The sequence below is a fragment of the Schistocerca serialis genome, unplaced genomic scaffold (assembly GCF_023864345.2).
Source record: "Schistocerca serialis cubense isolate TAMUIC-IGC-003099 unplaced genomic scaffold, iqSchSeri2.2 HiC_scaffold_1420, whole genome shotgun sequence".
NCBI classification, from domain to species: domain Eukaryota; kingdom Metazoa; phylum Arthropoda; class Insecta; order Orthoptera; family Acrididae; genus Schistocerca; species Schistocerca serialis.
The window spans coordinates 3,579,237-3,867,594 of record NW_026047648.1 but is presented as its reverse complement, the minus strand read 5'-3'; the positions used below and the strand labels follow the sequence as shown (position 1 = coordinate 3,867,594).

Here is a 288,358-nt window from a genome sequence, read left to right as displayed (position 1 = left end):
GTTAAGAAGAGTATTTTGTTTTTTTGTTATAAAAATAGTATTTGTACATAGTAGAAAGTATTAATGTACATAGATATGTCAAGAGCCGCGCGGGATTAGCCGAGCGGTCTTAGGCGCTGCAGTCACGGACTGTGCGGCTGGTCCCGGCGGAGGTTCGAGTCCTCCCTCGGGAATGGGTGTGTGTGTTTGTCCTTAGGATAATTTCGGTTAAGTAGTGTGTAAGCTTAGGGACTGATGACCTTAGCAGTTAAGTCCCATAAAATTTCACACACATTTGAACAGATATGTTAAGAGGAGATGGAATGAAAGTCAAAAGAGGTATCAGAGTTGGAAAATAATTGGATAACAGATTCTATGGTAAAGAGGAAATGCTAATGGATTCCAAAAGTGTTATTCAATGGAATGAAGAATTGATTAACGATTTGTAAACATTTTTCTTACAAACATAATTTCGTGTGTGTGTGTGTGTGTGTGTGTGTGTGTGTGTGTGTGTGTGTGTGTGCGCGCGCGCGTGTAGTGGGTACAAGAAAGGAAAAGGACAGGACTTGATAAGAAGGAACACGTGTGTGGAAAAGGAGCAGGAGACCGTCATCGTCGAGAAGATGGCCTGCAGCAGGCCACATCAGAGAAATCATAGTCAATTCGAGTAAATCTGAACACGAGGTATATTGAAATAACTTTATGACTATTATCGCGAAATAATCATCAGTAAGGTACAAAATGGGAGGACGAACATCGTGTGAACACGAAAATGATGGAAACACTAGAATGGTTCACGAAAGTGAGTTAGAAACAACGGCATATAGGAAAGGATTTTAATATAAAATGAAAGAGAGTGATGACACAATGTAAAAATGACTTGTAAGCATAAACACAATAAATATACTCATTGCATCTATGAAGGATTAACCAACTGAACATTGAAGAGAACTCACAACAGATTCATAGAATGTACCACACGATAGTGAATTCTGTATTCAACAATGAACAAATGGAGTATGTAAACGAGCACCAGTGCTAAGACGTATTAATACTGATAATATCTATTATTAAATAAAAGCTGGAAATCATTCGCCACATAATTGTAGATGAAAGCTGGAACAGATTACGTTACCACATGCAACGACATGTTGATAATCATGAAATGTCAAGGATACAATACTGACACAAAAGAAAATCGAAAGACTCACTATAGAGCAACATACATGGCCTATTAAATAAGCTGGCAGTGTGAGCGGACTGTTTAAAGTCTGGAATCGCCGAGCGACGAGCAGCAGCAGTATCGGGATCGTCGAACGACGAAGAGCCAAAGAAGATGGCCGAGCTGTCTTTAGCGGCCTGAACAGCTCGGTGGCAGCCGCTGCTTCGGTCATTTTTCCATCGGAACTGGCTGTAATCCCTGCTTTGTGCAGTCAGTTAAAGAAGGGCTTCTCAACTAATAGTGTTGTGAAGTTAGTGCAGTGAAGTAAAAATGTAATATTTGTGCGAAAAAGTGCTTAAAAATGTAGACAAATATTATGACGTTTGTGGTTTATTTAATGGGTAAATCCAGTTAGGCCCCACATTTAATCAATGTTGTAAAGATCGATGTACGATGTTCAGAACTTGTAGTATGAGTCCGGAAATGACTGGTTCAAACAGTACACAACACCATATTGCCATCGTTCAGATGAACCTCTAATATCTGTGGCCTTTCAAATATATTAGGGTTTGGGGGGCGATGTAGGTTTACATGAGTATATCCAATATAGTCAGATCTACTTTACGTCACGTGAGTGTAGGGGCGTGGAAACAAGTAGTGACTTCTGACGTATCAGCTTGAGATTTTGTTTTATACATATAATTCATTTCTAAATTTTATTGATTATTTGCAGAGTAAAAAATTTAATTATGTACAACATTTAATAGGTAATGAGGTTTAATGAGATAGATATAAATATATTTTGACATAGCAAATCACCTCGTTGTATTACGTATGATATCTTTACTCTTCGTAAGAACAAAAAACTTCCGTGTTGCTCGAGAGCGCAATCAAGTAGTCGAGTGCGGATTTTCTGTAACTGTCATGAATGGGCATAGAATTGTTAATTTACAACTCGGAGTTGATTTAAAACCACTGCCCTACTTTGTTGCAAACAAATCGCGCGAATTCTCAAATGTCGGCGCTGAGTTGAAGATAGCGGCTGGGCATTGGGCGTGTGTGTTTCAGTAACATAACCGCAATTTACGGACATTAGCTTGATAATAACTGTCAAAGACTTATATGAGCGGCATAGTAATCGTCATGATGCTTAAAGCAAGCGAGAAGCGATTTACTGTCGGGATACGACTAATATTAATCATTGCAGAATCAGCTTGTTGATACGTTGCTTAGCAACTCATAAACGGACAGTGATAGAATTACTGAAACGATCTTTTAAGTTTCGATGACCACTACACACACATCAGAAACTAATTACTCTAACTGTGAGTGACTTCTGGATTGGATGAGGGTTTTTTTTTTTATTTCAGCTAATTGGTATTAATAAACTTATTTCTAGGTTGACACTTCTTCAATGGTGTCTCGATCATTCAGTTTTGTAGAACAGTAGATAGTACTGTCTACGCTAATATTTATAGTTTTAAAAGAAAAGACAGCACATACCTGTTTTTCTTTTGAGAAATGTTCGTACTTCAGTCGTCAGTCTTCTCAAACCAGAGGCACGAGTGATGCTCCCTCACAGCACTACTGTACGATATCGTGAACCACCACACGCACACGCGTGTGCCCCCTTCTCACTACATTTCTGCATTGGAAACTCTGATATACAGCCGCGGTACGACGAAGGAAGAAAGGAGAGGAAACATCAATGAAAAAGAACGGAGCAAAAAGAGAAGGGGAGGTCACACCAGTTCAAAAAACAAACACAACATTAGAAGTTATAAATATAGGATTAAAGAAATCATCTTGAAGCAAGTACGAGGGTTGGAACTTAAATAGTGGCAATTGTTTATTCACAACCGATACAAAAGAGTTACATGTTTGCACCTGTTGCTGTCATCAAAGTAGTCGCCAGCGTTGTGTAGAACGCGTTGCCGGCGATGTGGAAGGCGTGGTACGCCGTTAGCAGAGCCTGTTCTGTTGGTGAAGCAAATGGAGCGGTTTACTGCCTGTCGAATCTCTGGAACAGTTCTGAAGCGAATGCCACAGAGTGGTTCCTTCATCTTCGGAATCAAATCAAAGTCACAAGTACCTAAGTCGTATTACTGTTCCTTTTTGGAGCATCAGCTGCGACCAGCTTTGCGAAAGAAACGGCGACACTTTCTGTGCAATCCACCCATCATCTTGTTCGACAATGTGCGGGCGCATACAGCGCAAGCTGTGGCTGCTCTGTTCGGTCGATGGGACTGGGAAGTACTGTACCATCCACCGTACTCCCCGGACTTAAGTCCTCGTGACTTTGATTTGATTCCGAAGATGAAGGAACCACTCTGTGGCATTCGCTTCAGAACTGTTCCAGAGATTCGACAGGCAGTAAACCGCTCCATTTGCTTCACCAACAGAACAGGCTCTGCTAACGGTATACCACGCCTTCCACATCGCTGGCAATGGGTCTTACACAATGCTGGTGACTACTTTGAAGGACAGTAACAGGTGCAAACATATAACTCTTTTGTATCGGTTGTGAATGAATAGTTGCCACTATTTAAGTTCCAACCCTCGTGCATTTCCATAGCAGGCATAAGAAAGTGACTTGGGTATGACCTACCTTCAATAACTTAATGGAAATAAAAATGTCACATAGTATCTTAAGAAACCATAGAGAAGTAATTGCAACATGACATATACCTTTCGAATCTACATCTGTACTGCGCAAACCACCGTGAAGTGCACAACAGAAAGTATGTTCTATTGTTCCAATTACAAAGGTTTCTTCCCACTTCATCCACGTACAGAATGCAGCAAGAATGATGCTTCGAATCACTGTGCGTGCTGCAATTAACCTGCTCTCGTCCTCACGGTCCCTATGTGAACAATACGTAGGGGGTTGTCGTATATTCGTTGAGTCATCTTTTAAGGTCAGTTCTCGGATCTTTGTGAGCAGGCATCCTCAGGATAGTTCCCCTCTACCTTCAAGATTCTGCCAATGCAGTTACTTCAGCATTTCTGTGACACTCTCCTTCGGATCAAACAATATAACATGGCATTAAAAGACAACTAAAACTAAACATGCAATGGACAAGAATTTGAGTATTGTGAAGACATAACAGTTTTCGGCGAACGAGGGGCCGTTTTTTACTGAGTGCAATTGGCAATTTTGCCACTATCTATAATGCTAAATAACCAACCCCTTGCAAAGTAAAAGTCACACGTCGCCTATCGAACTACTTCCATCGGCGACAAAAATTTTATTTTCAGTATTCGATATGGTTATTGAGCAAATTTAAATGCTGCCATAATCTACTCACTGAAAGCCACAAACTTCTGTTAAAGGCTCGACACAATTATTTGAGTATTCAAGTCAGATAATGGACACTTGTCTCAAAGCAGTGTTGTTCACAGGGCAGAAATTCCCCGGGCTCTGTTAGTCTAGCACTTGACTGTGGGAGCACTTAACACTTCTGACAAACAATTTCAAACATTGACACATTTTCTCATTCACACATCTCACAAAATGATGAAATGAAAAAAGTTTGTCGCTTACTACAGTTCCGCTGTTCGTGTAGTAAAACTGCCGCCTAAGGTGTCCTGTATTATTTTAATCCGTCACTTATTTACTACTAACGCCATTCGTAAGACTTTTGCATGCGGTGTGTCACATATACCACTGAATGCGCGCTAAATTACATTATTGTACAAAAGATAGTTTGGGAGATACGACTTTTATACACAGAAGTTCAGTTCTCTAAAGAATTAGGCTTGGAGGTTTCGCGGTCTCAGCTCAGCAACTCGCAGTACACTCTGTTGGCTTAGCCTGCTCACACAGTGAATGTCTGCACCATTATGTGAAGATTGTGATAGTAGCATATACAGAATACGTTGAATGTCCCAAGAACAGGGCATATTGATACAGCTCTTCAGTTCTGTGTGGTTAGATAATTCTCTTTGGTAAAATATACTAGATATAAAACAGTCTCCCATTCGAATCTTCAGGATGGAACTTCTCAGGAAGAGTCGTCTTCAGGAAAAACAAAACTGTCGTTTACCAGATCAAAATGTGGAAAGTGTGAACTGTTGAGTGGGTAGGTAGGTTAATGGATCTGACAAGAGAGGGGGGTGGGTTGAAATTAGATGCAGTGGAGAATGCCGAAGTACAGAGCTTCTGGTCCGGCCCTGTAGTTAGCGACACTCGGTCTAAATGAGGTAATGCAGAAGTAGGTCTAATAATGAATGAGGAAGTAAGAATGTGGGTAAGCTACTATAATTATCATAGTGAATGCATTATTGTGAACAGATCGACTCGACACCGAAATCCGTCTAAATCTGCATCTATATTCCGCAAAACACTGTTAAGTGTACAGCACAGCGTACGTTCTGCTGTACCAGTTATTAGGGTTCCTTCCCGTTCCTTTCACATGTGGAGTGTGGAACGGAAAATTGTTCGACTGTCTCTCTAACCTCATTCTTACGATCCTTTGTAAGCTATGTGTAGGGATTGTGGTATATTCCTAGAGTCAGCATTTCAAACCAGTTCTTGAAACTTTGTTAATAGACTTTCTCGGGATAGTTCGTGTGTATCTTCGAGAGTCTTCCAGTTCAGCTTCGTCACCATCTCGGTAACACTCTTCCACGGGTCAAGAAACCTGTGACCATTCGTGCTACCCTCCTCTGTACACGTTCAGTATCCCCTGTAAGTCCTATTTGGTACAGGTCGCACACACTTGAGCAATATTCTAGAATGGGTCGCACGAATGATTTGTAAGCACTCTCTTTTGTAGACTGATTAAACTTCACTACTTTTCTTCCAATAAACAGAAGTATACCGCCTGCTTTATCCACGGCTGAGCCTGTGTGATCATTCCATTTCATATCGCTACAGAGTGTTACACCCAGGTATTTATACGATATTATAATCATATGACATTACATTTTTTTCGTTTTGTGATTTGCACAATTTTACATTTTTGAACATTCAGAGCAAGTTGCCATCTTTGCACAACTTTGAAATCGTATCGAGACCTGACTGAATATTTGTGCAGCTTCTTTCAGGCAGTGCTTCATTGTACATAACTGCATCATCTGCAAAACGTCTGAGGTTACTATTAATATTGCCTGCAAGCTCATTGATATACAATATGAACAGCAAGTCTGCCAACGCATTTCCTGAGGGCACACCTGAAGTTACTTCTACATCTGATAATGACGCTCCATCCACGATGACATGGTGTGTCCCAGTAACAAAACGTCCTCAATCCTGTCACAAATTTCACTTGATTTTTGACAATAAGTGTAGGAGTGGTACTGAGTCAAATGCTTTTTGGAAATTAAGAAATACTGCATCTACCTGATTGCCCCGATCCAAAGCTTTCAGTGAGAAAAGTGCAAGTCGGGTTTCACTCGATCGATGTTTACGAAATCCTTGCTGGCTGACACTGAGGAGGTCATTCTGTTCAAGAAACCTCGTTGTGTTTGAGCTCAGAATATGTTGTAAGACTCTACAACAAATCGATGTCAAGGATACTGGACAGTAGCTTTGTGGATCACTCCTACTGCCCTTCTTGTAGGTGGGTCCGACCTCCGCTTTCTTCCAAATACTGGGCATGGTTTTTTGTTCGTGTGATCTATGATAGATTATAGTTAGCAAAAAGGCTAACTCAGCTGCAAATTCAGTACAGAATTTGATAGGGATTCCACAGTTCCTGGGGCTTTGTTCAGTTTTAACAATTTCTGCTGTTTCTCAACACCACTGACACTCATACTTATTTCACTCATCTTTTTAGTGGTACAGGCATCAAAGAGGAGCAGTTCTCCTGTGTTGGTGCCAGTAACAGCCTTTACATATGATCATAATTTCTTTGGGTTTTACGGAACATCACTCGACAATATTCCTCTACCGTAGTCATCGAAGGCATCACGCACTGCTCTATTGACAGCCAAATGCGTTTCATCCGGCATCTCTCTCTCTCTCTATAGCCCTGCACTTTGTTTCACATCTGTCATGCAGTAACCTCTGTTTCCTCAGAAGTTTCTTTACAGTGACTGTGTACTATGGAGCAGAGGTTCCCAAACTTTTGTTTGTCACACCCCCCTTCTGCCGAAAAGAAAACTTCCGTGCCCCCCTCCCCCACTAAAAAAAATATAGAGATTTTTATTAATTATCAAGATACTATTGAAAAATTTGTGATGGTGACCTCATGTAACATGGTGGGCTGTTAATGTATCGAGTCGCAGTTATTACTTCATCAGTCTAGTCTAGTGATTATAAGCCACTCCTAAAGTAAAGAAAGTCCTTGGTAAACAAGGAAAAATATTTGCGACCTTTGCAGATTAGTGGATGCAGGCCATTATTTTAAGTTTAGTGTAGCTTATTACTTTCACTCTTTATCAAACAGTCACGGTGTTAACGAGCATCACTGATTTGTACACCTATAGCGCTCCCCATTGTCATTGCGCATAGGTTGGCATTTATGTCAACGACGACAGTTACTAAACGGCGACAAACGCCCAGTTCTCAGAACCAGACAAAAAAAAAAGTTTTACGAAATAATTTTGCAGACTACACAGAACTTTAAAAAATATGAATAAAACAATTTCCTTACCTTGATTACATCCCACTGCTGCACACCATTTCTTCGCCAGTATGCGATTTTAGGACTACTCTTCGCTTGCCATATCTAGGATAAACTTTTGCTGTGTCTTCATCCAGAAGAAATACTATTATTGATTGAAATAACATACCACACGTAACATCAGAATCCACAGGGATCACACGCAGTATTTATATTTAAATCAGATTCACTATGTTTATTTTATATTGTTTCCTCGAAATAGTTTTTTTATAATTTTACAGTATTATCTACATGAAAGAATAGTTAGGATAAAAATAACAAATTCTCTTATAATGTGACGTATCTACACTCCTGGAAATGGAAAAAAGAACACATTGACACCGGTGTGTCAGACCCACCATACTTGCTCCGGACACTGCGAGAGGGCCGTACAAGCAATGATCACACGCACGGCACAGCGGACACACCAGGAACCCCGGTGTTGGCCGCCGAATGGCGCTAGCTGCGCAGCATTTGTGCACCGCCGCCGTCAGTGTCAGCCAGTTTGCCGTGGCATACGGAGCTCCATCGCAGTCTTTAACACTGGTAGCATGCCGCGACAGCGTGGACGTGAACCGTATGTGCAGTTGACGGACTTTGAGCGAGGCCGTATAGTGGGCATGCGGGAGGCAGGGTGGACGTACCGCCGAATTGCTCAACACGTGGGGCGTGAGGTCTCCACAGTACATCGATGTTGTCGCCAGTGGTCGGCGGAAGGTGCACGTGCCCGTCGACCTGGGACCGGACCGCAGCGACGCACGGATGCACGCCAAGACCGAAGGATCCTACGCAGTGCCGTAGGGGACCGCACCGCCACTTCCCAGCAAATTAGGGACACTGTTGCTCCTGGGGTATCGGCGAGGATCATTCGCAACCGTCTCCATGAAGCTGGGCTACGGTCCCGCACACCGTTAGGCCGTCTTCCGCTCACGCCCCAACATCGTGCAGCCCGCCTCCAGTGGTGTCGCGACAGGCGTGAATGGAGGGACGAATGGAGACGTGTCGTCTTCAGCGATGAGAGTCGCTTCTGCCTTGGTGCCAATGATGGTCGTATGCGTGTTTGGCGCCGTGCAGGTGAGCGCCACAATCAGGACTGCATACGACCGAGGCACACAGGGCCAACAGCCGGCATCATGGTGTGGGGAGCGATCTCCTACACTGGCCGTACACCACTGGTGATCGTCGAGGGGACACTGAATAGTGCACGGTACATCCAAACCGTCATCTAACCCATCGTTCTACCATTCCTAGACCGGCAAGGGAACTTGCTGTTCCAACAGGACAATGCACGTCCGCATGTATCCCCTGACGCCCAACGTGCTCTAGAAGGTGTAAGTCAACTACCCTGGCCAGCAAGATCTCCGGATCTGTCCCCCATTGAGCATGTTTGGGACTGGATGAAGCGTCGTCTCACGCGGTCTGCACGTCCAGCACGAACGCTGGTCCAACTGAGGCGCCAGGTGGAAATGGCATGGCAAGCCGTTCCACAGGACTACATCCAGCATCTCCACGATCGTCTCCATGGGAGAATAGCAGCCTGCATTGCTGCGAAAGGTGGATATACACTGTACTAGTGCCGACATTGTGCATGCTCTGTTGCCTGTGTCTATGTGCCTGTGGTTCTGTCAGTGTGATCATGTGATGTATCTGACCCCAGGAATGTGTCAATAAAGTTTCCCCTTCCTGGGACAATGAATTCGCGGTGTTCTTATTTCAATTTCCAGGAGTGTATTATAAAAAAATTATTTCCACACACATATGGTAAGAAACAAACAAATAAATCAATGTAAAGGATGAGCTTGCATATTTTTTACAAGATTTTGAATTCTTGGCTGAATAATAGAAACTGCGCAACGTAAATCATTGGCAATACTGAGTTTGCTTCTAAGCTTATTTTTTATCGCCACTTCCGCTGAAGATGCTCTTTCGCACAAATAAGTGCTTGTAAATGGTAAATACAGTGTCAGTGCTTGTTCTGCTGTGCTGGGACACACTGTGAGATATTTCACCCGAAATAAAGGCTTATCCATCTTGTCAAAGTCATACTTCGCTGTAGAATCATTTTTAATTTCCAAGACTTCCTCTTGTAGTCTGTCTGGCAACACATCCACGTCAATGTGAAACGGATCCGTCGCTAACCTATAACAAATTTTATCATCACTACTGTTAGGGAAGTATCGTTCGGATTCATCAATGAGGTGCTGCAAATGGTTTGATATTTTACTCTTAGTATCAGTATCCTTAAAATCGTTGTGAAATCGGGCTTCTTCCAGGATTCCAAACAATCTGGGAAAGCAGGAATAACTGCAGGCTAAAATTTTACGTTTCCATAGTTGCAACTTATCAGTAAATACTTTGATGGCATCCCAATGAAAAATTATGTTTGACTCTCCACCTTGTAATTTCAAATTCAATGTGTTTAAAGATTCGAAAATATCTGACAGATAAGCCAATGCAATGTGAACACCGGGCTTTCTAAATTCCACATACAATTCAGTTTGTTTGTTATTTTCCAAAAACTGCATCACTTTGTCTCGAAGTTCAAATAATCTTCCTAGCTTATTTCCTTTTGAGAGCCAGCGTACTTCTGTATGAAATAAAAGTGTTTTATACTCTGCTCCCAAGTCTTCACAAAGAGCTGTAAATAACCTGGAATTTAACGCACTCTTTTTAATATGATTCACGATTTTGATGCACAAATTAAAGACATCATTGAGTTCCTTTGGAAGTGTCTTAGCTGCCAATGCTTGACGGTGTATTACACAGCGGATAACAGTAACACTAGGGTTTTTTTCTCTGACTATCTGCACGAATCCTGAGCGACATCCAAGCATAGATGGGGCGCCGTCTGTGCATACGCCTATCAGTTTCTGCCATGATAACTCATTTTTACAAAAGAATTCAGAGACGGCTGCCGTTATATGAATTGCTTTTGAAGTTGTCTTTAACTCTGTAGAAAACAGCAACTCTTCTTTAATTGCTTCATTTCCTATATAGCGAATGAAAGCTAGCAGTTGGCAACAATTCGCAACGTCGGTACTCTTGTCTAACTGCACTGCGAAAAACTGCGATTGTTAGATGGCCGTAACTAATTGATTTTGTATGTCTTCAGCCATATCATCAATCCGACGTTTCACAGTATTGTCAGAAAACGGTATTTGTGAAAGTTTTTGTTTACTTTCTGACCCAAGAGCAATATCAGCAGCTTTCAACAAACAGGGTTTGACTAGTGTCTCTCCGATAATATGACTTTTCTTGGTCCTTGAAATAAGTAGCGATAATTCATACGAGGCTTCCAGTACCTTTTCTGATGTCTGAGCTAAGGATTTAGCAGTGTCCAACTTCATCCGTTTCAAATTATCACATTTTGCAGCAGAAAATTCCTTCGGCTTCTCTTTCAATGCACCATGCTTTGCCCACTAATGGCGTTCCAGACGAGAAGGTCTCATTGAATCATTGCTCAATAACGCATAGAAAATAACACATTGCGGCTGGTCAACACCATTCTTTTGTATAGAAGCAAAACCGTATTTGATATGATCATCATTATGTTTACGTTTTTTCACGACACTCATGGTGAAGGAAAAAGAAAGCAAGAAGTTAACAGTATAATTTCGCACTGACACTGATTTTACTGAGGCACAACTGTGAAAGATTCACCGCGATTTCAGCAAAATCCAATTCATCAGATGTGTCAACAACTGCAAGCAACCAACTGAAATAAAGGAAAGCTACTGTCGTGTGTCGGCACCTCAGATGACTGCCTGTGAGGAGTGGGGCGAAGAACGGGGAAGCCCAGCCACAGCGCAGGTAGCCAGCGCACTGTCTGTCTGCGACCTGTTGGCCGAGCAGGGCTCCTGCCTGTGAGGAGTGGGGCGAAGAACGGGGAAGCCCAGCCACAGCGCAGGTAGTCAGTGTACTGTCTGTCTGCGACCTGTTGGCCGAGCAGGGCTCCTGCCTGTGAGGAGTGGGGCGAAGAACGGGGAAGCCCAGCCACAGCGCAGGTAGTCAGTGTACTGTCTGTCTGCGACCTGTTGGCCGAGCAGGGCTCCTGCCTGTGAGGAGTGGGGCGAAGAACGGGGAAGCCCAGCCACAGCGCAGGTAGTCAGTGTACTGTCTGTCTGCGACCTGTTGGCCGAGCAGGGCTCCTGCCTGTGAGGAGTGGGGCGAAGAACGGGGAAGCCCAGCCACAGCGCAGGTAGTCAGTGTACTGTCTGTCTGCGACCTGTTGGCCGAGCAGGGCTCTTGCTGGTTAGAAACGGGCTTTTCCCGGATTAGGGCGGAAACAGCCCACAGGCACCCTAAGAATTTGATACCTGTTCTGCGGTGCTGTTCTGAGCAGTGCAGGTTGGGGTTTTATGCGAAAATCGTTTTCGTGCCCCTGTCTTTCGTTACTTATAAACGAAACGTTATAAGTTTTGAGATAACATCAATGAATTGGTTGTCAAATGTCACAGTAATTAAGTAAGTGCACAGTGCCAGGCAGTGCACTTTTCTACAGAAACTACAAAATGTAAATCTCATGTTGCTAACTTAACTTATAAAGGTTACTATTTAGTGTCAATAGAAGTCATCTCATTTATAAAATATTCTCTCTATTTAACAAGATTTAACATTCTTTCAAGTAATATAAATAGAAGGTTGTATTTTAGACTTAAACCATTTTGCAGCACTGCCGGTGATACCGTAATATTCTAACCTACTTTAGAGAGCACTGTGATTCACATATTCACAGTCTTTTGACATGCCACAGAAAATGCCAGTAGCCTCTAATTCTTTATCTAATGAATTAAGTACATTCTCATCATATGTGTAAATAGCTTTCTCTATATCAGAACCCTCAATGAACACAACCTTTTCAACTATTTTTGAAAAAACTCTCAAAAGTGAAATTGGTCAATAGTTTGATGGTGTCTCTTTATCCCTATGCTTATAAGAGGCTTAACTTCAGTATATTTTAGCAATTCTAGGAATTTTCCGCTGATAGGAGATTAATTATACTAATAACTTAACTCGCATGAGCACTCTTTCATTAACTTCGATGATATGTTACCATACTCACTAGAATACTTAGATTTTACGGATTTTATGATGGAAGGTACTTCTTTGTAAAACATGAGTGTCAATTCCATTTTGCTGAAGTTATTTTTAAAGATTTGTCTCAGGTGTTCTGTTCACCGAACCTGATAACCCCAAGCTGTCAGTAGCAGAAACAAAGTACTTGATTAAGAGGTTTGCAACACTGCATGCACTTGTTACTAATGCCTCATTTATTTTTAGAGCTATCTGTTCCTCTTCCATTTCGGCCTCTCCTGTCCCTGTCTTCCTGTATCTCATACAGTTTTTATTTTGATTCCTAATGTAATTGTCTTTTGCTCATAATGAAGCTGTTTTGATTTCTGGATTACTCGCTTCAATTTTGGGATTCTATTCATCTCAGTCTTCAGTCTCCTTTTTGTCCCTTATGATACCTTTGTTCCTTGTGTAATCCATGGTTTATTTTTAGACTTACGTTTGATTTGAATTACCTTTAAGGTGAAAACAAATTTCAAAAGAGGAAGTAACTTTATTAATGATTAATTTGTATTTTCAATTTGAGTCAGAAGTATTGTAAACATCTATGCAGTTCATGTCTTTGAGCAATCTCCTAAAATTCGCAATTTTTGACTGATTTATTACCCTCCTGTACTCAGAAATAATAGATTTTTATCTTGATAATTTTCAACTTTAACACAAGATGCTGCATGTTATGATCAGAAAGTCCATTTACTATTGGTTTTGTGATATGACTTTTTCCCTAGATTTGTCAACAAAAATATTATCAATAGCAGTCTCACAGCATTTAGATACCCCAGTTGCAAAATTCACGGTAGGAATTAAATTGAATGACAGTGTTACTGATCGCAATAATTGTTCACTGACACATTAAAATCACCAGCAACCACTATTTCCTTGTTTTTTACTGTGAGATGGGACGACAGAGCTACCAGATTTATTATTAAGAGTTTAAAGTTTCCTGAAGGTGCTCTGTATATAGTTACTATTATAAACGACTTGCTATGAAATACCATTTCTGCTGCAGCTTCTAAGTGCTGGTATGAGCAAAATTTATTAATATCTATATTCTTTACAATCAAAACAGTTTCTGACAAATGTGGCAACTCCTCGTTTCTCCCTATTTTCTCTACAGAAGTAAGAAGCAAACTTGAATCCTGTAACATGTAACATATCTTTACCAGTGGTCACATGATGTTCAGAGAGGCTGATTATATCCACTGGTTTGCTGAACTCTAATTCTTCAACATAAATAAGCAACTCATTAAGCTTACCCCCTTAGTCTTAGGATATTCTTATGCAATAAGGATAATTGTTTTTTTTTATTTTATTTATTTTTTCTTGCACTGGCTGAATGAAAGCTGGGTGAATCTAATTTTTCTGTCAGTTTTTGAATATATCTAGTTTCAATCAGCGGCTGCTTACATGACTTGTGTACATTAAAATTTGCTTTCTTGCTGCCAGTTTTATCAATGTGAGTGTCATTTTCAGCCTGTCTCTGAGCACCTTTTCTTTCTGTCCTCCCTCACTAAAAAAATAAAAAAAACTGCTGTACTGTCACTTTTAACCACTGGTACTGTAGTGTTTCCTTTCCTCGGGGTTCTGCCGTGAAAATACAAATTAGAAAATCTGATTGGGTTTTGAAGTTTGTTGGAATAAGTTACGGATAAAGAGGACTTCGTATTACTGATTGAGATAGTGCTGTAATTTGACTGTGACTGGCAGACTGGGTCGGCAACAATACAAAAAGCGACTGTAAGGAAATAGCATCAGAAATAAGTTGAAATTTACCTTATAATTCTGTTAGAAACGCAGTATTAATTATAATATAGTCTTCGTGGCTGCGTCTGGAATACTTCTTAAATTTCTCGTAGGATATCCTTTTTCTCGGGTCTAGTGCAGCAGGGGATACAACCCGTCGGCTTTGAACAATGACGTCATTCCTTAGTCATAGATCGTAATGTCTTCACTTCGAGGCATAGATAATAAAGCAGTTCTGTGTTCTAATAAGCTTTTGCTGTTATGTTTCAATTTCGTTTTTTTACTGATTGCTTAATAAAGTAGGATCAGTTTATTCTATCTCGTGAGATTTTTTTTTTTAAAGCCCAAAAACACTTATCAGCTACTGAAGGCAGCTACAACACTAGAAGACTCGCTTCTCGGCTTTTGACAAGATATTGCTTAATAAAGTAGGATCAGTTTATTCTATCTCGTGAGTTTTTTTTAAAAAAAGCCAAAAAAACACTATTGCTTAATATAGTAGGATCAGTTTATTCTATCTCGTGAAATTTTTTTTTAAAAAAAGTCAAAAAACACTTATGCTTTTGACAAGATCAATGTTTATCTCTCTCGCATTCCTTTGTTTCTCAACATTCTCCTCAGCTCTTTCATCTCTGTAATACATGCTCTCTGGCGACTTGTGACGTCATTGTTCAAAGCCGACGGGTTGTATCCCCTGCTGCACTAGTCCCTTTTTCTCATTGTTTGCTGGTCCTCTTGTTCTCCATCTGATGAAAATTTCTTTAAGTTGTCACTGTCAGGATTATTTTATAAATTTGGCGATCCATTAGTTGTTAAAAACAAACACCTACCCAAAAGTAAAAAAAAAAGATCAAAATTATTTATAAAAATCGGTCGCTGGCGCAGCGCTATTCTGCATGCGCGATCGTAAATTATATCTTTGTATTGGCGGAGGCACGGTAGTCAAAGTAACGTTACAATGCCTCCTCTACTGACACGCTCCTTAGAAAATTTACACACACACACACACACACACACACACACACACACATATATATATATATATATATATATATATATATATATATATATATATATATATATATATATGAGAAAACAAGGATTTTACATATTCCAAAAAATATTTCTGAGCATAATGCTCTCTGCATATCAGTCCTTGTCCTTTTGGTATGTATCTTCTAAAGCAACGATAATACGCCGCAGTTCAAATACATTAACGTTACGACTCCTAAAGAACATTAATGTCTTTGAACTGCGGCGTATTATCGTTGCTTTGCTTAGCACAGCTTTTGAATTCAGTTTTATGGTTCGTGTTAAAATGGAATTGATTCGAACAATAAATGCTTCTATTATATTGCTCGAATGTCTTTAAACGTAGTATCGGCTTCTGAGCGTGTGTGTACTGCCTGGATCTCTTGCGTGTGACTTGAAGAAAATCCAAAGTTTGTTCGTTGTGTCAACACGTAATTGTGATCTCCAGCAGTCGAATTTTGGTGGCGTCCGCCGGGGTATAAATGGTCAATGAGGGCACAGGAAACACCTCACTGCCTACGACAGGTGATGAGCTTGTCCTTTACACGAACCTGAAGACCTGCCGGCTTTCACTACACCATACACTTCAAGGAAGGCGTATTAACACTACGTAAATATTTCTTGACTAGTGTTCCATCACGTTAGTTTCTTCTCTGCATTTTCAGTTCCATTTATATGAATCATGTGCTACATGCACAAGTCCTTTGCAGTTCATTAACATCTCCTCAAAATACACTTCTTGATAGCCTATAATAAGTACATGAATATAGAAATATTTAATTTTAATCATTACACAAGATATTTACATTGTTGTCATATAGTACATATAGAGAATCAAATGGCAAAATATAGTAAATTTTTACGTTACATTCAATATCATTGTGCTGACATGTGAATTACATTACGTTCAGATTGAAATAGCCTATACATTTTATTTATTTTATTTGTTAGCTCATTTTTTTCCTTTCTTTCCTTTTTTTGTTCCTTTCCCTTTCGTTACACTTGCAACATTTTAAAATAATTGTGGCAACTCGCTAGAATATTCAACTTAAAATTCATCTTGCGTCCTGGAATAAAATTTACACATATTTCAAGCTTCAAGACAGCCCTCTGTAGGAGGATAGGTTCATGGAATGGTTGCTAACTACTTCATAAATAGTAGTAAAGTCATCTCCTACAGTGGACTACACAAAATAAAATATGATAGACAAAATACATGTTCACTTAATATAGTGTAAAATTCCCTATACCTAATAACGTTTTTACCTATTTGATCCTCTGCTGCCTTCACTATTTCATCCCTCAAAAGCTACCCATTCTTCTTCTACTGTATTTCTTTCCCCCATTCCTGTCAATTGTTCCCTGATGCTCTCCCTGAAACTCTGTACAATCTCTGGTTCTTTCAGTTTATCCAGGTCCCATCTCCTTAAATTCCCACCTTTTTGCAGTTTCTTCAGTTTTAATCTACAGTTCATAACCAATAGATCGTGGTCAGAGTCCACATCTGCCCCTGGAAATGTCTTAAAATTTAAAACCTGGTTCCCAAATCTCTGTCTTACCGTTATATAATCTATCTGATATGTTTTAGTATCTCCAGGGTTCTTCCATGTATACAGCCTTCTTTTATGATTCTTAAACCAAGTGTTAGCTATGATTAAGTTATGCTCTGCGCAAAATTCTACCAGGCGGCTTCGTCTTTCATTTCTTAGCCCCAATCCATATTCACCTACTATGTTTCCTTCTCTCCCTTTCCCTACTGACAAATTCCAGTCACCCATGACTATTAATTTTCGTCTCCCTTCACTACCGGAATAATTTCTTTTATCTCATCATACATTTCATCAATTTCTTCATCATCTTCAGAGCTAGTTGGCATATAAACTTGTACTACTGTAGTAGGTGTGGGCTTCGTATCTATCTTGGCCACAATAATGCATTCACTATGCTGTTTGTAGTAGCTTACCCGTACACCTATTTTTTTATGTACTCACCTGACCAGAAGTCCTGTTCCTCCTGCCACCGAACTTCACTAATTCCCACTATATCTAACTTTAACCTATCCATTTCCCTTTTTAAATTCTCTAACCTACCTGCCCGATCAAGGGATCTGACATTCCACGCTCCGATCTGTAGAACGACCGTTTTCTTTCTCCTGATAACGACATCCTCCTGAGTAGTCCCCATCCGAATGGGGGACTATTTTTACCTCCGGAATATTTTACCCAAGAGGACGCCATCATCATTTAATCATACAGTAAAGCTGCATGCCTTCGGGAAAAATTACGGCCGTAGTTTCCCCTTGCTTTCAGCCGTTCGCAGTACCAGAACAGCAAGGCCATTTTGGTTAATGTTACAAGGCCAGATCAGTCAATCGTCCAGACTGTTGCCCATGCAACTACTGAAAAGGCTGCTGCCCCTCTTCAGGAACCACACGTTTGTCTGGCCTCTCAACAGATACCCCTCCGTTGTGGTTGCACCTACGGTACGGCTATCTGTATCACTGAGGCACGCAAGCCTCCCCACCAACGGCAAGGTCCATGGTTCATGGGGGGATTCATTTACTATAAATACTAATGAATTAGGGGACATGGACATCATGGTTGGTATTTTTTGCTATTATTTTGAAATATTACAACCCCAAAAATTGATATTGAAACCAGAATTTAATCAACTAATTAGTTTAATGTGACCCCTATGTGACTAAATTTGGAAACTATTGAATGAAAAGGATTTTCATCTTATGTACTGAATTACATGCAATTTTTATTTTAGGTACACTGTACTTCCATAGTATCCAAAATAAAGGTCAAAATACATGTATTCTTTTTATTATTAACTTCTTGCAATATTTTGTTTTGTTTAACTTTAAAAAGTATTTATGGAAGTCAGTTTTCCCCCTCTGTAAAAAAAAAAATGACATTCTCCAGGATAAAATATTTAATATACTGTTGATTAATATGACTCACTCTGTACCCAAGTACTATATTATTGTTCATTCAAAATTTAGCTTTTATAATTGTAATAGTGGATGAGATGATAGATGCTTAATTAAGCTGAAACATTGTTTGTGTGAAATTGAAACTGAAGATTTATCATTTTCTTCTTTATGATAACACGTCAAAACATTCCAGCTCGGGCGGCCGGTGTGGCCGTGCGGTTAAAGGCGCTTCAGTCTAGAACCGCGTGACCGCTACGGTCGCAGGTTCGAATCCTGCCTCGGGCATGGATGTGTGTGATGTCCTTAGGTTGGTTAGGTTTAAGTAGTTCTAAGTTCTAGGGGACTGATGACCACAGCTGTTAAGTCCCATAGTGCTCAGAGCCATTTGAACCATTCCAGCTCCATAATTTTATTGATTCTGAGTTCCTTTTCATCTCATATAGCATTCTTAATTTTCTTTTTTGTTGTGGACTCCTTTATCAGGCTTTCAGCAGCTTTTTCTGCTTCAGCAACACATTGCCTGTCTACTCGTAGCAGCCCACTTTTCATGTTGTCCCTATTTCTGATGCCTAGTCTGCTCGTTGTTAATCTGCTCATTACTAAATCGTTCCAACATATTTCAGTGTCCTTCAGACCTATGTGAAGAGCTGATATGCCAACAAAAATAGTCTTTAGCAAGCATTCCCAAATGAAACAATTGAAGCTTTCATTTGCATTCTGTGTTTTGCCATGTAAATATTTTTCCAGGAGTTTAAAATTTGAAAGATCTCCATATGTTGGCTTTAATTCTGCCATAGTAGTTTCTGGCATGATGTGCATGTGTAAGTTTTTGTCCATGTGCTTCAGTTAGTATACTAACACCATGCAGTGTTTCCTTTTGGGCAGAGGTATTGGTGTGGATCTTCAGTGAAACAGAGTTGCTCAAATTTCTTTTCTCACCTCACCTCACCGACATTTTTGCTGTTTCTCATGAACATCCGCATTCCGTATTTCTGATTTCATGAGTCTGCCTTGTCTACCAATCCCTCCACCATCAGAGTGCTCTTTTCCTGTCAAGTCCTTGCAGAGTTCCTGAAGTCTTGCTCCCATTCTCTTCTGCATATGTCCTATAAATTCAAGTTTTTTGGTTTCACCATATGGTTTAGCAACCTCAACACTTAAAACCTTCAGAGTCACCATCACAAAGGTAGTGAGTGTATTGCACATCTTCTCTAGCAACTGATCTAATACAAACAGCTTCTGGATTAGAAAGGCATTTGAACACGAAAAAGATGAGGTAGCCTACTACACATAAGATAGGTCCATCTTTTTTGAAAGTGTACAATTATTGTATTGCTTTAATACCCAAATATGTATCACCATAGTTGTGGCGTCCTCAGCAGTTTCTTTTATTTATTTTGTGTGTATCTCCTGTGACTGTCAAACCAAAATCAGCCATGGGTCTAAAGACAAGTGTATTAATTTAGACACGTGTATCATTTTGGTTCACCTGCCTCGAGAAGACTGAGTGTTTGTGTTGTCCTCATCATTTCATCTTGAAAGTGGTGTGATTGGGCTGAGCAAAGGTTCGGAATTTGTGTGGGCACTGATAACCACGCATTTGAGTGCCCCACAAACCAATCATCACCACCAGCAGCATTTTGGTTGGGGGATGCAGGACACACAGAAAGTAGATAAAAAGAAATAAACCATTGAAGGTGCCACAACCTTTGTGATAAATGTTTGTATATTAAAACAATAATTGTGTATGCTAAAAGGTGGGCCCATGTTCAATTCATAATTACTTTTCTGCAAGCACAGGAAAAGAACTCAAAATTCCAATAGTTTATGAGAAATGCTTCTTCAAAATTCACAATTGTGCTAAAGTTCCTTGCAGAGTATTACTGGAAGGCTTCAATTTCTGATGTACTTAAAGTTGCTCTTAGTGAACTGGGTTGATTCATAATAATTACATGTGATTATCTTTGTTGGCATTTAAGAAGGAAGCCCATAATGAACAGAGGCAGTGTCTAGTATCATCAAGACTATTGGCGTTGAGAGGTGTCATACTAACTTGCTTAGTAGTAGACAGTGGTAGTGTGCAGAGAGAGTGATGTCAGAAGTTTTATCAGGTCCCATCTTTTAAAATATGGATATTATTTTTCAGGGGGTGAAAGAAGCAGCCTAAAGTGTCTGTTCTCTGCAGTCTGGCCATTTAGCCACCAGAGAGCTTATCAGTTCCTTCCGTAAATAGGGTCCTACCCGGGTGATGAGAGGGAAGGGGTTCTTGTACTTTCGATTCTGTCTCATTTACTTCTTCAGTTCAGACTCCTTTCACTTCATCCCACATTGTGCAGGCAGAAACTGGCTGAAATATCCCAGTTCCTATTCCACATCTCTGTATAATGCAAACTTTCTGATTTTTTTCTTACATTACACCATACTAATTCATTTTGTTGGCCTCCATGTAGGATGGAACTCTTGCAATTTTGTGTGTGTGTGTGTGTGTGTGTGTGTGAGAGAGAGAGAGAGAGAGAGAGAGAGAGAGAGAGAGAGAGAGAGAGAGAGAGTCACTAAAACAAATATGATGCTTATGGTTGCATAAATATATATGGCTACAGCACAACTACACATCTGTTGCTCATGTGCCTAATAATGGCTGATAATAGGCTCTAACATATTTCTTTACTGGGTTTTCAATAAGAGATTCCTCCAATGTGTACTTTCTGGTACATGAAAAGCACAGTCACTTACAGAAAACATTTTCAGCATATGTTGGCTTAAAACAGTTGTTTGTTAGGATAGTTTGACACTGTTCTATTGAACAGAACTAAATGTTACCCTTAAGCACAAGTTAGATCAATAATATTTAGTAGCTCTTTAACAGAGTTTAGAACTCTCCTGATGACAATAATATTTTTGGTCTACTTGTGGAAGCTTATTACATCCTTTTCCTGTGTGCAGGACACAAATTTGGCATTTACCTTAGATTTTTAAGATTTTGGTGTTGGTCGGATGCAATTTCATCTTTGTGTATGAAAGATGTTCTGTAGGAATTATTTGATTCTGCAGTAATTACAAAGATTTCACATTACAATTTGAAACTACAGTGGATCAAAGGCATTACACATCTTAACAAGTCATGTTATACCTTCATCAGTGTAGTCCATACGAGGTGCCAAATGTTTTTTATGGTAAATTTTCACTAACTTTTAAGCAAAAGGCACTGCACTTCCCAAAAGTTGATAGGTGTAGCAAAAACCCTACTAATTTTTTTGCTTAAATTGTCGAAAAGTTTTGTGAAGTACAATGCAACACATGTGATACAGTGATTATGACGGTGATTATATGAAATGAAGTGTTATGAAGCATAGATCGTGAAAGTGAGCCCTTAAGGCTTACAGGTTATCATCTGTACAGTACTCCAGAAAATGATGCCATGAGTAATTATGAAGTGGTTATGTACATGCCATAACATTTAAAGCATAGCCTCTACACTAATGATTCATATTCCTGTCTTGTCGTGTTATTATTTTTATCTGCCATCCTGTAGTACTTTTGTGTGTGATGTCACTGTTTGAATATTTCGGTGTTCTTTTCTTTTCTTGTTACAGTTTGTTATGTGTTTCATATTTTCTACAATTTTGTAATTTTAATATTAGCACTTTACTGCATTTGGGGGGAGGGGAGATTATATTTGGTGTGTACATTGAGTTTAAAAGTGTTAGGAAATAATACTTAAGTCTGAGATTTAAATATTGATTGTGATTTAGAGTACTTTGTTCATATAGTTTTATGTACCTTATAATCCAGGGTTCACTGTTAGGTTTCTTGTAAAATTCAAATTATTTTGGCCTAGAGAAAACCCTGTATGTGACTCTTCTGGATTTAGCATTTGAAGATATATTTAATATTCTTTATACTTTCAGGCTGACCATGTTAACCCAGCAAAAAAGAGATTGTTGATTATGGATACGAAAAAGAGCGATTGTCCTGCCACTTTTTAAATTAAATGTGTTAAAGTATATCCAGGCTATTCTGTTCAATCAGTAGATGATCGTGAAATTAAAAAGAATGTAACTATGTGGTTTCTATTCTGTAATTTAATGTTTTATGCCATTTGTTCTAGAAATAGTCTATTGCTCCACAAACTCTTTGTACTTAATGCCTTGTCTTTTGTTAATTATAATTATTTTTGTGTTAAAGGTTGTCCATAGTTTAAAACAGGCTTTGGAGGCAGCCAATAAACCTGAAAGTGTTCTTCGCTTTTATATGAGGGCGTCACCACCATACCCACAGCACAGAAAGCGTAAAAGCAAGTGGAGACATACATCCCTTGCTAGCTGCGGAAATAGCAAAAGTTGTTGAAGATGGAACTACGTCTGTGAGAATAATAAAGTTACACCTTGAAAGATTTGTGAACATAACCTTCACTGGACCAAACAAGCCAGATAATATGAACACTACATTTTACCCCACACATCTCACAATATATAGTCATGTGTACAGGGCCCTTAAGAAATTGAAGAAAAGTGTGTTTGACCAAGATGCTTTGCAAATGCAGATTAATGAGTGGCAGAAAGAATATAGAGGTGACAATATTTTTTTCAGGCCTTTTTCAGATGTTGATGGAGAAATACAGCCATTGCTGTTTTGTTATGAGAGTGCATGGCAGGAGGATATCTTAAAAAAATATGGAGATGTATGTTTGCTTGATGCCACCTACAAAACAACAAAATATGACATTCCTTTATTTTTTGTTACAGTAAAGGCAAACAGATGCTGTTTAGTGGTAGGTTTTTTCTTTATTCAGGTAGAAGATACAAGGTCAATTGCTGAAGCGCTACTTGTTTTCAAGAGGTGGAATACAAACTTCGACCCAACCTACTGGGTTACTGATTTTTCAGAGTCCGAGATAGCAGCAATTAAAGAAATATTTCCATTTTCAAAAGTGTACTTGTGTTCATTTCACAGGGAACAGGCTCGGGGGCGATGGGTTAAAAAGGGTGGGAATCTAACTGTAGGAACTGATAAAGAGTCCGTTCTGGAGCTGTGGCGCTATGTTGCAACGTCTCCCACTGAGGAACAGTTCGAACTCAATGTTGAAATGTTAGAGACTCTTGAGGTTTTTCGTAGAAACCCCAAGGCACTTATTTATTTTAAAAATCAATGGCTCTCACTTGCTGAAAATTGGGTGAGAGCTTTTGAGAATATTGGCATATTTGCCAATATTAGAACCACAAACGGTGTTGAAACAATGAACGAGAAGGTCAAAAAGTCTTTTCTGAACTATGACACAGACAAAACATTAACAGGAGTTGTTAAGGTATTAGTAAATAGTTTCATTCCTGGCCTCATGAAAAAGTATTGCCAAATGAATTCTGTTATTAGAAAGAACAATGAAGTTGTACCTGCATTTTTGCACGGAAAGACACAGGAATTTATAACACACTTGTGGAAACGATATTCTTCTGCAGAAGAAAGCTTCAGTAAAGAGTCAGTGTCAGTAATAAGTGAGGGTGTTTTTTCCGTGAAAAGCGACACTTCAAAAGATGTTGGGTATACTGTAAACTTTGCGGAACCAAGTTGTACATGTGAAGATTACCAAAAGCACAAATATATGTGTAAACATTTTTATGCCATCTTTATTTTCTATCCTCAATGGGGTTTTGACAAAGTAAATGAAAAGTACAGAAATAGCCCGTTAATTTGTTTGGATAGGACATATGGGTATGGTGCAAGTGGCAGCTGTATTTAAACAGACTGCGTGAATTAGAGGAGTCCAGCTATGAATGAAGAGCATAACATTCCTGAACCATCAGCTTCTTCTTCATCTCTGTTTCGAGAGGCAAGAGAGAGATGTCGGAACATTATAAATCTCACATACAATTGTGACAATGACACGATAAAAAAAGTGTTAGAGGCACTTAAAAATGTGGAACGTATTGGAAGATTGTTGAACCCTACAGAAAATGGTCTTCCTTTAGCAGCGACATCATCTTCAAAAATGTAGGAACACTCGTTTAAATGGAGGCAGAATTTGTGAAACACGTATTTGCCCTTTTGCTTTTCTGGATGTTCGTATAGATTTAATAATGAAATGGATTGATCAGAGTATGGTGAGTTAAGTGTCTACAGCAATCACTTACATTGGGAGATTTTTCAGTTTTACATTAAAATATGTGGTAGTACAGCAAATTTAAAACTGGAAGAACTTCCCAACCAAAATGAAAGTCATGGTTACACAACTTGCCATACCCTCATAAATACATTTTACCATCAATAGTTGAAGTAGATACCCAACTGTGTGCTGATTGTGCTGCTACTGATACTTTTTTTGTTAAATGGTATTGGTAGCATGAAGCAAGACTGGAAGTACCAAAAAGCTCTTCTTTATTTCTTATAACAATAATAATTAATATTATTACACTTTATTACAAACATTGTCAGAGTTATTGGAGAAATACACAATAGGTGGGACCAATGGTCATTACTGAAGGTTGATACAAGAGAAGTAAAACTCTGAATGGTTTCTAAAAATCAGATCTGATCAAATTTTACAGAAAGCTACATGTAAATATACAGGAGTAAAAACTGTCACCACTGTTGTCATGAGATTTTCTATAATGCTATAGCTAAGACTTTGTATGTAGTGTCTGACAATTCAGTATGGTACTTTTCCAGTAAGTGCAGAAGTGCCTATTTCATATTAGAGTTAGCAACCCGTGTGTGCACCTGTTTAATGTTAAAAAGAGTCGTTTTTATATATGTTAGATCAGAAGTTAAACGACAACACTTTTCATGTAAAACAGATGCACATGCACATGTGCCATGTTCATTTCCCATTACTGAAAAATGACTGACCATTCTAACTACATTTTATGTAGGGTTTATGTAAACATTTGTAATGTTTACAGGGCTTTCTTGTCTCTTTTGCAACAAGTGAGGGTTTGGCACTCATTTATGTTCCACTACAGTTTCCGCACAAAATACTCAAACTTACTACTTGCACTGATTCAGTACAAAAGTCAATTTCTAAAGCATATGACACCATTGCATTGTTGTATCTTTCTGTGCAGGCTCAGGGATATATGTTTCAATGGTAGGATTTTTCTGGCAGTCTGGAATGAGGTTAGAGAGAAAACTATTGCTAAGACCATAAATCCAGTAATGTTTCAACACCATTTGTGTGTGAGTGTGAGTGACTGAGTGACTACTTCCAAAAGCAGTTCCTCAACCATTGTCGCGTGGATATATATATATATATATCTCTCTCTCTCTCTCTCTCTCTCTCTCTCTCTCTCTCTCTCTCACACACACACACACACACACACACACACACACACACATTGATATTCTTTAATTATCCTTCAAGATGCAGCTGGCTAGTAGTACGCATCGCAACATAAAAATTAATATATTCCCCACAGGCAAGAATTAGATATGAACAAACAAAATTTCATGCCAAAATTTGTGCCCCATTAAGTTTTAATGATTCCGTAACAACAGATGATGTAATATGTCCCACAAGAAGTAATGCACTCCCATTTTCTACAGTTATATAACCTGGTTCCTAAGACAGAAGTGTCAAGTGCGTCCAAGTGAAATAATGTAAATAGCTTTTTCCAAAAGGGAAATGAATCCTTAATAGTTTTTACCTTGAACTCTAAGAAACTGGCACCCAACCCATTAACTGTGGATGATGATTGTTCCATCTCTTGGAAATTTGTAGAACTTCATAAATTGGCACTCATACAATCAACTTAAAAGGAGGGTCGAGGAAAAGAAAAATCCAACCACTAAACACCACATCTTTGCATTGAGTGTGAGGCAAAACATAGGAAAGTCATATTTTGTATATATCATCTAGCAAATTAACTTGCATTGCTTTGTGTCACTGTTCTGTACTGCATTGGTATTGGGATTCAGACTCAGCAGGGAAAAGGTTCACATCCATAGGTTCTGTTTGTGCTCATTAATCTGAATCTCTCTTAAATTTTCTTCACATTGCAAATTGTCTTGTCTGTGAAGTAAAACTTCGTGTGGTCGTGGTGTGACTTGATTTCTCTAGTGAAGTCAACAGGAATAAGTAGATTCTGTAAGCTTACGTGGATTTGGTTTATGTAGCTAAGTGGTACTTAATATTTAAAATTTGATAATCTTGTAACTGTTAAATACCTAAGAATTTTTTTGTACTTATTACTATAGACATAGGATTTTTGTGTAAATGAACTTAAAAAACTACAAATGTATTTGTGTTTGTAAATAAAGTGGCATGTCTCACACCATAATAAATTGTACAGATGAGGAGTGTATATATGTTATGGATGTATACCATGTTTTAATGAAAACTGTAATCATATTGTTTGTCCAGTAAAACCAAATTGATCCTTTTTTCTGTTTCATTTCTAAATACTTTGTGATATTGATGGCATAAATTATTACATTCTCATATAAGGTAATATTTTGCAGATGTGCAAATTGTGGAAAAATGTGAAGGATGAGATGAATTAGGAAAAATGTTATTTTGTTGAAAATCAACGTTCTGAGCCTAAAGCTGTGTACAAAATACAAATTAAATGTCAAATCACGCAGGTCATGTCACTCATCTCAGATTTTCATGACACTTTGCATGTTTGGTCGTATTTATAACACCTTCAGCAAAATCTTTTTGTCCTCAGACTAAAAATTTCTTTATATTGGATTTTAAATGTAGTGATATTCTGATAACTGGGCTCTGCAAGAACGTTAATGCAAAGTAGTACATATCTAAATAAATGCCCAAAACTCAGGTGTTTATGAAGCTTTCAATTTGGATTCTTTTTCATAAGTTAAGAGATGCACATACTTAACTGGCATGTAATTATTTAAGCACTAAAGTTACAAAAAAAAAAAAAAAAAACAATACAGAAAGTTTTAATGTCACTTTCCAAGTTCTGGAAAAACTACAGCCACCTTGAAAAATGCTTGTCACATTTCTCCACCCTGGTGGGAACTTAAAATTGATCTTAAATAATTCCCAGGACAGTAAACATTGTAATAAAATAAAATTACTACTGGGTTTTTCAAATGGATACACAAATGCAAAATCACAATACTACGTATTGCGTAGGAAAAAAAAATTCTATATAAGATGACATGCACTTTTTCTACGTGTTACTCTGCATGGCAATAGTGCAAAATTTCTCCACATGTCATGTAATTTGAGGGAAAAACTGGAATTTTTTACAAATTTAAATGCTGCAAGTAAAGTTGGTCATTTGGGTTGCATTACTTCATACAAAAATAACATCTTACTTTCATCACACACTGCCATATTTTCCGAAATATGACAGAAGGGATGTATCTTTATTGGGAAAAAATTAATACCTATTCTTGACTAATGGGAATATAGAAAATCAACTTAAGCTGTTCTCGAGACAATGAATTTTAAATATGTAAAACACTTTCTGACAGTTGATACAAGATTTATTTTTATTGAAACTGATTGCTTTTTTTAAAAAAAAAAAAAAAGCCCGCATCTCGTGGTCGTGCGGTAGCGTTCTCGCTTCCCACGCCCGGGTTCCCGGGTTTGATTCCCGGCGGGGTCAGGGATTTTCTCTGCCTCGTGATGGCTGGGTGTTGTGTGATGTCCTTAGGTTAGGTTTAAGTAGTTCTAAGTTCTAGGGGACTGATGACCATAGCTGTTAAGTCCCATAGTGCTCAGAGCCATTTGAACCATTTAAAAAAAAAAAAGTGGCACCCTGAGTTTTGATAGATATTGGATGTTCATTTAACACATGTCACATCATTGTTCAGTAGATCATTCAATTCAGGTGTGTAAAATGACAACCTATAGCAAGGGTGGCTCATGAAAATAGAGCCAAAAGTTATAAATTTAACAAACATTTTCATTACACAGGTAAACTTTATTTAGGGTGTCAAATTAGAATATTTAAACAATTATTCTAGCCACACTAATGTTAATTTAAAATGTAAATGTTCAGCAGTGGAGATCCCTGAAACTATGAAACTTCTTAACAGCATCTCTGATTTTTTCCCACTGTGACAAATTATATTCTGTTAACTTCATATCTTTTCATGAAAGTAACACGTTTTTGCATAATGTTGATTTAGGTACACCAACAGCACATAAAATGTTTTTCAAAGGAACAAAACAAGTCTTCCTTCACAGGCCAAAAAAATGACACTGCTGGACCAGGTGGGTGGAGAAAAAGTAGTTCAACATTTCCTTCATCACATTCATTTCTGACAAAGGCAAAGTACCACCTGTCAAACTGCTTCTACAAAATAATTTTGTTGAGGATGAGTGCATGTTAATTGTGAGGCATTTTCATTGAATGAAGGCTTTTCAGAAGAAGTTACTCTTGTAATGTTTTAGATTAGAAGACTTTTTAGTACTGACTCATGAAATGTCACCTCTGGGCCATCTGCATCACTTTAATTTCTATTACTGATGTCAGTTTTCTGTTCACAAATCTTACAACATGTTACGCACAATTTTTGGTTTGGATTCATATACATTAATTTAGCACTTAATGTTTTAGACAAGCAAAGTGACCTCAAATATTTAACGGTTTGTGTTTTTTGAAAGTATCACAAGTTTTTTTATGACTTTCAGAAACTTTTAAGTAATAGTATCTATGATGACCAAATATAGTAGAACTTTCTTGAGCTTGTGGAAAGCTTATATTGGATTGCAGAAATATCAAATCTCATTCTTCACTCAGCTCTTCTGTTTTTTGTAGAGTTTTACCTAAGGTATAGGTGGTCAAATGGCATGGTATTTTTATTAATTTTTCAACAGTGAGAATTCGCCTTTTTTCTATCACAACTGACTGAGCACTAATTCACTTAAAACATACTGTATAAAAATAGAATGATAGGGCCACTCCGGTAACAGAATAACCTGTCTCGCAGAAAGACAAAGACCAGCTGAGGCCAAATAGAGTAATTGTTGCATGCCATTTATTCTCAACAATGAATTTCAGTGATTGCTCCATTGATTTCATGCCTATCAAGGTTTCAAACAAGCTGCTGCTGTCTAAGAACACTTCATCACTGTGAGGAGGTGAATGGCTGAACACACAAATCATATATATTATAGTCTTTAAATACACGAGATTGCTGAAAAGACTGGGCTAAAAATATCCTACGAAAAAAACCGAGTATATAGAACACAAACATAATACAGAAAAGTTCATGAAAACAAAGTATGGAAAAATTAAGAGAGTTGATAAATTCAAATACCTGGGGGAGTGGATCCAAGGCAATGGACTGGATAACACAACAAATAAAGAAAGAATAAAAAAGTTGGAATTCGCATATAAATTAACACAAAACTACTACAATAAGAAATCAATATCCATACAAGCAAAGATTAAACATTATAATTCAGTTATTAGGACACAAGCAACATATGGATCAGAGTGCCTAACATTGAATAAGAAAGGCAAATTAAGAGAACTAGAAAAAAGAGAGAGAAAAATATTAATAAAAATTCTAGGTCCTGAGAAAACAAGGAAAACAGGTGGATTAAAAGGAGAAATGAAGACCTATACAAAAATACAGAAAAGATCACAGATACAATGAGGAAGAGACGGCTAAAATTTTATGGACATTTAAAAAGAATGGAAGAAACATGGATTACAAAGAAAATTTTTAATTACGTTAGTAAGCTGAAAAACACTGTAGGATGGATAGAAGCAGTAAAGAAAGATGCCAACAAAATAGGTGTTACAGAAGAAATAATACACGACAGGAATAACTTTAGGCTACTTATAGAAAACGCAAACTGTGAAGAAGATGCGCCAAAACCTCGACCCAAGAGAGTGTGGACAGATGAGCAGTTGGCGAGAAAATGAAGTACTGGGAAGAAAAAGAAACACCATAAGTCTTAAGTTGTATGCGGTCCATAGCTGGCCAAATTCATAATTAAAAAAAAAAATAGTCTTTAAATAATTACTGAATTAGTCAAATGAAAGGAAATAAATTTTTACACGTTAACTTGCCTGCCTTGAATGAGTTACACTTAAGTATGCTAATTTGATACCCTTTCAACTGAGGCAGTGGGACAATGAGTGGATGTTCTTCCCTTTTGCAACGCAGCAGAAAGTATTTTGATTTCCATGTGTGTGTCAATTAGCAGAAGACCCATTAAAATTTTTACTTTATCAGAAAGCTTACAATCTAGGGGATTGTACTCCAGTGAGGTCACTAGTCAATTTCAAATATTTGTCTTTAGAATGGACTTCTATAGGTGAAGTAAGCAGTCAAAAATTTAAAATTGTAACATAAGAGAAATGACGATCCTTCGAGAAGTGTTTCAGAAAAGCACTCTCTCTCACACACACACACTCACTCACTCACTCACTCAGAACATGCTGTCAGAATGAGAGGTGATGTCTTTTCACCACTGTAACAAACTACAAATACAATGATCAGCTGGCACCTAAACCTTTTATAAGTTTGTGATTAACTGCAGCTCTTGTAATCTGGTGACATCAAGTGCTTTTGTCAGACTGAGCTACTGTATGGGAATGCTTGGTAGTCAACAATTCAACCAATACAAGCTTACAATTTTGATAAAAGATGATAGATAGTAACTGCGTATTTGTGACGAAAAGTGAAGGCATTGGAAGCACCCACAAACAGATATCATTATAATTTAGCTTTCATTTTATTGTATCCAGTTAGGAACCACTGAACATGGTTATTGTGCTAGCTTCGGATTCAGGAGACCCAGCTTCAAACTCCAGGTTGGCCGTGCAGATTTAGGTTTGCCACAGTTTCCCCAGGCAAATCAGGAAGTCTGTTTTCTTCATGACCAAAAGCAGAAAACAAGTGGAAGCTCTGTTTCTAATGAGTGCACCAGCAGAAAAGATATAAAACACCAATTGTCCTTTCAGTAGGAACCAGTCAAATGAAATTTGACAGAAAATATATTTCTTCTGTTTCTCTTGCATATACTGTACTATACTACCCCTTTCCAACAGGTACGGGGTGCTTCCTAGTGGTGATGACATCGTTTCCGAGCCACCACAGGATGCCTCGCCTGTTGGGCCAGTGGCCGATTCTCCGGCAAGGTCCCGACAGTCACAGAGGGCGGGCCTATTAGTTATAGGGAGCTCCAACGTTAGGCGGGTTATGGAGCCCCTCAGGAAAATAGCGGGTAGGTCGGGGAAGAATGCCAGTGTGCACTCGGTGTGCTTGCCGGGGGGTCTCGTCCGTAATGTGGAGGAGGCCCTTCCGGCAGCTATTGAACGCACTGGGTGTGACCGGCTGCAGATAGTAGCACATGTCGGAACAAATGACGCCTGCCGCTTGGGTTCTGAGGCCATCCTTGGTTCCTTCCGGCGGCTGGCTGATTTGGTGAAGACAACCAGCATCGCACGCGGAGTGCAAGCTGAGCTTAATATCTGCAGCATAGTGCCCAGAGTCGATCGCGGTCCTCTGGTTTGGAGCCGTGTGGAGGGTCTAAACCAGAGGCTCAGACGACTCTGCGACTATAATGGTTGCAAATTCATCGACCTCCGTTATTGGGTGGAGAACTGTAGGGCCCCCCTAGACAGGTCAGGCGTGCACTACACACCGGAAGCAGCTACTAGGGTAGCAGAGTACGTGTGGCGTGCACACGGGGGTTTTTTAGGTTAGAGGGACCCCCCCTTGGGCGAAACGATAAAATACCTGACGGCTTACCAGAGAGGACATTATCATCGTTGATAAAGAACGTCCGTCCTCAGAGACCAAAAACAGGAAAAGTTAACGTAATATTGGTAAACTGCAGGAGTATCCAGGGCAAGGTTCCTGAATTAGTATCTCTTATTGAAGGAAATAGTGCGCATATAGTATCAGGAACGGAAAGTTGGTTAAAACCGGAAGTGAACAGTAACGAAATCCTAGACACAGAATGGAATATATACCGCAAGGATAGGATAAACGCCAATGGTGGAGGAGTATTTATAGCAGTAAAGAATTCAATAATATCCAGTGAAGTTATTAGCGAATGCGAATGTGAAATAATCTGGGTTAAGTTAAATATCAAAGGTGGGTCAGATATGATAGTCGGATGCTTCTATAGACCACCTGCATCAGCAACCGTAGTAGTTGAGCGCCTCAGAGAGAACCTGCAGAACGTCGTGAAGATATTTTCGTGATCATACTATTGTAATAGGGGGAGACTTCAATCTACCAGGTATAGAATGGGATAGTCACACAATCAGAACAGGAGCCAGGGACAGAGACTCTTGTGACATTATCCTGACTGCCTTGTCCGAGAATTACTTCGAGCAGATAGTTAGAGAACCAACTCGTGAAGCTAACGTTTTAGACCTCATAGCAACAAATAGACCGGAACTTTTCGACTCCGTGAATGTAGAAGAGGGTATCAGTGATCATAAGTCAGTGGTTGCATCAATGACTACAAGTGTAATAAGAAATGCCAAGAAAGGAAGGAAAATATATTTGCTTAACAAGAGTGATAGGGCACAAATCGCAGAATATCTGAGTGACCACCATCAAACGTTCATTTCTGAGGAAGAGGATGTGGAACAAAAATGGAAAAAATTCAGAAACATCGTCCAGTACGCCTTAGATAAGTTCGTACCGACTAAGGTCCAAAGCGAGGGGAAAGATCCACCGTGGTATAACAATCATGTACGAAAGGTACTACGGAAACAAAGAAAGCTTCATCATAGGTTTAAGAGTAGTCGAATCATAGCTGATAAGGAAAAGCTGAACGAAGCGAAAAAGAGCGTAAAGAGAGCAATGAGAGAAGCATTCAACGAATTCGAACATAAAACATTGGCAAACAATCTAAACAAGAACCCTAAAAAGTTTTGGTCATATGTAAAATCGGTAAGCGGATCTAAATCCCCTATTCAGTCACTCGTTGACCACGATGGCACCGAAACAGAGGACGACCGAAGAAAGGCAGAAATACTGAATTCAGTGTTCCGAAACTGTTTCACTGCGGAAAATCGTAACACGGTCCCTGACATCAGCCGTCGCACGGACGCCAAAATGGAAAATATTGAAATAAACGATATCGGAATTGAAAAACAACTGCTATCACTTAGTAGCGGAAAAGCATCCGGACCAGACGAGATACCCTTAAGATTCTACAGTGATTATGCTAAAGAACTTGCCCCCTTTCTATCAGCAATTTATCGTAGATCGCTGGAAGAACGTAAAGTACCTAGCGACTGGAAGAAAGCGCAGGTCGTTCCCATTTTCAAGAAGGGTCATAAATCAGATGCGAATAATTATAGGCCTATTTCGCTTACGTCAATCTGTTGTAGAATAATGGAACATGTTTTGTGTTCTCGTATTATGACGTTCTTAGATAATACAAATCTCCTTCATCATAACCAACATGGATTCCGCAAACAGAGATCATGTGAAACTCAGCTCGCCCTATTTGCCCAAGAAATTCACAGTGCCGTAGACACTGGCGAGCAGATTGATGCCGTATTCCTGGACTTCAGGAAGGCATTTGATACGGTTCCGCACTTACGTTTAGTGAAAAAAATACGAGCTTACGGAATATCGGACCAAGTTTGTGATTGGATTCAGTATTTCCTAGAAGAAAGAACACAACATGTCATTCTTAACGGTTCAAAATCTGCAGATGTAGAGGTAATTTCGGGAGTACCGCAGGGAAGCGTGATAGGACCTTTATTGTTACAATATACATAAATGACTTAGTTGACAACATCGGTAGCTCCGTGAGGCTATTTGCAGATGACACGGTTGTCTACAAGAAAGTAGCAACATCAGAAGACTCGTACGTACTCCAGGAGGACCTGCAGAGGATTAATGCATGGTGCGACAGCTGGCAGCTTTCCCTAAACGTAGATAAATGTAATATAATGCGCATACATAGGGGCAGAAATCCATTCCAGTACGATTATGCCATAGGTGGTAAATCATCGGAAGCGGTAACGACCGTAAAATACTTAGGAGTTACTATCCGGAGCGATCTGAAGTGGAATGATCACATAAAACAAATAGTGGGAAAAGCAGGCGCCAGGTTGAGATTCATAGGAAGAATTCTAAGAAAATGTGACTCATCGACGAAAGAAGTAGCTTACAAAACACTTGTTCGTCCGATTCTTGAGTATTGCTCATCAGTATGGGACCCTTACCAGGTTGGATTAATAGAAGAGATAGACATGATCCAGCGAAAAGCAGCGCGATTCGTCATGGGGACATTTAGTCAGCGCGAGAGCGTTACGGAGATGCTGTACAAGCTCTAGTGGCGGACACTTCAAGAAAGGCGTTACGCAATACGGTGAGGTTTATTATCGAAATTACGAGAGAGCACATTGCGGGAAGAGATGGGCAACATATTACTACCGCCCACATATATCTCGCGTAATGATCACAACGAAAAGATCCGAGAAATTAGAGCAAATACGGAGACTTACAAGCAGTCGTTCTTCCCACGCACAATTCGTGAATGGAACAGGGAAGGGGGGATCAGATAGTGGTACAATAAGTACCCTCCGCCACACACCGTAAGGTGGCTCGCGGAGTATAGATGTAGATTTCAGTCGGAGAGAAATACTTCTCTATAAGTTGTTACCTTGGGATTTAGTATTTTTATCCAACCAGTTAAAACTCTAGTAGGCATATTGGCAGCTGTATAGAAGTACAATATCTGAATCAGTACAGTTTGAAAGAGGGAGGGGGGGGGGGGGGAGGTGTTCCTTACTTCATTGAATCTTATACAGAGAGCTAAATGCTAGTAACGATTACCTCATTTGGTGGCAGCATCTAAGGGAAAACTTCAAACTGTTTTGCACTTTACATTTCAAATTACTAGTACATTAACTGATCACCTGGAGTATAGATCCACTTGCTAGATCCAAATACTGAGGTGTCTGTCACCTTTAAGCACCAGGTACCCACTGCATCTTTAACCAAATAACTGAAAATGTCAAAAGTTTCCTTGAACCTTCTCAGCTTCAGTCACACTTTTCCCATTAAAAAACTTACGATTGTTTGTAATATGGATGAATGTAATAAGTGTTCCGAGGCATTAAGAATTTTCTTAGAAGCATATGAATGTCAGCCGTACACTTAATAGGAATTTTTATTAGTAACTGCACATTTTGTTTATCAATACACAAAGGATGAAGTTCCTTTTAAAGAAAGTTTGTGACTGAAGAGTACTCGTGAATGATTCTTGAACTATGTGATGTTTCGTATGTGATGGTGGCATACTGTGCTTATTCTCTCAATAGACATGGCATACATTTTGTGGGTGTATAGCATGATTACTGTAGCTATTTCCATACTGAGTGAAAGTCATACAAAAAGTAGCTAAAAATGGCACAGTACTCACTGCTTTCAGATGCTTAAAATGCTGGTAAATGTGACTTATTTGTCGTTTTTTTCACGATATACAGCTTATAAATAAATAATGACGCATGTTGTAAAAGGTCAGCACATTATGATCAGCAGCAAACATTTATTTCTGGAGAGCAAAATTTTCTTAGTTAATTTACAACATGAAGGCAAAATTAAATGGAACTAGATGGTATAATATTTCCACCAACATCGGAACCACCACCATTTTTCAGTTTAACGTGTCTGCCCACATGAATTGTGTACAATTCATCGGCTTTTATAAAAATACGAAACACTTTAATTTCTCCCTATTTCACGTTTTTATCCACATTATTTACGCACGATTAATCAGATTTAAAAAAATGACTAGACACTTTCTTAACTTTCGTTATGGTTATGATTCCTTCCTTCCGACATTCGTTATTTTCATGAAACACAAGCTTCTGTACACATGATATTTATACTTTCGTTGCGGTTCCTTCGTTCAGACTATCGGTCCACTAGGATCAGCATATCACACAACTCCTGTCACTTCGATTGTATAGATCACCCATGTATTTACATTTACCGTTGACGTTATCGGTACGACAGCAAAGATCAATATATGTACTCATGTAGTCGATTTGGGTTATTTACGTCACGATGACGAGAACCTACGTCACTATGGCGTAGGGCTCTCCTCACCTAGCGTGAAATGAATGCTACCCACAGCTGGTCGGCTGTGGTAGCTATATTGTAGCGGGAGCTCGTCGTATGCAGACCCAATGTCTGCCAAACCGAAGTTAGCCGAGTTCACCCGATCGGCTCTACGATTTGCAGTCTCCAAGCATAAGTCTGTCTGTCGGCATATCTTCGTAGTTCGTATCTTTGACTTCCGGGTTCCCGCGCTGTGTGATGTTTGCGAACATCGGAATTGTAGTGTGTACTGTGTAACGTGTTTGACTGTTTGTAATGGATGTCAGACGTGATACTTGTTGTAGTGTGGGCAATCGCCGGAGAAGAGACTCGTGGGCTTCGTCGTGTAGTGAACGATGTGAAGATGAAGACCGTAGGGATCAAGGAGTTGCGATGACTATTGTGACTCTAAATGCTATTTTGGACGATAATAATCGTATGTTTGAATTTCTGAGGAGTTTTGGTGTTCTTGGTGATAAATATATATGTGCTAAATGCCGGAAGCTCATGTCCTGTGCTAAAGTCCCACCAAAAAGATGCAGAGATCTGCTTATGTGGCGATGCCGAAAAGACGACGTATGGAGGTCCGTTCGCAAAGGGACATGGTTTGAAACTGCGAGGCTTAGCATTAGAACTATTGTTTTGATGTCGTACTGTTTTTGTATGCGCAAGTCTGTTGTATCTACAAGTCGCATGACAGGTTTGAGCGAGAGATCAGTCGGAGACTGGTTTTTGTCATGTAGGGAAATTTGTTCAGCGTTGTTGAAGAAGAGAGGGAAGATTGGTGGCCCAGGTGTTGTGGTTGAGATGGGCGAATCGTGTTTCGGAGTTGCTGAGAATCGTAAAGGAAAGTGGTTACCAGAACTTTGGGTTTGGGGAGCAGTCGTTTGTGGGAAAGAACGTGGGGACCTGGTTTTGAAAATAGTTGATAAGAGGGATGCAAGGACTTTGCAACGCCTTCTTGAAGAACATGTCGAGGACGGGACTGTGATATGTTCAGATATGTGGAAGAGTTATGAGGATGAAGGGGCAGTGGACCTGCAGACTTTTGCAGACGATCACAATTACCAATTTCGTAATAAAGTGATTGGTACCATGGAGCAATGTTGGGAGGAAGTAAAGAGAGTTTTGGGGAGAGGGAAGAGACGGCGCAGCAGTTTGCAAAGTCATTTGGATGAATACGTTTGGAGGGAAAGTGTATTTGGAAACGGGTGCGTGTTTCATTCTTTTATGCGAGGTGTGGGAACAGTTTATGTACCGTGTGTAGAGGACCCTACGCCTGTAACAGAACATCCTAAACTTTCAGCCAGAGCCATGACGACAGCAGAAGGGAAAGGATGCCCTACACAGTCATCAGAGGATCCGTCCTCACCAATGGCAGCCCGAGACTCTACACCAGTAACAGTCGAGCGATACCCGTCACTGTCAGCAATAGGTCCATCTTCAACAGTAGCACCTGCAATGAACTTTACAGTGCAGCCAAAGGAAACACCTACGAAGCGCAGAAAATGTGTCGTATGAGAGTATTTTTGGTAACCCAAATCCTATCGGAGAGGAGGAGTTGGGGATATAATGTTTTTCTTTTATTCATCTGTCAGGTATGGAATACCTCAACGAAGACTTTAGAAGCTGTTGTTTTGAAACTTTCTATTTGTGATGGCGCTTTTCTCGTTTGCACTGCCAGTTTTTCTACACGACATTGATGTAAAGGCTATGGGTAACCTTGTGGTACGTATTCTGGTGTTTATCCTTCCATTTACATTATTGATTCAGCACCCTTTGCCGCACTGCAAAATAGAACACATGTGCCGTGTTGTATTGTAAGAACAACAGCTAACTGTGAAAGATGGGCTGTTTTTTAGGAAACACTGCCACCCGTCTATTTTATGGTACATTATTATAAACGCAGAGACTTTAAAAAAAGTTTTTGGGTGCATAATACTTTTATTATCCTGTCAGAGTTTTTGTTTAATGATGCGTATCGTATAGTTAGTTAGTGCCGTCTTCCGTACATACCATATTTGTGATAGGTCTCAAGGCAAAGATTGAGAGCCAATTATTTATAATATGGGGCTACATGCTGGATGTATTTACCTTTTTGTATTACTGAATATTTCTATGGTGTCTGACTTGTTAAGAAAAAGCAATTTCAAATGACATTTGAATTTGCTTCTGCATTCTCTTAAGCATTATGTATCTTTCTCTGTCAAACTTGGGTTCATTAATGGGAAGGTTAGCTACATTGTTTTTTGCAGTATTGTATAAATGAATTACTCTCAAATTATAGTGAATTTTTTATATCAAATTTCATCAGTGAATAAATCCCAGGTGCTTAAACAGATGCCTGGAAGATGTAGATTTGTGAATCCCAAACATAGTTCTAATCATTTTCTTTCTCTTTAGTGGGGGGTTTACAGAAATCATCCTGTAGGACATCAGTGAATAAATATTTGAAAGAAGTGTTAAATGTGTCGTTTTATTGAGGTGTCTCGTATCCCTTCCTTAATATCGGGCCAGTCCACTTCAAATCGACCTAAGGTTTGCACCTCGTGTTACTTTTTAGGTTTTGTATGTACCGTCAGACTAAACAAAATTGCATACTCTTCAGTGCTTCAATAATTTGGCTTTCAAATATCAAAAACTAGAAATATGTCATTTTTCTGAGAGTACCTACTGTTAACAGTCAGTAATTTCAAAACTGTTGATGCTAGCTGATGACATTGTAAAGACCTTGCTTTAAGTTGCTTGAGTTTAGTGAAATTTCAAAAAGAAATTATTTTGAAAAATCTCAAAACACTTTTTTTCTTATAAAGGTGTAGTGTTTTTCAGATAGGTCTGCGTGTATTCAAGCAATGCTTTAAATGGGTCAACAGAAGCGTCCGATCCCACGCGTCGGCTTTGACCCCGTGACGTAAGGGTGGTGTTGTGTGTGACGTCATGACGGCGCGGAGTTTGGTTTGAGTGTGGCTGTCTCCAGTTCTGTTTTATCTTATTTTATTTACTTTTCTGATCTGTTCGTTCTATCTTGTGAGATTTTTTTTTAAATTTAAAAACACTTATTACTTATTTTAATTATCTGTGTCCTCCAATTTCTGTTTTAGTTTATTATATTTATCTTTCTGATCTGTTCGTTCTATCCCGTGAGATTTTTTTTTTTTTTAAAAAGACAAAAAACACTAATCAGCTACTGAAGCATCTTTATCTTCTATGGGTTGCAGGGGTTACGACCCCTGGGGAGGTGGGTGGGTATTCATGCATGGCTGTCTTCACTTACACGTTGTAGCTACGCAAGGCGTCTAAATTTGTTTATATTTAGTTTGCCCCCACCCAAAACACCCCATTTCCCGCGCTTGTCCTGTTAGTGTCATTAGGCTTCTTGTGGAAAGTGTGTGTGTGTTTGTTTTTGTTTCCGCCATATTTGTGACGTCATGGGTCAAAGCAGATGGGCGGGATCGGACGCTTCCGTATTTCCCTTTAAATTTCAAAATGATGAAGGAAGGAATTTTTGAGATATAAAATTTAAGACCACTGTATTATGTAAAAGAAATAGAGATTTTAGTGGTAACTATCGATGAAATGGGTACTTTCCATGAAAAACCAAACTGAAATATCTGGATTACTAATAACCAATTTACATGTTTATTAATCTTAGGTCTGTATTTGTACTGATACATAAATTACGGAATGAAAGTTACTTGAAATATAAACACCTGTGTATGACTGTCTTTAATGCACACAATCTGTATTTTGTTTGATGAATTGTAAGTGACCACTTTCCCACACAATAAAACAAGAAAAGCTGCACAAAGCAGTCTCTTGAAAAATGGTACCTGAACTCTCACTCAGGTGGTAAGATACCTTTCTTTTCGGAATTTTAAGCATCAGAATGCTGCTGAGAATTCTTCCGGGTCGTATGACCGTGGTCCACCGAACTCTTCTATCCCCGACGATTCTTCCGAGGCTGCATCGGACATCTTCGGAGGTGCCCCCGGTTGTGCCAAGCCTCGCCGACTCGCCACGACCGTCAGCACCTTCGAAGATGTCCGACGTAGCCTCGGACGAAACATCAGGGATAGAGGAGTTCCGTGGACCACGGCCATACGACCCGGAAGAATTCTCAGCAGCTGAAACATCCGGTCGTGGAAGCCTTCATTGTATGACCGGCATCAGAACTCTTTCTTACATATTCTGTTTTCTTTGTATGTACCTGTAAAGTTTTGAGTATTGGTTCGCTGCATGTTATTTTCCTCTACGTATTTATGAAGATATTCCCTCTGTCATTCTGGTAGCAAGTGGAAATCTTTTCACTAAGTTTCAAGATTTCTCATAATTTTTCTTCCGTATTTTGCCTTCTTTCCCCCTGTTCTTGGATGTCATAGTTCAAAGTTTGTGTATTCTGACTGTCTGCAGGGTTCAAAACTGCTCCCTCATCTCTGATCTTTCAGGAATAATCTACAATTCTGTGAAAGAGTCTTATTGTAGACCCTAGTGTCTCCTCGACGGTAATTACCCAAACGAAATAGTGCGAAAACACTCCCAGCTTAATTAACCTGTGGTAATGTCCGTACTTGACGCATAGTTCTAAGCTTTTTGGGAAAATTTTAACTGTAAATTAAATGGAAAAAAAACATTTGTAGACAATCGGAATCAAAAGTATTGTCTACGCAGGCACAGCAGGCGATATCCTGTGGTCCAAATATATTTGATCAGAGATTTTTGTGCGTGTTCGGCACAGTCGTGATTTTATTGTATAACGTTACACTGGCGCAACTTCAGTGTGTTGCTCTGAAGTACGCCCGTGACTAAATGACAGTGCACTTTTTTCCCCGCTTGCAATCTGTGCAAATGAACTTCACCAGGAAGTATACTACAGTATTCAAATTCAGAGATCGCTCTTCGGCTGACAGTGTCAGGTAGCCACAACAGTATACGATTTGAGGATGTTTCCCGCTCGTAAAATTAAGGCTAGAAATACGTCTGCTAGCACAAGAATACACTTGTTGCGTAATTTGATTATATTTTTCCCAATGCTAAAATCTGCACTAATGTAATTATATTTACATCAGTATGCTGAAGTTCACTTTTAACTAAAAGTGATTGAAAGATGGACTGCTAAATGTAATATCTTATCAGGAAATGATGCAGTGTTCTCATCAAAGTCTAGATTTAAAAGAGGTACCTCATTTTCATTTAAGGGCCATACACGTGGCCCACCTGGCCCCACTCGGCAATTGCATTGCCACAGTGTGAATTGTTTACAGTAAGTTCACTGTGGTTATGTTCGATGAAGTGTCACTTTGTATGAGGCAGAAACAAAAATGGGGACTCACCTTTGCCGTATTAGAGGTAATGTGGCCAATAAAAACTGAGAGAAAGTACGGGCAAAGGAGTGGCTAATGCAAAAGAAGAAATCACCCACAGTCCTGTGTTTAAGGAGCTGGGAGCCAATGATTCCCAGAGTTATCTAAGAATGAATGACATATGCTTTTCAGAGCTGCTGATCATCATCAAACTATTCTGAACTTGGTGGGGGGGGGGGGGGCAGAATATCGGGAATAAAATAGTGAGAGAGGCTGCAAGCTGTGAGGGTGTGGGCTGTTAGCCACACTACGGTTTCCAGCCTCTGGCGGAAGGTAAGAGGACCTCAGATTCACTGTTGTCGTATCTCCACACCACGACTATTTATTAAAAATGTTCCTGAAACCTGCAATGCAGTGTGTAGTTACCGGTGGAAATACGTCGTGATAAATCAGATGATGTGCGTGTAAACTTTATTAATTTATTTTTGTATACAGCATGAAAGATGTCCCTATAAATTTAAGAAATTCATTTCAGGTTATGAGAAGTAAGGCTACAAATGGTGTTGTCTATAATTAATAAATACAGAAAGATATGCATAAGAAGTGAAGCATTTAGCAATTGTCAGAACTGGAAAAATGTTCTACACTTTGCTCTTCATAGCAGAAGTCTAGGCAGGATTTTCTGTAACATTTCTAACAATGTAGCAAGTATATTTTATTCATAAGTCCTTCATCTGTCTATAGCTCTGTTTTTGGGTTTTATTTCCGATGTGTATCAGAAATGAAATCTCAAATCTATTCTGCCTGTATCTCAGCATTTAGATTCTATTTTCAAGAAGTATCAGAAATAAAACCTGAATACAGAAGGTTATAAGAAAATATCTTTTGCTGTCTCTATGTCCCAAGTTAATCCATTAAATAATGAATTTCTCGAAACATCTGGAACATTTAAATTTCTCTAGTAACTCTGGCAACAAAGTTTCGTCCACCTTGCTTTCTGTCACGTTAGTAGCATTTGAAGAATGTTTAATCGTGCACGGAGTGAGAGAAGACCAACTTTTGTCAGGTGGTTGGCGTGACACATCTTATCCGGTGAAGTGGTCAGGGGGTTCGGCTGTCGGGTGGTCGCACCCGACTGATAAGTGTAGGTTCTTTGACCGACTGACTGATCAATTTTTCTTGACAGGCAGTCAGTTGGGTACGACTGCCCTACAGGAAAAATTAATCAGTCAGTTGTACAAAGAACCTACACACGTCCAGTCGGTTTGTCGGCTGGCGAGTTTGTAAAGCTCGTTATGCTTTTCATTCTGGTGTCACTACGTGTGCTGTGCACAGTTCTTTAGTGTATGTTTGTGTTTAAATGATGATTTGTTTTCAAAAAGTTCAGTTTGATGCACCCTGTGGGTAAGGTTGTTGTTATAGTAAACACATTTTGACACAGAAATATTGTTACAGCATCTCAAATTGGCTGTATCCCAATCGCTACATCCACATCCTCTGACAGCTTCAACAGACGTTGCCGATTAGTAGTTTTAGAGAACATTGACAGCTCCTCGTAAAGTTTCAGTAATGTATTTTTTCCAGGAATCATTGATAGGATTCTCACTCCAAAAGTCCAGGAACACCAAATCGTTCTGATTTTCTCTGTCCATTGTACTAAGGAAATTGTGTGAAATGAAATGATTGAGAGTCGAGTTTAGTGTGTTACATATTTTTGGAACCTATTGTGATTTCTGTGAAGGTTCACTTATGCTCGCTAGTTCATTATATTAGAACTCTGTTTCTTGCAAAATACTGGAGCATATTTAGATGAGAATGATACAGGAGAGTGATTCTGCCAATAAGTTGTACCCACATTTTTGTCGACAGTGTACCTCGTGGTTTTTCCCAAATGCGGGGAAAAATAAATCTACTATAAAGAACACTCGGGAGTGGAGCTAACTCAGTTACAAATTCTGTGCAGAACTCGATACAGTCTCCGTCGGACCGGAGGGCCTAATTAATGTCGGGGGTCGAAGCCACTCGTCGTAATGACGCGGGGAAGTCACTGGCTGTAATATGCCGGCACAGTAGGCATTTAGGTGGTTCGGCCCGGCTGTCTGTCAGTGAAGGGCGAGTCACCGAAACCGGAAACGCTTCGGCACGTGGCGTACTCTACGTTCGTGGCACCGTTACAGACTCCCTTTGGCTCTTATAAATACCGGGCGACCAGTCTCCAAATTGACCGGTCAGTGTCTGCCGCAGTGTGGGTCTCCGCTCCACTGTCTGTAACCGAGAGACCGGACCGCCTGCTTACGGCCCAGCTGTGTCACCTGGCACCGCGGCGGTGCCCACTGCCCGAGCACGCGCGTGTCGGTAGATTTGGACACCACCGTGGCGAGTTAGACGTAGCTGCAGGCGGCAGAGTAACTGCTGCACCTCGTGTGACGAGGTCCGGGGCGAGACGCTGCCGTACTAATCCGGCCCGGCCCGACAGGAATACGAGTTCGCAGTACACTCCGTGAGGGAAATAAAGTTTTTGGCGACGACTGTCCGATTTTGACTCGACCCGATCTTCTCCCCCACCGGAGGACACCCGTACCCGTCGTATTATCGACACCGAGAGTAACGTCTGTCGTGTCACTCGTTTTGGCGGTGGTACGGCAGTTAAATGACGGTAGGAGCATTCCTCGATTTTCCTTTGTGAAGGAGTATTTTGACGCAGAATCCTCAGGTGTGAGGTTTTCTTTTGTTACTGTCTCTTTAACTTTTGTGTCTCGTCCACTGGTGTCGGGACACTGATTTTTGATCCACCGACAACCTCGACACGTGATAAAACCTCCCGTTATTTTGGGGCCGATTCTGTGCTAATATTTTACTTTTGCGGCTACCGAAGGCTTCGCCCTTTGCCCCTGTGGCTGTGGAACGAGTGTCAGTTAACATTTGCCCGTCTGTGAATTTATCCTTCCGTCAGATGCTATTCGTCTAGTCCTTAATTTAACTATACTCTGTGTGCAGTCACATTCACTTTATCTGTACGCATCTCGTTACATTAATCGTTGATTGTCAGTTAAATTGAAGTGATTTTGTTTCTGTTCATAGTGTTTCATATTGCACACCACCTCAAGAGTTAAAAAAATTCTACCGTCGAAGAGGTGTGCAGATTGGTGGCTCCACAGTAAACTGCCGGACTTTGGATGCGAAGGTCTCAGGTTTGCCCCGTAGTCATTTGTAAGATTTTTATCAGTAATTTGTCACATTTCTCACCTCTGGCTTTGTTGAAAATGTGGGATTGCACAGTGCTTTGTTCTGCACCGAATTGTAGGTCCCGATTTGTAAAAACTGTCTAGACGCGTCAATTTAGAGGTGGGAGCGAGGTGAGGCCGTACCTCGTGTGGCGGGATCCCACCCGGCAGATGAACGCAGCACTGTCTGCTGTTTGAAACTACCCTCTGGCTGATGGCAGCTTTATCTCTCAGTAGGTGAGGTTTGTGAGGAATTTGTGGTGGCTTTTTAAATTCTTATATTCTTGCTGTGTATTGCACAGTAGTGAACTAAAAAGTTACCACAAAGTTCGAAGCCTTTCCTTCTTTTGCAGGCCAGTGGTGCATTTGGGAAAATTGTATTACATCACATTTGGGTTGCCACACTTTGTGTTGTCCAAATGTTACCAGACAGTTGTGAATACATTTACTTGCACAGTGCAGTAAACACCTCGCATTTCATTTTTGTATCTGCTACCGCAATTCCCAGGACCACACTGTCTTATTTCCTGCGACGTTTGACTATAGGTGGATCGATGCCACCTTTATATTCAGTCGTTTAGATGCTGAGACCTTAATGTCGGACACTGACGGGTGTGTTTCCCTTTGTTTGCGGAATACGGAACTCGATTCTAGCACAGTTTAATGGGTGCTGTTGTTGACACAACTGTAGTCACAGTGTAGGTGTAATATAGAGCAACTATTTTCGAATAATTTTTGGAAATTTGAGTAATTTTGGCTTACGTAAATTTGTCTGTTGCAGGTTACCTCACTTCACCGTCAACTGAGTGTCAGTAATACGGAGTACCAGCTATAATAGCCGAGCCAGAGAGCGCAGTGTGATACCACCGAATACCAGATTTGTGAAAGGTACATAATTTTTCAGTTAATGAGTTTGATTGAAGCAATGAACTGAATTACGTACAGAATTTAGTCAGTATAAATCATTTTGCTACCTGCAGTATTCCAGTCACGATTACAATGTAGCAAAACTGTAGCGTTGTTTAGTCATTTGCTCTGACTGAATATTTACATGGTACTGTTGTTGTTGTCTTCGGTCCTGAGACTGGTTTGATGCAGCTCTCCATGCTACTCTATCCTGTGCAAGCCTCTTCATCTTCCAGTACCTACTGCAGCCTACATCCTTCTCATTCTGGTTAGTGTCTTCATCTCTTGGTCTCCCTCTACGATTTTTACCCTCCACGCTGCCCTCCAATGCTAAATTTGTGATCCCTTCATGCCTCAGAACATGTCCTGCCAACCGGTCCCTTCTTCTTGTCAAGTTGTGCCACAAACTCCTCTTCTCCCCTATTCTATTAAATACCTCCTCATTAGTTATGTGATCTACCCATCTAATCTTCAGCATTCTTCTGTAGCACCACATTTCGAAAGCTTCTATTCTCTTCTTGTCCAACTATTTATCGTCCATGTTTCACTTCCATACATGGCTACACTCCATACAAACACTTTCAGAAAAGACTTCCTGACACGCAAATCTATACTCGATGTTACAAATTTCTCTTCTTCAGAAACGCTTTCCTTGCCATTGCCAGTCTACATTTTATATCCTATCTACTTCGACCATCATCAGTTATTTTGCTCCCCAAACAGCAAAACTCCTTTACTACTTTAAGTGTCTCATTTTCTAGTCTAATTCCCTCAGCACCACCCGACTTAATTCGACTATATTCCATTATTCTCGTTTTGCTTTTGTTGATGTTCATCTTATATCCTCCTTTCAAGACACTGTCCATACCATTCAACTGCTCTTCCAAGTCCTTTGCTGTCTCTGACAGAATTACAATGTCATTGGCGAACCTCAATGTTTTTATTTCTTCTCCATGGATTTTAAAACCTACTCTGAATTTTTCTTTTGTTTCCTTTACTGCTTGCTCAATATACAGATTGAATAACATCAGGGACGGACCACAACCCTGTCTCACTCCCTTCCGAACCACTGCTTCCCTTTCATGCCCCTCGACTCTTATATATGCCATCTGGTTTCTGTACAAATTGTAAATAGCCTTTCGCTCCCTGTATTTTACCCCTCCCACCTTTAGAATTTGAAAGAGAGTATTCCAATCAACATTGTGAAAAGCTTTCTCTAAGTCTACAAATGCTAGAAATGTAGGTTTGCCTTTCCTTAATCTATTTTCTAAGATAAGTCGTAGGGTCAGTATTGCCCCACGTGTTCCAACATTTCTGCGAAATTCAAACTGATCTTCCCTGAGGTCGGCTTCTATCAGTTTTTCCATTCGTCTGTAATGAATTCGCGTTAGTATTTTACAGTTGTGACTTATTAAACTGACAGTTCGGTAAGTTTCACATCTGTCAACACCTCCTTTCTTTGGGATTGGAATTATTACATTCGTCTTGAAGTCTGTGGGTATTTCGCTTGTCTCATACATCTTGCTCACCAGATGGTAGAGTTTTGTCAGGACTGGCTCTCCCAAGGCTGTCAGTAGTTCTAATGGAATGTTGTCTACTTCCGGGGCCTTGTTTCGACTCGGTTCTTTCAGTGCTCTGTCAAACTCTTCACGCAGTATCCTATCTCCCATTTCGTCTTCATCTACATCCTCTTCCATTTCCATAATATTGTCCTCAAGTACATCGCCCTTGTATAGACCGTCTATATACTCCTTCCACTTCTCTGCTTTCCCTTCTTTGCTTAGAACTGGGTTTCCATCTGAGCTCTTGATATTCATACAAGTGGTTCTCTTGTCTCCAAAGGTCTCTTTAATTTTCCTGTAGGCAGTATCTATCTTACCCCTAGTGAGATAAGTCTCTGTATCCTTACATTTGTCCTCTAGCCATCCCTGCTTAGCCATTTTGCACTTCCTATCAATCTCACCTTTGAGACGTCTGTATTCCTTTTTGCCTGCTTCATTTACTGCATTTTTATATTTTCTCCTTTCATCAATTAAATTCAATATTTCTTCTGTTACCCAAGGATTTCTACTAGCCCTCGTCTTTTTACCTACTTGATCCTCTGCTGCCTTCACTACTTCATCCCTCAGAGCTACCCATTCTTCTTCTACTGTATTTCTTTCCCCCATTCCTGTCAGTTGTTCGTTTATGCTCTCCCCGAAACTCTGTACAACCTCTGGTTCTTTCAGTTTATCCAGGGCCCATCTCCTTAAATTCCCACCTTTTTGCAGTTTCTTCAGTTTTAATCTACAGTTCATAACCAATAGATTGTGGTCAGAGTCCACATCTGCCCCTGGAAACGTCTTAAAATTTAAAACCTGGTTCCTAAATCTCTGTCTTACCATTATATAATCTATCTGATACCTACTAGTATCTCCAGGGTAGTCCGACAAAAATGTGTTTTGGTATAATCCCACTTTCACATCTCCAAAATTAGCATTTTTATTTGTTTATAACATTCTTTATAAGGTTCTTCAAATTTTTGTGCCTAATATTAATGAGCTCCTGCCTTTGTGTCCATCCACTCGGATTCCCCTCCATTTACACTTAATGGAACAGTGTTTGCGCGGAATGGAAAACTGGTCGATTTGCACAGGTGGCACTGACTTGCGAGCACTATTTGCAAACATTACTTGGTTAACTTCGATTTCTGGATTCTGTAGTTTTGAACCAGTAGAAGTCGCAGCAAGCTGTGCATTTAGTGCTTTGTCTCCTAATGCTGCCAACCTGGGAATAACTGTACTACGTATGTGTGCCCTCGGAATCTTTCGCGTCGGCACGTCCGACTAAAATCTTCTCGGTTTTCGAGCAGCGTCAATTTGAATATAATTTTTGAGTTCTCGATGGCCGTTTCCGTAGTAGTCAGCAGTGAAACTACTGACCGTCCGGGCTGGCGCAGCTTTCCACTTATACAGCCACTATTGCCGCCTCTGGCACCACTCGGAGAAGAGCAAAGTAACGCGTGTGCAGACGATGATCGGCCAGCTCGTAGCAGCTCTGGTCCGCTGCAGGATCGAGTGGCATTGAGGTCTGGCACCGCGTTTCATCTCTGTCGAAATTGTTACTGTTTGTTGTTGTAATCTCAGCCTCCTGTTTTATTACGGAATTCCAGTATGTTGACCCTCGAGCTGCGACTGTCGTGTTTTCAGACAGTGTATGGTCTCTCTCTCTCTCTCTCTCTCTCTCTCTCTCTCTCTCTCTCTCTCTGTTTTTTTTTAAAGGCAGTGCTTAGCAATGGCCGACTCGTCGAGCTTCCTTTTGTTTAATATGTCACTTGTGCTCGGTGCAATGCACTGCAACTGTATAAATTCTCTGATCTATATAGATGCGGCCGCATTCACTGTGTACACCCGGCATGCAGAAAGCTGTGTCGTCTTTAACAGGGCGCAGCACATCTCGTGTCTCAGGGGTGGTCCAGAGTGCTGGCGTCAGTCCGTGCCTCTGCAGCGCGTGTCCTGACTCTTATGGCAACTGAAAGCGTCTGCAATATCTCTCTTGCTGTAACCGTTCTCTTTGAACACGTGTCTCGAGTGCAGTAATTCAGACGTCGTCAGAAATAACTTTTGCTCTGTGTATTAACATGTTCGAGACCACTTACTCGTGTACAGAGTGGTGCAAACTGTCGGCATTTGGGTATCGATCGGCGCATGTCGGTTTCATATACACTGAACGATCGAGTCGGTCTCCTGCCACCTGTTGGACTAAAACGTCCGGGAACGGTAGCCGGCCACAGTTTTCAATCTCGATGGTAAATATGATTTGGGATGGGAACTGTTTGTGTTATACTGCTGCAGCAACTTTTCACCGTGTGACCGCACCGGGAAGGAGTTGTAGACGTACGCCAGGAAGTGAGACGGACGTGAGCCGTCGAGTTCAGAGCTTGCTCCTCAAAGTGCTCCACGAAGAAATTTTCGATTGCCAGAGACAGTGGTGAACCGGGCGCTGTGTTGTCAGTCATTTCGTAACGTTCCTTACAGTACGAGAAGTACATCATCGTCAGAATGTGCTGGTACAATTTGTCGATTCCAGGTGGAAACTGTTAGGTCGAAAGGTCCAGTGTGTCTCGTACTTTCATCCTCGTAAAAAGTGACACTATGTCCAGACTAACCATTATGGCTTTTTGATTATTTCCATTTTCTCGAGTGTTTCGGCAAATGTCTGCGAGTTTCCAACATGGTGTTCACAACGTCCCAGTTTTGGCAGTAACAATCCTACAAGATGTATTGCCTGTTTGTAGGTGCGGGAACTAATTCCACTAACAATGAGCGTAAGAGGGATATTTTCCTTACACATCTTCAGCAATCCGTAAAGCCCGAGAGTTTTGGCGGCACGAGGCATTAATGTCTTCACCACGTCATTTATTAACTTCCCTGTCTTCCTGGCGACGACCTGTGTGACGTCGTGACTGAGCTTCCGGTACGCGTCATTTTGTAACATGTGTAGCACCTTTAAGTGGTAGTCTTCATAGTTCGAAACCACAGCGAGCGTAAGCCACGTCATTCCTCCCAGCTAATATTTGATTTCGCTTAGCTTTTGCCAGTGTACGGCCGGCGGTTAGTCTGACGTCCTCAGCTGCGTCGTGTGAGAGGTGCCGAGTGCATTGCTCTATTCCACTAAGAATATAGAAAATTGTCACGGGAGTGGTGAAAATTTGAGGCCTCTATCGATGCTGCCGAGAAGTCGTCGTCCGGTTCTCGGTCGGAGAGATTGACGACTGTTCTGTGGAACTTAGCATTCTCCACATCACTTCTGTGAGTTAAGCGATCAAAGTGGCACGAATCTGGCACCGTTCTACTGCCGCGGCTACTCCCACCCACTACCGATCGAACGGCGACTAGGTCGGTGACAAAAATTGACGCCAGTCGAGTAGGTTTCTGGCATAGAGATAGAGTTCGTACCGTGTCCGCTGTACGCTATTCAAAATTCTGTCTACTGCAGCGGTTCAGATGTGATCCTCAACTACAGCAAAGTGAAGAGTTACCTCCTCATCCCACCGGCATTGCAAAAATGCTAAAGAACTCGGCAGACGCGATTTCTTTTTCTGCTGTTTTTTCAGCAGTCTCGCACGGCAATTTACGTCTCCTCGCCGTAGAGGAAAGACGTGTGTCCTCAGAGTCTTTTGCACCGGCCCGTTCGAATGAAATGTTCTCAGTTTTCGAGCCGTGTTGATTCGAACAAAATTCTCGAGTGTCCGACGGCCGTCTCTGCCACTGCCGTCGGGAGTGAAACTGCCGACCACAGAGCCGACACGATTTTGCTCTGACGTAGCCTCTAGCACCGAGGGCCCTGTCGGAGACGACACGGGTCTCCACATGTACGGTGTCCCTCGCGGATGTGGTAGTATCTGTACAGGTCACACAGTTTGTACAGTCGCAGACAGTTGTACCGAGCGCAAGTGATATGTTAAACGAAGTGAAATTGATGAGCCGGCCGTAGCTGAGCGTCGCCCGGAAAATGGACTCGAAACAGTATTCGAGAGAACGAGAGTCTCGGCTCGGGAGTCAACGTGTCGGAATTCCGTTACAGAGGAAGTGGCCGCGATCCGAACGGACGGTGACAGTTTCAGTAGAGACCGGGAGTACACACTCGGTAGGGTGGGGGGGGGGGGGGGGAGAACTTACCCGGTCACTTGCAGACCAGTCTGTGGCGGCAAAAGAAAAACTCTAGTTTTAAATTTCAGTTTAAGAAATTACTTATGCGACAGAACTGCACGAACGTAACACTGTTTGACTGTCGTGCCAATTCCTCGGTCTAGAGAAGCGGCCGGAAGAGTTGGAAACGAGTAAGCAGCCACGTCCCGACAGAAGCCCAGTTCGGTTTTACGGAGAGTACTCCACAGCACCGGCCCCGTACTCAGCCCGCATTTCTCGCAAATCTCTCGCCCGGCAAAAAGTCCCGAGCGAATGGAAATAGGCACCGGTGATTGTAGCGTATCGGAAGGGTCGAACGACACACCTGCAAAATTACAGACCGATATCCCCAACTTCAGTTTGCTGCAGAATCCTTCGACATATTCTCACTTCAAATATAATAAACTTTCTGGAGACTGAGAAGCTTACGTCTGCAAATCGGCACAGTTTTAGAAAACATCATTCGTGAAACTCGGCTTGCACTTTTCTCACACACTAAACTGTGAACTGTGGAAAAGTTTGAGCAGGAAGAACAGTCGTGTAACATTCGAATACGGCATTAGTAGAATGCAGCTTGACAGTCACTTTGCTTAAATATCTAGGTGTAATTTTGCAAAGCAATACGAAATTGAATGAGCACATTAGGTTGATATTACAGAAGACGAATGCTCGACTTCATTTTGTTTGGAGAATTCTTGGAGACAGCTTATAGAACACTAGTAGACCCATTCTCGAGTACCATTAGAGTGTTTGGGAACCTCACCAGATTGGGTCAGAGAAAGACGTCAAAACAGTTCGGAGGCGTGTCACTAGATTTGTTACCGGTAGATTTGATCACTGCGCAGGTGTTACAGAGAAGCTTTGTGAACTCTGATGGGAATCCCTAGATAGAGAGTGACGGTCTTTCTGCGAGGCACTGTTGTGCAGGCTTAGAGAACTGTCATTTGAGGCTGACTGCAGAATGATTCTACTCTGTCAACATAGATTTTGTGTCAGGACCGTGAAGACGAGATGTGTGAATTTAGGGCTCGTACTGAGAATTTAGAGTGTCTTTTTTTCTCATGCTCTATTTACCTGAAGATACTTTTGGAGAGAAGCATTTCTTAATATGAGATTTATTCTGTGAATGCAGAACTCACCATTATGCCAAAAATCTGAAACAGATACGCAGAAATGAGAGGAATGACGGCAAAGGGTAAATGCCACTTAGTTCAGGATAACTTTTTCCTCGAGACTGTCATTATCTGAGCTCTGGTCCGTGGAAGAGTCACTGGAATTGCCTGAGGATACAATTATGCTCTTAGTGTTACTAGCTTCGCTTCACTTTTGCGTCCTTCCTTAACAACTCCCTCTTCTCTGGCGTTAATTGTTTCACTGCTTCCACTAACAGTTTTCAAATTTTCGTCATAGTGAAGCTTTTATCGTTTGTTGCAAGTAACGTTTAATCTGCGTCCACACCATTTCGAAGGTGTGGAAGTGGCAGTGGTACTTTGGAAGCCCAGAATGCTGTGACCGCAGTCTTTAACTGCCTCATCAGCGACATGCCGTTGAAACTGACTTGTTTTTTGTCACCGTTCCCACGAGTTCTGCTGTACACAAATTGTGTGGAATTTCCAAACTGTCGCATTTTAACTGTTAGACATCGTCAGCTTCTTTTGTTGCTGTGGTCGAGACTTTATCTTTAGTAACTGAATGCTACGGGGCATTACTCATTACGATGGTAGATGGCTGATCAGAGTTTTCAAGTAGCTATCCCTCGAACCACTTCAGAAAATTATTGCAATTCATTCCTTCGTGGTAGTCACTTGTTTTCCTCGATTTGTAAATGAGGAGACAGTTAGGTACGAAACCGGATGCAATTCTGGTTTGCGAGACAATAATTGTTGCACTGTTGCCTATGGGAACAGCAGAACTCACACATACATTATCATCTGTCCTGTCTTTTCTGTCTGAATGACAGACATTTATTCAGGTTTCTTCGAATTGCAGCTTAATGACGTTTCTCAAAACCGACACTGCCACGCTAAGATGTCACTCTCTCCATTATAATTTTTTGTCCGTCAATTTTTTGTATAAAAAACGGAGAGCTTTGACGACCGTTACCAGAGAAGTCTCGCCGAATAACTCTGCCTCGTGGGGAGTAACGCACAGTTTTGTTATAGTGGAATGTTCTTGTCTTCCATAATATCCGTGTATGTGGTGACGAACGGCAGCTTGTGAAAAAGGGCCGTACTTAACTGCTCGTTGTTCTGTTCGTCCTCCTTTACCAGGTGTTCGCAGTTTGGATGAACCGGGCTCCTCCCATTTGACACGGCATTTTTCCTTCCAAACTCTGATGACAGTATTTTCGTGTATCTTCAGATTGTCTGCAGTTCTTTAGACTACCTTCATTACGGACAGTAGAGTCGCATTGCCATCTCCTCCTCTGCCTCCTCAAAATATTCCCGCACTGAGTACGAAGATTCGCATGTCTGACCACGTAAAATGTGAGCAGATAGGTGAATTTCCTGTGTAGTGATTGCACACTTCTACTGGGAGGTTCAGACATTTTGTCGCACAAAATGAACTCGACGCACGGAAAAACGGAGCGCGTGACTACTGTTTACATTACTAACTGCAAGCGTCGTCTGGTAACGGCTACAGTAGCTGCTACCTGCAGTATAAATAGAAATGATCCGAGGAAATATTTGAAACAAACTATTATTCTGCATTTTTTGATTAAAAAATTGGAATTTTAGTGGAATATTATGCTTATTGTAAAAATAAGCATTTTTAATTGTGGGCTAGTACTGTTAGTAAAATGGCTTATGCAGATTTTATAGAATGTACACATAAAAAGTAAAGTCCCCGTTTCTGACTATAATGCTTTTGTACACCAGCCTCTTTAACTGTTTCAAATAGAGAAACCTCTTGCACTTACCAGGCTAGTCTGTGACCTGTATGCCTCATCTACCAGTTTCCATTCAGAATCACGGGAACCAGTCACAGTCGTGCAGTGTTCGTAACCTTCAGTGTAAAGCACTCTCCCCTCTGAGTTATCTGTACTATCCGAGGGTCTCGCTTTCGGCCCTAAACCCGCATTTAATCGTGCCGCTTTGGTGAAGGATCTACTTTCCTTCACTCGTAATGTAAACTGGAAGTATCACTTTGCAACCCGACGCCAAAACCTTTCCGACGGCGAGCACGACGTCAAACACTGCCTCTAACAGTTCGGATCGCGGTCCCGATCGGATCCGTCACCACTACCTCAGAATCGTCCCTTACGTGCCTTCCGAGAATTCCTCGCGTCCAGAATTGCTTTTCGACCTCCCTCGGGACTCTACAGTGTGACCCTAACCTGTCCTCTGCAGAACTCCGGGCTTTGCGTTCCCCGAAAGCCGACAACTCCGTTATTCTCCCGGCAGACGAGGGACGTGTCTGCCGTCGAAAACCCGTCCCTGCGGTACAGACTCGCCTACGGTCCCTCCTCGAAACCTCGCGACCCTCGCGAGGACTGACGCCTCAGTTCGTAGAACTTCTTATCCCGTCCAAACCGCACACTCCTTCCTTTTACCTCCTTTCCGAGATTCACGTACCCAGTCACGCCGACCGTCTCGTAGTTGCCGGCTCGGAAGCGCCCGCCCAACGTATACCTGCCTCTGTCGATCGACACCTTCGACGTATACTACACACATTCCTCTCCCGCATTAAAGATACCGACCGTTTCCTAGATCGTCTGAAAGCCGTGCCTTCCCCACACCCACCAAACACCTCACTTGTCGCCACTGCCGCCACTCCCTCTGCACATCCGTAGCCCACGTACGTCGTCTGTCTGCTCCCGAACATTTCCTCAGTCGGCACCAACCTGATTTCAAATGTACGGTATCCTTCCTGCTCACCTTGATCGACTTTAAACTTACAGACCACTACTTCAACTTTGAGGGGCAAGCGTACAAACAGATCAGGGGTACAACAGTGGGCTCCTTCTCATGCCCACCTTTTCGTGGACTGCACGGTGGTGGCTTTCCGGGTATCCGTAAACCTTCAGTACTTGGTTTGATTTAGATATGCAGCTGATGTGTTTGCCATATGGACTCGAGGTGAGGCAGACCTGTTAAAATTTCTGTAATCTCTAAATATCTTCTCCCAATTAAATTCCACGTGGTCGTATTCTGAATCTCTTGCCACTTTTCTCGATGTCGATCTCGTCCTCGTCGAATTTCAGCTACACACCTGTGTCCACAATGAATGTACTAACAAACGACAGTACTCACATTTTGACGGTTACTGTCCTTTCCGTGTCAAACGTTCCCTCCCGTACAGCTGTCAAACATTCTCTCCCGTACAGCCTCTGCATTCGAGGCAAATATATTTGTTTGGATGGAGACTCTTTACAGCAGTACACCTCCTCTCTCACTTCTGCCTTCACTGGATGTAACTACCCCACCTGCCTAGTTCGAAAGCAGATTTCTCAGACCGTCACATCCGGACCGGCTACTGCCGATCGCTGCAAAAAAGAAAACTTCGGAGCACACCGTTTGCCACCCAGTATTATCCTAGTCTCGAATGTATTAATCGGCTACTTTGCCGAGGCTGTCACTTTCTAAAATCGTGCCCTGAAATGAAGTCCATTTTGTCTGAGATTTTTCCCACCACACCTAGGATAACTTTTGTCGCCCTTCCGATATCCGCAATATCCTTGTCGGACCCTTCACTCCTCCTGCACCCGTCTCCCTATCCTACGGCTCCTACCCCTGTGACCGTCCCTGCTGCCCTCCTACCACCGACTATTCCGACCCTGGCAAAACGTATACTGTCAGAGGGACAGCCACCTGTGAAACGGTACGTCGTGTACCGGCTGTTACGTAAACACTGTTTGGCCTTCTACGTCGGCGCGTTTACCACCTACTTGTCAGTCGGGATCGATGGGCACAGACGGAGGATGTATATTGGCAACACTCGATATCCTGTTGCAGTGTGTGCCCTGCGAGATGACAGTCCTTACTTCGGTGCCCTTTTCACCGCACGTGTCATCTCGATTCTTCCCCCAAGACACCGGATTCTCAGAACTCTGCAAGTGAGAACTAACATTATAACACACTTGGGCTTGACTTAGGTCAGTATCTTCAGTCTTGGCTGTCTTTTTAAGTAACTGTTACTTTCTTTCTAAGTGATTATTCCTTTCTTCACTCCTTTCTACATTTTTCATTTTCTTTCCTGGCTATTTTTCACCTCCCACCTCTACCACATGCAGTGCACTTAGCTTTCCGCACTTAGTAACTTGTGCGCCGGCCGCTGTGACCGAGCGGCTCTAGGCGCTTCGGTCTGGACCCGCACGGCTGCTACGGTCACAGGTTCGAATCCTGCCTCGGGCTCGGATGTGTGTGATGTCCTTAGGTTAGTTGGGTCTAAGTAGTTCTATGTCTAGGGGACTGATGACCTCAGATGTTAAGTCCCATAGTGCTTAGTACCATTTGAACCTAACTCGTGCACGATGTTTTGTCAGTAATCTCTGTCTTGCATGTTATCTTATGTTCCACCTTTAAGCTCTCAAATCTTGTCCAGTGCAATCACCAATGGTCAGGCTTTCATTCTCATCCTGTCCATTACGTCTCCCTGACCCGGGATTCTGGGCAACTTTACCGAACACTACCTATTTCCTAAATATTGCGTCTTATTCCTTCACCCTTCCTTCTCTTTCAAACCTTCTGCAAGAAGAAGGAAGCACTAGCTCCGAAACCTGGCATATTTAAATTCCTTTATATGCCTTTTCTCTTGGTGCATCTTGGTGAGTAGACTTTTTATCTAACCAGTTATATATTAAAAAGTTGAATATTTTACTTGATATGAATACCTATTTCGTAACATTTACATTTTTCTGCCATTTACGCGATTTTTAAAGTTGCTTGAAAAACATAAAAGAGGGTTTAATAGTGTAGGCTCCCACGGCCAGTCATTCGACATAAGTGTTGCCTGGGTATGGTACTGCATCATAATGTATGAAACTACTGCTGCTGCAGTTATAAGAGTCGAGGGGCATGAAAGGGAAGCAGTGGTTGGGAAGGGAGTGAGACAGGGTTGTAGCCTCTCCCCGATCTTATTAAATCTGTATATTGAGCATGCAGTAAAGGAAACAAAAGAAAAATTCGGAGTAGGTATTAAAGTCCATGGACAAGAAATAAAAACGTTGAGGTTCCCCGATGACATTGTAATTCTGTCAGAGACAGCAAAGGACTTGGAAGAGCAGTTGAACGGAATGGACAGTGTCTTGAAAGGTGGATATAAGATGAGCATCAACAAAAGCAAAACGAGGATAATGGAATGGAGTCGAATTCAGTCGGGTGATGCTGAGGGAATTAGATTAGGAAATGAGACACTTAAAGTAGTAGAGGAGTTTTGGTGTTTGGGGAGCAAAATAACTGATGATGATCGAAGTAGAGAGGATATAAAATGTAGACTGGCAATGGCAAGGAAAGCGTTTCTGAAGAAGAGAAATTTGTAACATCGAGTATAGATTTAAGTGTCAGGAAGTCATTTCTGAAAGTATTTGTATGGAGTGTAGCCATGTATGGAAGTGAAACATGGACGATAAATAGTTTGGAGAAGAAGAGAATAGAAGCTTTCGAAATGTGGTGCTACAGAAGAATGCTGAAGATTAGATGTGTAGATCACGTAACTAATGAGGAGGTATTGAATAGAATTGGAGAGAAGAGGAGTTTGTGGCACAACTTGACAAGAAGAAGCGACCGGTTGGTAGGACATGTTCTGAGGCATCAAGGGATCAGAAAGTTAGCAGTGGAGGGCAGTGTGGAGGGTAAAAATCGTAGAGGGAGACCAAGAGATGAATACACTAAGCAGATTCAGAGGGATGTGGGTTGCAGTAGGTACTGGGAGATGAAGCAGCTTGCACAGGATAGAGTAGCATGGAGAGCTGCATCAAACCAGCCTCAGGGCTGAAAATAACTACAACAACAACAACAACAACAACAACTGCTGCTGGATAAAAACCGATGTTTCAGCCACGATTGCAGTTAGCAGTTCAGATTTTGCACCCTCGTCACAATTCCAGGTACCGAGTAGAATGCTGACTCGGAGAATCCTGTCTGCACGTAGTGTATAAATACGAACCCTGTGCCACTCTAGGCTGACAGTATTTTCTGTACACAGCTACGGTACATAAAGTCCTGTACTCTCGTGGGCCGAAATACTGTTCTGTCGGTTGCAGACTGATACAAAATGGAAAGCCTGCCACACTCCACCTGTCCACACGGCAGCTGCCACGGCTTCTGTTTAAAATGAAAAGCATTCTGCACCCCCGTGATGGCAGTGGCTCACTTCTCCTCTTGTTCGTCCGGGTCTCTACTTGCAACTAACGAAGTGCTGCCGTTTGTTCCTGGCCTCAGGTGCGCCATTACGAGGGTCGTATTCTGAGTGTTTATCACCGTCACTAAATATTGCTGTTAGGCTGGACCGTTCCTTCTAAATTTATCTTTTTTTGTTAGAACAATGGCAGCCCAGAAATTACAAGAGTAATTTGTTTACACTGTGGGTTTAAGGAAATATTGTTGTGAAAAATTTGATTTTTGTGCAAAGATTTCAATCAGGTGGCTTTTTTAAGGTTTCGATACGAGCTCAGTCGACGGTAATACTTCGGACCGCCTTTTGGCATTCGTAATGATCTTGCCTGGGAGATGCCATCAAATGGCCCGTCTTCAGTTTTGTTGAAATTTGTACGGAATGTACTTAAAGAGTCCTGCACGAACTTTGGCAAAGTTACAGCAGGTACTAGAGCCACCTTCACGAGGGCCACCATCTTCAGAGCTCAAAATGCACGATAGAGCGAGGAGCCGGCAACTTATCATCTGGACGACGTTTTGTTTCGGAACAGAGAATTGATGTAAATGGAGATCAGAAAGCAATGCCCCTGGCACTCTATCTTTTCAAATGTGCTGGAAAATTTTGAATTGATGCAGTGTGTATCTTAAAGTTAAAATTTTTAACACCAGTAGACGCTCTTATTTTTACTTTTGTGTTGCTTCGTCGAAGCTGCAAAAGTATGGCTTACATTTGTAAACAGAAAAACAAGAATTATATTAATTGTCGTGTCGGTTCCCTGCCAATCACATTACATTCTGTCATTTAGTCCACATACGAACTGAGTGTACAGTCGTGTGCCACTTTGGATGTAATTGACAAAATTTTTGGATGTGCAAGTGTTCCTGCTTCCTAACTTCATTCTGATTTTACCTTTCTTTCTGAAACACCTAATTTATTCCATAGTCTGTATGATGGATTAGCTCTGAGGTCAAAATGAAACTTTTTTCCTCAACAATTAGATATATTAGAGTTTTCCTTCATTTCTTTGGCCAGTTAGTTCTGATGTAAACAATTAAAACATTGTGTGCTTGCACCAGTTTCCTCAAATTCATCAAGATTGAGCCCACTTGCGGCATTTTTATGACCGCAACCTCGGACTATGTCTTGTGCGGTGTTGCATTACATCAAATCTGACAGGAGCTTCATTTAAAATAATACACTTTCAAGGCAATTGAACATTTCAGTTATACTGCCCACAAGTCTTTTCTATATAAGAACTAACTCCGACAATGGAGAATAGAGTAACAGTATAAATAGGGATAAACTGCTACTGTAAAAGTGAATTTGTAGTGTCCACAGCTGTTGGGTTGCATGCTGGTATTGGTGGGTAACTCGAGGGCACGAACGGTGGAAATAAAATCGAATCAGTTTGTGACTCAGTTGAGGTAGCCAACTAGAATGCTCATAAATGAAGGTATCTGATATTTTCTTTTATTAAATTGGAGATTTTGAACATGTGCAGAACTTTGACTATTTCGGTTCTAATATTAACAGCACAAATTCCATGTCAACTGAAATCAAACTGCACATCCTAAGCAGATAGATGCTTGCACATGTTTAAGAAATTGTTGGCCTTAGGTTCTGAAATAGGCAGTTGAAGCTCCATCTATACAAAGTCACGGTCAGGCCAGTTTTAACCTGCGGATGCGAAACTTGATGCTAACGAGTGTTGACGAGCAGTAGCTCAGGATATTGGAATGTAGAGTTGGACCGCCTCGTACGAGGAGCTGACATCGTAAGAATTATAAAAAGTAGAAGAATAGCCTGGCTTGGACATGTCCTCAGGATGGATACTGGAAGAACAACTAAAAGATTTTTGGATGGAGGCCAACCTCGTGTTTCTGCTGGACTATGGTATGATCTTTTCATTGGTGTTAATTCTAGCCTTATGTGGTATCAAGTATAGATAAAATTAACTATTTTTGGAAACTTAAGCAGCTCACAATGTAGTGAATAGAATTGTGGGAAACTTAACAGTTCAATAATTTTCCAGCAGGGTGGCTATGACAAATGATCGTGTTTTCAGTAGCTTTCATTCTTTACCTATTCATTGTCAAAAATTATACGAACTTGTTGCGGGGTAACTTTTCACTTAGTATGAAGAGAGATTGTGGCATGGCTATTGCTTTCTTTCATTTCTGTGTTCTGTCCAAAATGTTGCTGGAATTTGAAGTTGGAGTTGCCCAACTCTATTATGTCGGAAGTAGTGGCTTGCCGAAGATAAGGAGCTTACTGTGTTTCTCATTTTGAAGAATGTAGCGTGTTTCCCTGTGAGTCCTTTAGGGACATTCTGCACAAATTTCAACAAAACTGAAGCTGCTAGAGTTGTGACCCTATCCCTATCCCAGTTATAGAATATTCATAATGAAATTCTGTCATCCTTCCCATTTGCAACACAATTGAAGGAGATTGTCATGTGAGAGATAGGTGACATGAGGAATACCATTACATTCGATATTGCACCAACATTTAGCCGTGAAATAGATGTGTTTGCAGTAGATTCTGCAGAATTAGACTGGTGCTGAAAAACAGGCTTATCTCAATCGGTATAAAGAAATACTCAAAAAATTTGACAGAACAGATGGAAAATCTGTGTACGACACTGTATGGAGAGGTGAGATATGTGTGTTGTAAGCTGCAGTCGAAAATTTAGGTGCACTGAGATGAACCGAATATTACTAATTTGATTCGTTCGCAAAGCAGTTCCGTGAAAATGATTGCCTTTTCCTTTGGTTAAACTTATACATTGTGACCTTTGCTTTAGAAGATTGAGGATCACAGTTAATGCCAAATGGTATACAACAAATTGTGTGCCATATGTCATTACTAAAATTGGGGGAAAAATGGAAATGTCGTGTCATTCTTCATTGTCACACATCATGTCAAACGATTGCAGATTTGATGGAAAAAGACCATTGGATTAATGTCTCGATGTCTATATTCACTTGACTTATCACCTGCTGAAAATCACTGCCCACACAATTTTTATTTGACTTAAGGAACAAAAAAAAAAATTTGACACTAGACAAAAATAAATAAATAAATTTGAAAGGTGGCCCTCGAATCTCCGAATAGAGTACAAGAAGTACAAGGCGTGTACACTCCTGGACAATCGGGAAATCTGCGTGAAACTCAAGAATTATTTCACTTGTGATTTTTTTTTTAGAATTTCGGAAAGTTTTCATTGTTTCAGTTTTCAGTTAAACTTTTGTAATTTTGACTTCTAAGAACTGATACTCTAAGAATTTTACTCTAGCCCGCAACTGCAGAATATTACTGCAGCAGTAAAATGTAAACAAGTGAATAACACCAAAATAAAACTTTCGCTGTAAAGAAAATACACCATTTACAACAACAAAATACAGTGCACACGCAAACGTTTCCCGACAGCAAAATGTTTCGGAGGCTTTAGGACGAGGACTTCCTGACAACAAACTGCTTCTGATAAGTGTGACATCACAACTGTTCACATATCTAACAGGTTGTGAAAAAATATTGGGGATGGTGGACTGAGAAGTGTTACTTTCAAAGTAAATTTCCTTTTACCCAAGATGAGTTATGTAGATGTGCAAATATGTGATGAATTTCTTAAATTCCGCATGTTTTTGAGTCTCATTCAAAATTTGTCACGTCGAGGAGCAACCACTTAGAAAAATTTTGGGCCCAGAAAAGAAGCCATTTATGCAATTATTTAAAATTTTATTAGCACATTTGAGTTTGCTGTATCTTAAAGGCTAACACATGCTAAAAAAAGACAGAGCGTAAAGATTAGTTTTTCATATTTATTTTAGTTCTTTCATAGATTACGAATTATGCAGTAAAAATGGCAAAAAGTATAATTATCCCTTAAAAAGGGGGGGGGGGGGGGGGAAGGGAGGAGGGGCGTGCTACTTCAGTTCTTGAGCAGTTTCACAGATAATTGGCTTTTCTAAAAAGTTGAAGTGCTTGACGGAACACACATTTAGCCAGGTAACATATGAAATCTTCAGTGCACAGCAATGAAATTTATAACTGTGCTTGTCAGAATATTCAGATGCTGCAATTTAAGCTGTGCTCTTAGGATCCTGCCTAACCATACCGTTGGGAAGAAAACAGGAAAAACAGTGTTGATCACCAGTATTATACAGGGTGTCCCATTTATCTCGACCACCCTAAATAACTTTGTTCAGATGCAAATTACAAAATTTTTAAAGCAAATGTTCTTTAGCCATCCGAGGGACACAAATCGTCACGATTTCCTTCGTTGTAGCTTTGTTTTTTACAACGGTATGAACAGCGGTATGACTTTTCTAAATGGAACCTTGTATATTTTATTTGGTAATTCATTTGCTCTCCTAAAGACCTATTCAAACATGTATCACAGTGTACCATTTACTGAAACACAACGTTATTAATTGCATAACAGAACACTGAGTTTGATCCCGGGATCACGAACTCGTCCACTCGCTGGAGTTGTCAGAAATCAAATGTTAAGCAAGTAAAAACGTAGCACAAAATTGACTTTGACTCTCCTGTACCATTGCCCAGGAGTAGAACATTCAAAGGTGCACAAAGTGGTGACCCTGGACACCGATTCACTGGTGCACTCATTGAATGAAAGAATTATTTACTGCTTCCAGTGTTGCCTGCTTAAGAGAATTACAGGCACTACGATACATTCCTGCACGTCCTCTGGAGTTGTCGGAATATTGCGATAGACGACATCTTCAATGCATCCCCAAAGAAAAAAGTCCAGAGGATTTAAATTGGGAGACCTAGCAAGCCGAGTAACTGTTCCTCCTCGACCAATCTACCTGGCAGGATACCTCGGTTCAGAACACGACGTGCACGCAAGGACACCCACCGTGTCGGTACCACATAATTATTCTGGTTCGTAGCAGCACTCCGTCTAGAAGAGGAGGAAGAATTTGGCTGAGGAAGTTGGCATACGCTGTGCCGTTTAGACCACCATTGGTGAAATAAGAGCCAATAATTGTAGTACCGACTATCCCACACCAGACGTTAACTCTCCACTGACACCGATGTTCCACCTGCCCGAGCCGTCGTGGGTTGTCGCTGGACCGATAGTGCGTGTTCCTCGTATTTACCTGTCCTTTGTTTGAGAAGGAACATTCGTCAGTAAATAGAACAATGGAGAAATAGTTCGGGTTGGCAAGGATTTGCTGGTGTGCCCACTGACAGAACTGTACACGATTCTGGAAATCGTTCCCACGCAATTCTTAATGTATGTGTATTTGGTAATGGTGCAACTGGTGACGTGTAAGAATAAGATGTACACTGCTTTTAGGAATGCCAATCTCACATTCGAGCTGTCGTGTGCTCACATGTAGATTCATAGCGACAGAAGTGAGAACAGTAACTCCGGCAGCTTCGTCTGTACGAGTCTAGGACGATTGCATTGTCCTGGGCTGAAACTTCTCGTTCCCCGAAGCGTCGCAACGGGACGAGAAAACATGTGTCGGGAAGCTGGGTTCTTGTCAGGATATCGCCCTCTGTACAGTTCCGCTGCCTGCGTAGCGTTTCACCTACCTTCAACAACAACAACAACAACAATAAAACAAACGTTATGTTGATGCAGTCTGTAGGAAGGACAGCCTTTACTGTATGGCTACTCTACACAACAGTATTTAAAAGGACTAAACTGCTGTATTAAATGTACCCGTACATAAGAAAACAGTATTGCAATTACTGTTCTGCTGACTTACACCCTCTACAGGTGAGTAGCATTTCTACCTTCTCTTTGTCGGTGTACATTCTACTCTCGCAACTCTTCAACTGACAGTGGTTGACGGAATGACAGGTGTGCATTCTACGCATGTTTACATTTGTCCTCTTTCGATGTCAGCACGTGGATGTGTTCCATTACCCCGAGTACCTGCACTAAGTGCTGGGAGCGTCAACGTCAGCGTTGTGCTACGTAATTAATACTGTGTTTCAGTGAATGGTACACTGTGATACATTTTTGAATAGGTCTTTAGGAGAGGAAATGAATTACTGAATAAAAAAATACAGGGTGCCATTTCAAAAAGTCATACCGCTGTTCATATCTTTGTAAAAAACAAAGCTGCAACGGAGGCAATCGTGCCGATTGATGTCCCCCCGACGGCTAAAGGACATTTGCTTGAAACATTTTGTAATTTGCATCTGAACAAACACTTATTTACGGTGGTGAAGATAAATGGGACACCCTGTTTGTAAAAGCTTATCTTTTCTTGTAGCTATACTGTATGTGTATTGATTTAAACCATTAACTTTTCCTATTTATATGTTCGCACTACTTAAGTGATCTTCCTGTTGGCTGACAACATCACATACCCTGTGCTCTTAATATCCACTGTCATTGGCTGATAAAATCACATCACAGAAGCTACGATTGGCTGACGAAACCCCATCTCGAAGTGTAATCTCGATTTCAGTGCTTCGGAAGTTGTTGTGCTGTATTTGGTGAAATTCACGTTTATACTTTCACAGTACAAAAATATGCAGTGTACGTGTTGCCGCACATCGTAAATCTTTCCAAAACGTGGTGTTGTTGTACTGGGTTAAGTTTTCTAAAGACCCGGAAAATTCTCTGCTGGTGTACAAAGCTTTTACCATTCGAAGGATTGATAAGTTTTACAGCTTCGAAGGAAAGTATATCTTAACTTAACGTGGAAAAAATGTACTTTCAACCTGGGTTATAACGTATTTTCGCTTGGGAAAAAGTGTCCGCATGTACACCCTGTACTGGCTATTCGTGGAATAACTTTTAAAATGTGTGCTTTTTGAAAAAATTACACTAAAAATTTAAATTTTGTTTAAATTTCTTTTCTAATGTTAACCTTTACGGTGTTTGTGTGTCATAGGAAAGGGGATTCTGGGTGTGTGGCTCATTTAGGAAATTGCTGCCGGTAAATCTTACAGGCTATAAGACCGTTGTCCACAACCCGATACCCCGAAAGGTTTACCAACAGCTACGTCATCCGGTCTTGAGAACCTTCATTCTGTCACCAATTATGAAAGCTTTTACAGCAGTTTCCAAAATGGTCATTTCCTGTTTCTGGGCTCATTTATGACAACTTTAGGACTTCATAATTCAAAAACAAATTGACAAATCTCAGGAAATTTTCGTATTTTTTCAAGTGTAACCAGTAGTAAACCTGTGCCAAATTTCAAGAAAAAATGATACGTGAGGTTGAAAATGGTCTTTTTCTGCGTTGATTTGACGTGGAATGACCCGAGAATTAAAGTAAGTTATTTAGGACAACCATATATTTGTAAATATTTAGATTTGGTAAATTTGATGTCGGGAATCACTACAGAGCTCTAAGAAAATGTGTAGAACTTGCTATACGTTCGTGCTTTGCAATGGAATTTAAAGAAGGGCCTTTGCATACCATCACTTTTTATGGTTGTGTACCTCGTTCGGTAGAAGACAACCCCTGTAGGATCTCTTCATCAATAAATCCGTTTTCCCTAAACAAGAAGTCAATATAAGTAAAAAGTATTGAAAGAATAAAGCAATTTCATTAAGTTTTTGATACACAAAGCAAAATCTGTAAATCCTTGTATCCTATTCAAATAAATTCGGTGTTAGTTGACATCCATAAAGATAATATTGTGGCACTTAACTCTGCTACTGCAGGTTTTTTTATTATTATTTAAAAAAAAAAAAAAAAAAACACAATACCAACCATTTGTTGTTTCTTTGGTGTACTATCCCTTGATGATCGTGTCACTACAGTTGTAAACACCCAAACTACTAATCTTAGCAGACCCCTAATACTTTATATTAGGATGTTGTTGTTGTTATTAATAAATCCATGATGGAGGTAAAGCCTGTATGTTGTCCCAAGCTACCCTCAAGTTACCTGCCAGAACCTTTTTCAAATTCATCTAGTTGTTTTGGAAATTAGTGTGTTTAGACAGACAGATATGACAATTGTAGATTAGTCTTTAAATTACAATCCCTGTTTTTAGCTGTGATCATATTTTGAAGAAGTAAAGCACATATGTTGCACCAAGCTATTCTCAAGTTCCATCTTGATAATTTGTCCAGTAGATTCGGAGATTAGCATTTTCAGACAGACAAAGAGACATGACGGTTTTACTGTTTACACGAGTGATAACAAACAGCTGTAACTACTTAATTCCTTCCGATGTGTCGATAAAAATTACAGAGAATTTAAAATAAAGTTCAAAACAATTTTTGTACTTACTTTATAGGTTTTCTGTACTACGTCCCTGAATCACGCAGATGACATTTAACAGTAAGTCATTACCCATTCCACACTGTACGCCCTTCAGTGAGTCACGATGATGTTCAGATGCACACAAAGACTTTTCTCCACACCGCGTTCAAATGACGTGTCGGTTAATCTCGCCGCTCGTACACAAAGCTACCTTGTCTCCAAAAATGAGACTTCCGATATTGCCATAGTGTAATTTGTACATTATAAAATTCGAATTACCTACAGTTTCACTGTTTACTTCATTTTCAGAAATACCAAACCTCCGTTTGTGGTATGTGCTGCTGCTTACTGACCTCGTAAGTTGATTTCCTTGGACTGTGTTCAGATGAAAGGCCAGTTCTTTTGACGTTTTGTGCCAATAGGTGTAATTGGCCAGTACTTTTTCCTCTGCTCACTCATCCCATTCCTTAGACAGTACCGATGCTGTCTGTGAATGTCAGCATCCGTAGGTCCTCGATTGTATCACTGACAAAATCTTAACTGCACTGTAATGGCAAAGGAGAATTATGTGAAACGCATTGACAATTGCGAATGTGGACAACTGTAAGCTGTGTAATGGAATGCTGATAAAAATTTATGTCTGACCGGGACTCGAACCTGGATTTCTCACTTACTGCGAGTGGTTGTCTCGCTATTAGGCTATCCGTGCGCACTTCACAGCCGGACCCAAACTTCCGTACATCGTCAACTGTGTGTGTCTACAATCTGCACTCGTACATCGGTTATGTACATTCCCATACAGGAGAGAGATTGTAATTGAAAGCCACTTGCCCAGTGTCGGTGGATAAATACGATATTGTTGACACCGTACTTGCATGTACGGTAGATCTACACGGTAATGTGATGTTTCCGTTACTACACTTCCGGTCAAATCTGTGAATGTGGAATGTAGGAAACGTGTATTGAATGCAATACCTGCATTATTAAATGTACAAAATAGGCCACCACAACTGTAACTGAAGGGAAAATAACACTGGTCTGATATAAAACATCAAAAGCAATAAAACTTCGTCCAACGCAAAATAAAAAAACCAGTTTTACAGTTGTCACTACATCACAGACACAGACACACAGGATGGTAAAGACATTAGCTTTTGAAGCAACAGTAACTATATGTACAAAAATATTTGTGTATTAGAAAGTAGAGTGAAACGTAAGAAAGTGCAAATCAGTAGACTACGTACAAAATTGTTATGTTTTGAGGAAGGTGCCTATTACGATACGAACAGACAGCGACAGAAGTATACGCTTCTCGTCAGTGAAATACGTGTTTATATTCTCTCGCTGTCACCAGTTCTGTCACCAGAGTAAGCTGCAGTTGTACGCAATTTGAAAGTATTTCTTCACAAATAAGTTGCAGTTCGTGTTACTGAATATGTGAAATCGGCCATTCTTACATTTATTTCGCTGCTTTACGTGTCTCTCGATAATTTACTAATGCTGGGAATGCAAAAATACAACAGCGATTTTGTAAGTTAACTGTAGAGTTAATTAAAAAGCGAGCGCTACCCTTGCGGCTTTCTCACCACCGTGGGCAGTGGTGTCGTTCCAACTGTTAGGTAGTAACGATTTCAACAGTAGTGAGAGTCATAGCTGTATACGTCTGTATTTAAGTACCTACTGCCCTTTCTGAAGGGAGATTCCTTGATGTGCAGTTTTTAGACGATTGCTTGCTGTGTTAAAAGATGATTTATTCACTGCACAAATTCACAATGATGTTTGTACTGAAAATGACAACTGAAAGGAAGTTTGCACTCGAAATAAGTCACAAAGTGTATTGGCGCAATACCACATCTGTGGAAAGCGTCATCCGATATAGCTGCAAGGTGGCATCTGCGAGGGACTGTACAGTGTATAAACTTGCCGCCTGTATACGGTTCGGTGTCGTACCGCACGACGCGTGTCTCGTACGAGTACACAATCGCCGGAGGTGGGAGACTTTCGGACGACGGGTAGCCGACTCGGCCGAGGCGGAGGCGTCGGGCTGGCAGCAGTGGTAGGGAGTGGTTGTTTTAATTCGAAATGACTAAATATCTCGAAAAATATGTGCTGCGCGAAAAAAATGTTCTCGGTGAAAAATTAATATTAGTAAAGGGGACGTCTGTCCGTGCTACAACTGGCCATCTCTGACTGCACCTCGTGTGTGGGAGGAGGCAACTTCGTATTTTTAAATGGGAAACCCCCCCCCCCCCCCCCCCTCTCCATTTTTATTGCATATTCGGATTCTGTTCCAAAAGAAATGTACAGTTTACTCGAACCATTGTCGTATTTGTGGTAGATGGTGCTGTAACCGACAAATATTGTGTTTTTGAAAATTATAAGATGGTCTAGGTCGCAAAGGCACATTTATTACAAGGTTTTTGAAATACTGAGTGTGCTTGTTTTTGCAACTGAGAAAAGACACATTCGATTCTACATCTAATTTATAACATACATGTAAACCTTCGATTGGTAATGGTCGATACTGACGGTCAAGCGTTACTCGAGTTTTCCAAATGTGATTGTACAATACAAATAATGTGGCCAGAAATTGACATTCCCGGCAGACGAGATGCTTCTGCGGAATGCTAGATTTCAGTGGCCACCCTCGGACCCTGCCCTCGGCGTGACCGATTTCGGTGCTCGTTTCCGTCCAACCACCGTACGTTTCACACTGGCCGCTACGTCGTCACCGGCAGAATAGAAATCGCAGCGATCGTAAAAAATTAGAATGTCCGCCGAGTGTTAGTGAGAGGTGCTGCAGCTGCCGTGAGTACTCGTCGCAGTAGGGCGGCCCCAGTGGTGGGCGGCGGGGGCGGGGGTCACGCGGACGTCGGGCACCCCGACGGGAACGGAAGCCGATTACGTCCGCGTCGCCGCTTCTGGATCGCACTAAATACAGTTTCCAACCGGACATCGGAGGAGCGAAACATATTGTCTTGTACAATCAAATTTGCAACACCGAAGTTTATCTCAACCGTTAAAACACAAAGTTTACATTTACATTCGAAATTAAATATAGAATCAAATGTGTCAGTTCTTAATTGCAAAAGTAAACTTATTTGGTTTTTGTCGATTACAGTGCCATCTATCCTGAAAGGAAAAAGATGTTTTGAGTAAACTGTACATATTTCTTGGCACAGAATGAATGCCACCCTCAAAATTTAACCACATAATTGATTATTAGTTTCTATGTCGAGTGCATCGTGTGAAGCTCACGACAACTTCTAGTGTCTCAGACTAGTGAAAGACCTTGCCGATATACTGAGAGAGCTCTGGTCCTACGTAAAATCACTTAGTGGATCGAAGGTCTCTTTCGGTCACTCGTCCAGTCTGTTATGACGATAGGGGAGGGCAGAAGGGTAACTGAAGTTTTAAATTCTGCTTTTAAAAAATCATCCACTCGGGAAGATCAGATAGGTGTGCCACCGTTTGACTCCCGTACGGAGGAGGTGGAAACGAGCACCCTCGGCGTCGGTAAGTAACTGCGGGAGTTGAAAACAGAGAAGTCTCCAGGTCCATATGGAATCCCGGCTTGGTTTTGCAGAGTGTGCTATTCCACATTGGCCTCTTAGCTCGCATTTGTCACAAATCTCTCGGCCAGCGCAATGTCCCAATTTACTGTGGGGTGACTGTCGTACACGAGAAGCGGAGAAGAACAGATCTGCAAAGTTACGAACCGGTACCCGTATCTTTGATCTGCTGTAGAATTACTGTGGATATTCAAAGTTCGAGTTTAATAAATTTCCCTGAGACGGATTTAGAAAGCTTCGCTCGTGCGAAACTCGACTCTCCCATTTCTCGCGCGATATCCTGTGACCCGCAGGTGGAGGGTGATGAGCAGATTTTGCATTCCTAGTTTTTCAGAAAGCATTTCACACAGAGCGTACCCAGACTGTTAACAAAGATCTGAGCGTACGGAACGTGTTGTCGTATACGTGAGAGGCTCGATCACTTTTAAGCTGTAGAACCCGGTACTTTGTTCGAGGTAACGAGTGTTCGTCACAGACCAAAGTATCGTCGGGAACGCCACAGGAGAGTGCGATAGGACCACTCTTGTTCTGTATATATGTGAATAATCTGCCGGTGGGGTGAGCAGCAATCAACGACCGTTCCCCAGCCCTAAGGTGCGGAAAAGTATCGTCAGAGAGTGACTGTAGAACGACACGGGGTGATTTGGATGGAATTTCTATTTGGCGTGATGACTGGGAGCTTGTTCTAAATGTCGTAAAATGTAAGCTAGTGAAAATGAGTATGAAATACACTCTTGTAATACTCTGTTGCTTTAACGGTGTGCTGCTTGAGACAGTCGCATCGGTTAAATGTCTCACGGTGGATAGTGGTACAGATAGAATGAGCAGGTTAGGGGAGGCAGAGGGTCGAATTTGGAAGATCGTAGGAAAGTGTAGCTCACCTATAAAGGAGAATGCATACAGAACACTCGTGCGACCCACTCTCGAATACTGGTCGAGTGTTTGGGATCCCTAATTAAAGAGACACTGAAACAGTTCAGAGGTTACTGCTACATTCAGTCGACACACAGGTATTGAAATGCTGTGTGAACTCAGATGGGAATCACTCGATGCGAGGTGATGCTCTTTTCGCAGAACTTCATCAATAAAGTTTTGAGAACGGGCATTTGAGATTGACTGCAGTACGAACGATCCTACTACCACTGACATACAGGTTGTGTAAGAACTGCAAAGACAGCCGCTCTGCACCCCAGCCCCCACTCTGTTTTTTGAGACGTACAGCAAATGTGACAACTGTTTCCCATACTGTGTGTGTGTGTGTGTGTGTGTGTGTGTGTGTGTGTGTGTGTGTGTGTAGTTGTAGTTGTGCATGTAGATGTCTTGTACATGAGAATGTTTTAACCATTTCTTATTATGATAATGTGCTCTTATATTTTCATTTCAGGATACCAGTTCGACCCAATCGAGTTTAAAACTGTGACAAAACACTGGACAATACCACTATCTACAACTGCCAAACAGTTTGGTCCGTGGGCCGCTGCAGATAAAGTAAAAACTTGGAAGTGTCTCACGTTGTGCCTCTTGAAAAGTGCGTAACAATTTTTGCTTCAGAAGAAAAGAGCCTGGAGCTACACGTATGGATCAAATCTTGAGGAAAATGTAAAAATGATAAATTGTAAACAGTGTAAATTTTAATTTACACTCGTCAGAATAAAGTACTGATATAATGAACAAAACTGTTACTTACAATGTGTAGTTCAGAGTCATATAAACGCTATTTTATTTTGTCTGCAATACATTTCACTTTGCTGCCTCAAACAATCTGAGGGAGACGAGGTGACACCCAATCGATTTAAAGTGCCATGTCGTGCAGTATGGAATGCAGAACGGCCTCTGCGTCTGCCCCGTCTGTCATCAATCGTCTTCTGTTTGCTAGCACTGGGGAGAGGGACTTAGAGACATTTTTCGTTCTCGTTCCCGTTTAGGACGACACAGAAAAGCACAATCGGAGGTGAGGGTGAGCTATCTGGCTCAGTTTGTTATTAATGTTCTCACTGCGTGCTGAACCTTCCTGTTTTGAAATAAAACCCAGTGTATTCAAATTGTAGTTGACATTGTACACTAAAAGGAAAAAAAAATTTTTTTCCTGTGTGTTTTGAAACTTTTTCCACACTTTGGTAAGGAGTGTGACGAATTCTGAGACTTACCGTGTGCTCTCTTGTCAGGGCCAGTGAAGCCACAAAGACGTGTGGGAGAAAATCTGTGTGAGCGAAATGTCTGGAGTGAGTCGTTACCGTAATAGGAATTACCGAGTCGACTGAAATTCGTCGTTTCTTAATAGACCCTGCTTCTGTAAAATGTATTGACAACAAATTATGAACGGTGCTTGTAATGACAATTACAGGGAATTACTTACAAATTACTTTATACTGTATATACGCAAAGGCTACTGATTTGAAGAAAGGACCACAGCTCTTCTCTCGGACTGATCTGCTGCTGCTGTTTCAAACAAACCACTTATGCAACTTCAGAAAGTACGTCATCCATTATCGCTCTTCTGTCAAAACCTTTTAATATGAACACTGGAGCTAAGCATAATTTGCATCTCTTAATCCAGATATTGAGACAAATTGTGGCACAGTCTAATTGAAGTGTTTTTCTTGTCAGTTTAAGGTTTTACGTAGCTGCTGTTTCGCTCCTTGTAGTAGTTGAAGCTGAGTCAGAATACTTCACGAGACTTGTCACCCGACATATCATCTGATGCACTTATCCATTGTTTTTCTTCTTTTCTTTCTTTCTTTCTTCTTCTTCTCCCTTTCTCTCTCTTTCTCTCTCCTTCTTCTTCTTCTCCTTCTCCTTTTCCTTTTTGTCACTGTAGTGACACTCTTGAAGTAGTCGCTTGTGTAACCAAGGAAAGGCTCGACTTCTTCATATTCTGTAGCTGTTATTGGAACAAAAGGAGATAAATTCTACTCGTATCACAAAAAAGCATGTCCACTACTTTCATTTTACAAACATATATTTCCTCGAATGGGTGTGCAGATTAGTAGAGTGAACCGTGAATTAGAGGAGAACACAACTCTTTTCGTACTACATATGCCTCGAAGATTCAATGCGATGTTCGAGATTACAATATATTTTATCGGTCACAGAACCATCTTATCTTTTGTTTTCATTCTCGGAGAGTGCAGTTGGTCTCTGACGATCGTGACGCCAAAACGTAGAAGGCCCCGCCCACAGCAGGTGTAGCTGTTTGTCGTCGTACCTTGACGTTTTCTCATATTCCACAACTCCCGTCCGATATCTGCACGTATGAAAACAAACAACTGTGCACAGTGTGTGTGCAGCAACATACTCCCTACTTAACATTATTCTGTCATGATCGCCTTCCCTTGTACTACACGAGGAATGTGAAATGTCATTTGCCTAAATGACATGTAACACTTCATACTAAGGTACAGTTTTCCCTTGTTTTTGAATACTTGGAGATTTTCAGTTTCCTCTCACATCGAACAGCAACCTACTGCACATTTACAGGAGAGTATACAACCCCGTTGTGAACTGTAGGCACCAGTGCACGGTGTAGTAAAGTAGAGTTGTCATCAGTCCAAAGCTCATTTTGAACACCGGACAGTGCTCTATTTACGAGGCCCTCGCCTTCCTTAGCCTGGACTCCCAACCGTTGTGCTACGCAGAGTTATAAGTGGCACGTAAGAATCCTAGCATCGAGTGTGGTTTGAACCCCCAAGCGTTCGGTTTCGTGCCTGGCACTTTGCCGTCGTGCCCCCCTGCATAGTGCATTTGGTAATATTACCACCACCACCATTAATTCTTCTTAAGGAGGAATGACGTTTTTTTTCTCTTTCTTTTTTCTTCGCGAAAACCTCCCGTATATTTGATGTATTTCTTCTTTCTCTCTTCTGTTCACTTTTTTCCTGTTTTCTGCTCTTTGGGCATTTGCTGAAATTTCTATTTCCTGGTGTTTTCTCTGTATTTTTCTCTATCTGCTCGATTTCTGTGGACATGTTCAGTTTCTTGAGGTCTTCTGCGATTTTCATTACCCAGTTGGTTTTGACTGTATTGATTGTCACTATGTTAAAAATCTTATAAGTCCATCTGTTTTCATTCATCCTGTGTGTGTGTCCAAAGACCTTTGCCCTTCTTTTCGCGAAGACATTTGCAATCGTCTCCGCCTGTTCTCGCAGTTCTTTTCTGGATCCTCTGTTTTGAACCGGACCGTAGATCTTTGTCACTATTTCCCCCTCTTGTTTTCACATATCCTCCCTCGCTACTGTTGTTTCTGAGCATACTAGGCCTCTGGTGAGGCTACTGTATTATAGTGCCTTAATTTCACATTGGTGGAAATATTTCTTTTGTTCTAATGGTTCCATGTATGTCTGTATGCCTTTTGTAGTGTTGTGATCCTTTCTTTATCGAACATAGAGCTCAGTCCTTTTTAATGTATAATCTCTCCCAGGTATTTGAAACTTTCTACTTGTGTTAATTGTCCATACTTCATTACCAGCGGGTGTGTGTCTGTGAATGTTGTGTCCATGTACTGCGTTTTATGATATGAGAGTTGTAGTCCTGTTTTGGTTGAGATTTTTTGTAGCATCTCTAGAGCTTCTGTAATTTGTTGTGATGTCTGTATCACCAGTGAAGGCCAAACGTTTTATGTTGATGATCCTATCCTTGTATTTCATCATCTTTACCCCATTGACTCCTTTGTCTGATTATTTTCTCGAAAACAGAGTTAAATAGAATGGGTGACAATCTCCCTGTCTCACTCCTGTCTGAATAGTTCAGAAATCTGTCCCACATATTTCACTTTGTATGTTGTTTCTGTTAATGTTTTGCTGGATCAGCTTTCTGGCCTTGTATACCTTTATTTCTTGCAGTGCGTTACAGAGTGTTTCTGTGGAGTTGTAGGCCTTCTTGAAGTCGACAAATGTTACTGTGGCGTTCCTGGACTTCCTTGTTGTCAGTATTGTTCTCAGGCACCAGATTTCTTCACTGCATTTTTTCCCCTTCCTGAACCCTCCTTGTTATTCTCCTATCTGTGGCTCTAGCCGATTTAACGTGGCTTTTGATAGAATTTTTAATATCACAGGCAGTAGTGAAATCTCTCTGTAATTATTAGAGTCTGTTTTGTCTCTCTTCTTGTGGAGGGGGTATATTATCGCTGACTTCCTTCCTTCTGACACCTTTTCTGTTTCCCAGATGTTTTTGATGATTCTGTGTGTTTTGGGTGTGGTGTGTGTGCGTGGTCCAGTTTCCAGATTTTCACAATCAGTCCATCTTCTCCAGGTGCTTTGTTATTTTTCAATGTTTTTGTTATTTTCACGATTTTCTGTATTCGCAGTTTGGAATTGAGGGTAGGTTGTGGCTTCTGAAAATATAGATTTAAGTATAAGCTCAGTGGTCCATTTGCTGTCGTATTTTCTCTGAATGTCCTGTTAAAAATTGATGTTCTATTTTTGTTGAAGTCCTCTTCTCTCTCTTTCAATGTGTTGGTTTCGTAACCTGTTTTTCCTCTAAGGGTTATTTTGGAAGTGGTCTCCTGTATCCTGTTGAATTCTTCCCATTTTTCAGATGTTCTTTGAATTCCATGAATTTTTTCCAGTCTTGTATTCTAACTTCTATGGCTCTGTCACTTGTCACGTTCCATCTGCGTTTCCTTTTTCTTGGTGGTTGCCCAAATTTTATCAGTTCCTTCAGTTTTTTGACAGTTTGTCCAATGATTACTGTTGCTTTTATTAAGGTTTTCGGTTATATTTTTCTTGTTTGATTGTAGATACTCTGGGTCTGTCCTTAAAGTTCTGTCGGTTGTTTTGATTTTTCTGTTGGGTGTAAATTTCATTTTGATTTGGTCTAGGTGATACTTGGATTTGAAAAATCCTTTGCTTTTTCTTACATTTGTGATTTTGCTGGTGTCTTTCATAGATATTGGTGTGTGGGGCCTGTATGAAATTCTCATAGGGTGTCATTGGGGGATTTCAAAGATTATAGTTTCTTGTATGGTTTGTGAAATGGTCAACGTGAGTTTGAGGTTGAAATACCTGTAGAAGTTTATCAGTTTCTCTCCAGTTTTGTTTGTCCTCTCGTGTACCCCGTGCTTTCCTGTTGTGTCCGTGAATTTTCTTTCTCTACCCTAATTGTAAATTAAAATCTCTTAGCAAAACTTTTACTTGCTTTGTGAAGATTTTGTTGGCGGTTTCTTCCATATCTTTCCTGAAATCTTCTATTGTCTGTCTATTTTCTTGTCACAGCTTGTAGTGTTCCCTTATCCTCGGGGCTCTGCCGTGAAAAATATAAAATAGAAAATCTGATTGATATCTTGAATTTTGGTGGTTTCAGTCGCGGATAAGGCGGATTTATTATTGATTGAGATCGTGCTGTAATTTGACCGTGCATGGCAGACCGGGTCGGCAACACTACAAAAAGCGACTGTACGGAAATAGCATCAGAAAACTAATTGAAATTTACCTTATAATCTTGTTAGATACGCAGTATTAATTACAATATAGTCTTCATGGCTGTCCTCCTAATTTCTCTCGTAGGACGACCCGTCTTTCACTTTTCTCCGTCTGTTGAAAGCTTCTTCAAGTTGTCACTGTCATGATCAATTTACAAATTTGGCGATAACCACCTCGAATCACTATTGAAACAACCTCACTTTGTAATGTAATTTTAATTTCCACACAAAAGCACATTCAGCACATCGCCGAAAAATACACGTCTTTCGTATGAAGACAAGAGAGAGAGTGTAATCAATTAGTTGTTAAAAACAAAAAACCTACGCAAAAGTAACAAGACGAACAAAATTATTTATAAAAATCGGTCGCTGGCGCAGCGCTCTTCTGTGTGCGTGATCGTAAATTATATGTTTGTATTGGCGGAGGCGCGGAAGTTAAAGTACCATTACAAGCTGTTTGTGGGGGCACATGTATTGATTAGTGTATTGGCTTTGTTTCCAGATCAATTATGAGTGGTGATATTTTTTGCTGACTTTGAAGTGAAATCCACTAGAGAGTCTAGTATTGACCTATGTACTACAAACCCTGTTCCAAAGAATGTCCGATTCCTTGCCGGATTGGTTACGGCTGTTTCCCCTCGTTCTGCAGTTTTCCAAATCAGAGAGGTTCTCATCTGAGAATCGTGTTTCCTGTATTGCCAGAATTTTGATACGGAATTTATCCACAGTGTTTCGTCAGTTGTTTCAATTTACCCTGTTTCACTAGTTTGTTCGTGTCGATTGTTCCCGTGTAAAATATTCTCTCCGTCTCGAGGGTTTTCGAGCAGCTCCGCTTCATTTCTACGTGACGTGCCCGATCCCTCGGAATACAATGATTAGGTCTATTAACCGATCTCAGTGATCGGGGCCCAGGGTTGTGGATTCTTTCACACTGTTCCATCACGATTATTGGTTCGTGTCGAGTTTTAATGGTGAAATCCCAAAGGATCTCTCATAATTTCGACTGCAGTTTTGAGTACCAGAAGATTTGATGACAGTTGACCAGAGTACGGGTGGCTGCCTCGCAGACGTTGTCTGGGTTTTGGGGTTCCGCCAGTAACCGCAGGCAGCGGTGCTACCGTCCAGAGCCGGATGAGGCTGTCATCCCTCACCCTCCTCCTTCCTCCTCAGTTGCAAGACGAGTCTGTGGGTGTAACCAGCATTGGGGAGTTCTGCTGTTATTATTGTTATTGTTATTATTATTATTGTTGTTGTTGTTGTTAATAGTATTGGAGAGAGAAGAAATTTGTGGCACAACTTGATTAAAAGAAGAGATCAGTTGTTAGGACACATTCTGAGACCTCAGGGGATCACCAATTTAATATTGGAGGGAAGTGTGGGGGGTAAAAATTGTAGACAGAGACCAAGAGGTGAATACGGTAATCACATTTGGAAGGATGTAGGTTGTAGTAGTTACTTGGAAATGAAGAGGCTTGCACAGGACAGAGTAGCATGGAGAGCTGTATCAGACCAGTCTTTGGACTGAAGACAACAACAACAACAACATTATTATTATTATTATTATTATTATTATTATTATTATTATTATTATTTGTGGTGTCACAAGGCTTAGGCCTGTCCCACCCCTCATTAAAGCGACCAGGACTTATACGAAAAATTGTAAGAACAGTTACTATTATTATGTTCTTTAAGTTTGTTTTTGGGTTTTCAGAAATACTGTGGGAAGAAAGTTTATTTATGTTGAAGATAACGTGGAACACGTTGCTCGACTATCACCACAAAAGGACGTAGCGGCAAGTGGGCGAGGAATAAAACGAATGCCGCAAACTACCTCGAGCCGTGGAAGATCCCGGGCCGCGAGGGCGTCGAGCTTCCTAGGTGGTTGTCGGACGACGTCAGAGGAAGAGATATTCTGCTTTCTCTTTGTAAACAGATCGATCGAGTCTCGAAAGGTTCGTGTAAAACGTGTAGGCGGGTGACACATTAGGTGGGACCCGATGCCTGTAATACTTCCACAGTTATTAAGAAGTTGTTAAACGGCAAAACCAATAGTTCGTCATTTATATAGATAAAAAGTAGTAAAGATATAGGAAAGGAAGAGTTGCAGTGTCAGTACGAAAAGTGATACATCGCTCAGCATCGAAGGAGGACGTAAACCGCGGGCGTTACGTGGAGAAAACAAATCGACGGATGAAACAGTAAGTCTATAATTAAGCATAAAGCCACGTAACACTGCATATTCTTAGTCAAACCACATATAGTGAGCATAATTCATTGCAGAATCTTACTCATAGTACAAAATATTTGTTAAGCAAAGCAATTTGTCCCATATAAATTGCTGTAAAATACGATAATGTGTTCCATGTAGAAAAATTACTAAAAGTTTGGTCTTATTTGTGCCACTTATTCAGAGATAATTGTACATACAGTATTATGTACTTTGTTATTCATGATACATGACTAATTCTTGCTCGAACAGCCCACGGGTGTACTGCCGGTCGACAGTGTCTGTTGGACATACAAGAAATATGCTCAGAGAAACTGAAGGATCACATAACTAATCCTTTTTTACTAGGAAGCTATCTATAGCCCCCCCCCCCCCCCCCCCCCCCCCCCCGTCTCTCTCTCTCTCTCTCTCTCTCTCTCTCTCTCTCTCTCTCTCTCTCTCTCTCTTTGTTTTTTCTTATTTTGTTTTTTTTAGGACTCTTCAACACTTGGCAAAATGTGACACAGCATTATCGTCAAGTAAATTTGTAGCACGCTTAGCAACAGCTTTATTTGGGTGATGATTTTCAACGTGTGATGCAGCCGATCCCCGTGCTTTCAGAATTTCTCTTATTGCGCCAGAAGATTGCTGCTTTGCTGTTACCTCCTCCTCCTCTGAAGAATTCCTCTCCACAACTTTCTGCTGTGAAACACACAACAACTCTTAAGCTGTTCAGTGGTCATTTCTTGTCTGTTATCTGCCACTAGCTCATCAATGTCTTTGTTCACTTCTAGTCCCATGCACTTGCGCAAAGACACAAACTCCACAGGTACTGACCCAAATGGCTCAGAGTCACATTCGATAACGCACTCTGGGCAAAGCTTCCGAGCAGAAGCGAGAGTTGTGTCGGTAACCCCTTCCCGCACCTTTTCGATCGTCTCGATGAGGGCGACAGTGTCAAAGTGATAAGTCCGCAATTCTCCTAGAGTGAGATCGGTAGCTTCAGTCGACTCGGAGCAGTGCTCGAAGGGGGCTTTAGTGTAGAGTTTCTTAAAGTTAGAAATAATCTGATGGTCCGTAGACTGCAGTAACGAAATGGTGTTGTGAATCTTGACAAACTGAAATTCTTTGAGGTGGCGGTCTTGTGGGCCTTTAGAATGGGCAGGAACATTGTTCTTAACAAGCAAGACGTGGAGTGGCAGGTTAATCCCGAGCAAATATTTTTTCACCGAAGAACCAAACGCTTCATTGATTCGATCATCACAAAAATCACGTGTCACCCGAGTCTTGTTGTTAGACCTCCACATCACGTTTAACCTGCACTTCTGGACTTTACAATTCTCGAAGGCTCACGGAGTTTCTGAATGGTAAACGAGCAGTGGTTTCATTTTCAAATCACCACTTGCAGTGGCACAGAACAGCTGTGTTAGACGGTCTTTCATCGGTTCGTGACTGGGCGGTATCTTTATCCAGAATAGATCTGTCCCGTCACAATTAAAAACCTGTTTTGGCAGATAACCCTCGGAATCTAAGAGTGTCTCGAAGTTGCCGGCGAGGTTCTCTGCTGCCTGTGTGTCGGAGCTGGCTGCTGCACCGTGCCTCACAGAGCTGTCGGTACCGGTTCTTCTCTTAGACTCCTCGAACCGTCCACGCCATCCCTCAAATGCTTCTTCCGCCGGTGGTGATCCTGGTATCTTCTCGACAAAGTCGGTGAAAATCATTCTCGCCTTCTCAAAAATGTTCTTCTCGTTAATAGTGTCGCATTGCACAATTGCTTTTCATCTAAACGTATATGGGGCAACATTTATACATCATTCAGAATACAAAGCTGTTGTTCAGATACTCTTCCTACTCATTTTGAAGCATCTATATCCTTTAATCTTGTCCTCGTTCTTGAGGTTAGTGCAAATAGTTCTGTAAACCGACTGTATGTGTGTACTGAATCGGCAATGCTCACACCACATTTTCATTTTTCGAGGTCATTTTCTCTCCCTTATTGTTGTCAACTTGTGGCTTTATTTTTGGGACATTTCTGTGAAGTTTATTCGAATTTGCACACAAAAGAACACTGTGTAAACACAAGTTTTGAAAAATGTGTGATGGCAAGCCGCACTATGATCGTAACAGAAAGAGCACTAAACCCAGGCAGCAATACGTACCAAAGGCATTGTTCTTAGACGCTATCGACAGTGAAAGGGGTTTGTATTACTGAACGTTTCCACTACTGTGTACAAATGGCTGGTGACGTCACACTAAATTGTTGCCACTCGTTAAGCAAAACATCGCTCATTGAGTGAGTCATTTTTTTACAATTTGTTTCACTCATTAAGCGAATTGCGCATTGTGGGAGGTTCTCGTTAAGTGAGGTTGCACCGTATACACCTTTGGCCGCTACTGTAGCATGGACTGTACAACAGAGATCATTTGTAGAGTTTTGTTTTAGCTTTGTTTGTGTGTTTTATCACTTTCAGCATTGTGATTGTGAATGGCATTGTTGATCCTAAATTCACTCTTGGTATTAACCATCAATCCTATTCTGTTGCTTTTCAGAATTGATAAAGTGAATTGTTGCTCTGCCCATGTCAGAGTTCACATTCGTACTACTCATACTACATAAGTCACCTGCCTCATTCACGTATACTATTTGCCAAATAAAACACACTGTCCCTTCCTTGTTCACTGATCCTCTAGAAACCTTTTTGCCTGATGATTGCGTGAAGCATTTTCTTGCAGCTTCAAATAATCATGTCATCACCCAATGCAGGAATAAAATAGACAACCGACAATGCAAGACCTGTGTGATTAAATATATAAATGTCTCAATAATGTTATTTATTTGGTGTCGATACCTTCCATATCACAATATACGTAGTCTGTACCTGAGGATACACAGATATTTTGGGAAGACTATTCAGGAAATGAAAAGACAAATTAGAATGAAAGAGCACATGTGTTTTTGGCCTCCTTAATCTGTGTTCTTGTTCCAGTAGCTTTATGTAGGGTACCGAGGCATCGTACTGTTCACATTAAAAGAAACTACACGTGGAACTGTTAAAAGAGAAAAACTAGAGTTAACACAGTTATACACTTATGTCACATTTGTCAACATTTTATTCAAACTGTGATAAAATGAGACACTTTCAGTCGACCTTAATTGTGTTAGAGTACGTAAGAATTTCATTATATTAGTATGTAGATTATGATTTGAAAACCACCAAATGTGGCACAAGAGGTGTCGAATGTCGGAATACACGACGGCATTAAGACTTTGCGTCAACAACTGGAACGACAAGTAACTAAACTAAAGAGTTATGTGCATTCTCGGTGAAAACGTAACAGTTTTCAACGAACAAGGAGCCTTTTTTTCTGAGTAAAATGGTGTATTTTAACAGTATCTTTGCTAAATAATTTGCATTGCAATCTTATGAAAAGGATAAATCCAACAATGGAAAATCCAGAATGCAATGTAATTTTTTCTTTTGCATCACTATACCCTACGTCAGTTCTTCTTCTCTTCTTTCCTGTGCTTCTCTTGTCAATTGTGAGAGTCTTTTTCTCATGCCTATCTGTGACTCGGCATGTCCACTATATGGTGAGTGGCAACTTGGCTTCTCGTAGTAATGTTATGAAAAGAATAGGTTGCTAACCGTCATGAAGTGGAGATGTTGAGTCGCAGACAGGCATGTCAAAGAGTAAGCTTCTGGCCAAAAGGCCTTCTTCTGAGTTAGACCGCGCACGCGCACACACACACGCGCACACACACACACACACACACACACACACACACACACACACACACACACACACAAAAACACCGTCTCCGGATGTCGAGGCCAGCCTGGATGCAACTGCACACGATGGGAGAAGCTATCTGGTTGGTGTGGGTACGGTGGGGGCTAGTGTGGGGATGGGAAAAGATAGTAGGGTAGGGAAGGGGATGGTAAAGTGGTGCTAGTGGGAGCAAACAGGGACAAGGTTGGGAGAAGGTAGGGCAGCTGAGAGCAATCGGGAGATTAGGTGGAGTGCAGGGGGGCGGAAAAGGAGAGAAGTTGAAACACTGTGGGTGCATTGGTGGAATAGAGGACTGTGGAGTGCCGGAGGGGGAGCAGGGATGCGGACAGGTGGGTAAAAGGAGAGTGGATAACGAAGGTCAGAGCCAGGGGGGTTACGGGAATGTATGACGTGTTGCAGGGAGAGTTCCCACCTGCACAGTGCAGAACAGCTGGTGTCAGTAAGAAGGGTTCGTATTGCACAGGCTTTGCAGAAGTTATTAAATTGAAGAACAGTGTGCGGTGTTTCTGGGCCACAGTTTGTCTGCGGCCATTTGTGCAGACGGCAGCTTGTCGGTTGTCGGGCCCACGTAGAAGCGAAGTGGTGGCAGCTTAGCTCGTAGATAACGTGGCCGGTTTCGCAGGTAGTCCTGCCTTTGTCGAGATAGAAGATGTTTGTGACCAGACTGGAGTAGTCGGTGGCAGGAGGATGTATGGGACAGGTTTTGCATTAAGGTCTATTACAGGGACGCGAGCCAAGAGGCGAGGTGTCGGGAACGGGGTTTGTGTAGCGATGTAAGAGGCTATTCTGTACGTTCGCCAGGTGGTGGAATACCACTGTGGGAGTGGCGGGAAGGATAGTGGGTAGCGTATTTCTCATTTGAGTCACGATGAGAGGTATTTGAAACCCGGGCACGGAGTGTAATTCAGTTGCTCCAGTACCGTGTGGTACCGCGTCACGAGGGGAATGGTCTGTGGCCAGACGTTGGGTCTTTTGGAGGTGGTGCGTGACTGGTGAGATACGGCACAGATCTGTCGCCGTACAATGTCGGGAGGGTAAATGCAGTCTGCATGGGCCTCAGTATATCGACAGACCGCCCGCTCGTCACTACAGGTGGTTTTGGCCACAAGTGGCTAGGTTGTACGAGAGGGACTCCTCACTACGGAATGCGTGGCACCTGTCAAAATGGAGGTGGTTGCTAGATTTGATACGGACAGAGGTACTGACGTAGCCATCTTTGAGGTGGAGGTTGACATCTAGGAATGTGGCTCATAGGGTCGAGGAGGACCAGGTGAAGTGAGCGGAGGAGAAGATGTTAAGCTTCTGGAGAAGTAGAACGGTGCTGTGCGGGTGCCCGTAGCTGCTCCGGGGATTTGTTTCTAGGTGACGCCTTCGAAGGGTAGGTAATTGTGGGTGAGGATTAGTCGGTCACGGTGATCGGGAAAGAGGTCGCAGGTCCTCAGTCTGTCGGGAGTCGGGAAAGGTAGTGCTCGATAGTGCGAGGCTGCGGGCGTTAGGAATGTTGGTGTAAAGGGAGGTGGCATCGGTAATGATGAGTAGGGCACTGTGTGGCAAAGGAACAGGAACTGTGGAGAGTTGGTGGAGGAAATGGTCAGTATCTTTTATACAGGATGGTGGTGGTGGTGGTGGTGGTTTGTGGGGTGCTCAACATTGTGGTCATCAGTGCCAGTACAAGTTGCAACCTTTCCATTTCCAGTCTCGCCACTACCCGAATGATGACGAAATGATGAGGACAACACAAACACCCAGTCCGGAGGCGGAGAAAATCCCCGGCCCGGACGGGAATCGAACCTGGGGCCCTGCAATCCAGAGGCAGCGACACCTAGCGACTAGACCACGAGGTGTGGACTTTAAGCAGGAGAGCAGACTACGGGTAACAGGCTGGAGGTGTCTGTCTGAGAAACTGGAAAGTCTCTCATGGGGGCACCGACATCACCGAGGCAAAAGGCTTGTCGTCTCCGTGTCGAATACGCATTTCTGACGAATGGTGCACCGGAGAAAAACTCCATTTGAATTCTGTTAGGGATGATGGGAATAACACAGTGCAGGTTGCGGGTGCCGAGAATTGTGCAGATCTGTGCTAACCACTCCCTGCTTCGTCACCGTACTGACTCTTACTTTTACACTGAGACATTCTGAGAACACCATTCAAGCGACAGGGTGTCTGTCATCACCTGGGAGTCGTAGACACACAGCAGCCTGGCACGAGAAGCGAGTCTCGCGTGGCCCCGTTGCACACAGACCAAAATCACTCTGACGAAAAGACACATTTGCAAAATTCTACTGAGCAACTGCCCCGTCAGATAACCGATACGTGCACTCTGTCGTCGTACGGAAATGGGATATCGCGAAGTCGACCAAACGATGTCCGAAAAGACAAACCCTCACACTGTCGTGTTTGTCATTTGGATACGATTACAAATGAAATGTGACCGATTGTGTGGGTTTCTGGATAGCTGAAGCCAACAACAAATGGAAGAATTGTAGCCCACGTATCATTCCATTGAAACCCCTGGACCTCACCCTGCAGGACAAATGGACAATTCTCCGCAGAATCACACATAACGACGGATTCACCGTCACCGAGTGTCTCTTCCAGATGTCGCAGAAATTCGGACTGTCGGGTGGCTACGGAGGAGCGCGGCAGGAACTTCTTTACGTTCCTTGTCGATGTTTTTCGGGAAGCCTCCCACAGGAGACAGACGTGTCTGGAGAGTTGTCCACGGTTCGGAAGTTAAGTCGTCAACTCCGTTTTCGTCGAGCGACACTCCTAGGTACGACACGAAAGAATACGAGCCCGGGCAGTTGTCACGCGTCGACATTTTGGCCGTGCGAGATTATAAACCTTACGAGTGAGGCGGTGCCTGTGTTCGTCGAGTTGACTGTTGCGTCACGTGCCGACTCTTTCGATCTGGAAATGTCGGAACTGCACAGCAAAATACGTAATTCTGAATACGAAAATGCAGGAATAATGTGAATTATATTTTTACTTTGATAATTACGTAGAACGGCGCATTGCAGGTCTGCTGCACTCCGCGGAGCACACATTGCTGCAAACGTGTGCGTCTAAAAAATACGTCGTTTGTGTATCCCTGACGGAAACCTTTGGAGACGAGGTTCACATTTTCGCAAACACTGCAAATGCACGTACTGCAAGTGCCGACTGTACTGGGCAGAACACATTTATTGCATAACTGGCAAAATTTGGATAATGCTACTTTCAGTCCCGGGCGGTTACCTTTAATTCTTCGGTACACCCCATTCCAGTTTCCCCGACACCAGTCATTCTCGTTTACCGACCCCACAACCGTTTTCCTCGACAGAAAGGTTTTTCCCAGGGAAACCGTGACTTGTACCGATTACATTTTCTCGGGCTCCCGGCTGTGTCGGCGGGTCGCAATCCGCGAGATTTCGGCTACGTACTCCTAGTCCGTTCGAGTGGCGACTGTCGGGTGATTGCTGCCGCAGTCACCGTGTGCCCGACTTGCTCCGGTGACGTCACTGGCGGTCGCTCTGGCGCCGCGTACGGTAACGTGTCAGCCGCGCGCTCGCTTCGACCTCTCGACGGCCGGGTTCCGACCTGTGCTCGGCTGCAGGCTGTCTTCGTTTCTCTCAGCCGCATCTCTGTGTGACGCTACCCCAGAAACTCGTATAAATGTGGCACTGTAGTGAGCGCCGGTGACGTGAGTGAAGGCGGCGCGGCTGTACGAGGCTGGCAGCGGCGACCACTCGACGGTGGCCGAGGAGGCCTCGGTCGAAAGCTCGCAGGTTTTAAATCCCTTGACGTGGCTGGAAGCCCGAGGGAATTTTATCGGTATACAGGGTGGTCCATTGATAGTGACCGGGCCAAATATCTCACGAAATAAGCATCAAACGAAAAACTACAAAGAACGAAACACGTCTAGCTTGAAGGGGGGAAACCACATGGCGCTATGGTTGGTCCGCTAGATGGTGCTGCTGTAGGTCAAACGGATATCAACTGCGTTTTCTTTTTTTTAATAGAACCCCCCATTTTATTACATATTCGTGTAATACTTAAAGAAATAAGAATGTTTTAGCTGGACAAATTTTTTTGATTTCTGATAGATGGCGCTGTAATACTCACAAACGTATAAGTACGTGGTATCACGTAACATTCCGCCAGTGTGGACGGTATTTGCTTCGTGATACATTACCCGTGTTAAAATGGACCGTTTACCAATTGCGGGAAAGGCGGATATTGTGTTGATGTATGGCTGTTGTGATCAAAATGCCCAACGGGCGTGTGCTGTGTATGCTGCTCGGTATCCTGGACGACATCATCCAAGCGTCCGGACTGTTCGGCGGATAGTTAAGTTATTTAAGGAAACAGGGAGTGTTCAGCCATATCTGAAATGTCAACCACGACCTGCAACAAATGATGGCCAAGTAGGTGTTTTAGCTGCTGTCGCGGCTAATCCGCACATCAGTAGCAGAGAAATTGATCGGGAATCTCAAAAACGTCGGTGTTAAGAATGCTAAATCAAGATCGATTGCAGCCGTACCATATTACTATGTACCAGGAATTGCATGGCGACAATTTTGAACGTTGTATAAATTTTCTGCCACTGGGCAGAAGAGAAATTATGGGACGATGACAGATTTTTTTCACGTGTTCTATTTAGCGACGAAGCGTCATTCACCAACAGCAGTAACGTAAACCGGCGTAATATGCACTATTGGGCAACGGAAAATCCACGATGGCTGCGACAAGTGGAACATCAGCGACCTTGGCGGGTTAATGTATGGTGCGGCATTATGGGAGGAAGGATAATTGGCCCCCTTTTATCAATAGCAATCTAAATGGTGCAATGTATGCTGATTTCCTACGTAATGTTCTACCGATGTTACTACAAGATGTTTCACTGCAAGACAGAATGGCGATGTACTTCCAACATGATGGATGGCTGGCATATAGCTCGCGTGCGGTTGGAATAGCACATTTCGTGACTGGTGGATTGGTCGTCGAAGCTCCATACCGTGACCCGCACGTTCACTGGATCTGACGTCCCCGGATTTCTTTCTGTGGGGAAACTTGAAGGATATTTGCTATCGTGATCCACCGACAACGCCTGACAACATGCGTCAGCGCATTGTCAATGCATGTGCGAACATTACGGAAGGCGAACTACTCGCTGTTGACAGGAATGCCGTTACACGTATTGCCAAATGCTCTGAGGTTGACGGGCATCATTTTGAGCATTTATTGCATTAATGTCGTATTTACAGGTAATCACGCTGTAACAGCATGCGTTCTCAGAAATGGTTAGTTCACAAAGGTAAATGTATCACTTTGGAACAACTGAAATAAAATGTTCAAACGTACCTACGTTCTGTATTTTAAGTTAAAAAACGTGCCTGTTACCAACTGTTCGTCTAAAATTGTGAGCCATATGTTTGAGACTATTACAGCACCATCTATCACAAAGGGAAAAAAGTGGTCCAACTAAAACATTCATATTTCTTTACGAACTACACGAATATGTAATAAAAACTGAGGGTTCCTATTAAAAAAAAAAAAAAAAAAAAAAACGCAGTTCATATCCGTTTGACTTTGGCAGCGCCATCTAGCAGGCCAACCATAGCGCCATCTGGTTTCCCTCTTCAAGCTAGACTAGTTTCGCTCTTTGTAGTTTTTTTGTTTGATGCTTATTTCGTGAGATATTTGGTCCAGTCACGACCAATGGATCACCCTGTATATTGCCACGGTACTGCGCACTTGTATGCAGTGGCTTGTATCTTCTCTGTTGTCGAATTCTATGACACGGTTCACAATGCATTCACTTAGACAAGTGTAGGTCTCACATTAGGAGTTACTAGGAGACCACGTTTTTTTGTATTTTGTTTTGCTCTTCTCACTGAATAGTTCGAGGCTCAAAATTCGTTGTCAGTTGTTTGAATGCTCCAACTTTTCAGAAGAAGTGACAATATTCAGATTCTGTCACTGTTTGTAGTGCTGGTACTGAATTTCTCTTGTAATCGAATTATAAATTCAGAGTACACATTTGTTTTGCAGTCTGCATTTTCTCGTATTTAGTTAGGAATACTTCAGATACTTTCTCAAACGAGAGATTCCAGACCGTCATTTAGTGCGGCTAATTCGATATTGTAGTCACAGTTTGCAGTTTGATTCAGATACAGACCCTTGTTTTTGTGTCAATATTTGCCCGGATCTGCTACATATTTTGTCGTCTTACCATTACACCACTGATCCTGTCTACCAAACACATATGCACTTTTGCATGGTCTGATCGTATTGCTACCTTACTCTGCATCGCTATCGCACCATCTTTTTAAAAGGTAACGCGTTTTCGAGTACTCTGTCATTTTGTTGCAGTTTTCATTCAATTTGTATACCTCTATTGCATCACATAGCTGTAGTCATTAATTTATATCTCGTAACTGAGGTGTCGTCCGAACTTGATTTTTAGTACTATGTTGTGTAGTGTTTGCAGTATTTTGAAATGACATATTTTGACGTATTACAGGTCAAGGTCACTGACCTTTATTATGTACGTTGTTTGAATGTGGCCATGATGGATATCATTTGAGAGCTTTTTCTCTGCTATTTCCAAAATTACCTGATTCACGCTCCATCTCTATTAGAATAGAAGTTACGGCTATTTCTGTCAAATGTGTTTGTCGAATTTTCAGCACATTTTTAAAACTTTGGGTGGTCGTTACGTTTGTCATACTTGTGCTGCAAGTCCGAAATTTGACATTTCTCATTCTCTCGACATATGCAACGAACACACCAAATTTAATAAAAATTGGATTCGGTTGGGTTAATAATTGTATTTTTCTGTATTGATTTGACGTGCAGTGACCCTGAGGGACTTTCTGCAGTTAGAGCTTCAGCTAAGAAGCTTGACATACTCAAAATGACATTGAGAAGATATGTTGCTAAATATAAACTGATTCCAAATGATGTATGTAGTCTACAGCCTAACTTCAAAGGTAGACAAATATTTTATCGAAGATGTTGAAGAATTATAAAATCACCCACATTACACTGTGGCCTCTCTAGGAAATGTGTGTGTAAATTAGCATAGGGATTTTGCTACTCCACGGACGGAACATAGACTGCCAGGCCTGTGTCGATCGGTTTCGTGGAAACACGCCCAGCCTCACGTGTCGGGTAATGAGCGTGCCCAGAGCGACAAGCCTCTGTCAGTGTGTGTGTGTGAAAATAAGAGTAACCTGAGACCAGAGTCCATTTGGAACATTTGTGAGAGTGGCGTCACTGCTGTGCAAAAGCCAGGGATGATTGTGGCACAGAAGGGGGAAAACGAGAGAGAGTTTTAATCACGTTATGCAGTGCAACAGCCAATTCCACTCCACCTTTCATCATTTCTCCGAGGTCAGTATGCAAGTACTTTTTATACAGGTGGTCCATTGGCTTCTGCAGGACCTGCACATTCTTCCAGTTGGATGACAGCAGCAAACTTTGAACTCTTCTGAAGAATTTTCCTCAGTACGTCAGATGTTCCGAGGACAGTCCGGTGGCGATGGGGAGTACGGTACTGACGCTATACCGTGACGTCTGTTGTGTTGTTGTACTGGAAGACGGCACGAATACCGTTTGTATATGTTGTTGTTGTCTCGTCTTTCCCTCGTCGATATCAGAGCATGAGAAATGTTTATGTTAGTGTTCACCTATTTTTTATTAACAACACACACCTACACGACCACGGTACCACCTGATTCCTGAATAGCCACCTTAATATAGTATAAAGATAGTGGGTTTTGATGAAGCGCTGTTTAAGTGTGATTTTATACTTCACTTAATCATTGAGACTCTAAGAACCAGCTACTCTTAATCAGGCCCAAAACTCGACTTGTAACGAGAGCAGTTACGATCAGTCTGGCACAATATTAATAATATTTAAGGCTCTACACCACTGTAAGAAAAATCACTGTTCATGAAACAACAAAATATACGAATAAACGTCTTTATATCTTTCCTTTTATTCAATCAAGTGCTTTCGTATCCACAAATTATTCACACAGCGATGTAGAGTGTAAACGTGTGCACGAAAAATAGTACACTGTTCCTGCTGATAACCACGTATGAGCTTTTGGGTTGCTAGGCTACTTCGATCAACAGGATTTATATTGGATTTTGAAATCGATCTTTCTGTCCAAACTTACGTCCTCCACAATGGCCCATCAATAGGATAATCATCAAATATTCTACCCTTTCGCGATACTTAAGAATTCGTGTAAATTGTATTTTTGTGGGTTTAAAGCAAACCGCCGGCGGTGCAAAAGCCAGTCTTCATACCGCGACTCACTCGTGACGCTTACTAGCCCGTCATGAAATTGACCTGCACACATCTACAATCCATTCTGAGGTCATAATTCGCCCCACGCGATTGTGTGCAAGTGAACTTTGCCAAATCAATTATTTCTCGAATCGTAATCTCTGATCCCGGCACTGACCGTTCATAAACATACAATTAACACACTTTTTTCCTTTCCTTTTTTTCCCCCTAAGAGTAAAAGAATGACGTCACGTCATCTACATAGTTATTAAAATATTATTCCAAATGACCTCAAAGATTTATCCTAATTACATTTTAACGGTAATCAGAAAAATATGATTTATTATTGGAAAATAAAACGTAAAAGATCACAAATTGCACGTAACTAAATGACAGTTTTGTATAACATCGGGCCTTAATCGCGCAAAACTATATAAAGAAATGCCTGAAATCTCAATTTCTCCATACCAACTGACAGATGCAAATAAGATATTCAAGACTTCATAGATCAATCCCAATCTGTAATGTTATAACACTTTTCGATCACCACGACAGCTGCATTTCTGTTGCTTCCTTCACTTTTGCGTAGAGAAGCAGGAGTTGAAAACAAGTAAGTCACCGAGTCCGGATGGAATGCCGATTTGCTTTTACAGAGAGCACTCTACTGCACCGGCTCATTTGGCTCTCATTTATCGCAAATCTCCAATGCGTCGTCAAGTCCCGAGAGACTCAAAAATGTGCGGATGACTGCTGTGTACAAGAAGGGCAAGAGAACGGACCTGCATAATTAGAGACCAGTATGTCTGACATTGATTTGTTGCAGAATTCTTGAACATATTCTCAGTTCATATACCGTAAAGCTCCTGGCAACAAATCGACGCAGATTTAGAAACCATTGCTGGTGTGAAGCTCAGCTTGCCCCTTTTCTCACACGGTGTCCTCCAAACCGTGGCTGGAGGGCAACAGGCAGGTTCCACGTCGCTAGATGTCCGGAGGGCGTCTGGCACGGTTCCCCACTGCTGTAGTCCGAGCGTGCAGATCAGGTTCCCAGTTATGCGGGTGGCTCGAAGACTGAAGCGCTAGAACACAGTGCGTCATTATTGACAGCGAATGTTTGTCAGAGACGAGTGTTGCGGGACTTTGAATTTCGCCGCGCTACACTCGTTCCCTCACATATAAATTATACCGTCGCAGCTGTATGAGAGCTCGACGGCAGAGAAAATACTAAAATTGTAACTCTTTTTTTGTTTTCTATCCGTTTTTTTGTCTCTTGAGAGCCGGAGCTTAATTCAGACGTTAAAACTTATTAGCTATTCTTGGTCGGATTAAGACGAAAAGACTCATTGATGTGCAGACGTGTTGTGAAAGTTTGTATGAAATTTGGAGGTTGAAAGCAGCAACGTAAAATATATTGCATTCAACACCAAGATGGTTTTAGTTTCTATACATTAGTAATTCCTGGACAACGAAAATTAATTGCAAGATTTCCGAGCAGATACGACTTTTCATCCAGAAATGAAGCAGGAGATTTTTGAAGACCTGGACGCTGTGCGAGAGAAGACGTGGTAACATGGTAAAGGATGAACTCTTATCTACGCCATTTCCCCCTGTTAATAACATTTTGTTATTCTCTGTTCTCTGTCAAATAATTATTGTAGTGGAAATTGCTTTGACTTTTTCTCAGAAACGCCACAAGGACAACCCCCAACAATAGCTTTTCCGAATCTCGAAGTGCGATAACTTTTCTGTAATACGAAGTTCGATTTGCATTTCATTCTTTCCCTTTTTCACGGTCATTAACGATTTTGAAACCCCCTTTTTATTCGCCATTTCTTCCCACATTTACAACCTTTTCTTTTCTTCTCTTTTTCTTTTTTAATAACCACTACAACAGGCGACCGTGACAGGACTCGAACCTGCAATCTAGCGAATGTTTGTCAGAGACGAGGGTATCGTTGGGAGTTGCCCAGGGAAGTGTGACAGCACCGCTCTTACTCTCTGTATGCGTAAATGATCTGACGGGCAGAGTGAGCAGCTGTTTGTGGCTGTTTGTCGACAATGCTGCGATGTACAGGACAGGGACTGCAGGAGGATACGAGGCGACCTAAGTTAACGTGGACGTGTAGGAAAAGCGAGCCCGTAATGTTCACATACGGCGTTAGTAGTGTGCTGTTGTGCTGCACGACAGTCGTCACTCAAGTATCTGAATGTAACGTTGCTAAGTGATACGGAATACTACACTCGACTGAAGTGCCATAATGATAATGGTTGTCAGAGTGCAGTTTTGTGTGTCGAAAGTAAACCGTTAACACAGTTACTAATTACAATGTCCTTCGAAATAAATAGTCGTACCAAGACATAAATGACGGCTGAGTAAGTCTAATTTAGGACTAACACAGTTCACAGTACAGTTCTCTTGCTGCAGCCTGCAGAATCCATTACCAGAGTTTGACACAGTTCCTTTGAGATTAATTGCAAGATTACAGTAACTCGTTAAAAACAGTTACTGAATTACCAAATGATTTCTCGGATGCAAAATTGTGGTAAAACGTGATACTTTGTACAAGCTGCAGTTTGTGCTACCTCGTCTGCAAGAATTTTGGGCCCAGATTTTGCTCGTATCGCAACCGTCTGTACACTCGCTGAAATGGCTCGCGGCATCGTCTCTCTTATAATATTATAATAATTAGCGATACCTTCAGCAGTTGTTGCTTGCTGTCCTCTTATAAATTACGATTAAAGATTTTATTTCTGAATAACTCAATAATGTAGTGAGGTTTGCTTGACTGAGGACTTTTAAACAAAACATCAACTGCTGTTGGATTATGCTGTCTAGTGTGTCAAAATACGGAATTCTACTACAGTAAAACTGTTTTAGATAAGAATTCCAACTACTCTGAAACTAAATGAGGGCAAAATTTATTAACATATTTCCAAAATTAACTCTAAGGATAATTCATTTATTAATATGTACTTTTGTTCTAATTTATCTGAAACTGAGTATGAGATACATGTTTACGTATGAACAATAATAACGAAGTTTGCAATTACTAGTATTTGTAATTAGCAAGTTTTTAGGTAACAGTTTCTGATTAACTAAATTAATGTATTGGATAATGAAGTTTAAGTTGCCAAAACCCTGAGTTAATATTTGAGATTTTTTGTATTTCACACAGTACCACAAATATTTAATTCTATTGAAAGTATTTGCAGAAAGAAAAAAATTTTTTTGTGGTGGGAGGAGGAGGAGGAGGAGGAGGAGGAGGAGTGGAAGAAAAACAGAATGGGGGAAAAAGTCCATGTGGTTTGTTAAAGACTGTGTAGGTGTAGCTGCGGACTGGAAGTCAAGCAGCAGTGATTGGTTGTTGGTAAAATTTGAAGGAAAAATTATGTAAACAGTTTGTTGGAAAATTTATTAATAAAGGAGAGGAAGGACTGAAACTTAATTTTGCAACACAAATAACACTCTCTTTAGTTTAAAGCATCCCCATTCAAAGACAAGTGCGGAAAAATGGACTGACCCTCAAATGTAAAAACTTAGAGATAACTGTTGCCATTTGTTTCTGGGTATAGGAGCTATCAAAATTGACATTGGCCTCACCCTTAAATATCCTAATGTGATATTTAGGAGTGAGACCAGTGTATCTAAGTTTTTACATTTGATCGTTAGCCTGTTTTTCCACAGATGTCTTCAACTGAGGCTACCACTGTTGTTAATGAAGGTTAAATAGAACTGGTTCGTCAACCTCCCATTGTCAACACAAAAAATGATTGTGTGAATAGTTTCAGTTTCATAACTGGTTTTGAAGGACTTTTTGTTTCACAGATTTAAGTTTTTCATGCCATAATGTTATTAACATGAGATTTTAAGCCCTAAACAAAAATGGTTTGAGAACCGAATGATAGTCTAAATGTGTTATATTCCAGCTCAAGCAACCCCACTCCCCGGATCGAGAACACCCATCGTGGTGATCGGTGAGCCACAGTGTAAACTCTAATGCGTTTCTGTAAACAGTCTTTTCAAAAAAATAAAAAGTTCTCGGGTATCCGTACGATTAAAATTATACGAGCTTTCGAACGGTCACTCCTCGGTCACAGGCACTGGGCCGCTGCTACGCTGCCGGCTGTGACGTCACCGTTGCCTGTGGTGTCGCCGTGTAGGGCGTACGTTGACTGAAGTGCGGGCCACCGTCCCCACGTAGGGTGTCGACGGTGAATTTTATTTCGGTGGCTTCTTTAATTACACAGTCCCAGAAGCTGTCGGTGCGAGCTACGACAGAAGCTCTGTCAGAATTTACCCAGTGACCGTTTCCTAAAGCGAGCTCGGCCGAAACGGATTTCTCGGGGTAGCGTACACGATAAAACTTCTCGTGCTCCTTTGTGCTTTGCCCGATGTGAGACTGACCACGCTTGCAATGTACCCTGTGGACCCCAGATGCTCTGAGACCTGCAGCATCTTTAACTGGTCCCTGATATGACGGATTTTTGTCAGAGGCCTGAAGATCGGTAAGGTCTTGTGTCTTTTCAGCAGCTTCAAGTTACTTCACTTACTTGACGAATGTTGTCTCTGTCGTTCCTGAAGACGGTGTGTAGGTGGCTCGGTTTGTGCGGCATGTGAATCTTGCAGTCTTTGACACGGTGTCAATCACTGGAATGACTGGTTGTCAGTATACGGCCCGAGCAAAAAACAAACCTGAAAGCGAAAGCTGCAGAAGCTGACCAGACAGGCACCCCAATGGCTGCTACAATCTGTGTGAGACAAGGGTGACATTATATGCAAATTTAGTGTAAAAAGTTCCATATTGTCTGAATTTGTCCTATACTGACAGGACATTCTAGTCCAGTTGATTGTCTTATCTGCAAAAGTACACTAGCCAATACCAGTGGCACAAAGGTTAGTGCCACATTACAAACTATCCGGTAACAACAGAAGTATTGGTGGACAATGTACAGTAAATAATATGTAATAACCTGAGAAATTCAAAATTGGTTTGAAGAAATAGAACAGTATTTGGAAAGAGAGTAACATTTTGAAAATAACAAATGACACAAGTAGAGTTTTCAGTTTTTATGAAAGCTCGCTTAAATTCCCCCCCCCCCCCCCCCCTCCCCCTCTTCTCCATTATCAAGGGAAAAATGTGATAACATAAAAGTACAAGAAAGTTGTGTACAATTTTGGAAATGATGAAAAAGAAAATCTCACTATGCTTCCTCCTCCATGTGAAGAATATTCCTGTAATAATAGCATACCAAGAACATGAGATTTGTTTTCTGGTACAGACATCTGATACAACTATTCCACAGCAAAACGTACTTTCCATAGGTGTGGTAGCAGTGCACTCCCATAGGATAACAGAATATTATGTCCTCCAGGAATCACATTGGGCACACCACATACAGCATAAACTGTACAGCAACTACAGTGCTTTGTGAGCAAGTAATAACAGTCAGTATCTTTAATTTTAACATAACTCTTGACTCCCATAATTACCTGCTTATATGTGTGCTTGTACTACAGGTTATTGGTAAAGCAAATACTAATTGAATAGGTCTTCACACTTTTAATACTTAGCAGAAATTCTGAAAAAAGTAATTTGTTTTATTACTGTATCACCTCTATGGTGAATTAAGAGGTACTGACTGGTTTCTTTGAACATTTAATAGAAGCCTTCTTTATACCTGCTATTGATAAAGAGCCATTCCAAGTTCTGTACAGAACAATCTCTCGCATTTTTCATGAGGTTTGTTATTCTGTACACTAATATTTCTTCTTCTAAATGGTAAATAATGCATTCAGACAGTGTTGGTATTAAAGGTAATTCATGAAATAAATTATATTTAAACTAGAAAATTAAAGGTTCCACATGGCACATGAAAAGTACCTTGCTACACACATGTATGTACAGATTCCAAAATGTCTGTGAATTTGAGTTACAAACTTCTTTAAATAGAAATATGAAGATCACAATACTTTGGGTCTGCAATAACTCAAACATAAAATACTTTAGTTCCCTATGGGAAACTTTGTTCTTTACATGACTCGTGCAACTGCTTTCACTCTTAATGGAAAACTAAATGGCTTATGTTAAAGTTAACTAGCAAAAAGTGTAACCATTGTTACACAATTTCTGTGACGTAAGATTCATTAATGTTACTTCCTTCCTTTGTCATCATAACTTGATAATTTCAAATCCGTATGGGACATATGAACTAACAAAATGAAATGCTTTTATTACTATGACCAAACAAAATCTTTTTAACATGTAGGCCTAGTACACAGTTCAAATCAGCAAAAAGTGTAACCGTATAATTAAGGTAAATGTTGATGAAATTAGGCATGAATACTGAAATTTCCTAGATTTCCAAGTGTACCTGTAATCACTGTATTCTGTACTTTATAGAGCTAGAAAGATAATTCTATATGATTATTTGCGTCCTCTTCCCTCCCCCCTTCAACACAGGAAAATATAATAGAAAGACATCCTAGCAAAATAAAGACAAAATTCAGAAAATTAGGTTCTAAAGTAATAAGAATGCTTATGATCAATTGGAACATTGTGTTCATTCTAGGAAGTATTAAAACAAGAATTAACAGAGTAACAATTTTATTGCTCTTATGTTGCAGAGTATCCACAAACATTACTGTTTGAAACATAGGGCCACTGCATACTCCGTTAGATCACACTCATCCTGTGATTAAACTGTTTTCTTAACGTTAAAAATTCAAGTTAACATAGTTATTGAGGGAAATATTTTCTCACACTTAAAGCCATCTGTCAAATAAGTCTCAGAACATTTTTTTTTTTTTTTTTTTCATTAATTTCACACAAATCCCCCGTTTTTAATGCAAATGCATATTTTGTAACACCAAACATCTTAAAATAAGCTTATATAATAAACAATTATAATTTTGTTACAACATCTACACAGGACGTAAAGAGTTAGTTTTACTTCAATGTGATTCATCTTTTTAAGTTCACACAACAACAAATCTATTGACAAAATAGTTTTAAAAAATCTGTCAAAATGTCACACCCATCTGCATGGAATGTTCCATTACATAAGCTTTTCCAATTTGAGCACTATACATGATTAAACAATATGAGTTTATTTAACTTCTGCCTTACATTGATTTGTTGTTTACGTTTTTTCCATATGTTTTTAAGCGTATGCAGGAGTATAAGGATGCAATCTTACAGACAAGTTGAGTCTGAAGTAAGTCCTCAATCCTAATTTCATAATGGTAATCATGACCAAGAGCAGGAAATGGGTAATCTACAAATTTATTTTTAACGCAATGCAAAATCTTGGCCTGTATCTATTTCTGTCCCATATCCCCAGCAATCACAAACATCTGAAACAGTTTCTGGGTATTCTACAACAGAGTACACGCAGTCACTTGTTTTAACCAGTTTTCTCTGGTTAACAAAATTTACAAATGCGTTTTTATTAGCCATATTGGGAAAAGCATAGAGAGAATCACATTCTAATGCAGATTTAACTACTGGTGGCTTCAGTATGTGCAGACAGTCTTTGCTTGTGATCTGCCTTGAAAGGCGCAATGACACATACCCTGCAATATAATTGAGTATGTTTTGCTTGTAAAATGAGAACTTAATCATCAACTTATCATCAAGAAGTGCACACCACTCCTCTACTTCATTTTCTGCAGCACTTTCATCACTTTCTACTACACGCTTTCTTGCACGAAAATCATAAACAGGTGGCAAACAACACACACTAAAATTTGAGCAATTCCCATTCATTGCAGTGACACTGTTACCCAAGAGCAACTTTCTCATGGCACATTTGAACTGGTATGCATTTGTATTGTTGTTCCAACCACCTCTGGACCGAATGCAGGAAAAAAAAGCTGTATGTGGTCTTGTGACGGTTTATATGTTAGCAAATACTTCAGAGGAGATTCAACACGAAGCATACTTGCCAGAGCTATGTGTCTGACTGATTGCATATTGAAAATTATCCCAAAAGCATAAGTATTTCTTGCACGAAGCAGCAACGGAACACCAATGACTTTTAAGCTTTTGATATAATTTTCAGTGTGTCTGAAAATACCAAGCCAATAAGATTTGTTGTCAAGTCTCAGGGGGCTCTTATGCCCTTTATCTAATGGATTTCTGGAGTTCAGAATATCAAAAATCCTACCAATACACTACAAAAATTCTACTGTTGCTTCACTTACTTTAAAATTTGGATCACCAACCCCCCTCAAAAACTCTATACTATCTGCCACGCTAGAATTCAAAGTCTGTGGAGCTAATGAAACATTCATTTTTCTATTTACATAACTCATATGTTGTCCTGATAGTTTGTTGGCAAATGTCATACCTTCTTATTGTTGTACCTTGTTCAATTGCTCAATGAAATGCCATCTAATAATGCCAGTTGGAGACTCAATAGCAGATACTTCTGCTAGAGCATTTCTGGCAAACTTAATCATGACATGTTCGAGATACAATAAACATTGTATTTTTCCACAGGATGAGGAAAGTAGCTTTTAAAATCACCCTTGAAAAATTTAAAGCACAGCCGAGTGAACGCAAAGTGCTTTCATTTACCTTGCAGCCATCACATGTAACACACCAAACCCTAATGCCAGAACTATGCAGCGTCTCTAAAGCAGATTTTATCAGTGTGGCCTGATTATTTGCCTGTACACCGCTGATAAAGAAATATGCAATCGGGCATTTAAATTTGCCTTTAATAGAGACAAGCATGAAAACCAGAGCCTCAGATGCCTCTATTACTTCTTTTGACTGAGGCACTTCCCCACCAAAGTCTAGAAAACCGGAGTATTGCTTAGTTCCTTGGTCCCAAACTACTTGCTTCCTAATTGCCATACTGTCTACAATTAGACATGAATCGCTGAACTGGTCCCTTACAATTGGGTTCAAATCAATGTACTTAAAAACATCTTTTAAGAAGCCAGGTTCACAGTCTACACTTGCCACCCATTTGGAAATCAATGATTTATGGGGCAGAGGCATTAATTTTTGCAGGTAGTCATATGTTGCTGGTGAAAAAAAGTACACAGTCATCGCAAACATTTTCACATTTGTTGTGTATCTATTACCCTCTGACGAGAGAGAGTTGTTCACTAAATTGCACACTAATTCCACTTGTGTTCCTTTCTGATGATTGAGGAAGTTATGTAACTTCTCAGGAAGATGCCCCTTCTCCTTCAATGAACTTGTGATGTCATCCATGGAAAACACTTTCTTCTCTCTTCTTCGAAGTTTTTCACGGACGCACTTCAGTTTACGTTTTAATTCGTGCACAATGTCTGAGATAAAATTGCAAGTTTCGGTCACCTTGTCTTCCATTTCTACTTTCGACTGTATACCACAATCAATTACTTAAGAACCAACTGCACTCTGAAATAAAGAAATAATTTCGTTATATATGATTGAAATAACTCAAGGCTTGATGAAAAAATATAAGAAAACTGGGGGTGTGAAAACATCCTTATACTAACGTTTTCGGCACAATTCGCAGCTTCTGCATTGGATAAATGGGACATGCTTTCCACAGAAGAATTCTCATTGACAACATTCTCCACGCAATCAGTAGCTTCTGCAGTGGGCAAATCGAGCACGGATTCCAGGACAGAACGCTAAAAACAAAAATATGGACCTCCATTTGTGTCCGTACGAAATAAATTCACAAAAGTGAAATAAATTCACACACATAGCAAGGAAATTAATTAGCTACCTCAAATGGAGAAGCATCGTTGTCACTGAAAAGCCTAACAACATGTCGTCGTGGCTGTTTATTTGGTGGTATCAAATGTGTCGGAAAGTAAAAAACTGATGGTACTGCTTCGGGTCTGAGACGTTTCTTCCACGTTCCAGGGCTCACTACGTAATCATCTTGTCGGAAAAGGTTTCCGCAAAGTAAGCTGCAAGACGTAGGATTAAAATCTATCCGCTTCACGGAAGTAATCCACTTCTTTAGCAGCTCTGGGTGCTTTAGAGGAAACCTGTTCAAAAACATCGAATTAGCAAACGCACTAAGTCTGTATTGTTATCGTATTGTATCGGTAGTCCTATTACCTGTGAAATGGTAAATCACTTTCCTTACTCCATCGCTTCGTGCAATTGAAAGCGGAACAAGAAATCACCATTTCGATAATCCTTAATTCCTTATACACTGTACAGACCGAGAGAAACTTCTTGGCAAATTCGAATATGGCGGGCAATACAGGCGACAGTAATCAGCTGGTAGAGCCATCTATCGGTAGGTCCGGTAGTTGAGCATCCCTTATTTCGCTAGCTTTAGACGCCTGTTTTCATGTCGCTTTTTGTTGCTTTATTGCAATGGATGTTACAAGTGATGCTGGTTGTAGGGAGGCAAGCTGCTGTAAAAGAAAAAGAGCTTCGAATTCGTGTGATGAACGACGGAACCAAGGAGTTTCGATAACTGTTGTGACTCTTCATTCGATTCTGGACGATAATTCGCGTTTATTTGAATTTCTGAAGAGTTCTGGTGTTCTTGCTGATAAGTACATATGCGCTAGATGCCTTAAGCCCATGTCCTGTGTCAAGGTTCCAACAAAAAGATCTAGTGATGGGCTCATGTGGCGCTGCCGAAAAGACAAAGTGTGGAGGTCAATTCGTAAAGGCACGTGGTTTGAGAATGCTAGGGTTACCATTAGAGTTATTGTTCTGATGACATACTGTTTCTGTGTACGCAAGTCTGTTTTATCTACAAGTCTCCTGGCAGGAGTGAGCGAGACTTCTGTCCTCGACTGGTTTTTATCATGTAGGGAAATTTGTTCAGCGTTGGTGAAGAAGAGAGGAAAAATTGGAGGCCCAGGAGTTGTAGTTGAGGTGGGCGAATCGCCATTTGGAAGTGTTAAGAATCATATGGGAAAGTATTTACCAGAACTTTGGGTTTGGGGAGCTGTCGTTTGTGGGAAAGAACGTGGCGAACTAGTTTTGAATGTGGTCGAGAGGAGAGATGCAAGGAATTTGCGATGTCTTATCGAAGAACACGTCGAGGATGGGACTGTTATATGTTCAGACAAATGGGAGAGTTACGAGGATGAAGGGGAAGTGGACCTAGAGACTTTTGCAGCCGATCACAATTACCAGTTTCGGAATAAAGTGGTTGGTATCATGGAGCAACATTGGGATGAAGTAAAAAGACTTGTTGGGAGAGGGAAGAGGCGCCGCAGTGGTTTGCAAAACCATTTGGATGAATACGTTTGGAGGGAAAGTGTGTTTGGACACGAGTGTGTGTTTAATTCTTTCTTGCAGAGTGTTGGAACACTTTATGTTCCATTTGTAGCAGACCCTGCAGTGGTAGTAGAAGGTACTACACCAGTAGTAGAAGACGTTACACCAGTAGTAGAAGATCCTACATTAGCAATAAAGGACCCTACGCCAGCTGCCGGGAGGACTCTACCGACAGCAGTAAATGAATACCCTTTGCTGGCTGTGGCAGATCAATCCTCACCAGTTGCAGCTGCAGTGCAGCCAAAGGAGAGACCTGCGAGGCACAGGAAACGTGTTGTGCGTGAGGGTTCTTGGTATCCCTCAACCCGTGATCTTCACATTGCATACCTAGAAGATTAGCACGAGGTTGTTGTTGAAGGGCTGACGTGGCTGCGATGCTGTTTAAATTGAGTATATGGTCAAAGACTTGCTACAATTGGTTGGTCTTAAACTGTGTGGAGCATTTTGTGCGTTGGCTCTTTCCTCGTTTGAACTGTCAGACTGCCAGCATAATGAAGACTAGGCAACTTTGTGGTAAGTATTGTGATGTTAACCCTTCCATTTACAGTATTGATTTAGCATTCCTTGGTGCACCGCAAAATGTAACAAATAAGCCAGGTAACTGTGATAGGTAAGTAGATTTTTAGGAAAGAATGCCACCCATATAATTTATGGTATATATATATTTATTAACATAGGGACTAAAAAAAGAAGTTTTTGGACATATCACACATGTATTATATTGTCAAGGTTTTTTTTGTGATTCATATCCGTATTTAGTTCTGTGTATCATGTCTGTGCCTAGTGTAAATGTATAAAATGTTTCAAGTGAATCAATGACTGAGAGCTAATTATTGTGGGACTACATGTCGGACATATTTACCTTTTCATATTCCAGAATCCCTCTGTGGTATTATACTTATTAAGGAGAAACAACTCTGCTTCACTGCTTTCTCTACCAATTTACGTTCACTGGTGGCAAGAGTCGTTAATTCTTGTAGTATTGTATAAATGAAATACTTTAAAATTACAGTGGATTTGTGACAAAAAATTTTGTCAGTGAATACTAAATCCCAATTGCTTAAGCAGATTCCTGGAAGATGTAGACTTGTGAATCTCACATATAATTTCTTATTATTTTCTACTGTGCAATAATACTGTTTCCCTAAATGAGTATTTGAGACAGAAATTATCCTGTAGGGCATCAGTGACTGAAAATTTACAAAAAAAAAAAGAACTGTTTTATTCCGTGCCAAGTGGTCTGACTGCCACACCTTAGCATCGGTCCAGTTCCTTTCAAATTGAGCGAACATTTGGACCTCATAGTGTTAAATGTGTTGTTACTGTTTGTGTGTTGCATGTACTCATAGAGTAAACAAAATTTTGCTCTCTCCGTTGGATCGATCATTGAGCTTTCAAACATTTGAGTCCATTCCTATTCCTCATATATGTGAATGACCTTACCCTCAACATTCAACAAGTAAAATTCGTACTTTTGTGGATGATTCTAGTGTCGTGCAATAAATACCATTTGAGAGAAAACAACAGAGCAGTTTGTAAATAATATTTTCCACAGAATTACTAAGTAGTTCTCTAAAAATTGACTCTCCTAAACCTTTTTTTAAAAAAAAAAAAAAAAAAAAAAAAAAAAAAAAGACCACACACACACACACACACACACACACACACTACATTCAGTCTCCGTAAGGCCACCGTCGCAAGTGATGATCGAAGGGATCACTGTGCCAAAAATTGACAGGTGTCAGTCACTGAATGCTGGCCCCTATTTTGACTGGACTAGAGTTGGGATTCTTCTTACATGTTGGTCAGTACGTCTGAAGATGGCATGATGGAGTGCTGAAACTGATTGCTCAGTAAAATGACAACTGAAGGTGTTTTGTTTTGGCAGTTTACACTGCTTTCAGTTCTGTTCACAAATAGGCATACCAACTATTGACATAGCATGTGAGCAGGAGTCGGTGGATTGGGAAGAATGCTCCAAAGTTTTGCATGCACCTATTGATGAAAACTTGAACAGGAAGGAGCATATTACTGAGCTTCTGAACCAGTTAAGTTCAGCTACTTTTGCTCGACAAATTTAGTGTATTTCCACTTAGTATGGTCGTACGGAATAATTTTCTGTGGCTAGTCATCACTTAGAAAGATAGTATTGAGTGTACAAAAGCAAGCAGTAGAAATGATAGGTGGTGTTCATGGTAGGCATTTTAACTGCGCTGTCACAATAAATATTTTTGATAATGAACTTCATTATAAATAATCCCTCACAGTCTGAGAAGGAATGTGATGTACATACCTACAGTACTACAGAAACAAATGACCTTTATTACCCCCTGTTAAATCTGCCAGTAACTCAGAAATGAGTTCCGTATGCAGCAACAAAAATTTTTGATCATTTGCCCAATCACCATACGTAAAATGTCTGACATGTAGTGAAGCAACTGTCAGTCTAATATAAAATCATTTCTCTTACACAGATCTTTCTAGTCCACTGCTGGGTTCTGCTTAAAACCTGGTAGCTAGTAAAAATTATGTATACAGTGTAGTTGTACAAGTAGGATTAGAAATAATGGTGTGTTTATTGATTTCAACACTGGTCTTGTCTACATATCCTGTGAACTGACTCGTTCCGCATCATTTCAATAAAATATCGCAGGTCTGCAAAAAAAAAAAAAAAAAAAAATTATGTCAGCTGCACGAGATACTTTTGCTGAATTATGTGCTTCAGAATGTGCTGATTTCAGAAGTGATGTCCATTTTTTTCCATCACATAAGGCTTTTTTTCCCAATTGAAACACAAAAAATTGTAAAAGCACTTGTTTATTCAAAATTATCAAACATAATATTTTTTTTACAACCAATGAAGCATTATTTTGAGACCATTATTATAATTATTCATGTTTTTTATGAAAACTTTTCTTCTTTTCCTTGGTACTTCGCCGAGTCCTTTCCCGATTTCCAACTTTAGGTTCCTACTTAAGCATCCCATCTTTGTTGACTAGCAAACATAGTGACATCCCATCTTCCTTGGTACTGTCTCTCGATATCATGGACATCCTGCTGAATCCGCTCCCCCTGTTCTTCACTGTAAGCTCCCAGGTTTTCAGGAAAACTGTCGATGTGGAAGTGTAAAAAATGGACCTTCAAGCTCACCTTGCGGCCATGAGCTTTGTATGCTGCCGGCATCCATTGAACAATGGTTTTGTAGTCAGTATCCTTAGTATTTCCCAAAAACTTTTACACTACATCCTTGAATGGTACCTAAGCTCCTTTTTCCTTCTCATTCATGCTTTCCACAGAGAGGGTGTCAGTTAAAAGTATTTTTTTGTCTGGGCCAGTGAAAAGTCCCTCTTTCAGATTTGCTTCTGACAGCTTCGAGAATTTTGTACTTAGATATTTAAAACAGTTCCCATCCTTTTGCAGCAATTTTACAAATTGTTTCATCAACCCCAGTTTGATATGGAGGGGGGGGGGGCAACAAAACTTTTTCTGGTGGCACCAAAGTAGTATTGATAACATTTTTCTCTCCAGGTTTTAAAGCTTCTCGGGGTGGCCAATACTTTTAGTCCAGTGCAGTTCTCTGGCTCTACTATCCCACAAGCATAAGGAGCATGGGTATTTAGTAGAGCCTGCCTGCTGACCCGAAAGCATAGTGAGTATTTTGAAGTCCCCACAAACCATCCACTGATGGTCCTGATATTTGATTTTTTTTCCAGGATAATGGCCAAATCGTTATAGTTTTCACCCATATGCACAGAATGTACCATCGGAAGCCATGCAAATTTATTTCCATTGTGCAGTAATACTACTTTAAGACTAGTTTTGGATGAATCAGTGAATAGGCGCCATTAATTTGAGTCATACTGCATATCAAAGCATTGCACGAGTCCTTCCACATCGTTGCAAAAAACTAAATTTCCTTCTTTTGAGAGAAACTGGGTAAATTCTTTTTCTCAGTGTCTGTACCATGAAAATGAGGTGCCAGATGATAAAAGGTTTTTATTTTTTTAATCTAGAACCTAACAGTTCGGCTGCATCTCTCGAAAGACCTATATCTCTTACTAGGTCATTGAGTTCACTTTGAGAAAATAGTTGAGGCCTTCCATCTTCGTCTGAAGAAAAATCTGAGCTTGATTCACCCTGAGGAGGTAATGTAACTTCGTCCCCCAACTCACTCGGGTATTCATACAAACTGGACGGTGGCTGTGGGACAGGTATTTCAGAGCTATGGGGCACCGGACGTGTAGTGTAGCTGAGTCAAGGTTAGGATAACTTTTGCTTCTTTTGTTTTTTTGAATTGAATCCGTTTACGTCAACTGAACAGAAATAACAGTCAGTGGTACGGTTTTTCTGCTCACGCCATATCGTAGGAATTCCAAATCGAAATGCATTTTTCTTAACCTTAAAACACAAACAAAGATCTTCTTCACATCTTCTACACACCTTGTGCAGGTCTCATGGTTTATCTTGATCACCAAGTTTTAATTTAAAGTAAGCAAAATAAACTTTCCTCACAAAATCACTTACGTTTCTCTGTTGACTTTTAATAGTGTATTCACCACAGATATAACAAAAACTGTTTGGAGAAATAATACAACCTCTCGTAGCCACGACTAGACAGAAACGACAGCACTGTTCACTCGAATAGCGATATGTCTACTGTGAGTTTCTCTTCATTTCATGCAAGATACAAATCGACACTTGACTTGTCGCAACACGATAAAACTGAACAATAAGATTGTTTGCATTTGCTTCTGGCACCCAGGAATTCGTGCTAAAATCTGCAAGTGGTAACAAAGAATATTTAACATTGTATTTTTTTAAATTTAAGGTTATTTTATCAATTATAATTGATATAATTATTTTTAATTATTAAATTAGTTTTATTACTAATGAATATAAATACTGCAATATACATAAAAACCTAGGGGATAGAATGTTTTGAATATTGTTTCCAGTTTTTGGGAGGTCAAAATCAACAAGAAAAAGTTAAAAAATCCTGTGCAGTTTATTAGTTGCAGACCTGTGTAATCATTCAAATGATCTATGGAACATGTAACTGGCACACTAAAATGATGACATTTTAAAACTTTTTGGCTTAAGCTTTAGTCTAATATGTTGCGGCACTGCGTGGCCCCTCCCGCCTGTGTGTATGTGTGTGGTGTTCTTAGCATTAGTTGGTTTAAGTAGGGACCGATGACCTAAGCAGCTTGGTCCCTTAGGAATTTACACACATTTGAACATTTGATACACTCCTGGAAATGGAAAAAAGAACACATTGACACCGGTGTGTCAGACCCACCATACTTGCTCCGGACACTGCGAGAGGGCTGTACAAGCAATGATCACACGCACGGCACAGCGGACACACCTGGAACCGCGGTGTTGGCTGTCGAATGGCGCTAGCTGCGCTGCATTTGTGCACCGCCGCCGTCAGTGTCAGCCAGTTTGCCGTGGCATACGGAGCTCCATCGCAGTCTTTAACACTGGTAGCATGCCGCGACAGCGTGGACGTGAACCATATGTGCAGTTGACGGACTTTGAGCGAGGGCGTATAGTGGGCATGCGGGAGGCCGGGTGGACGTACCGCCGAATTGCTCAACACGTGGGGCGTGAGGTCTCCACATTACATCGATGTTGTCGCCAGTGGTCGGCGGAAGGTGCACGTGCCCGTCGACCTGGGACCGGACCGCAGCGACGCACGGATGCACGCCAAGACCGTAGGATCCTACGCAGTGCCGTAGGGGACCGCACCGCCACTTCCCAGCAAATTAGGGACACTGTTGCTCCTGGGGTATCGGCGAGGACCATTCGCAACCGTCTCCATGAAGCTGGGCTGCGGTCCCGCACACCGTTAGGCCGTCTTCCGCTCACGCCCCAACATTGTGCAGCCCGCCTCCAGTGGTGTCGCGACAGGCGTGAATGGAGGGACGAATGGAGACGTGTCGTCTTCAGCGATGAGAGTCGCTTCTGCCTTGGTGCCAATGATGGTCGTATGCGTGTTTGGCGCCGTGCAGGTGAGCGCCACAATCAGGACTGCATACGACCGAGGCACACAGGGCCAACAGCCGGCATCATGGTGTGGGGAGCGATCTCCTACACTGGCCGTACACCACTGGTGATCGTCGAGGGGACACTGAATAGTGCACGGTACATCCAAACCGTCATCGAACCCATCGTCCTACCATTCCTAGACCGGCAAGGGAACTTGCTGTTCCAACAGGACAATGCACGTCCGCATGTATCCCGTGCCACCCAACGTGCTCTAGAAGGTGTAAGTCAACTACCCTGGCCAGCAAAATCTCCGGATCTGTCCCCCATTGAGCATGTTTGGGACTGGATGAAGCGTCGTCTCACGCGGTCTGCACGTCCAGCACGAACGCTGGTCCAACTGAGGCGCCAGGTGGAAATGGCATGGCAAGCCGTTCCACAGGACTACATCCAGCATCTCTACGATCGTCTCCATGGGAGAATAGCAGCCTGCATTGCTGCGAAAGGTGGATATACACTGTACTAGTGCCGACATTGTGCATGCTCTGTTGCCTGTGTCTATGTGCCTGTGGTTCTGTCAGTGTGATCATGTGATGTATCTGACCCCAGGAATGTGTCAATAAAGTTTCCCCTTCCTGGGACAATGAATTCACGGTGTTCTTATTTCAATTTCCAGGAGTGTATGTTGCACTACTATGCTGCAACATATGCGCGATTTTAGTAAAATTTCAAATAATTTAGTTTTGGAAAAAGTCAAAATGCTGTTTTTTTAAATGAAAAAGATATATTTTCATATATGTGTTTGCAAACAGCGGCTTAAATTTCAGAATGGAGAAAGAATTGATTCTTGAGATATAAATTTAAGGCCATCATATTACATAAAAGAAACAGAGTTTTTAGTAACAATCTGTGAATTCAGTACATTCCTTCAGGAACCAAACTGAGACATTTGAGCTACTTCATTTACATGTCTGGGTAGTTCTGTGAGTAACGGAATGACACTCGGTGATTGTTTTTGCCCATTAAGGATTGAAAAGGCCAAGAATCATGATAAGACAAAAAAATTAATATTGTATTTTCTACATAAGCAAAGGAACACAAGTTATGTAATTTAATACTTGAAGTTTCATTCATATAATGAGACTAATGTAAAAGAAACTTTCTGGTAACGGAATGGCACAATTCAGACATGCATGTTGCTCTCATTTATAATGCAACAATAATTCAGCTCATCCATTTTGTATAAAAATTCACAAAAATTATATTGTGAAGAGGGATAAATGGGAAACAAAATGGCTTGAGATAAATGCGTGAAACCAATATTTTACTAACAAAATTTAAAAAATCACTGGTAATGGAATAACACTTAATAGTAACGGAATGACACTTTCACTCAAAAATTACCAGTTTTATTCATTTATAGTAGGTGCAGCTAGTTTCTCTACAGTTTGGCCTTTTCCTACATAACATTTATCTTCCTTTGGGGGAAATGTAAATATCTGTCCATTTGCGTCATTCTTTCTAAGAAGTGAAATTTCGTAACCGTCTTCCACATAAATCACCTGCCCTACAAAAAAATCTTGATTTGTTTCTTACAGCATAGGAAACCAGAGCAAAATCCCCTTGATGCAAAGCTGTATGATTGATCAGTTCTTGTGAATTTTCTTTGACTGAAGATCGCTTTTTGAAATTGTGCACAAACTTCTGGGGAGATAGCGAGTAATGCTAGTACTCAATAATACGTGGAGCAAGAGGTGTAAGAGCATGGATGGTTTTTGTCTGCTCTATTGGAACTATTACCATCCACATTTGATCAAATTCCCCTGTATTCTCTGCAATTTGCAAGGCAGAGATATAAAAAATGTGTACGCCACGACGTCTTTCACGTGCAACTTTTGTAAAGTCCTCAGCACGAGGTAGACTGTGTTTCCCAGTTTTGCAGGTATTCCAGACTGCACGCTTTACAGTTCCACCAATCCTACCCACGACACCTTTGCCATGTGATGTGGCAAACAAGTTCCATGAAATATTTATTCTATGGCATTCTCTGAAAAATGTCAAGTTGGCGAACAGGAAACGCTGCTTAAATTGACTGGCTGCACCATCAGTCATGAATGTGACAGATTCTACCTCTGGGTTCGTGAATATGATGTGCTCTACAATTTTACTTAGGAAAGCATGCACTGAATATTTATCATGATCAAGTTCATCACTAACAACAGCACAAGGATAGACATCATTTTGTGAGTCCCAAATAGATGCTGTAAACAAAGTGATTTGTTGTTTTGACCAATGGGCACTCTGGACTTCATTCTGCAGTTGAACAGTATAATCTTCTGCAAAATCTACTTGCACCAAGATGTTCTTATCTGCAGAATTCTTTTTGTTTCCAAAAAATTTTGATTGTTGTCTTTTAATAAATGTATGTTGTAAGAATTGGGGTAGCATGTTTGAAAGAGCATCAAGACTCTGACCAACAGTACCACGAACCTCTTTCCGAGTGATTCGCCGGTTCACTGTTTGCCATTGGGTCTATTTTGATCAGTTTCTTCGTTAAGTTCTCGTCCAAAGAATACTTATCTTTCAAAGATACACTTGCACACTTTTCACGTTTTGACAACATGCAAACGTTTTTCTCTCGATTGCAGACTATTGTGCTAATGAGGTCAGAAAATGTGGTTTTCAATTGTGGAACAACGTCGTGTATAACTTACAAAAGCAGCTTTACGTTCTCACGGTAGCAGCAGAGACACACGTAGTGCGGCGTATCCTGTAAGATGCACACAAACTTTGGTCTCGATGCACAGAACTTGGACAATTTTATTGGCACGTCAGGGAAATCGTCTTGATATATAGTGTGGGCTTCTTTCAATGTCATGGTCACGTATCTCTTCTGGACTTTGGTTTTTCCACCTTTCATTCCAGGAGTTTGCCACGAAATGTCGTCTCGAACATAAGAAGTAGCAACGGGTTCTTCTGTGCCTGGGTTTAGGCGTCGAATCTGATTTTTCACCTTTTGTTCGCTTACTAAAACTCCATGAGCAGCAGCTAATTCCAAGACAGTTGCACTTTCTTGGACATCTAGGTAAACTAGTTTCCACATGTTTAACTGCTTTCCTTAGTGTAGCGGGAGATTTATATGGACCATCGGTGTTGATGATGCAAGCATCACCACCATCGCCTTTGCTGCTGGCTCTAACTTTATTTCTGAATTTTCTTTGATTAAGTGTCGCTTTTTCTCTTTGCTTCTTATGTTGATCAGGAGTTAAACTTTGCCTTTCCCGGTCCTTCCCCTTAATATCATCATTTAACCCTTTCTCCTAGAGTCATTTCCGGTATCGTCTCATTTTCTCAGCTGATGTGAGAGGTCTGATAAGAACTGAAAAAATGAAATATCTTGTTTGAGAATTACTGTGGGTACACTGTAATTGTCAGAAATAAGCCAATATCTATTTTAAATAAAAAATTCAATTCAATATAGTGATCTTCTAACAACATAATACATAAAAGTGTCTCTATTATTTATGCATAATACATAGTGACCTTCAAAAATAATCAACATTCTGTTGCAGTACATAGGAAGCCAGTAACTTGTTTTTCTATAGGCAATATTAAGGTTTTCATACAATTTGGCATTGCTATTGCTTCCCATAGAAAGCATAGGTTATGGAAGAAGAAATAGAGCTTATCAAAATAATTAACTCCATCTACATGTAGTATGCAGCCATTTAGTCACTTAATTGTAATCTTCACTAAAGAAGCTTATTAATTCACCTTACAGCAGTTACTCTTCAGACTCACAGAATGTAAGTTTCGTGTCTTGGAAAAGTACAGTCTTGGTTTGTGGGATTTCCCCATTTTTCCTCCAGTTTTTACTAACAGTATAGCCAACATGTAAATGTATTTGACCTACATCTTGAGGAATGTCAGTCAAATTCGTTATAAAATTATTGTCATTCCATTACTCCATTTATGTAATTCCTTTACCGCATGTATATCATTCCGTTACCACTACAAAATATTGTTTATAATGAACATTTTTTTCTCTGCAGTGAGACTTTTATCCATCTCATAAATCTGTATTTGCATTTTCAGGATTCTACAAAATTGCATTGACCCTGAAAAATAAATTTCACATGTTTTTTCGGCAACGAAATGACAAGAGATAGCAATAAAAATAAATCAGCCTGGGGACTTAACTAATAAAATAAAATCAATATAAGCTGTTGAAATGGGCTGACCTAAGGTATTTGTAAAGTTTTTCAGATATATTCTGTTAATAAATTACTTTACAATGCATCATTGTAGTACGTTTCTTGAAAACTAATTTCTTAGAGGGTCTAGAAGCTGAAATTTTAGACAAGCTATAAACCAATTTGCTCAGTTCCAGCACTTCGTAACATGAAAATGAAGCTTCAAATTAAAAAAGAGAATGTGCTTCAGCTAACAGAAATGATTATCAGATTTGTAATAAGAATATTTTTAATTTCCAAAGTTTGTGTCCATGTTCTCAGGGAACAGACCGTTTATTAATTGTGTAGCAAAATCTGATAAGGTAGTTAAAAAGCTGCCGGAAATATGAAAAAAATGCCTACAAATTACTTTATTGAACATGATTCGCATGTTTGTTAGTCCGTTGTTACACAACTTGTTCTTGACATAATAAAATGAAAATAGTTGAACAAAGTTACCTGAAGTATCGCTTGAATGATAACTTTGTTTTAAACCTCTTTTTAAAGAATAAATAATTAGAATCTCCTTCCAGTAGGCATCACGAGTTTAACCTTTCCTCGGATTCAGTTGGCTGGCATGCTAAGATTTCAGGGTTAAAAAATGAACAGCAGAGATTGGTCAAAGAACACTAACTTTGGCTTGATGATCCTTTCCAAGAATGCAAATAATCACCCACCAATTTTGAGAACTTGCACTACAGGTTAAGGCAACTGTAATGAATTCATCATCAATAATCCAGCACCACAAATCTTCTTCCCATATCCTGCTATTCTCCAGACTTACCTGTAAGGTTGTCAGCATTGTTTTCCTGCACTTTAAATTCCTCTACATGTTTATGAAGGTATTCCATCTCTCATTCTGGGAAGGAAGTGAAATTTAGTAGTTACTATGTTTCAAAATTGCTAACAAATTTTTTTCCATGTTTCCCCAGAATCCATTCTCCACCCCCTTCTTAGCTGTCATAATTGCAAGTTTGTGTCCATACCGTCCGTAGGGGCAAAATCGCCGCCCCCGTATGATCTCTGTAGAGTAATCTCCAGTTCTGTGGAAGAGTCCTCCCCAATATCTTCCTGACTGTAATCACCCAAATGAAACAGTGCTAAACCACTCCCAGCGGTCACGTCCACGGTTGTCGTATAGGCTTATGTCTAATTTGTTTTTTGGGGACTTTGAACAGCAGCTTGAATGTAAATAAAATTGTTGGTGTAGTCACATCAAAAGTATACTATTTGTAGATGTTACTGCCACATGTAAAATTAACCCTAGAAATGCACCTGCTAGTGCAAGAAGAAATGATACACTTGTCCCACGATGTTACTATAATTATCCCAACACTGCACTAATGTAATTATGCTTAAATTGTATTTGTATCAGCAATCAGTGCTTCAAAATTTTTGTTAATCCCTTATTTATTTTATTACTTACGAAGTGAAGTTCACATTATTATGTCTGAATTGTACGCTGCTGTTAATACGACTATATTCTCTGTTCATTCAGTGCTCGGATCTGTGGACATTTTATTACATTCAGTTTTAATATGGAGGTGATTTCTATCTGCTTGTTGCATTTAATGCTGTGATCTACGACGAATGGTTTGTTTCTTTTTAAATGCCTATTTACTTCGACACTCTTAGCTCGGGCAAGTCTGGAGGTATATTTCAAAGACCACAATACTAGAAGTAAATATAATTTCCGTTTGGAGTACGTCTCAAAACATTAACGGTGGGAAGCTTCACTGACATTTTATCTGTGTTTTATAATAACTGAAATAGAACTGTCATTATATTTATTCATCGTCTACACACAGAGGATTTCACGTCAAAACCTAAACGAATGGTTTTTCGGTGTGTAGAACAGACAGGTGACAGGGAAGACTCGATCGTGCACTTAGCTTATTTTTAGCTGCCGATCGACATCGAAACAGTTAACTTGGCATCTTTTTCGGTGCATAGGAATACCTTCGTAGTGAGTGTACGTCGAAACATATGACACCTGTTTGTAAATGGTTTTTGGAAAGTAGTGTCACACGGTCTGGCATTAATTTTTGTGTTGCAGATGTGTGAACTCCACTTTCAACTGCAAGAGTTTGAAAGACAGAGTGCTAGGTGTGGTTGCCGATCAGGAAATAATGCAGCGTCCTCACCAGAGTCTATATCTGATAGAGGTTCATCCTTTTTTAATTTGTGACTGCGATTGCAGCAGTGAATAGAGTGGTAGTGTGGGACTGCCCATTTGTGCTGTGTTTCAGTTTCCGTGTCGACTGCTGATCACTGTAAAATGTTTGCCAGGGTACCTCGAGAGCGCGACGTTTGGTGCTAGTTCTCACACGTACACATCCGGGCTCACGGCAGGTTTTAGAGGACGCCAGTGTCTTCACAGTGCTCTCTAATGTTTCGTTCTCCACTACGGCAGAGTGCGCAGTCTGCTAATGCTGTACATTCGGATGTCATCAGGTGTAAACTCAAAGTGCCCTGGTAGTTGGACGTTACGTTTGTACAGTATGACATTACACGATCTGCTTGAGGAGAAAGCAGAGGGGAGAGGGCAGTAGAATACTAGGAAAACCAACCAACTTCTGCGCGCGCGTGCGCCTCCCCCCCCCCCCCCCCCCCCCCACACACACACACACACACACACACACACACACTCGAGTATCTCACACGGTAATGCATCATATTACAACTGAACAGTTAGGAGGGTTGCGCAGACTGTACATTTGTCTGCTCTCTGATTGCTGGGACTGAAGTTCAGAATCAACTACGTAGCAGTGGAAAGTAGGTAACTCTCGTATCACAAATGTGAAGTCAAAATATTCATAGTATAAAGTCGATTGTGAGATTCTCTGATTCTCAGAGTTAAAAGTAGTAATAGATTGTGGAACTACAGGCGTAGGTGAGTCATATGTACACTAGAAGGGGCTCAGACGGCGCCTGCCCACAGATGTGATCTGCCACTTTCAAACTAATCACCAGTGCGGCAAGTCTACCTACCGTACACCTCCGGTACGAGAGAACCGGTAAACCGAGCCGCTAACTGACGATCTTGAGACTGTCTACCGGTACTGTCTCGTGTGCTGAATTTGATCGAAAAGGTCAAAAAACATTGTGTGTTAAACAAGTGCACATAGGCGATGAAAATTCTTTTATATTAGTTATATTTACTGTTCGAAACTTCATAATTTGTACCGATTGGTAAATGAGCAATATTCTTAATTTCTTTCTGAGTACCTAAAGCTTTGAAAAGAACTCCATTTTTTAACTCCGTTAATGAATTAAAAGTGACATAGGAAAAGATAGATTGCCACTCACCGTAAAGAAGACCAGTTAAGTTACAGACAGGCACAATTAAGATACGTACATAAGTGTCCTACATAACTGTCTTTTAATTGTGCCCGTCTGCAACTTAACAGGTCTTTTTTACGGCAAGTGGCAATGTGTCTTATCCTACCTTGTCGATATTCCTACCCGGAGTTTCCGTCGTTTAACGAACTAAACTTTTTATTCGTGTGGCTGGCATAAAACAACTCCTGTGTCTAGGTCTCGTGTACAGTTTAGTATTTACTTGTATATCTGAAAGAATGGACATCATTAATGATCGACAGCTGTAAAAAATAATTTGAAATTTATTTGCCGACTGTGAATTCTTCGACAGCAGCTGTATTAGGTAGAGACGTACTACCTGTCAGTGACGTACGGAAATACGTGCCGGACCGGGACTCGAATCCCGGATTTCCCGCTTACCCGCTGTGGCTATCTGAGCGCACTTCCCGTACCGAGCCGGACCTCAGTATGTCACATTGTTTACATCTGTATGCCACAGTCCACTGTATTTATCACCTAGTACTTGCCAAGTATTGTATTCCTGCACCAGGAAGGTTTTGGGGAGGAAGCGTGGACACTACTACTACTACTACTACTACTACTACTACTAATATAAAAAACTATTTCTGCTGTGAATAAAAATGGCATCTAGTACCAAATCTGCATCTACCACTGTTACGATAGCTTCAGTTTTTTCTGTCTCATTCCACAATGCAGTCCATTGCTCCTTGGCCAGCAGGCACGCCCTGCCAGTTCCTCGGGTGCTGTGGTTGCGTCTACGCATTCCACTGCTTGTAGACTGGCCCGTTCCCAGCCAGTACCGTCGTTACTGGCGACGAGTGTAGTCGCGGTCCGGCTCGCGGCACCCGGGTTCCGGTTCCTCGGGTGCCGAGATACGACCTGTGGCTGCGTTTACCTCCAGTGTCGTTCCGATGGACACGCGTACAGTGTCGGCTACTCGGATAGTCCATGGATAGTATGTTTTGGTGCACCTTCTTCACCGTAAGCACGTTTGGTAATTTATCGTCTAGCGATTCTATGCCAGTAGGTGGCGTAGGGCCCGTGAAGGTTGAGAAGCGTGTCGGGCCCCTTGAGGGACTCAGGTGCTTCATTCCTTGTTTCTGTTTTACATTTGGCAGAAAATTGTGGGTGCACCTTGCTGTTCAGGCATTGTCCCATTGTTTCTGCCACAGGTGGAGAACACGATTTTGAATTTGCTGCTCACTTGTGGACCGTATTCCTATTAAATTCGGCACTCCGTGATATTGTTCTTCCTCCAACTAGTACACTGCCACCTTTTTCCGTATCTAGAGGTCGAAGGGACACATCGCGAGTATTTCTCACGACATCTCGACGAGTATTCCGTGTCGCACCCTCTTAACTGTTCGTGCCGGTGTTACGAGCAAAAGTCTGTGGCCCCGAGCACTCCACACAGTGTCCTACGATCGCAGTTAAGACGGCGTTACTATACGTTCTTATTGTCTGCATTGACAGCTCGTAATTATAACTGATGAGAGTAATAACTTTGTTTGGGTTCCTCCCTCTGTTACTCATTTCTCTAATATGTACAACATAATTGTGTCATTTGTCTCAGACGTTGCCTACATACCTGGTGACGGGCCTCTTCTTTGTGGACCTGTGACGCAATGTGACCGTCGGACCTCGTAAAAGGTGCCCTTTTAACAGCACGCACGTGGTCTTTTGAGATGCGACAGACAGTTGACTCCTCAGCACCACTGAATATAATTGTTAAGTGACTATGTTACATCCGTCCACAGTGCCTCTGGAGATTCCCTCCACAACACGAGATACGTGGAAGAAAGCAAATGTACTAATCTCTAAAACAGGTGAGGACGACGATCCCATAGCTCCGAAGTCCTACAGACCCATTCGCCCTCTCGATACCTCGGGTGAGGTTTCGGAGAATGTCGTACGTGGTAAACGACGGGAGAAAAGACTTCTCCACGGAATGGATTCACAACAGTACGGTTTCAGAAGCGTAAAGTCGACAGGAGACTTCATAAATTAGGCAATGAGACTCGTGAAAAACAATCCGCATAAATACGTAGTAGCCACGACGGTGAACACGACCACTTAAAGTGGTCGGCACTCCTCGACTGCCTGCGAGCAGTTCAGACACACCTGCTAGCAAAGCAAATGCACTCACAGCTCACCCAGCACTATAAACTAGAAAATTTCAGAACAGTCAGAAACACCTCTCAACCGGTTGAACATATCAGACACACTAAAATCCCCAGCACAGCAACACTGCTCTCTTATGATTTAGAAAGTATGTACAGTTGTATTCCTGTTAATGCAACCATAAAAATAAAACCTGAAGACACACAACCAACTATCTCATGAACACACAGGTGAAACAATAAAATTATTACAGTTAATAACACAACAAAATTATTTTGAATTCAACCGAGAATACTACATACAATAAGGTGGTTTACCCATGGGTTCATCCATTTCAGGAACATTAAGCCAACATTTTCATGAATCGTATAGAAAAAGTAATATCTGAAGACATAATAACAAAGAAAAGCTACATTGTCGTCTACTGGTATAGATACATGCATAGTATGCGTGGTAGATGAACCTAAAAACAGAATACAGCAACTACACAAAGACAAATACTGTACACATAAAAATAAAGTTCACAACAGAACAACAGCAAGCAAACTCACTCAAGTTTCTAGACATAACCATAAGAAAAGACAATAATAAACACACATTTGACATGTACAGAAAACCCACAACCAGTGACATTATCTTAAATGGAACCTCAAACCACCTGCAGAGCCATAAACGAGCAGCAATCAGATACATGATAAACAGGCTGAACTGGATCCCCCTAAAAGCTTCTAATTACCAGAAAGAGCTAGCCATTGTAAAACAAATGGCATGAAAAATGGACACATAGAAACAATGGCTGACAAACTAAACAAAAAAATAGAGAGACAAATTATGGAGAAAACTAACCAAACCACACAACCTCATACAACTTGCACTTCTACAGAAGAAATGGCATACAATGACCTACAACAACAAATTTGTACATAAAGTAGGTAACTTGTTTTAAAAAACAAGGCATGGATATTGCTTACTAAACAGACAACGCAATACAAAAGCACATCCAAAAACTGAAATCAAAACCAGACAGACACCAACAATCTGGCATCTATCAGCTCTGTTGCAGATATACATTGGAATGGCTGGTAGGACATTCGACACAAGATATAAAGAAAACATCAGAGCAGTTGAATACGGTGCAAACCATTAAACATTTACTGATCATCTAAAACCAGAACACCATAGATCAAGCAATATTGAAAAAGTTATATCATAAAAATCAGTAAAGACAAACATCTTTCTCCTTTCTAAGAAAATTTTGACATACAAAATAGAAACAGTTGCTCAATGACCTAATAAATATTAGAAACTAGACACTCTATAAAATAGTTGATGAAATTAAATGAAAAAGAAAAGGACCTTTGCATCCTTCACCCCCTCCCACTCTACCCCCGCCCCTCTCCCCCTCAGAATTTCATTTCACTTCTTGCTCCCCACCTTCTCCTCTGCCTCACTGCATCACGCTACTATACACTTATGTCCACTCATCATGGTTTCTCCCTCCCCCTTGCCCCCACACACAATAAAAATCCTACATCACTAGTCCTTTCCTACTCTTACACAGTATATGAATACACAGCAGCTATAATTAAATAGAATCATACACACACAATAATCTAATAAAAAAAAAAAAGTTGTAGGTCAAAGACTAACTACTGGAAAGATATGTTGGCAACACTACAAAACACATACTCAGAAGTACAAAAACAAAAATAACAGTGGTGTGCATAAAAGTTTGTTCTGAAAAACATAAGAAATGTATAGTGCTGCAGAACAACTAAAAATTAGACCAAAATTATCAGTGTGTAATGCACAAAACAATGACATATTCTGGTGAACTGCTTTTCGATCATAAACCAAATCAAAATGTAAATAACTTAATTAGAGACCAATGTTGATGCTTTACCTCACTTAAGCGAAATGCACTTTCAAAATTAAAAAAAAAAAAAAAACAAAAAAAAAACGCATTTTTGAAGTTGCAACAACAACAAAAATACCCTTGAGAAATTTCGAAAGGCTGCCCACCATCTAGTACTCGACCTGGTATTAGGAAAATTACAGAATAATGAAGAGGTGCTAATGACCTCACGATACTTGCAAGTAAATAATAAATTAATTTTTGGTTTTTGCTCGGGTTGTCATTGTGAAGGCTCAAAGGACAACATACGTTAGACCTAGACACAAAATTTGTTTTGTTGGTCAAACAAATAAAATTTTTAGTACATTAAAAAAGTGCAAAAAAAGGCAGTTTTTTTTTTTTTTTAAACAATTGCTATTCAGAGAGAGCTTCAGAGTACTGTCTGTACATTTAGCCATTACCACGAGTTAAGAACTTGTGAACAGGAAGTATAATAACTGGTATAAATGAATTTTCATCACCAATGTGTAGTTGTCTGACTTAAAATGTCACCACATTTCACGGTACCATTCTGCTATCTCGCAATTCGTCAGTTCTCTGTTACCAGACGCACGTTGCAGATTTATGACCGCTGGCGGTTAGTTCGAAAGTAGTGGACTGTGCCTGTAGGTGGGTGCCTCGTGAACGAACGACTGCTGGTGTGTGGGTGGCTCACATACGCCAGCAGTTCTGTCACTTTGTAATAGTTTCCACTTTCTGAACTGCACATCTCACAGTCAGTTTTATATGTGAATATTTTAATCTTATATTTGCCATTTGAAAATTATCTACTGTGCACCATAACACAGAGTTATCGGTCCCCACAGAATGTGTGTGCAGAAGACAGTTTACCATTTGTCTGTCATTAGGCTGAAATATATCAAGAGGGCATGATGAAAAGAAATGCCTCCAAATATTTCAAGTGAAAATTCTTAGAGCTTTTTTTTTTAAACAAAAAAAATCATTATTAGCGTTCTACATCTTTATTCTTCACGTCTACGTGTTTGCAGCACTCTGCTGCTAGAGGGCTCCAAAGTGTAGTGTGTAACGTGGCAGTATGTAACGTAACTGTGTCAGTCTGTGAGAAACTGCGTGCTGTGATTGAGGTTCAGATTTGGAGTGTTTGTCCACATTCGGAGCACCTTCTCCTCCAGGGCGACTGCCAGACTGCACACTCGCATTGCAATACGTGCGAGAATCTGACACCGCAGATTCGCTGTACGGTCCTGACTTGATCCCTTCCGATTTCCATCTCTTTCCCGAGCTGTAACACCTGGGAAGACTTCAGTTTGATAGTGATGAAGTGGCACAAGCAGTGGTGAAGTTGTGGCCTCGTCTGCAAAGTCACACATTCTGTAGTGGCAGTATCGACAAACTGGTCTCTCATTGGGAGAAGTGAGGCCCCACCGGTGTGATTGTGTTGAGAAATAAACAAGTAGAGGCAAAGAATAAAGATGTACAATATTAATACGGTTTGTTTTACTTAAAAGGATTTAAGAGTTTTGACATAAACAATTTGGACGCATTAATGTTCACCGTGCCCTCGTATTTAAAAAATTGTTCAGAATTCTTTTATTCACCACACGTGTTTCAGCACCTATGTGGCAGATCTCGTATCACCGATACATTTAGCTTATGCCTTAAATTTACAGTGTATCACTCTTCGCGAGATTCGTGTCAGTATATCGTCCTCGTGTGTTTGAGACATTTCGCGGACACTTTATTTAAACTTTGACCTACTTCACTGCTGTGTGACTTCTGTTAAGCACACTATTAAAAGAATGAAAAGGATCTTTTGGACACGTATTATAAGTTTACGCTAAATGTATGTGCACACTTGAAACTGGCCGAACAGTATAAACCGACCAAAGGCTTAGTGTGGAATGGTTTCTTTTTTTTTTTTTTATAAATAATCTGACAGCTTTAGTGGTAAAGGACAGTGTCTTTTAATTTATTTACTGTGGATATGGCCATAAGTTTGAAACATGACATTTAGTAAATTGTTAAAAGTAACACCTCAGACTTTCTGTGAAAGCTTTAATTCTTGTTCTGCTAATAATGCTGTAGTACAATCAGAAAATTAAAACAGAAGACAGTGTAACAAATACCGTATTACTTTAGTCTGCTGCAACTACGTTTGCAATTGAAAATTTGTGTAACAGCTTGCCGTCACAGAAGTTTCATTTTATTTTCGTCTGCCGGGAGAGTGTCTCATCTGTGCACGATTGGCTCTTTGCGTGCTCAGAGTTACAGTCCGAGAAAAGTACTCGAACTGTTTACAGATGAGTTCGAAGAACTGCCATTCGGGCACCGCTTTTTGCCTGTGTTGCCTCATTTTGCACATTCTGTCAGTCTACATTTTTTACACACCTATATTCTCGTTTGCCTGCTGCACGTTTATATTTTCACCTTTCCTGCACCGTGCGAGGATTTCTACCGAACCTCATTTTCTCGCATTTCTGAAAGCTGCGGTGTTCGTTACTCGCCTTATTTCGGTAAATCACTCGGATCGGTTGTCGCGAGACATTCTCTTCGAGGCTTTCGACGACCTCCGTCCGTAAGAATCTGTCGGGGTTCCGTTTCCGTAACCTCCTATGTTGGTGCAGTTTCATCATTTCTAGTTGACAATTCGTAACATAGGAATTGGTCAGGCGTCATATCTGCTCGTGGAAGTGTTTTACATTTTAAAATCAGGTTTTCATATCTCTGTCTTACCACCGTACAATCTGCCTGAAACTTTCTAATGTCTTCCAATCTCTTCTGCGCATAAAAGTTGCCGGTATAATATTCGTATCGAGTGCCACTGTCCCTCCGAGTTGTCGATCCCTCCTGCTGCTGCGTTCTGCCAGTCCTACGGGCGCCCAGCGCCCAGTGGCGCGCCTCTCCCGTCCGGTGTGGTACGAGCTGCTCCGTCCGGTGCCCCCGCCCGTTGTGTCCGGCCACCGGTTCAGGGCAGGAGGGTAACTCGGAGACACCGCAGCGAGCGAAAGCTCGTGTCGCAGTCGGACACGATAAATCGAGTATCTCGCGGTAGAAATAAGGGGAGGGCGGCGAGTCCTCTCACTCCGCTCGCTCGTAACACGAGTGTACCGACGCGGGACCAGAGGCCTGCCACCGAACAGTTACGTACGCGCCTACTTTTTTTCTTCTCTTCCTTCACCTACCACAGAGTTGCAGTCCCACATCGTAGTTAAGTTAAACAAATCAATAACTCCTCACATTTTATCATACATTTGTTCAATCCCATCACTTTCATCTCAGAGCTCTTGTCACCATCGGTTGTCGTATTCGGTACGAAACACATTTTAGTGCAGTTCTCCACCGTACTTCGCTCTGTGCGAGCCTCTCCGTCTCCGAATAACTGCTGCAGCCTACATCCTTCTGAATCTAACTGCGACCTGGGATCTGCGAGAGTCACAGGTATCCTTTTGTTTCGTATATCTCTGCTACATTCAGAATTTCATTGTGTATTCCAGTCAATTTTGTCAGAAGCTTTCTCTAAATCTATACAGGACATAAGCAAACAATGGAAATTCTAGTTTGGAACATCACAAATATAAGGAAAAGATAGATTGCTACTCGCCGTAAAGATGACACGTCGACTTGCTGACTGCCACAACAAAAAGACAGTTACATATTTACACACACACTGTAGTGTTTCCTTCTCCTCAGGGCTCTGCCGTGAAAAATATAAAATAGAAAATCTGATTGATGTCTTGAATTTTGATGGTTTCAGTTACGGATAAGGCGGACTTTGTATTATTGATTGAGATTGTGCTGTAATTTGACCGTGCATGGCAGACCGGGTCGGCAACACTACAAAAAGCGACTGTACGGAAATAGCATCAGAAATTAGTTCAAATTTACCTTATAATCTTGTTAGATACGCAGTATTAATTGGAATATAGTCTTCGTGGCTGTCCTAATTTCTCTTGTAGGATGACCCATCTTTCACTTTTCTCCGTCTGTTGAAAACTTCAAGTTGTCACTGTCATGATCAATTTACAAATTAGGCGATAACCACCTCGAATCACCTATTGAAACAACCTCGCTTTGTAATATAATTTTAATTTCCACCCAAAAGCACATTCAACGCAGCGCCGAAAAATACACGTCTTTCGTATCAAGACAAGAGAGAGAGTAATCAATTATCTGTTAAAAATAAAACCTACGCAAAAGTAAAAAAAAAAGAACAAAATTATTTATAAAACTCGGTCGCTGGCGCAGCGCTCTTTTGCGTGCGCGATCGTAAATTATATCTTTGTATTGGTGGAGGCGTGGAAGTCAAAGTACCATTACAACACACACACACACACACACACACACACACACACACATACATATTCATTAACACGAGCAAGCACACCTCCAGCACACGTGGCCGCCACCTCCAGCAGCTCAGACTGGAATGGAGCTGTCACATGGAATGACAACAGTGATCTGAAGGGGACGGGGATGGGAAACGGGAAGGGATAGCAGCCAAAGCCTTCTTCAGAAAATGCCAGCATTCTGTTCAGAGCTGCCACGTATGGTGGTAATTAGTGTGCAAGATGTGCTTGCTTGTGTGAATAAATATATATATATATATATATATATATATATATATATATATATATATATATATATGATATCAATATAATAGAAGGAAACATTCCACGTGGGAAAATTATATATAAAAACAAAGATGAGGTGACTTACCGAACGAAAGCGCTGGCAGGTCGATAGACACACAAACAAACACAAACATACACACATGATGTGTGGATGGATGTGTGCATGTGTGCGAGTGTATACCTGTCCTTTTTTCCCCCTAAGGTAAGTCTTTCCGCTCCCGGGATTGGAATGACTCCTTACCCTCTCCCTTAAAACCCACTTCCTTTCGTCTTCCCCTCTCCTTCCCTCTTTCCTGATGAGGCAACAGTTTGTTGCGAAAGCTTGAATTTTGTGTGTATGTTTGTGTTTGTTTGTGTGTCTATCGACCTGCCAGCGCTTTCGTTCGGTAAGTCACCTCATCTTTGTTTTGTGTGTGTGTATGTGTTTGTGTTGTGTTTGTGTGTGTGTGTGTGTGTGTGTGTGTGTGTGTGTGTGTGTGTGTGTGTGTGGAGACACGCACGCGCTTCCTTTTCTGAAGACTGTTTTGCCTCAGAGCTGAATGTGTAAGTGTCTTCTTGTTGTGCCTGTCTGCAGGCAGACAGTGTTTCACGATTGTTACAGGCTTCTGTTCAGCTGCTCTGCCAGGTCTTTTGCTGTCTCTGACAGAAGTGCAATGTAATTGGCAAATCTCAAAATTTTTATTTCTTCTCCCTGGACTTTAATTCCTACTGCAAATTTTTTGTTTGTTTCTTTTACTGTTTGTCCTATGTACAGATTGGATAACACTGGGGATAGGCTACAACACTGTCTCATTCCCTTCTCTCTCCCCTCGACTCTTACAACTGCCGTCCGGTTTGTGTACGAGTTGTCAGTGGCCTTTTGTTCCCTGTATTTTACCACCCCCTGGCTTCAGGATTTCAAAGAGAGTTTTCCAGTCAACATTGTCAAAAGCTTTCTCCAAATCTACAAAAGCTGTAAACATTTGTTTGCCTTTTTTTAACCATCTTCTAAGATAAGTCGTAAGATCGGTATCGCTTTGTGTGTTACTACATTTCTCCAGAATCCAAATTGATCTTCCTGGAGGTCGGCTTCTACCAGTTTTTCCATTCCTGTATAAAGAATTGTGTTAGTTTTTTTGCAACCGTGGCTTATTAAACTGTGGTTCGTGGTGTGGGTTCCTGTAGTCACGTCCTAGTTCACGAACCACGGGCAACGTATGAGTGGCCAAGTAAGTGGTCCCGACAGTCGGGATACCAGTTACTTTGGAATAAGGCTGGGCATCTCGGACATATTCTGAGTCGTGGTCACCTTTGTGCTCATACGGCAAAGACTATCAAATCCACCGGTTAGTCCCTCAGCCGCTAGGGGTAAAACCCGATGGGACTCGGGGCAAGTAAGGCTAGCAACCTGCTTCCCTGGTACTTTAAATATGATGCTGGCAACAATCAGAGCAAGATGCCTCAGACCTTTGGAGGTGAAGGAGTCCCACCTGCAACTGACAAACCAGGGACTTGGCCAACAAATGGTAACGAGGTGCGGAGCTATTAATATCAATGGGGGCTACTCTGGGAAGAAGGTAGAGCTGGCAGAGGCTGCAAGTAAGATGTGGCTGGACGTTTTAGTTGTTAGTGACATTCAGTTAAGGGGTGAGAAAGAAGAGGAAGTGGGAGAATAAAAGGTCTACCTGTCGGGAGTCAAAGCAGGAATAGCACAATGGGGTGTAGGGCTTTACATCAGGAAAGAAATGGAACCCAGCGTAGTTGCAGTAAGGTATGTAAACGGAACGACTGATGTGGATAGATTTGACAGTGTCTAGCAAGAAAATTAGGATTGTGTCAGTATATTCGCATTGTGAAGTGACAGATCAAGATAAGATGGATAGTTTTTATGAGGCACTCAGTGATGTAGTTGTTAGAGTAAAGGACAAGGACAGTGTTCTGCTCATGAGTGATTTTAATGCCAGGATTGGAAACCGAACAGAAGGGTATGAATAGGTTATGGGTAAATTTGGAGAGGATATGGAGGCCAACAGGAACGGGAAACAACTCTTGGATTTCTGTGCCAGTATGGGCTTAGTAATCACAAACTCCTTTTTTAAACATAAGAACATTCACCGGTATACTTGGGAAGGCAGGGGAACCAGATCTTTCATTGACTATATAATAACAGATCAGGAACTCAGGAAGGCTGTGAGGAACACACGTGTATTCAGGGGATTCTTTGATGACACTGATCATTATTTAATCTGCAGTGAAATTGGGATTGTGAGGCCGAAAGTGCAGGAGGTCAGGTCCATATGTAGGAGGATAAGAGTGGAGAAACTTCAGGATAAGGAAATCAGGCACAAGTACATAACAGCGATCTCAGAAGAAAGGTACCAGTTAGTTGAATGTAGTCAATTACTGTCATTGGAAAAGGAATGGACAAGGTACAGGGACACAGTACTAGAAGTGGCTAAAGAATGTCTTGGAACAGTAGTGTGTAAAAGTAGGATGAAGCAAACAGCTTGGTGGAATGACACAGTCAAGGCAGCCTGTAAAAGGAAAAGGAAGGCGTATCAAAAATGGCTACATACTAGAACTCAGGTAGACAGAGAAAATCATGTTGAAGAAAGAAACAAAGCCAAACAGATAATTGCAGCATCCAAGAAGAAATCTTGGGAAGACTTTGGAAACAGGTTGGAGACTATGGGTCAAGCTGCTGGAAAACCATTCTGGAGTGTAATTAGCAGTCTTCGAAAGGGAGGTAAGAAGGAAATGACAAGTATTCTGGACAGGCCAGGAAAACTGCTGGTGATCCTGTGGATGCCTTGAGCAGATGGAGGGAATATTTTGAAGAGTTGCTCAATGTAGGTGAAAATGTGATCAGTAATGTTTCAGATTTCGAGGTAGAATGGGATAGGAATGATGATGGAAATAGGATCACATTTGAGGAAGTGGAGAAAATGGTCAATAGATTGCAGTGCAATAAAGCAGCTGGGGTGGATGAAATTAAGTCGGAACTCGTCAAATACAGTGGAATGTCAGCTCTTAAATGGCTACACAGGATAATTGAAATGGCCTGGGAGTCGGGACAGGTTCCATCAGACTGGACAAAAACAGTAATCACACCAATCTTTAAACATGGAAACAGAAAACATTGTAACAACTACAGAGGTATCTCTTTAATCAGCGTTGTGGGTAAAATCTTTGCAGGTGTTGTTGAAAGGAAAGTGCGAGTATTAGTTGAGGACAAATTGGATGAAAATCAGTGTGCGTTTAGGCCTCTTAGAGGTTGTCGGGACGAGATCTTTAGCTTATGGCAAATAATGGAGAAGTGTTATGAGTGGAACAGGGAATTGTATCTATGCTTTATAGATCTAGAAAAGGCATATGACCGGTTCCTAGGAGGAAGTTATTGTCTGTTCTACGAGATAATGGAATAGGAGGCAAACTTTTGCAAGCAATTAAAGGTCTTTACATGGATAGTCAGGCAGCAGTTAAGAGTGGACGGTAAATTGAGTTCACGGTTCAGAGTAGTTTCAGGGGTAAGACAAGGCTGCAACCTGTCTCCACTGTTGTTCATATTATTTATGGATCATATGCTGAAAACAATAGACTGGCTGAGTGAGATTAAGATATGTGAACACATATTATTGATACAAAATAAAGTCAGTGTAATGTAGGAGTAGGCTTTGTAATGGCTGTAACAGAAATGTGAGTAAGCTAGTGCAGACAGCATAGTTAAAGCATTATAGTAGCCGAGATAGATACGAAGCCAGAGGCCACCGAAGTACGAGTACTACAAGTTTATATGCCAAGTAGCTCCACAGGTGATGAAGAGATTGAAAGAATGTATGATAAGATAAAAGAACTTATTAAGGTAGAGGAAAATTTAATTGTGACAGGTGACTGGAATTTGGTAATAGGAAGCTGAAAGGAAGGAAGAATACTAGGAGAATATGGACTGAAGGAAAAGAATGAAAGAGGAAGCCACCTGGTAGAATTTTTCACACAGCATAATCTAATTACAGTGAACACTTGGTTTCAGAACTGTGATACAATGTTGTATAAAATAAAGAGATCTGGAAATACTGGAAATTATTAAATATATTATTTTTATGATAGGACAGAGATTTCAAAACTAGGTTATAAACTGTAAAGCATGACCAGTGGCAGATACGGACTAAGAGCACAATTTGTCAGTTACGAACTGCAGGCTAAAACAGAAGAAGTTATATAAAGGTGGAAATTACAGAGATGGGACCTGGATAAGTTAAAAGAACTGGAGGTTGTTCTGAGTTTCAGAGGGAGCATTGGGCAAAGATTCATTAGAATAGGGGGGGAGGGGGGGGGGAGGAATACAGTAGAAGACGAATGGGTATCTTCGAGAGATTAAATAGTGAACGCAGCAGATGATCAAATAGGTAAAAAGATGGGGCCTTGTAGAAATCGTTATTGGATAACACGGAATAGATAGAATCTAATTGATGAAAGGAGAAAATATAAAAATGCACTGAATGAAGCAAATGAAAGCCACTACAGATGGACTGAAATATGAAATGGTCAGAAAGTACAAATTGTCTAAGCAAAAATGGCTCCAGGGTAAATGTAAAGAAATAGAAGCATACACGACTGAGGGAAAGACAGGTGTCATTATAGGAAAAGTAGAGAGATGTTTGGAGAAAAGAGAATCAGCTATACAAATATGGAGATCTCGGGTGGCAAAGCAGTACTAAGGAAAGAGTGGAGAGCTGAAAGGGGGAGTAGTATGTAGAAGGAACATACGAGGGAGACGAACTTGAAGACAATACAGACGAGTCCAGGAAAAGTTAATACCTTTGGAAAAAATGACATATCATTGCAATTTTGCGTGGTAGCGTAGTCCATTGTTTTCTCGACAGATCTTGGTGCACGCTTTGCAACAGATGAGAGTTTGGCAGTGAATGAAGTAAGATTGTTGTTTGAGCAACACGAGGCTGTACGAAAGTGGTACAGGAAGTACGAAAACATGACAGATGTACAACGGCAACGGCGTAATGTGTACGGAACTCGAGAACCTCGAGATGTCGTGTGTGGCTGTCACACTGCCAGTACTGACAGCCATAGTTTGGTCGACAGTTCAGCGGCATCGAAGTCGTTTGGTCGCTAACGGGAGTCACTTTGAGCACACGAACCAACATTCCCCGTGAGCGAGGATTGTAACGGTATATTGTTTTTTTTTCCCATTAATATCAACTATCGAAGAGTGTCTACATTTTTCTGGACCCCCTCTGTATTATAGAAAGAGAGGGGAGGTAGATGAAGACGAGATGGGAGCTACAGTATTACGAGAAGAATTTGATAGGGCACTGAAAGACCCAAGTTGAAATGAGGCACCTGTAGTAGAGGTTATTGAGATCCTAGGTAGAGCCAGACGTGACAAAATAATTGCATCCGGTGTGCACGATGTATGAGGTAGGCGAAGCTTCCTCGGGCTTTGGGAAGTATAAAGTAATTTCAAATCTACAGGCGCTGACAGGTGTGAAAATGACCAAACTGTCACTTTAATAAATCGTGGTTGCAAAATATTAACACCAATTCTTTACAGAAGAATCGAGAAACTGGTAGAAGCTGACCTTTGGAAAAAAACAGTTTGAGTTCCAGAGAAATGTTCAAATACCTAAAGCAATGAAGACCTTAAAATTTATAAGGTAAGACAGGGTGAAGACGGGCAAACATTGTTTAAAGCATCCGTAGATTTAGGGAAAGCTTTTGACAGTGTTGACGATTATGCCTTATTAAATTGTGAATGCAGCAGAGATAGTGAACAAGTGAAAGGCTATCTACAACTTAAACAGAATACGGACTGCAGTTCCAAGTGTCGTAGGACATCAAAGGGGAGAGCAGCTGTCGAGAAGAGAGTGAGACGTGATTGTAGCGTATCCCTCGTGTCATCTGTACTACTATATAAAGAGAAGACGTTGTTTAATGTAAATCTCAAAAAGTTCTTGACTGATTTACTTCACATTTCTACACAGTACTCTGATAAAAATTCAGACTGACACAGGCTACATTTTTTTTAGCATGCACACACGAGCGCACGCGCACACACACACACACACACACACACACACACACACACACACACACACACACGGGAAACGGTACTCTAATTAACACAGGCCAATGAAAAATTTGGTTTTGAAAAACATTTTTTATTTTGGTAGCTGATCTTGATAGATTTTTATGAGCTGAATCCAAATCTAACCTTAGTTTTTTTGTATCACCCATAGTTTTCGAGCAAGTTGCTTTTTATTGTATAGTATAAAAATCCTATGCTATACGGTAAAAGGGGAAATTAATGACATGTTTTGTTACAACATAAGCATGGTTTGTATGTACAGTAAGCTATTTAAAACAATGATATGTGTTAATAGTGGTTTCACTTGTCAGCTGAAATTGGTTTGTATTTTCTTTCTCTTTTTTCTTCGAAGCTCCTCGTGTAGCTTTTTCTACGATGAGGCGCTCGCTGAACTTCTCGGTGAAGTGACCGACAGTAGTCCCCCATCGTGTCAGTGTTCCAGCGGCCTTGATAGTGTTTTTCCATCACTTTAATGTCCTGGTGAAAACACTCTCCTTGTTCCTCACTAACATCTCCCATATTGTCCAGGAGGTAATCGAGTGACTGTTCAGAAAGTGTACTTTCAGGCTCATTAAACATCCTAAAGTTTTAAACTACTTTAACATTGTAGCTGTAATAGAAACATATTCTTGGTCTTTTTCGTGTCCTAAGAAGTTTGTAATGACATGCTTGAATAATACCTTTGCCTCTTTCTCATTTAAGGTCATTGTGGATTCAAATTTAACACCAAACATCAATTTTCTATTGTCAGATCTGACAAAGACAGCTTTGGAAGCTTTTGACAGAGATACTTAAAACATGGTCCATCTTCAGGCAAAGCCTTTACAAACTATTTCATTACACCTAACTTTCTATGTAGAGATGGTAGGAGTACGGTTTTTGGATCTATGAGGTTTTTGCGTAGAATGTACTTCTCGCCACGTTTTAAAGACTCCCTCACAGGCCAGTGTTGATCCTTGGCTGTACTGTCCCATTCACACAAGAAACATGGAAATTTGTTAAAGCCACCTTGCTGACCGAGGAGCATGCACGTTACTTTTACATCGCCACATATCATCCGACCATGAGCAGAATAACCAATTTTATTTAGCAATACTTCTAGGTTTTCATAGCTTTCTTTCATATGTACAGAATGTCCAACAGGTATAGATGCATACATGTTACCATTGTGCAATAAAACAGCCTCTAAACTAGTTTTGGATGAATCAATACACAGCTTCCAGCCATCCTTTTGGTATTCAATACGAAACTCATTCATCAGACCTGGAATGTCTGAGCAGTACACTAATCACTTCTTGTTGAAAGAACTTGGACAATTGCTGCTCTCTCTCTCTCTCTCTCTCTCTCTCTCTCTCTTTCTTTCTTTCTATACGTATATATGCTGGTTCCAACTGCCAGGAAGTTCTTTTCTTTTAATCTAGAGCCAAGCGATTCAGCTTTTTCTTTCGTTAAGCCCAGATCCCTAACCAAATTGTTAAGCTTGGTCTGAGTAAACAATTTGGGTTCTAAACTTTCTGTATTACAATGGAATTCATCATCATCTGGTTCATCTAAATCACATTGTACATCAGAAAATACTTCTGTTGGAATAGAATTGAAATCATCTGGTGGTTCAGGAACCGGCAAATCTACACCGTGGCAAATCTACTCAGTGCACTACCGGTCGGGTGGCGGACGGAAGGTTAGGGTAGCTTATTACCTTCTTGTATTTTGAATTATGACCAGTAATATCGACACTGCAAAACTAGCAATCAGCGGAATGATTTCTTGGCTCCCTCCGTACCCTAGGAACAGCAAATCTAAAGGCATTTTTCTCCTTTTTGGGCCATTTTCTCAGATGTTCAACACACACATAACATACTTGAGCGGTGCCCAAGATTTATCTCGATCACCAAGTTTAGATACAAAGTATGACAAATAAATCTTTTTCACAAAGTCTGTAATGTTCCTTTGGTGTTTTTTTAATCACAAATTCACCACAAATATACTGTCAGCAGAGTTTTTACAACCACGATTAGACATTGTACTGAGCGCATGTACAGAAAACGGGAAAGTGATGTTAGGTTGACAGTAAACAAAACGCCATCTGTTAACACAAAAATGGAACTGACCTTTTTTTGCCAGCAAATGTTTTTCAGCAGTGCTACCGACGTGATCTGCATTCATTACACCTCCTTTTTAAATTATTTTAACTATATAAAAGCTGTTAAATTCTTTAAAAATTGCTTAATTTAATAAATTTTTACTGCAAAATGTGGAGAAATTATCACCCTAAAAAACATAATAATAAGGTATTTTCAGCAAAAAAGGTTTTTCCATCATTGGCCTGTGTTATCATTCTGACAGACATAGCCTACAAATTTTTTAAAATTTATGGTTTATGAATATACAGAGTGAGTCAAAAGTCACAGTACACCCTGTTATGTCAAAAATCCAGCAGGAATGGGGAAACCTGAATATTCCATTGAGGTACGGGTGAGGTGGTCTATCCGTTACAGTAGGTACTGACCGTGGACCCCTCTCGAAATCGGTCATCTCGAATCTGTCAATTTTTTAAAATGGGAACAGGTTCGTGTGATATATCAGATAACACCAATATTTTATGACAAGTTCAAGTTCATTGCAGTAAACAGATTCGGAGTAGCAGTTATGGTTCAAAAGTTACAATACTTTTTTTTGTTTTTGTTTCAGGTAACTGAAAATGGCTTTGGCCCAGGAGGAGAGAACTGAAGCCATTTTGATGTCTGGAGTGTGGAATTTCTGCGTCATAGTAGCAGATTTTAACAACTGGCCCTCAGAAGCACCTCCAGGTTCGATATGGCCGATTTCGAGTTGGTGCCCGTATTCGATACGTACCGTAAAAGATTTAGACCATTTCACCCATACCTTACTGGAATATTCAGATTTCCCCGCTCCTGCAAGACTTTTGACATAACAGGATGTACTGCAACTTTCTTTTAACTGACACTATATATATAAAATATATACTACTGTATGAAGACATTGTTTAATGTTACTACCACATGCCTCAAAATATTTGTGACTGATTTATTTAAAACTTTTATATGATACTCTAATCAGACAGACGTAGGCTACATATTTATTTATTTAATAAATAAATATACTGTGTGTGTGTGTGTGTGTGTAGTAGGAAAAATTTTCTTAACAATAATGTGAAATTGTTGTTGAACAATTTACTGGAAAGTTTTGCATGATAGTGTAATAAGTATTTACACCTACATTTTTAATACATATTTACACAAAAGTGCCAAGGGAATTGATGTAGGCAAGTGTATTCAAATACAGGGTTATTACAAATGAATGAGGCGATTTCACAGCTCTACAATGACTTTATTATTTGAGATATTTTCACAATGCTTTGCACACACATACAAAAACTCAAAAAGTTTTTTTAGGCATTCACAAATGTTCGATATGTGCCCCTTTAGTGATTCAGCAGACATCAAGCCGATAATCAAGTTCCTCCCACACTCGGCGCAGCATGTCCCCATCAATGAGTTCGAAAGCATCGTTGATGCGAGCTCGCAGTTCTGGCACGTTTCTTGGTAGAGGAGGTTTAAACACTGAATCTTTCACATAACCCCACAGAAAGAAATCGCATGGGGTTAAGTCGGGAGAGCGTATAGGACGTGACATTAATTGTGATCATGATCTCCACCACGACCGATCCATCGGTTTTCCAATCTCCTGTTTAAGAAATGCCGAACATTATGATGTAAGTGCGGTGGAGCACCATCCAGTTCAAAGATGAAGTCGGCGCTGTCGGTCTCCAGTTGTGGCATGAGCCAATTTTCCAGCATGTCCAGATACACGTGTCCTGTAACGTTTTTTTCGCAGAAGAAAAAGGGGCCGTAAACTTTAAACCGTGAAATCGCACAAAACACGTTAACTTTTGGTGAATTGTGAATTTGCTGCACGAATGCGTGAGGATTCTCTACCGCCCAGATTCGCACATTGTGTTTGTTCACTTCACCATTAAGAAAAAATGTTGCTTCATCACTGAAAACAAGTTTCGCACTGAACGCATCCTCTTCCACGAGCTGTTGCAACCGCGCCGAAAATTCAAAGCGTTTGACTTTGTCATCGGGTGTCAGGGCTTGTAGCAATTGTAAACGGTAAGGCTCCTGCTTTAGCCTTTTCCGTAAGATTTTCCAAACCGTCGGCTGTGGTACGTTTAGCTCCCTGCTTGCTTTATTCGTCGACTTCCGCGGGCTACGCGTGAAACTTGCCCGCACGCGTTCAACCGTTTCTTCGCTCACTGCAGGCCGACCCGTTAATTTCCCCTTACAGAGGCATCCAGAAGCTTTAAACTGCGCATACCATCTCCAAATGGAGTTGGCAGTTGGTGGATCTTTGTTGAACTTCATCCCGAAGTGTTGTTGCACTGTTATAGTCAGCGTGCGAGTGACGGGAAACGGAATCTCCGAGGTAGCGACGAAGTGGGGATTTTCCCGTAATGCCATTTCACGAATGTACCGTGGATATCGGGAATCCGGTAAAACATCAAACCTCAGACAGCGCAGCGGCCGGAAAAGGATCCTGCGAGAACGGGGCCCACGACGACCGAAGATAATCGTTCGACGTGACAGAAGTGCAACCCTCCTGCAGACTTCAGCGCCGGGCCACCGACAAGTGTCAGTGTGCGAACTATTTGACAAAACGTCACCGACACGGGCTTTGGGAGCCGAAGGCCCGCCGGTGTACCCTCGACGACTGCACGAGACAGAGCCTTACGCCTCACCTGGGCCTGTCGACACCGACATCGGATTGTCGACGACTGGAAATGTGTCGTCCGGTCGGACAGGTCTCGTTTCAAATTATATCGAGTGGACAGACGTGTACGGGCACAGAGACGAGCTCACGAATCCGTGGAGGCTCTGCAATGGTGTGGGGTGTGTGCAGTTCGAGTGATACGTCTAGATAAGAATCTGACAGCTGACGCGTATGTAAGCAGCCTGTCTGATCACTTGCATCCATTCGTATCCATTGTACATTCTGAAAGACTCGGGCAATTCCGGCAAGACATTGCGACACCCCACACGTCCAGAATTGCTGCTACAGATTGGCTCCAGGGACACTCTTCTGAGTTTAAACAGTTCTGCTGTCCACCAAACTCCCCAGACACGAACCTCGTAAACCTTATCTGGGATGCCTCGCAACGTGCTGTCCAGAAGAGAGCTGCAGCCACTCCTACTGTTATGGAGAGCCCTGCCAGATTCACGGTGTCAGTTCCCTCCAGCACTACTTCAGACATCAGTAGAGTCCAGGCCACGTCGTGTTGCGGCACTTCTGCGTACTCACAGGGGCCCTACACGGTATTAGGCAGGTGTACCAGTTTCTTTGGCTCTTCAGTGTAGAAGGAGAAATGATTTACACTATAACTCCACCTTAGTATAGCAGAAAAAGCAGTGAGGTATTTCGCACTAAGAATCTTTGAACATGTGAAGAATTTAATAAGTAATAAAATTAACTTCAAAATCAAACTGCAATTGCGTTTGACTAACAACGCCTATGTAGTGGTTAATAAAAAAGAGAAGAGAAGAGAAAAAAAGAAAAGGTTGAAAATGTGGGAAGAAATGGTGAATAAAAAGGGGGTTTTAAAATCGTTAATGACTGTAAAAAAGGGAAAGAATGAAATGCAAATCGGACTTCGTATAACAGAAAAGTTATCGGACTTCGTGATTCAGAAAAGCTATTGTTGGGGTGGTCCTTATGGCGTTTCTGAGCAAAAGTCAAACCAATTTCCACTACAAAAGTTATTTGAAAGAGAACAGAGAATAACAAAATGTGATTAAGAGGGGGAAATGGCGTAGATAAGAGTTCGTCCTTTACCGTGTTAACACGTCTTCTCTCGTGCGGCGTCCAGGTCTTGCTCCCCAAAAATCTCCCCATCAGATTCTGTACTGGCTTCGCAACTGAGTTTGGTCCCGTGTTAACCGTAACGTGCCACAGATCCCTCTCATGCCAAGTGGTTGGAAGGAAGCGGAGGTCACAGCAATCCACGAGATGGACAGCAGAAATGATCCACGAAACTAGCATCCGAGTTCATTGTTGTCCGTCAGTTGTGCAATATTAGAGCATGTCTATTATTTATAATAGACGAGCTTGACGATTGTTAACATAAACTGCAGATTTAACTGTCTCACTGAAGTTCAGTGGCTTGGTTATAACTGTTATATACTGATGCCCTCGGATCTAAATCAATAAAGCCTACAAACTGCTTCAGTTTTATGGCGGAGACTGTTGCAATTTTGGAAGCAATTAAGTTTGTATCTCCAACTTCCTCCTCCCAGAGAGTTCTTGAAAGTACTTAACATTGAAGGCGGAATAAGACAACCGACCGTTCTATTGTGGGTGTGGTGCTGGACTGTATTCACTGTAAACGGAGAGGGGAGACAACCGTTCTGCTGTCGGTCAAGTCTGACGCTTGCGTCCCCTGTAATTAGAAAGTTGACATCTTAGCGAAGTGACCTAAATTTACAGGAACTGTTCTCAGTTTGAAATTAACATACACAGACTAGTTACATGAAGTACAGAGCCGTGGAAAACTGCAATGGCAAAATATGTGGAATATGTCACAACAAATGAAAGGCGAATATTACGTGGCGTTACAATTTCAAATTCCTATAAGGCTGCAACCACATCTTGCTTTCGTGTTCTTAAACCGACAATGCAATGAACGATCAGAGTTTCTGAAGACTTTGATGAGTACAGGTTACCTCCTCCCTCAGTCAGCGTCTTCTGTTTACTGGAAACTTTTGTCTGCATAAAGCAATTGTCAGTTTCCTTAAAAGTATAGGGGAAAATCTGTAGGACTCATATTTTCATTTATCTGCATCACTTATCAAATTTTAAGTAGTGTCAATGGATAACACAAAAAGTCCAGTTTACTTATCATTCTATCTGTTAAACATTCAATGTGGAAAAACAATTGACGGCTCAAGCTTTCCTTTCTGTAACATACTTTTGTGTATTTTCTTTGTACAATTATGTATTGTATGTAAACATGTGTTCTTAATAATTAAACAAAAAAAAAGAAAAGAGCATGTTCTCAGCTCAAATATTATCTCTACAACTTTGCTTCCGCCGTTGTGTGTTCCCCCCCCCCCCCCCCCCCCCCCCCCCCCCCGCCCCCCTCCTCGATGTTCGGGGCTTATTGTGAAAAACGTACAAAAAATTATGATTCATAGTATTGCCCATCGCTGGCCATCACATTCCACATTCTCCCATCTTTTGGATAGCATACGAGTCCTGGCGGAATAACTGGGCGTCTTTTGTGAGGATCCGATCGGAAGTGTCTATCGCTGTATTGTGGCCGTTTGTGTGTCAGTGCTGGGCTCGAACGCATCACTTGCTTTCGATGATAATGTCCTGTGACTGTCTCCGTCTGTTTCAGTAGCTACCAAAACGTTCTGTCTTCCATCACCATACCAGTCTTTGACATCAAAATCACCGTTCTTAAGGCGTTGGAAACATTCTCTGCACGTTCTTCCACTAACAGTTCCTTCACCACCGGGCTTATCCAGCATTTTAAGAGGAACAGCCGCAGATTTCTTCATGTTAAAGCAAAAAATTAAAGCTTCGCGCAAATTATGAGAACTGGGTACATAAGTTGGCAACAGCAGTGGTGAAAGCACCCTACTGAACTCCGGGGAGAGCCCTTCTCAGTGTACGCCCAGGCGAGTGACGCAGAGGGAGAAAACGACCTGTCTCTGGCAAATGCAAAGGTCAACAGCCGAATAAGTCCCGTATACCACAGTGAAGTGTGTGGCAATGCCAGAATTCCCGAGGCAAAGACCGAGATCTGTGAGCGAGTTTCCGACAGCTTTACCGAACCCGGGGTTCGTAGTTCCACCCCACACACTCTTGCGGCCACTGAAGTCAGCCGGTATTACGAAGAGTGGTGAGAGCTGAGAAAACAGTGCAAACGACACATCGTGGGACACTTCATCATCGGGAGGGAGATACACGTTACAGGTGGTAAATTCCAGAGATGTCGTCTCACACGAAAAGCCACAGCCTAGAAAATCGTTTCGAGTGGCACGTGTTTGCAGTAGACAGATTCCAGGACATATAAGGTCTGTTTAATAAATTCTGGAACATACAATTTTTATACACTTGCCTTTTACTTATTGTGCACGGCCTCCTTCAAAATACTCTCCTCCACAATGGATGCACCACTCCCAATGCCATTTCCACTTCCGAAAGCAGTCTCGGCACGACTCTTGCTGGATCGCGCGAAGCAGTATCTGCGGACTTTCTTTTATCTCGTCTATCGTTGCAAATCTTCGTCCTTCCGACGGGTTTTTCAACTTTGCAGGGGCCAGGTCTGGAGAGCACAGAGGATGCGGCACCACAGTGATTTGTTTTTCCGTGCGATAGTCACCCGGGGACGAATGTGCGGGTGAGTTATCGTGATGTGAGAACCGTGAATTGCCTTGCCACATTTTACGCCATTTCCTTTTCACATTTTCTCACGGGCACCCCAACACGACTCAATAGTAGCCTCAATTAACAGTTTGTATCTGTGCACAAATTCGTGATAACCTAATTCTTTGAAGTCAGAGAAAAATACCTGCACGGCTTTGTAATTTGATCTGAACTGATGAGCTGTTTTTAGTTTTGGAGAAATTTTCCTGACCCATCGTGAAGACTGACCCTCGGCCTCGAAGTCACAACCACAGACCAGCTTTTCATCACCAGATACAATTCTCTTAAAGAACATCTCGTTCTCATTTGCAAGATCCAAAAGCTCTTCACCAGAATGTGGGGTGAAGATCTTTCTGGTCTCAACTCGAGAGCCGGGGGGCAACTCGGTGGCATCCAGATGCATTCCGATATGCTCTGTCACGATTTCGTGAGACGATCCAACTGAAAAGTTACATTCTTCTGCAATATCTCGGACAGTCAGTCTACGATCGTTAAGCACAATTTCGTCGACTTTCCCAACACGAGTTTCGCCGGTAGACGTCGAAGGGCATCCTCGACGACGACCGTCTTTAACTTCCGTCCGGCCATTTTTAAACCGTACGAAACATTTATAACACCGAGTATGGCTTAAGCACTCGGCACTGTCGGCTTCCTGCATCATTTGGTGTTTCTCTGTAAAGTTTTTCTCAAGTTTTGTGGAAAATTTAATGCAGACACTTTGCTCCTCTAACTCTGCTATCTTGAAATTCGCAAACTGTGCGACAACGATCTACTCGGTAGGGCACTGAACAACAAGTAACAGGCTTACAACAGTGAAACTTCCGGCAGTTACACATTAAACACGAGCGCATGCAAGGATGCCAACTGCATTTTACTCTGGCACGCCAAGAGTGCAAAATTACAAATGTTCCGGAATTTACTGAACACACTCCACATGTGCAAACACCACCTGACTCATTTTCACAGTCAGTGCGATTCTTAAAATAGCCCCAATAGCCACAGAGGGTAAGGGTCCGCACTGCCAGGAAGCGAGCTTCCTGGAGGGCGACTGGGGAGGGAAAAAAAAAATAAAAAAACAGACGAAATGTACAAAAGTTATCGAACAATGAAGAATGGGGTGCCGCAAGGTTCAGTCTTGGGTCCTCTGCTGTTCTTAATATATATCAATGACTTGCCATTCCGTATTCACGAAGATGCAAAGCTTGTACCTTTTTGCTGATGATACAAGTATAGCTATCACACCTGACAGACAAGAATTAACTGGTGAAATTGTAAATGATGATGTCCGTCAGTTGTGCAATATTAGAGCATGTCTATTATTTATAATGTCATGAGCTTGACGATTGTTAACATAAACTGCAGATTTAACTGTCTCACTGAAGTTCACTGGCTTGGTTATAACTGTTATATACTGATGCCCTCGGATCCAAATCAATAAAGCCTACAAACTGCTTCAGTTTTATGGCGGAGACTGTTGCAATTTTGGAAGCAATTAAGTTTGTATCTCCAACTTCCTCCTCCCAGAGTGTTCTTGAAAGTACTTAACATTGAAGGCGGAATAAGACAACCGACCGTTCTATTGTGGGTGTGGTGCTGGACTGTATTCACTGTAAACGGAGAGGGGAGACAACCGTTCTGCTGTCGGTCAAGTCTGACGCTTGCGTCCCCTGTAATTAGAAAGTTGACATCTTAGCGAAGTGACCTAAATTTACAGGAACTGTTCTCAGTTTGAAATTAACATACACAGACTAGTTACGTGAAGTACAGAGCCGTGGAAAACTGCAATGGCAAAATATGTGGAATATGTCACAACAAATGAAAGGCGAATATTACGTGGCGTTACAATTTCAAATTCCTATAAGGCTGCACAGTAAATGGAATGACACCATTAATAAATATAGACTTTGATCAGAAATCGGTAGCTAAGGTAGAATATTCAAAATTTCTGGGTGTATGCAATGATGAGGGGTTGAACTGGAAAAAAACACACTGAGGATTTGCTGAAACGTTTGAGTTCAGCTACTTATGCTATTAGGGTCATTGCAAATTTTGGCGATATACATCTGAGTAAATTAGCTTACCACGCCTATTTTCATTCTCTGCTATCGTATGGCATCATATTCTGGGGTAACTCATCACTGAGTAAAAGAGTGTTCATTGCACAAAAGCGTGTAATCAGAATAATTGCTGGAGCTCATCCAAGATCATCCTGCAGACACTTATTTAAAGAGCTAGAAATCTTCACTGTAGCCTCACAATATATATATTCACTTATGAAATTTGTTGTTAACAATCCGAACGAATTCAAAAGTAATAGCAGTGTATATGGCTACAACACTAGGAGAAAGGATGATCTTCACTACTCGAGGTTAAATCTAACTTTGGATCAGAAGGGGGTAAATTATGCTGCCACAAAAATGTTTGGTCACTTACCTAATAGCATCAAAAGTCTGACAGACAGCCATATAGCATTTAAAAGGAAATTAAAAGAATTTCTTAATGGCAACTCCTTCTGCTCATTAGATGAATTTTTGGATGTAGTAAGTGGGTAATTTCCCCAACCCCCACAAAAAAATTAAGTGTCATGTAATATTCTGTGTAATTTAATATCTTGTATAGACTCCCTTTATTAACCTGACACGTTCCACATCATTACGAAGTGTCGTATTCACGATCTATGGAACAAGTGCTAATCTAATCGTAGCTAGGACAAATGGTGGAAAAAGCTGCTACAGTTCCACTAGCGACCACGGTACCAGAATCCTGTGGGGGTGCAAAGAGCCACCTGCTGCCACTGGTCGTGAGGATACATCACAAGAACACATTTATTCTGAATCGGGGTCTGGAAACGCCACCTCGGCTACAGAGTCGGAACGTGCGGGCACGGGGGCCACCAGAAGCTCACTCTTTTCGGAGACTACTTCTCGTCCTCGGACGATTTATACATCTGCGAGGACCGGTCTCCCCGAGATTCTGTGACGTGAAGTTGTACGGCCTGCGACCTGCGGCTCGACTGCCCGTCGGCAGAGTCCGCGAGGGAAGAGTCCCGAGGGATCCCGGGGCCGGAAGAGGGCGTCAGTTGTCCGGTCTGGGTGTCGCCCCCAGGGCGATTGCGAGGCTCCGAGCAATTCCACGAGGAGCAGCTGTCGACAATTTCCGACACTATTATAGCCGGTGTCAGAATTGCATTGTGGCTGGCGGTGATTGATCTGACGGCCTGTGAAGGTAATCTGCCTGTAACTTTTGCTTCCTCAATTTTCTCAAACCTTTCACCAAACGTTTCAGATGCACCTTGTATGTACTGAAAAAAAGAGATTTATATGGACAAATAAATAAATAAATAAATAAATTTAAGCAACAGACTGGGGCAATGAGGTAAACACAGTTATTCCTGGCTTCCAAAAAGCATTTGGCACAGGAAGACACCAGTGTTTGTCTACAAAAATATTTTCACATGGTGTACGAAAAAGAAATTGTGACCGGACTGACGATTTCTCGGTAGGGAATATGCTGCACGTTATCTCGGATGGAGAGTGACAGATCGTATTCACCTAAAGATTAGTTTACTCAATGTACTAGGATAGAGAAAAATCTGTTCACCGAGCGGTGGCAGACAGACGCACACGTAAAAGGAGGTTACACTCACACGAGCTTCCAGAGCCAGTGGCTCCTCCTTCCAGTGGGAGGGGTGAAGGAAGAATACTGGAGAGGTTTAGGAAAAGGGGGAGACTTCGGAAGAATCACCCGGACCTGTGGAAGTCTCCCCCGACCTGTGGTTCTGGATGACTTTTCTGAAATCTGCCCTGTTTCCTAAACCTTCCCAGTCCTTTTCCGTCACCCCTCATCCTTCCCCTTCAAACTTTGTGCCAGAAGAAGGCGCCACTGGCTCTGAAAGCTCGCATAGGTAAAACCTCTTGTGTTTGTGTTTCTCTCCCACTGCACGGTGAGCAGATTTTTATCCATCTGATTACCTTATATTGTCAAAAATTGATTTTTTCATTGTTAATTAGTTTTTTGTTTGATCAGAGGTGGTTTCTGAATAAGCAGTTACCTGGCATGTCTCACACCCATGCCTGTCACGTTAAGAGCATACCTGTCTGTTTAAATGATTTATAGGCATAATCCACACATTGCCTCGACCATTTCTCAGATACATTGTATCAAGTAATGACACGACTAATTACATCCCCACATCAGCAGAATCCATTTACGAATACCAACTGGAGAATAAATATATGTAATATGAGTGAGGTAGGGTTGTAGCCTCTCCCCGATGTTATTCAATCTGTATATTGAGCAAGCAGTGCAGGAAACCAAACAAAAGTTTGCTTTAGGAATTGCAGTCCAGGGAGAAGAAATAAAAACTTTGAAGTCTGCTGATGACACTGTAATTCTGTCAGAGACAGCACAGGGCTGGAAGAGCAGCAGGATGGAATGGACAGTGTCTTGAAAGGAGGATATGAGATGAATATCGACAGAAAAAAAGGATAATGAAATGTAGTGATTAAATCGGGTTATGCTGAGGGAAATGCATTAGGACAAGAGATGCTTAAAGCAGCTGATTAGTTCTGCTATTTGGGCAGCAAAATAAATGATGGCCAAAGTGGAGAGGACATAAAATGTAGATGGTCAACGGCAAGAAATGCTTTTCTGGAGAAGAGAAATTTGTTATCATCACATATGCATTTAAATGTTAGGAAGTCTTTCCTAAAGTATCTGTATGGAGTGTAGCCATGTACGGATGTGAAAAGAGGATGATAAACAGTTTAGCAAAGAAGAGACAGAAGAATGCTGACGATTAGATGAGTAGATCATACAACTAATGAGGAAGTACTCAACAGAATTGGGGGAAAAGAAATTTGTCATGCAGCTTGGCTACACGAAGGGATCGGTTGATAGGACACATTCTGAGACATCGAGGGATCACCAATTTAACACTGGAGGAAAGTGTGGGGAGTAAAAATCCGAGGGAGACCAAGAGATGAATACACTAAGCAGATTCACAAGGATGTACATTACAATAGTTATTCAAACATGAAAAGTATTTTTTTATGGAGTGTAGCCATGTATGGAAGTGAAACATGGACGATAAATAGTTTGGACAAAAAGAGAATAGAAGCTTTCGAAATGTGGTGTTACAGAAGAATGCCCAAGATTAGATGGGTAGATCACATAACTAATGAGGAGGTATTGAATAGAATTGGAGAGAAGAGGAGTTTGTGGCACAACTTGAGTAGAAGAAGGGATCAGTTGGTAGGACATGTTCTGAGGCATCAAGGGATCACCAATTTAGTATTGGAGGGCAGCCCGGAGGGTAAAAATCGTAGAGGGAGACCAAGAGATGAATACACTAAGCAGATTCAGAAGGATGTAGGCTGCAGTAGGTAGTGGGAGATGAAGCAGCTTGCACAGGATAGAGTAGCATGGAGAGCTGCATCAAACCAGTCTCAGGACTGAAGACCACCACCACCACCACCACCACCACCACCACCACCACCACCACCACAACAACAACAACAACAACAGATGAAAAGTAGCATGGAGAGCTGCATCCAACGAGTCTTCAGACTGAAGACCACAACAACAATAGGACTGATAAAAAATTTACAGACAGAGCAGTGGCAGGAAGAAACACACAAAAAAGACGTGGAAATGCACGAGTTTTTGAAGCCAGTGCTGCTTTTTCTGGCAGAAGGGTTGAAGGGAAAGGAAGAGAGAAGGGCAAGGACTGATGAGATTTGCGAAATGAGAACTACTACGAAAGGTCACCCAAAACTCGGGGTCAGGGGAGAGTAACACGACGCAGAACATGTATCTTAACCTGGGTTTCCTGTAGCTCCTCCCATTTCTTGTGGCATAAGCCAAAAGCCTATTTAAAAATTAAAGGAAGGGAGGCGGGATCCCGTGCTTAACAACTCACAGCTGTCATAGTCAAAACTATGCTCTCTCTCTGAGGCTTCCCACCCACACACTCAGAAGTATCAACATAATATAGTAATAATAATTAAAATATGGCATGTGTGTTATAACATCATCTTGATTCTTCAAGTATAAGTTTATTAAGTGAATGTGGCATATTTTTCCAGTTTCTATTGTAACAAATCAGGTGGATTTCCCCCCTTGCTATGCCTTTCTCTCTCCCCCCCCCCCCCCCCCCCCCCCTGCAACAAAATTTTTTGTTTGCAAGTATCTTTCAGATCATCATTGATGTGACATATGCACAATACCATAAATGTCTCATATTAATACAGGGCTTAGCCGATTTAACTTTATTATCCAGTACATTTATTTAGTCAATCAGAATATGCTGGTGTAATTAGTTTACCTAAAAAACTGTGACAATTAAAAATACCATTGATTGCAAACTTCATCATCATTGTCCACATGTAAACATGTACTCATCTGCTAACTTTCAGATAAAGTAGATCGTAAGAATATATCGATAAGTGAAGCATTTATTCAGCTAATGCCAGAAATGTGTTAGTAACTTTTGCGCTAGTTTAGTTTCAGAGTAATTAAGACCTTCCATAAAAACATTATTACTGAGACTATATTCTGGCAAATAAGGCAGCAGAATTGAATAGCAATTGCCCCCCCCCCCCCCCTTTTTTTTTTTTTTTTTTTTTTTTTTTTTTTTTTTTTTTTTTTTTTTTTTTTTTTGTAAAAAGACAGCGAAGAACAACAGCTGACAGATGTCGTAATTATTGTAAACTTATAAAAGAGAGGGAGGCTTCTGGGAGCCACTTCAGTCAGTCTGTGGCAGGTTACGAAGCGACGTACCACAGGTGGCTAAGTACAGAATACGAGTCGAAAATGTATCGCGAGTTATCTAAATGTTTTTAATGACTAAGTATGAACTTGTAATTAACATCATGAAATGTGTTAGACTTCTAATAATGCCTTCTGCTAGTAATGACAATAGCATCAGACTGTGGACTGTGTCATTTCTAAGTGATACTTCCTATGCACAGCATGCTCATTTTGATATTACACCCTACGTGGAAGAACAGTGTAATTAGCAACTGTGTTAATGATTTACTTGCCACACAAAAACTTCTGGGTCACTTCAGTGTTAGATTACTGCACTCAAACAATCACCACTACAGGAATTCAGTCGAGCATAGCACGCAGCTTACCCCTCATCTGTCCACAAATTATAGTGAATGAGATCAGATCTGGCCATAAGCAGCAGGTTGTTTAATACTGAAGTGCAATTAAAGTGCTCTGAATTGTAAACCTGGTGCAGTAAACATCATTGCACGGTATTAATTTTCGAATTTCTGTTTGTTTCGATTTACAAATTTAACTGTTCTTAATACTTGGTGCACTGTCGAAACATTGAGAAAAGTTAAATTTGTAAACCAAAACAAACGGAAATATGCAATGTGAAAACAAATACACGTAGCATCCCCTTTCGAGCTTAACACTGGACAGTGGCTTAAAAAAGCTGAAATTAGGTGTCAACCAAAGAAAAAGTTGAAATAAATGACAGCCTTTGCTGTTTTCATTTAATTATTATTTTGGACGTTCTTTACAAGTGTTACATTTTCTAATAAGCTACCTTTCCTCAGTTCAGCATATACAAAGTGTATGTGGATGTAAACGTAACAGGGAAAGGAGCTCGTGACCACTGAATGGCATTTAAATTCGTGTTACTGGGCCTCTGCAGTCTAAAGCCCCGCACAATTCTGAGCCTCGTACAAAAATAATGTTTTGCTTTTTGTCTGATGCTACTGGACAGCAGCACAGTATACCCAAAAGGTCGTACATATGACACGTACGTGCCGTATTAATTAAATGACGTAATTTCACCTGACAGTGGAGGTTCATCCGACCGAAACATGTAGCAGTAACGGTAAAAACTAACCAAAAATTTTCACATTTAACCCGTGGGAATGCAAGACCTGTAAAGTCTCCTCTGTTTTCATATTTGATCATTGCCTGTTCTCACACTGGCCGCAGGAGGGGGTGACGTTTGCCGACGGCTTCTGCAGGTCGTGTAATAACTTCCCTATCTCCATTCAGTATCGAATCGACACGTGTGCGCTCCTTATTGGCATAGAGACCTATCGGGTCTGCTGCACATTCCCGAGTAATTCCACTACTACTTTTTCTCTCTATACTCTTTCTCGTGAGAGCTGATGTGATACATACGTGAGATAGTGTATGATATATTTCTTCAGTGACCGTTCATTTGTGGTACTGAAACTTTTAATTGCCTTAAAAACAACTCGAGTTCTGTGGGATCATTGTGAGTTCCACAGTCCTGATATTTTTCACACGTAAAAATGAGAAAGTGAAAACCGTACAATTTGAATAACCCCAATCACAGCAAAGAAGATAATAGTCTTCTGTTAGAGGAAACAGAAGGTGGCTCCGATCTAGTTCTGAGTGATGAAGATGGACGAGAAATTGTCGACGAATGAAAAGGATATTCAGAAACAGACTGGACCGAGGATTCAAACGGTCAGGATAATTACGTGCTGAATTATCCATGTGATGGAGACCAATTATTTCATTATTTTCGAGAAAAAGAGGGATAAAATTATCGACAGTTTGCGATGGTAGAAAACCCCAATGTGCTGGAAAAGAGGAAAACAAAACACACTGAGTGGTACAATAGTTCAGCTCCTGGGGTGAGAACTTGGGAGAAAGTTTTTGATGTTTCAATGATACAGGTTATTGTGAATCACACAAATTAGCTCACCGAAAAATATCAGCGAGCAAAATACCGGTGTGAAAGAAACGCCCATTTTATAGATGTGACAGAGATCGAGGCTCTAATCGAGTTGTTATATCCTTGCAGACGACTCACGTAAGCTCGTACAGTGTCTTCCTAAATATGCACACTGCCTGGAAACTCTGCACTACGGACAGTAGAATGTGACTGGATCGGAGGGCTCGAATGTCGCTCACTACATCCGCCGCCTGGCCGAAGACTAAACTTGAAACGTGTTGCCGGAAAATGTGAGCAATTTTGGCAATGCTTGAGAGTGACACTGCCTGATAGAGGGTTAACACAGGAACTACATTCTCCAAATGAGCCGGCAATCATAACAATTGTTTACAAGTATAGCATCTAGATTGCTTAACAGATTTTCAATTATGACAACAGTTCAGTGGCTGCAATTGTCAGTAAAAGCTTAGAACATGTAAAATGTGGTTTTAGCAAAAAAATGTTCCACTTAGGCATAACGTTTTCTTGCAAGGAAGACTGAACTTAGCTTATATACACTCTGGCGATTAAAATTGCTACACCAAGAAGAAATGCAGATGGTAAATGGGTATTCATTGGACAAATATATTATACTAGAACTGACATGTGATTACATTTTTACCCAATTTGGGTGCATACATCCCGAGAAATCAGTACCCAGAACAACCGCCTCTGGCCGTAATAACGGCCTCAATACGCCTGGGCATTGAGTCAAACAAGGCTCAGATGGCTCAGATGGCGTGTACAGGTACAGCTGCCCATGCAGCTTCAACACGATACCACATTTCATCAAGCAAACATTTTCTGTATCCAGAAAGGCCCATACAGGACCTGCAACATGCGGTTGTGCATTATCCTGCTGAAATGTAGGGTTTCGCAGGGATCGAATGAAGGGTAGAGCCACGGGTTGTAACACATCTAAAATGTAACATCCACTGTTCAAAGTGCCATCAATGCGAACAAGAGGTGACAGAGACGGGTAACCGATGACACCACATACCATCACGCCGGGTATACACCAGTATGGCGATGACGAACACACGCTTCCAATGTGCGTTCACCGCGATGTCGCCCAACACAGATGCGACCATCGTGATGCTGTAAACAGAACCTAGATTCATCTGAAAAAATGACGTTTTGCCATTCGTGCACCCACGTTCATCGTCGAGTACACCATCGCAGGTGCACCTGTCTGTGACGCAGCGTCAAGGGTAACCGCAGCCACGGTCTCCGAGCTGATAGTCAGTGCTGCTGCAAACGTCGTCGAACTGTTCGTGCAGATGGTTGTCGTCTTGCAAACATCCCCATCTGCTGACTCGGGGATCGAGACGTTGCTGCACGATCCATTACAGCCGTGCGGATAAGATGCCTGTCATCTCGACTGCTAGTGATACGAGGCCGTTGGGATGCAGCACGGCGTTCCGTATTACCCCCCTGAACCCACCGATTCCATATTCTGCTAACAATCATCGGATCTCGACCAACGTGAGCAGCAATGTCGCGATACGATAAACCGCAATCACGATAGGCTACAATCTGACCTGTATCAAAGTCCAAACGTGATGGTTCACATTTCTTCTCCTTGCGTGAGGCATCACAGCAACATTTCACCAGGCAATGCCAGTCAACTGCTGTTTGTGTATGGGAAATCGGTGCCAACCTTGAGAAATCGGTGCTAACCTTGTGTGAACGCTCTGAAAAGCTAATCATTTGCATATCACAGCATCTTCTTCCTGTCGGTTAAATTTCTCGTCTGTAGCACGTCATCTTCGTGGTGTAGCAGTTTTAATGGCCAGTAGTGTATTATGATGGGAATAGCCCAAATGTCATAATAAAGGAAAATATTGTGGACAGTCAAATGAAAACAAAACAGATTTAAAAAAGTAACTAAAATGTTTGTTATTTCAAAAGTAATTGCCATAGCTGCCACTGTGAGATAAGATGGTCAATGCCATAATGGAAAAATATTTTCAGATGCCTACGGAACTGTGATCGTATGCAGGAGTGCACCTCTCTGTCCAAAGCACATCGTCAGCCAGGATGTCCTTCTTCTGGGCTCCGGGGACAGATCGGGACTGTACTGAGGATGTGTAAGGGCTTCCCAGTGTATTTTAAACAACCTCAACAACACGTGTGCGGAAATTATCCTGCAACAGAATGATGTCGTTTTGACTACGCTGCCGAAAATTCACTGGGTTGCCTTTGCAGTACTGACCTCTCTCCCTCCATTCTATTTCCATATTTTTGGAGCCCTTCAGACATACGTGGCCATCAATCTGCTTTGAACAAAGTGGTCCAGTTCTACATACAAAGGCGGTTCCTTGCAAAACTGCAAACATTTTTCGATGAAGGCACTTACTATCTGGTTTCAAAGTGGGATCGTGTATTAAAAGATATGGTGATTACTTTCAAAATAATAAACAATTTACTAAATTTTCCCCCTTTCAGTTAACTGTCCCTTACAGATTAAGTAATCTAGATGGCTTTATTTGCCAAAATAAAAGTGGGCTCGCACCTGTGTCTCTAGTACATTTGTAACGTTTTTTGTATGGGGTGTCTCAAAATAATTAATGCGTACAATCTCTGAAAGTGAATCTCTCCCCTCGATTAAAGCAGGTAGAAATAAATTTTTGACAGTAACAACTCAGAACACAGCGAAAAACTTAGGAAGGCTTCCATTTGTTACAGGCTTTGAAATGAAAAAGGTGTTATCATCTAAAGACCGAAAGCGGGCGCTAAAAGTTACTCGAAAACAGAACATAAGTGAGATTTAAAAGCATCAGAAGTTTAGTTTGCACCACCACCGCCTTCACAGTTAACAATTACAAGGAACTGAGACAGGTTGAAAGTTAGTGGCACAGCGCACAATGTATAGAAGGGACGCAGTAGAAGAAAAAGACATTCGGAACACGAAGTGTCGATTCAGAGCGTGTGTGAAGAAGATGACTGTTTCGAGATCTAATTCTTATGTCAGAGGGAGCAACCTTTAAACTTAACAGAACAATTAATCGCCATATCGTGTGTGTACTGGGCTAACTAGAATCCGTATGCAACAGGAGAAAGCTGCGTTAATCGACCACAAGTAACACTCTGGTGTCAGACGGTTAACTCGTCTCACCTAGAAATGACGATCGCGGTAACCCCACATCTAAACTGACATTTCTACCAAAGAAGATAATTATCTTTGACAGGATACGGTGCCACCTAATTTTCAACTCGAGGCGAGAGTATTTCTGTGCCACACATTCCCTTTGAAATGGACAGGATGAAGAGGAAATGCTGCAGAGTATCCAGAAATTTAATCCTTTCAGACTTCTATCTCTACGGTTCCGTAACGAGCCACAGACACTGGACAATTTAAGAGAGCAAATATTACACGTACACAAATATTCCACGAGCCACTGTACGGTTCGTGGCGTATGGTACCGCTACTAGTCGTTTCCTTTCCTGTTCCACTTACAGATCGGAGAGAAAAACGACTGTCTATGTGCCTCTGTATAGCCCTAATTTCCTGTGTCTTATCTTCGTGGTCCTTATGCAAAATGTATGTTGCTGGGCAATAGAATTGTTCAGCAATAAGCTTCAACTGATGGTTCTCTAAATGTTCTCAATAGTGTTTCTAAAAAAATTAATAAATAAATATCGCCTTACCTCTGGGGATTCCCATCAGAGTTCCCGAAGCATCTTCGTCCACTTACGTGTCGTTCAAACCTACCTGTAACAAATCTACTGCCTGTCTCTGAATCGGTTTGATGTCTTCCTCCAATTTGACCTGGTATGGTTCCCATTCACTCGAGCAGTATGCGAGAATAGGTCAAACTAGTGTCCTACGTGCGGTCTCCTTTACACGAGAACCGTATTTTCCCAAAATTTTCCCAACGGACCGGAGTCGACCGTTTGCCTTCACTACCACAATCCTCAAATGCTCGCTGTATTTCAAATTGCTTTGCAACAGTACGCCCAGATATTTAAACGACGTGACTGTATAAAGTGGGACTCTATTAATGCCGTGTCCAAACATTACGGGTCGATTTTTCCTACTCGTCTGCATTAACTTACATTTTTCTACATTTAGAGCGAGCTGCCGTTCGTCACGCCAACTAGAAACTTTGCTAAGTCATCTCGTATCGTCGTACAGTCACTCATCTTCGACACCTCTCTGTCCACGACAGCATCATAAGCAAACAGCCACAGATTGCTGCCCACCCCGTCCACCGTGCGATTTACGTATATAGTAAATAATAAATAGTAAATAATATCGCACTACAATGGGACACTCCTGACAGTTCCTTCTCTGTAATGAACACTCTGTTGAGGACGACATACTGGGTTCTATTACTTAAGGAGTCTTACAGCCTCTCGCATATCTCAACAACATATTCCGTACGCCCGTACCTTCTTTGACAGTCTGCAGTAGGGTACCGTGTCAAATAATTTTTGGTAATCTAGAAATATGGAACTTTGATAGTCAACAGGCAAGTTCCATATTCATAGTTCACAGCATATCGTGTGAGGAAAGGGCAAGCCAAGTTTCACACGAGCAATACAGGGTGTCCGAAAAGTCTTTCCCTGATTACATAAATTGATAACTCAGGCTAGAAGTAAGATACAATATGAAACTTGTGTCGAATTGTTTACAACTATCAAAGTTTTTTTTTCTGTTTTAGGTTCGCAGTGCCCAAGAAGCCATGTTAACCAATCAGGAGAAGGCACAGAGTGTCCTGTGGTACCATGAGACACGATCACCAACCACAGTGCAGGAATCCACCTGATGTCGAGAGCATTAAAGCCTGGTATGAGAAGTTCAAGAACACAGGATCGGTTGCTGACCTTCCGAGGTCTGGTCCACCGAGAACCTCAGCAGACAGGGTGGAAGCTGTAAGGCAGTCTTTTCTGCGAAGTCCGAAGAAATCGGTGTGCAGGGCCTCGCGTTAATTACAGATGCCAAAAAGCTCTCTCCGTGACATTTATTGTTTCGTGCATACAAAGTGCAAATCGTTCAGGCCTTGTTGCTCAATGACAGTAGACGTCGATATGACTTTGCGGTCGAAATGCTATCACGTATTGAGGACGATGACAGTTATCTCAGACGAACTGCCTTTTCCGACGAAGCAACCTATTTTGTCAGTGGAGTAGTGAATCGCCATAATGTGGGCATTTGGGGTTCACAACCCCCTGGCGAGGTCAGAGGCAGTCCAAAGGTGAATCTTCGGTGTGCGCTATTGCACGATCGAATTATCGGGCCATTCTTCTTCGCTGAGGCTACCGTCACATCTGCAGTGTATCTGGACATGTTGCAACTGTATGCTGTTCCTCAGCTGCTTCAGTATCACCCCGATGTCTTGTTTCAGCAAGACGGTGCACCGCCTCATTGGGGTTTGGACGTCCGTTCATATCTCGAAAAGACCTTTCCCGGGTGATGGATTGGTCGTGATGGGCCAACAGTTTGGCCTCCACGCTCTCCTGATATAACCCCATTAGACTTCTTTTTATGAGGTTATGTCAAGGACGAGGTGTACCGAACACGTGTACCAGGTCTCGAAACCCTGCGGCAACGGATAACCACAGTCGTCGAATCGATCCCTCCTGTGAAGTTGGCTAATGTGTGGACGGAAATCGAATATCGCCTAGATGTGCTACATGCTACTGAGGGTGCTCATGTGGAAGTTTACTGCTGTGTGAAAAAAACTTTGATAGTTTGTAAACAATTAGACACCAGTTTCATATTTGTATCTTACTTCTAGCCTGAGTTATCAAGCTGTACTTTCTAATACTGAGCTGATTTGTGGATACAAGATTTTCAATCTCTAGGAAATTTATTATATTTGAATTCTGAATATGTTCTAGAATACCGCAGCAAATTGATGTTTTGTGGGTCCATTCTTTTATCCTTTTTAGATAAAAGTCACCTGCACTTTTTTTCCAGTCGTTTAGGAGTTTATGCTGGGCGAGAGACTTGTGATAAGTGAAAGCTAAGTAACGGGTCAATGCTGTAGTGTACTCTATGTAAAACAGAACTGGGATTTCATCCACATCTGGCGACTTACTTGCTTTCGACTCTTTCAGTTGTTTCTCTACGGCAGGAATGTTTATTACTACACTGCCAATACGGGAGTCTGTGTGACGGTTAAATGACAGTATATGTGTACGATTCTCCTGCACAAATGATTTCTTAAACACGGAATTTAAAATTTTGGCTTTAGTTTTGCCATCTTCAACTGGCGCAGCAGACTGGTCGAGGAGCAACTGGATCAAAGCCTTAGACCCAAAAAGTGATTTTACACGGGACCAGAATTTTCTCACCTTCTCGGCTAGATCTCTCGCTAAGGTATAATGGTGGTAGTTGTCGAACACTTCGTGCGTAGATCTTTTTACAGACACGTGAATCTCTATTAATCTTTGCCTGTTGCCATTTGTGCTCTCTCCTTTGAACCGAGAGTGCAACAGCCTTTGCTTCCTCAGCACTTCCCTTCCAAATTTTGTTATTAAACCCTGGTGAGTTTTTTCCATTTGTAATCCACTTACTACACACCTAGTTCTACAGATCATGATTTACAATATGTTTAAACTTTGCCCATAATTCCATCCATCATTCTGTAACTAAATGATTACAGTTCATTGTCTATGTGAGATTCTAGCTGCTTATCTGCTCTTCTTAGCAGAAATACTCTCCTAGCCTTCTCGACTGATTTATTAACTTTTGTAACTACAGTCGCTATAATGACACCGTTATTGCTAGTCCCCGTTTCTATACTGGCACTGTCGATGAAGTCCGGCCTATTAGTTGCTACGAGATCTTAAGATATTTCCATTGTGTGTGGGCTGCTCCCCAAGACACTTTTTGGAAAACGTGTTCAAAAGTACTTCGGAAGACTGTCTGTCTGCATCTCCCGCAATGAATCCACTGACGTCCCAATCTAACTCGGTAGGTTAAAGTTACCTCCAGCAAGTACCGAGCAAGCCTGCGACAACATTCCGTCCGAGGCAATACGAGAGGAGCCTGTGACGACACACTGCCAGAAACAATACAAAAGGTACATCACTCTGTTCTGTTGTCACTGATAAGCATCAGTCATTGTGAGGATATACCACCTCAAGTTTCACCTTAATTTATGTAACACTAAAAAATTATCTTTTATATCAGCTTCAATTAAAGGCGTATTCATTTTCAAAGAGTGTATACACTGTTTTGCGACAGCCTTTGTACTTATTCTGTGGCATTAACCTGGATATGTGATTTTTCTTACATATAAATTCCACGTGGAAACTTTGTTAGAGAATACAGGGGACAATATGTTGAAGATTTATTTGGGAACTAAATTGGAAGCATGTCGAATTTTACTGACAGTTTGTCAGATTTATCTGCTGCTAAACATTTTCACTGTGTTACAATTGTACCAGTATTAGAAAGCAATATTTCACCTTTTTAATTAGCAAAGACTGAGAACAAGTAGATGTCACACTGGGGTGAGAGGTTGGGGGATAGGGGAGGAAAGGAAAATTATTGCTGGATAGAACACACCAACTTCATTCTTTCCCTTTCTGATACCATGGGTTCTGCAAAGACAGGACTTTTGTTAAAGGAACTCTCCTCCACTACAGGTAGCATTCAGTGTTAACACTCTGACATTTCCCGAATAATATTTTGATTATTTCTGTTGTGGCTACACTGCAGAGAGAGTGACAAAGGCCTGTGATAACACTACACTGCTGCCTTCCCAGCTGAACGATGCCAGATAAGCATTTACAATTTTACACACCAATGTATTTACACTAGTTTAATGTCAACAAATCCGCACATCCTGATATTGCCGTATCATCTTCCTCAATCTGCAGCACTGGTAACCACGATGGAGTCTGCCGGCCAACACCTGAGAAAGAGAGAGAGAGAGAGAGAGAGAGAGAGAGAGAGAGAGGACGAGGGGGAGGGGGGGGGGGGGGGGGGGCAGCCACACTGTGCACAGCCTCATTCTGCTCCATTGTAATAATCAGAAACAAAAGAAATGTAAAAGCCCTGTAAATGTACTGTGGCATTTGTGTCAGTCATTCAGGTCTCGTCTGACTGCCAAAAGATAATACTGTCTGTAATAACAAACAGTCCATATATGAACACTGAAATCAATGAATTGTGACATTAGAATACCGCAACTGAAACAAATATTGTGAAACTGAGAGCTTTCTTATTCATTATTACAGTTATTATTATTATTATTATTATTATTATTATTATTATTATATTGATTAATACATACATAAATAAAACATTATGCTGTATTGTTGTTGTCTTCTGTCACGCCTCTCTACTGAGGTTCGCTCTTCGTGCACACCTCAACATTCCATTATTTAGTCGATGTGGCATTTCCGAGAACGCTACGGTCTCCCGCATTTATATCTGTCACGTGGTTTCCCTTAAAAAATTTTCTTTGGCCTCTATTGATCTGGCATGGTCAGTAAATAAGCATACCACTTTAATGATTTTCTTCCAGTTCTACCACTGTTTCATCTGCGCTCATTCGAGCTCTAAACTCGTCATTACTTTTTTCCTCGAGTCTCAATATTCTGAAGGTCCTCCTCAAATAATCGGTTTCCACAGTTATTAGTCTTCTGCAAAGGTGAACATTTAAAATCCGTGGTTCCCATCCATAGCACGGGTCAGATTTGACCATTAGCCTACCCACCATTTTCTTATTGTCGTTAGAAATGTTCTTGGTCCACAAAAGAACTGATGCATCCAATTGCTTTTCTGCTTTGTTGTATTCTGTGTTTTACTTCGCTATTACCCAGTCCACTTTTGCCGATGTATGTCCCTAAGTATTTAAATTTCTCTACCTCTGCTGTAACTGCTTTGTCATTGGTGCAAGTGTACAAGAATGTTATTCTGTGAGAAATCTTCTGTTTTCTGCATTGTGACATAAATCTGAACCTGCAAAAAACAAAACAGAAATAAATCAAAGGAAAAACGAAGAAGAAGAAGAAGAAGAAAGTAACACAAACATACTGTACTAAGTATGTAACACACACAGGGTGTTGCAATTATTTATATATTTTTATCCAAATGCATGTGCCCACGTGCCCCCGCCCCAAATATAGTGTCAGAAGAAATGCCAACAGGTTCCTTAAACATAAAATAAGTAAAAAAGTCGAGTAAACATTGGCTCTAAAATGCATAGGCCTACTTTAAAGAGTTATGAGCCATCATTTATCTCTGCAACTGTGAAACATATCTCTTCTACTGAAGAAGTACTCATACCTCTTACTGTATGCATTTTACTGTGCATGCTTACTGGACTTTTTTCTTGTTTTGGTCCACACTATCTCCTTGCAAAATCTAAAAAGCGAAGAGCTCTTTAGAGTCCTAATTTACTAGACTTTCTCATTTTCGTTTAAGGAACATCTCCCATATATATAAAGATGATGTGACTTACCAAATGAAAGTGGTGACAGGTCAACAGACACACAAACGAACACAAACATACACACAAAATTCAAACTTTTGCAACAAACTGTTGCGTCATCAGGAAAGAGGGAAGGAGAGGGAAAGACGAAAGGATGTGGGTTTTAAGGGAGAGGGCAAGGAGTCATTCCAATCCCGGGAGTGGAAAGACTTACCTTAGGGGGAAAAAAGGACAGGTATACACTCGCACACACACACATATCCATCCACACATATACAGACACAAGCAGACATATTTAAAGACAAAGAGTTTGGGCAGAGATGTCAGTCGAGGCAGAAGTGCAGAGGCAAAGATGTTGTTGAATGACAGGTGAGGTATGAGTGGCGGCAACACCACATACAAAGTTTGCCAAGGTAATCCCATTCCTGATGTCCAGGCGGAGCTTCAAGGAATCCTCAGAACCTTAGGCCCCCTACAAAACCTTTCACCTGACTCCATCAACCTCCTGACCCCACCGACACCCCGCACCCCTACCTTCTTCCTAAAATCCACAAACCCAATCATCCCGGCCGCCCCATTGTAGCTGGTTACCAAGCCCCCATAGAACGTATCTCTGCCTACGTAGATCAACACCTTCGCCCCATTACGTGCAGTCTCCCATCCTTCATCAAAGACACCAACCACTTTCTCGAACGCTTGGAATCCTTACCCAATCCGTTACCCCCAGAAACCATCCTTGTAACCATTGATGCCACTTCCTTATACACAAATATCCCGCACGTCCAGGGCCTCGCTGCGATGGAGCACTTCCTTTCACGCCGATCACCTGCCACCCTACCTAAAACCTCTTTCCTCATTACCTTAGCCAGCTTCATCCTGACCCACAACTTCACTTTTGAAGACCAGACATACCAACAATTAAAGGGAACAGCCACGGGTACCAGGATGGCCCCTTCGTACGCCAACCTATTCATGGGTCGCTTAGAGAAAGCCTTCTTGGTTACCCAGGCCTGCCAACCTAAAGTTTGGTACAGATTTATTGATGACATCTTCATGATCTGGACTCACAGTGAAGAAGAACTCCAGAATTTCCTCTCCAACCTCAACTCCTTTGGTTCCATCAGATTCACCTGGTCCTACTCCAAATCCCATGCCACTTTCCTTGATGTTGACCTCCACCTGTCCAATGGCCAGCTTCACATGTCCGTCCACATCAAACCCACCAACAAGCAACAGTACCTCCATTACGACAGCTGCCACCCATTCCACATCAAACGGTCCCTTCCCTACAACCTAGGTCTTCGTGGCAAACGAATCTGCTCCAGTCCGGAATCCCTGAACCATTACACCAACAACCTGACAACAGCTTCCGCATCCCGCAACTACCCTCCCGACCTGGTACAGAAGCAAATAACCAGAGCCACTTCCTCATCTCCTCAAACCCAGAACCTCCCACAGAAGAACCACAAAAGTGCCTCACTTGTGACAGGATACTTTCCGGGACTGGATCAGATTCTGAATCTGGCTCTCCAGCAGGGATACGACTTCCTCAAATCCTGCCCTGAAATGAGATCCATCCTTCAGGAAATCCTCCCCACTCCACGAAGAGTGTCTTTCCGCCATCCACCTAACCTTCGTAACCTGTTAGTTCATCACTATGTAACCCCCAAACCACCTTCCCTACCCTCTGGCTCCTATCCTTTAACTGCCCCCGGTGTAAAACCTGTCCCGTGCACCCTCCCACCACCACCTACTCCAGTCCTGTAACCCGGAAGGTGTTCACGATCAAAGGCAGAGCCACGTGTGAAAGCACCCACGTGATTTACCAACTGACCTGCCTACACTGTGAAGCTTTCTATGTGGGAATGACCAGCAACAAACTGTCCATTCGCATGAACGGACGCAGGCAGACAGTGTTTGTCGGTAATGAGGATCACCCTGTGGCTAAACATGCCTCGGTGCACGGCCAGCACATCTCGGCACAGTGTTACACCGTCCGGGTTATCTGGATACTTCCCACTAACACCAACCTATCCGAACTCCGGAGATGGGAACTTGCCCTTCAGTATATCCTCTCTTCTCGTTACCTGCCAGGCCTCAACCTCCGCTAATTTCAAGTTGCCGCCACTCATACCTCACCTGTCATTCAACAACATCCTTGCCTCTGCACTTCTGCCTCGACTGACATCCCTGCCCAAACTCTTTGTCTTTAAATATGTCTGCTTGTGAGATGTCTGCTTGTGTCTGTATATGTGTGGATGGATATGTGTGTGAGTGTGCGAGTGTATACCCGTCCTTTTTCGCCGTAAGGTAAGTCTTTCCGCTCCTGGGATTGGAATGACTCCTTACCCTCTCCCTTAAAACCCACATCCTTTCGTCTTTCCCTCTCCTTCCCTCTTTCCTGATGAGGCAACAGTTTGTTGCAAAAGTTTGAATTTTGTGTGTATGTTTGTGTGTCTGTCGACCTGCCAGCACTTTCATTTGGTAAGTCGCATCATCTTTGTTTTTTTTATATATATATATATATATATATATATATATATATATATATATATATATATATATATATATATATATATATATCTATATATATACAGACACAGTGTGATTTTATTCAAAATTCATATTGCAGGTTTCTCAGGGAATTTAGTAAATGAAGTTTTGATATGAACCCGTGTTTGAAAATGTACTGTTTGGCTATGAAAGTTTGAATGCCAGATAATTTTCATATCTCCCACATCACAGTAAACACAAAAATTGAGAAGAGGGCACCACTGTCAGTTCACATCTAATTGCGATGCCACGTAACACCTCTGTCGGTACATTCGAAACTGGGCCGGCCCAGACTTGGAAGGGGACGTCCCTCATCATGCAGAAGAGAACCCGACCCGCCCGTGGCGTGCGCTCCTACAGCAAGCGAACCGGGCCTCGCCGGGTGCGCCGCGCACATACGATTGGGCGGGAGATTCTCTAACTGATTTTACCTCTAAACGGTGCTTCTGGACACTTCGTTTACCAAATCCACTCTACAGTCCCTCGAAGCCCGTCACAGGAAATTTGAATCACCGATTTTACACACTTGCAGTACGACACATTCCGATACGGTCACTGTCGTTTTCTTTAGATACCGGATTGAAAAACTGACATTAAATTTCCCGATTCCAGTCAAAATATAAAAGGGACGACACACGGTGCTAGTGTAGCCCGTGCAAACCTCTCCATTTCTGCACAACTACTGCTACCCACGTCCACTCCGACCCACTTACTGTAGTCAAACATTCGTCCGTCCGTTCGCGGCGTTCTGCAGATCCCGGGAAGGAGGAAACCCTCGACATATGTGGAACGAGTTCAGGTATACGTTAATACGGGACAGAGAGATTGTATAAACTTCATCTTTGTACTGTATTTCCAATAAACTATCACTATTCTGCTTAATGCTAGTCACACTCGTGTCATCTACCGCGGGTGAAGGAATAACTCGCAAATTCTGAAGTGCTACAGGCAGTCCGGCCCGCACAGTGACGGCACGTAGATAGTTAAAAAGGACGGGCACGACAGTCGAGCGACTCCTCCCAAACCGCACTCTTTTGTACCGTCGGTACTTTGCGACATCGGAGACGGCGTAAACGGCGACGCCACCGGACGGTGGACACCCGAAAACGAAAGGTGCAGAGTCGCACTCGCACCGCGCTCTCTGGCAATGCTGCAGAAAGTTTCGGGTCTCACAAATAGCCCCGAGAACTGACCGCCACTGTGTCCAGTACTGACATCGAAGTACAAAGGACGCGGTATTTCAGTACGGGGGTGTTTCTCGTAGCAAGAGTGCAATCCTCTTGTTGTGCTTAAGGAAACAGAAAATGGAGGAGGATACAAACACATTACACGACACTGTGTACCGTATACAGTAGACTAACAGTTCAGAGGTGACGACAGAGTCTGTCAGCGTGTCAGTGCACCCCGTCAAACCGGCGTCTGTGAAATGACGATCTGCAGACGATAATGTTATGAAAATGGGCCCACTCGCCCAGACTTCCTGACCGAACCCGGAAACAGCTGCGGGACGAGTTACGACGTCAACTACATTCCAGATTCCCGCACCTGGCGTCTCCTCTCACTCTGGCTCTCGAGGAAGAATAAAAATTTAAAATTCCACATTCGGTCCTGACCGATCGCCGCGTCGTCCTCCGCCGGTCAGAACGGCTACCTCTCGGTCGAGAGGCCCCTCGGGTGGACACGCGTGGCCGAGTGCGGGACGTACCTGCCGCACTGCCGAGATTGCGACCGGGACCTCCGCACGACAGTCGGGCGGGCGCACGGCTACGGAGGCGGACCTCAAGGAACGGGAAGTGTCGTGCCGTTCCTCCGTAAAGGTGGAGGGGTGCCACAGCCCGTATTAATATACACTGATGGGTGTCTAGACACTTTCGATCGAACAGAATACGTGTAGTTTTGTAGGTTCTGTAACCACAGATCGACTCCATACAGGGGTGGCACACACATCTTTGCTTAACACCGATTTTGGTGTGTGTGTGTGTGTGTGTGTGTGTGTGTGTGTGTGTGTGTGTGTGTGTGGTTTTTTTTTTTTTTTAAGCAACAAGTTCTTGGCCGATTTATTTCAAATTTTTGCACGGAACTCTTACAAATATTGGGACAGACATAAGCTGCAGTGCTTTTTGACATATGTGTTATACAAATACTATTTAAAATCTATACTACTACACAATGAGAAGTCGATGTTTAACATTAGTAACAAAAATCTTAAAAAGTTCTTAAGCAATTTACTTCAAATTTTCATACGACACTCTAATAAATGTTGAGACGGACACAGGTTACATATTTTTTAAATACATGCCGTATATAAATATGTGTATAATAATACGTGAAGAGAAAATATTGTTAGCAGAAATCTTGAAAGTTCTAGACCGATTTACTTCTAAATTTTACAAGATACCCGATAAACCTATGAACTGACAATGACTACGATTTTTTTAAAGATATGTGAAGTACATATAAATGGGGGAAATGTTTCCAGAAAAATTCTCAAAAAGACCTGGACTGATTTGCTTCAAATTATTAAACAGTACTCTACTATGCATTCACACAGACATATGTTACATATTAATACTCTAACATACATTCAGATGGATGAGCACTCCATACTTTTTTAAATAGCTACGTACATGTTTTCTGTTAAAATCTACTGTGAGAAACAAAATGCTGTGCTGTGAAAATGTGCAGTACCATTTTCCTTGTCACAGTCAACTACAATACCAGTGCATTTGAACAATTATATACACTCTTTGTCCTACATATATTCATACCGTGGCTTTTCACACTTTCCCGTCGGATCTGTCGCAAATACGCTTCTCGGGTTTGCCGCAGGCTAGTACCGTGTAATTTGCACAATATTTCATCGATGCAACTGCCCGACATCATCGGGTGGTGGTAACTGGTGCTGTCACTGCTGCAAGCCGCGACCGATGACGATCGTGCGGCAGCGGTGGCAGAATTTACTGTGCCGGGAGCAGGCAATAAGCGTGCACGAGAAGATGCTCGTAGTCGGAGGAAAGCGCGCTCGTGGTACTCCTGCTGGGAGCCGCAGAAAGGCCATCCGCACGTGCACTACGGGCAACGGTTGTGCTGCCGGACACTCCCGGGGTTAAAGTCTGAACGAAATCCCACGTGTGCGTCGCTTCACTCGACGAATCGGCAGTTCTCGTTTTGCCCGTTTTGATTTAATGGCAGCCAGTGCTCAATTCTAGGGAGGGCTCAGTTGAAAACCTGCATCCCTGTCGATAAGATTGTCTGTCGCACAGGTGTGTACGACCCCCTTAACAACAGTCCCAGAAAGATGACGCCGGGGATAAAATTTCTGTGTTTTCGTAAAGCGTACGATGTCACGTGTCCAGGCAATGCTCCGCTATTGCCGATTTAACAGGTTGCCCCAGGCCCGTATGACGACGGTGTTTGATGCAACGTTTTTGCACGGTTTGGAACGTCTGTCCGATATAAGATTTTCCACATCGGCACGGGATTTTATACACGCCACATTTCCTAAGGCCGAGGTCGTCTTTGACCGAGCACAATAAATTCCTCAATTTTGCTGGTGGCCGAAAAACTATTCATACTACTTATATGTAATTTTAGACACAAATAGTATACACAACTATGTGCTTTTTTGTTTTCTTCAATGCATCGGTTTCAACAGAAAACACGAAAGCTGTACGTACAGCTTATCACCTTACGATTAGAATACTACTACGGAATCTGTACCGTGCAAAACTTTGTAATCCCACCCATTTGCTGATTAAAACTATGCTAAATATTTTCACTGAAGATCGAGTGGCTGGAGAAGTCTCTCGTACCCCATACAGCAACAACAGCAACCGATTTACCCGTCATTTTCAGCAACTTCAATTCTCATTAAAGTTTTCGTTGGCAATAACGATAAAACAGACTTGAGGTCAGCGTATGGGGAGAGGAGATGGAAAGGAAAGGAGAGAGACAGAGAGAGAGAGTGAGTGTGTGTGTGTGTGTGTGTGTGTGTGTGTGTGTGTGTGTGTGTGTGTGTGTGTGTGCGCGCGCGCGCGAGCGCGCACGCGTAGGGGTGGGGTGGGGGGAAGAAATGGACAGAGAGAGGGGGGGGGGGGTGGACATTATTGGGGGGGGGGGGGGGGGGGTTTATGAGGAGATCAGAATGTATATCCAGTTCTAGTAAATTTTGGCAATTGCAAAACTGCGTTGGGTTCACTAGTCGTTACATACAAGCAATAAATTATATAACAGCTATTTACAAAACAGCTACGTCATTTAATAGCTCGAATATACAAAGCTCTCTTCCGGCATTCAATACTTTGCAGATTGAGGAGAATTCACGTGGTAAAAGTTGGTGGCTTTGCACAGCAGGCCTACCGCATTGAGAAAATTCTGGAAAGACAACTGCGCGAGAAAGTAGCTAAGGTAAAAAGTATCACTGATAGCACCAGGGTCACACAACCTGTCTTCTGGGCTCAGTACACCTACGGAGTGGCGGTGTTACCTAGTGGCGCGTGCCGACAAGCGGAGCGTCGGTCACGAATCCCTCGTCGGGTGATAGGTCTCCATTTCGTAGACTTTCTACAGGAGATCGAGAACTCTGAGAAGTTGTCGACAGTCGCGTTTGTGGGCACTACTGGCAGAACGGCATCAAAGACGTGTAAAATTTCTACGAAGGCTTGTGGTCTCGGATCCTGGGTATCAGTGTGATGTTTACGTACTTGTAAAATTTCTGCGTAGGTTCGTGGAATCTGAAAAGTTATCCACAACAGTTTTTTGAGCTCTGACCTCAATCCGCAATTTGGTGTGCCAGATTTAGCTCGTCCCCAACTGAGCTCGTGGATCAATCTGTCATTGCAGGTGACAAGAAATGGTGTCTTTACACTAATATAATAAAAAGAGAGGAACGGTCGAGCCCAAACAAAGCAGCAACTCCCCGAACAAAGACCTGCACGTCTCCACAAAACATAATGTTGTACATCCGGTGCAACAGCAACCGTGTGGTGTATTATAGAACACTAGCTCTTCTGAGGAACAGTCGCTCATTTCACTGACTGTAATCCACCTGCAACTTAGTCGAGTTGTACGAAGTTAACTTCACAGAACTTCTCGTCAATCCTTGCCGGACTAGCACTCCCGGAAGAAAGGATATTGCACAAAAGTGGCTTAGTCACAGTCTAGGAGTCTCTCTCTCTCTCTCTCTCTCTCTCTCTCTCTCTCTCTCTCTCTGGGTTCTCTATAATTCTGAGGCAGTGTCCTCTACTCCAGGGGTCGTTTCAACTTACGACTTTCAGTGCTCTGTCAAATTATTCTCACATTATTATCTATTCCATCACATCTTTGTCCATTCTTCTTCCCTTCCCATCATACGGTCTCCAGCTTCTTTCCTTTACAAATCCCTTCTACCTATTTCTTCCACCTTTCAGACTTCCCACTTAGCACTGGCTCGCCAACCGAGTCCCTGACATTTGTACAACTACTCTCTCTTCCCCAAAGGATTCTTCAAGTTCTCCCATAAGTGGCATCTAACTTTCCCCTATTCAAGTATGTGCTTTGCATTTTTCCTCTAACAGTACCTTCTTCACCATTTTACATTATCTGTCATTTTTATTCTTTAGACAGCCAGATTACCTTTTGCCTGCTACATCTTCTGCATTTTATACTTTTTCTCCTTTCCTCAATTAAATTTAATATATTGTGTATTATCCAAAGATTTCTACCGAGCTTTGTCCATTTGCTTGCTTCGCTATTTCATCTCTCGAAAATGCCCGTCCCCCATTTGTGGTATTTTTTCATCTGTTTTAGTTACATATTCCGTAATGCTCCGCCTAAAACATCCGGCAACCTCCGGTTGGCATAAAGCCCAGATCCCTGATTTATGGGATTCTGCAATTTGATCAGTTGTAGTCTGCAGTTCGTAGCTAATCACTGTCCATATTCTCTAACTATTAGATTGGTGCATAAGTTCATAGCATTTTTGTTTTGTACATAGGTACTCTAGTTGCTATGGGTTCATTTATAGACTTTCAATTTTTATTTGTAATTCACTGTTGCTTTCTAAATTTACATACTGTCATTTCATCATTTGGAGAAAGTTAATGGAGCTGTCAGAGCTATAACATGGAGTGCCAAGAGGAGAAATCAGAATATTCGACATATTTTTCTGTTTGAGATCAATAGACGAATGACAGCAGAAGAGGCAGCCAGAAACTATTCACGTCACGTACGCCATCGGACAGAGCACGGCAAGAAAATGCCTTTCTCATTTCGAGGAGGATCATTTTGACATTAGTGACTATCTATATCTAGGTTTCGTGATGATTGTTTAAATGCATTAGTTCACAATGATTCACTGAAGTGTACTTGACAACTGTGATCATTTCACCATTATGTGAAATCGGCACACTTTGGGGAAGGTTCAAAAATAAAGTGTACAGGTACCGCACGCTCTAAGCCAAAATCACACAAATTAATGGGTGGCCATACGTGCATCTCTGCTCACTCATTATTAACTGGCTCGTGAACAATACTGACCATTCCAATCTGGTGTCATTACAGGTGACAAGAAATGGTGTCTTTACACTAACATAACAAAAAGAGAGGAAACAAAGCAGCAACTCTCCGAACAAAGACCTGCATCTCTCCACAAGACATAATGTTATGCATCTGGTGCAACAGCAACCGTGTGGTGTACTACGAACTGCTTCACTGAGGTGCAACATTCACCGTCGACATTTACTGACAACAAATGAGCTGCCTTGCAGACGCAGTCTGGGAACAGAGACCGGGAAACTGTGACAGGTGGTTCTACTCCACAATAATGCCCAACCACATTCTGCTAGGCTGACAAAAAACATTACATAGGAGTCGGGCTAGGAAGTCGCTCTGCACCCACCTTGTTCACCTGATCTTGCACTCTCAGATTTCCACCTTTTCCGTTTTCCATCAAATGACCTTCAAGGAACTTTTTTTCTGGTTCAAAATGTGCTCCGAACATCACATTCTTCTCAAAATCACAAGATTTCTAATCGGGAAGTCGAAAAGCATTGGTAATTTGCTAATTTGCAGATAGTGAAAGAGAATATATTATTGATGACTAAACTCTCTGTTATGTGTATCTCTTTTGTTTACTAAACTTATGGAAAAATGCAATGAACTTTTGCACAAACCTAATTTTTCCTTTCTCTTCCCCATCCATTGCATTGGTGTACAAGGAACCCAATGCTAATTTAAAATATAACTTATTTCATGGTACACTTGTAAGAGAATTTGAAAACTGTTTCCCCAAGAAAGTAGTTAAATCTAATTATAAGAAACCATGCAAAAAACCTTGGCTTACTAAAGGAATAAAAATATCTTGTAACCACAAAAGGGAACTGTATCTAACAACAAGAAAGAGTAATGACCCAGAAACAGCCAAATATTATAAAAACTACTGTGCTATATTAAGAAAGGTTATTAAAAAGTCCAGAAGCATGTGCATCATGTCTGAGATTAATACCTCTGATAATAAAATGAAAACAATTAGGGATGTTATTACAAGGGAGACAGCAACCAAGAGTACAGTATGACGGCATCACCATCAAAGCGAATGGAAACTCGACAAACACAAGCCAGAAGTTGAAAACATTTTGAATAATCATTTTTTAAATGTTGTAGAGAAAACAGGATCTAAATGTTCATTAGAAGAAGCAAGGCAGTTAATGGAAGAGGCCTTACCCACACAATTTGATACATTTGAAATTCCACCCACCTCTCCTTCTGAAATTAGGAAGATAATAAACTCTCTCAAGAATAAAAGCTCACATGGAATTGATGGCATTTCCAGCAGGATAATAAAAGCTTGTTTCCAAGAAGTAAGTGGGATTCTTAGCCACATATGTAATAGCTCTCTGAAGCAGGGTATCTTCCCAGATAGACTGAAGTATGCCACTGTTAAACCACTGCATAAAAAAGGGGATACGTCTGATGTCAACAACTACTGCCCAACCTCTCTTCTGCCTGCCTTATCCAAAATTCTTGAAAAAGTAATGTACTGTAGAGTAGCTTCACACCTATGTAAAAATAAAGTTTTAACAAAATGTCAGTTTGGTTTCCAGAAAGTATTTTCAACGGAAAATGCTATATATACTTTCACTAATGAAATATTAAATGCTCTGAGTAACCGGAAGTCACCCGTTGGGATTTTTTGTGATCTATCAAAGGCTTTTGATTGTGTAACTCATGGAACACTTCTAGATAAGCTCAAGTACTGTGGTGTTAATGGGACAGCGCTCAAATGGTTTAAATCATACCTAACTGGAAGTGTGCAGAAAGTTGAAATAAGCAGTTCACATAATATGCAAAAAACTGGTGATTTCTCATACTGGGTAACAACCAAGAATGGGGTGCTGCAAGGTTCAGTCTTGGGCCCTCTGCTGTTCTTAATGTATGTTAATGACTTGCCATTCTATACTCACGGAGATGCAAAGCTGGTACTTTTTTCTGATGATACAAGTATAGCTATCACACCCGACAGACAAGAGTTAACTGGTGAAATTGTAAACAATGTTTTTCAGAAAATCATTAAGTGGTTCTCTGCAAATGGGCTCTCATCAAACTTTGACAAAACACAGTATATTCAGTTCCACACAGTAAATGGAATGACACCATTAGTAAATATAGACGCCGAGTAAATATAGACGCCGATCAGAAATCGGTAGCTAAGGTAGAATATTCAAAATTTCTGGGTGTATGCAATGATGAGGGGTTGAACTGGAAAAAACACACTGAGGATTTGCTGAAACGTTTGAGTTCAGCTACTCATGCTATTAGGGTCATTGCAAATTATGGCGATATACATCTGAGTAAATTAGCTTACCACGCCTATTTTCATTCTCTGCTATCGTATGGCATCATATTCTGGGGTAACTCATCACTGAGTAAAAGAGTGTTCATTGCACAAAAGTGTGTAATCAGAATAATTGCTGGAGCTCATCCAAGATCATCCTGCAAACACTTATTTAAAGAGCTAGAAATCTTCACTGTAGCCTCACAATATATATATTCACTTATGAAATTTGTTGTTAACAATCCGAACGAATTCAAAAGTAATAGCAGTGTATATGGCTACAACACTAGGAGAAAGGATGATCTTCACTACTCGAGGTTAAATCTAACTTTGGCTCAGAAGGGGGTAAATTATGCTGCCACAAAAATGTTTGGTCACTTACCTAATAGCATCAAAAGTCTGACAGACAGCCATATAGCATTTAAAAGGAAATTAAAAGAATTTCTTAATGGCAACTCCTTCTACTCATGAGATGAATTTTTGGATATAGTAAGTGGGTAATTCCCCAACTTCCAAAAAGAAGAAGAAGAAGAAGAAGAAGAAGAAGAAGAAGAGTAGTGTGACGTAATATTTTGTCTAATGTAATATCTTGTATAGACACCTTTTATTAACGTGACACGTTCCACAATCTAATCTAATCTAATCCAACTATAAGTTTATAGGCTTCTGCCTCAATTATACCTTTTTTCACATTAACATTGGCACTACATCTTATTTAATAAAAATAAAGACCAGAGTAATTTTACTCGTGTTGTGAAGAATATTTCTTTGGGTTTTATTTAAAATCAGTGGGGACTATAAATTTAATCATAGGCACTGACTTATGTATTGACGAACAACAATTTCAGCTCTTTCTGAAATAATTATGCCATCGCAATGAAAAAGAGCTGCTTCTCTTATGTCGAATGCTTTTCTTGTACAGGTTGTCTTATGCCTGACAAAATGTTATTTGTCTCAGTTCACAGTCTCGTCAAATTTTTTGAGCGACAACATTTTGCCACGGACTGTACAATTTGTTACAATATGTGCACTTTCATTTTCAGCATTTAAGTAATTTTCAAGTGTCTAAACTGCAAGCAATAATAAATACAAAATTGGTCATTCCACAGGCAATAAGTACGTGTTTCACAGTACTTTCAAGAAATAATCTGGACTGATTGTGGACAAAAACTACCCACGTGTCCAAAATGCAGCAGTTGCAACGTTCGTAAAATCAGTAACTTACAGCCAATCCGAGGACTATATTAAAGGCTCGTGCACGCATCTTGGTATCGTAAGCAGATATACTCTTAGGAGTATCTGTCTTCACGAATATACAGTGTTGTAATTAATATGCTAATTTATAGATCTCTGTCTCCTTTCCACATTTAATAAAGTGTTGCATTTCTCAGTTTTTTCCCATTACTTTACGCATCACACTTAGGAGTATATTTGTTAACGCTACAAAAGATGGTTGTATCCAGATGGTTTTGGTTAAGAGTGCTTTATTAATCTGTCAGTTTCTTGAAACATTCTCATAACGAGACACTGTATTTGATCCTTTATACAGACAGTGTACGTGACAAATGTTGACGAGATGTATAAGCTCACATGCTTTCCTTATTTTAGTTATGTTAACAACTGCTGTGTTTTCACACCAGACGAGTAATTTTTGTCAGTTACCAATTCAGATCGTCAGAGTTCTACGAAACACGTCTGCTTACTGCCTGCGGAATGTCTGACTTTAGTATTTATTATCAGCTGCAGCTCCGCGACTTGGAAATTTCTTAAATGTCAAAATTAAATAACTGAAAAGGCTTAGTCTTAGGTCCGCTACTGTTCTTCATACATCCGCTACTGTTCCTCATATATATAAATGATCACCTGCCTAATATACCACAAGCAGAATCAGTTCTTTTTGCAGATCACACCAGTATTGTAATCGATCCAAGCATTCACACAGTAATGAGAAGAAATTGTAAACAGTGTTCTTAAAAGTATCACAAACTGGCTTTCTGAAAATGGTCTCACACTCAATTTAAAAAAGACACAACATATTTAGTTCTGCAGGTCTGGAGGTAAGTGCAGCACATAGTGAAGAAATAATAAATAGGGTGGAAACTCAAAAATTCTTAGGTATCCATACTGATGAGAATTTGAACTGGAAAAAACACATTTTGGATCATCTAAAACAACTGCAACATCTGCACTTAGAATCACTGCAAGTCTCGGGAAGAAGCAAATCAGTAGGCTGACTTTTTTTCATATTTTCATTTGATAATGTCATATGGAACAGTGTTCTGGGGTAATTCGCCTTTAAGAAAGAAAATCTTCATCGCTCAAAAATGTGCCGTAAGGATAATACGTGACGCTCACTCACAACTATCTCGTAGACATCTGTTTAAGAAGTTGCGCTTTCCGACTACTGCGTCACAGTATATTCGTTCCCTCGTGAAGTTTGTTGTAAGTAATCCACTAAAGCTCAAAAGGGACTGTGACATACATAACCATATTACCGAATGGAAAAATGACATTCACTACTCAATGTTAATGTTGTTGTTAGCAGCACAAGAAAGGATGCACAATCTGCAGCTATTATTACCTACCCCGTGATATAGAATGTCCGAAAAAGTTTCTGCTTGACAACTCCTATTCCATAGAAGAATTTCTATTATTGTAATGTAAAAGGTGGTGAGATGAAATTACTAAATCATATCTGTATATTTGGATGAAGAAGAAGAAGGAAGAAAGAAAGGGGAAAAAAAACAATAAAATGTTCAGTACATAGCCATATTTACAAATTAATCTGCAATGTTTGCCGCACCATTACGATTGTGCATATAATTTGTGGAAAATGAAGCTAAATAAGTAACTGTAATAAATAGTGCATCTGACAGCAGACGCGTGCCACATCATTACGACTCATTGTGTATACGATTTGTGTGCCCTGCAACGAGGAATGTCCCGTTCACTATCTTTCCCACCCCTCCTACAGTGGTATCCTGCCGTCCACCAAACCTACATAATGTACTCGTCCGTCCCTACACGACCCCTGCTCCCAATCTCTTACCTCGTGGCTCGTACCCCTGTAACAGACCCAGATGCGAGGGCTCTCCCATACGTCCTCCCACCACCACCACCACCACCACCACCACCACCACCACTTACTCCAGTCCGATCACAAACACTGTCTACCCCGTCAGAGGCAGGGCTACCTGTCAAACCAGATCTACGAGCTAAGCTGCCACACTCTACGTGGGCACGACAACTGACGAGCTCCTCGTCCACACGAACGGCCGCAGACAGACTACGGCCGAGAAACTGGCGGAGCGCCCTGTTGCCGAGACGACTGCTTCGCAGCCCGTGCCGTACGGATCCTCCCCATCTACACCAGGTTTTCCGAATTGCGTAGGTGGGAACTTTACCTATAATATATGTTGTGTTCCTGTGACTAACCTTTGTTATTCATTGTCCTCATCCATTCTGCCTCCCTGTTCCCATTGCAACACTACACAGCCCTCACTCCAGCCTTCACTTCTCTCCTTTTCCAGTCCCCACTGCACACAGCTGCCCTACCCTCTCCACCTCGTCCCAGCAGCACTGCATTGTCCCCCACCACCCCCTCCTCCTCACCCCCACCGTGCACCGGTGCTGCTGCTCGCAGTCTGCCTACAGTTGTCTCGGGCTGCAGTCGTGTGTGTGTGTGTGTGTGTGTGTGTGTGAGTTGCCCCCGTGTCTGTGTCTGTGTCTGTGTGCTCATGTGTGTGCTCGTGTGTGTGTATTTTTCGTGAAGGCCTTACGGGCCGAAAGCTTTATTTGTGCCTATCTGCGACTCGGCATCTCCACTACACGGTGAGTGGCGACTTTCCTTTTCGTAATATTGTCGCAGGAGAAGTCGAGTAGAACGGTCACTGCAGTGTAGTGGTAACGGTACTAGACTGTCGCGCGGAGGGTCGAGAGAGCGAAACTCGCCCGAACTGTAAAATTTTAATTTCTATATTCGGTTCGAGTACATTCTAGAAGTATCCACAAATGTCGAGAATCGTTGCACCGGAATGATCTGTAACTGTATATTTACCGTACGTGTTCTGGCCACAGGCAGATCGCTTCACACTCTCGCCGAATAGACCTTCGTCGAGTGAAGTCAGTGTTTGCCATTCGTCTAATTACACCTTCTTATATGTGACAATAATGTTACAATCCGTCCCGGATTTTCTATTGTTTGAGCGTTATACACAATTCTCTGAAAGTTAGATATGCAGATGTGACACAGGTGTAAATCCTCGACGAGCTACACGCGGTGCAAATAATATGACTGCCCACAGATAACTACTAGATATACTTAAATCTTTATGTACGTAAATGACTATTAATAACAGTTATATTAAATTGCTACAGAAGTGTAAATAATGAATGTGAAACATTTGCTTGAAAGAACATGTGTCTAGAGGCTCAAAGGACAAATTTTCTCGAGGCTGGCCGTACGTATTTTGAAATTTTAACATAACTATTTCGTATTGTAAAACTGAACATCAGCACATTTCTCAGTTTCCCAATAAACTCAATTTTTTGAACAGTGGGTCACAAAATGAAGGCAAGGATTGTAGATTATTCTAACATTGTTTGTACACACGTAAATAGTGTTACATTGAAACAGTGCTCACTGTTTCGATACATAATACGGATTCTGCAATGTGCGACATCACGGAAAGTATTTGAGAACGAACGGCAGTCTCTTGCCCGCACCTCACTTCTGTCGGAGACTTCAGTCCGTCGCGAGTAGGTTCGGCGGCCGACGAGGTCGTCCGGATGGCGAAGCGGGTGCACCGGTTACGTACTTCGGCTCCTTTCGGGTGCCGAGCGTCGGACTCCGAATAATTTCGGCGAACGGAGGCTCGTACTTTAATGGCCCTCTCAGTACGTCGGCAGTTTTGCTGCAGTTAATATCGAGACCCGACTGTCGAGGACTCGTCTGCTCGTTTTCACACCGACTGTTAGTGGCAACGAGTGCTGCCGGCTTCCAGTGTTTCCTTAAGAATTTTGTGATTAATGCGCTGCTAAATGAACTTTGCACACACGTGTTCAGCTTGTGTTGCTACTGTGCACTGTGTAAATTATAATTTACCTCCATTTCTATTCCAATCCTCAACCGCGTAACGCCACAATTCACATACGTGGCAATCGTCGCATAAACATTTATCAGATTTAAAAGATAATTGACCTGTTTTGACAATGCCACGGGATTTACATATGCAGTTTCTTTATACATAAATTACTTCACTAACCTGCCAACTGAGTTACTACAGTCTGAGGGTGAGTTCTTTAGTAAACGTAGAGCCGACCTCTCCGACACTCGCGTGAGCCGGGCTGATCGCCTGGGACTCGTGTCACCCGTATTGGGAGTGGACTGTAAATCTACGGGTGCAGTTGTAAGTTTTGTTAATTAGTTTACTTCCCTCTGGTAATAAAATGGAAATTAAATTTATATTGATTAGTATTTTTACTGAGATGGCATTTACCACAAACTTTTATCCTTAGGGCTCATTTTCAACAAAAGAAAATGTCATTGCATTGTTGCGAAGAGGCACCATTTGGAACTCTGTCAGTTCTTCCCACACACGTCAGAGTGTTCGGCAGTCGCACCGGTTGGGCCATTCTCTGGTGTATAATCACAGCCTTACACTGGATCGGGTCTAACTGGTATCCTGAAATAAACATAAATGGGCGTGTGACTGTTGCAGGAAATAATTAAACATATGTTATGTCCAGTACTACTAAATAACTGTGCAGTTCAATTCTGAGAATGACACGCATTAAACAATACCTCTTTAGGAAGGGAAAGGGATATCTAAATGGAAACACGATTTTAGCTTAGCATGTGCATTTTGTACCACACGTATTACCTGTTACACTTCTGTCCAAGAATTGTAAATAGATGCAAGAACAGCAGCTCCCAACTGCATGCTGAAAATATTACTAATTACTGCAAACACACATATGTACAGGAACACATGCACACGTGCACCCCCCCCCCCCCCCCCCCCCACACACACACACACACACACACACACACACACACACTACTAAGCCGGTGCGATATAATTGTACGGATACGGGTGTGTAGGACGGGAGGCAGGGCTGGACGGGTGGCAACGGCTCTGTGATATACGTCATACTTGAGAATTCAATTTGCCTTCTCCATATGTTTCTACACCTGGAAACCACAAAACAAAAATACATTACATTCGCATATCGCAGTTTTGTAATTTAGTTGCATTCTGGGAAAAAGTGAGGAGACAGTAACATAATAATTTCCTTACCAGCTGTCTCATCTGGCACTACAGTCAAACTCGTCAGCAGAGGCGGCCGGCAAACGTAGAGGCACGGGTAGGAGTCGGCGTACTGCCAGTTCCGGAGAACGAGTGTGTTACACGCGTACAGGTGTAACTGCCGGGCCGTTCCTAGGCTCGCGTTTCGGGAGTCGGGAGCGGCAGAGGAAGTCGAGCCACTACTGGCGAGGTGTCACTGTCGGTCACAGGACGGAAATCGGACAGGCGACGTCAGACGGCACCGCGTCTACGTTCCGGACTTCGCTTCCGGTGTCTACTCGAGGGGAAAGTTGAAAGTTCTTTCGACCCGTCTGCCGTGTACGCAGCGAGTCGAAGTGCGATCTCGTACCGCTCTGGTGGCCTCGTACCCGTGCCACTTATCGTAACCCGTTCACTGTAGTGTTCGTAGCAGCTTATCCGTATTCCTGTTCTCTTATTCGTTACCGGGGCTACTCCTAGATTAGCACAATCGGATTTCTCATCGATAACCCCGTACTCACCCGACCACAAATTACGTCCTTCCCACCTCGGCACTTCACCAATTCCCACTATATCTAAATTCGACATAGCCGCATCCCGTTTCAAATTCTTTAACCTAAGTACCTGACTGAGGCATCTAACATACCACATTCTGACCCGTAGAATGCCAGCTTTGTTTATCCCGACAACACCTGGTGGTGGGAGGGTGCGTGGGACAGGTTTTACACCGCGGGCGGTTACAAGGGTTCTGGCTCCTACAAGGGTAGGAGCCAGAACCCTTGTAACCGCCCCCAGTGTAAAACCTATCCCTTGCACCCTCCCACCACCACCTACTCCAGTCCTGTAACCCGGAAGGTGTACACGATCAAAGGCAGAGCCACGTGTGAAAGCACCCACGTGATTTACCAACTGACCTGCCTACATTGTGAAGCTTTCTATGTGGGAATGACCAGCAACAAACTGTCCATTCGCACGAACGGACACAGGCAGACAGTGTTTGCTGGTAATGAGGATCACCCTGTGGCTAAACGAGTCTCGGTGCACGGCCAGCACATCTCGGCACAGTGTTACACCGTCCGGGCTATCTGGATACTTCCCACTGACACCAACCTGTCAGAACTCCGGAGATGGGAACTTGCCCTTCAGTATATCCTCTCTTCTCGTTACCTGCCAGGCCTCAACCTCCGCTAATTTCAAGTTGCCGCCACTCATACCTCACCTGTCATTCGACAACATCTTTGCCTCTGTACTTCCGCCTCGACTGACATCTCTGCCCAAACCCTTTGCCTTTACAAATGTCTGCTTGTGTCTGTGTATGTGGGGATGGATGTGTGTGTGTGTGTGTGTGTGTGTGTGTGTGTGTGTGTGTGTGTGTGCGCGCGCGCGAGTGTATACCTGTCCTTTTTTCCCCCTAAGGTAAGTCATTCCGCTCCCGGGATTGGAATGACTCCCTGCCCTCTCCCTTAAAACCCACATCCTTTCGTCTTTCCCTCTCCTTCCCTCTTTCCTGATGAAGCAACCGTTGGTTGCGAAAGCTTGAATTTTGTGTGTATGTTTGTGTGTGTATCGACATGCCAGCGCTTTCATTTGGTAAGTTACATCATCTTTGTTTTTAGATATATTTTTCCCACATGGAATGTTTCCCTCTATTATATTCATATAATTACATTATATTTTCAAAATCTTAACTAAGCCATTCCCCATTTCAATTCATTATTTGAGGTATTCTTTACAAAGTGCCAGTCACAATTGGGTGTCTATTTTCCTGGAAACCTCAGTAATTGAGAGACACAAATAACTTAACTTTTACTACAGCACGACTGAGCTAATATGCATTTATGGATGTAATGACACCAGTCACGTATGTCTAAGTTTTCTGTAACATTAAAATTTCATTTACCCTAATTACCCGACGAAATTTTCCCTTGCAAATTTTGCTTCTGTGCATATTATATTCCGACCTTTGCCATTATATTTTTGCTGACCTGGGTTTTAAGCAAAAGAAGGCATACTTCACTAATCAATTAAGCCATCGATAGAGATTTTTGCACAATTTTCCACAGTTTTCAATACGGCCCTCGTAACAGTAAGGGTGGTATTCCAAATGCAGACACACAAAATGGTTTTCTAAACCGCCACATATTTCATAAGCCAAGTTACTGTTAATACCCTTGGTCCATCCTCAGGGGAAAAATCTGACCTAGCCATTTTTCAAATGACTCCGCAGTTTCTGAGATCACAATATGTTCGTATGCCAGTCTTTATACAGCCGCACGTCACCCAAAATTTTCATTACACGACCAGCTAGCACTCGTACGACATGTGTGCAGGATCCTGAGTTGCTGCAGCTAGTCCAGGTCACACCAGAGTCAATTCTCGAGTTTACAAGCAACAGTCATTGGTCCTCCTGTAGTGTTTCCTTTACTCGGGGTTCTGCCGTGAAAATATAAAATAGAAAATCTGATTGGGTTTTGAATTTTGGTGGTTTCAGTTACGGATAAGGCGGACTTCGTATTATTGATTGAGATAGTGCTGTAATTTCGCCGTGCATGGCAGACCGGGTCGGCAACACTACAAAAAGCGACTGTATGGAAATAGCATCAGAAACTAGTGGAAATTTTCCTTATAATCTTGTTAGAAACGCAGTACTAATTACAATATAGTCTTCATGGCTAATTCCCTTGTAGGATGACCCGTCTTTCACTTTTCTCCGTCTGTTGAAAACTTCTTCAAGTTGTCACTGTCATGATCAATTCACAAATTTGGCGATAACCACCTCGAATCACTATTGAAACAACCTCGCTTTGTAATATAATTTTAATTTCCACCCAAAAGCACATTCAACACAGCGCGGAAAAATACACGTCTTTCGTATCAAGACAAGAGAGAGAGAGAGATTAATCCATTAGCTGTTAAAAACAAAACCCAAGCAAAAAAAAAAAAATTTATAAAAATCGGTCGCTGGCGCAGCGCTCTTCCACAGGCGCGATCGTAAATTATATCTTTGTATTGGCGGAGGCGCGATAGTCAAAGTACCATTACACCCCACGTCATTTAAAGATCTGTGTAGTGAATATCATTTGCACGCTTCCTAGAACCCGCAGTTATTCTGCAAGACTTTTACCTCCGAGACAATGCAGGCTGGCTCTGTCACAGATCGACTGCAGTAAGCACGTTCGAGTGGACGCTGCGTGCACGACCTACGCAGTGATGGGGCAGTTTGGAGTGTGGCGAGCTGCATCAAACAACAACAACAACAACAACTATGATGATTTAATTAAGATGTGGGACTCAAACACTGTAGTTGGAAAATGACGAGAAGAAAAATAGTAGGTGCGTACACAACTGTTCACTCGCACAGCTCCGGTCCCGTGTCGCTCGTGTTACGAGGAGTATTGCGAGAGAATTCACTGCCCTCCCCTTATTTCTACTACGAGATAATCAATCTACCGTGTCAGGCTGCGAGACAAGTGTCCGCACGCTGCGGCGTCCCCAGTTTATACGCCTCCCCGAACTGAGGGCCGGGTACACCCGACACGACTCGGGCAGGGAGCAGCTCGTACTGGACCGCAGCACTAGGCGCCAGCAGGACTGCCAGAATCGGGCGACAATGTGGCAGTTGGAGGATACGGACCGCGATCAAGAAATGGGAGGGACGGCAACTTTTATGCGAGGGAGAGACCGGGAGACACGAGAAATTCTCAGGTAGGTTATACGGTGCTAAGACAGATATTAAAACTGCATTTTAAAATGCAAAACACAGATGTGAAATTTGACTAATCCATTCGTAATAAACTACAAGCTAAAACTGAAGGAATTGCTAAGAGATAGGAAAATAAGGAGACGGGACCCGGATAGGTTCGTACGACTGGAGACTGTCGAAAGCTTCGGAGGGAATGTCGGGTGATGACTGACCGAAATAGGTTAAAGAAATACGAAACGAGATATACGGGGCACTTTGAGACGTGATAGAGAACAAAGTAGGGGCGAAAAGTCCAAAAAGGTGGAACTCGATAGAAATCCTCAGATAACTGACGAGATATTAAATTCGATGGATGAGAGAAGAAAATATAAATGTGCAGTAGCCAAATATATGTACAGATCTATAAAAAAAAAGTAGATCGACAGAAAATGCAAAATGTGTCAGGAACGGCTAGAAGAAAAAAAAAAAGCAAAGCTGTAGAAGACAGGTACCGGACAGAGCAAAATTAAAGAAACCTTCGGAGAAAAGCGAAGTAGCTGTACGGACGAAGAGGGGTCAGACGGCGACCCGGTGCTTCGTGACCAAGAGAAGACCGCGAGCTCGCGCGAGGGGGCGTATGCGGAAGGACTGACATAGACAAAACTCGAAGGTAACAGCTCTACACGAGGAGCAGTTTTTGACTAACGGACACGAGTGCACGCAGACAAAAGAGGCGATCAAATGGCAGTTCTTCCAACACCTATCGTTTGGGGCCAAGCACTGAGTTGTTCTGGCCCCGTGTCAAACTGGTCGTGACAGTCGCAAACGGTTAGAAAGAGTGCGAGTAAATTCCTCGACCTGCAGCTCGTAATGCGTACAGAGCCGATAGTGTACAGACATCTCACTATCGTGTCAGCCAAAAATAAATTGAGACTTCTGTGGCGAGGAGGTGCCGTGCGAAGTTTCGGCCGCTCGGTTGGAATGGACTGAAGTATTAAAATACTTGTTACATTGACTTTTGTTTTCATTTCCTGATTGTATAACAGCATTATTAGCAGAGCAATCATTAAACATCTTGTGGAATGTTACAGGTGTCATTTTTATCAGTTTCCTAAAGAAATCTGACTTTGATAAATGTCATTTTTTATACTTGTGCCCAACACTCGTAACAAATAAATTGAAAGAAACTATCCTTTACCACTGAGACTGTCATTTTATTTGAAACACAGCATTACGTACCACTCTCTCGGACAGTTCGTACATTCGAGCCAGTTTCAAGTGTACACGTACATTTAGCATTCTCTTATAATATCTGCTCAAAAGTTTGTTTTCATTATTTCAATAGAGCATATAACAGAAGTCAGGCAACAGTGAAGCAGTTAAAAGTTTTAAAAAAGTGTTCATAAAATGTACGGAACACCCGAGGATAATATACTGACACAAATGTCCCCATGAATGGTGCCCTGTAAATTTATGACCTGAAATAGACTCGTCAATAATGTGAGATCTGCCACACAGGTACTGAAACATGTATGGTGAATGGGAAACATTATGAACATTTTTTTAATAATATGTTTCAGCTTAAGGACACACAAGTGGTACCACTGCCAGTTTCAGTTTCTACATAAGATATCGCGAGATGACCTGAAAAGAGTAAGCAGTAAAATATTAGGAAACCAAGTTAAAAACACAAACCAAGTTCTGCGCACAACTACACACACTCTAATACGTTAGAAAGTGACTCGTCAAAGTACGACTGACCGTTGCAGATGCGTGTAATGATTCTGAGAACTGGCAGCTACAGTTAGCTTTGTAATGGCAAAAGGTAGGTAACTTTCAAGTTGCAAATATAAGAGTACAATATCCCCAATACAAAACCAATTGTGAGATGTACGCTTCACGAAATGGAAACTAGTGCAAAGTTACAGAACTAGTGGTGCAGGTGAGCACCCACACACTAGGGACGGGCCAGGCGGCACCCGCCTACACGTGTCATCCACTACTTTAAAACTAATCACCAGCGGTGGCAAGTCTACGATATTCTCCCGATACAAGAGAACCGGTACACTGAGCTACTTGCCGAGAAGTTCGAGACTGCACAACGGTACCACGAAATGTGGTGTAGTTGACCACTGGGGTGAAGTCGACTAAGGAGGTCAAAAAACATTTTATATTACTTAACTACACAACGGTCATGAAAATATTTTTATACACTAGACTTTCACTGTTTGGTCCATTCCTTGCACATACGGGTGCAGGATTAACAGATATGCTGGATTATTGAATGTGTCTGAAATTTACTTAAACACATAGGAACTATACTTTTTTAAATCCAAAGATACTTTCATTTTAGCAGAAAACTTAAGTTCTCATATGTGCGCATACAAATAAAGTAAAGTCAGTCAATATGAAACACATACCAAATTTTTAGACAGTGGCTTTCTTTATCACGCAACAGCTATACCGGCACTACGCCAGTATTGCAGGTGTCTGGTTGCTGCAATACTTTCTCCGGGAAGAAGTCCACAGCTCGGGCACCGTCAGTGTGAGACGCTTTGTGCTATCTCCTCCTGCACCCTCCTCTCTATCACTTTCATCATTACTTTACTCCACACTTTTATTATATCTCTGTCTGTTAAAATTTGGTCTATCTCAGTTTTCCTCATTTATTCATTTGGCAGCATTTCCTCCATCAATTTGTCCACCTCCTCGAAGATCGTGGGACATTTCGACGTACAAAACGTCAACAGCTGGCAATTTCAAATCGGCACAGCCTCCACTCGGCATTGACAAATCGCCACAGTTTTCTCTAGTCCTTTGTTACGGTAGCATTCTTCTCGTGTTCGGAAAACGACATCGAGTGAGTTAAATGCTTTCCACATCTTTGACATCACCTCGATAGAATCGTTTTCACATCCACTCGGCAAGGAGATGAGAAATGCATGTAGATAACAAAATTTAATCGATTCTAAAATTTCCCGAGTGATGGGCCAAATCGGGGTTGCTCCACTCGGTGAAACAAAGAGTACTCGCATACTGTCGGACTTTTGACTCACATCAGAAGAACGATTAAGAGCACTGTCAGTTATAAGGAAGCTTTTCCTCGTTCAGCTATATTCAGTTCAAACGTTTCGTCAAACCACCGACACAATAGACCTTTGTCTACTCACACTTTCTTCAGAGAGCAATATTACACCGATAGCGTACTTCCATCACTGTCGATAGTGACATGGATGTAGGAATTTCCCAGTCACCACGAGTAATAGTTTATTACTCCCATTTGCGTTACGGCATGCCATTAATGTTCTGCAATGTTTCCATTCTTTGTACTTATGAACTTCCTTTTTGGTTTTGGCAGCAAATGTTTTTAACGGTAGCGGTTAGTAAATGCGGCACGTTACATTTGCATTGTAAAAATGCAGTTAAATATTCTTCCACAATTATCATCTGTATCTTCTTTACAAACTCTTCTGCACCTTTTTTGTCAGCCGAGTGATTTTTCCCGGTGACTATTAGCCGACATACGCTGTGTCATTTCTTTCCAATTCAATAACCGACTTTCACTTTATGCAGACAAGTTACTGCCGCCAAGTAGCTGCTTTTACCTTTATTACCGGGCCACTGATTGGAATTGCTCTAATGCACAGTCGTACGAAGCATCTGTAAAGGATACTTCTCATTCTTCCGTGTAATCTCCCGTTCTCCTGACTCACTCTCAGTTTGGGTTTCATACTGTCAAACAATGTCTTTCTTTCCTCTGCCGTAAATAGTCGCCCATCCGACACCGTACTCGGCAGTACCATCTCGCTGTGAAGAACCTCGATTCGACTCAACTAAAATTTCAAGTTTCTGCTCTAGATCTAGTGTAACATGTTTCCTTTTAAAAACTGTGGTACCAAACGGCAAATAAAGCCACAATTTCACATGGGCATAACATAGTTTAACATCGTAAATAAGTAACGGCACTGTCGTGCACAATAACTTATTGTCTTGCGCATCATTTCTGTTCGAGTAACTGGACGCCAGGTGACGATAGGATTACCGAGGGCCAGCTTAGAGAGAGTTTACCGAGTTAGTTCTTAACTTACTGTTCGGAAGTTCTTCATTTGTGGCAATGGCTAAATGTACGATATATCGAACCTCACCTGAATACTTTTAATCGTACCCAAAACGGACTGCCATTTTTACACACACACACACACACACACACACACACACACACACACACACACACAAATTCAAGCTTTCGCAACAGTTTGGAAAGAGGGAAGGAGAGGGGAAGACGAAAGGAAGTGGGTTTTAAGGGAGAGGGTAAGGAGTCATTCCAATCCCGGGAGCGGAAAGACTTACCTTAGGGGGAAAAAAGGACAGGTATACACTCGCACACACGCACATATCCATCCACACATACAGACACAAGCAGACATATTTAAAGACAAAGAGTTTGGGCAGAGATGTCAGTCGAGGCAGAAGTGTAGAGGCAAAGAAGTTGTTGAAAGACAGGTGAGGTATGAGTGGCGGCAACTTGAAATTAGCGGAGATTGAGGCCTGGTGGATAACGGGAAGAGAGGATGTATTGAAGAGCAAGTTCCCATCTCCGGAGTTCGGATAGGTTGGTGTTGGTGGGAAGTATCCAGATAACCCGGACGGTGTAACACTGTGCCAAGATGTGCTGGCTGTGCACCAAGGCATGTTTAGCCACAGGGTGATCCTCATTACCAGCAAACACTGTCTGCCTGTGTCCATTCATGCGAATGGACAGTTTGTTGCTGGTCATTCCCACATAGAATGCATCACAGTGTAGGCAGGTCAGTTGGTAAATCACGTGGGTGCTTTCACACGTGGCTCTGCCTTTGATCGTGTACACCTTCCGGGTTACAGGACTGGAGTAGGTGGTGGTGGGAGGGTGCATGGGACAGGTTTTGCATCGGGGACGGTTACAAGGATAGGAGCCAGAGGGTAGGGAAGGTGGTTTGGGGATTTCATAGGGATGAACTAACAGGTTGCGAAGGTTAGGTGGACGGCGGAAAGACACTCTTGGCGGAGTGTGGAGGATTTCATGAAGGATGGATCTCATTTCAGGGCAGGATTTGAGGAAGTCGTATCCCTGCTGGAGAGCCACATTCAGAGTCTGGTCCAGTCCGGGAAAGTATCCTGTCACAAGTGGGGCACTTTTGTGGTTCTTCTGTGGGGGATACTGGGTTTGAGGGGATGAGGAAGTGGCTCTGGTCATTTCCTTCTGTACCAGGTCGGGAGGGTAGTTGCGGGATGCGAAAGCTGTTGCCAGGTTGTTGGTGTAATGATTCAGGGATTCCGGACTGGAGCAGATTCGTTTGCCACGAAGACCTAGGCTGTAGGGAAGGGACCGTTTGATGTGGAATGGGTGGCAGCTGTCATAATGGAGGTACTGTTGCTTGTTGGTGGGTTTGATGTGGACGGACATGTGAAGTTGGCCATTGGACAGGTGGAGGTCAACGTCAAGGAAAGTGGCATGGGATTTGGAGTAGGACCAGGTGAATCTGATGGAACCAAAGGAGTTCAGGTTGGAGAGGAAATTCTGGAGTTCTTCTTCACTGTGAGTCCAGATCATGAAGACGTCATCAATAAATCTGTACCAAACTTTGGGTTGGCAGACTTGGGTAACCAAGAAGGCTTCCTCTAAGCGACCCATGAATAGGTTGGCGTACGAGGGGGCCATCCTGGTACCCATGGCTGTTCCCTTTAATTGTTGGTATGTCTGGCCTTCAAAAGTGAAGAAGTTGTGGGTCAGGATGAAGCTGGCTAAGGTAATGAGGAAAGAGGTTTTAGGTAGGGTGGCAGGTGATCGGCGTGAAAGGAAATGCTCCATCGCAGCGAGGCCCTGGACGTGCGGAATATTTGTGTATAAGGACGTGGCATCAATGGTTACAAGGATGGTTTCCGGGGGTAACAGATTGGGTAAGGATTCCGGGCGTTCAAGGAAGTGGTTGGTGTCTTTGATGAAGGATGGGAGACTGCATGTAATGGGTTGAAGGTGTTGATCTACGTAGGCAGAGATACGTTCTGTGGGGGCTTGGTAATCAGCTACAATGGGGCGGCCGGGATGATTGGGTTTGTGGATTTTAGGAAGAAGGTAGAAGGAAGGGGTGCGGGGTGTCGGTGGGGTCAGGAGGTTGATGGAGTCAGGTGAAAGGTTTTGCAGGGGGCCTAAGGTTCTGAGGATTCCTTGAAGCTCCGCCTGGACATCAGGAATGGGGTTACCTTGCCAAACTTTGTATGTGGTGTTGTCTGAAAGCTGACGCAGTCCCTCAGCCACATACTCCTGACGATCAAGTACCACGGTCGTGGAACCCTTGTCCGCCGGAAGAATGACGATGGATCGGTCAGCCTTCAGATCACGGATAGCCTGGGCTTCAGCAGTGGTGATGTTGGGTGTAGGATTAAGGTTTTTTAAGAAGGATTGAGATGCAAGGCTGGAAGTCAGAAATTCCTGGAAGGTTTGGAGAGGGTGATTTTGAGGAAGAGGAGGTGGGTCCCGCTGTGACGGAGGACGGAACTGTTCCAGGCAGGGTTCAATTTGGATGGTGTCTTGGGGAGTCGGATCATTAGGAGTAGGATTAGGATCATTTTTCTTCGTGGCAAAGTGATACTTCCAGCAGAGAGTACGAGTGTAGGACAGTAAATCTTTGACGAGGGCTGTTTGGTTGAATCTGGGAGTGGGGCTGAAGGTGAGGCCTTTGGATAGGACAGAGGTTTCGGATTGGGAGAGAGGTTTGGAGGAAAGGTTAACTACTGAATTAGGGTGTTGTGGTCCCAGATTGTGTTGATCGGAATTTTGAGGTTTTGGAGGGAGTGGAGCTGGAAGTGGGAGATTGAGTAGATGGGAGAGACTGGGTTTGTGTGCAATGAGAGGAGGTTGAGGTTTGCTGGAAAGGTTGTGAAGGGTGAGTGAGTTGTCTTTCCGGAGGTGGGAAACCAGGAGATTGGATAGTTTTTTGAGGTGGAGGGTGGCATGCTGTTCTAATTTACGGTTGGCCTGTAGGAGGATGCTCTGAACAGCCGGTGTGGATGTGGGAGAGGAAAGAGTAAGGACTTTTATTAAGGATAGGAGTTGACGGGTGTGTTCATTGGCTGAGTTGATGTGTAGGTGAAGGATTAGGTGGGTGAGGGCAATGGATTGTTCAGTTTGGAACTGGTATAGGGACTGATGGAAGGAAGGGTTGCAGCCAGAGATGGGAACTAAGTGTGAGGCCTTTGGGGGTGATGCCAAATGTCAGACAAGCCTGAGAAAATAGAATATGGGAGCGTAATCTGGCTAGGGCGAAGGCATGTTTGCGGAGGGAATGTAAATAAAACTTAAAGGGGTCGTTGTCGGGGTGTTGTGAGGGTGACATGGTATTAGAAGGTGGAAAGTGTAACATGAGGTGAAATGAAAATGAAAATAAAAATATATGGGGAGAGATAAAGGTGAACCGGAAAGTAACTGGAGATCTGGAATGAAAAAAGGCGAAAAGGTGTTGGTTACAGATGGGCTATGTTGGACTTGGGTTGATAGACAACGATGTGCATAAAGGTTAGGTGGTTATGTTGCCGCCAAAACACGTTAAATGACGGAGAGATTCGGGAAAATTTCGAAAAAACTGCGTGTAGTATATTAAAAGGAGTGGTATTGTGGTGGCACATTATGAAAATGAGGCTAACAACTGTCTGACGAAGAAATAATTACGTTAAAACCTGTGGGAAGCGGCTAAAAATTATAAGTGATGTGGGAAAAACGGAAATGGAAATAAAGCGAAAGTTATTAGAACTGGCCGAAATGGTTGTTTAAAAGGTGAAAGGAGCTGTTTGTGAACTAGAAACGGTGGATATTATAGCGGCGGTAGTGCTGAAAGCGGCAAAAATTCTTTTTTGGTTATGGTTTGGAAGTGGATTACGTATTATTTAGTATATATAGGCGGGATAAAATAGTATAGCAGATTACGGTAAAAAGGAGAAGGTGAATACAAAGTGAAACTACTGGCAAAAACAGAAAGAGGAAAAAAGACGACAGAAAAGATTTCGAAATGCAACAGTGACAATAACAAACGTAATTGTTGGATTCAAATTAATGATATCAATATAATAGAGGTAAACATTCCACGTGGGAAAAATTATATATAAAAACAAAGATGAGGTGACTTACCGAACGAAAGCGCTGGCATGTCGATAGACACACAAACAAACACAAACATACACACAAAAATCAAGCTTTCGCAACAAACTGTTGCCTCATCAGGAAAGAGGGAAGGAGAGGGGAAGACGAAAGGAAGTGGGTTTTAAGGGAGAGGGTAAGGAGTCATTCCAATCCCGGGAGCGGAAAGACTTACCTTAGGGGGAAAAAAGGACAGGTATACACTCGCACACACGCACATATCCATCCACACATACAGACACAAGCAGACATATTTAAAGACAAAGAGTTTGGGCAGAGATGTCAGTCGAGGCAGAAGTGTAGAGGCAAAGAAGTTGTTGAAAGACAGGTGAGGTATGAGTGGCGGCAACTTGAAATTAGCGGAGATTGAGGCCTGGTGGATAACGGGAAGAGAGGATGTATTGAAGAGCAAGTTCCCATCTCCGGAGTTCGGATAGGTTGGTGTTGGTGGGAAGTATCCAGATAACCCGGACGGTGTAACACTGTGCCAAGATGTGCTGGCTGTGCACCAAGGCATGTTTAGCCACAGGGTGATCCTCATTACCGACAAACACTGTCTGCCTGTGTCCATTCATGCGAATGGACAGTTTGTTGCTGGTCATTCCCACATAGAAAGCTTCACAGTGTAGGCAGGTCAGTTGGTAAATCACGTGGGTGCTTTCACACGTGGCTCTGCCTTTGATCGTGAACACCTTCCGGGTTACAGGACTGGAGTAGGTGGTGGTGGGAGGGTGCACGGGACAGGTTTTACACCGGGGGCAGTTAAAGGATAGGAGCCAGAGGGTAGGGAAGGTGGTTTGGGGGTTTCATAGTGATGAACTAACAGGTTACGAAGGTTAGGTGGACGGCGGAAAGACACTCTTGGTGGAGTGGGGAGGATTTCCTGAAGGATGGATCTCATTTCAGGGCAGGATTTGAGGAAGTTGTATCCCTGCTGGAGAGCCACATTCAGAGTCTGGTCCAGTCCGGGAAAGTATCCTGTCACAAGTGGGGCACTTTTGTGGTTCTTCTGTGGGGGATACTGGGTTTGAGGGGATGAGGAAGTGGCTCTGGTCATTTCCTTCTGTACCAGGTCGGGAGGGTAGTTGCGGGATGCGAAAGCTGTTGCCAGGTTGTTGGTGTAATGATTCAGGGATTCCGGACTGGAGCAGATTCGTTTGCCACGAAGACCTAGGCTGTAGGGAAGGGACCGTTTGATGTGGAAGGGATGGCAGCTGTCATAATGGAGGTACTGTTGCTTGTTGGTGGGTTTGATGTGGACGGACGTGTGAAGTTGGCCATTGGACAGGTGGAGGTCAACGTCAAGGAAAGTGGCATGGGATTTGGAGTAGGACCAGGTGAATCTGATGGAACCAAAGGAGTTGAGGTTGGAGAGGAAATTCTGGAGTTCTTCTTCACTGTGAGTCCAGATCATGAAGATGTCATCAATAAATCTGTACCAAACTTTAGGTTGGCAGACTTGGGTAACGAAGAAAGCTTCCTCTAAGCGACCCATGAATAGGTTGGCGTACGAGGGGGCCATCCTGGTACCCGTGGCTGTTCCCTTTAATTGTTAGTATGTCTGGTCTTCAAAAGTGAAGTTGTGGGTCAGGATGAAGCTGGCTAAGGTAATGAGGAAAGAGGTTTTAGGTAGGGTGGCAGGTGATCGGCCTGAAAGGAAGTGCTCCATCACAGCGAGGCCCTGGACGTGCGGGATATTTGTGTATAAGGACGTGGCATCAATGGTTACAAGGATGGTTTCTGGGGGTAACAGATTGGGTAAGGATTCCAGGTGTTCAAGGAAGTGGTTGGTGTCTTTGATGAAGGATGGGAGACTGCATGTAATGGGTTGAAGGTGTTGATCTACGTAGGCAGAGATACGTTCTGTGGGGGCTTGGTAACCAGCTACAATGGGGCGGCCGGGATGATTGGGTTTGTGGATTTTAGGAAGAAGGTAGAAGGTAGGGGTGCGGTGTGTCGGTGGGGTCAGGAGGTTGATGGAGTCAGGTGAAAGGTTTTGCAGGGGGCCTAAGGTTCTGAGGATTCTTTTAATTTCTTCTTAAATACTTGTTGGTTATCTGTCAGACTTTTGATACTATTTGGTAAGTGACCAAAGACTTTAGTGCCAGTATAATTCACCCCTTTCTGTGCCAAAGTTAGATTTAATCTTGAATAGTGAAGATCGTCCTTTCTCCTAGTATTGTAGTTATGCACACTGCTATTACTTTTGAATTGGGTTTGGTTGTTAATAACAAATTTTCATAAGAGAGTATATATACTGAGAAGCTACTGTGAATATCCCTAGATCCTTAAATAAATGTCTGCAGGATGATCTTGGGTGGACTCCAGCTATTATTCTGATTACACGCTTTTGTGCGATAAATACTTTATTCCTCAGTGATGAATTACCCCAAAATATGATGCCATATGAAAGCAATGAGTGAAAATAGGCGTAGTAAGCTAATTTACTAAGATGTTTATCACCAAAATTTGCAATGACCCTTATTGCATAAGTAGCTGAACTCAAACGTTTCAGCAGATCATCAATGTGTTTCTTCCAATTTAATCTCTCATCAATGGACATACCTAAAAATTTGGAATATTCTACCTTAGCTATATGCTTCTGATTAAGGTCTATATTTATTAATGGCGTCACACCATTCACTGTACGGAACTGTATGTACTGTGTCTTATCAAAATTCAGTGAGAGTCCGTTTACAAGGAACCACTTAGTAATTTTCTGAAAGACAGTATTGACAATTTCATCAGTTAATTCTTGTTTCTCAGGTGTGATTACTATACTTGTATCATCAGCAAAGAGAACTAACTTTGCCTCTTCATGAATATAGAATGGCAAGTCATTAATATATAATAAGAACAACAAAGGACCCAAGACTGACCCTTGTGGAACCCCATTCTTGATAGTTCCCCAGTTTGAGGAATGTGCTGATCTTTGCATGTTACGAGAACTACTTATTTCAACTTTCTGCACTCTTCCAGTTAGGTACGAATTAAACCATTTGTGCACTGTCCCACTCATGCCACAATACTTGAGCTTGTCTAGCAGAATTTCATGATTTACACAATCAAAAGCCTTTGAGAGATCACAAAAAATCCCAATGGGTGGTGTTCGGTTATTCAGATCATTCAAAATTTGACTGGTGAAAGCATATATGGCATTTTCTGTTGAAAAACCTTTCTGGAAACCAAACTGACATTTTGTTAGTACTTCATTTTTACAGATGTGTGAAGCTACTCTTGAATACATTACTTTCTCAAAAATTTTGGATAAAGCTGTTAAAAGGGAGATTGGATGGTAATTGTTGACATCAGATCTATCCCCCTTTTTATGCAAAGGTATAACAATAGCATATTTCAGTCTATCAGGGAAAATGCCCTGTTCCAGAGAGCTATTACACAGGTGGCTGAGGATCTTACTGATCTGTTGAGAACAAGCTTTTAGTATTTTGCTGGAAATGCCATCAATTCCATGCGAGTTTTTGCTTTTAAGCAAGTTTATTATTTTCCTAATTTCAGAGGGAGAAGTGGGTGAGATTTCAATTGTATCAAATTGCATAGGTATGGCCTCTTCCATTAATAGCCTAGCATCTTCTAATGAACACCTGGATCCTACTATATCCACAACATTTAGAAAATGATTATTACAAATATTTTCAACTTCTGACTTTTTGTTCGTAAAGCTTTCATTCAATTTGATGGTAATACTGTCTTCCTCTGCTCTTGGTTGACCTGTTTCTCTTTTAATAATATTCCAAATTGTTTTAAATTTATTGTCAGAGTTGCTGATTTCAGACATGATACACATACTCCTGGATTTTTTTAATAACTTTTCTTAATATAACACAGTAGTTTTTATAATTTTTGATAGTTTCTGGGTCACTACTCTTTCTTGCTGTCAGATACATTTCCCTTTTCCGGTTACAAGATATTTTTATACCCTTAGTAAGCCATGGTTTGTTACAAGGTTTCTTACGAGTATATTTAACTATTTTCTTGGGGAAGCAGTTTTCAAATGCATTTACAAAAATGTCATGAAATAAATTATATTTTAAATTGGCATCAGGTTCACGGTACACCTCATCCCAGTCTAACTGCTGTAGGCTTTCCCTGAAATTTGCAATTGTTAAATCGTTGACTGAACGTACTACTTTGGAGGACTGTTTAGTATTGCTGAATGGAGCTATGTCATATATTGTAACTAGCTGTGCACCATGATCAGAAAGACCACTCTCAACAGGCTGAGCATTTACCTGGTTAAACTTATCTTGGTCTATAAAGAAGTTATCTATCAGTGAGCTGCTATCCTTTACCACCCGAGTAGGAAAATCAATAACGGGTGTCAAATTGAAAGAACCGAGTAATACTTAAAGGTCATTTTTCCTATTACCCTCTTTCAGAGAATCAACATTGAAGTCCCCACAAATAATAATTTGCTTCCCCCTGTCTGACAGATAGCACAACAAGGAGTCCAAATTTTTCAGAAATAGATGAAAATTTCCTGATGGGGACCTATATACAGTTACAATTATAAATGTGCCTTTATTTAATTTAAGCTCACAGGCACATGCTTCTATATGTTTCTCTACACAAAACTTTTTTGTTTCTATACTTTTTGCACAATGATAACTTTTGACATATATGGCAACTCCTCCGAACAGAGCATCGAGTGACATTATACTGAGTGCACTATCTGAAAATTACCTCGAGCAATTAAACAGAGAACTGACTCATGGAGATAACATCTTGGAACTACTGATAACAAACAGACCCGAACTTTTCGACTCTGTATGTGCAGAACAAGGAATCAGTGATCATAAGGCTGTTGCAGCATCCCTGAATATGGAAGTTAATAGGAATATAAAAAAGGGAGGAAGGTTTATCTGTTTAGCAAGAGTAATAGGAGGCAGATATCAGACTACCTAACAGATCAAAACGAAAATTTCTGTTCCGACACTCACAATGTTGAGTGTTTATGGAAAAAGTTCAAGGTAATCGTAAAATGCATTTTAGACAGGTACGTGCCGAGTAAAACTCTGAGGGATGGGAAAAACCCACCGTGGTACAACAACAAAGTTAGGAAACTACTGCGAAAGCAAAGAGAGCTTCACTCCAAGTTTCAACGCAGCCAAAACCTCTCAGACAAACAGAAGCTAAACGATGTCAAAGTTAGCGTAAGGAGGGCTATGCGTGAAGCGTTCAGTGAATTCGAAAGTAAAATTCTATGTACCGACTTGACAGAAAATCCTAGCAAGTTCTGGTCTTAGGTTAAATCAGTAAGTGGATCGAAACAGCATATCCAGACACTCCGGGATGATGATGGCATTGAAACAGAGGATGACACGCGTAAAGCTGAAATACTAAACACCTTTTTCCAAAGCTGTTTCACAGAGGAAGACCGCACTGCAGTTCCTTCTCTAAATCCTCGCACAAACGAAAAAATGGCTGACATCGAAATAAGTGTCCAAGGAATAGAAAAGCAACTGGAATCACTCAACAGAGGAAAGTCCACTGGACCCGACAGGAAACCAATTCGATTCTACACAGAGTACGCGAAAGAACTTGCCCTCCTTCTAACAGCCGTGTACCGCAAGTCTCTAGAGGAACGGAAGGTTCCGAATGATTGGAAAGGACCACAGGTAGTCCCAGTCTTCAAGAAGGGTCGTCGAGCAGATGCGCAAAACTATAGACCTATATCTCTGACGTCTATCTGTTGTAGAATTTTAGAACATGTTTTTTGCTCGAGTATCATGTCGTTTTTGGAAACCCAGAATCTACTATGTAGGAATCAACATGGATTCCGGAAACAGCGATCGTGTGAGACCCAACTCGCTTTATTTGTTCATGAGACCCAGAAAATATTAGATACAGGCTCGCAGGTAGATGCTATTTTTCTTGACTTCCGGAAGGCATTCGATACAGTTCCGCACTGTCGCCTGATAAACAAAGTAAGAGCCTACGGAATACCAGACCAGCTGTGTGGCTGGATTGAAGAGTTTTTAGCAAACAGAACACAGCATGTTGTTATCAATGGAGAGACGTCTACAGACGTTAAAGTAACCTCTGGCGTGCCACAGGGGAGTGTTATGGGACCATTGCTTTTCACAATATATATAAATGACCTAGTAGATAGTGTCGGAAGTTCCATGCGGCTTTTCGCGGATTATGCTGTAGTATACAGAGAAATTGCAGCATTAGAAAATGGTAGCGAAATGCAGGAAGATCTGCAGCGGATAGGCACGTGCTGCAGGGAGTGGCAACTGACCCTTAACATAGACAAATGTAATGTATTGCGAATACATAGAAAGAAGGATCCTTTATTGTATGATTATATGATAGCGGAACAAACACTAATAGCAGTTACTTCTGTAAAATATCTGGGAGTATGCGTGCGGAACGATTTGAAGTGGAATGATCATATAAAATTAATTGTTGGTAAGGCGGGTACCAGGTTGAGATTCATTGGCAGAGTCCTTAGAAAATGTAGTCCATTAACAAAGGAGTTGGCTTACAAAACACTCGTTCGACCTATACTTGAGTATTGCTCATCAGTGTGGGATCCGTACCAGATCGGGTTGACAGAGGAGATAGAGAAGATCCAAAGAAGAGCGGCGCGTTTCGTCACAGGGTTATTTGGTAACCGTGATAGCGTTACGGAGATGTTTAACAAACTCGAGTGGCAGACTCTGCAAGGGAGGCGCTCTGCATCGCGGTGTAGCTCGCTGTCCAGGTTTCGAGAGGGTGCGTTTCTGGATGAGGTATCGAATATATTGCTTCCCCCTACTTATACCTCCCGAGGAGATCACGAATGTAAAATTAGAGAGATTCGAGCGCGCACGGAGGCTTTCAGACAGTCGTTCTTCCCGCGAACCATACGTGACTAGAACAAGAAATGGAGGTAATGACAGTGGCACGTAAAGTGCCCTCTGCCACACACTGTTGGGTGGCTTGCGGAGTATAAATGTAGATGTAGATGTAACCAGACATTTCTGAACGAAGCGAGTATTTGGCCTAGTGAATGCACAAACTGTGTGACGCAGTGTATGTGGGACCTGTCATCTATAACGGTCTAGTGGTGGAGTGAGGAAATCGTTGCGGCGAGTATCTGCAACACTTATAAATTTATCACATATTTCACAGTCCTGTTTGCTGCATTGTACAGCTGAGATTGCAAGAATTATCAGTGTGAAAATGCACATGAATATAAATGTAAATCCCCCCCACATGAACCATGGACCTTGCCATTGGTGAGGAGGCTTGCACGTGTCAGCGATACAGATGGCCGTACTGTAGGTGCAACCACAACGGAGGGGTATCTGTTGAGAGGCCAGACAAACGCGTGGTTCCTGAGAAAGGGGCAGCAGCCTTTCCAGTAGTTGCAGGAGCAACTGTCTGGATGATTGATCTGGCCTTGTAACACTAACCAAAACAGCTTTGTTGCTGTGCTGGTACTGCGAACGGCTGAAAGCAAGGGGAAACTACAGCCGTAATTTTTCTCGAGGGCATGCAGCTTTACTGTATGGTTAAATGATGATGGCGTCCTCTTGGGTAAAATATTCCGGAGGTAAAATAGTCCCCCATTCGGATCTCCGGGTGGGGGCTACCCAGGACAATGACGGTATCAGGAGAAAGAAAACTGGTGTTCTATGGATCGGAGCGTGGAATGTCAGATCACTTAATCGGGCAGGCAGGTTAGACAATTTAAAAAGGGAATTGGAAACGTTAAAGTTAGATATAGTGGGAATTAGTGAAGTTCGGTGCCAGGAGGAACAAGACTTCTGGTCAGGTGAATACACGGTTATAAATACAAAATGAAATAGGGGTAATGCAGGAGTAGGTTTAATAATGAATAAAAAAATAGGAGTGTGGCTAAGCTACTACAAACAGCATAGTGAACGCATTATTGTGGCCAACATAGACACGAAGCCCATACTTGCCACACTAGCACAAGTTTATATGCCAACTAGCTCTGTGGATGATGAAGAGATTGATGAAATGTATGATGAGATAAAAGAAAATATTTAGATAGAGAAGCGAGACGAAAATTTAGTAGTCATGGGTGACTGGAATTTGATAGTAGGAGAAGGGAGAGAAGGAAACAAAGTAGGTGAATACTGAATGGGGGGTAAGAAATGAAAGAGGAAGTCGCCAGGAAGAATTTTGCCCAGAGCATAATTTAATCATAGCTAACACTTGGTTCAAGAATCATGAAAGAAGGTTGTATATGTGGAAGAGGCCTGGAGATACTGGAAGGTTTCAGATAGATTATATAATGGTAAGACAGAGATTTAGGAACCAGGTTTTAAATTGTAAGACATTTCCAGGGGCAGATGTGGACTCTGACCGCTATCTTTTGGTTATGTAAATTAAAACTGAAGACACTGCAAAAAGCTGGAAATTTAAGGAGATGTAGGTAAAAAGAAGAGGGCTGGTAGAAATCCTTGGGTAACAGAAGAACTATTGAGTTTAATTGATGAATGGAGAAAACATAAAAAAGCAGTAAATGAGGTAAGCACAAAGGAATACAAACATCTCAAAAATGAGATTGACAGGAAGTGCAAAATGGCTAAGCAGGGATGACTAGAGGACAAATGTAAGGATGTAGAGGCCTATCTCACTAGGGGTATGATAGATACTGCCTACAGGAAAATTAAAGAGGCCTTTGGAGAAAAGAAAACCACTTGCATGAATATCAAAATTCTGAAGGTGGCAGGGGTACAATACAGGGAGCGAAAAGCTATTTACAATTTGTGCAGAAACCTGATGGCAGTTATAAGAGTTGAGGGACACGAAAGGGAAGCAGTGGTTGGGAAGGGAGTGAGACAGGGTTGTAGCCTATGTTATTCAATCTAGACAAGGGCTAGTAGAAATCCTTGGGTAACAGAAGAAATATTGAATTTAATTGATGAAAGTAGAAAATATAAAAATGCAGTAAATGAAGCAGGCAAAAAGGAATACAAATGTCTCAAAAATGAGATCGACAGGAAGTGCAAAATGGCTAAGCAGGCATGGCTAGAGGACAAATGTAAGGACGTAGAGGCTTATCTCACTAGGGGTAAGATCGATACTGCCTACAGGAAAATTAAAGAGACCTTTGGAGATAAGAGAACGACTTGCATGAACATCAAGAGCTCAGATGGAAACCCAGTTCTAAGCAAAGAAGGGAAAGCAGGAAGGTGGAAGGAGTATAAAGAGGGTCTATACAAGGGTGATGTACTTGAGGACAATATTATGGGAATGGAAGAGGGTGTAGATGAAGATGAAATGGGAGATACGATACTGCGTGAAGAGTTTGACAGAGCACTGAAACAAGGAACCGGGAGTAGACAACATTCCATTAGAACTACTGACGGCCTTGGGAGAGCCAGTCCTGACAAAACTCTACCATCTGGTGAGCAATATATATGAGACAGGTGAAATACCCTCAGACTTCAAGAAGAATATAATAATTCCAATCCCACAGAAAGCAGGTGTTGACAGATGCGAAAATTACCGAACTATCAGTTTAATAAGCCACAGCTGCAAAATACTAACGCAAATTCTTTACAGACAAATGGAAAAACTGGTAGAAGCCGACCTCGGGGAAGATCAGTTTGGATTCCGTAGAAATGTTGGAACACGTGAGGCAATACTGACCCTACGACTTATCTCAGAAGAAAGATTAAGGAAAGGCAAACCTGCGTTTCTAGCATTTGTAGACTTAGAGAAAGCTTTTGACAATGTTGACTGGAATACTCTCTTTCGAATTCTGAAGGTGGCAGGGGTAAAATACAGGGAGCGAGAGGCTATTAACAACAACAACAATAAATGTAAACTGGATGAATTGAAGAAATATAGTCTGGATATTTAAGAAATGACTGTCATAGAAATTTTTAAATGGAAAGATAAGCATTAATGAGGTTAGCTGAGAAAATAAAATTCCAAGAGGAAGGCCAAAAACAGGATTCGTAGTCGTCACGGTAAAACACGAGGTTGTCAGACAGTTTTTAGTGATGGTTTTTCTTCGGAATTTGTTAATGTAAATTTCTGATCATACTTTTTGTTCTTAAAACTTTCTTTGTAAGTTACTGTGAAATTAATATTAAAATTTAATTACTATACCAGATCCAGAACAATTAAAGTCATCCTAGAGTGATAAACAATCTACAACTGTCACATAACAGAGAATCGGTCAACTTCATCGTGAGGTCGGGTGAAGTTTGTCGATGTATTTTTATTTTCCTTAATATCCTGATCTGTTAAAGTGAAAGATTATAAAGATCATAAATTTTATTACTACAGTTTAATACTCACACTGTGGAAGAAAAAACACTACATTAGCTTTATCGAATTCAAACAACAGAAACTAGTTTGGAATGTCAAGAATATAAGGAAAAGAATAGACTGCTACTCACCGTAAAAAAGACACACTGAGTTGGAGACTGGCACGACGAAAAGCCACTTACGTATCAGCTTTCAGCCACAGTCTTCTTCAGAAAAGGAAACGCAGACACGTCTGTTCCCATGAGCGAGTACACCTCCCGCGCACATGACCGCTATCTGTGGCAGCTCAGACCAGAATGCAGCTGTCACACAGATCGGAAGCAGCAGTCGGCAGTGGGCAGGGGAGGGGAGGGATGGCAGGGTACGAGTAACGAGTAGATGGTGTGGGTGGAGGGGAGGAGAGCAGGGTGGGCGGAGCTCCGCACCACTGGCAGGCGTGGCAGCCCCGCCCCCTACACAACAGTTGCACTCCAGTCCGAGCTGCCACAGGTGGCGACCACGTGCGTGTGGGGCGTACTCGCTCGTGGGAACAGACGTGGCCACGTTTCCTTTTCCGAAGGAGGCGCCGGTCGAAAGCTGACGCAAAACTATCTTTTTGTAGCACCCGTCTGCAAGTCGACGTGCCACCTTTACGGCGAGTATCAATCTGTCTTTTGCTTTTACTAATTTCCGAAATAATTAAGTTGAAGTTTGTAAAACAGTTAACTTCGACACATCTGACAGTACCTCAATTTCGTACCGGATGCCCAGTGTAGGTCGGTGACCAGCTCGGAATCCGCGGATTTCGCGCGTAGGTAGGTGCCGTCTAATGCACTTCTAGAGTACGTCTGGCTCAACTCCCGTACTAGTTCCATTAGTTTTTAACTCTGAGAAGGCTGTACCTCACAATCGACTTTATGCCGTGAGGATTTAACCTTATATTCGTAATACGAAAGTTAGCTACTTCCTAATCCACAGCCGAGTAGTCGGTACGGCAGATTGCCGTACGAGAGGGCCCGGATTCGATTCCGGGCCGGGTCGGAGATTTTCTCCACTGGGGACCGGGTGTCGTGCCGTCTCTATTACTCTACTGTCCTCATCGACACGCGTTTTGCGGGAGGGGCGTCAACTAAAAAGACCTGCTCCGGGTGACCAGTCTACCCGACACGAGGCCCTCACCACACGACATTTCATTTCACTATTATGTAGTCGACACCAACCTTCAGTTCCGACAATCCGCAAGCTGACACGTGTAAAATCTCGGCACCCCTCCCGACCGTTCGGTTTCGATTTGACATATTACTGTCTAATGTATTCGAGTGTGGGTAGTTGTGCATGCGGAAGTTTGTTTTCGTAATTTGGTTTCCCAGTATTTTACTGACCCCTCCCATATGCTTTCTTCTCAAACACATCAAATGGTGACAATTTGCTAAGAAACTGAAACTGCTAAAGGTACCATTTCTGCGGCCTAGCGATGCTATATACTGTAAAATTTTATTCTGGGGAGGCTGTCAGTTTATTTCAAACAAAATGTGGTACTGCGCGCTACTGACCGAGTTCGATCAGACGGGCACTTTCGAGTTCACGTCACGCGCGAGGGCTCGCACGAGTGTTAGTACTCGATATTATAGTTTTTAGGGTGCTTTTAAAAATTTCAATTCTCTCGGAATACTCTAGTACACTTCAGGGATCGGCAAAGCATTTGAGATGGAAATTGAAATACGACAGAATTGACCAATTCCGCTACAATCTGCATGTTATTCTACTCTCTGCTAGAATCACAATCGAGAACTGAATAATGGTGTACCTGTTTCAAATCAAGATCTCGATGAGGAAGCTGCATCATTTCCCGATCAGCTATTACAGCTGGCATTCTATCTTCCTTACACTTTCGGTTAAAAGTCAAGTTCACAGACCTGAAACATAAAAAATTAATACGATGTTATGTTATGTTACAGTAATTTCCAATAACCATTTATAAACATTTGCCACATATTTCAGTCGTACCGAAAAAATGGAAAATGTCAGTACTTCTTGTATTGTGGTTTTTGAAATACACCTACCCTCTCCTCCACAGTACAATCAAAAAACTATGAACTTTAAGATGAACAGACTTTTAAAAACAAAGAAGCCATTCCTCATATACCACATAACGTTAAACCCAATAATCACATAGAAGAGCACTCCAATATAACAGAAAAATGACGCTCAGTGGAATATGATATCCACAGATTATGTAGTGAATGAATACAAACACAGTTTAACTGAGGCTCAGATTAATAACAGCTTATGTTAACATAATGTTGTGAATTTCATAAATAATGAAATAAATACTAGATTTCAAACAACTTTAAAGCACTGCTCACTGAATAAACATAATTTAAGTACATTTACATTAGTGAAGTTGTTAATGTTGGGATAATTATAGTAAAATCATGTAACAAGTGTATTATTTTTTCTTGTGCTAACAGATGTATTTCTAGGTTTAATTTCATATGTGGGAAATATCTGTAAATCATACATTTTTGTATTTCACTACCTACTGTTTTTATTTAAATTTAATCTACTGTTTCAATTTTCCCAAGGAAGGTTAGACGTATGTGTCAAGTACGGATATTAATAATGGGTTTGTTAAGTAGCGAGTGCTTTAATGTGGTTTTGTTTCAGTGGTTACAGTCAGGTAGACACTGGGCTGTACAGTAAGACTCTTCCACAGAACTGGCAGGTCAGGCAGGAGGAGCAGTTTTTGTACTACACACGTAGAACACAAAACCGCTGAATTATGACAGTCAAGAATGGGGGGATGAGAAGGGCTTCCGGGAAGAAATGAAAATGAAAAAGAAAAAAAAATTGTTAGCAACTTTGAGATTTAGTGTAGCTAATAGATTTCACTTGCTACTGCAAGGAGAGAAGGAATATCTTCATAAATATGTAGAGATATTGAAGGTGCAGCAAAGCAATGCTGAGAACCTTACACGTACATAGGGAGAATAACAGAATACGAAAAGAAGAGTTGCCCTTATGCCACAGATTTTTCTGAAAATTTGGTGTAAGAATGTACATAATGAGTTACAGTTAAAATATTTTTTCTGGAATTTTTTGACAAAAATTTTAATTAGGAGACTATTTTGAAATGTGGTCCCCTTCTACCACCTAGCGTTGAGAAACGAAGTACCTTGTAAGTTTGTTACAACTATAACTTTTTTATTTATGAATCAATTTTATTCAATTTGATGTCATTGGAAAGTAAAAGAATAGAGCTATAATATAAAAATTATTTACGTGCTGTGTCTAAGCAACAAATGTTTGACAATTTGTAATTAATGTAATTTCTCACCAATTTTTTTTTGCAAATTTCAGGAATTTTTTTTTTTTCAGTAAAATCAGGTTTCAACATCTCAATTTTTGTTTCAAATAATTCCTACTGCCATAATTTTCAACATAAAAAAAATCAGAAGGGTGTTTGTCCTCTACTGCTAGATCTTAAACTTTTTCAATAATGCTGTAACAATTAATTGCTTCAAATAGCTAATCAACAATACATGAAACAACAATGAAAAATTCAGTCTAGCAGCAACACATACACGCAACACAGGCTGTGTGTGTCAGGTTTTTGTGTGTGTGTGCACTTTATGTATCTGAAGGACTTTTTTGTCTTGATTTTGTACTTCTTACATAAGCAGCCATTCTGTCTGGTAATTTATTTGAAAGTACAGTTGAACCCCTCAATATGATAACGTTCCGGAAATATAGGCCCTCAATATGAGATAGTGAAAATGAATGACTGAAATTAAAAAGAGAAAGAACTCGTCCAATCCATGCATAGTTGCGCAGTAACGTATAACCGGGGACACTTAATTTAACTTCCATAAGCGCAATGGGTTGCATTTTTTCAACGTATTACAGTGCTCTCTGATGTTGTATAATTTTTATGAAGTGACGCTAGACCACCCTGCCACATTATAGCCCACAAGCGGTTGTTGAAGTATATGCTTTGTTTAACTGTGGCTTGTTATCAGTTGTTTTGGTGAATTTTATTCGTCAAATATTATAATGAGTGAAAAAAGATCACAAATTTTATTTAAAGTTTTTTCACGTGTTTTTTATATCAATTATCATTAGAAATAATGACATATTAATATAAATATTATTTTTATTTATTAATAATAAATAATTTTGTATCATACAAAATTATATTATGATTTATGATAATTCATTTAAAAATAAATTAAAATTTTGTTATATTTATAACTCCATTTTGAAGGTTTTTTTATAATTAGTTATTACACTTTAAATTATTATTTATTCACTATATGATATCATCCACTACCTTATAAATTAAAAAAAAAAAAAAATCAAGATTTATATATTTATTAAATGTAATTTATATACTTGAAATATATATTACCTTCAAACCAATCATTAATCCACTCAATTTTAACAATATATAACCAATTAATAAATAAATAATTATTAAGAACCACGGACCTTGCCATTGGTGGGGAGGCTTGCGTGCCTCATCGATACAGATAGCCGTACCGTAGGTGCAACCACAACGGAGGGGTATCTGTTGAGAGGCCAGACAAACGTGTGGTTCCTGAAGAGGGGCAGCAGCCTTTTCAGTAGTTGCAGGGGTAACAGTCTGGATGATTGACTGATCTGGCCTTGTAACACTAACCATAATGGCCTTGCTGTGCTGGTACTGCAAACAGCTGAAAGCAAGGGGAAACTACGGCCGTAATTTTTCCCGAGGGCACGCAGCTTTACTGTATGGTTAAATGATAATGGCGTCCTCTTGGGTGAAATATTCCGGAGGTAAAATAGTACTCCATTCGGATCTCCGGGTGGGGGCTACCCAGGAGAAAGAAAACTGGCGTTCTACGGATCGGAGCATGGAATGTCAGATCACTTAATCGGGCAGGCAGGTTAGACAATTTAAAAAGGGAAATGGAAACGTTAAAGTTAGATATAGTGGGAATTAGTGAAGTTCGGTGCCAGGAGGAACAAGACTTCTGGTCAGGTGAATACACGGTTATAAATACAAAATGAAATAGGGGTAATGCATGAGTAGGTTTAATAATGAATAAAAAAATAGGAGTGTGGCTAAGCTACTACAAACAGCATAGTGAACGCATTATTGTGGCCAAGATAGACATGAAGCCCACGATTACTACACTAGCACAAGTTTATATGCCAACTAGCTCTGAGGATGATGAAGAGATTGATGAAATGTATGATGAGATAAAAGAAATTATTTAGATAGGGAAGAGAGATGAAAATTTAGTAGTCATGGGTGACTGGAATTTGATAGTAGGAGAAGGGAGAGAAGGAAACACAGTAGGTGAATACTGAATGGGGGTTAAGAAATGAAAGAGGAAGTCGCCTGGTAGAATTTTGCACAGAGCATAACTTAATCGTAGCTAACACTTGGTTCAAGAATCATGAAAGAAGGTTGTATACATCGAAGAGGCCTGGAGACACTGGAAGGTTTCAGATAGATTATATAATGGTAAGACAGAGATTTAGGAATCAGGTTTTAAATTGTAAGACATTCCCAGGGGCAGATGTGGACTCTGATCATAATCTATTGGTTATGAACTGTAGATTAAAACTGAAGAAACTGCAAAAAGGTGGGAATTTAAGGAGATGGGACCTGGATAAACTGACTAAACCAGCAGTTGTACAGAGTTTCAGGGAGAGCATAAGGGAACAATTGACGGGAATGGGGGAAAGAAATTCAGTAGAAGAAGAGTGGGTAGCTTTGAGGGATGAAATAGTGAAGGCAGCAGAGGATCAAGTAGGTAAAAAGACAAGGGCTAGAAGAAATCCTTGGGTAACAGAAGAAATATTGAATTAAATTGATGAAAGGAGACGACATAAAAATGCAGTAAATGAAGCAGGCAAAAAGGAATACAAACGTCTCAAAAATGAGATCGACAGGAAGTGCAGAATGGCTAAGCAGGCATGGCTAGAGGACAAATGTAAGGATGTAGAGGCTTATCTCACTAGCCTGCCTACAGGAAAATTAAAGAGACCTTTGGAGAAAAGAGAACCACTTGTATGAATATCAAGAGCTCAGATGGCAACCCAGTTCTAAGCAAATAAGGGAAAGCAGAAAGGTGGAGGGAGTATATAGAGGGTCTATAGAAGGGCAATGCACTTGAGGACAATATTATGGAAATGGAAGAGGATGTAGATGAAGACGAAATGGGAGATACGATACTGCGTGAAGAGTTTGACAGAGCACTGAAAGACCTGAGTCGAAACAAGGCCCCGGGAGTAGACAACATTCCATTTGAACTACTGACAGCCTTGGGAGACCCAGTCCTAACAAAACTCTACCATCTGGTGAGCAAGATGTATGAGACAGGTGAAATACCCTCAGACTTCAAGAAGAATATAATAATTCCAATGCCAAAGAAAGCAGGTGCTGACAGACGTGAAAATTACCTAATTATCAGTTTAATAAGTCACGGATGCAAAATACTAATGCGTATTCTCTGCAGACGAATGGAAAAACTGGTAGAAGCTGACCTCGGGGAATATCAGTTTGGATTCCGTAAAAATATTGGAACACGTGAGGCAATACTGACCCTACGACTTATCTTAGAAGCTAGATTAAGGAAAGGCAAACCTACGTTTCTAGCATTTGTAGATTTAGAGAAGGCTTTTGACAATGTTGACTGGAATACTCTCTTTCAAATTCTGAAGGTGGCAGGGGTAAAATACAGGGAGCGAAAGGCTATTTACAATTTGTACAGAAAGCAAATAGCAGTTATAAAGAGTCAAGGGGCATGAAAGAGAAGCAGTGGTTGGGAAGGGAGTGAGACAGGGTTGTAGCCTATCCCCGATGTTATTCAATCTGTATATTGAGCAAGCAGTGAAGGAAACAAAAGAAAAATTCTGATTAAGTATTAAAATCCACAGAGAAGAAATAAAAACTTTGAGGTTCGCCGATGACATTGTAATTCTGTCAGAGACAGCAAAGGACTTGGAAGAGCAGTTGAATGGAATGGATAGTGTCTTGAAAGCAGGATATAAGATGAACATCAACAAAAGCAAAACGAGGATAATGGAATGTAGTCGAATTAAGTCGGGTGATGCTGAGGGAATTAGATTAGGAAATGAGACACTTAAAGTAGTAAAGGAGTTTTGCTATTTGGGGAGCGAAATAACTGACGATGGTCGAAGTAGAGAGGATATAAAATGTAGACTGGCAATGGCAAGGAAAGCGTTTCTGAAGAAGAGAAATTTGTTAACATCGAGTATAGATTTAAGTGTCAGGAAGTCGTTTCTTAAAGTATTTGTATGGAGTGTAGCCATGTATGGAAGTGAAACATGGACGATAACCAGTTTGGACAAGAAGAGAATAGAAGCTTTGGAAATGTGGTGCTGCAGAAGAATGCTGAAGATTAGATGGGTGGATCACATAACTAATGAGGAGATATTGAATAGGATTGGGGAAAAGAGGAGTTTGTGGCACAACTGGACCAGAAGACGGGATCGGTTGGTAGGACATGTTCTGAGGCATCAAGGGATCACCAATTTAGTATTGGAGGGCGGCGTGGAGGGTAAAAATCATAGAGGGAGACCAAGAGATGAATACACTAAGCAGATTTAGAAGGATGTTAGGTTGCAGTAGGTACTGGGAGATGAAGAAGCTCGCACAGGATAGAGTAGCATGGAGAGCTGCATCAAACCAGTCTCAGGACTGAAGACAACAACAACAATTATTTTTGTAATTGCTTTTGTTATTGACAGTTGAAAGTTAATTTTTAAGGTATTTCATTTTAAAGGGTGTTAAGTATTGATAAATACTACATTATTAGGGTTATAAGTGTTTTACATATTTTCACAGAATTAAAAAAAAAAAATATTTTCTTTATTTATGTAAAATTTATTACTTATGTACATTAATTCAAATAAAATATATAAAACAACTTATAATAAACATAATTCAATTTCCACAACAGGAGGTTTTATGTATTATGAATCTTACTACACTCCTATAGTAGCATCTGATTGTCATACAATATCTCACACTATCAAGTTGAGGGGTTTTAGAATATCATATTGAGGGGTTTTACATATTGAAGGGTCCGACTGTAATACAAAGTTGTTCCATAATGTGAATATCAGAGATTACTTAATGAAGTGGTCATTAACTCTTTCTCATTTCCCCCTTACAGATTCTTCATAGTATATTCTTGACTAATTATAGAACAAGAAAAAGTTTCAAACCATCCAGTTCTTTTCTGCAACATACACAGTTGATTAAAAATCACAATGGAAAACAAATGTTCTTTAGGTCTTATGTCAGCAGTTGTGTGTAAGAAGAAAAGTAGTGGTGGCGGCGGCGGCGGTGGTAGTAGTAGTAGTAGTAGTAGTAGTAGTGAAGAGCTTGATTTAATAGATATGTCAAGCCTGAATCAAGCTGATATTGAATTATTGAAGCTAAGATGCACCTAAAATACTGAGAGTGTTTTTTCTTCTCACAAAAGGCTCTATTTGGGAACATTTGAAGACAGACAAAGCATTTGCGGTGACCCTTTTAAGCAGCATGGTAAAAAGACTGCTAAGAAATCTTTGAAACCCATTTCTTTAACCATGGCAAGGAAATATAAAACCCTCGGATTTATCCCAGATACCAAGCTGTGCATAACATCCCATAAGGGCATTTTATCTCCTATGGGGCATAACCTTCCAGGGATGGATGAATGTGAAGTTGAAGATCAAGAATATACACCAGATCCATCTACAGCTTTTCAGAAACTTAATGAAAGTTGTGAATTACATGAGATTTCACCATTTAAGATTACCAAGAGAGCACAAGACAGATATCCAGAATACATGCGATCCAAGTCTCGTCACTTAGCTTTAAAATTCCAGCAAACAGCATCAGAAGTGCTACATGTTCCAGTGAAAAATGTGCCTGAAGAAACTGGCAGTGCTGAATGTACAGACTGAGCTGTTTATTTATTGTCATCTGAATCAATACTGTACATGACATGCACATGGTGATGCACATACATACATACATTTGATGTTGGACCTTATGATAATTTGCTGGCATGAAGTAATATGCCAAAAGTTTACACAAACATATTTTCTGAGAAGTTATGAACACACAAATTTATGAAAACACAAATTACATACTCAGTTACACATTTGTATTTTAGTGCTGTATTCCTCTAACACATATACACAACAGTACCAGGTTGGATATTCTTTCTGCACTTAATTTGCTTAGTAGCAGATGATATGGATGCAAGATTTTTGCACATACTTCCATTAATGTTTTACTCTTTACAAAATTCTTTGCTGCAATTTGTTTCATGTTTCTTTCCACCCATGTGGAGCAGAAATTCGCTTGCACTGTAGAAGCAATGATGAAGTAGGAATGATTTTAAATTTTTATTAAATACAGTCAGGGACTTACTGTTTTTTTTAATTTCTGATGGCAGGCTATTGCATATTTTAATGCCTTTGTTGAAGGGAGATTTTTTAAAGGCAGAGATGCGCATTTCTTTAACATGGAGTTTCATTTTCTGTCTAGTACCATAGTCATGGACATTTACATTTTTATTAAATTTTCTAATATTACTTTTTACAAATCTTCATAGTTCTAGTTTATACAGGCTGCCAAGGGGTAGAACGAGCAGCTTCTGGAAGAGAGGTCTGCAGTTATCTGTCGGCTTTGTCTTGTTCATCACTCTTATAGAGCTCTCTTTCGGGGGAGGAGAATGTTTGGACTATGCGTAGAGTCTCCACAGAATATAATACCATACTGCATTACACCGGGGAATTGTGCACAGTAAGCTGCGTGAACAGTTCCTGGTCTTGTGCAGTATGCGAGGATTCGTAGGGCATAGCACACTCGGTTTAGCTTACTATTAGTTTTACTAATGTGTGTTTGCCATTTTAGATTATCCTGAATCCATAGGCCTATAAATCTTGTTTCTGTATTTGGGGATATTTGGGAACCGTGTAATTTCATATTAGGCATAATTTTATTTTATCTTAGGTGGAAGTTTAGGTAAATGGTTTTCTTTGTGTTAACTATGAGCTTGTTTTTCTCAAACCAATCACCAAGTAGTAACCAATGATCTTCATTAGAATAAAACAAAACTTTTTCATTGTTATTGAAAAGTATTTCATTTTGGCAGTGAAATTTAAACTATTGTATGTATAGATTCCAGGTGCCTTCATTTGCAGATACTATGTGTGACAGCTCCTAATCATTTGTCATTTTCAATTCACTCAAAATAGCAAATGTCTACTGCTGTATTTTTTTCTATGTGTAAATTAAACTGCAATGTAATAACTGTAATATTTTAATGCAAAAACTTAAAGAGAAATTCAGCAGAAGTTTTGTTAAAGAAAAACTACAAATACTTACCTTAGCACCAGCTTCACGGAGTAAAAAAAATTCAAGTGTTTTTTAACACTAGCGAATAAACGGTAAAGAAATCGAGGGTATTGCTAAAAGAAGATCACATTTCGTCGGAAGGGAGTTATAAAGTGGAAAACAGAATAGGTAAGGATGTGGAAAAACGTGTCCAGAATTTTCACTGTGAAGATGATATAAGTAGCATTTCTGCTAATAAAAAAGACTGCCTGTCTGTCCCTTGAGAAAACGGCAAAAAGAGTGTATAAGACAAAAAGACTAATTTTACATAATCTGAAAGATGTATACTTAGCTTTCAGAGAAAAATACCCTGAAGATAAAATTGATTTTACTAAATTTTGTGATCTTAGGCCAAAAGAATGTGTTACTGTATACCGTCGTGGAATGCAGAACATATGTGTATGCACCTATCACCAAAAGGTAAAACTGTTAATGCATGCTGCACATGTGGAAGAACCGTACACTGTACTTCTACAGAATCTTGTGTGCAGTTCTCGGTGGCCTGACGAATATGGACAGTGAGCTGGAGTCCTTACAAGATTGTGGAAATGTCGTATTCAAACAACGGGTGCAAACTGATCGACCTACAATGGAGACACTAATGAAGACGACTGATGAATTTGTATATCGTGCAAAAACTTCAAAACTTAACAAAACGTCGTTATGTATCAAAATCTCAGAGTCACTACTTCAAATCGACCAAAGAAACCCCACATGATACTACATGCATCATGGTAGTGGATTTTGCAGAGAACTATACCTATTTACTTCAGGATGCTACACGAGGATTTCACTGGCAGAACATTCAAGTCACCCTTCATCCTTTTGTGGTGTATAAGTGACTGTTTGCAGCATGATACAAACACATTCTATGTTTTCCAGAAAACTGCTCTCGCATATGTATTGGAACAATTACCACCTATTCGGCATGTTATATCTGCACAATACAAAAACTTTAAGAACTTTTTTAATTTGTGCCATCACAAGCAAGATCATGGAGTAACTGCAGAATGGAATTTTTTTGCCACTAGTCATGGCAAAAATGCATGTGAGGGAGTTGGTGGTACTATTAAACGTTTAGCAACAAGAGCAAGTTTACAGCGTGCACATGACAGTCACATTTTGTTACAACAGAGGAGATAAAGTTCACAAACATGTTACAAAAACGATGTGAGACTGGTTCTACCATTCCTGGGGCAAGAGTGAATCATGTTTTCAAACCACTGAATGAAAACAAGTTGCTGATAAAGCATGTTTCATCATCTACATCTACATCCATACTCCGTAAGCCACCCGACGGTGTGTGGCGGAGGGTACTTTGTGTACCTCTATCGGTTCTCCCCTCTATCCCAGTCTCGTATTGTTCGTGGAAAGAAGGATTGTCGGTATGCCTCTGTGTGGACTCTAATCTTTCTGATTTTATCCTCGTGGTCTCTTCGCGAGATATACTCCTCACCTACTAAATTCATTGAAGTTCCTCTTGGAATTCAAAACACTGCCTTTAACACTATTAAAGAAGAAACATTTGTCGCAGCTATCTACGATAACCAGTGGTGGCTTGGAAAATTTCTAGAGATAAGTGGAGAATACAGATATGCTAAAGTCAAGATCATGCGTCCAAGTGGCCCTTCCTCAAGTTATTCCTGGCCACTTCACACTGATGTTTGCTGGATACCTTATGAAAACATTGTAATGACGTTGCCTGCTCCTAGTGCAAGCACAAGTACTGGTCGTTTATATACTTTTGAATCAGACATAATATTGTCCATTGAAAACTTGTTTGAAAGAATGAATGCTTTTTAAAATTTTATGAATGTGATCATCATTTGTGGCCACTAGGTAAGAGTCACAAAATGAAACGTGTATATTATTATTTATCTTCTTTCTGTTTTAAATGATTAAACAGAACAAACACCCTTCTGATTTTTCTTATGTTGAAATGTATGCCAATAGGAATTCTTTGAGGCAAAATTTAAAATGGCGAAACTTGTAATTTTGACAAAAAAACTTAATGATGTTTGTAAAAAAATTGAAAAATGATTTTAATTACAGATTTGCACATATTTATATGCACAGTTGCAGCATTTTTATAGTTTAGTGATATAGTTGGTCCTTTCATCTTTCTAATGACACCAATTTGAATAAAACTAATTTATAAATAAGGGAGTTATAGTAGTTAAAAACTTTCAACCTACCTTTTGTACTGATGCCAGATGGAGAAAATGCTAGACATTTCAAAATGGCCCACTTACTACAATTTTGATCTATAAAATCTGAAAAAATTATTTATCACTTTCTATTTATGTACTTCCTTACACCAAATTTTCACAAATATCTGGATCATTCCATGTCAGTTCAACCAGGGGCTCCAGCTCATAGTCTCAGATTTGACTGAAATTCAGTACACTAATTCTACCATGTACAAACTATTAGTTTCCCCTGCCAATTAGTTCCAGAATTATGACTTGTGAAAGAAGGTGGTGTGACCCGGAAATTGCAACCTGCATCTGGCAATCTATCTTCAGATCCAACTTCAGGTCTTAATAACTTTGGAACTATTCCGCACAGTCCAGTGAAAATTTTACAACCCAGTAACATCCATTTAGAGAACACACTCCATGAATCAAAACACCAACAACATATTTCTGAGGGAAAATAAAAATTCCAAAATGTGATTAAAAAATGTAATACATTAAAAGGTACATATTGTAGGTGCTCTCTATGCCAAATATAATTCACTCAAAAAGGGTATAAATTTTTTGTGGTAAGCTTAATGTGGCCTAAACACATACAGATCTCATCATGCCCATATCAGTCACAAAAAACTGAGTTACATGCACACGAAAATACAAATATTTGAAAAATTACCTGAAAAACATGGATTTTCGAAGTGTGGTAGCACAAAAGAGACAAGTGGTATCCAAGCCAAATTTCACACACTGCATAAGTAGACCATAATGATATATATCTCACAATTTCAGCATGTTATCGCAAGACATTTGTGTACAATGGAAGCTGACAGGTGTTATTTGGTGATGTGGCCATTGTTCCACAACGCAATTTTGTAAAAACATACCGTAAACTGTTCTGCATCTTCTTATCCTCTCCACAACTGTTTAATCACTAAGCAACAACATATAGACAGATTAACACAACCTATCATTAATGTTCACTGCATCTTAACTGGTAAAAACCAGTCGATTATGCTTTGAACAGAAGTTCTCCCACACTTTAGCTACTGTACTCTGCACATTGAGTGGCAAATTGTACTGTCTTCCTGACACTGTGGTAGGAACTGGAACTGTCTTAAGAATATGTTCAAAAGGAATTCAACACCTGTCTGCCAAACATGGCCAATGGAATGATCTTGCTGGTGCCACAAAGTTCACAAATACATCACCTTCTGCTTCACAGCACTCAGCAACACGTCTTAAGTACCATTTGTCATCATAAACAGCAATAACATAGCAACCTGGTTGTATGTTGCTGCTTTTGCTTCTGAATCCTGAGTCAGACACACTGTGAAGACACATGTTGTGCATGAACCCCAGACAGTCTGCTCATGTGCGCATTGTCAGAGTCCGCTGGAGAGAAGTGATGATGGCTCCTTGTGCCTGCAACAGTTTTAATGTGTTCTAGTCTGCTTTTTAGCAACTCTTCAACTGATTTCAACTCATCTTTCGAAACATAGGATGCCAGAGATATATTTTTCTGTACCCAGGTAAGTAATTGAAGAGGTGTTAGAATGTGACCTTCTGTAGAGTGCTGCAGACTAGCTCGTGGTGCCACGCACTTAATGGTGGCACCAATACCGTGACTTGTTGCCTAAAAATTCCATTCTGCGTGAATCTGAAAATCCTGGTAATGCATGAATAAATTTTTGATTTTTTGTACTGACTAGCTGCTCCATCACTGAAGTATTTTGCAAAATGTATGTGAGGCAGCTTGTTTTTCACATATGCCATGACAGTGCGAATGTGGGCATGAACTGCAATGGCATCACGAATTAAACAGTCACTAAAAACGAACAGGTTCATGACAGACACATCACCTGATTCACCTCTATAATAAATCGCAAATAGCTGGAGAGCTGCTTGACTTTTCTCCCAATGATATCCTTGGATGGCATCTTGAACTATAAATGCATAATTTTCAGAGAAGTCTAGTATTACCATAATTTCATCTCGTTTCAAATTATCCTTACAAAACTGGAGATAAGCCGATTGTGCTGTTGCTGTGAAGCTGTGTGTGGTCAGTTTGTCCATTTTTTGACAACACATTTCAACAAAATCTTCCACTGTACTCTGCTTTGTTTCAAGACTTGTGTGATGCATGTGTGTCCATTGTTTATAAGAAACTCAATTGCTTACCCTGAGCCTGCTGAAGTTGTGAAAGCACTCCTTGGGTTGCTTTTATTTTCCTAGCTCGCTTTACCATATATGTAGAAACATTGAATTTCTTTGCTGTGAAGTCAATAGACCAGCTGGAAGGTGCAAAGGTAAGAATAGCAACTTTTTTCTGGCATGTGGATATGGCACATTTTTCTTTCAAATCATGCACAATTTTGTCCAAATCAGAGCGTTTCTGGCACAATTTCTGTTCCTTTGGGGCAGATAGTTCTTCCTCTTGCACCACTAGTGTGTCGGCTATTTTGTGTTTTAATTCCATTTGAGCTTCTTGTAGTTTTCTTCTACCATAGCTGGGCCTGTCTCTTTTCCCAACTTTGTGTGTCTTCATGGGAGACAAACCAAGAGCAGTCACTGAAGTATTTAACTGCTCATCCGCTGTGGTGGTAGGTGGCTGATACTCTTCGTCACTCTAATGTGAATTTTCAGAATATTCTTCATTTTTTAGCAGTGTAACACACCTGGAACATAACTTTTGTCCTGGTTTCATGTTAAGTCCCAGGCACTGATTCACTTTCAATACTGATTTTATATCAATTTCTCTGAGGCTACACTTCACTGTCTTCTTATGAATCCGAAATGGATCAAAACAACTTCTTCGTAGGAAAGAATACTTATCCAGAAAAACTTTCATATGATGATAAACACTAAAGTTTCCTGGAACTGTACTTGTTGTGCCCACAGGATGTGTTCCGGATCTCCATAGCAACAAATCTTGCACAACAGTACTGACCAGTCTGAACTAGAATCTTAAAAATATGAGTAACCTGTAATTGTTGCTTGTTTCCTTTGTTGTTCCTGCCTAACAATGATCCATTCTGTCCCTGAAAACTACCATTGTTTAACTTTCTGTTGCCTAATGGTTCCCAACAATTGCTGCAGCTTTATCTGAAAGAAGCTGTCTGCATCATCACTATTACTTGCTAAATCGTGTTAAAAGAAATGTAACCAAAAAAATCTCTGTTTGCATTTGTTGTACATAAATTCCTTGCAATAACAAGTTGAAATTTTGCCACATATTATATTATGGTCTACTTATGCAGTGTTTGAAATTTGGCTTGGATATCACTTGTCCCTTCTGTGCTACCACACTTAGAAAATCCATGTTTTTCAGGTAATTTTTCAAATTTTTATATTTCCGTGTGCTTGTAACTCTGTTTGTGTGACTGGTATGGGCAAGATGAGTGCTGTGTGTGTTTAGGCCACATTAAGCTCACCACAAAAAATAAATAAATACCCTTTTCGAGTGATTTATATTTGGCACAGAGGGCACCTAGAATATGTACCTTTTAACATATTACATTTTTTAATCATATTTTGGAATTTTTTATTTTCCCTCAGAAATATGTTGTTGGTGTTTTGATTCATAGAGTGTGTTCTCTAAGTGGATGTTAGTGGGTTGTAAAAATTTCACTGGACTGTGCGGAATAGTTCCAAAGTTATTAAGACCTGAAGTTGGGTCTGAAGATAGATTGCCAGATGCGGGTTGCAATTTCCGGGTCATGCCACCTTCTTTCACGAGCCATAATTCTGGAACTAATTAGCAGGGGAACTTAAAATTTTGTACACGAGTGTTCCACACTTGGTAGCATTGGTGTGCTACATTTCAGCCAAATCTGAGACTGTCACCTGGAACATTTTCTTAAATTGGTTTAACTGACATGGAATGGCCCATCTGTGACATGATGGCAATGAGATTTCTTTATTTTGGGTGGTTTTAAATGAAATAAGCCCTTGAGCAGTAGAGATAGTGGGTGATTATCTGCATTGTCTCAAATGATTCTCAGCCCGAGGATTTCTATATCAATGTTCTTCCAAGAACCTTGCTGCTTTGTATTTTATTTTAACTTTTTCCAAGCCTGAAATCTCAGCAGTGCCAGCTGACTGAATCCAAACAAAGGTTAAGCCCACGATACCTGCTGGAAGGGTCTGTTTAGACCATTAATCACTTATTCTAATAAAAAGATGTCTAAATAGAAGAGGTCGTGCAAGTGAGACTACAGGTAACACCATCCAAGTGATTGCTTTGTGCAGCCTTTTTATTTTATTGTCAGAAATAACTCGTGTACAACTTGCTTACTACAAATATGCAAATCATATTCATTATTTCAGGTAGCTTTTATTACTTAACTACCGTAACAGTTTCACTATAGGATTAATAAATAGGTAAATCAACTTTAAAAACCTAAATACCGCTGTTTGGTTTTTGAAGAAAAGTACTGATTTCTAACTAAAATCAGTATTTCTTTTATATAATACAATAACCTTAACAGTATATTTTAAGACTCTGTTCTCTTCCCATCTGGACATTTAAACTACTGTCTGAAAACACATTTATGAAAAATATTACACCTTTTAAGCAAAAGGGGCATTTAATTACTTTCTGAAATGTATATATTTTTTTAAATTTTACTAAGATCAAGCAAATGTTACAGCATTAACTGTTCTACATATTACATTAAAGCTTAAACCAAGACCTTTAGAATGTCACCTGTTTAGCATCAGATCTTTTGAAGTTACCAATTTCATTTCACACTACTCAGAAAAATGAGTAGTTTTTATTTTCTGGATGTTTGAAAGCCCAATGATGGCTGTATCGAAGAATACCACATTTTGTCTACCAACTCTTTAGGTAGACCTACATTCAATGAATGAAAAATCAAATATTTAAGACTATGAGGTGCAAATATTAAGTTGATTTGAAGTGGATGGCTCCAATGCTAAGGTTGATGCGGAAGGATGCAGTTAACATTTCTTTCAGATTTTCATTTGCTGATGATGTTCTACAGGATGACTCGTGGGGTGACTCCTCACTTAGGAAAAGATCTGTGTAAGCAACTGGAAATATTAACCATTGCCTCATGGCAGATTTGCTCACTGTTCAAACCTGATATCAATAATTCACTGTAATTTAAGAGTAATTCATGCACACAATACTACAAGGAACAATAAGCTACCATTTCCACCAGCAAACCTACCTTCAGCAGAGAAAAGTGTGAAATAAAGAACATATATGTCTCCTATACAAAGATATAAAAAAGTCTAAAGGAAACCAGAAGCAAATTCAAATGTCGAGTGAAATTGTTTCTGATCAATGGCTCCAATATCTTAACGAGATTCTGGAATGCAGACAGGTAAACACGAGCAACAAGTAGCCCAATATTGAGGACAATTAGGTTTCAATCTTTGATTTATTTGACACATTCCATACCTCGACACATATCAAGAATATGATATACAGAAGATGGTTCTGATTAACTAATGATATCTACCAGAAAAGAAAAACCCTGACAGGATGATAAGTGCACGATGTGTTTGAAAACATTTTTTTAGTCCCTGTGTTTTTGAAGTGATGTACCATAAAATAGCAAGATGGCAATCTTTCCTAAAATATTAATATGGCATATTTGTTACATTTTGCAGTGCAGCAAATGATGCTAAATCAATAATGTAAATGGAAGGGTAAACACCAGAATACTTACCACAAAGTTACAAACAGTCTTCACTCGAATGTCACGAGGATAAACTGACAGTGCAAATGAGCAAAGGGCCATCACACAAAATGCCTCCATACAGACAAAGTTTCAAAATGACCATTTCTAAAGTGTTTTGCCAGATACGCCACACCTGGCAGATGAACCGAAAATAAAGGAACATTACACCAAAACCTTGTCCTAATCCTCTAACTCCGCATCACAAAAGTCCTGAAACGAGGTGGGATACCAAAAATCCTCGCGTACCAAACGTTTCCTGTGCCTCGTAGGCCTCTCCTTTGGCTGCAGTGTAACGTTCACTGCAGCTTCTACTGGTGAGGATGGACCTGCTGCTGACAGCGAAGGTTCTTCTTTTACTGCTACCGGTGTCAGGTCTTCGAATTCATCTGGTGACAGTGAAGGCTCTCGCTTTACTGCTGCTGGCGACGCATCTCCAGCTGCTAATGGAGAGGATAGAACAGTTGCTGACAGCGAAGGTTCTCTCTTCACTGCTACCGGTATTATCACTCCGGCTGCCGGCTTAGAGTGTTCTGCTACACGCCTAGAGTCCTGCAGTGCCGGTGTAGGGTCCTCTACACACGGTACGTAAAGTGTTCCCACACCTCGCATGAAAGAATGAAACACACACCCCTGTCCAAACACACTCTCCCTCCAAACATATTCGTCCAAATGGCCCTGCAAACTACCGAGCCTTCTCTTCCCTCTCCCCACAACTCTCTGTATGCCCTCCCAATGTTGCTCCATAGTACCAATCAATTTATTGCGAAACTGATAATTGTGATCAGCTGCAAAAGTCTGAAGGTCCACTTCCCCTTCATCCTCATAACTCTTCCACTTATCTGAACATATAACAGTCCCGTCTTCGATATGTTCTTCGAGAAGACTTTGCAAAGTCCTCGCATTTCTCTTCTCAACCATTTTCAAAACCAACTGCCCATGTTCTTTCCCACAAACGACTGCTCCCCAAACCCAGACTTCTGCCATCCACTTCCCCAAATCATATTTAACACGCCTAAAAGGCAATTCGTCCATCTCAACCACAACACCTGGGCCCCCTATCTTTCCTCTTCTCTTCAGTAACGCTGAACAAATTTCCCTACACGACAGAAACCAGTCGAGGGCACTTCTGTCGCTCAATCCTGCAATGCGACTTGTCGACAACACAGACTTACGCATACAGAAACAGTACGTCATCAAAACTATAGCTCTAATGGTAAGCCTCGCACTTTCAAACCATGTCCCTTTGCGGACGGACCTCCACACGTTGTGTTTTCGGCATCGCCACATAAGCTGATCCCTACTTCTTTTTGGTGGAACCTTAGTACAGGACATTGGCTTTCGGCATGTAGCACATATGTACTTATCAGCAAGAACACCAAAACTTCTTAGAAATTCAAACGTACGTGAATTATCGTCTAAAATCGAATTAAGAGTCCCTTTAGTTATCTCAACTCCTTGGTCCCTACGATCATTATCCTCGTTGAGTTCACTGGATGACGAAGAATCTGTGTAACAGCAATTGCCATCGCTAGAACCAACTTCACATTTAACATCCATTGCAATCACATACCACAACCTAGCCACCAGAAAATAACAATACAGAAACGTTTCGTGCAGGGCAAACGTCAAAGATTCTAGGCTATACATCAATGGTCAGAGAAAATTCAAGATTTATTTATTAATTTATTGTCGGATTTGCCCTGAAGCCGTACAGCCAGCTCTCAGTGTTCTGGTGATTTTACATACTAAGGTTCCATTTATGAATGAATTTTATAATTAGTTTTAAAACTGCGATATTGTTTTGCCAAAGGAGAGTAGATAAACGGTTTATTATCTCCCCGTCCCCATTCTTAAATGTGTCATAAAAACGCGTTTAAGCGCATAATATTGCTATTGTTGTGAACGGGAGAATTACTTTCGTATCTCTGAATGATCTTCTTGATATGTTTGGGTTAGAAATATCTGCTGGTGTGGTTAAGCCCGGTCCACACGCAACGATCTGTCTGCGCAGACATCGGCGCAGATGTCTGTACATGCAAAAGATCGCTGCAAATGTGGTGTGTTCACACGACACAAACCCCAATCTACTACTCGCCCGCCATCTGTCGGTGTAGAAAAGAAATATCAGTGGCAAGCGACTACGCTCCCCGAAAACGTCAAAATTTAATTCAGTCATTTTGAAAAATAGAAATGGAGGAAGTTCTGTTGTGGTCTGTGTTCGCAACTTGTGTTGCAAAAAACATTCAGACCAACCGCAGGAAACAGAGAAAGCGGTCAAAATGGTGCAGACAGTGGCTGCTAAAGCGAAAGCAGTTTTGTCACGTAAATTTACTGCGAGAGTTGCAGGGCGAACCTGTTTTGTTTTACATAACCTCGTGTTCCATTTCCTCGCACATTGACACTCCAATTTCATCTTCAATTGTACTCCTGCTTGGTCTTGGCGTTTCTTGATCACTAAGAAAGCCAAGTAGATCAAAATACCATAACGTTGGCTGGTATACTTGATTTACTCCTACATTAGATCTTCTAGATTTCTGAACTTTGGATAACTCTTTTCGGTAAACAGTTCACTGACAGACTAATTTACTTGACTTGCCTTCATGAACTCATCTTTCAGGAAAGCGTAAATAGCTTCACATGTGTTGGGTATTATTTCACTCAATGCTTGTTTCGATATTGCAGAAGAAAATTCCAAATCATTGTAGCTCCTTCCTGTTGCTAGGAATCTTAATGTTACTGCCAGGCGTTCATGAGCAGAAATTTCCCTTCTCATACAAGTATTTTTCTCATAATATGAGGGGTTACATGCTTTAAGAGATAATTATAAGTTTCGACATCCATCCGCAAATAATTTCGCCAGTTCGCAACGAAATTATTTTTTTATTACCGTTTCTCTGTTTGCCGAGGCGCCAACTGCCCGCAATTTTTCAATTAGAGCATTGTATGCTGCTGTCTTTTTGTCTCGGTCACTATATTCTTTACTTTTAATCTTCCACAAACATGGGTGGTTTCTGTATATTTCAATGAATTCACTTACAAACTCTCGAGAACACTGACGAGTATCAGCCATTTTAATGCCCTGTGCACACAAATACAAACACTAGACTGAGCAAACAGCTGTTTCGCGCCAGATTTGCGACGATCTCCTGTCCACACGCTCCAACTTGTCTGCGCAGATGTGGTTTGAACCGACAGATTTGAGAGGTTTCGCTCAAACCTCCAACTCCAACTTCCAGGTTTGCACACACCTCAGGTTGGTGCAAATCTTCTGTTCACACGCAACGATCTGTCTGCGCAGATGTGATGTGCGCAGACATTTGCGCAGACAGATCGTTGCGTGTGGACGGGCCTTTATACTTGCGCAAAGTGTACCGCGTTGTCAAGTGGACCAGTTTTATGTTACCAGTAGTTAGTTAGTAATTATATGTAGTAAGTTAGTTTTGCACGATGGATCGAAATGATGTGGAACTGGTCGTTTTACATTAACATCGCAAATTAACTAGTACATATGGTTACATTCTGAACATTTCTAAGCCTACATTTACATCTGCACTCTGCAAAACCACCATGAGATGCATGGCAGATGGTATGGGTCCCGCATAATACAGCCATATTCTAGGATGGGTCGCATGAGTGATATGTAAGCAATCTCTTTAGTAGACTGATTGCCCTCACCCAGTATTCTACCAATAAACTGGAGCCTACTACATACTTTACCTACAACTGAACCTATGTGATCATTCCATTTCATATCCCTACAAAGTGCTACACCCAGGTAATTGTATGAGTTGGACGATTCCAACAGTGACTCATTGATATTATAGTCATAAGAAACTACGTTCTTTCGTTTTGTGAACTGCAAAACTTTACATTTCTGAACACACGTTACCAATCTCTCCACCACGTTGAAATCTTATCAAGATCTAAATGAATATTTATGCAGTTTCTCTCAGATAGTACTTCATTACAGATAATTGTGTCATCTGCAAAAAGCCTGATTTTACTATAAATATTGTCTGCGAGGTCATTAATACACAACATGAACAGCAAGAGGCCCAACACACTCCGCTGGGGCACACCTGAAGTTACTCCTACGTCTAACGATGACTCTTCGTCCAAGATAACACACTGCATCTTTCCTCCCAAAAAGTCCTCAATCCAATCACAAATTTTATGCTATACCCCATATGGGCTACTTCTGACAATAAGCATAGGTGTGGTACTGAGGCAAACGCTTTTCGAAAATGAAGAAATACTTATTGCATCTACCTGACTGCCCTGATCCAAAGCTTTCGGTACTTTGTCTTGAGAAAACTGCAGGATGGGTTTCACAATATTGATGTTTTCGGAATCCACTCTGGTTGCCATGGATGACGTCATTCCTTTCAAGATACCTCATTATACTTGAGTTCAGAATATGTTGTAAGATTATACAACAAATCGATATCAAGGATATTGGACGTTAGTTTTGTGGATAGCTTCTACCACCCTTCTTATAGACAAGTGTGATCTGTGCTTTCTTCCATCTACTGGGCATGTTTTTTGTTTGATGGATGTGCAATAGCTTATAGTTAGAAGCGGGGGCTAACTTGGCCATAGTTTTGGTATGGAATCTCGTATGGATTCCTTGGGCCCCTGGAGCTGTGTTCAGTTTTAACGGCTTCAGCTATTTCTCAACACCATTGACACTAATACTTATTTCATTCATCTTTTCAGTGGTGCGAGGATTAAATTTAGGGCCGGCCAGAGTGGCCGTGCGGTTCTAGGGGCTACAGTCTGGAGCCGAGTGACCGCTATGGTCGCAGGTTCGAATCCTGCCTCGGGCATGGATGTGTGTGATGTCCTTAGGTTAGTTAGGTTTAATTAGTTTTAAGTTCTAGGCGACTGATGACCTCAGAAGTTAAGTCGCATAGTGCTCAGAGCAAAAAACAAAGAATTGAGTTTGGGGCAATTCTCCAGGATTTTCCTTTGTAAAGGAACAATTGAAAACGAAGTTAAGAATTTCAGCTTTTGCTTTGCTACCCTCTCATTCGCCAGGGACTCGACACAGACTTCGGTGCCACTAACAGCCCATACATATGACCACAATTTCTTTGGATTGTGTGAGAAATCGTGTGACAATATTATGCTACAATAGTCACTGTAGACATCATGCATTACTCTCTTTTATTTTTAATATACATTACAAAAAGGAAAAAAGTTATAGATACATGAGTTTGTAATTCCTATCTGCCACCTTTTACACAATACAGTAATAGAAATTCTTCCACAGAGTAAAAGGAGCTGTCAAGGAGAAACTTTTTCAGTGTGCTTTCAAATTTTACTTTGCTGGTTGTCAGACATTTTATATCATTGCTCAGGTGATCAAAAATTTTTGTTGGAGAACTGTGCACTCTGTTTTTGCTAAAGACAATGTTAATGTGGACTAATGAATGTCCTTCTGGTGACTGTGTTTGAGATCTTTGCTATGTGAGTGCAGGTTCGTCGCCATCCATGTCTGCTACCACCAATTTAACCAGTATATCCCTGAAAGCTTAATGTACTTATAATAAATAATAATAATAAGTATGATCAATTCCCTCATGATAACAGTTGATGATGCATATTTATTGGAATTTAATGAACTAACCGCAGTACTTTAACAATGTATGTTCTCCCAAATAACACATCAGAATTTCTCATAGATATACTTTACAAATTCCTGCGGAATTTCCCTATGTTAAACCATAACAACTGAATGTAAAGAGCATAATAGATTTCACAGTGCATAAAATGGCGTACGACTTGTTGGCCTCAAGGAATTGCTTCATGAAGTCATCAGAAAGTCCGAAATCGGGATAAATTCTAGTGTCCGATTGAGCAATGACGTCATATGTAGCGGGACTTTGAATTTCGCCGCGCTACACTCGTTCCCTCAGATATAAATTATACCGTCACAGCTGTATGAGCGCTCGACGGCAGAGAAAATATATATGAAAATGAAGGTGCTAAAATTGTAACTCTTTCTGTTTTCTATCCGTCTTTTGACTCTCGAGAGCGGAAGCTTAATGCAGACGTAAAAACGTATTAGCTAGTCTTGGTCTGATTAAGACGAAAAACAACTTATTGATGTGCAGACAATTTGTGGAAATTTGTATGAAATTCAGAGGATAGAAGCAGCAACATAAAATACATTGCATTTAATCTCAAGACGATTTTGATTTGTATAAATTAGTGATTCCTTGACGATTGCAAGATTTCGGAGCAGCTACTGTATTTCACGAAAGAAGACATGTTAACATGGTAAAGGATGAACTGCAGTACTTTAACACCATTCCCCCTGTTAATCACGTTTTGTTATCCTCTGTTTTTTTTTCAAATAATTTTTGCAGTAGAAATTGGTTTGACTTTTGCTCAGAAACGCCACAAGGACCACCCCAACAATAGCTTTTCCGAATCATGAAGTCCGATAACTTTTCTGTAATACGAAGTCCGATTTGCATTTCATTCTTTCCTTTTTTCACGGTCATTAACGATTTTAAAACCCCTTTCCTTTTTATTCACCATTTCTTGCCACATTTTCAACCTTTTCTTTTCTTCTCTTCTCTTTTTTCCTTTTTATTAACCACTACACATGCCTATAGACAAAATGATATGTATAGGCAATCTATGAAAGCAAGAGATCATACTCGTAAACAAACGATGTAATTTATGATAATATCAGAATCACGTTCACGTAGTTCTATACTTAGTCATGAATTATATCGAAACGAACTGAAGACAACGAAAATAATTAACACGAATTTAAAAATTTTTTTATGTCTGGTTAGATGTATTCTAATAATCAATGCGACTAGGAAAGCACAGAGAACCTTTATTGCAGCGCAGTAAAGTGCTTGGTGAAGTCATACTGTTATAAAATAGCGTTAATCTTATATTACTTATTGAATCTAACGGGAGAAGCGCAGAAAAGTGGGTGTTTAGGGTGGGGAGAAAGTAAAATGTATCAGAAAAACAGGAAAATTAAATGAATGGCAACAAATACGAAACAGTAGCATAGCATGTGGAGAAACCGAGATACTAAATTCTAAAAGAAAACCAGCACATGACAAACAAATATTTACAAAAATTAAAGAATATTGGAAACGATAACTATAATTAACCTATGTAGGTTAATTTCAGATACAGATTCCAACCGTTCCAAGACTCATATGTAAATTATTTTTGCAGTTGTGTGCACTGAAACGTAATTGTGCCGGCGTAACGATAAGTGGCGACACGAAGATGAAGAACGCAAGAGCAGAGAAGGCTGTGAGAGGACGTCAGCTACCAGCACTCCGACTGGGATCGCACGACGGCAGGAGCGGCCTCTACCCGAAGAGAATATAAGCGGCGCTCCTGCCAGCCTCGACGGACAGCGGAAGACGTGCACAAGTAGACCCAGACCAGAAACCACGCACTAGAAGAGAGGCACTAGAAGGGCCGTGGTCCGTATGATCTCGTGTGAATTACTTGTATGGACATTGTATATAGAGAAGGACACTGATTATTTGCATGTCGCCAATTGCTTGTGTCGCAAAGTTAAGTATTGTCAATCTACTTTATTGCAATAAAAACCATTAATGTTATTGACTTGAGCTGTTGTATAGCTATCTGAGAAACCAGCATCCTTTAGGCACATTATAAGAGGTGAGTGGGCACGACACCACAGTAACAGCATTTGTAATTGCTCTCTAAAACTACTGTGGTGTACAACAAAAATTGGAATCGGTAACTAGAACTGACATTCTATATAGGTCCATTCTAGTTCTCGATTGCCATACATGCTGAAAAAACGATGTAATTAATTAATCATCAAATGGCTGGAATCGGAATATAGAATTGACCTATGTTGTTGTTGTTGTTGTGATCTTCAGTCCAGAGACTGGTTTGATGCAGCTTTCCATGCTACTCTAACCTGTGCAAGCTTCTTTATCTTCCAGTACCTACTGCAACCTACATACTTCTGAATCTGCTTAGTGTATTCATCTCTTGGACTCCCTCTACGATCTTTAGCCCCACACTTCCCTCAGATACTAAACTTGTGATCTCTTGATGCCTCAGAACGTTTCCTACCAGCCGATCCCTTCCTCTAGTCATGTTGTACCATAAGTTCCTCTTCTCCCCAATTCTGTTCAGGACCTCCTCATTAGTTATGTAACCTACCCAACTAATCTTCAGCATTCTTCTGAAGCACCACATATCGAAAGCTTCTGTTCTGTTCTTGTCTAAATTAGTTATTATCCATGTTTCACTCCCATACATGGCTACACTTCATTTCTTCAGAAACGCTTTCCTTGCCATTGCCAGTCTACATTTTATATCCTCCCTACTTCGACAGTCTTCAGTTACTTTGCTTCCCAAATAGCAAAACTCATTTACTATTTTCAGGGGCTCATTTTCTAATCTAATTCCCTCAATATCACCTGATTAAATTCGACTACAGTCCATTATCCTCGTGTTGCTTTTGTTGATATTCATATTATATCCACCTTTCAAGAGACTGTCCATACTGTTAAACTGATCTTCCAGGTCCTTTGCTGTCTTTTGACAGGATTACAATGTCCTCAGCGAATCTCAAAATTTTGTTTTCTTCTCCATGGATTTTAATTCCTACTACAAATTTCTCTTTTGTTTCCTGTACTACTTGCTCAGTACACAGATTGAACAACATCAGAGCTAGGCTGTAACCCAGTCTTACTCCCTTCTCAACCACTGCTTCCCTTTGATTCCCCTCGACTGTTATAACTGCCATCTGGTTTCTGTACAAATTGTAAATAGCCTTTTGCTCCCTGTATTTGAGCCCTGCCACCTTTAGAATTTCAAAGAGAGTATTCGGGTCAACATAGTCAAAAGATTTTTCTAAGTCTACAAACGCTACAAAAATAGATTTACCTTTCCTTACTCTATCTTCTAATACTTATCTAAGTCGTAGGGTCAGTATTGCATCAAGTGTTCCAATATTTCTATGGAATCCAAACTGATCTTCCCAAGGTTGGCTTCTACCAGTTTTTCCATTCGTCTGTAAAGAATTTGCGTTAGTATTTTGCAACCGTGACTTATTAAACTGATAGTTCGGTAATTTTCGCATCTGTCAATACCTGCTTTCTTTGGGATTGGAATTATTATATTCTTCTCGAAGTCTGAGGGTATTTCGCCTGTCTCATACATCTTGCTAACCAGATGCTAGAGTTTCGTCAGGGCTGATTCTCCCAAGGCTGTCACCAGTTCTAATGTAATGTTGTCTACTCTGGGGCCTATTTCGACTTGGTCTTTCAGTGCTCTGTCAAATTCTTCATCCAGTATCGTATGTCCCATGTGAGCTTCATCATATACATGTGTGGGCTGCAAAACTCTGAGTTTGTGCCACTCACAGTTTTGCAGTCCTCGTCTGTCGCACGGACTTTCTCCCCTACCACTTCCAGTTTTTCTAAATTGCAAACTGGGAAACATAGCACAAGTGTACCTTCAAGTATTGATATTTTAAAGCGTTGCAAATTGGAGCACATACATCCATAACAACTTCTGAAATGGTCGGCTGTGCTATTCTGTGGGTAAAAGACAGACTCGTAAAAGATTCCCCAGTCGCCAGGAAACGTAATGTTACAACCAGCCAGCATCATAACAGGACATTTACCGGTATTTATTTGGGATCTAGACTGGTATGATCACAAAACGTATAAATATATGACTTAATTCTTGCTGTCGAGAGTGTGAGACATTCTCCCTCATGACTATGTCACACTTGCTAATTCCATCTTCTGTGATAGACTGCAGCTCTTCGAAACAGGCCATGTCCATCGTCACGAAGTTCTAAAATTCTTGCGGATCTTCGGGCCTCACTTCTTTAATAAGCAGTGAATATAATCTCCTGCCTTCGTCTCTTCTTTTCAGCCACGATCGAATTCAACAATGTTTCGTTTTCATCGTCATTCTGCACAAATCCTAACACTCACTGTCACTGACAGGGCAATAGCTCCAAAAACAAGTGGGCCTTCCATGTGCAAAATGCTTTATAAATGCAGGTCTAGATATACATGCACCTGTACAACCAAGTGTCGTAACATAAAACTAACTGTTGACTCTCTAATTAAGAACACTAGTAACCTACATAAGAGAATAACAACTACTTAATAAATAATGATGAAAGCGATTTCTTATTAAACAGTAACCTTGTGCACACAAAAATAATTTGCACGAATGAGGTTCCAACATGTCACATGGTCCCCCTTGTGTTTCGTGCAGTAGAACGAACGACTTTACAAGAGGTCAACAGCTCTATTTGCTTTTCTCGTGTTACTGCTTTCTACTGCGCATGTGCGCCGGGTATATCGCGCGTGGATGGTGTAACAGGTCTACACGAAGCAGCCTGCAGTTACAGATATGCACACTTGGAGCGCTGACGCATGGATATACGGTTTATGCGCATCGTGTAGTAGGGTCCAAAGGCTGATCTTACAACCTGAGCTGAACTGTCCGCCATGTTCTTCCCACACGAGTTCTGTGAGTTTTCCTCTTCTTCTTCGTGCTCTACTTCCAGAAGACAACTCTTCCTGTATGCCTCCCAGCATTCTTCGTCAGAAGGGTCCTGTGTATAGTAGTGATCTTCACTTCTCTTAGATTGCCAAATTTGCATTCTTTTATGATTTTTCTGGTTGGTCTCTAGGAGTTTGCGAAGTGGTTTCTGCTGCAACATCCACATTCTCCATCATTCTACTGCCAGTACTAGTTGCATGAGAGACACTTTTTCCGGATGAGACTATAATCTGTCTTCTTTTCGTGTGACCTTTATCCCCAGGAATGTTGAGAGTTTCCTTTCTTTGAAGAACGAGCAGAAATGAATTGTTCAGATCGTCTTGTTCCACCTCTCTGTGTCTGATACTTTCAAGAAATGGTTCAGCACTACAGAGGAGTGTCCCAAACTTCCTCAAGCCACTTTGGAGGTTACTTTATACATTTGACTGCATCACATAAAGAGTCCTTTTCAGCAGATCAGGACACTGTGTTTAGGAAGAACATCACACTTCATTCCTTCAAGTGTTTGCTTCCGCTCACAGTACCTGCCCCCTTGCAACTTTCATGGGATGAAAGGTAACATCTAAACGTTGAGTGAGATGAGTCGAGTTTTGTGGAAGACACATGAAATTAATGCCATTTTCTCTACACGTCTGGAAAATTTGGATGTTCAAATGCGTAGAGGGATTGGTAGCAATCACAAGCTTTTTTCCTTCCAGTTTCTTCAGTTTGGACAGCAGTATGGTCTCAGATCAGTCATTGTACGTCACTGCATCAAACCATCCTGAACTAGAATGATTGTAGGACGAGGAATTCCGTCTTATGCAAGACACCTTTTCGGTTTCGTTTTACCCAGACGTTTTCTGTGCTATCTTCAGTGGCTTATTTTATTTTATTCCTGTAAAATTGTTGTTACATATTAGCATTTAGAGAAACGTTTGGTACAAAACATTTACAATTGTGAATGAATAACTCTTGTAAAATATTATACATCATTTGTTTACAGTTCATAGTTGAGATATGTAGTAACGACCTGACGCACTTATGTTGTTTATTACATTATGTCTGAAGTTCTAGTTATAGCGTAATTGGCAAAAGAGTGGATGTATGCATTAGTTTACATACCTTACATGAAGCTATTGGGTATTTATGTTAGGAGCTAGTCTGCTACACAATCTACAACTTTTCATCTGCAAACAGCAAAACGTAATTTTTATTTTTCTGGTTATTATGCATTTACTGAACAAAACTTCCAAGAACAAACATGATTACACACAAGAACTGAACATAATAAAACAAATTGCACACGAGAATGGATATGATGCAAAGAGAGTTGATAAAACAAACCACAAAATACAAAAACAGCCAACATATTACCATGAAACACACACACAAACAAACTCAACAAATCAGCAGACAGTAAGCAAGAAACGGCGCAAAATGACTTACAGCAACCAAGTCACACACAGGGTGGGTAACATACTAAAGAAACAAGGATTCAACATAGCATACAGAACCAACAACACAGTGCAAAGCAGACTTAGAAGAAATACTACCAACACTGACAAATACAGCCAGTCCAGTATATACCAACTTACTTCCAACTGCTATCAATCTGTATGCAGGAATTTCAGAACCAGGTATACAGAACATCTCAGAGCACTGAAAAGCAATAGCTCACACTCAGCATTCACTGACCACATGATAGCACACTATCACCACCCAACAAACATTGAAACTGACTTACAGTTCCTTAAAACTAGTATCAGCTTATTCCAAAAATTAACTATAGAATAAAACCGTAACATCCAAAAATCAAGAGACCAAGGAAAGAAAGAACTAAATGAATACACATCACTGTGCAACAAAACCCTCTTTACAATGAAATGAATACCCTTAGCTGCATACAGGCGTTGTAAATGTGTGCCCCGACCGAGACTCGAACCCGGGATCTCCTGCTTACATGGCAGATGCTCTATCCATCTTTTTTTATCGTTGTGTTTGGTCGTTGTGGACGTCACATGGCATCTGTTCAAGTTCATTTGTTGATCCTTCCACTCAGTTTTTTTGTTACAAAGGTCAACCAGCTCTCTGACTGAGCACGCTGAGCTACAGTGCCGGCTATCCATCTGAGCCACTGAGGACGTAGAGTATAGTGCAACTGCAGGGACGTATCTCTGGCACACTTCCCGTGGGACCCACATTCGCAACCTATTGCCCCGCACTATATTCATAGTGCCCCTGCCCGTCATACTCATTACTCGCGGCTGTACTGCCCATTTCCATGAGTTCGGGCACTGTTTGTGCATCCGCACACACACACATATATATATATATATATATATATATATATATATATATATATATATATATATATATGAAGATGGTATCTGTTCTTTTGCACTCTTACGGGAATCGGCAGTAAAGCTGCAAGTAATGAATATTATGAGTACGGGCGCTATCAATATAGTGTGGGACAATAAGCTGAAAATGTGGGTCTCACGGGAGGCATGTCAGAGAAAAGTCCTTGCAGTTGCACTATCCTCTGTGTCCTCGGTGGCTCAGATGGATGGAGCATCTTCCATGTAAACAGGTGGTCCCGGGGTCGAGTCCCGGTTGGGGCACACTGTTTCAACTGTCCCCGTTGACTTATATCAACGCCTGTATGCAGCTAGGGGTATTCATTTCATTGTAATTTCATTCTAACGAGCTGCATGGTCACCGATGGTATCTGTTGTGTTCAAATGAACAGATACCTTCTTCATGTATATAAAACCTTCTTTGTCACAATTGAAGATCTATACAAATAACACCCACACAAAAACCACTCATGAGGAAAAAAACAAAAAAAAACACCCATTCTCTCTCTCTCTCTTTCTCTTTCTCTCTCTCTCTCTCTCTCTCTCTCTCTCTCTCTTTCACTCTCTCTCTGCCCCAGTGCTGAAAACACACACACACACACACACACACACACACACACACACACACACACACACACCCGCACACGCACACACACACAAACAAAACATCACAAACGCCAAATACACTTCAAACTTGGACGCCTCACCCAGACAAACACGCCACGAAACAAATGAATACCACAAAGCTACAACAACACGTAATGGCGGCGAAAGCTCTACCCATGTTGTAAGGTGGCTATGATTTCACACATTACAAGCGCTCGTCTACATACTTTGCCGTGATCTTCAACCACAATTAGGTATCATTTGATAGGTTGTACATGGTATATATAAATATTTAAAGAAGACTGACATTGTCACGTATGCCTTGTAAATAATTGTTAACGCTTTTGCATGAAAGGTGATCAAATCAAAACAGCGTAATGAATGATTGCCTATACTAGTAGAGGTTGGAATGTCAGTGGAGATGAAATGGCAGACGCAACTCGAGCCCTGGGTGAAAAAAAAAGACCGCATGGATGTGCTGGTTCTGCTTGACACAGGAAGTGCCAAGACGGACAGTCTGGACACCTGGGTGCGGAAACACAATACAGCGGCGGCTGGCCAGTATTGTAGCTTGGCCAGAAGGATTACACTTTGGAAACTATGAAAATCTTCGATGCAGCTGAGAGGAACGAGGAAGTGTCACCTCGGAAATCACGCAGGCTGGGTTATTTCCGCGGATTTTACTCAGAAGCGTACCACTCTACGAGTAAAGACATTTCCTACCAAAATTTCTGCACTGGATGACAAAAGACTAAAATACGATTGGTCGGCGTACAGAAGAATCTGTAGAGAGGGAAAATATTCCGTGGTTTCGAGAAGACGATTTGTTTTCTGAGTTACGAGGGTGGGGAGCCGAGCCTTGCTGGGGAGCCAACGGTGGAGAGAAGAGGACTTCCGTTTTCGAGCGCCCTTGCGTGACGGTCGCTCAGTGTCAGCTTTGTTGCTACAGGCTGGCTTGCTGTCTTTGCTCTCAGGAGAGTTTACAATTAGAAGGGTTAGGCACTGTACTGTTGTGAACCTATACGATTCTGGACTTGGCCTCACGGTTGGAAGTCGCCACTGAGCACGTAGCGTTCAGTGATTCAGAGCATTTCTTCTGAATACACTTACATCAAGACGTTATTTGAACTCCACCCTTGTGGCTGGGAGCTCGCGTCTCTCGTCTGTGAAACACAGACAGGAGAAGACAGTATTAGAGTATATTAGTCAGAGGACTGCCTTCTGCTGTCCTAGTATTTGAAATAGTTTTATTTTGTGGCTGGAGTTCTTCCATCATCATAGACATGTACGAAAACTATCATTCCAACGAATCGGATGCAGTACATACGGTGATAATGCTAATTGCTTCGGGTTATTAGGGTCATGGTAGTTTATTTCCACTGAGGTTCCACACCTCCGTAGATTATCTTCTAGTGTTTGGTACATAGATGATGTCTGTCATTTCACGTTATTTATGTTAGATCATGTGGCCATAAAAATGGGCAGAGTTGGGCAATTGATCAACAATTTTTAGTCAGGAAATATAGACAATTGTATTATAAGGGGTTGTTTTTTAATCTACAATAAATGTAAAATGAGAAACAACGTTTATCATTTAGTAGTATTAGTTGCTTTAACCATTCATTTATGATGAGGTTGTAATTTATATGTTAAAGAACATTAAGAGCTCCTAAGATATGCTTCAGGATGTGGTCAGACACGGCCAAATTATCATTTTAACGTTCAATATTTTCCGTTGCGCACATGAATTTTACACCCACCTGCAGTAGCATCGTGGAATGTTTGAAAATCCGTTGAAGTATGTGTTGCCAAACGACCAAAAGTCACAGAAACCGGCGTATTCACCCTGTCAAAAATATATGAGAAAATACTACAACATCAAAACCATAGGTTACACACAAAAATGTGATATATTCTCATTTCCGTTCGTAAATGCATAATAAACAGAAAAATAAAAATTATGTTTTGCTATTTGCAGATGGCGAGCTGCAGATTGTGTAGCAGACTTGCTACCAACATAAATACCCGACAGCTTCATGTAAGGTATGAAAACTAATGCATACATCCACTCTTTTGCCAATTAAGCTACAACTTGAACTTTGAACATAATGTAATAATCAACATACAGTGCTTCATGTCGTTAATACGTATCTCAACTGTGAACTGTAAACAAATGATGTATAATATTTTACAACAGTTATTCATTCAGAATTTTAAAAGTTTTGTACCAAACATTTCTCTAAATGTTAATATGTAACACCAATTTTACAGCAAAAAATAAAATAAGCCACTGAAGATAGCACAAAAGGTGCTGAAAGTTGATGGGTAAAACGAAACCGAAAAGGTGTCTTGCACAAGGGGGAATTCCTCGTCCTATTTTCATAGTAAGCGCGGACATAAGAAGAACTGCAACACCACAAGTTGATTATAATGACTGTACCTGCATCCCTTTGGACCTGTCTGCGTCCGTGTGTTCCACAGCTGCCTAGACTTGAAGCCAACATAGGGTGGCAAAAGTTCCTCTGCTGCACTGCCACACATCATAATGGAGCAACTAAATTTAGAAAAGTTACAAATTCTTTCTGGGTATTTTGCACCTCGGCGACAAATAACTCTGCTTCTACCAGGATCATCTGTGAGATTCGTCTCATCTAAATTCCAGATGTGTGATTATGTTGTATCTGTTGCTACTGGTCAGATTTTCAATGTATTTACCAAACACGGTTTCATCAATTGCTGCCCTGCTGTATTTGATGTAGGCGGCAAATCTTTCAGTCAGTTGAGGATGTCATTGAAGGAAGTCTTTTGTCTAATTTTTCCGTGGTATATTGTTGGAAAATGCTTTCACTTTACATTACATTCTATCCAGATAAGATTTTACTACATAATGCACACCAGAAGAATTTAGGGGGAAGCCGTGATCACTCATCATTTCTATATACGATATAAACGCATTCTCCTCATCTTCATTAACAACCTGCTTCATTCCTGGGGTGTTTTTTTTTTTAAGCTTGTTAAAAATCGCCCATCTTGGGATTCTGAAGTGATTTGCAGTCTTTCTGCTGGAAAGTGCACCGTTCCTCATACGTTCCAGGTATTGTTCTAACTGTTGGGGTAAATAATCGATGTGTTGACATGATCCTGGTTTCCTTTTGTATTCACAAACCATATCTATGAGAAATAATACAGAAATATAACTAAAAAACATTTCATAGAAATGCGTGGGGTTAGTTTGCTCCATTTTCTGACTGGTGCAAAGTAGCCCCACAATTGTTGAAATTGTAACCTGACTTATTTATTTTTGAATAAGAGAAAAACAAACGCAACTGCATAATCAGACTAGATAAATTTTAATTCAGCATTAAATTCTACAACAAATGGTTGTATACTTACCCTTTCAGTAATAAAATTTTTTTCTGCTAGAGACAACTTTCCAAACGCAACTTTCAGTTTGATAAAAAAATACTTCAACTCAGTGGCTTCCATTCAGCAACTTAACACAAAATGGCAAATCCAGAAAGTACTGAAAGAAAGACTGTGATGTCATCTAAAGATTGAAAGATGAAATGTATTGATTTTCGTTGAAGACTTCCCCTCCAGAGGAGTTTGAAACTTTTTCATTTCTGGGGCAAAGCGACCACCATAGGAGCAATGTAGCCTCAGTTTACGGTACTATTTAAGATTCCCATATTTCCGCATTGTGAAAGATACCTTCGCACGGTCCATAAAAATTGCGTACTGCTGACATTGTATGCCAACAATAAAGTCCGCCAACATTGCGGCCACACCAGTAGTTGCAGGCGCATTTAGAACAATGTTGCAGGACACCCTTGTCCGGTGATACATTTCTGGGTCACAAGTGTTTGCAGGGGCCCACACTCGTGCCACAGAGCGCGCGACTGCGAGCCACCGGAAGGGAGTGCACCTTGCTCGCGCTTACGTCTTGCAAGCAATGAACTGAGAAATAACAAGAGAAATTGGTCGGTACAAATACCTTCTTTTTTTAAAGTAAGTATAATGCTTCAGGAAATGTAACTCGTGAACTGATGCTGGATCCGTACCTTTTCAAAGTCCCACCAATATTTCGCCACGAAAGTGGGTAAAAAATACACGAAAAACAGGTCACATGTGAGTGGGCCTCGGACACCGAGGGTTCCGTACAAAATTTAATTATATATATGTAGCCAGTCCATATGTATCGGGTACTTGTAACCTCCACCTCACTTATCGACCTCAATGACAGTGAAAACTTAAACCACGTGTACCTAATGGAAATTTGGGAAAAGCAGTCGTGACCAAAGTTAATCTGTCGGTAAAGATGGAGGAAAGGGTTACATCTAAATGAAAGGAAAAATGCAAATGAAATTGGTGGAAATTAATTTTGAAAAGGGGTAAAGTTAATAAAGAAAGTAAATGTGTGGTCATTACGTTAATAATTAACTGGCGTTAATTAGATATTTGAGATTTGTGGAAAATTATGGTCGCCAGTCCTATGGACAACTAAAATAATAACTGAAAAAGAAAGGTTATTGCACATCTAATTAGCACTAAAAGCGTGGCAACTGAAGGTTGACACGTGTTGTGTGAAAACTGAATGTTTGTCAGAAGTAATAATTTTCGATATACTCTGACTTAATTTAGCAAAATAATTAATAAACCGGAAAATTGAAAGTTAATTTAGTGATTGAAAATAATAGTGAATTTGGTTTCTGAAGCACTACGAAATTCAATAAAATAAGGTTAGTCTTGCACTACCTCAACAATCATTTCAAAAGCTACTTGAATCTACGCAAATTAGAAATAAGAGATTTAACTTTGAACTTGAATTAAATGATTCTGAACAATTAACAACAGTAAAATTTACTACGTACCAAGCTGAGCTGCAGTAACAGGTAAGCTAAAATATGGTAACAAAACTCGCACTCTTAATTTGTGCTTGTGTAATCTAAATATTGTAGCCAGCCAGCTATGGATACCTTAACTGAACTTTGAAATTAAAGCAGTGAAATGGAATGATATTACTTTAATGCTGATGTTTGAATTTCAACTACACTCGCGTTCATTTCGGAAAAGGAAGGGATCCTGCATGGTTATTCAATTGGGACAATGAGCAACAAAGGTTCACGCTAAGTTGCTGTAATTTTGTGAAGCAAATGGAACAATTTTAAAAGCTGAGGTCTGCCAAACAGTTCTAAAACTTTACGTGCTTCCAGTCTTCCTTATTGTTTGATTGAAGGTTTGAAGTCGTCGGGCGAGGAGGTAGCGACAGTCACTCATTGTCGGCCGTCGCTGTTGCAGAAGCTGGATGTTGGCGCACCTTCTTCTCCACACGGTCACCAGGCGAAACGGGCTCTTGATGTGCGCCAGCTAATGCTTTCCGTCCGCAACACCGTGTCAGAAACTATCATAGCGAGTCGAGCGCAATTACATGCTGCCCAACCCCGAAAGCGCGGCAACTCGCGGGAGCGTCACACAACACCTGCTCCACTCGCTACTCCCGCCAGACTCTCACTGCCCGCGCCCCACGCGGCAGAGTTAACACTACCAAAGATCCTAAACACTCTGATTCTTCACACGACCTATCAATGTAATCGTTCGATAGCAGTTTTCCGTAGGCAAGACCCAGCGTAAAAATACAAATAATATTTACAAACCAAACCAATTACGCATTCACATAAATGCATAAATCTATATATACAAATAGTAAAACAATATATAAAGACACAGAAATGTCATATCTTCAGGCAACTAAATAAGGAAAAAATTTATAGTACAATAGATGGAATTAGGAGGATATGCATTTCCACCGTTAGAAACTGAGAATCTCGACGGTTTCTGCCTGCTATCAGCATTGATGCTGACAAGGTATCGATCCCAGGCGTTCCAAGAATTTCGAGAATGATTTAATTTCAAGTCTGAAGTCGGATAAAAAACGACAAAAAGTATTTTTCATGTTATATAATTAGAAATTAATACTTTTCGGGCTTTTTTCTATACTTTTTCTGTGAAACCTTGCTCATTGGCACGTGTTCACGACCCTACGTCAACAGGAAGCGACCCGTAGGTTTCGGTGAATCTGGGAGTGTTTCCAGCTGCAGTCCTGCAGGGCTGTTTATTGCTGTGCGTTTCGTTGTAGTTGTGCTGTATCGTGTCGTGCTGCGTTCGCGTGTCTTAATTTATAAAGTGCGCCAAGAGGCCGTCCCTGGACTGTCACGAGGTTTTTCTGGTTCCCCGTCGACTCCTAAAAACCGGCAATTCGCAGCTGTGAACGACAAGTGGTGGAGATTGTACTAGAGTGCTGTGACTCAGTGCTACAGAAGAAAGGCCTGCTCCACGCAGTCTCGACTGAGAGCTGCTACGCACGCGGCAAAGTACACTGCGAGGAGATTTTCCGAACCTCATCTGGGCGAATCACCTACTACATTAGACAGAAAACGTAACTGGTGCTATATTATTATAATTTAAAAAATTTTCAATATTTTCCCATGTTGTTGTTGTTGTTGCGGTCTTCAGTTCTGAGACTGGTTTGATTCAGCTCTCCATGCTACTCTATCCTGTGCAAGCTTCTTCATCTCCCAGTACCTACTGCAGCCTACATCCTTCTGAATCTGCTTAGTGTATTCATCTCTTGGTCTCCCTCTACGATTTTTACCCTCCACGCTGCCCTCCAATACTAAATTGGTGATCCCTTGATGCCTCAGAACGTGTCCTACCAATCGATCCCTTCTTCTCCCCAATCCTATTCAATACCTCTTGATTAGTTATGTGATCTACCCATCTAATCTAAAGCATTCTTCTGTAGCACCACATTTCAAAAGTTTCTATTCTGTTCTTGTCTAAAGTATTTATCGTTCACGCTTCACTTCCATACATGGCTAAACTCCATACAAATACTTTCAGAAACGACTTCCTGACATTTAAATCTATACTCGATGTTAACAAATTTCTCTTCTTCAGAAACGCTTTCCTTGTCATTGCCAGTCTACATTTGATATCCTCTCTACTTCGACCATCATCAGTTATTTTGCTCCCCAAATAGCAAAACTCCTTTAGAACTTTAACTGTCTCATTCCCTAATCTAACTCGCTCAGCATCACCCGACTTAATTCGACTACATTCTGTGATCCTCGTTTTGCTTTTGTTGATGTTCATCTTATACCCTCCTTGCAAGACACTGTCCATTCCGTTCAACTGCTCTTCCAAGTCCGCAGCTCGTGTGGTAGTGATCTCGCTTCCCGCGCCCGGGTTCCCGGGTTCGATTCCCGGCGGGGTCAGGGATTTCCTCTGCCTCGTGATGACTGGGTGTTGTGTGATGTCCTTAGGTTAGTTAGGTTTAAGTAGTTCTAAGTTCTAGGGGACTGATGATCATAGATGTTAAGTCCCATAGTGCTCAGAGCCATTTGAACCATTTTTTTGCTCTTCCAAGTCCATTGCTGTCTCTGACAGAATTACAATGTCATCGGCGAACCTCAAAGTTTTTATTTCTTCTCCATGGATTTTAATACCTACTCCGAACTTTTCTTTTGCTTTCTTTACTGCTTGCTCAATATACAGATTGAATAACATCGGGGAGAGACTACAACCCTGTCTCACTCCCTTCCCACCCACTGCTTCCCTTTCATGCCCCTCGACTCTTATAACTGCCATTTGGTTTCAGTACAAATTGTAAATAGCCTTCCGCTCCCTGTATTTTACCCCTGCCACCTTCAGAATTTGAAAGAGAGTATTCCAGCTAACATTGTCAAAAGCTTACTCTAAGTCTACAAATGCTAGAAACGTAGATTTGCGTTTCCTTAATCTTTCTTCTGAGACAAGTCGTAGGGTCAGCATTGAATCGTGTTCCAACATTTTTATGGAATCCATACTGATCTTCCCCAAGGTCGGCTTCTATCAGTTTTTGCATTCGTCTGTAAAGAATTCGCGTTAGAATTTTGCAGGTGTCAGAGTTACTTAGAAGGGTGTGTTCCAGTTTTCAATAACATCATTTTTCAATAACATCATTTTTCAGTGACACATGCTCTATTGTTCCTAAAGCCAGCTCAGTTCTACACGCAGGGGATTACTGTACACACACCGTAGCTCTGACGTGTCGCACGCCGGGATGGGAGTGAACATACAGGAGTCTCCCGTTCCTCCAGTCCCAGTATTCCTCACGTGAAGTAGCGAACTGCAGTGCACGTACGTACCGTTAAATTTTTACTGGTAATGTAGTCTCAGTTCTGTCCAGCTACCTGACAAATGTACGTGCTTTCACTTAAGACGAGGCGCGACGAGGTCATGCACGAAAGAAACGATTTCAATACGCAGGACATTCAAAACACTCTAGAGGAATTCTACTACGTCAGAGAGATTGTGCCCAGCTTGCGGGAGCTTTTGCCAGTTTTGCGAGAGAAGATTGTGTTGTAACTGCGACCGGGACGGTAGCGGGGTAGCAATGACGAAAAGCGCGGAGAGGCCAGCGAACGACAGCGCAACGGGAGGGGAGGGACGCGACCGGCGGAGGACGGAACGAGTTCGACAAGACCGAACAACGGAGTCACAAGGAGACAAACCCGTCCACTCGTAGACAGAACAAGGAAGTAAGCTGTCTGACGTAAGGCGAGGTGTCTACCGACGTACCCCCGATTAGACTGGCTGGCTGCTGCTGCTGCTCCTAGTACGACTTCCTTACTGTGAGGATGTTCGATTGGAAGTTTGTGGCCTGTTGGTCTTTACTCCCCTGGGAATCTTGTCGAATCTTCTTTCTGTACTGGTAGGTTTTTCTGGACTGGCAAGGAGTGCCGATGACCTATTTCTTGAGCTTGTCGATATGACGATTTTTCTTTTTCTTCTTACTTGTTGCTGAGGGCTCTCCCTCGGTTGGGATAGTGTGCATAGTGTATCCTGCTTTATCATATTCTCCGTTGATCAGAGCGAAGATGATGTAGCGCATTTGCCACTCTGTGAAGATAGGGTGGGAATCAATCAGATTGAAATCCTCCCTAGAAAGACCAACAAGGCCTTCTGGATACCCAAGTGGGTGATGTGGGGGTGGAGGTTTAGGATGGTTAGGTGGAACGAAAGGATAAGGGTTGTCGTCGTGGGGGTAAGTACCATCGCGAATCGAGTCGGCGATCTTCTTCGTTACAGCGCTTGCGCCGTACATGTCTGGAAGTGGGAGGAATGGGACTTCTTCCCACTCTTCTTCTCGCGCTGCTGCTTCGGTGTCCTCCTCGTGCCGTGTCGCCTCCCCTTCGGCAGGCTCGTCTGTCTGCGTGGCCACCGTCGCGAACTCCTCGCGTGGAGGGGTCGCCTGGGTGGCGGTGTCGACTGTCGTGGCGGAAGCTGCTTTGGCTGAGCAAAGCCCTTGCGTCAGCACAGCAATCTGACGCCGAGCCTCGCCCAGTGCCGCCAGCACGGCCGCCCTCTCTTCTGCCATGGCGGATTTGAAGGCGGACGTGGCTTCTTGTACGGCGTCGTTAAGGCGCCTGGTGACGACGTCTTCTGTGCAAGTTGTGGGGCGGCGGTGGAAAATTATTATTCACTGTTGCATAAATGTTTGAATGTTGAAACACTTCCCGGCCGATTTATCCATATGTGGGGCGTCAGGTGGAATAATGTTGTTTAAAATGTTCCTATTATTTATGCTGTCTTTCGCCGTTCTCATCACTGGCTTTCTAACTACAATATTGGCAACCAGCAAGTGATTAGCAAAACGTGAAGCCTGTAATTAGAATTCCTAATGCCCACTTCATCTGAGAAACACACTTATAGCTGCAGCTTATAGCTCTGAGAAATTAGGAGATTGTCTGGGATTCATAATCAAAAACGATTTTCTAAAATTTCTCTGTATTCTGAAAGTCTCAGATGAAAAGAAAAAGAAAAATCCACACAATCTAACAGAGCCATTCAGAGTCTAATGCGCTGATGCAACTATACCTGTCCAAATTAAATGTTTAAATGAATGCTCGCCATAATTTGATGATAATGTTCATCAAACGCCACGCTAAATAATGGTAGAATGTTTGTCCCGCGGCAGCACGTGAAAATACGACATACGCAAACTGAAGATCGATAATTAAAGTCATCCCAGAATTAACACTTCACTCGAAAATGATTTCATGGTTACGCGTATCCCGAGTAACTTAATACGGCATCCGAGGCTGTTTATAGCAACGATACCGACGCGACGCGACTCCCGACACAGATGGCGTGCTATTCAGCGTCTGGAGAGAACTGGGGCCTTCCTTCCTCGCGCAGCGTCCTTATATATAAAGGCGCGGTGCAGACGGCTAAGGGAACGCCTGATCAAATCGGCTCTCCCAACTAGCCGCTGGGCTAGTAATGCACCACATTAAGTTACCGAATAAATCATAGCTTCTTTTGCTGATGGCCGATGAAGCTCTTAATTTAAATGTGCATTCAGCACACAGGTAAGTAATCATAATAAAAGTTTGACGTGGCTAAGTTAAATATTTTGGGCGAGAGAATTAATTTAATCACCCTGCACGCAGTAGACGAGCTCTGAACTGGCCCTTTGGAGATACGCTATCGCTATAGTTTTATAGGTATTCAAATGAAACTTCTCACATCCTTATGGTTATAGCGGATCTCCATTCTACTTAAATATAAACATCCTAGCCTTATTTATTAGCCTACTTAATCTATCTTGCTTCCTTAATTTTTAAGACAAAAACCAGAAAATCATGAATTTCAACTAAAATCTTAAATTGTGAGATCCAGAAGACTGTTTCTATTAAATAATTATGAAAAAGGAATCTAAATATAAATTTTTAAGTTTCTAGCTCTTTTCTGTTGCGCCAATGATTTTTATAGAAAAACGTCCAAATTTCGAAAATAGTTAAAGTTATCGAACTGATATTGAACACATATTAATTTAGTATTACTCCTGACATGCTAGAAATGTTTTAGGTTATTTGCTTGATTTTTAAAGTATTGCGCAACATTTATGACGTCAGAGCTAGTTACAGCGGACTGGCTGGCACACAATGGAAAGACTGATGTGAATTTACTACAGCGTGAGTAGGCTGCTTCCCTACAAAGGGACCACCTCTTCGTGTGTGGTGGTCACTTGCTTCTGCGTCTTCTGCTCCGGTCCGCGCCAGTTTCTTCTGTAGGCGCAGGAACGGGCGTTGGCCGCGTGTGCGCCGCCGCAGTTGGCGCAGGTGCAGGGGGCGTCCTTCTGCTTCTTGCAGTCACGTGTGTCGTGTGCACGCGACTGCTCAGCTGCAGTGCTTGGCGACGTGGCCAAGCTTTTGGCAGCGAAAGCACTGCGCTGCAGTCTTCCTCTTCTTCTTGCCGGATGTTCCTGCTAGCGTGAGCAGCAACCCCGCCAAGGCAGCAGCTTTACGTCCCCTTCCTCGTCCCGACATCTCGAGTAGCAACAGCGACAATCAGCTGTGCGTAACTCACCGCGGCGTGAGCGGGAATGACTGGCTGGCTGAGCGAGAGGCAGGCGCTTAAGTGTTCCTATCGGGGGCGCCGATATTGGCCGCTGGGAACACGTGTTCCAGTGTGGCGCCCTCGCACTAAAAGAGGGCTGGGATGCGTGCGCCGCCACAGCTTAAGCTGGGTTCACACTAGCAAGTCGCTTGCAGAAGTTATTGCTGCAAGTTATTGCTAGCTGCTTGCAGCTGTGTTTACACAGCAGCGCAAGAATTAAGCAAGATTCTTCCGCAAGTTCTTTTGCAAGAAACTTGCGTCAACAACTTGCTGATACTGTTCACATATGCTTTCAGTACCACTACGAGTGTCAGCCGAAGTGTAAAATGACAAGTAGGCGGCTGAGATATGCTGTAGCTCTTGTAATTGTAATGCAAAACGTGAAAAAGAAAAGAGAAGTGTTTGGGTTAGAGAGTAGATAATGAGAAGATCGCAAAATGGTGCCTGTAATAACCTTTTGCAAGAACTTAGTATCGAGAGCTCGGATACTTTTGCAGAATGTCCTCAAATGATCTGGAGTATTTGTTGATGTTAATAGCACACGTCATATCAAAACGAGACACAAACTTCGGTACTGCTATTTCAGCAAAGGAACGTTTGCTAGTCACTCTACGATTTATAGCTACCGGTGAGCTACGAATAAAATAGGCATTTCATTTATTTATGTGAAACACACAACCAAAAAAGTTTGAATTTTGAAATCTTTTCTTTGTAGGAGACTCATTGAAAGTCCCTAATGTACTTGTTTCATATTCCCGTCAGCACGATTTCTCTGATCGTACCCGACGTATGTAGAGCCATTTTTAACGTCTTGAAAAGGGAAAATTATTTGAGGGTATGAGAAAACACAGCAGTGAAATTAAATTTTTATTGAAATAAACCGCATTTTACAGAATGATATCCTTATAAAAATGTTTTTTTTTTTTTTCTAATGATCATAAAATGGAAAGTGACAAGCTAAGTAAATATAACATGTAATAGACTCCTAAAACAACAAGCGAGTGGATGCAGGTGGCAAAGGGGTTCTATCTTCAAGTTATGCTACTTTCTCTGTACTTCTTCTAGAGATGTGTCGAATATCGACGAGATTTCATTTAATGCGCTCATCTTCTTCACTCTTTCCTTAAAGTCTCGGTTATGCACGTTCCGTATTTCGGGGTAGCTCTCCACAGCTTCAATAAAATGTTCTGTATCCTGCTTCATCCATTCCCGTTTCTCCTCCATTTCTGAAATTTGTTTGCATATAATACGTTAGATGGTTGCATAAAATTAAGTCACAACATTAAGTAAAATGTTAAATGTGAGTGTTATGCAGACGACACACTTACTATAACTTGCGGTTCCTACTTGCAGGAAGTAAAAATAAATCGTAAAAGGTGCAAGTTACTTGCAGATACTTCTCCCGTGGTGTTCACCCTGGAAGCGGAAAACGTGCAGCAAGTCACTTCCGCAATAAATTGCTGCGGTCGCGAGTCGACTTGGCGATATGTTTATACTCGCAAATCTCGCGGCAAGTTCCTCCTCGCAAGTAAATTGCTGCAATAGCTTGCTGGTGTAAACCGAGCATTACGGCGCCATGGTGCAGAGACCTCTATGGGTCTTCGACGTTCATGACGTCTGGCGCGGATTCAAATGCCGCGGCGCGCGGTACCAGAGATTGGATGCAAATGGAGACGTAGTTCCCTCGCAAAACTTTTGAAACCGGTGGGTTTAGTTTGGCGCCGAGAGCGCAATAAATGATCTGGAGCGTCGTGACATTGTGGCTCGGCATTACAGCCTCCTGTTACAGGGGAAAAGCGGCAGGCGGGGTGCCGGTGGAGTGTGCTACCTGAACGAGTCTCGGACGTTCGTCAAATACTAGCGAGCAGAAGGTGTCACAGGTACGAACGTCGATATTTTTAAAAATATCAGGAATCCGATATCCCTCCCAGAGGACACCAGGACAGCTCGTGTGTTCCGTCCGAGTCGAGAGCTTTGCCGACGGTAGCGTAGCTACTGGCAGGGTCACCCAGGGAGACATTCTATCTCGACAGAGGAGCCAGATAGAGTGTGTCCCACAACATAGGGCCGGGAAGGCAATTTCTCTAAAGCAGTAAACCCGATACGAGTCCTTGTCCTCCGAGTAGGGAGTTGGGCAAGCGGCTAACATCCCCTTCCCGTACAAAAACCCTGTTCAGTAAACTCAAAGTAAAGGAAGCCAGACTGATATGTGGACAACGACACAGCACTGTTAAAGGGGAAGGCAAAGGCAAATGGAAAACCGAAAACGATATGTTTATTGGAACCTGGAATGTATGGTCATTATACAGGGTGGGGAGGACACTGCCAGAACAGCTCGATAAAACCGAGACACGCATAGCTGCCCTACAGGAAATGTGACAGAATGGACACGGAGTGCTCAATATGGGAAGCTGGATATTTTTCTACCTCGATCCAGAGAGCGATTGTGAATTTGCTACAGACTTCGCAGTAAGACAAACATTTACACATATAATGGGTGGATTTACTGGAATAACATCTAGAATATCACAAATGAGATTGAAGACCCAATACGCAAACTACTCATCGACCAATGTATGTGCACCTATAGAAGTAGAAGATGACCAGAACAAAGACACCTGCTGTGAGAACTTTGAGAATACCTATGACAGACACCCTGGGCTTGATGTTAAAATTATTATTGGACACCTCAACGCACATATTGTAAAAGAAGAGTATTATTGTCCAGCAATAGGAAAGCATAACTTCCATGGATACACAAATGGTAATGGACACAGAGTTGTTCAGTTTGCACTACCACATAGCGGGGTTGCGGGTAGCACTAAGTTCCCACACAAAACGATCCATAAAACAACATGATGAAACCCTGATCAGCATACCCTCAACCAAAACGATCATGTAATTATTTATGGCAAGTATTTCTCAAACTTAATTGATGTACATACCTATGGAGGAGTTAATGTGGATTCAGGCCATCATCTTGTAATCGCAAAACTAAGAGCTCAAATATCTAATGTGAGGAAAGTCAGAGGAATGTTTCAAAGAAAGTATATGGTATAAAAGGAAAAACTGAAAAGATTTGCAAAAACGTACTCTGAGAAGGTTACAGGGAAACTTGCGGTATACACTCCTAATGTAAGTGATACTCTGGATCAGGAATGGAATGCTCGCAGGGATGCAGTCATTAAGGGAGCAGAAGAAGTGCTAGGGAAAGAAGGAAAACAACCAAAAAATTCCTGGTTTGATGAAGACTGTAAAAGAATAAGTAATGAGAAAAACTCGGTTGATAGGAAAATGCTAGATAAATCGTATAGACGTTTAGCAGAAAGAAATTATCAAGATAAAAGGAAGGAAGAGAAGAAATTGGGTCACAAGAAGAAGAGGGAATGGAAAACAAAGCAGACTGAAGAACTGGAGACAGCTGAAAAAAAAAAGATGTCGAAAATTCTGTCAGACAATTGACAGTGAAAGAAGAACATTTAAGCTGCATGTTAATAAATGAAAAAGTAAAAATAGAGAATTATTGACTGATGAGGAAGAGATATTGGAACACCAGGTTGAATATTTTAGTGAACTGTTGGATGCTCCAGAGCAGCCAGAAGAAGATGGTGAGGCCACACTCTCCCCCCCCCCCCCCCCCTCTCTCTCTCTCAAGGAGAAAAGAAAAAATTTGCCTGACTGAAGAACACTAAGGCACCATGGACTGATAATATAGCACCAGCATTACTGAAAGCCAGAGGAGCTGAGTTAAATCTCAGGGTATACAAGATTTTGTGCCTTATCTGGCAAAAGAGTTGTCAGAAGAATGGAATGTAGCGATAGTGTGTTTGATACACAAGAAAGGTGGTATATGTAAATGCAGCAGGTACAGAGGCGTAATACTCCTAAATATTACATATAAAGTATTGTAAAATATCTTGTTTGGTAGACTCCCACTTATAGCAGAAAACATTATTGGACATTATTAATGTGAATTCACGCCAGGAAAGTCAACTCTGAACCAGATTTTTACTCTCCACAAATACTAGAAAAGACCGACGAATTTAATGTTGGTGTGCACCATCTTTTCATTGATTTCAAATCTTCATAAGACACAACAAACAGGGCATAAACTTTATGAGGCAATGCGAGAATTTCGGGTGCCAAAGAGGTTGGTGTATTTGATAGGCGTTACCCTAAGGCACCCACAATGTACTGTGTGAGTTCAGTAAAGGCCATCACCCCGGTTTCCCACATCAACTGGGCTAAGACAAAGTGATGGTCTTCCCTGCCTGTTCTTCAATCTGGCACTTGCAAAAGTGGTGCGTGAATTGGGTATCCAGGCAAGAGATACTATCTGCTATAACTCCGTACAATTGTTGGGATAAGCAGATGATTTGGACCAAATAAGTAGAACATTTAGAGACTTTGAAAGTCCCTTCTCAGCTCTGAGGGCAGAGAAGATGGGCCTGAAAATTAATGAAGGATGTATAATGGTACAAATCAACCTTTACAGACCACAGTCACCTTCGATGGTCTGACTTTTGAGTGAGTGAGATGTTTCAGTTATCTGGGAGCAAAGATAGAAGCACTTTGACAGAAATTAAGACTCGCATACATGCTTCAAATCGATGTTATTTTGGAATGCTGTGACATTTTAAATCCAAGCTTTTATCACGAGAGTCAAAGTACCGATTCTACAAAATGCTGATACACCTAAATAGCACTGACATACGGTTCAGAAACGTGGACGACTACAAAGCAGGGTGAAGGTAGACTGACATCATACAAAAGGAGTACATTGAGGAGAGTCTTTGACCCTGTGTATGAAAATGGGAGTTGGAGAATGCAAAGGAATGATGAGCTTTATGTTTGCTGTAAGGAGAATGGTGTGGTCAAGTTCATAAATTTGTGGAGATTGAGATGGGCTGGACATGTAATACGACACAGTGAGACAGATCCTGCAAGGAAAGCCTGCTGCAGTGAACCTGGAGGAAGAAGAGCAAGAGGCCGACGAAGGGTGAGATGGAGTGATGAAGTTGGAGAAGACACTGTCCGAGTTGGTTGCCATAACTAGAGGTCTACAGCGCAGTCCAGAGAGGAATGGCAGAAAATTATCTAGGAGGCCAAGTCCCTACCTGGGATGTAGTGCCAATGTAAGGAAAGGGAATCCGATACATCGATATTTTTTAACGGTATAGTTATAGGACATCGATGTATAGAAGAAATTATCGATATGTCGACAGGAAATATATCGACATACCAGCCAAAAAGTACTTGCTGCACATTCTAAATATACTGCCAGCTTTAGAGCTGTATATTTAAGATTTGATATATTATTAGATATTCTGTACATTATGAAGTTAGCATCATTCCCCTTAGAGCAAGACCTGAAAGGAAAACGGTGCATGTTCATGCTTGGCAACAACCACTTCGCTAACTTTGTTCAAAAAAATGGTTCAAATGGCTCTGAGCACTATGGTACTTAACAGCTATGGTCATCAGTCCCCTAGAACTTAGAACTACTTAAACCTAACTAACCTAAGGACACCACACAACACCCAGTCATCACGAGGCAGAGAAAATCCCTGACCCCGCCGGGAATCGAACCCGGGCGCGGGAAGCGAGAACGCTACCGCACGACCACGAGCTGCAGACTGCTAACAATGTTAACTGCAGGTAAGTGGCACAATAAAATGTGCCTCATGAGTCTGTCGTTCGGTTTTGAAACATATCTGATTTGTCTGGAACACTTCATGTCGACTTCCTTGTTTTTTTTTCATTTCTGCAAAGGCCAGCGACCCAACAGTTGTACTGTCAAATTTGCGTGGTGAAGCTAGACGTTGCAGTTTCTGTTGGCAGCAACGTCAACATTTCGTCTCACACGTCCTGCTCACCGCAAAGACCAAACTTGTAATTTAGATTTTTGTTCATTAATTTCAACAATTGTTTTTGAAGAATGTCGATAAGAAGAAATGATATATTAGTTGCGTTAAAAATTGTTTTTTAACGGAACTGGTGTACTATTTCTTCGCCTCGGATATCTTGTTATTCCATTCACACCGTCCCCCATCGGACTTCTTCTTTGTGCCATCTGTATTTGCTTCACACAGTCAAAGAGAAAGACTGGACGGGATGAAAGCTCAAAAAGTAGTAGGACTATTTCACAGCGTGAATGTGAAATTAAGTTCTACTCATATTTCAACTAACAACTTCAAATATTTACCGGAAATTGTGGAAAAAAATAATATAAATTAATAATATCGACATTTGATATTGCAATTTCGATATCAATATATCGGTGAAGAAAAATTTCGCCGACCTATATTGGTACAATTTAAATAATATCGATATTTTATTAATAGCCGTAGTTAAAGGTGTTATTCCGTAGGGTAGCACTTCAGAGGGTTTGATTATTGGTAGCGTAGGATCGGCAAGCAACCACACCTCCGGTTTTGGGCGAACTCAACTGTAGGTAATTTATCTTGGACAAATGAACTCCACTGATTCCGAAAAATGGTTTGCAGGTATGGTAGTTCCTAATTTTTCCACCCAATTCTGTAATGGTGCCGGGTAATGCGGCATACCCAGTAAAGTTGACAGAGCGCCTAATAAATAAGGTCTCAGGATCACAATGTTAGAGTGGTTTCGAGACAGAAAAATAAAGTGCAACCACTGAGAAAGGCTGGACTGTTAACTGAAATAAAATGAAACAAACCAGCCTAGGTCATGGATAAAATCGCTGGGAGCAGAGGCTGTTTGCTGCCCTGTAACTGCGATCTAAATCCTACAGAATTTTAATGGGCCAAAATAAAACGCGGTTTCAGGAGAAAAATGTAAGTGGTTACATGTAGAAGGAAAAGCTGCAGAATCTTGTTAAGGCTGCCTTCTTTTCATTTATTGCACAGGACTGGCGAGGTTACTGTGGAAAAGTGCAAGACTATAATAATAGAATAATGGAAATGACTACTGACAAAGTTATCATCAATACCACACTCTCAAGAAATGACGAGGATGAGGATGATCTTGAATCAAGCACAGATGACAATGATTTTAAGTGAACATCATATTGACCATTCTTTCGGCATAGTTTCTGCTAGGATCTGTTTAATAAATGCAATGTGCAAACGTTCCAAAAATGAGATTTTGTCTACCGATTTATAGTGCCGTGAACTTTACATTCATCTACTTTTCATTTTTCATTGTCTCAGATTAATAAATAATACGTAAGTTGTGGGTGAAAGTCTTGTGCATGAATATGTCGCAATAGTCCTCCCCCCCTCCCCACTTGATGGACAATACCGGAAACCCTCGTCAACTACGTGCAAGTCCACCATGGGAACCGTGTTCGGTGCATCCAGTGTTAATACTGGCTGTCATCAGAAAAATAAAAGTATATAAATGAATCTTAAATGTTTTTTATCGAATTGTTGTACTGTTTCTTTCAGGGTAGCAGTTACAATTACAGTCCTGAAGCCAACCGATCTATTTTGTCAACAAATACAGCATCCAAAAAAATTTGTAATGTTTACACAAGGTGAGGCTGAACAGCCATAAGATATTATATAAAATGCATTTTAACCATCAGCTGTTTATTTGTCCCATTAGTCATCTACCAGTTTCGATTACCCATCATTATCTAGCATGTAGGGTACAATAGATTAGTTAAAAATATCCCATATTCGTTTGAAGCTGAACAATATTGAAATTATCCAGTGAAATTGGTGCAAACAATTTGTCATAGAATACTGACAGTCATATCTTATGCCAAACCGACAGACATCATGTTAATGAATACGACCCCACTTCTGACTCCAATGTCAATGTATACGGGCAGGGAAGGGGGGACTGGGTACTTACGTATGCCTAGTGGGCATCCAGGGCTGCCGTTAAAAGACAAAACAGGAAATTAGGTACAATAAAGAGGATATATTTCAAGGTACAGCGTACAAGGGGCGCGCCTAGGGTCGCAAGTTACCTGGTCTAGGCCAGTCTAGGAGGTCGAACAATTAATTGAAGCAGGCAACGGAAGGGGAAGCGGTTCAAGTTAACATACGTTGGTGGCCGGTCATGAGAAGCAGAGTCAGAGGCTCTGCCTTCCAAAAAGACGACTGCTCTGCTCGAGGTCTGCGTTACAAGAGAGAGAGGCAGCTGTGTTCCGCACCGCAGAACACTCCAGCATCCACAAACGTGGATGCTATTGGCTAAAACCAATGGCGTGAATTCGCTAGCAGTTTCAGCAAGGCGTCTCTTGTCAGTAGCTTTAACTGGACAGAACTGCCTCGGTTTTGAAAGACAAGCGACTAGTCTTACGTAGGCACAACGTTAAGTCGCTCGAGGGATAAACTTGTAAAGATTTGACTGGGCCTTCGAAATAAATTTTTTATACCAATTCTCTAAAATATTCCTTGACTGGCCTCCATCATGTACAATCGCAGGAGAAACTAGTCTGCTGTACCCAACTCGTTGGCTGTACCCTCTCTCATGGATAATGGTTAATATCCGAAACTAGCAGCTGATGGTTAAAATGCATACTATAAACAAAATGTATGGTTTTTTGGCAACCCACGCATGAACAATAATGTGTGACTTGGAATCTTCTGCATGTACTGCACAGTGGTTGGATATAAATGAAACTAGATTTTAAAATTATTTCCCGCGTTCTTATTGACCTGTTTGGCAGAATAACCGGTAGATGGTTCTGCAGTATGTGCACTTGGACTTGTTATCGATCTGATCCGTCTGTTGTTGCCCGACTCGAGTGAGACAATTGGGCGTTGACAGGTGACGAAATACTTGTTGATGCTGTTTTATTTACTTTTCACGTTGACATCGAAATATGGCTTTTGTTTAATGTTGCTTGTGTCAGTTTGGGCTCTAATGGATTTTACGACTTCATGTTCACAGTTGCACTCCACCAATTAACGGCGCCCTTGCAACCGTTTCTTAGTTGAGTATATATGCTTCGCTGACACTCTGAGCATGAAAATTTGAGTTGAAAATCGCCAACACGTCTTAAGATCAACTGTCAGAAGAAAGACAAGCTTATATTCCAGGTTAGCAAAGCGAAACACTGTCAAAATATGGCGGTTGGTGATCGTTAGTAAAAAAAAACATAAATTTCCTTACGTTAGCAGTTAAAATTCACGTATGCAAATCTAAGGTTGATTCTTGAAGATTTCCAACCCTCGGTGTGTGGCGGACTGTATTGAAATTCAGTTAACGCCTCTGCCACTTCGAGGCAACACTTTTACCGGTATTTCCAGCTGTATAATGTAGTTTGGCAACAGATAGTTTGATCCTGTACCAGAAACTGTTTTGGTGCAAATGTTGCCTGTTTGTTTACACTTGTATGTGATATGATAACATAATACCGTTTGAGTAGATATTTGTGACTAACCATTTTTATTTTTCACCATTTATATTCTTGATCAGATTTTGACATTATGTTAAAAACTTCAACCATTACTGTGACTCCTGTATTATTTCTCTAGTGTTCTTAGACAAATACAAGATTTTATTTTGGATGGTTACATACTATGTTGCAGTTTGTCATGCGTGCAATCAGTTATCGCACAAAAAAATCAGTACATCTGAGTGAGTGATTTAGTACTTATTCATTTAAATTTCTTTTTGTGTGTTGTAAACATATGGTGACTTTTGCAAACATCATATTGTTTACAAAGGTATGGTACATATAAAATATTTGTGTACAAAGTTTTAATACATAACATATATATTTACATAGATTAATCGATAATATATACAGCTTAGATTTCTTTCGGTGAATACAGACATTTATTTACAAAGAAAATTTTAATTTTGTTTCAAAGGGAGTGTCAATGTGTGCTCTATGGACTCCGGCAATTTGTTTCACCAGATATATGGATAGAAACTGTATTTATTTCTTGTTTTGTGGTTATGTACAGCATAATGTTTGGGTGTGTCATCCTGTTAGACAGTTGGCTGTGTAAGTACAATGTGCTGCTCATTTTCTGTTGTAAAATGTTGCACAGTTTTCCCTCTGAAGATTACCATCCAAGTACAAAATAATATATTTAAAGTCTTCATTGTTTGTACTTGAATTCCACAAATATTTCCTACACATCTGTGGCATGAATTGCTTTCTTTGAACTGCAGTAACTGTGATTTTGTACTATTGTCTTTTAGGCCCTTGTTACTAAAATATTTACTAGTCACTTCTTTTGTCCTGTGTGTTGAATGTTGTATCCTCCTCATTCTCACCATAAAGCAGCAGAGAGACTCGTCAGCACAAGTAATTATATGTGACTTAGAAGTTTCTACAATACCATTTACACACCCCTGGTGCAAGCATCCTGCATTACTGTTTCACTTGTAGACTAAATGTTCTTTTTTTTCATTTTGATAATTTATATTTGTACAATATTTATGTCCTTTTTAGGTATTTAGACAGGAGCTCCTGAGATGAGTGTTTGATATTACACGCCCTCAGTTTCTACAACAGAAGTGTGCAGTTCACCTGATAGAAAGCCTTTGTGAGATCTAAAAATGTGTCCACAGTAGTAGAAATGAGAAGATAGTTTATTCCCCTGATACGAGATCTTTAAATACACTTTAGTGATAAGAAACTCTTTTATGCCATGTCATAACAGCTTTGTTTTAAATTTTTTAAGTACCTCGGAAGTCAGTTATAAGTTTCGATACCTGTGTAAACAGGCCTGTTGTCCGTGCTGTGCCTTGCCAGTGACTGTCAGATCTCTCCCACTGCTATAATGTTTGCATTCCCGTTTAGATCGTATAGCGCTTATGTTTTGTAGTTAGTTGTGTACTTTCAGAAATGTATGCGTACTTAACGTACCAGCTGGCTGTGTCCCGTGATGTGATGATGTGGTGGCACTTTGTGTTAAATGTTTGTGAACAGGAGGAAAAAAGAACATCTGCAATATTGCCTTTGTATCTGTATTAATTTTTGGAACATAGGTTGTGGAGACAGACTGATCTGTAGAAGTATAGGTCAGATGAAAAGCAGACAATTCGGTTGAGAGTTGAAAAAACTGACGAATGTGAATATGAAGTCTAAGTTGTGGTGACATTCAGATCTTTAGTGTAGACTGAAATCTAGATTAGGTCGAAATTTGACAGTAGTTAGTTACATGTTCCGTAGATCATTCAAATGATTTTATTAATTGAAATTATGTGGAACGAGGCAGTTTACAAGATATGAATATGTGATTAGTGTTAACATTAATGAATGCATTTTCATCTTTAGTCCTGCTTGTGCAACAGTACGGTCGTGAATTGGTGCGGAAGGCTTCAGTATAATTAATTTGGTACTATTGAACAGCTCTTTATACACCTCATTGTAGCTGAGATTGCACAGAATCCTTTACTAACTAGTTTTGAGGGATGGACGCAATTTGTATGTTTGGCTGCAGCACATCCCCATGTGTGATGAGTGGATACTTTGATGTACACATTTGCTCACAGTTCAGAACTGAACATTGTATACAACTTCATAAAAAAACTGCATGTGATTTTACCAAGGCAGATGTCTGTCTGATATTATGTCAAGGAAAGCTGTTGTATAATTTCCTTGCCATTGTCAGACTGACATGCCAATGAATCCATCCAGATTTACACCTTAGTCGGAAGTATGCCGAGACTTGGTCTTACTAAGGTTTGCTGCCTAGGCAATTACTTTCAAAATAATTCATTGAGAGGTGTAAAACACAAGAAGAATCAAGTGCAAGATTATTCTAATTGGGTTGCAAATGCATTGTATCATGAATTTCATCTTGATTTGTTTGTGTTCTTATTTTGTGTGAAAAGTTAGGTAAGGAAGTACTTGGTGTTTCTGTACACGGCATTAATGCAGGTCTGTTTTGTGTTAAGGTCTTACAAGGGTATTCAGTGCCAGAAATCACAAAGGTAGACCTAGTCTGTTTACAGTGTACACTGGTTGTAAACACAACTGTAACAGGCCACTAATACATTGAAACATATATGTGTGTAATTGTTAATAGTAGTACGACTGTCAGTGACAGATGTGTATGCTGCCACGGTCAGTTAATAGTTTGGGGTTGGTTTGTGACAGTTATGAATTCCTGATTCACTGGGGGTGAATATTTATTTCATATTGGCCCCATGATACCTGATGGAAATATTGGGACCTGTCAGTAAATGACACAGAATTAAACATAACAAAATCGTGTAGAGTATCGTAACATTTATGCAGTTTACGACGTGAACTTACAGACAATGAGTTTGGCATTAAGTATGTATGAGTAGGCTGAAGTTTGCAGTGGGCCGTCCATGCGGAGATGTTGGATGCCTACGATTCGATTAGATTAGTACTTGTTCCATAGATCATGAATACGACACTTCGTAATGATGTGGAACGTGTCCGGTTAATAAAAGGTGTCTATACAAGATATTACATTAGACAAAATATTACATGACACAACTCTTTTTAGGTTGGGGGATTACCCACTTACTATATCCAAAAATTCATCTAATGAGTAGAAGGAGTTGCCATTAAGAAATTCTTTTAATTTCCTTTTAAATATGCTATATGGCTGTCTGTCAGACTTTTGATGCTATTAGGTAAGTGACCAAACACTTTTGTGGCAGCATAATTTACCCCTTTCTGAGCTAAAGTTAGATTTAACCTTGAGTGGTGAAGATCATCCTTTCTCCTAGTGTTGTAGCCATATACACTGCTATTACTTTTGAATTTGTTCAGATTGTTAGTAACAAATTTCATAAGTGAAAATATATATATATATATATAAAAAAAAACAAAGATGAGGTGACTTACCGAACGAAAGCGCTGGCAGGTCGATAGACACACAAACATACACACAAAATTCAAGCTTTCGCAACAAACTGTTGCCTCATCAGGAAAGAGGGAAGGAGAGGGAAAGATGAAAGGAAGTGGGTTTTAAGGGAGAGGGTAAGGAGTCATTCAAGCAGACAGAAATATGTCTGCTTGTGTCTGTATGTGTGGATGGATATGTGTGTGTGTGCGCGAGTGTATACCTGTCCTTTTTTCCCCCTAAGGTAAGTCTTTCCGCTCCCGGGATTGGAATGACTCCTTACCCTCTCCCTTAAAACCCACTTTCTTTCGTCTTTCCCTCTCTTCCAGTCTTTCCTGATGAGGCAACAGTTTGTTGCGAAAGCTTGAATTTTGTGTGTATGTTTGTGTTTGTGTGTGTATCGACCTGCCAGCGCTTTCGTTTGGTAAGTCACATCATCTTTGTTTTTAGATATATTTTTCCCATGTGGAATGTTTCCCTCTATTAATTCATATATATATATATATATATATATATATTTTTTTTTTTTTTTTTTTTTTTTTTTTTTTGTGGGGCTACAGTGGAGATTTCTAGCTCTTTAAATAAGTGTCTGCAGGATGATCTTGGATGAGCTCCAGGAATTATTCTGATTACACGATTTTGTGCAATGAACACTCTTTTACTCAATGATGAGTTACCCCAGAATATGATGCCATATGATAGCAGAGAATGGAAATATGCGTGGTAATTTACTCAGCTGTATATCGCCAAAATTTGCAATGACCCTAATAGCATAATGAGCTGAACTCAAACGTTTCAGCAGGTCCTCAGTGGGTTTTTTCTAGTTCAACCCCTCATCAATGCATACACCTAGAAATTTTGAATATTCTACCCTAGCTACCAATTTCTGATCGAAGTCTATATTTATTAATAGGGTCATTCCATTTACTGTGTGGAACTGTATATACTGCGTTTAGTCAAAGTTTAATGAGAGCCCATTTGCAGAGAACCACTTAACGATTTTCTGGAAAACATCGTTTACAATTTCACCATTTAATTCTTGTCTGTCAGGTGTGATAGCTATACTTGTATCATCAGAAAAAAGTACCAGCTTTGCATCTCCGTGAGTATAGAATGGCAAGTCATTAACATACATTAAGAACAGCAGAGGGCCCAAGACTGAACCTTGCAGCACCCCATTCTTGGTTGTTACCCAGTATGAGAAATCACCAGTTTTTTGCATATTATGTGAACTGCTTATTTCAACTTTCTGCACACTTCCAGTTAGGTATGATTTAAACCATTTGAGCACTGTCCCATTAACACCACAGTACTTGAGCTTATCTAGAAGTGTTCCATGAGTTACACAATCAAAAGCCTTTGATAGATCACAAAAAATCCCAACGGGTGACTTCCGGTTACTCAGAGCATTTAATATTTCATTAGTGAAAGTATATATAGCATTTTCCGTTGAAAATACTTTCTGGAAACCAAACTGACATTTTGTTAAAACTTTCTTTTTACATAGGTGTGAAGCTACTCTACAGTACATTACTTTTTCAAGAATTTTGGATAAGGCAGTCAGAAGAGAGATTGGGCACTAGTTGTTGACATCAGACGTGTCCCCTTTCTTATGCAGTGGTTTAACAATGGCGTACTTCAGTCTATCTGGGAAAATACCCTGCTTCAGTGTATGATCACTTGTCTGCACCCATCCATGTGCCTGGCCCCATGCTTTAATTAAGGGGGGGGAAAAAAAACAAAAACAAATCCTATCAAACATTAATTCACAATTCAGCTGTTCCACCATCTTAGATATCCCCAACGGGCCCTTGTAATGTTTTACCTATGAGGGTATTAATGCAATATCTTAAGGTAATGTGACAATTTTATGTTATAAAAATTGCACTTCATTTTTCAAGGAATTTACTTACAGTGTAACAATGGTGGTCCATTAGAAATCACTCAAGTATTATTGTTACTATTATTATTATTATTTCCCTTTCCTTTCTCAGACGTTATGTCTGGTTAAAAATGGAAAGTGACGTGGACCTTGATCAAGCGTGACTTCCTTTTAACTGTACGGTATATGTTACATTGCATTTAGGAACTTTTGAGTAATTGAACATGTATCATTAATTACAGATTTCTGTAGTTGTATATATAAGTTTGGATGTACCTGTATTGCTTTGATGTACTGGTGGATATTGTGTCGTATGACTCCTGTAGTTGATACTATAATTGGTATAATGTGAACTTTATCCTGATGCCACATGTCCTTGACTTTCTCAGCCAGTTGGATGTATTTTTCATTTTTTTCTCCTATTTTCTTCTGTATATTTGTTGTATTGGGTATGGATATTTCGATTAGTTGTGTTAATTTCTTCTTTTTATTGGTCAGTATGCTGTCAGGTTTGTTATGTGGTGTTGTTTTACTGTTATAATGGTTCTGTTCCAGTATAATTTGTATTCATCATTGTCCAGTACATTTTGTGGTGCATACTTGTATGTGGAACGTGTTGTTTTATTAGTTTATGTTGTAAGGCAAGCTGTTGATGTATTATTTTTGCTACATTGTCATGTCTTCTGGGGTATTCTGTATTTGCTAGTATTGTACATCTGCTTGTGATGTGATCTACTGTTTCAATTTGTTGCTTGCAAAGTCTGCATTTATCTGTTGTGGTATTGGGATCTTTAATAATATGCTTGCTGTAATATCTGGTGTTTATTGTTTGATCCTGTATTGCAATCATGAATCCTTCCGTCTCACTGTATATATTGCCTTTTCTTAGCCACGTGTCGGATGCGTCTCGATCGATGTGTGGCTGTGTTAGATGATACAGGTGCTTGCCATGTAGTGTTTTCTTTTTCCAATTTACTTTCTTCGTATCTGTTGATGTTATGTGATCTAAAGGGTTGTAGAAGTGGTTATGAAATTGCAGTGGTGTAGCCGATGTATTTATATGAGTGATTGCTTTGTGTATTTTGCTAGTTTCTGCTTGTTCTAGAAAGAATTTTCTTAAATTGTCGACCTGTCCGTAATGCAGGTTTTTTATGTCGATAAATCCCCTTCCTCCTTCCTTTCTGCTTAATGTGAATCTTTCTGTTGCTGAATGTATGTGATGTATTCTATATTTGTGGCATTGTGATCGTGTAAGTGTATTGAGCTCTTCTACGTCTGTGTTACTCCATTTCACTACTCCAAATGAGTAGGCCAATATTGGTATAGCATAAGTATTTATAGCTTTTGTCTTGTTTCTTGCTGTCAATTCTGTTTTCAGTATTTTTGTTAGTCTTTGTCTATAGTTTTCTTTCAGTTCTTCTTTAATATTTATATTATCTATTACTATTTTCTGTCTGTATCCTAGATATTTATAGGCATCTGTTTTTTCCATCGCTTCTATGGTGTCACTGTGGTTATTCAATATGTAATCTTCTTGTTTAGTGTGTTTTCCCTTGACTATGCTATTTTTCTTACATTTGTCTGTTCCAAAAGCCATATTTTTATCATTGCTGAATACTTCTGTTATCTTTAGTAATTGGTTGAGTTGTTGATTTGTTGCTGCCAGTAGTTTTAGATCATCCATGTATAGTAAATGTGTGATTTTGTGTGGGTATGTTCCAGTAATATTGTAACCATAATTTGTATTATTTAGCATGTTGGATAGTGGGTTCAGAGCAAGGCAGAACCAGAAAGGACTTAATGAGTCTCCTTGGTATATTCCACGCTTAATCTGTATTGGCTGTGATGTGATATTATCTGAATTTGTTTGGATATTAAGTGTGGTTTTCCAGTTTTTCATTACTTTGTTTAGGAACTGTATCAATTTAGGATCTACTTTGTATATTTCCAATATTTGTAGTAACCATGAGTGAGGTACACTATCAAAAGCTTTTTGGTAATCAATGTATGCGTAGTGTAGCGACCTTTGTTTAGTTTTAGCTTGATATGTCACCTCTGTATCTATTATCAGTTGCCCTTTACATCCTCGTGCTCCTTTGCAGCAGCCTTTTCGTTCTTCATTTATAATTTTGTTCTGTGTTGTATGTGTCATTAATTTCTGTGTAATGACTGAAGTTAATATTTTGTATATTGTTGGTAGGCATGCTATGGGGCGATATTTAGCAGGGTTTGCTGTGTCTGCTTGATCTTTAGGTTTCAGATAGGTTATTCCATGTGTAAGTGTATCAGGGAATGTGTATGGGTCTGCAATGTAACTGTTAAATAATTTAGTTAGATGTGAATGTGTTGAGGTGAACTTCTTTAGCCAGAAGTTTGCTATTTCATCATTTCCAGGGGCTTTCCAACTGTGAGTAGAATTAATTGCTCGGGTGACTTCATGTTGCAAAATTATCACTTCAGGCATTTGTGGCATCATCTTGTATTTGTCTGTTTCTGCTTGTATCCACCGTGCGTGTCTGTTATGTTGTACCGGGTTTGACCATATGTTGCTCCAGAAGTGTTCCATGTCTGTTATGTTTGGTGGACTGTCTATTTTAATGTGTGTGTTATCTATTGTCTGGTAAAATTTCTTTTGGTTTGTGTTGAATGAATGTTTGGTTTTGTTTCCTTCTATTTTCACTTTTTTTTGTATCTTCTAAGTCGTTTGGCCAATGCTTGTAATGTCTGCTTCTTTTCATCTAATTGCTCTATCGCTTCTTGTTGTGAGATTTTACCTAACCTTTTTCGTTTTTTGTCTGATATTTCATTTCTTATAAATTGTGTTAGCTGTCCGATGTCTTTTCTCAGTTTTTCTATTCTGATCTGTAGCCTGTGTTGCCGTGCTGGTTTTGTGGGTTTCTTCTGTGTGTTGGTTGGTTCTGATCTCTGCCTAGTGTGTATATTTAGTGTAGTGAGTGCTCCTACATAAACCAGTAGTTGTAACTCTTCCATAGTTGTGTTTTCATTTATTTTGTTGTGTATGATTGTGTTGATAGTTTTTATTGCTGTTTCGACTTGTGGGTTATTTGGCAGTCTATGCAAGAATGGTCTAATGTCTGTATTTGTGTCTTTGTATTCTATATATGTCAGCTGAAATTTCTCTTCTATATCTAACATGTGTGTCACTTCGTGTTCTATTTGTGCTTGTTCTGGTGGCTGTCTTAAGATTTCGTTTTCCTCTGATTGTTTAATTGATGCGTGTTGTTCTTTGTTTGTTTGCTCTGGGATGTTTGAGTCCATTACTGTATTTTCTTCTTCTTCTGATTGCACATTATTTTGTTCTAGTATTTGTTGTACTTGTTGTTTGATGTTTTCTAATTCTGACTGGGGTATCCTGTTATTTTTTATTATTACACGGATCTGATCAGCTAGTCATTGTTCTCTTAAAAATTTTATTTCTGGGTATCTGGTAATAAATGTTGTGTATACTTGTGATCTGTATCCAGTTGTGTTGGTTCCTAGGTTTGTTGCTTGGTAATAACAGAACACGAGGTGTCGATTAACTTCATCTGACCATCTCATCCTCTGTCTTTGTTTTCCTTCTAGAGTGGTTGCAGGAAGCATATCCTGCGAAACACCTCTATTTGGATTTAAATCATTTTCCAGTTGGCTAGCAGTGTCATTACCATTGTGGGCGGGCATAGGGTTCAAGCGTCGTCCCCGACCATGACGGCGCTTTTCCAGAGCTTCTTTAGTTCTGTCCTGAACCAACTAATCACACTAAAAGGGGGTTGGCCCTATTAGTGGTTTGTTCTTTTTGTCGCCTTTTACGACTGGCAGAACATACCGGAGGCTTATTCTTTTCCTGGGCCTCCATGGGGTTTATTATTATTATTATTATATTTTAAGATAGGCTTCAAACACAAATTTGGTATTATTTGGAGGGTGTTTGTACAATTGTATTTCACACTGGAGCAGAGTTTTCTGATATACAGGATTTCTGGGTTTGGAGGCACGAATATTTTCACAGTTTTTGGTTCTACGACTATTTGTAGAGCTGTTTGCTGATGTGCACTCAGTCGTGGCAAATATATTGGCAGGAATCTTTGTTCATATTATTCTCAAGATTTGTTTTTGAGTTTGGAATGCAGTTTGACTGCACGGTGCATTGCCCAGAATGTTACTCCCCCTGGATATGCCTTTAGTGCTGTCTTTCTGTTACAGCTTATTTCTAGCACCACAGCTTATAGAAATCAAATTATAGTTTAGCTGTTAAGCGTGCTCCAGTTTAAATCACTTCAGGTAGAGAAAGATAACGGTGGGATTAGGACAAGGCTGGGTTTTTTTCCCTACTGGTAATTTACTGGTATTTGGCGGCACGCTTCAGGTGAGCCGTACAAAATGTAGAAATATGTACAAAAGTGAATAGAAGAGCGATTAATGCTGACAACACGCTATTAGTAACAGAAAACATAATGTAGCTGTGGACACTACTTACAAAAGTTAAGAGTTGGCAATGATTTTGGTTCTCAAAATGAATTTTAGCGTATTCAGATACATGATTATTGCCCGAGCTCCCAAAGATCTGATTAGGTATTACAATTAACACCGTAGCCACGGAAAGGTTATCAAAATATAAATGTTGTACCATTCAGACCAGTGATAAATTCCACCAGACCTGGGAAATCAGTAGCAGAACTGAGAAGACTGCTGCTGTCTTTTTAAATGAGACCTTTCTTTACCATCTGTAATTTAAACTCGGAACTAAGGCTCTTCCGAACGAACGAGTGCTGTATAGTACCGATACTCTAGTACAGACTGGAGATGCGGACAACTAATGAGGCAATAACGAAGAACGCTGAAGCATTTGAAATGTAGCTGTGATAATGAGTGTTAGAAATTTTCTGGATGCAAAGAATTATCGACAAAGACGTTCTGAGGCAAAAGGATAACGAATATGGGGACACAATTAGAACCAGAAAACTAGAGTACTGTGGCCATATTGAGGCAAGACAAAGATACAGTGTTCTAAGACTTGTAATGGAAGGTAAAGTTGTAGGGAAAAAATTAGTGGCTTCAGAATGTGAGAAAGAAGTTCAGATAAACTTTCCTGCAGCTGTTTGAATCTGCAAAGTCAGGAACAAGATTAGCTCTAATGATGGCCACCTTCTAAAGAAAGATGATGCTTAAGAAGGAGAATGCAGAGATTATGGCTGCAGAAACTGATGAAGCTTAAAGGGGGGGGGGGGGAGTGGGAAGAGGAAAGGGGCACGGGTCCGTAATAGTCGGGCTGCAGAACGGAAGCGGTACGTGTGGAAGGGGAAGAGTCTCGTTCGGTGACGGAACGACACGGGGGACTGCGGGCCGGCAATGAGAAGTTGAGGGACGGAACGAAACCGAGTCGAATAGGAGGAGGGAGGCCACGGCGCTAGGTAGCGGTCGCGGGGTGGGCTGGGATCGGAGCGGGTTACTGCGAGATCAAGTGTGACGTAAGTGGAGCGCCAGTCTCAGCCGGGCAGCCGAGCGTGCCAGAACACAGACTGCAGACCCGGGCAGAGGGGCCGGCTGTCGGGGAGTGGGTGGCCGCCCATCGCAACTGAGGCTGGACAGCGGAGCCGTCCGAGTGAGCTGCCCGCTGTGAGATCGCGCGTGAGAATGTGGGATCCGGCGAGGTTTTCCAGCAGCACAGTCAACTGCGGTTAAGAAAACTGTTGGCTGAGCCAACTGGGTGGGAATTGAGCTGGCTGCTGCCTCTTTTGGGTGGAGCGAGACAACAATGGGGGGGGGGGGGGGGCGGGGCGGCAAAGAAACCAAATGGTAATCTGAGTGTGCTCTCTCTCTCTCTCAGTGTGTGTGTGTGTGTGTGTGTGTGTGTGTACCAGTGTGAAGTGCATGGCAGAGAATAGATCCCATTATTGTACAATTTACTGGGATTTCTTCCCTTTCCATTATTCACACAGAGAGTGTGGGAAGAATCCTCTGTGTATGCCATGATTAATCTAGTCTCGTCTGCCCTAAAGCAAAACAAAACAAACAATCTAGTCTTGTCCTCATGATACCTATGTGAGCAATAAGTTGGGAGTTGTTGGATATTTCAAAAGCCATCATTTACAGTCGGTTCTCAAAACTTTGTAAGTAGACTTTCTCAGGACGTTTTACGTCTGTCTTGTTTGAGAATCTTTGTGTAAGTGTTCAAAATGAGTAATTCAGACAATAAAATAAAATTTATATGAGCAAAAGCGAAAAGTGAAACTGGAAATACCCAAATTAATCCGAGGACGTTGTCGTTAAAGGAATCCCGATAAGTAAAGGCAAATCACTATTATGCCACGCGCTGCCAAAGAAATTAATACTGCGACAGATTCCCTCGAATCCAGAAACTCTCACAGAGTTGATACTATCTCGTAAAGTAGCAAAATAATGTTCTTCGCTTATATACACTGTGTTCGATCACATATCCGTTACAACACTTTCGTAAGTGGTATTTTCAGAAGGACTGAAAAACTAAACTTTCTGTCAGGCTACAACTGTGTGCCAAACCTCACCATTCGCAGGTGCCTACCTGAGACCTGCTCTCACAGCTTCATTATCGACTCTGCCTACGAGGGCGGGCTGTGTACACGTCCCGGGTTCGGCAGGTTTCGTGTCGGTGCACACACACTGCCTCAGTGGGAAAGTTCATCCCGAAGACGTGGATATGCTGTTGCTTGACCCCTTTACGGTGAATGTAGTCAGACAGAGATTAATAACTGCTCGTCAGTCTCACTACTTCCTTCCTTCTAAAAGATAGTGCAAAATGTTGGAGAATTGTTGGGAATATTTTCTCTAGTATAGTTCGAACAAGAAGAGAATAGAAGCTTTCAAAGTGATGAATGCTGAAGATTAGATGGCTAGATCACGTAAGTAATGGGGAGGTATTGAATAGGATTGGGGAGGAGAGGAGTTTGTGGCACAACTTGACTAGAAGAAGGGACCGGTTGGTAGGACATGTTCTGAGGCATCAAGGGATCACAAATTTAGCATTGGAGGGCAACGTGGAGGGTAAAAATCGTAGAGGGAGACCAAGAGATGATTACACTAAGCAGATTCAGAAGGATGTAGGCTGCAGTAGGTACTGGGAGATGAAGAAGCTTGCACAGGATAGAGTAGCATGGAGAGCGGCATCAAACCAGTCTCAGGACTGAAGACCACAACAACAATGACAACAACATTTTCTCTGGTGTTTCAGCAGATATTTGCAATTTCATTTTTACGTTGTGGGTTGGAGTCAGATCAGACAAATATTTCTCATCAAGTCTTTCATGAGAGAAAGCACCGATATGTTTCCCATTATGGCCTGAGCTGCTGGAGTAGGTGCTCGTGTGTGTGTGTGTGTGTGTGTGTGTGTGTGTGTGGTGAGGTGTCGGCAGTCGTGTGTGCGTTCTGTGTTCTTGCTCTTGTGTATGAATGGTGTGTTTGTCTTTTTTACTGACAAAGACTGCGGCCTAGAGCATTACATAAATGTCTTTTAATTGTGCCAGTATGCAACTTAACTTGTCTTCTTTACGGTAAGTAGCAGTCTGTCTCTACCTATATTGTTGATATTGCTACTTGGAGTTTTCACTGTTTGATTTTTGGCATTCTTCTGTAGTGCCACATCTCAAAAGCTTCAATTCTCTTCTGTTTCAGTTTTCCCACTGTCCGTGCTTCAGTACCGTACAATCTTAAATTAAAGCCCTCGTTTGACATCTGTAGACTCTTTGCCCAGGTCCGTCTGCTTTTTATGTCCCTCTTGCTTTGTACGTAGTGGATTTTATTCCTTAACGTCATCTACTTTGTGGCCTCCAATTTTGATGTCGAGTTTTTTGCTCTTCTCATGTCTACTACTTCTCATTACTTTTGTCTTTTTCCAGTTTACTCTCAACAGTAGGGGCAAAAGACTACATCCCTGTCATACATCCTTTTCAGTCTGAGCACTTCATTCTCGGTCTCCCAGTCTAATTGTTCCCTCGCAGATATTGTATATCGCCCACCTTTCTCTGTAGGTTGCCCCTATTTTCCCCAGAATTTCAAACATGTTGTACCGTATCACATTATCAAACTCTTTTTCTAGATTGACAAATCTTAAGAATGTATCTCGATATTTCTTAAGTCTCGCTTCCATTACCGAGCACAATGTCAGGAATGCCTTTTTGGTGCCTCTATCTTCCGTGGAGCCAGACTGATTGTCATCTTACGAATCTCAAATTTTCTTTTCTATTCTCCTGTACATTATTCTCGTCAGCAGCTCGGACGCACGAGATATTTGGCCGATCGTACGATAGTTTTCGCACGTGTCTGCTGTTGCTATCTTCAGAATTGTGTGGATGATATTTTTCCGAAAGTCTCATAGTTTCTACACACCCATTTGAATAGTTTGGTTACCATTTTCCCCAAAGGTTGTAGAAATTCTGGTAGAACATTATCTATCCCTTCCACTGTATTTGATTTGAAGTTGTTCCAAGTTCTTTTAAATTCTGACTTTAATACTGGATCCCATATGTCTTCCTTATGAACTCCAGTTTCGTTTTCTGTCGTCAGATAAGTTGCCTCCTTCATAGAGGCCATAACTGTACCCTTTCCACCCCTCCTCTCCCTCTTCTGTATTTGACAGTGGAACTCCCATTGCATTCGCAATGTTAGCACCCTTGCTTTTTGTGGTGTCACCGCCAGACACCACACTTGCTAGGTGGTAGCCTTTAAATTGGCCGCGGTCCGTTAGTATACGTCGGACCCGCGTGTCGCCACTGTCAGTGATTGCAGACCGAGCGCCGCCACACGGCAGGTCTAGTCTAGAGAGACTCCCTAGCACTCGCCCCAGTTGTACAGCAGACTTTGCTAGCGATGCTACACTGACAAACTACGCTCTCATTTGCCGCGACGATAGTTAGCATAGCCTTCAGCTACATCATTTGCTACGACCTAGCAAGGCGCCATTATCAATAGATATTTAACTTGTGATGCCTGTACCGTCAGACCGATGTTCTACAATTATGGATTAAAGTTAAGTATTACATCAACTACTAAAAATTCCCTTAACTGTTCCAGACCTCACGCCAGTCTGTGTGAGCTTAACGCGTGCCTTTCGGCTTCTTCCAAACCCCGTGAATTGGCTCCTGCCGATTCACGACACTTTTAACTTCAGCAAAGGTTTCACTGTTACCATCTGAAAATTATTGCAGAACTCAATTAGTCTTTCTTCTGTCTCATTCCTAAACCTTTCTTCTGTTCCTTCCCCTACAACCGCATTCCAGTTGTCCGCAATTATTAGGTTTTCATCTCACGTTACGTAAAGAATTACCCGTTCGATATTCTCGTATACTTTCTCTGTTTCTCCATCTTCTGCTCGCAGCATCGTAACGTACGCACGAACTACCACTGTCCGCCTCGGTCTGCTGCCGACTCGGACGGGAACGACGCTGTCACTGAACTGTTCGCAGTAGCTCCCTCCCTGCCCTATCTTCCCATTCGTAATGAATCCTGCCTCTGTCGATATTACACTGTATCTGTGTAACCAGAATTCCTTTCCTTCTTTCCATTTGACTTTACTGACCCCCACTATATCTAGATCCAGTCTTTGTGTTTCCCTTTTCAGATTTTATAGCTTTAATACTACGTTCGAACTTCTGAAATTCCTCGCACGGACTCTCAGACTATCATTGCTGCGTCAGTTATTCCGCCTTTTTCTCACAGTCACCTTCCGCGTGGCAGACCCCTCCCAGAGATCTGAATGGATAACTAACCCGGAAGCTTTTGCCAACGGAGAGACCGTCACGCCACTTTCTAATTAAAAGCCACACGTCCTGCAGGTACACGCTACGTACCTTTAATACAGTGTTTTCCACTGTCTTCCGCACTGCCACGCCGTCGACGAGTGTGCCCAGAACTGTGTCTGCTCCTCTGCCCCCTTTGACAGAGCCGTCGACAGAGCGAGGGTGACTTCTTGCCGGAAGAGAATGTAAGCAGTGGCTGGGTTTGAACTGGAACTCGTGACGTTACAGTAACTAATCGGTGATGCTGCCCCCTAGACCGCGGGTCACAGGTAACCTACATCTCTCAAAACGAGGTACTTAGTTTCAGAAGATGCTCCTCTTTCTGTCAGTTGTGTGTGGACCGTTAGTGAATTTAGGCGGATCACAATAAACACCACACAGTTAGAAATAACACACGAGTGTTAATGGTTAAATGAAACAGAATATTCTAACTTGTTAGGTGTTTAATATAATAGAGGGAAACATTCCACGTGGGAAAAATTTATCAAAAAATGATGTGACTTACCAAACGAAAGCGCTGGCAGGTCGCTGGTGAGGCAACAGTTTGTTGCGAAAGCTTGAATTTTGTGTGTATGTTTGTGTTTGTTTGTGTGTCTTTCGACCTGCCAGCGCTTTCGTTTGGTAAGTCACATCATCTTTGTTTTTTGATAAATTGTTAGGTGTTTATTTTGATAAGGACTTGAAGTAGTTGTGTATTACCGCTCTTTTTAAATGTCTGAGCTCTGAATCTCTTATTTTTCAGATAGTATGAGATTTTTAAATAGTTGGCTTCCTTTGCCTGTTATTGTTCACTGACGTCTTGTGGCATCGTAGTCTGAGTTAAAAAAGTGTTTACTTAGTTTTTTAGTTCTTTCCACGTTCAGTGGATCAAATTTGTGAATCCTAACTATAATATGGGATGAGTCAGTTTTACAGTTACAGTTCATCTGCTCAGTAGAAAATATGGCATTGTTAATGTATCCATTTTTCTTGTTGTTGAGCTCTGTGGTTGTGAATTTTATTGCTTTCAAGAATACGAGCCACTTTGTTATGTATTTTTATTAAGTATGTATTAAACGAACTGAAGCAAAAGCTCAGAATGTAAAGAAAAATACATACCAGTGGGGCTCTTTCTTGTATTTCTAACAGTAATATGGCTACATGCTGACCATTTAGGTGATTTATTAAGTTTTTTTTATCATCGTCATCATTATTATTATTTAAAGAAACCCCTACTTTGCTTTCAGACTCCTTTCTGTACCACAAAAAGGCTGAATGATCGGTAATGTATGCCATTTCTCTCTATGGTATTTTATTTGTGAATGTTGCTGGTGTTTTAAAACTGTAGTCGACTGTCGGCAGCAAACTTCATTGGGGTCGAAATGTGCTGCAAGTTTGTTGTGGGTACGGTCACCTGTTTGAAGAGCTGTCTGCTGGAGGTTCCACACACTGTTCTCACTCCACACTTCTGTGAAACAAACGATTCCTTTCCCTGTGACGACTTACCCCAGCTTATTAGTGAACAAAAGTAGGAAAAGTGATTCAATCTTTTTGCTTTTTGACCTCCGTAATCTGATGTTAAACGTAACACAAAATGTATAGAGCTTAAGATTTATAATGTGTGACTCGTAATTCTGGTTCTCGTCAATATAAACACAGAATTGTTTAATAACAATAATGCCTGGTGCCTACGCTACAACCTCTTCCAGACAGCTCTTTAAACAGCCGAGCATACTGACAACAAATAGCCCGACAGCACATTTAGTCCCGTACGAAGTTTGCTGCCGACAGTGCGCCACGACACTGAAACGGCGACAGTGTTCTTAAATGTAATACTAGAGGGAGAAACGACTAACCACCTCTTGGCCTTAGTGTAGTATGTAAAGGAGTGAGGTATTCAGCTATGAAGGGCAGTCAAAAAGTTTGATTTTGAGGATGGTGCTGCAGCACACTGTGTGCCCGGCGTGGGTATATAAGCACCGACACGTAGGTGAGGGATCGGTACGGTGCTCGTGTCTCTCTGACGTGTGTGCGTCAAATGCAGAAATGTGAACTGTGCCGACATTGTTACCAAATGTCTTTCCTCGGCTGCCGGAGGACGGGCACCAGTAGATACCTTACCTGTCATAAAATGGGCAGCACGAGCGTCCGAAAATGCCGCAGTGAGACCGTGCGGAGAGTTCCCCGCCAGTCGCAGTTCGGCACGAGATGCAGGTTGCCGTGGGAGGCACTCGAGCACCTGCCGTGCACTCCCGATTTCTCCCCCGTTTGATTATCGCGCCGTCAGTCCCTTACGAAAGGCCTCGGAAGGTCGACGATTCCCGTCGGACGAGGATGTGCGGCAGGCAGTTAAGGTCTCCTTCACGCGGCAGGACACGGTGCTTCACCGAAGGGGAACTGTCGACCCGGAGCATCGGTGCGACGACTGCCTAGGTGCTTGCAGCGATTTTGACCGACCGGTGTACTGATTCTGGACTGCACGACATTTGGAGGTGAACTTTTTGATCATCTGTAATATAGAACTTCTCGACCTGCTACTTGCTGTGATGTAAAGGATTTAATGGATGCTAAAATTAAACACGAACCAAAATTGTAATCGCTCGATGTGTGTGGCTCAGTAGTTAGGCGCTAGACTACAAATCCGAAGGTCTCTGGTTTGATTAACTGAGCTGCACTGCAATTCAGAATTTGCATCAAACTGCAGGCCCCCTGTAATTGGGCTGTGTGTTTCAGTTCTCCAGATCGGACGAAGGCTGCCTCCGACAGGACTGTCCCCGGCACGGCACTCTCGTGTTCAAAACATCTCCAGGATTCCGTGACAAGTCCTCCTCCTCAGTAGGAGAATTTTTCAACATGTGCATGCAGGAGAGAGAGAGAGAGAGAGAGAGAGAGAGAGGTAGAGAGAGGGAGAGAGAGAACCATTGAACTATATTCAGTACAAATAATGGAAAAAAAATTGAAATATTTCATAAATGATTAACGCACAGTCATACTTTCTGCCGAAAATGTGTACTGTGATTGTAAAACCAATCCATTCCACGTCGGAGTGAGAGGTTGGAGTAAAGATACAGAGAACGTGCGAACGACTGGTTCTGTCAAGTAGCTCTCTGCTGTTCGCTGTGGGCGGGTTGCTTACGTGTAGAGCGAACGGTAAAGGCCCCGCGACCGATCCGCAGTGCGCGACTCACTTCGCAGTAGCCGGACGAGAACTGTGCCCTTCGGAAAAGTCGTTCCCCACGTGTTCGCTCTCCGTAACCGGATACCTGCCTCGGACGTACAATTGTGAGAGACTGTCGGCGGACTCTGCTGGCCGTATCGAGATTTGACTACTATTACTGTTCTGTTCTCTACTCGAGCTTAGAAAACCGAATATCGTACTGCTGACGAGAGGGGCCAGTAATGTGTGTTTCAATTTGCAGGTACCCGTCTGCCTCTGCCCGCAGGCAGCGCGTCGACTGTGTTTGTGCCGAACTGGGGGCCTCTCTCCTGCACTCCTGGGAGAGGAGGCGAGGGATCGCCGAGGTCATTTCGGTCTTCCGTCGTCCTTGTGTAAGTTGGCCCGGACACCCTCAGATTTCCTGCAATATTTGCTTGTGAATGTCTGTGCTGACCAAAAGTGCCCAAGAGAGGAATTTTTTGCATAGGTATTTCTTGGTCTCACAAGGGGAGGCCGCCAATTGTGAAATTCAGATTCAATTCATACTGCGCATAATAAAAGCTCATGGCCAGAGGTGTAATGTGGCAAAGCACCAAGATGCACTTCTCAGCCGTTGTCGAGAAAATCGACATTTAAAAGAAACCATTGCGGTGAAATACTCTCTAAGATTTCTAAGATTATTAATTTTCTACAGAGTCGTGGCGCAACGGTAAGCGCTCGGGTTCGTAATCCGAAGGTCGCCGGATCGAATCTCGCAGCATGCAACTTTTTTTTTTTTTTTTTTTTTTTTGAGCATTTGTTTTTTGTAATTCAAATGTGTGTGTACACACACACACACACACACACACACACACACACAGATTTTTATATATATATATATATATATATATATATATATATATCTGATGAGGCAACAGTTTGTTGCGAAAGCTTGAATTTTGTGTGTATGTTTGTGTTTGTTTGTGTGTCTGTCGACCTACCAGCACTTTCATTTGGTAAGTCACATCATCTTTGTTTTTAGATATATATATATATATATATATATATATATATAAAATTCCCGGCAATCAGTTGCAACAATTGTGCATATAATAAGTTGTTGAAAGTCGTTTGTCGTGGAAAACAAAGTTTTATTTAAGACACATTACAGAGTGCCGTCTGGAGACATATGTATGCTTCTCCAAATGGCTGATAGGTCTAATGCAATGCTGCCACACGCCACCACACACTTCGCCCAGCTTGAAGGCCCATGTCTGTACCCGACAGAATTTGAAAAGCCCTTTACATCTGGAAACGGCTGAAACGTTCCACACGCACATTAGAAAGAGAGAGAGAGAGAGAAAGAGAGAGCATAGTCGCCTCTTTAGAACTACTTGACAGAACCAACGGTCCAAACAACTACGGTCTCACGCTCCGAATAGGTGAAAGGTGTATGAAGTAGCCAATTGGCCCCATCTCCAGAACCACACACATGGTCTAACAGCCCTGGAAATCGTAAGTAACACCGAACGATTATTTCACCTTGCGAAATTTGTGCGACAATTGGTGATTCTAATTTGAAAAGCAAGAGAAACACGTGAAAAATGTAATATTGTAACTACCAAAAAACACATATCTTATATGTATAAAAATAAACATATGCTACAGGCCACTGAAAATGCTTTACAAATAAAAGAAGCGAAACTTGTATGGCAATAAACAAACTGCCTTTCATTTAGTTGCCATATCACTGATGGCTGAATTTATCTAAGATATTTTCTCTAAATCTGTGTTCAGTAGCCATAATGCATATGCATGTGCTGCCAAGAGGAGAAGATTGCGTCTCTTCAGGAACAAATGTCAAACATGATCGTTTTGCTGGGTACACTAGACGTCTCTTCCGACCGAAAGACGTTTGGATTTGCTTTAATCTTATTGCTACATTGCAAGGTATGGTTTTCGAGTCCATGCATGATAAAACTATCTACCTGAAATCCTTATTCTTTGCAGGTTTCTTTTCGCAGGAATGAGTGCGATTATTCCAGGTCCTTTTTCAGTGTACAAGTATCCACAGCACAGTTCTCCCTTGATAGTTCCGTAAACTCTTGCTTAATTGTCTTCATAATGTTAACCACGTATAGTTAACGGAAGACGTAGAAACGATATTCCGAAACGAATACGTATAGCGTAAGTCAAACGTTCGAATTAGAACAGAGACCCCACGAACACAAATTTGCTGTGGCAGGTATGAAATATAAACTCCGTTACTCGCTCGTTACACTTGAAGGACAGATGTTGAATGGGCCGAAACGAGCCGCCGCATAACAGCGTAGTTGCCTGCTAACTTCGAAAGAAGGTAGATGCGGTCCCTAGCGCAACTTATAACATCGTCGAAAATCAGTGCGGACGTGAGAGCTTTGGTATACACTGTTAAAAAAAAAAACGGAAAAATGGAGGCGGTACAATTGGAGAGCGATCCGCCTTCACCAACATGCATAAGCAATTCATTAATAGTTGGTGTGTGTGTGTTTATATATATATATATATATATATTCGAATTACAAAAAACTAATAATAAAAAAATTTGCATGGCGCGAGATTCGATCCGGCGACCTTCGGATTACGAACCCCAGCGCTTACCGCTGCGCCACGACGTTGTAGAAAATCATTAACTTACAGAGTATTTCATGCCAACGATTTCTTTTAACTGTGGATTTTCTCTACAACGGCTGAGAAGTGCATCTTGGTGCTTTGCCACATTACACCTCTGGCCATGAGCTTTTATTATGCGCAGTATGAATCGAATCTGAATTTCACAATTGGCGGCCTCCCCTTGTCAATCATATTCACGTAATAATAATAATAATAATTTTATATGCAACATCGTACGGTTTTGCACCTACTCAAAAATGGCGAGTGCTACAGTTTTAGATTTCAAGTACATTGCAAATTCATTTTCTAAACATGCTATGAATTTTATATTACTTTTCAATTTACGTAAATATTTTCTAAGTGCTTAGTTTTTCCATTCGAACTGTAAGGGGGCAATCAAAAAGTTTTCGTTTGAAGGTCATATGGGCAGAGATCGGCTTCCCAGTGGTGCAAAATTCTGCCAGTATTGAGGTCATCATCTCACTGGCACGTGGGGTTGACGGTGTCTGTTCAGTTTGCACCCTGTTCCACTGCGTGAAGAAATCCGTAACTGCCTGCTGCACGTCCCCTTCCGACGGGAATTGCCGAAACTTCGACGCCTTTTTTGAAGGACTGAATGTGTGACAGTCGCACGGGGAGAGGTACAGACTGTAGGGCGGGTACACAAGCGTCTCCCAATCGAGGGGGCGTAACTTCCGCATTACGAAGTTTGTGACGAGGAGGTGTGCTTTATCGTGAAGCGGCAGTGCCCCATTCCGCGGTGATGTTTTTTGACGGGCATGCCGCCTCGTAGACATTCTTCATTCCCTGGCGGATGTCTGCCGGTGTTCATGCTTTGGCAGCCGGGAAAAGATTAATGGCACCTCGGTCCCGATTGGACCCGTTCGATAATAACGTCACCGTAGTTCACATTTGCGCTCGTACTGCACACGTGTCGGAAAGACACGAATGCAACACTTGTCCCTCGCCCGTGTGACGTGTTTATACACGCGTGTCGGAGTTGCTCTTTTTGCATATAAGCTGCAGCAATGGCCTCAAACGGAAATGTTTTGATGATTCATTATACATTATGCTTTACTAATATTGCAGTGTATTAAGAGGAAGGCATATTGCATAATATTCAGCAGGACACAGAAAAAACAATTGGACACATTTTTCTTAGTATCCAGTGTAACACATGTAAGATTTTTTATTCTGCCTGAAATAACATTAGTGCAGTTAAAAATGTTACATTATGTAGCACTTTTCTTAGTCCTTTTTCATTTTTTGCACAACATACAATAGAATAGGAAGCAAGTTAGTTGAGCAGTTATATTGTTGATATATATTTTATACTGTATACTATAATACCGCAAAAGTCTATATAAATAATTATATAAAACATGAAAACTCATTTTCTTGAAGTTGTTATACATGCATAAGCACAATATAGAGTTTCTGTATTGACAAAAAATTAAATTGTGTATACAGTAGAGTGTCGATTATCCGAAGTAATTGGGGGACATGGGTGTTCGGAAAACTGGTTTGTTCGAATAATCGAACTGTACATCTTTATTTGCCAAAAAGAAATTCTGTACAGTAAATTTATTCGTAAAAACAGGCATCTCTTTTAGTATTACAAAGTAACATACAAAGGCAACTTTAGTAGGAATATATAGTATGTGGCACAGTTTATTAAACAAAAATATATACATATATTTGATACTGCCGCTACTTCTACTGCCAGTGCCGAGCTGACAGAAGTGTGCCGATTGTTGAAACACAGCGACTGACGGCTCGGCCAGTCAGCAGCGCCTCGTGAAGGCCCCATAAGAAACAATGTTCCCCCAGCGGTGGCCCAATGCGGCGACTACTGTGGGAAACTTGGATTGGGAGTGAGGGGGATGATGGACGGTAGGGTGGGAGAGTAACAGGTGCGAGCGAGTACACAGTTCGGTAAAGCGGTCGTTCGGTTGTCTGACGTTTGGATAATCGACACTCTACTGTGTGTGTCTCTGAAAACAACCTGTGGTCTGGAAACACCTCATGTCGGTGAATTCTCAGAATTACTGCAAAATGTTAAAAGGGTCCTAGGACATGTTGCTATCCTAAGAATTCATATAAGCAACGGCAAATTAAATAAGCCTCCAATCGAACTTTCGAACTTTAAAATTTGATAAAGTATCTATGGCAAGGAAACACACGTTCTTCAATGGTTAGCAGTTTAACGGTGACAAAAACGAAACAAACTAACAAAGGAGCTAAACTTAAACATTGACGTCAATACGTATGACACGCACCAATAATACTACTGACGCTGGCTGAGATGAACGAAAACAGTGGAATGTCGGGAGAGTTCACTCGAAGGGAAGTAACCCACGCAGGCGAACAATCGTACGGCACACATGTCTATCGATGAAACGGCACTGCGGAGAGACTTTTTGAACACCGCGTATTTCCATTGTTCTTCTGCTGTCGAACTAGTTCCTCGAGACACTTTTCGGAAAACGTGTTCAAAACTGCTTCGCAACATTGTCTGTCTGGGCCTCTGGGCCCCCCCCCCCTTGCCTCCCCTCTCCCAAATGAATCCACAGACATACCAGTCGACAGTCAAATAAAATCTCACATTTTGGATGGGATCGAGACTGACCGATCTAGGGAGCCAGTCGAGGTGTGACACGAGGCATGTCTGGCACCTTCTTGGGAGCGTCATCGTGAAGCTGTAGAAAACGGGGAAGTGTTCGGTTACCGAGAACTTGAAATAAGCCTCCCGGTTTGTTTTCACAGCAACACAAGTGAACGTTCAGGTTGTGGTACAAAAAAGACCCCAAAATCTCACTGAAGCACTTTGGACTAGAACTGCAGCTTCCAGATGGTGGGGGTTAAATGCCTCGTCGACCTGCCAGTAGATTCGGTGGTAAAGAGGCTAAATAGTGACACGTCTGGCCGTACGACGTGCCTCGAACTGTCCGCCATCGTCTGACCTGTCGGAGAGGCGTGGCTCCTCGTGTTGTCGCGAGCTGTGGCCTTCTGCGGCATAACCGACTAGAAGCGTCTATTATGCAGTGTTCGCTCTGCAGTGTTCTTTGCAAAACTGGACGAGATCGCTCATGTTCATTGAAGGTGGCGACTCTCGTAACATTCGAAACCTATTGTCACCAGTGAGGTGAGGTCGTCGTCTCTGTTTGCTGTCGGTTAGGACCTTTTTACAACCACTGTTCGTACACCGTCATTACGTGACCATCCCTCGTACACACGTCAGTACACCGATTGACTGCGCAACTTCATTCGTGTTGCAGTCGTTGGCACATCCGAATGGGATAGTTCCTTCCTGCCCTTCTGTTGCGTCGTAACAGTGCCGTCTCGTCGGGGCTGCAGCATTAATGAGGGTACCTATTCTACGAAGTGAACCGTCATCTCGACTTCACTAGAAATGTCAGTTAACTCGAATATCTCCGTAGAGTTCCGTTTTTGTCGATTCTCGACGCAGTGGTACTACTGTGCAGTGCCCCCGATTATTCTATCGGACTCTGTTCCAGTGCAGTGGATAGGCTGCTGTAAGGGAAGTCGCATTCTGTATCGACTGGCTACGAAGTCGTGTAACAATGTTTTTGATAATTATTCTGTGTTTTAATGTTTCTTGTAATGTTTTGTAAAATCATTTAAACAGAACTCTTATCTACAATGTCTTCATAACTCACGACAACTCGGCAGGTGACGTACGGACATTTTGTAACCGGCTTCTTTAGTTTCTTCTTCTCTGGGATGAAACCGATGTCATTTGAAGCTCCTCTTCCCCGTAGCGATCTCCTTCTCTGGAGTCCCCGGCATCCCCGAGCAACAGTGGCAAACTGTAAACGATTTCTCCGGTGCGAGTAAACATACCCGTTCGATGTTGTGTGTCGCTGGTGGAGTCTCTTCACATTTCTCCTTCTGTATCTGGACATAAATTGAAAATCAAACGTGTCCACAGTAGAAATTCCTTTTGATAATACTAACTAAAATCAAATATCTCCATGGACAATTTTTATTGACGTAGTAGAAGAGGTTGCTACCTTAAATACAAACATAAACCTCTGCAGTGGTGGCCCACCTTGCTGCACTGCGTGAACACACACACACACACACACACACACACACACACACACACACCATCTACTCTGTGGGGGTGGCTGATACCCATAATACCCAGTCATCTTCCACCACACGCGCAGCATTCATCCTGAAGAGCGTGAGACGTCTGCAGTTGGCAGTGACAGTTGTCTGCATTTTCGCAGAAAATGGCACGAACAAAACTTTATCCCTAAAAAAGATTCCTCACGTGCCTCTCAACGGTATCTGCTTCTTCAGTGTCACATCAGTCCCGTGTCGTTCCAGAGCGCCGTAACACCGTGACGAGGAGTGTCACCTGCCGTCTCCGCCGGAGTGACGCCGCCCTGCCGCCGACTCCGAGGCGCCGTCTGCCGCTAGCGGGTGGTATGGAGGACGCGCAGATGTGAGACCAGAGTCCTTCTGCACCTCAGGATGTGAGTTTATCTGACTTGCATAAGATCCACTCTAGCTCAAACTACGTATTTGACCTAGTTCTCACCCGCCTTGTTGCAAGAACACATACACAGAGAAGGGGAGGGGGGGGGGGGGGAGAGAGAGAGAGAGAGAGAGAGAGAGAGAGAGAGAGAGATGTTTACACAGGTTATCGCTATGGTAGCTCTAAATAATGAAAAGTTGTCAGTTGTGTACACGATTACTAGAAGAATCCGTTAAATTTCAGTTACGGAATAAATTGTACAAATATAAATGCTGTCAGTTTAACTAAATAACTAGTGATTACAATCACGAACGACTTAAATTGGAGCCATCACGTAGCTAACGTGTGGTAGGGAACCAAAGACTGTATATTATTGGCAGAACACACGACAGGTCTGCCAGAGCGACTGCCCACACTACGCTCGAATACCACCGTGCGGTGCAGACTCGGTGCCGTGTAGGATCGACGGAGGACGTCGAACGGGTTCGGAGGAGGGCAGCGTCACGAAACAGGAGAGAGAGTGTCAGAAATACGGTACACTCGTCAGGGTGGCTTTTGTCGAAACGGGTGCATTTTTTGTCACCTCGACATCTTTTCACGAAATTTCGATCGCCGGCCTTTTCCTCTGGGCGTGGAAATATTTTCTCGATGCCTCGCTACATACAAAGGAACAATTGTAGTAATAAAGTAAGTCGGAGCTCGGACTGAAAGATTTGAGTGTTCGTTCGTCCTGCACGCCGTTCGAGAGTGGAACGGTAGAGTGGCAGTTCGCAGCTTCTGCCGTCCGTTCGAGTGCAAATTCCAGAGCTCTCGTGTAGGTCTGCGGAGAAGATACCGTGCAGCATTCTGCGGTAACGACGTACGTCAGGCAGGGCGCCCGCCAGAGTCACGCGACACGTGCCGTGGCGAGATGCGGGGTGGAGCCGCAGCTGCCGGACTGAGATGCGCAGAAGCCTTTCCGTCCGTGTTCGAATATCGGTATGTTCTGATCTGATCTGATTATTCACCACAAATTTTGAGAATAACTCTGCACACCTTACTGCAAATAAACCTGTTCGTAAATCGCTGTCAGCAAATGCACTGAAGTAATATTTTCAAACTGGTGACTGACGCCGTAACAAATGTGTCTGACAATTTGTGCACGACACGGGTGCGTGTGACCGCTCCTCCGCCCGAGAGTGGCTCCCTTTTCATGTAGGTACGCGTGACCGGTATCCTTCGGCCACTGACGGTGTCAGATACGGTGGGGAAAGGCACGGTCGACTTCCGAAGTCCCAGAAACTGCCGAAGTGCGAGGTGAACAGTTCACTCTGTCCGAATGCCGAAGACGGCAGCACTCCCTGAGATTCCCTCGTCGAAAGACGTAGCGGTACGCTCGCGGTGTACGTGATGCCGTAGGCTGTCTCCTTACGTACGTACGTACAGTGATTTGTGCTCGTATCGAAGTAATCCCGAGTCGGAGAAGTTTTGGGATGTCCGCGGCGACAGGGACAGACGGCGCTCGCACGACAAAAGGTCGGCAAAAGTAATGGACAGATGGTGTCGTTCTCTACGGGAGGTGGCGAAATTTGCGGCCGTCTCATTCGGTACCGAAAAAATTGAGAGGAGGTCGGACACTCGAGCCGGCCATGTTACGGGACCACCCGTTCCGATCCTGTGCCAGAGATACGTAGCGTTGTGTCGTGTCAGTCACGTATTCGGACAGAAAAGTGTGCAAGTGCTCTGCCGTGTCACTTCTGACGGTAGATACGTTATCCTTGCTGCACTTGAAGTGCGTGTTACTGGCATTCCCAAGCTTCCGGTGGCTCGGGGTTACTTCAGAGACTGTAAGTTTCTATACCAAAGTAGTTGTATTTTCACTCCTCCGTTGACTTCTTCCAGTTGAAGCCTGTGACTCCCGTCTTTTCTTTCTCCTAGCCACTGTGTGGATTGCCTCTCGGTGCCCGTTTCTGTTTTAGAGCATTTCTCCTTCCCACGACGTCCTGAATGCCTGTAATTGCTCTCGTGTCTTCTCTTCTTTTCCAGTCTTTCTTAGTGAGACCTAGGTGCATAATTTCTGTAGTTCTCTGAGCTGTTCAGAATTTTCTTTTCCAAAACTCATTAAAAATCAGAGTTCCACAGATTAGTACAGGAAGAACGCATTGTTTGAAAATGCCGCTCTGTGACTCTCTCATTATTAATGATTTAAAAACTGTCGGACTTCTTCTCTGAGTCCTCCGGCCTAGCCCGATTTCGAAGAAAATTTTGGGTTTCTATTCTCCTTCGATATCAGTTAACTGACAGAGATAAACGTATTCGTCAACATTTTTTAGACCGGTGTTCGGCAAACTCGATTAGACGGATCTGTCTATAGACAGTATGACAGTTGAAATTTCTCCTGTGAGCCAAAATATTTGAACTTAAGCTACGTAAGTAGATATGTTGTCATAACTTAATTAGGTTACTCCCAAGTTGTTCGTTGCTGAAAAAGAAAAGCCCTCAATCTGATTGAGATAAGTTCACTGAGGTCGACCCCTTCCAACTCTCCCGGTATACTTGTTTTGTCTATCTCCTTTCATTTATCCTCTCTGTAAATCCACTTAATAAATTTTAAGTAAAGTTAAAAAAAGTTGTACTTAAACTATAGAACGTTCGATGAATCTCAATATAGTGTGTAATTCGTCGAAAATATTAAATTATAAAGTGTCTGTAAAATTAAATTGTGAGAAAGACTGCCAGTCAGTAATGAGAGCAAAACCTCGCATCTCCTCGGAAAGTCGGGTAAGTCAAGTTTGTAAGTTGTCTTTAATTTTAGGCACGATTCTAGGTTGTTGCAGACAGTGCAAGTTCTCAATTTACTTTTCGTATGGTACACGTTTGAAAATGATTATTCTCACAAATATGTAGATGTAAATACAGAAAGAGCAGCAAAATCTAATTTTTTTAGCTAATTAGATGAGTCAGGAATACTATTCGAGGTATTAAAAATCCACATATCTTCCTTCTCCAGGTCTTTCAAAGGAAACCACAGGTACTGTGAATTAAATTTACATTTGTTTTTTTCCCAATGTGTTGTATCAGTACAAAGACCTCAGATTTCAAGGTCTACAGATCTCTTTTTTGTTGTTGTTGTTGTTGTTGTTGTTGTGGAATCATACAGTGTAGGCTTTCACGGCCGGTGTTATCTTCAGTTGAAACTTCCGGGCTGAGAGGCCGTGGTCGACGTATAAGATTTCCAGCTAACGTTTCGTCTCCATCTGCGGGAGCCATCTTCTGAGGTCGTCCGGCTACTGCCACTGAGGCTCCAGGTACTCTCGCATTTACAGAGCACACAGAGGGCACCACCGTTTGTCACGTGATGCCGACAGTATGCCTGTCTTTGGAAGGTGTCGTCATTCCCGATTAAAAATAATCGATTGTCATTCTGCTGGCGCAACGTCGACATCCGTATTTTGTCCAACTTTCAAACTTCCTGTTTTCTATTAAAATTACTATGGTGTTTGCGAATCTCTATTGCTTCTCTTTACATGTGTGCACGATAATGGGACGTTCGTGCTAGAATGCCTGTGGATGTCGACATTGGCGCCAGCAGAATGACAGTCGATTACTCTTAATCGAGAAGTATGACGCCTTCCAAAGGCAGGCATTCTGTCGGCATCACATGACGAATGGTTGAGCGCTCTGTAAACGCGAGAGTAGCTGGAGCGTCAGTGGTAGCAGCCAGACGGCAGATGGAGACGAAACGTTAGGTGGAAATTTTGTACGTCGACCACGGCCTCTCAGCCCGGAGGTTTCAACTGAAGAATTCTTTTGGGGTTGCAATGAGGCTCGCATCACTTTGCTGTCTCTGAATTCGTGAAAACTGTTGAGAAATGCTTTCCTCATATTTAAAGGTATTGCTTTGACATAGCAAATATCAGTGTGGAAATTATATTCTCGAGGATATGTCGACAGGTTAGAAAGTGAATAAAAGTTTCTATTTCAAAATTTTGTGCAAAAAGAGAGAATTTGTTTTGTAATGAAATAAATTTTTCTAACAAGGAAAAAATACATTTCCTTTCTCTCTTAGTTTAGAGGAGACTCTACCATATCTTCCTTCGCCGTCGGCGTTGTCGTTGTTACCGTGAGACACCGTTATACCGAGAGGAAAGGCGCGTCAATCTTTGAGCGTGAGATATGATGACCTTAAGTCACTGACAACACACAACGGTCACGGTAGCACCTGATTCCAGAATAGCTGCAGTAGTTAAGATCTACGAACTATCCCCTCTTGACCAGGTCCCCAAAACTTAACTCGTAACGAGATCCCTTCAAAGCAAATTGTCATAACGATCGTCTATAAAGGCTTCGTACAATGAGAAGAAATGCTACAGTTTATGGAATAATAACAGATACGACCAAACTGTCTTGTCTCTTCTGCTTTATTTAACATAACTTCGTTCACAGTTTCATTTCGCATTCACCACTCATTCACCGAAACCCTTTGATGAACAGTTTTGGTTGTTTGTTAATGATAATGATATAGCTTTTCTCCTTTTTATAAATTGAAGCCCGCTCTCCGCGATATAATAATAATAATTAAAAAAAAAAACACCACACTTCGCTGTCCGCTATTTCGCGTAACTGAATGTCCATTTGTTAGTCTGATTATACACCGTAGCTATTTAAAATTCGCCCCTATATTTTTCACAACGCATAATTAGCACTTGTTTACTTGTTTCCCCCCCCCTAAGAGTAAACGGAAAAAGAGACGCCGTATTATCGGCTTAGTTGATATAAAGCAAAACACCTTAATATGCCCAATTTTACCTCTTCTTATAGGATCGGCTATCGTACTCATAAATTTACTACATATTATTTCCAATAACACTAAACAGGCATCGCCGTTATATTTTAATTGTATTCAAAAGCATGTTACTGTTATTATGACCGACCAAATCGTAACAAATCACGCTGCGTGCATTTTTAACAATAACTTTACGCTATTCAATTTCCGTTACACGGCCCCCCAGACTGTGATGTCTTGAAGAGGGTTCCAGACAGAACAGGCTAATTTTTTTTTTGTGTACTGTGACAGGAGAGGGTATTTGTTTCGGCGAATACACTCACTCTCAGATTCACTCAACAAGTCAGTACATACATTCTACAATATTTAAGTTGAGTTAATAGGCCTAGACAGAATGCCCTTAACTAAATTCCACATTTGTTTATAGGTTGTCTTAGAAACACTTCGCACTAATCACTTCATATTCACACCACATTTTTTTTTCTTGGATGAAGTCCTCAGTTCTTCAACCGACTGTGCAAGGCAGGGATCACAGCCGGGTTCGACGATTGGAATCCTAGGCCCAAACCCTTATCAGGCCACTTGTTTAACCAGAGAGGATTTGGTCCTTTTCTTTTCCTCTTAATTCCACTTTTAAATCATCCATCCTCGCTCTTCGGTGAGAGGATAAATCGTATTTCAGCGTCGACATTGTTGCTGATACCGAGAAGGTATCTCACAGAAATCTTCGGTACATTCTTTAATTTTCTTTGTAAGTTAGTATAAGTACGTATTCATCCACTGGTGCTTTTATTTAGTCCACTCTGAGTGTAGTCTTGGTATCATTCAGTGTTTCTTGAATCTATATTTTGCTCATTATTGATAATACTTGTTCAGGTCGATGTGGGGGATCAAGCCTTTAATGACAGCAGTATCACAATCTGCCAGGAGGTAGCTCCCTTCATGAGGTATTTTCATTATTTTATATGGACCTGTATATAAATATTGCCATTTCTTATTCAGTCTTTTCCTGGCTGATGCTTTTGGGTGATTTCTCAATAAAATTTCTTCCCCTACATCATATGTGACTACTTTCTTCACATTTTTATCAAAACGGGTTTTTCTCAATTGTGCTTGATGCTTCAGGTTTTCGTAGACCTTCTTCACCATATCTTCTTTCTTGGTAATCTTTTGTTCTATCGCAGGTAATTTCTTCATCCATTCTGGCACAATACTTTCACCAAATACTATTTGGTTAGGTGAATAACCTGTCAATAAGTGTGGTAAGTCATTATACACTTTCTCAAATTCATAAATCCGATCCATCCATTTATAATGTTGTTTGGGTATGTACGTCCGTAAAAATCGGTTCAGCTCTCAGAAGATTCTTTCAACCGGATTTCCACAAGGGTAAAATCTTGAGATGTAAATGTGCTGGATTCCTTGTTCTTTCATAGTATCTCTCCATACTTTGCTTGTATAATAAGCAGCGTTGTCTGTCAAGATCATTATAGGTTTGCCAAGCTCAGTTATATAGTTGTTGATAAATTTGCGTAACATGGGTCGAACGTGGACATTTTTCAAAGGATATAATTTCACATATTTCGAAAAGAGATCATAGAAAGCCAATACATATTTGAACCGTCCACGTGTCATGGGACATGGCCCACAGACATCACATGACACCAACATTAAAGGTTGTTGTGGGATGATAGGATGTAATTCTATCTTCCGACAATAGTTTATGGGTTTCGCCTTCTGACATATTTTGCACTTCTTAAGAATATTTGTAGCTATACGTCCCAAATTTGGATGATAGCAGTATTGTGCTATTTTGGCTGTACATTTAGCGGCACCAAAATGACCCAAATTCATGTGAGTGTACCATACTAGTGATTCTAAATATTTATTTGGAACACAAACTTTCCAAACATCTTCTTCATCCTTCCTCCGATACAATATTCCGGATTTTAATTGATACTGTTCTTGAGAGTGACTTAGCGTTTTGCTTTCAACAGCCTGCCTAATGGCTTTCCACAACTTATCATCTTCTTGCAGTTGTGGAAGACTTCGAGATAGCTGTGAAATCTGCCTCTCACAATATTGCCTTGATAAATTCATGACTTTAAAGTCAATAGTCCGTTCTTCACACTTGTTGTCATTCTTTCTTTTCGGTAGTCTTGAAAGAGCATTGGCTATGATGTTGTCTTTCCCTCTGATGTATTTGAGCGTAGTATCATATTCTTGCAGTAGCAAGGCCCACCGGGTTAAACGTGAATCGAACATCCTTCCTGTTAAAATAAAAGATAAAGCTTTGTGGTCACAGAATACAATGATCTTCTTTCCATATACAAAATAGAGAAACTTTCTAAGGGACCAGACCACGGCCAGTACTTCCAATTCAGTAGTACAATATGCACGTTCACATCTAGAGAGTGTTCTGCTGGCAAACCCAATTATTTTGATGGTACTGATATCTTCTGGATTGTCCATCTGGAAAAGAGTGGCACCCAATCCTGTTTCAGAAGCATCCGCAGCAATATAAAAATCTTGATCGAGTCTCGGGTGATGTAACAGTGGAGCATTAGTCAAAGTATTGCGGATGTTATCAAAAGCTTGCGTGCATTCGGAATTCCACTCCCACGTGACATTTTTTCTTAACAGCCATAACAAACAGTCTCGGCTTCCTAACTGATTGGGTAAAAATCGTCGAAAAAATGAAACTAAGCCGATAAATGACTTTAATTCCGTTCTATTCTTTGGATAAGCACATCTTTTAATCGCATCCATCTTTTTAGGATTTGGTTTTATCCCTTCAGGAGTAATTATATGTCCAAGAAATTTCAATTGGTTTTGAACAAACTTGGATTTGCTCAAATTTACAGTAACTCCGTATTCCAAAAATTTCGCAAAAACTCTTCTTAATAAGTCCAAATGTTCCTCCCAAGTTTCAGAAGCAATTAGCAAATCCTCCACATATAAAGTAACTTCATTCAAAAGGTCTCTGCCCAGTACGGTATCTAATGCCGATATGAAAACACCACCGCTTATTTTCAACCCAAATGGCATGACAGTAAACTGGTAACTTCGGCCCAGAAAAACGAATGCAGTATATTTTCTAGATTCTTTCGATATTCTAGTTTGCCAATATGAACTACACATATCCAAAGAAGTTAAGAAGCGGGCACCATAAAACTTTTGTACTAACTGTTCTAGGTTCTCCGGTCGTGTTTGTACAGGTATAATGATCTTATTGATCTCTCTGGCATCCAACACCAATCTGATGTCACCATTGGGTTTAATTACCGCCACAAGAGGGTTACAGTATTCGGAATCTGTGGGCTAACATTTTATTGATTTCCTTTCTGACTACTTCTTTCTTTGCCCATGGGATAGAATAGGAAGTATGACAAAAGGGTTTATGTGCATACGTCTTTATATGGTATTCAAACTCTTTTATTATACCCGGACGTTTACTAAAAATCGACTGATATGCTTCCAACAAGTAGTACAGTTCGTCCTTTTGGATAACAGATAAATATTCTGATTCTAACACCTTTTCCTGCAATGACATTTTATCCATCATTTCTTCAGAACATTCAATAAGGCATATATCATACACATTTTCATCATCAATACTGACATATTTTACCATTAGCTTCATAAACAGCTGATTTGGAATTACTCGGCCCTTTCTCAGGGTGGCTGTCAAAACATTACCATTGGAATTAAATATACATTCACCTTTCTCTAAATTAATGATTGCACCGGTCTCACATAAAAAATCCAAACCCCAGATACATGGTACTGTCATTTTAGGAACAATCAGGAATGTACTTTCTATTTGAGCCCCCCCCTCCCCCCCCCCCCCCCCCCCCCCCCCCCTCGTATTGTAACGTCGACACGTACCTGTTTCACAACTTTCTGCATTTTTGTGCTGAACACGCCAGACACGGTACATCCTGTGAGAGGAAAAGTGGGCATTTTTACCCCTCGGCTTATCTGTTTTAAACAGTCCAGCGTCATGACACTAATAGTTGCTCCAGTATCAATATTTCAGCATCAACATTATTTATACTTGTTGGAATTATTGCCTGTAAAATTTGTCCACATTTATTAGAAACTTCAGGTTTTTCTTCAATTAATTCATTCCTTATATCCTGACCATTATTGTACCCTAATACTCTCAGTTCAAATTGATGCCTGCCTTCCTTCTCCATACCAGTCATCCTAGGAAGGCATTTGGTGACTGGTATTAGTTTAATCTATCGCGTTGAGTCATCGGTGGGGGTTTATGAACTTCCACAATCCGTACAGTATGATCCGATTTATGGTATTCACCCCGTCGCACATTGGAGGCTCCTTCGCACATTGGTATAACTCCTTGTGCTGGATGAGGACTCGAGGCATTTGTTCCATCCTGCCGATGAACATTATGCTTCGAATTATCTTTCCAAGGTCGAATACAATTGGGTTCATCACTTGGGTACCTGTTACTCTTATTAATATCACTACTATGCACATACGCGTCACCGTAACGAGGTTTACCTCTAGCACAGTAAGTATCTCTTCTATATTCATTATAATCATTGTTTTTATTGCAACCATAGGATGAAGATTGTCCATGCTCCTGTGATGCGGGTTTGACCTGGTTTTCGGTATTATTATTATCATACGTTAAATTATTATTATAATTATTCGTATTACTATGAGTGTGAGTCGACATTTGATTACTACTCATTTGTCTCGCGTCTTCCATAATCACATCTATAGAGTCAATCGCCGACAAGAACTGTTCTACATCATGGTCAGGAACATTTATTAACTTTTCACATATATCTATGGGCAACCTTCCCTTCAAAATTCTGATCACTTCCTTGTGAGAAATTGGATCACTCCAATAACGTGTCTTCTTTATGTACTTTTCAAAATATTGCCTTAAAGTACTCCTTTTACTGTTAAAATACTCAGGTTGATAAACCTCTTTTCTTAATTTCTCTTGTTTACTCGACGACCAGTATTTAGCCAAAAAAAAGTTGTTCAAACTCAGCACAAGTATGGCAACTTTCACTTACTTCGGCAGCCCATAATGCGGCTTCTCCGGTAATTTTGGATACTATAAATTGAAGTCGGTCGTGTTCTGACCAGCTACGTGGAAACATTCTTTTGAAATTATTGATAAAGATTTTCGGATGCAGGTTGTTCTTTTCAGTGGAGAATGTTGGGAATTGTCTACTTTTAAAAATGCTGTTCTCCGCCTTTAAAGAAGACAAATATCCCCGCTGACCAAAAGAATCATCATCTTTACCAAGCGAATCATCAACTTCCCAATGCAAATTTTCACCACAATTGTACTTCGTATTATCACATGTTCGGTTGTTTTTCGACCTATTCTCCGAACGTTCGTCCTCTGTCAACAAATTTTGTGATGACTTTCGTTCTAACTCCGCCAATTTATGATTGGTTTCCTTTTGCCATTTAGGTAACTCATCAACTATTTTGTCTTTTATTTTCTTGAATTTCGCTAGTGAATAGCTTAATTAATTCATCATTTCTACTTAGGTGCTCATTGATATTTTCATTTGGCTGGGATCCAATAGTAGTCTTAACCTCATCTACAATTTCATTTCCTTTTATTTCTATCCATTCAGATAGATCTTCGTCAAGTCTTTTAGTTTGATCTACCAAATACTTGTCAATCCCCTTACGAGCATCAGACTCAAACTTGACTATTTGTTTCGAAAGCTCTTCTATCTGTGCGCTAGCACTGAAACAGCTGCTTTCACACTTAACCATCCTATTGGACAGGCCATCATAACTCTTCGAAACTACCTCATATTTCTTTTCTACGTCATGAAGTTTTCCCATTAAATTATTGTATTGCCTTTCTAAGGTGTTAGAAAATTCTACATCTAGTTCTCCAAATTTCGCATTTAATTGAGTCTCCCAGTCCGCCTTTAATTCTTTCTTAGTATTTTTCAGTTTACAATCAAAGGTGTTCAGTTTGCTTTCCAAAGAATCCATTTTAACTTCTAATGAACTAAATTTGGCCTCAAATTTTTCATTTAACTTTTGATTGTCCTCTTTTTAATTTCATATTATCTTTTTCTAGTGAACCAAGTCTTCCATTCATTACACCCATTTGAGTATTTATTGATACCAGCATATCAAACATTTTTTGATTAATATTTCCATTTTGAGGATCTACTTCTGAAACCTCAAGATCTTTATGTTCTCCCACGCTGCTTACCTTACTTATCATTGTATTTGAATCTCCTAATGGCTCTAAATCAATAACTGTATTATTATCTGTACATGTCTCCTGTCCCACATTGAGCTCATGGGATGCATCATCCATATGCTCTTCACTTTCCTCTCTCTCTCTACTCATTACTCTACTCAACTGCACATTATCATGTATTCTTTTCGTTCGTTTTGACATGATTATTCACTGAACCATGGACCTTGCCGTTGGTGGGGAGGCTTGCGTGCCTCAGCGATACAGATAGCCGTACCGTAGGTGCAACCACAACGGAGGGGTATCTGTTGAGAGGCCAGACAAACGTGTGGTTCCTGAAGAGGGGCAGCAGCCTTTTCAGTAGTTGCAAGGGCAACAGTCTGGATGATTGACTGATCTGGCCTTGTAACAATAACCAAAACGGCCTTCCTGTGCTGGTACTGCGAACGGCTGAAAGTAAGGGGAAACTACAGCCGTAATTTTTCCCGAGGGCATGCAGCTTTACTGTATGATTACATGATGACGGCGTCCTCTTGGGTAAAATATTCCGGAGGTAAAATAGTCCCCCATTCGGATCTCCGGGCGGGGACTACTCAAGAGGACGTCGTTATCAGGAAAAAGAAAACTGGCGTTCTACGGATCGGAGCGTGGAATCTCAGATCCCTTAATCAGGCAGGTAGGTTAGAAAATTTAAAAAGGGAAATGGATGGGTTGAAGTTAGATATAGTGGGAATTAGTGAAGTTCGGTGGCAGGAGGAACAAGACTTCTGGTCAGGTGACTACAGGGTTATAAACACAAAATCAAATAGGGGTAAAGCAGGTGTAGGTTTAATAATGAATAGGAAAATAGGAATGCGGGTAAGCTACTACAAACAGCATAGTGAACGCATTATTGTGGCCAAGATAGACACAAAGCCCACGCCTACCACAGTAGTACAGGTTTATATGCCAACTAGCTCCGCAGATGACGAAGAAATTGATGAAATGTATGATGAGATAAAAGAAATTATTCAGGTAGTGAAGGGAGACGAAAATTTAATAGTCATGGGTGAATGGAATTCGGTAGTAGGAAAAGGAAGAGAAGGAAAAGTAGTAGGTGAATATGGACCGGGGGTAAGAAACGAAAGAGGAAGCCACCTGGTAGAATTTTGCACAGAGCACAACATAATCATAGCTAACACTCGGTTTAAGAATCATGAAAGAAGGTTGTATACATGGAAGAATCCTAGAGATACTAGAAGGTATCTGATAGATTATATAATGGTAAGACAGAGATTTATAAACCAGGTTTTAAATTGTAAGACATTTCCAGGTTCAGATGTGGACTCTGACCAGAATCTATTGGTTATGACCTGTAGATTAAAACTGAAGAAACTGCAAAAAGGTGGGAATTTAAGGAGATGGGACCTGGATAAACTGAAAGAACCAGAGGTTGTACAGAGTTTCAGGGAGAGCATAAGGGAACAATTGACAGGAATGGGGGAAAGAAATACAGTAGAAGAAGAATGGGTAGCTTTGAGGGATGAAGTAGTGAAGGCAGCAGAGGATCAAGTAGGTAAAAAGACGAGGGCTAGTAGAAATCCTTGGGTAACAGAAGAAATATTGAATTTAATTGATGAAAGGAGAAAATATAAAAATGCAGTAAATGAAGCAGGCAAAAAGGAATACAAACGTCTCAAAAATGAGATCGACAGGAAGTGCAAAATGGCTAAGCAGGGATGGCTAGAGGACAAATGTAAGGATGTAGAGGCTTATCTCACTAGGGGTGAGATAGATACTGCCTACAGGAAAATTAGAGACCTCTGGAGATAAGAGAACCACTTGTATGAATATCAAGAGCTCAGATGGAAACCCAGTTCTAAGCAAAGAAGGGAAACCAGAAAGGTGGAAGGAGTATATAGAGGGTCTATACAAGGGCGATGTATTTGAGGACAATATTATGGAAATGGAAGAGGATGTAGATGAAGATGAAATGGGAGATACGGTACTGCGTGAAGAGTTTGACAGAGCACTGAAAGACCTGAGTCGAAACAAGGCCCCCGGAGTAGACAACATTCCATTGGAACTACTGATGGCCCTGGGAGAGCCAATCCTGACAAAACTCTACCATCTGGTGAGCAAGATGTATGAAACAGGCGAAATACCCTCAGACTTCA

General features: G+C 41.2%; 4 protein-coding genes across 16 annotated transcripts; 3 read left to right on the top strand and 1 right to left on the bottom strand.

The window, feature by feature from the left end:
- The first annotated feature begins 15,855 nt into the window (after positions 1-15,855).
- Positions 15,856-26,859, top strand: LOC126443002 (uncharacterized). 4 transcript variants are annotated; one of them, XM_050090845.1, is made up of 2 exons: positions 15,856-16,122; positions 22,721-26,859. In XM_050090845.1, exon 2 carries the CDS (start codon positions 22,971-22,973, stop codon positions 24,270-24,272), a length of 1,302 nt encoding a protein of 433 aa, XP_049946802.1. In that variant the 5' UTR covers positions 15,856-16,122; positions 22,721-22,970; the 3' UTR covers positions 24,273-26,859. The 4 variants fall into 4 exon arrangements, with proteins under 4 accessions (XP_049946802.1, XP_049946801.1, XP_049946803.1 ...); XM_050090844.1 differs by having other exon boundaries at positions 15,856-16,207; XM_050090846.1 differs by having other exon boundaries at positions 15,856-16,237.
- A 9,840-nt stretch (positions 26,860-36,699) lies between these two features.
- Positions 36,700-72,395, top strand: LOC126443004 (uncharacterized). Of its 6 annotated transcripts, none has more exons than XM_050090854.1 (4): positions 36,700-37,125; positions 44,923-45,032; positions 45,847-45,953; positions 72,124-72,395. In XM_050090854.1, exons 1-3 carry the CDS (start codon positions 36,818-36,820, stop codon positions 45,879-45,881), a joined length of 453 nt encoding a protein of 150 aa, XP_049946811.1. In that variant the 5' UTR covers positions 36,700-36,817; the 3' UTR covers positions 45,882-45,953; positions 72,124-72,395. The 6 variants fall into 6 exon arrangements, 4 of the variants coding, with proteins under 4 accessions (XP_049946811.1, XP_049946810.1, XP_049946809.1 ...); XR_007581803.1 differs by having other exon boundaries at positions 36,705-37,125; positions 44,923-45,025; XM_050090853.1 differs by having other exon boundaries at positions 36,711-38,269; positions 44,923-45,025.
- Positions 72,396-101,703: 29,308 nt separating this feature from the next.
- LOC126443003 (uncharacterized) lies at positions 101,704-155,274 on the top strand. 3 transcript variants are annotated; one of them, XM_050090849.1, is made up of 5 exons: positions 101,704-103,205; positions 106,221-106,341; positions 112,776-112,926; positions 133,656-133,774; positions 152,799-155,274. In XM_050090849.1, exon 1 carries the CDS (start codon positions 101,772-101,774, stop codon positions 103,029-103,031), a length of 1,260 nt encoding a protein of 419 aa, XP_049946806.1. In that variant the 5' UTR covers positions 101,704-101,771; the 3' UTR covers positions 103,032-103,205; positions 106,221-106,341; positions 112,776-112,926; positions 133,656-133,774; positions 152,799-155,274. The 3 variants fall into 3 exon arrangements, with proteins under 3 accessions (XP_049946806.1, XP_049946805.1, XP_049946807.1); XM_050090848.1 differs by lacking the exon at positions 152,799-155,274 and having other exon boundaries at positions 133,656-134,042; XM_050090850.1 differs by lacking the exons at positions 106,221-106,341; positions 152,799-155,274 and having other exon boundaries at positions 133,656-134,042.
- A 1,019-nt stretch (positions 155,275-156,293) lies between these two features.
- On the bottom strand, positions 156,294-217,186 carry LOC126443000 (uncharacterized). 3 transcript variants are annotated; one of them, XM_050090843.1, is made up of 5 exons: positions 215,566-217,186; positions 199,077-199,185; positions 174,390-174,575; positions 174,156-174,285; positions 156,294-157,054 (listed from the first exon to the last, which is right to left on the bottom strand). In XM_050090843.1, the coding sequence occupies exon 1, from the start codon at positions 217,132-217,134 to the stop codon at positions 215,758-215,760; it is 1,377 nt and encodes a 458-aa protein (XP_049946800.1). In that variant the 5' UTR covers positions 217,135-217,186; the 3' UTR covers positions 156,294-157,054; positions 174,156-174,285; positions 174,390-174,575; positions 199,077-199,185; positions 215,566-215,757. The 3 variants fall into 3 exon arrangements, with proteins under 3 accessions (XP_049946800.1, XP_049946799.1, XP_049946798.1); XM_050090842.1 differs by lacking the exon at positions 174,156-174,285 and having other exon boundaries at positions 156,295-157,054; XM_050090841.1 differs by lacking the exons at positions 174,156-174,285; positions 174,390-174,575 and having other exon boundaries at positions 156,295-157,054.
- Positions 217,187-288,358: the final 71,172 nt, after the last annotated feature.

What these genes read in the sequence shown, in the direction of transcription:
- LOC126443002 (XM_050090845.1), top strand. Translation starts at nt 22,971, where the DNA reads ATGAACACTACATTTTACCCCACACATCTCACAATATATAGTCATGTG.
- LOC126443004 (XM_050090851.1), top strand. Translation starts at nt 36,818, where the DNA reads ATGGATGTCAGACGTGATACTTGTTGTAGTGTGGGCAATCGCCGGAGA.
- LOC126443003 (XM_050090849.1), top strand. Translation starts at nt 101,772, where the DNA reads ATGGATGTTACAAGTGATGCTGGTTGTAGGGAGGCAAGCTGCTGTAAA.
- LOC126443000 (XM_050090843.1), bottom strand. Translation starts at nt 217,134, where the DNA reads ATGGATGTTAAATGTGAAGTTGGTTCTAGCGATGGCAATTGCTGTTAC.